The sequence below is a fragment of the Plasmodium malariae genome (genome assembly GCF_900090045.1).
Source record: "Plasmodium malariae genome assembly, chromosome: 11".
Classification (NCBI taxonomy): Eukaryota; Apicomplexa; class Aconoidasida; order Haemosporida; family Plasmodiidae; genus Plasmodium; species Plasmodium malariae.
In genome coordinates, this window is record NC_041785.1 from 2,056,210 (window position 1) to 2,320,542 (window position 264,333).

General features: G+C 27.4%; 50 protein-coding genes across 50 annotated transcripts; 24 read left to right on the forward strand and 26 right to left on the reverse strand.

Moving 5' to 3' along the window:
• Positions 1-474: 474 nt before the first annotated feature.
• PmUG01_11051300 (conserved Plasmodium protein, unknown function) lies at positions 475-12,580 on the forward strand (the record flags this gene model as incomplete). Its single annotated transcript, XM_029006182.1, has 3 exons — positions 475-11,917; positions 12,172-12,244; positions 12,427-12,580. The coding sequence occupies 3 exons, from the start codon at positions 475-477 to the stop codon at positions 12,578-12,580; spliced, it is 11,670 nt and encodes a 3,889-aa protein (XP_028862697.1).
• A 2,136-nt stretch (positions 12,581-14,716) lies between these two features.
• Positions 14,717-15,403, forward strand: PmUG01_11051400 (60S ribosomal protein L39, putative; the record flags this gene model as incomplete). The annotated part of the gene is made up of 3 exons (XM_029006183.1): positions 14,717-14,719; positions 15,013-15,116; positions 15,355-15,403. 3 exons carry the CDS (start codon positions 14,717-14,719, stop codon positions 15,401-15,403), a joined length of 156 nt encoding a protein of 51 aa, XP_028862698.1.
• A 1,483-nt stretch (positions 15,404-16,886) lies between these two features.
• On the forward strand, positions 16,887-19,034 carry PmUG01_11051500 (conserved Plasmodium protein, unknown function; the record flags this gene model as incomplete). Its single annotated transcript, XM_029006184.1, has 1 exon — positions 16,887-19,034. One exon carries the CDS (start codon positions 16,887-16,889, stop codon positions 19,032-19,034), a length of 2,148 nt encoding a protein of 715 aa, XP_028862699.1.
• A 1,793-nt stretch (positions 19,035-20,827) lies between these two features.
• Positions 20,828-21,904, forward strand: PmUG01_11051600 (conserved Plasmodium protein, unknown function; the record flags this gene model as incomplete). The annotated part of the gene is made up of 1 exon (XM_029006185.1): positions 20,828-21,904. One exon carries the CDS (start codon positions 20,828-20,830, stop codon positions 21,902-21,904), a length of 1,077 nt encoding a protein of 358 aa, XP_028862700.1.
• Positions 21,905-32,645: 10,741 nt separating this feature from the next.
• SWIB (SWIB/MDM2 domain-containing protein, putative) lies at positions 32,646-35,255 on the forward strand (the record flags this gene model as incomplete). The annotated part of the gene is made up of 1 exon (XM_029006186.1): positions 32,646-35,255. One exon carries the CDS (start codon positions 32,646-32,648, stop codon positions 35,253-35,255), a length of 2,610 nt encoding a protein of 869 aa, XP_028862701.1.
• A 529-nt stretch (positions 35,256-35,784) lies between these two features.
• Positions 35,785-36,981, reverse strand: PmUG01_11051800 (conserved Plasmodium protein, unknown function; the record flags this gene model as incomplete). Its single annotated transcript, XM_029006187.1, has 3 exons — positions 35,785-36,115; positions 36,353-36,861; positions 36,979-36,981. The coding sequence occupies 3 exons, from the start codon at positions 36,979-36,981 to the stop codon at positions 35,785-35,787; spliced, it is 843 nt and encodes a 280-aa protein (XP_028862702.1).
• Positions 36,982-38,414: 1,433 nt separating this feature from the next.
• PmUG01_11051900 (transcription factor with AP2 domain(s), putative) lies at positions 38,415-39,744 on the reverse strand (the record flags this gene model as incomplete). Its single annotated transcript, XM_029006189.1, has 3 exons — positions 38,415-38,544; positions 38,738-39,257; positions 39,543-39,744. 3 exons carry the CDS (start codon positions 39,742-39,744, stop codon positions 38,415-38,417), a joined length of 852 nt encoding a protein of 283 aa, XP_028862703.1.
• Positions 39,745-40,896: 1,152 nt separating this feature from the next.
• On the forward strand, positions 40,897-41,163 carry SDH3 (succinate dehydrogenase subunit 3, putative; the record flags this gene model as incomplete). Its single annotated transcript, XM_029006190.1, has 1 exon — positions 40,897-41,163. One exon carries the CDS (start codon positions 40,897-40,899, stop codon positions 41,161-41,163), a length of 267 nt encoding a protein of 88 aa, XP_028862704.1.
• Positions 41,164-43,118: 1,955 nt separating this feature from the next.
• Positions 43,119-44,429, forward strand: PmUG01_11052100 (SNARE associated Golgi protein, putative; the record flags this gene model as incomplete). The annotated part of the gene is made up of 3 exons (XM_029006191.1): positions 43,119-43,275; positions 43,451-44,014; positions 44,284-44,429. 3 exons carry the CDS (start codon positions 43,119-43,121, stop codon positions 44,427-44,429), a joined length of 867 nt encoding a protein of 288 aa, XP_028862705.1.
• Positions 44,430-47,616: 3,187 nt separating this feature from the next.
• Positions 47,617-51,852, forward strand: SPT5 (transcription elongation factor SPT5, putative; the record flags this gene model as incomplete). Its single annotated transcript, XM_029006192.1, has 1 exon — positions 47,617-51,852. One exon carries the CDS (start codon positions 47,617-47,619, stop codon positions 51,850-51,852), a length of 4,236 nt encoding a protein of 1,411 aa, XP_028862706.1.
• A 1,606-nt stretch (positions 51,853-53,458) lies between these two features.
• Positions 53,459-55,480, reverse strand: TK (transketolase, putative; the record flags this gene model as incomplete). The annotated part of the gene is made up of 1 exon (XM_029006193.1): positions 53,459-55,480. The coding sequence occupies one exon, from the start codon at positions 55,478-55,480 to the stop codon at positions 53,459-53,461; it is 2,022 nt and encodes a 673-aa protein (XP_028862707.1).
• Positions 55,481-55,920: 440 nt separating this feature from the next.
• On the reverse strand, positions 55,921-57,116 carry PmUG01_11052400 (conserved Plasmodium protein, unknown function; the record flags this gene model as incomplete). The annotated part of the gene is made up of 3 exons (XM_029006194.1): positions 55,921-56,020; positions 56,813-56,941; positions 57,085-57,116. 3 exons carry the CDS (start codon positions 57,114-57,116, stop codon positions 55,921-55,923), a joined length of 261 nt encoding a protein of 86 aa, XP_028862708.1.
• Positions 57,117-58,429: 1,313 nt separating this feature from the next.
• Positions 58,430-59,096, forward strand: PmUG01_11052500 (peptidyl-tRNA hydrolase PTRHD1, putative; the record flags this gene model as incomplete). Its single annotated transcript, XM_029006195.1, has 2 exons — positions 58,430-58,530; positions 58,826-59,096. The coding sequence occupies 2 exons, from the start codon at positions 58,430-58,432 to the stop codon at positions 59,094-59,096; spliced, it is 372 nt and encodes a 123-aa protein (XP_028862709.1).
• Positions 59,097-59,626: 530 nt separating this feature from the next.
• PMUG01_11052600 (histone H3 variant, putative) lies at positions 59,627-60,037 on the reverse strand (the record flags this gene model as incomplete). Its single annotated transcript, XM_029006196.1, has 1 exon — positions 59,627-60,037. One exon carries the CDS (start codon positions 60,035-60,037, stop codon positions 59,627-59,629), a length of 411 nt encoding a protein of 136 aa, XP_028862710.1.
• Positions 60,038-65,646: 5,609 nt separating this feature from the next.
• Positions 65,647-68,145, forward strand: PmUG01_11052700 (conserved Plasmodium protein, unknown function; the record flags this gene model as incomplete). Its single annotated transcript, XM_029006197.1, has 1 exon — positions 65,647-68,145. One exon carries the CDS (start codon positions 65,647-65,649, stop codon positions 68,143-68,145), a length of 2,499 nt encoding a protein of 832 aa, XP_028862711.1.
• A 1,681-nt stretch (positions 68,146-69,826) lies between these two features.
• On the forward strand, positions 69,827-71,965 carry SLU7 (pre-mRNA-splicing factor SLU7, putative; the record flags this gene model as incomplete). Its single annotated transcript, XM_029006198.1, has 3 exons — positions 69,827-69,896; positions 70,073-70,174; positions 70,728-71,965. The coding sequence occupies 3 exons, from the start codon at positions 69,827-69,829 to the stop codon at positions 71,963-71,965; spliced, it is 1,410 nt and encodes a 469-aa protein (XP_028862712.1).
• A 1,078-nt stretch (positions 71,966-73,043) lies between these two features.
• PmUG01_11052900 (mitochondrial ribosomal protein L19 precursor, putative) lies at positions 73,044-74,504 on the reverse strand (the record flags this gene model as incomplete). Its single annotated transcript, XM_029006200.1, has 3 exons — positions 73,044-73,642; positions 73,908-74,259; positions 74,502-74,504. 3 exons carry the CDS (start codon positions 74,502-74,504, stop codon positions 73,044-73,046), a joined length of 954 nt encoding a protein of 317 aa, XP_028862713.1.
• Positions 74,505-75,492: 988 nt separating this feature from the next.
• Positions 75,493-82,083, reverse strand: PmUG01_11053000 (conserved Plasmodium protein, unknown function; the record flags this gene model as incomplete). The annotated part of the gene is made up of 1 exon (XM_029006201.1): positions 75,493-82,083. The coding sequence occupies one exon, from the start codon at positions 82,081-82,083 to the stop codon at positions 75,493-75,495; it is 6,591 nt and encodes a 2,196-aa protein (XP_028862714.1).
• A 4,287-nt stretch (positions 82,084-86,370) lies between these two features.
• On the forward strand, positions 86,371-87,659 carry DHHC2 (palmitoyltransferase DHHC2, putative; the record flags this gene model as incomplete). Its single annotated transcript, XM_029006202.1, has 4 exons — positions 86,371-86,461; positions 86,592-86,719; positions 86,867-87,388; positions 87,546-87,659. The coding sequence occupies 4 exons, from the start codon at positions 86,371-86,373 to the stop codon at positions 87,657-87,659; spliced, it is 855 nt and encodes a 284-aa protein (XP_028862715.1).
• A 1,987-nt stretch (positions 87,660-89,646) lies between these two features.
• PmUG01_11053200 (conserved Plasmodium protein, unknown function) lies at positions 89,647-96,160 on the reverse strand (the record flags this gene model as incomplete). The annotated part of the gene is given in 4 exon segments (XM_029006203.1): positions 89,647-89,712; positions 89,867-93,208; positions 93,223-95,591; positions 95,890-96,160. 4 exon segments carry the CDS (start codon positions 96,158-96,160, stop codon positions 89,647-89,649), a joined length of 6,048 nt encoding a protein of 2,015 aa, XP_028862716.1.
• A 3,651-nt stretch (positions 96,161-99,811) lies between these two features.
• PmUG01_11053300 (conserved Plasmodium protein, unknown function) lies at positions 99,812-105,708 on the reverse strand (the record flags this gene model as incomplete). Its single annotated transcript, XM_029006204.1, has 10 exons — positions 99,812-101,821; positions 102,076-102,354; positions 102,547-102,713; positions 102,919-103,054; positions 103,595-103,742; positions 104,043-104,142; positions 104,596-104,748; positions 105,045-105,149; positions 105,323-105,431; positions 105,604-105,708. The coding sequence occupies 10 exons, from the start codon at positions 105,706-105,708 to the stop codon at positions 99,812-99,814; spliced, it is 3,312 nt and encodes a 1,103-aa protein (XP_028862717.1).
• A 2,230-nt stretch (positions 105,709-107,938) lies between these two features.
• On the forward strand, positions 107,939-109,849 carry CLS (mitochondrial cardiolipin synthase, putative; the record flags this gene model as incomplete). Its single annotated transcript, XM_029006205.1, has 1 exon — positions 107,939-109,849. One exon carries the CDS (start codon positions 107,939-107,941, stop codon positions 109,847-109,849), a length of 1,911 nt encoding a protein of 636 aa, XP_028862718.1.
• A 508-nt stretch (positions 109,850-110,357) lies between these two features.
• On the reverse strand, positions 110,358-114,041 carry PmUG01_11053500 (conserved Plasmodium protein, unknown function; the record flags this gene model as incomplete). The annotated part of the gene is made up of 2 exons (XM_029006206.1): positions 110,358-110,493; positions 110,986-114,041. The coding sequence occupies 2 exons, from the start codon at positions 114,039-114,041 to the stop codon at positions 110,358-110,360; spliced, it is 3,192 nt and encodes a 1,063-aa protein (XP_028862719.1).
• A 2,085-nt stretch (positions 114,042-116,126) lies between these two features.
• Positions 116,127-117,781, reverse strand: PmUG01_11053600 (citrate synthase-like protein, putative; the record flags this gene model as incomplete). Its single annotated transcript, XM_029006207.1, has 2 exons — positions 116,127-117,316; positions 117,598-117,781. 2 exons carry the CDS (start codon positions 117,779-117,781, stop codon positions 116,127-116,129), a joined length of 1,374 nt encoding a protein of 457 aa, XP_028862720.1.
• A 2,311-nt stretch (positions 117,782-120,092) lies between these two features.
• Positions 120,093-123,017, forward strand: PmUG01_11053700 (transporter protein, putative; the record flags this gene model as incomplete). Its single annotated transcript, XM_029006208.1, has 7 exons — positions 120,093-120,502; positions 120,788-120,839; positions 121,047-121,188; positions 121,355-121,473; positions 122,108-122,195; positions 122,431-122,495; positions 122,880-123,017. 7 exons carry the CDS (start codon positions 120,093-120,095, stop codon positions 123,015-123,017), a joined length of 1,014 nt encoding a protein of 337 aa, XP_028862721.1.
• Positions 123,018-123,865: 848 nt separating this feature from the next.
• PmUG01_11053800 (conserved Plasmodium protein, unknown function) lies at positions 123,866-142,478 on the reverse strand (the record flags this gene model as incomplete). The annotated part of the gene is given in 2 exon segments (XM_029006209.1): positions 123,866-125,434; positions 125,448-142,478. 2 exon segments carry the CDS (start codon positions 142,476-142,478, stop codon positions 123,866-123,868), a joined length of 18,600 nt encoding a protein of 6,199 aa, XP_028862722.1.
• A 2,627-nt stretch (positions 142,479-145,105) lies between these two features.
• Positions 145,106-147,823, reverse strand: PmUG01_11053900 (conserved Plasmodium protein, unknown function; the record flags this gene model as incomplete). The annotated part of the gene is made up of 1 exon (XM_029006211.1): positions 145,106-147,823. One exon carries the CDS (start codon positions 147,821-147,823, stop codon positions 145,106-145,108), a length of 2,718 nt encoding a protein of 905 aa, XP_028862723.1.
• Positions 147,824-149,704: 1,881 nt separating this feature from the next.
• Positions 149,705-150,949, reverse strand: OAT (ornithine aminotransferase, putative; the record flags this gene model as incomplete). Its single annotated transcript, XM_029006212.1, has 1 exon — positions 149,705-150,949. The coding sequence occupies one exon, from the start codon at positions 150,947-150,949 to the stop codon at positions 149,705-149,707; it is 1,245 nt and encodes a 414-aa protein (XP_028862724.1).
• A 3,311-nt stretch (positions 150,950-154,260) lies between these two features.
• CCT6 (T-complex protein 1 subunit zeta, putative) lies at positions 154,261-156,304 on the reverse strand (the record flags this gene model as incomplete). Its single annotated transcript, XM_029006213.1, has 2 exons — positions 154,261-154,382; positions 154,753-156,304. The coding sequence occupies 2 exons, from the start codon at positions 156,302-156,304 to the stop codon at positions 154,261-154,263; spliced, it is 1,674 nt and encodes a 557-aa protein (XP_028862725.1).
• Positions 156,305-159,262: 2,958 nt separating this feature from the next.
• On the reverse strand, positions 159,263-161,268 carry PmUG01_11054200 (conserved Plasmodium protein, unknown function; the record flags this gene model as incomplete). Its single annotated transcript, XM_029006214.1, has 2 exons — positions 159,263-160,740; positions 161,223-161,268. The coding sequence occupies 2 exons, from the start codon at positions 161,266-161,268 to the stop codon at positions 159,263-159,265; spliced, it is 1,524 nt and encodes a 507-aa protein (XP_028862726.1).
• A 2,431-nt stretch (positions 161,269-163,699) lies between these two features.
• Positions 163,700-164,696, forward strand: PmUG01_11054300 (proteasome subunit alpha type-2, putative; the record flags this gene model as incomplete). Its single annotated transcript, XM_029006215.1, has 2 exons — positions 163,700-163,808; positions 164,098-164,696. The coding sequence occupies 2 exons, from the start codon at positions 163,700-163,702 to the stop codon at positions 164,694-164,696; spliced, it is 708 nt and encodes a 235-aa protein (XP_028862727.1).
• A 1,898-nt stretch (positions 164,697-166,594) lies between these two features.
• On the forward strand, positions 166,595-166,891 carry PmUG01_11054400 (conserved Plasmodium protein, unknown function; the record flags this gene model as incomplete). Its single annotated transcript, XM_029006216.1, has 1 exon — positions 166,595-166,891. The coding sequence occupies one exon, from the start codon at positions 166,595-166,597 to the stop codon at positions 166,889-166,891; it is 297 nt and encodes a 98-aa protein (XP_028862728.1).
• Positions 166,892-167,983: 1,092 nt separating this feature from the next.
• On the reverse strand, positions 167,984-169,342 carry SAM50 (sorting assembly machinery 50 kDa subunit, putative; the record flags this gene model as incomplete). The annotated part of the gene is made up of 1 exon (XM_029006217.1): positions 167,984-169,342. The coding sequence occupies one exon, from the start codon at positions 169,340-169,342 to the stop codon at positions 167,984-167,986; it is 1,359 nt and encodes a 452-aa protein (XP_028862729.1).
• Positions 169,343-170,563: 1,221 nt separating this feature from the next.
• PmUG01_11054600 (conserved Plasmodium protein, unknown function) lies at positions 170,564-174,301 on the reverse strand (the record flags this gene model as incomplete). Its single annotated transcript, XM_029006218.1, has 1 exon — positions 170,564-174,301. One exon carries the CDS (start codon positions 174,299-174,301, stop codon positions 170,564-170,566), a length of 3,738 nt encoding a protein of 1,245 aa, XP_028862730.1.
• A 961-nt stretch (positions 174,302-175,262) lies between these two features.
• PmUG01_11054700 (conserved Plasmodium protein, unknown function) lies at positions 175,263-176,714 on the forward strand (the record flags this gene model as incomplete). The annotated part of the gene is made up of 4 exons (XM_029006219.1): positions 175,263-175,591; positions 175,724-175,950; positions 176,182-176,274; positions 176,656-176,714. 4 exons carry the CDS (start codon positions 175,263-175,265, stop codon positions 176,712-176,714), a joined length of 708 nt encoding a protein of 235 aa, XP_028862731.1.
• A 106-nt stretch (positions 176,715-176,820) lies between these two features.
• Positions 176,821-181,080, reverse strand: PmUG01_11054800 (conserved Plasmodium protein, unknown function; the record flags this gene model as incomplete). Its single annotated transcript, XM_029006220.1, has 2 exons — positions 176,821-177,838; positions 178,019-181,080. The coding sequence occupies 2 exons, from the start codon at positions 181,078-181,080 to the stop codon at positions 176,821-176,823; spliced, it is 4,080 nt and encodes a 1,359-aa protein (XP_028862732.1).
• A 539-nt stretch (positions 181,081-181,619) lies between these two features.
• Positions 181,620-184,579, forward strand: DPH7 (diphthine methyltransferase, putative; the record flags this gene model as incomplete). The annotated part of the gene is made up of 12 exons (XM_029006222.1): positions 181,620-181,701; positions 181,855-182,014; positions 182,186-182,264; positions 182,382-182,487; positions 182,567-182,600; positions 182,919-182,987; positions 183,236-183,300; positions 183,547-183,613; positions 183,776-183,841; positions 183,949-184,050; positions 184,231-184,304; positions 184,437-184,579. The coding sequence occupies 12 exons, from the start codon at positions 181,620-181,622 to the stop codon at positions 184,577-184,579; spliced, it is 1,047 nt and encodes a 348-aa protein (XP_028862733.1).
• Positions 184,580-184,874: 295 nt separating this feature from the next.
• On the reverse strand, positions 184,875-187,529 carry PmUG01_11055000 (conserved Plasmodium protein, unknown function; the record flags this gene model as incomplete). Its single annotated transcript, XM_029006223.1, has 1 exon — positions 184,875-187,529. One exon carries the CDS (start codon positions 187,527-187,529, stop codon positions 184,875-184,877), a length of 2,655 nt encoding a protein of 884 aa, XP_028862734.1.
• Positions 187,530-188,320: 791 nt separating this feature from the next.
• On the forward strand, positions 188,321-190,464 carry PmUG01_11055100 (GTP-binding protein, putative; the record flags this gene model as incomplete). Its single annotated transcript, XM_029006224.1, has 2 exons — positions 188,321-189,897; positions 190,221-190,464. The coding sequence occupies 2 exons, from the start codon at positions 188,321-188,323 to the stop codon at positions 190,462-190,464; spliced, it is 1,821 nt and encodes a 606-aa protein (XP_028862735.1).
• A 1,253-nt stretch (positions 190,465-191,717) lies between these two features.
• Positions 191,718-201,464, reverse strand: PmUG01_11055200 (conserved Plasmodium protein, unknown function; the record flags this gene model as incomplete). The annotated part of the gene is made up of 1 exon (XM_029006225.1): positions 191,718-201,464. One exon carries the CDS (start codon positions 201,462-201,464, stop codon positions 191,718-191,720), a length of 9,747 nt encoding a protein of 3,248 aa, XP_028862736.1.
• A 5,864-nt stretch (positions 201,465-207,328) lies between these two features.
• On the forward strand, positions 207,329-210,536 carry SAS6 (spindle assembly abnormal protein 6, putative; the record flags this gene model as incomplete). Its single annotated transcript, XM_029006226.1, has 5 exons — positions 207,329-209,531; positions 209,792-209,887; positions 210,060-210,174; positions 210,302-210,348; positions 210,484-210,536. The coding sequence occupies 5 exons, from the start codon at positions 207,329-207,331 to the stop codon at positions 210,534-210,536; spliced, it is 2,514 nt and encodes an 837-aa protein (XP_028862737.1).
• Positions 210,537-211,414: 878 nt separating this feature from the next.
• On the reverse strand, positions 211,415-213,139 carry COQ2 (para-hydroxybenzoate--polyprenyltransferase, putative; the record flags this gene model as incomplete). The annotated part of the gene is made up of 1 exon (XM_029006227.1): positions 211,415-213,139. The coding sequence occupies one exon, from the start codon at positions 213,137-213,139 to the stop codon at positions 211,415-211,417; it is 1,725 nt and encodes a 574-aa protein (XP_028862738.1).
• A 1,187-nt stretch (positions 213,140-214,326) lies between these two features.
• Positions 214,327-219,318, forward strand: PmUG01_11055500 (G-protein associated signal transduction protein, putative; the record flags this gene model as incomplete). Its single annotated transcript, XM_029006228.1, has 13 exons — positions 214,327-214,911; positions 215,202-215,527; positions 215,826-216,092; positions 216,634-216,741; positions 217,115-217,152; positions 217,321-217,393; positions 217,533-217,622; positions 217,777-217,911; positions 218,131-218,191; positions 218,589-218,645; positions 218,820-218,882; positions 219,132-219,197; positions 219,286-219,318. 13 exons carry the CDS (start codon positions 214,327-214,329, stop codon positions 219,316-219,318), a joined length of 1,902 nt encoding a protein of 633 aa, XP_028862739.1.
• A 794-nt stretch (positions 219,319-220,112) lies between these two features.
• UROD (uroporphyrinogen III decarboxylase, putative) lies at positions 220,113-221,621 on the reverse strand (the record flags this gene model as incomplete). Its single annotated transcript, XM_029006229.1, has 2 exons — positions 220,113-221,212; positions 221,543-221,621. The coding sequence occupies 2 exons, from the start codon at positions 221,619-221,621 to the stop codon at positions 220,113-220,115; spliced, it is 1,179 nt and encodes a 392-aa protein (XP_028862740.1).
• A 1,867-nt stretch (positions 221,622-223,488) lies between these two features.
• On the forward strand, positions 223,489-224,861 carry PmUG01_11055700 (RING zinc finger protein, putative; the record flags this gene model as incomplete). Its single annotated transcript, XM_029006230.1, has 2 exons — positions 223,489-223,561; positions 223,696-224,861. The coding sequence occupies 2 exons, from the start codon at positions 223,489-223,491 to the stop codon at positions 224,859-224,861; spliced, it is 1,239 nt and encodes a 412-aa protein (XP_028862741.1).
• An 846-nt stretch (positions 224,862-225,707) lies between these two features.
• On the reverse strand, positions 225,708-229,877 carry PmUG01_11055800 (MYND finger protein, putative; the record flags this gene model as incomplete). Its single annotated transcript, XM_029006231.1, has 16 exons — positions 225,708-225,755; positions 226,032-226,088; positions 226,316-226,428; positions 226,552-226,708; positions 227,004-227,066; positions 227,166-227,237; positions 227,486-227,525; positions 227,615-227,664; positions 227,790-227,835; positions 227,954-228,029; positions 228,189-228,327; positions 228,516-228,567; positions 228,767-228,900; positions 229,187-229,318; positions 229,477-229,585; positions 229,798-229,877. The coding sequence occupies 16 exons, from the start codon at positions 229,875-229,877 to the stop codon at positions 225,708-225,710; spliced, it is 1,368 nt and encodes a 455-aa protein (XP_028862742.1).
• A 3,046-nt stretch (positions 229,878-232,923) lies between these two features.
• PmUG01_11055900 (translation initiation factor IF-2, putative) lies at positions 232,924-235,833 on the reverse strand (the record flags this gene model as incomplete). The annotated part of the gene is made up of 1 exon (XM_029006233.1): positions 232,924-235,833. One exon carries the CDS (start codon positions 235,831-235,833, stop codon positions 232,924-232,926), a length of 2,910 nt encoding a protein of 969 aa, XP_028862743.1.
• Positions 235,834-239,651: 3,818 nt separating this feature from the next.
• Positions 239,652-240,332, forward strand: GLP2 (glutaredoxin-like protein, putative; the record flags this gene model as incomplete). Its single annotated transcript, XM_029006234.1, has 1 exon — positions 239,652-240,332. The coding sequence occupies one exon, from the start codon at positions 239,652-239,654 to the stop codon at positions 240,330-240,332; it is 681 nt and encodes a 226-aa protein (XP_028862744.1).
• Positions 240,333-241,907: 1,575 nt separating this feature from the next.
• PmUG01_11056100 (coatomer alpha subunit, putative) lies at positions 241,908-247,060 on the reverse strand (the record flags this gene model as incomplete). The annotated part of the gene is made up of 4 exons (XM_029006235.1): positions 241,908-241,943; positions 242,341-242,486; positions 242,722-242,863; positions 243,062-247,060. The coding sequence occupies 4 exons, from the start codon at positions 247,058-247,060 to the stop codon at positions 241,908-241,910; spliced, it is 4,323 nt and encodes a 1,440-aa protein (XP_028862745.1).
• A 6,777-nt stretch (positions 247,061-253,837) lies between these two features.
• Positions 253,838-260,599, forward strand: PmUG01_11056200 (conserved Plasmodium protein, unknown function; the record flags this gene model as incomplete). The annotated part of the gene is made up of 1 exon (XM_029006236.1): positions 253,838-260,599. The coding sequence occupies one exon, from the start codon at positions 253,838-253,840 to the stop codon at positions 260,597-260,599; it is 6,762 nt and encodes a 2,253-aa protein (XP_028862746.1).
• Between the last annotated feature and the right edge of the window lie 3,734 nt (positions 260,600-264,333).

Sequence of the window (264,333 nt, forward strand, 5' to 3'; positions counted from 1 at the left end):
CACATATATATATGTATGCACATAAATACTTATACGCATGTGTACATATATATACACATATTTACTGATGTGTTAACTTGTTCATTTAAAAATAAGAAACTCTCTTGTAGCATGTACACCTTTAAAATATATTATTGTGTGCTTCAACTTATACAGATGTACGAAATAAATTGTAAGACGATAACTACATTTCCCTAATACACCTTTTTTTTTTTTTTTCTCATTCTATACTACGAAATATATATGCTAATACAAATAAATTACAAGTGTAAACCTGTTCACAACATGTATACATATTTATATTTAACATACATAGCATGTTCATCTTATAAATTAATTACTCCTCTTTTCATCAATATTTACAAATATTTCTCGCATTCGTTATTGCAACCCTTATTTTGTCTTTAAAAATATATATATATATATATACATATATGTGTATATAGTTACTTGTGAAAAAACAAAAGAAAAAAGATGGAAATAAATTTTCCTAACGATAAAAACACAAGCACATGCGTGAAAAAAGTTGACTATAGTATGAACGATCAAATGAAAATGAATAATTTTTATGTGAACAGTAACAGTAACTGTAGCAATAATAATAACGGAAACAATATTATTAACTTCAAAAATTACAAAATACAAGAGTCCTTAGTTACACAACATCCGGAGCATAACAAAAACTTTTTCATTGATAAAAATGTAAACCCCTATGAATATAATTTAATGACGAAAAATGGTCAAATGTATAACAAAAATAATGTACACCTTCAGAACAACGACAAAGGTTTTGGCATTAATAACAGCAGTGGTAGTACCATCAATAGAAGTAACATCAGTGGTACTAACATCAGTGGTACGAACATCAGTGGTACGAACATCAGTGGTACGAACATCAGTGGTACTAACATCAGTGGTAGTAACAACCGAAATAACGGTAATAACAAAAACCATTTTGTTCATGAAACAATATACAGCCCTTTGAGCTTAAAAAGCTCGTCAGATACTCGAAGGTTGAACACCACGAATGTGTTACCCAGTAGAAGCCTCACACCACAAATATTAAACAAATATGAAAATACTGCATATAATAGTAATAATAATAATGCCAATAATAACAGCAGTAACAGTGATAACTACAATATTAATAATAATAATTATTATTATTATAATAACAATAAATACAGTAATAACGATAACAAGTTTGTTAGTAATTACACAACAGACTGCACCGTTAATGCTAATAATAATAACAGTAATAATATAATGAATCATATTAGCTCAAACAAGAATAACAGTATTGTTCATAATTTATATTCAAATAAAAATTTAATCGCGAATAGTAATTTATATCAGGACAAGGAAAACCAAAATAATACAAACTTATATAATTACAATAGTCATCAGTATAATTCACCAAGTAAAAACCACAGTAGAAATTTGAGCACTAAAGGAACTGCTTACAACAACAGTGGTAAAATTGTAAAGTTCAACAATGGTGGTAACTGTAACGATAGCAGTAGTAACAATAAGATTACAGGGGCTATTAACTCGTGTGATAATTTGGTAATGTCCGATGAACATCAAATGATGAATAGAAACATGAAACACTCAAATAATAGTATGCCAAATAATTTACACCAAATTCAAAGTAGCAAGATTCTAAGCAATAACATAAATACAAATACGTTATATTGTGATTTAAGTAATCCTGTAGCAAATAAAATGTCGCTTATGAAAAATTTCACCATGAACGAAAATATCACAGGTGAAATGGGAGACATCAATATAAGCAATAACATGAGCGGTACCATTGGCAGTAATATATGCAGTAACATAAGCAGCAAAAATAATTATACCCTCTCGGCAAATAATTATGACGATAATAATAATAATATTAACAATGCTGTCATAAATTATAGCAACAATAACGGCAGCACTAATGGCAATATTAATAGTAGTAACATATGTAACAATAGTAATAATAACAATAGGAATAGTAACAATAGTAATAGTAACAATAGTAATAGTAACAATAGTAATAGTAACAATAGTAATAGTAACAAAAGTAATAGTAACAATAGTAATAGTAACAATAGTAATAGTAACAATAGTAATAGTAACAATAACGGTAGTAATTATCAACAGAATAACTTAACCATTAATAATAACAAAATGGGAATGAACATAAAAAATAGTAAATTTGAAAACAATAAAAATATTGAAGAATTTAAAGGTTCTGCAAATAAACATGATACACTAATTGAAGTAACAAAAAATATGATCATCAATAATAATAACAGTAATAATTGTAATAATAGTAATAGTAATGTTAATAATAATATTAATAGTAGTAACTGTAATAGTAATATTAATAATAATACTAATATTAATAGTAGTAATTGTAATAGCATAAATGGAGCAAATAATCAAAACAAATTAAATAATAATAAATTAGGTTTAAACACATCAAGTGCATTATTTTTACCTTCAACCCGTAATAATAATAACAAAAATGAAATGAACAATATTGGCAGTGTTAGCAATATTGGCAGTGTTAGCAATATTGGCAGTGTTAGCAATATTGGCAGTGTTAGCAATATTGGCAGTGTTAATAATTTTGGCATTGTTAATAATATTGGCAGTGTTAATAATATTGGCAATGTCAGCAATATTAATAGTGTTAAAAATATTAATAATATAAGCAGCAAGAATAATATTAGCGGCAAGAATAATATTAACAATAATTATAATGATTATGATAATAAAATTTTGAAGGACATAAATAATTATACGATAAACTCGGTCGGTAAAAATAATTCAGAAATTTACAAAAACAAACATATTTATACTGATAAATCAATTCGTGAAAGTAGTAATAATAGCATTAACAATTGCAGTAATAAAAGTAGTAATCATTACAGTAATAAAAGTAGCAATAATTGCAGTAATAAAAGTAGCAATAATTGCAGTAATAAAAGTAGCAATAATTGCAGTAATAAAAGCAGCAATAATTGTAATAATAAAAGCAGCAATAATTGTAATAATAAAAGCAGCAATAATTGTAATAATAAAAGCAGCAATAATTGTAATAATAAAACCAGCAATAATTGCAATAATAATATTTTTTCAAGTGACTGTAACAATAACACAAGTGACCTTGACAAAATTAATTTTGCCAAAATTAATAATTTAAGTGTAATAAATGATAATAATAGTAGTAATGACAAAAGTGTGAACATTTATGGGTATGAAAAAAAAGTACATAATCAAAATATAAATGCTGAAGCAAATTTAGCGAATAATGTGAGTAATAATAATAGCAATAATATTTTAAAAAACATTTTAAATAACACTATAATAGGAGGTACAAATAGTAGCACGGTAAGTGGCGCAAATAATAATAGTAATAGTAATAATAACAATTATAATAATACTAGTCAGTATGTATTAAATTCTGAAAATCAGGAAACAGCATGTTTGAGTAATATTACAAATAATAATTTTCCAAAAATGCAAAACGTGAACAGTAACAGTAATAACAGTCTCAGCAGTGGTAATGTCAACATTAGTATCAACAATGGCATCAACAATGGCATCAACAATGGCATCAGTAATGGCATCAGTAATGGCATCAGTAATGGCATTAACAATAGCATTAACAATAGCATTAACAATAGCATTAACAATAGCATTAACAATCGTATTAAGAATGGACATAACAATAGTAGTAACAATAACAATAACAGTTGCAGTTACAGCAATAGTACCATGGGTTTTGGAAAAAGTAGTAACAGCTACGGAAGTTACAGTAGCGGAGTCAGTGGCATGAACAATGCTTTAAGTATTTCTTCTCAAACGTATAAAAAAATGGAGAATCATGTTTCTAGAAGTAATATTGATAATAGTTGTATTAGTAGTAGCAGTAATAGTAACATGAATAGTGGCATTCATAGTAGCATTCATAGTGGTATTAATAGTATTATTAATAGTGATGTTAATAGTAGCATTAATAGTAATATTAATACTATTAATGGTACTAATAATAGTTACACGCACATGTTGAACAATTACAACAGTAATAATGCATTATACAATAATGTGAATAATAACAATGTGAGCGCGAATAATGGCTTTATAAAAAATAACGTGGAATTATTAATTAACTCAAAAAGGTGTAGAGAAAATGTTGATAATAATGAATCTTTTACAAATTTGAACGGTCTCTCGAATGGTGTCTTAACAAGTACCCATTCGAATAATCTTCCAGGTAATATTTTTAATAACAGTCAGAGTAGTGTTATAAATGCTATGAAGCAAAATATTGCAAGTAGTAATATCAACAAATTAAATGGAAATTACAACATGGGCAATAATATACTAAATTGTAATGGTAACAATAGCAATAGTGGTAATATTAACATTAACAGTAGCATTAACAGTAGCGTTAACAGTAGCATTAACAGTAACAATAACAGTTACATTAACAGTAACATTAACAGTAACATTAACAGTAACATTAACAGTAACATTAACAGTAACATTAACAGTAACAGTAACATTAACAGTAACAGTATTAGCAACAGAAGTGGTACTAATAACAATCTAGTGCAAAATGATAACATTTGCAAGGTGACTGCAAAAAGAGTAAACAAGCAATTAAATGCAATGAACGTAATTCCTACGAACAATTTTTTAGTTAACACAGATTTGTATGACGTTGATATGAATAAGTTAAGTACATATCCTCATCAGTATCAAAATAAAGAGGAAAATAAGAGCCAAATTAATTATGCAAATAGTTTAATGTATGGGACCAGTGTAGGAAATAGCAACAGTGTACATAACAGCAGTGTTCCTAGCAACAATAATTTTAGTATGTATAACAACACAAATTATAACGTCAATTTAATGGAAAATGCAAGTGCAGAAAGTAGTAGTATGAATGTAAATAAAATTTTTAATAATAATAGTAGTAACTTAAATACAACCATGACTAGTGTAAATGCAAATAATAAAACAATTGAAGTTAATGCTCCTATAAAGAATATATCCTCCTTACCTCAATCCACGAATAACTATAACATGAAAAAATTTTTGTACTCATCGTCAGGTATTGCAAGTGCAAATGCAAATGCATCTAAAGTGACTGATTACCCTTTGAATAATTCGTCAAACTATGTAAATAATAACATAATGAACAATTTAACGGGCAGTAATTTGGTGAATAGTAACAACATGGCAAGCGCAAACATTATGAACAGCAGCATTGTGAACAATAATATCATGAACAACAGTATGATGAACAGTATAACGAACAGCATTACGAACAACATTACGAACAACATGACGAACAGTGTTAACGAGATTGATAACCTAACAAATAGTATAGGAAACAACATAACAAATAATATAACAAATAATATGCAAATTATTAATAACAATAATGTAACTCAAAAAATAAATAATAACATTTCTATCAACGTATCTAATGACATAAATAACAGTATAAACAGCATTAACAGCATTAACAGCATAAATAATATAAATAACATAAAAAGATATAAAAGTAATTTGTTAAATAATTTAAATGATTTTTCAAATTTAGACGAAATGAATGAATTAATGAAAAAATTTGAAAATTCAGATAATTATGATTATGAAAATTCGAAAATTTTGTTGAATTCAATGAGTGTGAGCGATTCGACTAAGTTTACGCAAGAAGATGGCATCATGATGTACAAGGATATAATAAACAGTAATGGAATGAACAGCGGTATGAACGGCGGTATGAACGGCGGTATGAACGGCGTTATGAACGGAGGTATGAACAGTAGTATGAGCAACACTGTGAATGACCAGAATACAAGCAAAGGGAGCGAGTTGCTTTCTAATTATTACTTAGTGAATAATAATGACCGTAGCGTTATTAGGTCTCCCAAGATGAAGAGTGGTAGTAACAAGGGCACCAATAATAGTACTGCTACGAATAATAACAATAATGTTAACATTAATAATAGTGGAAGTAGCAGTAATAACAACTTAAGTGGAACCGGAAACCACATCATCTCTGACAGTCTGAATAGTGCGCAAAACAACTTCATGCTAAACACGAATTATGATATTTTAAAAATGCAAATGCACGGAAAAGTTGGCAAAGTAAACCGAATAATGGATGTTAATAATAATTATAACAATAGTATATCTAGTGATAATATGAAAAACAATAAAAATCAGCTTAAACAGAGAAAAATGCAAGGTATAGAAGCAACCAGTTCTTTCAATAATTTAGAAAACAATTTGAGTAATAATACTGGCAATATGAGTACAACTATAAATATAAACAATTTTAGCTCTAATAATGTAGGAAGCACATCTAACTTGACAAATGTAGGTAATGGGACAAATCCAAGCTACAACAGTTTTTACGAAGCGCATGCGCATAGCTCATTTAGTAACACTATGAAAATGAAAAGCGATATTAATAACTTAAATATGCAGATAAACGGGAGTAGTGTGAACAACCCTTCTCAGAAGTATGCCATAAGTAGTATGAATAATATTGGTAGTAATAACATTAGTAGTAACATGAGAAACAACATTATTAACAACAATGTTAGCAGTAAGAATATTGGAAGTAACAACATTACAAATAACAACATGAGTGACAACAACTTGACGTTGAACGAATTTCAGAGCAACAACCAAATGGGCATGTTGCAGAATAAAGCAAACAGAAATGTGTTAACTGGTGAAGCTAATAAAAATGGTTTGCCCAATGATTTAAATTATTTAAAAAGCGAATATAATGTTGAGGGTGGTGATAGTAAAGCGAAATGCGAGCAAAATTACAGAAACACAGAAATGTTAACATCTGTTAGTAACAGTGGCTCGCCTGTTCATTATGATAAAAACAACTATTCATATTCAGAAAAAAAGAATAATTTTACGGATATGTATAACAACAGTACCATGGCAAATGCTAAGAATCCCATAATGAATATGAACAAAGTTGGCTATACGAAAAATTATGGTAACAGTAATAATGAAAACCAAATTATGAGTAACATGAAAAGGAATAACTTATTAAAAATTCAAAGTGCGAATCGTATGCACAATACCCCAGATGCTAACAGTAATAATCATAACAGTAACATTCATAGCAGTAGTAATCATAACAGTAACATTCATAGCAGTAGTAATCATAACAGTAATAATTATAATATTAATAATTATAACAATAATAATCATAATAGTAATAATTATAACAATAATAATCATAATAGTAATAGTGTTAATTTTATGGGAGCAGTAAATGGAGGCACTGATGCAAACATTGAAGTTAATGGTAGCAGTAATAGCGCCTATAGCAGTTACTGGTACCATAATAATCATAGCAGTCATAACGGTCGTAGCGATCATAACAATCATAGTAGTCATAACAATCGCAGTGGTCATATGAATGTGATGAAGGAAGCGGCGCAATCAAAGGATGAAGGGAATTTGGCTAGTTCAGAAATAAAAAAAATAGGCAATAAAATATCATCAAAAGTTTCTCCAGTTAATTATTTGAATAACGATGTAGTGAAACAATGCAAGAATATAAACAGTAACAATAGTAACAGTAATAACAGCTTTGATGTAAAATTTTCAGGGAATGATAGCAATTTTAATCCAAAAGATATTAACAAAGTAAGTAAAATGAACGGTGTGCTAAATAGTAGAAGCGCATATAACGAAATGAATAAAAATAACTATGCATATATGAATGATAACCAAGCTTTCAATAGTAGTATTAGCGGGAGTAATATGAATTATATGTATGAAAATAATGCATATATGGAAAGAAGTGTTAACAATAATGCTTATGGTAGTAGTAGTATTAATAATAAGGAAGAGTTAAAAAAAGTTAGTAGCATTGGTAGCGTTGGTAATGGTAATGTAAGCGGTAGTTTCAACGGCAATGCCAACAGTAGCAGCTACAGCAGTAGCTATATGAATACCAGTTTTAACAATTCTTATGATGCAGTTCCAGAGAGTAATAGTAATAAAAATAAATATGCGCATGTAGGACTTAACAAGACAACAAACGCAGCTTCAAATAATGATGTAAATAATTCTTTAAATTTAAAAAATCTAATTAATATTAACAATAACTTTAATATATTAATGCACAATTTGAGTTCCCCTTCCTATTTAAACAATTCCTGGAACAGCGACAGTATCATCGATAGTATAACATCAGGTATTAGTAGTACAAGTGGTGTTGGTAGTTCTGCTACTACTTCTACTACTGCTGCTGCTAGTACTACGAACAACACCATTAATAGTAGCATTAGTAGCACGAACATGAATGGTGTCACAAGCAATAGTGTTTGTCAACAGAATGATAAGATGAACCTACAGAAGAATAAAATAAAATTTTTAAACGAAAATATGAAAAATAATTTGAGTGAAGGGAACAGTAATAGTAGCATGGTAAACGATATGAGTTTTAATAACAAAACTTTAAATAACACGTTTTATGAAAATGGTAATGCAAATATGAATAACATACATATAGACAAGTCGGCAATGAAGTACCTTATGCAAAAGAATAAATATTTGAATAATGAAGAGTTACAAAATGTGTACAAGGCATTCTTGAAAGATAGTATGCTTAATAAGAACCCCATATCGAATAATTTTGTAACTGGTGGGAGTATGGAAGGAACAGTCGGAAACTCGTTGATCAATGCAAAATCTTCTAACCTCAATAACAGTGTGAGTGAAAAAAATTTGTTATACTCCTTAAATCACAACTTGTTAATGCAGTATGCAAACAATTCAAGAAAAAAAGCATCCACTATAAGCACAATTGTAAATAAGGATAGTTTATCATCACAATACAATGGAAACAAACTTATGAATGACCGAAAGATAAATGGTAAGAATATCGTAGAATATAAAGGGAAAAGTAGTAGTAGCAGTAGTAGTAGTAGCAATAATAACAATAGTAATAATATTATAGTAGATGCCTTTTTTACAAATAATGCAAAAAATGTACCCAATGATCAGCATTTAGTAAATTTTAATATAATTCAGAATATTAATAATAATGATATGAGAGAAATTTATACACAAAAGAGAAAAAATAATAATAATAGAAAAGTTAATGACATAAATAATAATGCAGATTCTTCAGGTACCTCCAAAAGAGCAAGAAAAAAGAAAAAAGAAATTATTAATTTGTCATCAGGGTCCTCCAACAATAATGATGATATTTTTACATTACTGTCATCAAATAATAGTAAAGTACCAAGAGGTTCAAAAAGCAGTACGGTACAAAAGTTAAAAAATTTTAATGTGTCCAATGGAATAGTAGATATTAACGAAGTGAGTGCCATCAGTAGTGTTACTAGTGATATGAATAATATAAATGATAATTCGAAAAACGGGAAACATTATAATGAAGTTACCGATAAGTGCGTCGGATCTGTTATCAACTTGTCGCCTATAGTGAAGGTAAATAATAGTGCCAGTAATATCGGCATTATTAGCGGAATTAATAGCAGTGATAAGGATGACAGTGGTAAGGACAGCGGCAGCAAGGACAGCGGCAGCAAGGACACCAGCAGAAATGATAACAATCTAATAGCCGATGAATCGAAGCCCATAAGTGAAAATCAGGTATCAAATAACAACATAAGAAAAAGTACCATTTTACAGATTGTGCACCCAAATCTTAATGTAACAAATAATAATTACCTGAATAGTCATGCGAATAGTGTTAATGTAAATAGTAATGCTACTAGTGCAAGTAATACTAATATTGTAAGTATTACAAAATCTTTGAATGAACTAAATAAAAACATTACTGATTGTAGTAGTGATGACAGAATATGTGAATATAGTAAATATAATGATTATACAAATAAAAGCAAAACAGATGGTAATACCACAAGCCCAAGTATAGAGATGAGTAACATAAACAATTCTGGAAATGAAACGATCGGTGAAATTGAGCCTTATCATGAAAAAGTAAAATGTATGAATGGTGCATCTAGTGGTGGTACGGCTTCTGACACCGCTTGTGAATGTATTGGTGGTACATCTAACAGTAGTGCTAATTCATTCAAAACAGAAAATACGCCTGAAGGTAACAAAGTAGAAGGAGAAATAAACAATTTAGCGAAGAATATTTTGGAGGAGAATATTTATAACATAACAGAAAAGGAATCAATGGATAGATGTAAGTATAATAAAAAAGATGAAGGAGAATTAACAGAAGTAGATGTTCACATGTCACTTAAGAATATAGACAAGCATATTGCAATTTATGAGGAAGAATTTAAAAGAAATTCATCAGGTGCCCCTTATAAGGAAAATGAAAACATAGAAAAGAGTAGTAGTCAAATGGGAAATATAGAACCAAACGATAATGATAAGGATAGGTATAATAACGATAATGACGATAAGATTGATAATAATGATAATAACGATAATAACGATAATACCGATAAGAACGATAAGATTGATAATAACGATAATAAGGATAAGATTGATAATAACGATAATAACGATAATAAGGATAAGATTGATAATAACGATAATAACGATAAGATTGATAATATGAACAACACACATTTGAAAGACGACGGTGATAATAATAACAACAATTATGTTTTTTGCAATACTGATACTTCTAATAGTGTTCAAAAGCTGCACATTTGTGACATAATCGTAAATAATTTATCATCAGGGGGTAACAATGAAAACATGGATAACAAGATTAATGAGGTGATAAATACAAAAAAAAAAAATAATGATGCTAGTGAGGATGTGTCTATATTCTCTTCATTTGTTCAAAATGAGTGTGGCAGTAATTTAGATAATATTTCATATGGTAGAATTAATAATGAAGCAAACATGAATGATGAAAAGGTTAAAATGGTTTGTATGGATAGTATGGCAAGTATGACCAACATGGGTAGTAACAATGTGTATTTGGAGGATAAGACCGAGGAAGTAAAACAGGAATGCAAACAAAATGGCATGAACAAGGAAGAAACCAGTACAAATAATAACATAGAAACAGTTGCTGTTGAGAATGATATTAGCAGTAAGTGCAGCTGTATAACGTATGATGCATTTTTAAATGATATGAATGATGTATTTCATGGCATTACGAGCAGTGATATTAATGGGACAAATGAAGGGACATACGAAGCGACATGTGAAGCGTCAAATGGTATAAATGATGTTGAACCTGTTCGAAATAAAAAGCAGCATGAAGTATTATATGCATTGCTGAATGAATATGTTGATAAGGAAAATAAGAGTATTTATGTAGCACTGAAAAATGAAGAAAATGATGTAAAGTGCAAAATAGAAAATAAGGCGTATGCTCTTTATTTAAAGGAAAAGGGGAAACAAATAAAAAGGAATAATATATCACCCTCTGAAGAAATTAAAAATAGTGATATTGAGAATGACAAATCAAAAATGAATGACTTGAATAACGATAATAATGAAGATGATAATAATGACGAGTTGTTAACGAATAGATTAATTATAGATTCTCGACACAATGCAGTATTAGTTAGTTTTGATAAAAAGAATGGATTTTTATCAACTAATTTAAGTAGCAACACAAACGAAAAAGAGGAATTAAAAAACAATCTATTAATTAGTTTGTTAAATATAAATTTCAAAGAAGAAATAAAAAGAACAATACAGAATGCTTGTGCAAAAATTGAAAAAAATGAAAAAAATGAAAAAATAGTTTTCAATGTTTCCAAGCAGATTAACGATATTAAACTTCAGTACATTTTAAAAAAGTTATTAAAAGGAAAAAATAGCAAATCCGAGAAAAATAATTTAAAAATTCTGAAAATTCAAAAAAGGAAAATTCTGCAGAAGAACTTTTATCAGAAAAGTAAAATTTCGGAAAGCGATCACCTGCATGTGTGCGCAAGCGCGTATATATGCGTATATATACATATACAAATGTATTTACATATATCTATGTTTGCGTTCGGGCGCACCGTCCCTTCTAAGAAAACATCATTTGTGCATGTGTGCAAACATGCGATGTGCAGTGCTAAAGGAATAAATGGAATTGTATTTATTTTGTGTTCACTGAATTTAGTAGTATAAGTATGCGTTGTTTTCTTTATTTGCTTTTCATAGGTAACAAATCAAAGGCGATTACTCTTGAATATGTTCTCAACCCAACCCCAGAAGTTTATGGCAACATGAATTGGTAAGTTTTTTTTTCTATCCATGTAACATATGCACGTGTGTCGATATGCATGTATGTATGTGCGCATTCATGTATGTATGTATGTATGTATGCATTAACATTTGCACAGATGTATATATGTAAATGGAAGGGTGTGTCCATAAGGTGTACATGTTAATTATTTATATTTTCTTCTCTGTCAGCATTGTAAGATCAGAAGACTGCTTACTTACAAATGACAAGGAAAAAAGAAACATAGAAAAAATCATAAATGCAAATTTTGAAATAACGGCAACGACTGTTTCCGTGGCAACACCCGCAATTGTTAACGTTTTTAAGAATGATGAATATGAGTAAGATGAAAAGTGCAATATTGAATGTGCATATATGTACGATTATCATTACTCCGTTGTTGCATGTTGTCACGTCTGCACTATTTTGATATTATGATTTTTGTTATTTTACTTACTGTATTTTGTTTATCATGTTTATTTTGTATATTTTATTTTATTTTTTTCAGATTACTAGATTCACACTTCTGCAACTTCTTCTATTTCTATGTTCGCCTTAACGACGAGTTAAATGCAACCATAGAATTTCACAAAGAAAATAAAGTAAATATCAAAACGGATAGTATTTATATGTACACGTATACTTATATGTATGTATATATGTAAATATGTATATATACAATTAAACATATATACACATATACATACGTACGTACACATGAATTACGCCCAATTACTTCATAATGTTTTTCCTCATTCTTATTTATAGAACACAAAAAATGCAGATAAATCCTTTAAGCTAAATATACGCGCACATTGTAAAGATTATGATACATTTTTTAGAAATTTTATAGAATTTCTGATTTAATTTAAGCTTTTTCGTTTTTTTTTTTTTTTTTTTTTTTTTTTTTTTTTTTTTTTTTTTTTTATGATAATTTTTTCCTTTTTTTTTTTTTTTTTTTTGAAATAAATATATATTTTAAATTTTAAATCAATAAAACAAAGTTTTAGTTTTTTATTCTGACAAATATAGAGGAATCGTTCTTTATTTAATGTACTTTAACTCATCATATGTCTAAAATAAGTTGACTTACTGTTTCGAAGGACAAAATATAGCTGATAAATCAAGGATGCTCAGTTCCCTATTTTTTTTTTTTTTTTTTTTTTTCTGTATTGTTTGAATTTAATGCAACTGCTGTAAGAAATGAAACAAATTTCTTTAAAAATCGTCTTTTCAGATAGATATTTTTAATACGAATAATATATATCTATATTTTATGTAAATACAAATGTATGTATTACGTATATATATATGTATATATCCTTTTAAAATGTACGTGTCAGGCTACTCATTTAATTATAAATTACAAAAAATATATACGTGTATAGGGTTATTTGCACATCACACATTATATTTTACACGATACAAAATGTTTCACCATTCAATCCATTCAGTTGCTGTCCCCCTGTTTTGTTAACTTTGTGAAAGGAGAAATAAAGAAAAAACAGAATATTATATGAACATTTTTAAATCTTATAAATTATTATTGCAACCTAATATCTTCTTAAATTATAACTAATTAAAATATGATACCTTGTAATAGAAAAAATCAATCATTTAAAATAATGATCTAACCAAAAAAAAAGGGCATAATAATGCACTAGGTATATATTATACATAATAATATGTTTACGCTATACATATGTGCAATGCAAATTTTTTCGTTTTTTGCGTAATGCCCCTTTAAATTTAAGAACTTCAAAAAAACCTTTTTAAAATTATAATAATTTCAAATATGCCATTTGAAATAAAACTATTTTTAAATTATTTTAAAACAAAATATTACAAAATTTTACTTTTTTAAAATAAATGAAATACATTATACTTTTTAATAGGAGAGGCCTGGCCGCACTTGTATTAAATTATTTTATTCACAATAATACGGCTATTACATTACTTTTATAACTTTTTCATGTATTTACAGGAAAAAAAAAAACATATGTTCTTTTTATCAAAATAGATGAAAATATGTAAATGAAATAAATAAAAAATATAATTATCATTCCTTAAAAAAATTGCTGCCTTTTCCATATAAAAAAAAATATATCTCATGGTGAAAGGTATTCACTGTTAGAGACGTAGGGGCTTATAGGTTAATTTATTGTGTTTCTTCTGTTTTTTTTTTTTTTTTTTTGTTCAAATTTCTCTTTTTGCACTACATACTTTGTATATGCATACATATACATATATAATTATATTATGTTTACATTTTTTTTTAACATTTTTGTACATATAAAAAAAATATTTACATCCATAATTATAAATTTTTTACAGTTTTTTTTTTTTTTATTTCGAATAACAAAATTTACCTTTGATGGTTTGAAATTTATATTCAACTACATTTAAATTGGTTTTTACAAATTAGAATAAAATTTTAAATTGTAAATTTTTTCCTCTTATTTCCTTTCCTCTTATTTAAAAATGGTAAGAATTATAATGTCCCAAAAAAAATACCCAATTTTCATAATGCGGAAAAAATTGTTTTATATGTATACAATACATAATATTATATACATATATATATAAATATACGTACACATAGAATTACATATATATGTTATACTTGTTGGTATGTGAATGAACAAAATTTACGCTGCATAAAAGCGAGCACGTCGAGCACAGTGTATGTTGTAAAGAAACGTTTCATGTATAATAGGTGCACGTATATATACATATGTATATATATATATGTGTATTTACCTTTTACCTTATTGAAGGGATCAATTAAAACCTTCAGATTAAAACAAAGACTCGGAAAATGCAGGAAACAAAATAGGCCAGTTCCTCATTGGTATAGATTAAGGAAAGATACCAAAATAAGGTAAAGTGAAAAAAATACAGTTTTTTTTTTTGAAAAAAGCGTTAAAAAATATAATATATACGTGTGCTATATATATATATATATATAGGTATAGGTATAGGTATTTATAATTATTGCACATGTACTTGTAATAGTTAGAATTGAAATGACCTTATTTGCACTTCTAATGTATCATTTATAATAGTTTATATATAGTGTATAATGTTATTTTCCCCACCCCTTTCTTTTTTCTTTGCAGATATAATACAAAAAGAAGGCACTGGAGAAGAACGAAATTAGGATTGTAAATATATAATAAGCTTCTTTTATTTTTATTTACCATATTTTAAGAAGAAATGAATGATAATGAAAATTTTAATTATGAAGAGTGTGTACATTTAAAACAGGAAACTTTTAAACCATTTTTTACTCTATGTTTTCCTTCTTTTTTTTTTTTTTTCCATATATGAATTACATAAAACAGTAAAAATAAATGTAAATATATGTGTAAATATATATATATATTGTATAAATATTTAACCTTAATAACTAAAACGGTAATATTGCTCTTTTAATGTTTAAAACAAAATTGTGAAGTAGAATTTTTGGAAACAAATATGTTCACCAAGTAATAGTGCCAATTAAATGCTTAAACATATTATGAAATGAAATAAAATAAGGTTAAAAATTCTTACACTAAGAAGTGTACTCCAAATTAATACATATATTTTGAACTAGTGTTGATATTTACATGTACAGTATATTTGTGTAAACATATATATATATATATATATATATATGTAATTGTATGAACACACAAAATAACAAAACAAAACTTTACCAAGCTCACAGATGGTATCATCAGCACCATAGGTATTTATAAATTATTCTTACTTCAAAAAAAAAAAAATGAAGCTGAAGTATTTTTTGTACATATATTTATACTTAGCCCAAAAAAAAAAAAAGAGAAAAAAAAAAAAAAAAAAAAAAAAAAATAAATAAATAAATAAATAAATAAATAAATAAACAATATGTGAATGAGAACACTGGATAAATTAGAAAGCATACAGGGCGGTGAGAATTCGCAAAAATCTTATAATCACTTATTAATCTTGTTTAACAACTTTTGCTTATTAAATAAAAAAATTCATGCAAAATACCGTAGATCAAAAAATAACAAATTGTACAAAGATTTATGTATATTTCAACCTATTAAAATAATATTTAAAGATAGATAAATTGCAAAAAATGTAAAAAATATTTTGAAATTCTTGTAGTACATTATTCTATATTCCTATTTATGGTTTAAAAGATTAATTTAAGCTTTTTTAATACTGATTGAATTTTGTAGCAACTTCCCAATTCCGTGACATATTTTTGTTTTTTTTTTTATGTATACATATGCGCGTATTTATATATGTGTAAATATGTGTGCACATTTTATATATATATATATATATATATGTGTTTATGATTTTTTTTTTTTTTTTTGTGTGCGTGTGCAAAATACGTGAGAAAGAAAAAAAAAAAAATTAATTCTAATTTGTTACATGAAAAATACATGATTATAAAATATTTAGGACAAGCAAATCAAAAAAGTGTATTTGTCATTTTTATTTAAACTAAAAAAAAAAAAAAGAAGACATTTTAAATCGCGTTTTTTTTGTTTTGTTTTTGTCTAAATTTTTTTAAATTATATATATTTTACATAAAATAACCTTTATAATTTCCTTTTATTTTCTTTTTCTCTTTTTTTTATTTTTTTTTTATGGGCATTTAAAAATTATAATGATGAAAAATTTGAGTAAGAATAGTAGCACGGAAACAGATGGCCTTTCGGTTAACATAAATAACAGCAATGATTTTAGCAGAGTTTTACATGAAATAAAATTAAAGCAGAACGAATATGAAAAAAAGAAAAGTAAGAAAAATACGCAACCCAAAATAAAATCCAAAAATGTTAATGACAGTGACAAGGATAACACAATTTTGAAAAAAGAGTCAGAGAGGAATGCAACAAAAAATAAAAGAAATCTTAGCAAAAACAAAAGTAAAGAAAAATATGTGCAAAAACAAAAGAGTGAACAGAACATAAAGAAAACAAATTTGTATGATACACCAATTTTTCCTCGTATTAACTCTTTAATTTTAGATCATGAAAAGGAGGAATGCAACAATGCAGAATATTCAGATAATAACAAAAATGCAGTAGATGAAAAAATAAAAAAAAGTAATTCTAATTATAAAATTGAGAAACATAGCATTTACGATATTTATGCACATACTCTAAAAAAGCTATCAATTGAGGATAAAAGTGATCTTTTAAAAGCAAATAACGCAGAGAACTATTACATTAATAAGAATAAAATTTCAGAAAACAAAGAAAACAATAAAAATTTGCATAAGTCCAAAATTTCTAACAATGCTTCAGATGAATCATCATTTAATTTTACCCAGACATATGACACTATCTACTCAAACACAGAAGCGGAGGAAATAAATCACCAGAAAGATAATGATACAAAACTTCACCACACAAAACAAACAAAAAAGGATTTAGTGCCATCACACCTGAATAACGATAAACGCAATTACAAAGACTTAGAACAATTTCATAATAAGAATAATAGTTCAAATAATGGGAATTTTTATAATAATGATGACTTGTTTGAAAATTCACATGTAATCAAAGAACATGATAATTATGGCAATGGTGATTCCCATGAAGAGGAACATATAAGAGGAATAGGAAAAGAACAAAATGCAAAGGAAAGAGGACGAAAATCAGATAAATATGAATATGGAAAAGAAGAGTATTGTGATATTTACAAAGGTAAAGAAAAGTGTAGACCACAAGATATAATAAAACACTCTAATATGGATGAACAAAAATTGCGTGAAAACTCCCAAAGCTTAGATGAAAAGAGTAAAAATAAAATGAATCATCCAAAATCTTTAGCTAGTGAAGACCTTAAGTTAAGAGGAAATAAAAATTCCAAAAAAGATCAAATGACATATTTAGCTAATAATTCCTCCTATAATGAAGTAGAAAAGGAAAATAATTATTTAAACATTTCAGATTCGTTGTCCATTGATTACTTACATGAAAATGAAAAGGAAGAAAAGAAAAAGAATGAAATGAAAAATAAACATAATGAAACAGTTAACAAAAATAACGCGGATAACACGATGAATAATTATCCTGATAGTGTTTATGATGAACAGAACTCAGTTGAAACATCATTAAAAAATTTTCCCGAAATTAATATGTATCATTCAGTAAATGACCAATTGTACCAAAAAAAAAAAAAAGGGTATTCAAAACAGAATATAAACTACCCCAAATCAGATGCAACTACAACAGATTCAGATTATTCTATTAATGAAAAATTAGATATGTCCTACGATCACTTTAAAAGTAAGAATAAAAAAAAATTGTTTTCTATTGCAGAAGATTGGGAAAATAAAGAGAAGTTATTAAATGTTGTAAATAGTAAAAACATTTTAAATATCAGAAAACTCCTAAGAATAATGAGAGAATTTTATGTCGGATTTATAGGATTACAATTAATTTATTTTATAACATATCTTTTGTTTAGCAACAATAGCGTTTACCTAATTCAAATTATTTCCATATCTTGTACCTTCTTTTCCCTATTAGATGCTAATTATCATGGTTATTTATTAAATGGATTTATTGATATGTGTATAGCTATTTTTTTAAATATAGCTATTTTACAAAATATAGCTGGTTTTAAAAATCTACAGTCTAACGATGTTTTAAAAAACATAACCATATCAAATGTTGTTTTTCTCTATTTCTTTTCCATGTTTTCATTTCTAAATGGTTATTTTATTTATAAATTACATTCCTTAGAAAGAAGAAATATTAAATATGTTATACAAAATATTGAATATAAAACAGAAAAGGATTTTTAAATTAGGATATTTCCCTCACATGAGAAGTTGGGGTATATTTATTAAAGTATATGTTTTTTTTTTGTTTTTTTTTTGTTTTCCTCCATTTATAATTATTAATAAATATGAATTCACAAAACAAAAAAATAAAATGTTGTCTAAATGACCATTATTGTGCAAGACCATTTTGCTGATTAAAAACTGTTAATTTTTTTACACATTATATATATATATATATATATATATATTTATATATTTATCGTATTTAGCGTACCAATGTGGGGGACCAAATATTGTGTTTTCTTTTTTTTTTTTGTGATAATATTTAATTTTGCAACAATTTTTTATTCACTGAAGTAATATAAAAGACTTTGACACATCACATTTGTATTTAAAAAAAAATATAAAAGTTCCTTATAAATTTTTTCAGTTAAAATAGTTTTCATTTTGATTATGAGCATTTCCGTACGTTTTTTTTTTTTTTTAATCTACATATTCACAAATTAACATTAAAAATAAAACGATGTGAATGCCTACCGCTGTATTATTTATTTCTGTTCAAATAGATACTTGTATTTCCAAAAAAAATATTCTTTGCGACTGATGAAATATAATAAAATTTGAATAATAAAAATACGTATAGAATTTTTTTTTCCTTGTGCTTTTTCATAATACAATTAAAAAGTGGACAAAAAAGCATTTCGCTTCATAAAAATTTTTGTTAACTTGAAGGTTAATGTTTTTGTTTTATCTGAACAGTAAAACAAAAAAAAAAAAAATCTGCACATTTATGTATTTTTTCTCATTTTACTAATATTGACATATACATTACCTGACTTGTTAATACATAATTGCATTTTTCACTAATTCCGTAGAGGTGTATTTTTTTCCCTTTTTTTTTTTTTTTTAAAGCAATTTTTGAAATAATATTTTTCTTTTACTAGAAAAATAGCTAGAAAATACTAATTATAACTGAAACTCATATACATATTTATATATACATTACTACATGGACAATTACAAGTGCATTTTTTTTTTTTTTTTTTCCTTTGTCAAATAACATAAAAAATGCAGACTTAAAAAAGGAAAATTAAATCAAATAGAGATAATTTCCAAAAAAAATTATGACTTTTTCTTGTAATTTGTTTTACATTTATAAGAGGACGCAAAATAAATAAGAAAAATTCTACATCCTTCTCTATATGAAAAACTTTAGCACATATACAATTATATAAGAATTATATGTCAATATATATATTTATTCGATTTTTCAAGTCATAACAAGAATCAATTACAAAGTTAATTTTAAACTGCAGTTAAAAAAAAAAAAAAACTTGCAAAAAATATATCTCATTCTTGAAGTTTTTTTTGATTACTCCGAAACAACTCTTTTTTTTTAATTCTTTTTTCTTTTTTTGTTTTCAGCTTGCATGAATTTATTTCTAATTTAAAGCTATTTATGTTTCACGAGTTGTGTAAACTTATAAAACAAAAATATAAAAAGTGTAATTGACTATATTAATATACTGATTAGTGTGTGTATGTGTATATTATGTGCTCATATAAATACACATGTATTTTGTTATTAAAAGGGTCTTGTGTGGAACATTTCCTTTGTAAAAATGTAAAAGAGAAGTAAAATCTCGAAATAGACAATTCACCAAAAAAGAAAAAATAAGCAGCTTATTTTTATTGAATATCTATTCACAAAAAGGTATTAAAATATAATTAAATAATTTATATCCTTCTATTATTATTATTGTTAGAACATATAACACTTATACAATATCGAATATTCTGTTTTATATATAATTATGGGAGAAATAGAAAATAACAGTCATAATAATATGAAACATGATGACAATTTTGGGGTGCTAATAAAAAAAATATGTAATGAATTAAAGAAAAGGGATAAAAATAAAAATGGTTTAATAACATATAATACTTTTGTTGACGTAATGGATATATTTCAAATTGAATATGGGAGCACCATCATAGATTATATGATGAAATATTGTGTTGTAACCGAAGATGGATTTGTAAATTATAAGAAATTATTGCTAATTCATGATCCTTCAAAAACAATTAAAAATAATTCTGAATACGTAGAAGAGTCAATAAACCCTAAATTTATATATATGCAAGATAAATATGATGATACTGATATACGTGTACAAGAAAAAAATGAGATTATAAGAAAATTATATTCACAATGGGATAAATGTCTATTAAAAGATGAAGAATTCAAAGCCAAGTTAATTAATAGAAATATTGACATAACTCCAGAATTCGAAAGGTCTTTATATTTATATGGACCAAGCAGATCACTAAGTTTTGCAAATGTAATGAAAACATTATATATTAACAATAGTAGAAACAGAAAAAGTAGGAACAATTTTGTAAACAAAATAAAGGATGAAAAATGTAGAAAATTAAATATTGACGAAAGTGCTCAACAATGCTTTCAGGAACTCCATAGAAACCCTATAGCGTGGAAAGAACCAAATATTATGGATGTTGATAATGTAATTCAAAATATTGAAGTAATTTCTAATTATTTAATTGGAAAAGGGAATTTTACCATGAATAAAGAAATCATATCAAAAGACTTTTTTAATAATACAGTGAAAAATTTAATAAAAAATTATATTACTAACAAAATCTCGGAAAATGAATTCTACTTATGCTTATGTAAGCTGAATATATCAGTAACTCCAGAATTAAATAACTTAATTAAATATCATGAATTGGACAGTAATGGAAAATTTAAAGATTTTGCCACAACAATAAATAGATCTATACAAAAGAATACTTCACAGAATTTGCAAAGAGGTATGGAATTAGAAACAGATCAAAAAAATGAAGATTCAAACACGAAATTTCCCTTTTAATAACTTTCACGACAATAATGTATTGTTTGACATTATCAATTATAATTTACAATCTAGCAACAACGGTATCAATAAACATTAAGCTGTCAAACTATGAAAACAATTAATTCCTAAAAAGGGAAGCAGACAAGTACACGTAACATTTTTACATGTGTAAAAGCTTGAATTATGTTTTTCTCTAAGCGTACAGAAACCTCTGTCTGAAGAATAAATGTCTGTCATTTATTTCTATCTTGTGAAATATATGAAAAGAGAAGAAAAAATTGAAATTTATTATAGTTTATTTTTGTATTCTAAAATATACAAAAATACATGTTATTAATAAATGTATGATCTTTATTGTAGAATTTTTTTTTTTTTTGTCTTAATGCAAGCTATATATGTATAAATGCTTTCTATATAATATTTTTCATGCGATACCCTGATATTCTTAAAATTCTTTAGAATTTTGTTTTTATTTCTTTTTTATTTTTTGTTTATATCAAAATTTTGAAACATATCAATTTAAATGTTTTCTCACATATATATATATTATTCTTATTCTACAGTTTACGTTCCTCTAAATTGCATATTTATTCTTAATCATAAATATATTCCCAAAAAAAAACTTTAAATGTGCTAAAAGACAATTTCCTTTTTTGTAATTATAAAGAGCAAATTTAAAGTAGAACAAATATCTAATAAGCTTTCCTAAGATGTTATAGGAGTCTGAGGAAATAAATAAACTATTGTAACATCATTAATGTTAAAAGGATTTATATATATAAACTCGACTCTCTTATTCTAATTTATCCTACAAACCACATATAAATATAAGATATATACACTTTATTATTTCTTTATATTAATGCACAACACAATACTTTTATAAAATTTTTTATATCTTGACAAATTTTTTCACATATGGAAAACTATGGAACAAAAATAAAATTTAGTATTTTATGATATTTCTATATACACAGCATTTTTTGATAATTTATGTTAAAAAATCATCCTTAACTTATTTCGCCTTGCACTGAAAAAGAAAGTTTTCTTAACATATAACATGAATCTAAAAAAATAATCAGTAGTAAAAAAATTTGTTAATACTTTTTTTTTTTTTGATACTAGATTATTTTTCATTAGGACAAAATTGTTTCATACGATTTTATACACACATAAGTAATTTTTTTTCAGTCTTTATATTCAAAAAGGTTAAAATAAGTATAGATCTTATATTTCCTAACAAACGATAAACTTATTATTAACTACTGTTGAACATATGGTGCTACAAAAATAATTTTTTTCCTTTTGTATGCCAACGTACATGTCTATAAATTAATATTAATAGTATGAATACTTCGGGTTAAGTAATGGAATGTTTTTGTTTATATGAAAAAATAAAGCATTTTTATTGTATATTTTGTTTTCAACTAGTTTTTATAAACTTAAATGTATGGAGGAATTAATGCATTTTTCAGAAAAAAAAAAATTTTATTGGGCTTTGTGAAAAGTATTAAACTAAAAAAATTGTCCCTACTATACTTATGTACTAATTAGTTTTTTCATTATAATACTAAGATATTTTTCATTATTTTTCAGTTATGTCTTTACTTTTTTACTAAAAGTATCATTTTTATTATTTGACTTGAACTTCATAATGTTTTTCTGCTTCACAGCATTGAATACTATATATAACAATGTAGAAAACAAAGCATTATTTATATTTAAATATTAAGGGCTTACTAAAATATTTTATGCTTTAAACCTGAAGGATTTTTTTAGAATATGAATTTGTAATTTGTTTCGTTTAAAACAAAATTTTCTCTCATGGATTCAATAAATTTTTTATTATTTAACTCTCATTCAAGCTTAACGTCTTTAAATATATTTCTTCCTATGAATTATTTTAATACAAATTTAAGTTTTCTTCATAAATATGAGATAATTCTTGTAGAGAATGTTGCAATTTTCACAACAAAACATTACACAATATTTTTACTAATAGATTATTATTTTGAATAAACGAACATGTTATGTTCCTTTATTTCATGAACAAGAAAAAGTAATTCATGGAATATAAAAACAACTTTAAAAGATACATATTTATGTTGAAAACTAGGCAGTTACAGTTATCAATATCGCAGTGATTGTATAAATAAAATATTAGAACCTTCCTTTTTGTAATATGGAAAAAAATGAAACCTGTTAATGAAAACACGATAAATAAACATAGTAATGTATAAAATATCTTATATTTTAATGTAAGACAAATTATTATATAGTAACACATTGTTTAAATCAACGTATTTTATTAGATTAAAATTTTAGCACAAAAAGAGACATTTTAAATAAAATTCATAATATTGCATTTCTTTTCATATGAAATAACGTTACAACTTTAAATCCTATTTAAAAAAGAAATAATTTTAGTTTTAGTAAGCTTATATACTTAGATTCTCTTTTCTACATTTTCGCGAATGCTCTTACAACTAGTCTATTTTTATAATAATTATTGCTTTGAAAATAGAGTTATATTTTATTGTTTATTTTTTTTAATGATAATTTAGAAATGTGTTAATTAAAGTTATAAGTACATTATTATTTCTATTACTATTGACAATTTTAGGTATAAAATGGAAAGAAGTAATATTTCTTTAAATAAAATATCTAAAATTATATTCCACATAAAAGTTAACACCTTAGATAAGGTTACAACATCATGAATATAAAATTACTTGTAATTTTTCAATAATAAAATAAAAAGCAGTAAATACTTAATGCATTAAAATGAACAATATTCAGTAGCACTAGTTTTTCTTCTACTGGACAAATTCTTAAATATTTATGTGAAAATATTTTTTCCCCTCTATAAATTTTGTTGTAATTTTCAAAATAGACATACAAAAAAAAAAAAAAAAATATTATAACAAATAATCATACCATAAAAATTTAATTAAAATTTCTTTTTGGTATTAAAATCATGATACCATAAAGTTAAAAATGTTCAATTATAAAATAATATATTGTAATTATATGAAACATAAATCATCGATAATAAGAATCAAAAATATACAGCCGATATAGCTAATATTATTTTAAACTATAGATAGAATGCTATATAAATTAACGAATACAAAATATTGAATAAATAAAAATTATATATATATAAAAGAAACTAGTAGTAAATAAAGGTTCTACAAAATAATGTGTAATTTTAATTTATTAATGTGAAAAATGTTATAAATTTGAACTCATCATTTCTTTAATAAAAATTCACTTAAATACTTTAATTAATATAAATTACTAGTAATTAAAGGTAAATAATTAAATAAAATTTTATTTATTCGTAAATGATTTATAAAAATCAGCGAATAATGTCGTACTATAATAAAAATAATATCTTTATTAAATTAATCATACAGGTTATTGAATAAATGAATTAATTCTAATAATTTATTTATTTACAATTATATATATTAATTTAAAATAATTTGAACAATTATTTTTAATTAATTATAATTAAAATTTATTAAGTTTATATAATTCTTTGAATTAATTTTATTACACTGATAATTTTAATTAATTATAATTTATTAATTTATAATATATAACTCTTATATTTTTTAAAAATATATTTATTAAATTAATTATTTTAAAGTCTTAATAATAAAATAAAAAATTAATATAATTATTTTAATAAAATAAAGTATATAGTTTAAATGAATAAAGTATTTATTTTAATATGATAAATAAATAATTAAAATAAACATAAAAAATAAAATATTTATAATAAATTAGCTAATTACTTTAATTATCAACTAATAAAATAGATCAATTAATTTAATATATTGTATTAATATTTTAAATAAATAAATATATAATAATATTTATAAATATATTAATTATTTATTTTTATTAATAAAATAATAAATTGATTTAATATTTAAAAAATATATATAAAATAAAAATATTTATATATAAATTATATTTTTTTTAATAAAATATATTAATATATTAACAATAATAGTTTAATATTTAATTTTAGCAAATTAATTATTTTAAATAACATAATAATTAATTCATAGAATATATTAATAAACAAGATATAATATTTAAATTATAATAAAATAATTATTTAGTTTAATATAACAGATATATTAATAAAATAAATAAATTAATATGTTAATTAATAATAATCATATAATTTAATTAATTAATTGATATATTATGAAAATTGTAATAAATAATAAAAATAGTTTAATAAATATTTATTTAATTAATATAATTTATTTAATTAATAAATAGTTATTTAATTAATATAATTTACTTAATTAGTATAATACATAATTACTTTAAAATAAAATATTATATATTTTTAATTAATCATTATATACAATTAATTTAATTAATATTATATATATATATATTAATTGAAAATATTGAATGTTTAATTTAATTTTATTATATTTATTAATATTTTTTATTATTTTTTAATATATACATGGTTAATTATAAAATAAATATAAATTTTAATATTATTTAGCTAGTTTTTAATTAATAAATAATACATTAATATATTTTATAAACACATTACTATATATGTTATTTATGTTTTTATTTATATCAGTTAATTTATTTATTATAATTAATTTAATTATCCTATTTTTTTATTTAATATATTAATTTTATTAATTTAATATAATAATTTATTCATTGTTTATAACTACATAATAACAATTTATTTTATTAATTTATATATATATTCCTTATATATTAGTATATATATTAACATAATAAATTCTATTATATTTATAATATAATTAATTTATCATTTTTAATATTAATATCATATAATTTAAATATTTTTTTATTAATATTATACATATTTAACTATATTTATTAATTAAAATAATTATTAAATATAATTATTTTTATATTAATATTATTTAATAATTAATTCAATAATATTTTTATTTTATATATTTATCTAAAATAAAACAATTAATTCTTAATTAATTTTATAATAAATTTATTTTCAAATTATTACAAATAAAAATATTAAAAAGATTGATATATTTATATCGATTAATATATTTAATTAATTATTTTATTTAATATTTATTTATTTTTATGTATTAATCTATTTATTTTAATAAAGCATATTTTCAAGTATATTTAATTTAATTATTATATAATTTTATTTAATAACATTTTTTGTTTAACTTATGTAATTAATATAATATATATTTTAATTTTATTTATTAACATTTCCTATTTGATTTAATTAATTAATATATGATTTAATATTATTTATTAATTTACCTTTTTATTTTAATTAATATGTAATATATTTTTATTTATTAATTTATAGTATATTAATTAAATTCATTAATATATTATTTAAATTTGTTTATTAAACTGTTTTATTTAATTAGTCTATTTTATATATAATTTTATCTATTTAATTACTGTTTATTATAATTTAAATATATACAATTGAGGAAGAAATATTATATTTATATTAAAATAATAATTTGATTATTTATTATATTAATATACCTTTGTTTTAAATTATTGTGTTATTTATTTTAATTTATTTATAATATTAATTTATTATTTATTTTTTTTTTTTTTTTGGTACTTTATAAAAATAATTATTTAATTATAAAAAGAATATAATATATAAGACAGCGTCTGCATTTATCAATTTGTGTAAATATATATTTATATAAAAATTAGTACTTTTTGTTTTAGCTATTTTAATATGAATATTTTGTAGCTATTTATGTTTCTTTTAGTAGGTGTTTATTTTCATAAGGGATGTAATAATCCTTATAACTATTTTTAAACACGATTCATGTACAATAAAAGTGTTGAAATTTATTTTTTTACACCTAAAATATAGAATTTTTCTTTATACGAATGTTTTATTTAATGCAATAATTATTTAAATCACCTTAAATACTATGGTATTTGTTTTTTTTGAACTCAGAGATCGTATATATATTTAATGAGTAAACGTACACATATAATAGAAAATATTATAAAAGATTTATTATATACGTAATAAGAAATCCTGAGTGATTAAAATTTTTGTATATATGTATTTCACAAATGACTGACAAAAAATATTTTTTTTTAACAAATATATGCAAACTTTCGGTAATTTTAAATGATAAAAGGATTCTATATTTACATTTTTTTTTTTTTTATGTGTGCTAGATATATACATACTGTAAAAGAATTTAAATTGAAATTTAAGCGCATAAGCATATAATTTATTGTAATTAGGAAGTTTGAAACCTGTATTTTTTTTTAACTTTATATCTTTAACCTTTCAGTGGATCTTGATCTGTTATAAATTGACCTTTTCTGATAACAAGATAAGATTAACTTAAATTTTGTTGGATATTGTTTTATTTCAAATTGGCGCTAATGTAAAAAAGCCTTTTTGTATAGATATAAGAATTCTTTTTAAAAAATAATTTTCCTTAACATTTTTAAACATTATTTAAACATACAGAAAAACAGATTGTGATAAAATGAAAAACCTTTTTCTTTAATGTATTATAATAGAACGTAGAAAAAAAAAAAACAAAATTATTCTAGTAGTAATTTTATAAAACTATGTTCCATTTTATAATGTACTTTTATGATATACTTTAGAGCTAATATTAATTTTATAAAATAAGAAATACATTTGATCCTATATTAATTGAAATTTTTGTTTATTGGTATATTTCCAAAAAGAGTTGACTAAAATATTTTCGCGTTGTTATAATTTTATTGACATTTTTTATAGATAACACACTGTCCTTTTGAAAAAATAAATGTACTATAAGAATCAAGTAACAAATGTACATCGTTTTTCCTATCGTTATATTCGTTAATAAAAAAAATATATAAAATGTAAACGTTCAATAATCGTATAATATGCAATAGTATTGTTCATTATTTATATTTATTTTGTTGCATTTTTTTGAATATATAAGAATAATGATACATCAACAACATATTTTTGATAAAATAAAGTGATCATACATTGCCGTAGCTCTTATACGCATAACTCAAAATATAAATCTAATTCTTTTTTGGATCATACAATAAGCTCCTATTGTTTTTAATTATTATTAAAATGAATATATATAATATTTTCCGGTATATATATAAAATATTTTAATTATATTTATAAGACGAATAATTTTTTCTTGAAGTTGTAATTTAAAAAAAACACACTTCTATAAAGGAAAATTTCCGTAACTTAGGTGGATTCAAATTTCTAAAAAGGTGCGCAAAAATATTAAAGAACAAACTTGTAATTAATACATTGATATTTTTATATATTTTTTTTTCGCCTATACTATGTAATGAACTATTAATGACATAATTATAATATTTGTCTCGCATATTGTCTAAAGCGTTAGAAGAAAATTATAGTTCCATATATTGAGAAAAAAAATTTTTTTATTTAAATAAATAAATATTTTATATTAAATATAAATAGGCAGCACCATAAATCATATTAACTAAAGGTTTAAAATGCGTGTACATAAATAAATATAAGAATATTGACAAATAATATTCATAAATGTTTTACTTTTATTATTACGAACAATTTTTTTTTCCTTTAATTTAAGATTATTAGATATTTTATTCTATAATTTTTTTTTTTTCATGTGAAAATAGTGTGTTGATATTAAAATTCAATCTTTTCCTTGGAAATTTATATCTTCTTATTCATTTCTATTTTTAACGTAATTGTTATAAAAGGACTGTACCATCCCCAAAAAATAGAAAATAAAATTCTTTAGTGTTGTAATATAGAAATTGGGGGCTAATGTGCTAATAATAATATAAATGGGCAAAATATTAACTATTTAAATAATGAAACTCGACGGCATTTTTGTAGAGGAAAAATTAGGCAAACATAAAGTTAAGAAAGAAAACATATTGACATTTGAATTCCATGTTTCATAATTAAAATCTAAATTATTATGAAATTAAACTTATTGAATACATATTGGGGCTGATACATAAATGTTAAACGTTTTAGATACATTTATTTTGTTTTAATAAAATGCTTCTCTACGAGTTACAGAGGTGATTTCATATTTTTCTAAATATAATTTTCTTTAAAAGGGGACTTCATTCTGTCAGTATTATACTTAAAATTATGTATTTCTATAATCCTTAATTTTTTAATTATTTTTGTAGTATTTATAAAAAAATAATACATAGGTTTATATAGATATTTTATTTTTTTACAGGAATATTTTTTTTGATTTTTCATTTTCTACTGTTAAGAGAGAAATTGCTGTTAGGTGCTAATTGAATGGGGAGATTTGTAGATTTCTATTAAAATATATTTTAAATATTGATGTAAAAATTTTTAAGGGAATAAGTTTTTTTTTTATGTATTAAAATTCCAATATCTTTGTATAATGGAATTATAACATTTACAGTTTCACACATTAAAAAAACAACAATGTAATAAAATAGTGGCAAAGAAAAATATTTTATTTTAAAATATTGAAATACTTTCAATCTAAAAAAAATTTTGTTTACATTAATAAAAAAAAATAAATAAACTGCAGTATCCTTATATATTATATTTATTATAAGTGAACTTATGAATATTATATTCTATTTGAAGATACTTTAACCATTAAGCACAAAAATTCGGTATATATAATATATTACGTAGTATTCCATAAGAAAAAGTCATGGCAAATAAAGCTTATTCTAGTAAATAATTTTGTTATCTATAATAGTAGTAAATAAGAAAAAAATAAAAAACATTATATTTTTTATAATTGACAATGGAAAACTGTTCAAAATATGTATATGCAATATACGAGTTTCTAAAATATAAACTACCACATAAGTTTTGAAATAAACAATACCTTTTCCCTATGAAAATATGATATACAAAAATATATAGAGTAATAATAGGAAATAACAATTTAATAAAGTGCATTTTTAAATAAAAGAAAAATGCGAAGAAATAGAAAAATACATTTACGTAGTACAATTGAAGTATTTTTTGAAAAAGAAAAAGGGTAATTTACTTCTTAATTTTAGGAAGAATGTATTGCATTTAAAATGTGTATTCTTCTTAACATAATTTGATTTTGAAAATATAGTGTTATTACTTTTAATTCAATACTAACATAAAATTAATGTAGGGCCCTTCAAAATTTTAAACGTCACATTTTATTTTATGTATAATAATTACTACCTATTTGACGTCTGTTGATAAAAAATACACTTTTTTTTTTTTGCATGATGTTATTTCTACGTTTTAGGACCTTAATTTATCATTTATATTAAATAAATATATATATAAATAATTGCAATAATATCATTTAGTTTATCCTGAGTTTCATTATTATCTGTATGACCCTTTTGTATAATTTTCATTGTGTTTGAGCACATTTTTTTTTCTATAAAAAGAATTGTGGGTTGTGAAGTACAAAGGCACACTTGTTTTTTTTAACACGTAAAAAAATTATCTCAGGGCAAAAAGGATATTTTACAATATACATATTATGAATATGTAATAACTTGTTCTATATATTTTTATATACGGTAAGAATAAGAAGTTATTTCTATTTAAAATAAAACGAAAGTAAAAATTGAAATGGTGAATGCTCAAATAAAAACATATTTTTTCATGGAATTTATTTGTCGTTTATTTTTTGTAATTCTAGTGTAATTTTTTAGTTGAACTCATTGTATATTGGTAGAAAGCTTATTAGCCCATGCATGTAAATTTATTTTTTTTTGAGCTTGTTACACATTATATTATTTTATATTTTTACATATTTCAAGTTCTAGTAATCCTAAGAATTATTTATTAAGGTGCATTTCCAAAACTTCATAATAACCTATTATTACTTGAATAGGTTCCTACAAATTCGTGTTTTTTTTTTTTTTTTTTAAATTTTAAGTATTGATTTTGGGTTCTACATTTTCAAATTACGTTAAAAATGAATCCCTAGCAAATTTTTTTTTTTTTTTTTTTTTTTTTTTACTATTGTATATTTTAAATTTAGAAAATTCATAGTTTTATTTAAAAAAAAAAAAAAATTTCTAGGTTATGGACAAATTATTTTCTCAAATATAAAAGCTACGTTTTTTAAATGCTATTTTTTTTTTTTTTTTTTTATATATATATATTTATGAGCGATTATTTTCTATTTTTTTCAAGTGAATATACTATATTCAATTTTTTTTTTTTCTGTAGCTTAATGGTCCATTTTGATAACTGTGAAATAGTACTCACATTTTAATTAGTATTTCCTGCCATATTTATTTGAAGTACAGTAACATAGTAAAATGTGAGTATGTTTGGGCATAAAAAATAAAATTATATATAAATTTTTTTTTTTAATTTGTTATCAAAAAGTTTGAATTATAAAAGTTTTTTTAAATAATTTTTTTTTAAGTAAAATTTATATTTTAAAAATTAATTACAAAAAATAAAATTTATTATTATTATGAAATTTTTATTTTCTTAATTCGTTATTCCCTTTTTTTTTCCACATTTTTTTTTTATCATTTTTTCGTATTTCAAATTAACAGATAATCTTTTTATAATTTTATGTACAACTATAGTATACTTAAAAATAAAAATAAGAATACCGCAATAACACTGAAGTTTTAATCTTAAGTATAAGTATATATATTTATATATACACATGTACATTAACGTACACATATATATTAATTAAAATTTTTTGTGTTAAATTCGTAATATATGGAACCTGTAGATGATTTAGATTCCATTAGTGTATATGATGATAGCGAATATAAGAAAGATTATGTAATAAGAGATTTATTGCGAGAAGTTATAACAAGTTCAATAAAGGAAATAGATGGAAAAAGTATTAATTTACTAGAAACATTAATGAAATATGGATATGAACTAAATAGATGTATTGATAAGAGCAACTACTATATCAATGAAGCATTCTCGTCAAGAGTAAATACAGAAAAATTAAGGCGTAAATTAAGAGTGCATGTATTTACAGTTTTTAATGATGGAGACAGAGAACTAAGTTATCCTGCAAATATTACAGTTGAAGATTCAGCAAATGTTTATAGAAATGCTTCCCCATCATCCATGACATTTAATATTCAGGGTTATATTTTAGATGCAGATGAGAGTGATTATGATGATGTAGATGAATCAGAAAGGTTACCTACGAGAGTAATGAATGAAAGGAGGAATTCTGGTTATTTCATTGAGGATGATGATGAAGATGAAGAAGGAAGTGAGATGATTAATGAAGAAGTCGTTAGTAAATATTCGGGTACGGACATTGATGAGGATTGTGAAAATAATGAAAACATTGATTATCGTAATACAAGTGTCATGAAATTTACGTCCTTTTTTTCAACTATTATGGTTATGAGAGAAAATGAAACAATTGTATATGATAAAAAATACAAAAATTATTACGATTGTGATAAATTGACTTTTACACGTACACTAAGTGAAAGAAGAAATGAAATAATTAAAGTGTATTTATTTTTAGACCAAAAAACCCCTTTTTTTGAACTATCGAAAAAATTAAGTATTTTTATGAAGTCACCTGAAGAAACCATCCCAGAAATAATGAAACGCATTTATGAATATTGTTTAGAAAAAGACCTAGTTGATTCCATTAGTGCTAAAATAAAAACAGATGAGAAGTTAAAAGATATATTAGGTGTAGATGAATGTGAATTTAGTGATCTACCCAAGCTTTTGCAGAAGAATTTTGTAATTCAGAAACCAATAGTACTAGAACATATTGTTGACTTAGAGAATGAAGATGAATCTGAAAGTATATATGATATTGTCGTTGATATTTTTGAACCGTTTGTAACTTTAGACAGTGGTAAACGTAAAAAATTTGTACTTGATTCGCATCACTTAAATGACGTATTACAATTTTTAAAAAAGCATGAAATAAATGAGGAAGAGAACGAGGACACACTGAATGAAGACTCTATTAAAGAGTGCACTTGTACTACAAATAATTTATGTAGTAGGGATAATAATAGATTAGATGAAAATGTTTACCCAGCAGATGTTAGGAACAATTTATTGAATGTAAATGGTGGTGACATAGTGAATGAAAACGCGGAAGAGGAAAATATGGAACTAGAAGATGTGGAGGAAAATTATGATAAGAAAGATTATATAAACAGTGGGAGAATAATAACTGTACTTACAGAAAAGGGTGATATAGAGGAATATTTAATTAAAGAGTGCTCCGAATTTTGTAAAAAGTATAAAAATTTAAATTTAAATTCTGTGGGAGTTACTATATTTGAAAAGATGAATGGATTACAAAGTGAAATAGAAAGTATAGATGATGATATTATAAATATATTATGTAAGATTAGAAAAAAGAATAATTTAAGATTACGTTATACAAGATTTTATGAAGACCCATGTGGATTTATTGAGCATGTAATGAATAGTAAATTTCCTGTGGATTTCGAAAATTTAGATGATAATATTGATTACATTTATGACCAAGCAGCTAATATTAATGATGACAATTATTATAAACTCCCTTGGGTTCATAGAGGCATTTCAAAGTATTTGTTAATTAAGGATAAAAATTTGGATGATGTTCTTAAATCTTTTTTAAATTCTATGAATTTGGAAAGTAAAAGAAAGATTAGTAGTAGGAGCTCGAATGGAAATAAAAAACAAAGAGTACCTTTAAATGAACAAAATAATTATTGTCCATATAACGATAGTAATAGCAATAACAACTATAGTAATAATAATAATAATAATTATTATGATAATAACAATAATAACAGTAATGCCAATAATGATAATAATATGAATAATATGCTTAATATGAACAGTATGCTTAATATGAACAATATGTATAATATGAACAATTTGTATAATATGAACAATATGCAAAATGTGAGCAATATGCAAAATATTAATAATAATAATAGTAATATTAATAACAATAATTTATGTTATTATTATGATAATAATAATATGAATTATAGCACTCCAGACCCTTTTAACATTTCGATGCAAAATTATGGAAATAATATAAATTATGAAAGCAACAATATGCAAAACTCTGGTGGTTTTCAGATGAATAACAATACAAATGATAATGAAGTAAGGTTAAACATGAATGCTGAAAATAATTTTATGCAAAATAATGAACAAGTTAATTTTAACGCTTATAATATTAATCAGGTTGCTGCTTACCCAACGTACATGAATTTCCCTTTTAATATGACATCTCAAAATGATTTTAATGCAATGTATAATGGTACATTACCTATGGAGTTATACCCAAATGAAAATTTTTACAATTCTGGCAACTTTGCTCCATAAGAAATGGACAAAATATTAAAAGGGAAATCATATTACAAGCGTACACACTGCATATTGTATATATAATGTAATCAAAATTTAAAGAACATTTTAAACCCGCAACTTTTAAAAAATAAATATATGATTTTCCATAATGATTTTTTACTGTAGCTTACCTTTTCTTTTATTTCTTGTATGATTTTATTCATCTTGTTAAATTTAATTCAGCTTTGTTGAATATTACAAAATTTTTTTTTAATTCTATTTTCATTGTTATTTAATATAATTCAATTTTGTGCAGTTCTATTTTTTAAATTTTAAATAAATGCAGTTTAAAAAAAAAAAAAAATTATTTTAGCAGTTTAATAAATTAATTATATCCTTTAACTTGTTAACAATTTTTTTCCTCTTATTAAAAAAAAAAAACTTATTATAAGCACATATGTACATATATATACATACATTATTACGTATATGCATTTACGTAAAATATACACACATATACAAAAAAGCCTAAGTGAATTAACAACAGCATCATCGCCATTTTGTTTTATTTTGTTGCGGGTATGAGTACATCCGTGAACATGTATCTTGATGGTCTTAATAAAGATCCTTTATTATCTCTCCTGTCAATGTAGTCCCCCCAATTACCTGATAAATTATTATATGTAAAATTTAAAGCAAATGACCTAAATGGTTTCTCATATGAAGGAATTGGAAATGTCTGTGTGTCTGGATTATTTTCCCCATAAGGTATCATGTTGTATCTCCAAATATGTTTTGGTTTAAAACGAACTATTGGTTCATCCTCTTTTATAATTAAATATTTGCACAGTTCATTGAAATTGTTTTTTTGTGTTGCATCTTTTAGTGCCTTTTCCCTAATAGTTAATGAAAAGGAAATAAAAAGCTATGTTTTACTGTAATTATGTAATTGTGTAATTATACGTAAAACAAGCTTCTTCAATTTGCATATATAATGGGAACACACTACAATAAGATGTTTGTACATGAAACATATATCACACGACTATTTGCTATGTATATATACACACATATGTATATGCATACTTCTACACAAATATATATACATATTAATACACGCAAAAGGAGCTTACCACAAATCCGTAAGCCTTTCATGGTCTTGACTATAATCGTCTATGTTTTTATTCTGCAATTCACTTTGTGTATCAAAAAAGTTATTGTCTTTCATATCATCTACTACTCCCAACTCTAACATATTTGTTACGTCAATAATATTTTGATAAATATTATTGTGATAACATGTTATAGCTGACGTTGTTCCGAAAAAGGCCAAAAGAGCTACTAATTGATATCGAACATCAGGATTATGTTTTAAAATAAAACTTTTTAACGGATTAAAGAAAAATTTGCCACAACATTTAAGAGTTTTGTAAATGTTTTCTATTATATAATCAATATAATATTTGTATGATCTTATATGTAATACAAAGTTATTATATCTGAAATTTTCCCCATAATATGAATTGTCATATGTATATATATTATATTTCTCTTTGTCCTTTACAACCCATTTGGGATGCTGTTTGCCACCACTAAATCGAATTTTACTTTTCAAGAAAAGTCGCACATTATTTAATCGCAACTAAAAAGGAAAAAAAAAAACAGTACATTAAATGTGTAAAAAGGTTGGGAAAAAACAGAAAAAAAAAGAAAAATTAAGGTGAATTTTGTAGCACTATTTTTTCTTTTCTCATTTTACCATAATTTGTAAAAAGTATCAACATTAAAGTAAGAAAGTTTTCTTTTACGTAAGTATATTTGAATTATCTAAATATCTGAAGGTTACTACTATTATATATTTTTAAAAGAGATGGTGGGGAAAAAAAAAAGCTTTTTACACAATTTTTTTCCTTCACTTGTATATTCACATACATTTATATGAATTTACATACATTTATATGAATTTACATACATTTATATGAATTTACATACATTTATGTGAATTAGTGTACATTTACATACATATACATCCAAAGGTTAAAAAAAAAAAAAAAAAAAAAAATAAATAATACAAATAAAAAAGCTAAGGAAAATATACGTAGTTGAAGATTGTGGAAATTTTATTAAACAAAAAAAAAAAAAAAAATAAAAGAAATGTGTCATATATAAATGTATTAATTTACAAAAATGGAATAATAATCTTAAGAACGGATAAGAATTATTTTTATTTACTTGTACGCCGGGTTTATATATATATATTGTTTTTTTTTTTTTTCTTTAATATTCTTTATGCCCTTTTAAAAATTAATTACACTTTTACAAGGTATGAGTTTGTTAATATTATACAATTGCATAAAATTAATATTACTATTTCTTATAATACCATTAATTTTATAACAAAATTAAGGCACATTTTTGTAAGGAAAGTATTAAAAAAGGATAAAACAATTTAAATGAATTATATTTTATATTGTATTATTGTAAATAATTTAAAAAAAAATGTTAAATTAATTTTATTATAATTTATTGTAGGATTCAGGTATATATTGCAAAGAAAGCAAAAAAAAAAAAAGGAAAAGAAAAAGAAAAAGAAAAAGAAAAAAGAAATGTAGTACATAAAAAAGAATCAATGTTTCAAATCCTTTTCGCAACAATACACTGTTACAGTATTTCGGACGTTTTTTTAGAGGTGTTATGCAAACTTCATTAGTCCCTTTTACACAAAATTAATTTATTTAGATCTGCCATTGTGTAACATGCACTTATGTACTTATATATATATTTACATATGTATATGCAGGAGTTTCAAAGCTTTTCCTATATATGTGTATATATGAAAAAAATAGAGAATTGTTTTGAATTTAAATTAGAGTTTGAAATTATCCTACAAAGCGATGTAAATTATATAGTAGCAATTCTGTTACTATTCAAAAATGAGTTTGTTCGATTTTGCGTAATTTAAAAGAGTAAAATTATGTAATCATATTTTATATATAAATATGTTGCATAAAAAAGATTATAATATTGTTGATGATTAGTAAAATAGAATAATAAAATAATCGAACAAAATACAAGCAAAGAATGTTGCATAAAATGAGAATAATTTAATTTAATAAAAAATATATTTTATTTTTATCTTATAATATCCTTTTCGTAAAATTTTCAGAGTTATAAGATTTAAAACTATGTGTAAATTTAATAATTTATATTGTGCTGTTTTGAATTTTCATTAATGTAATCTTTATCATCATTTTGTTCTGTATCTTCAAAATTTTGCTTATCTTGTTTTGACATTTTTATCATTTTTCTTTTTTTAGCATTTTCCCTGTACAAAAAATAAAATTTTTTAAAAATTATGAACATGGAATGTGTTTACACGTTTTCAAGAATATTAAAAAAAAAGAAAAAAAATGCATAAAATTTATACAAATTAAGGTTAAACAACTATGATTAATTTAGAACACTTTATTTTACTTTATTTTTACTCTATTTTTATTTTATTTTATTTGTTCCCTTACATTTCAATTTCTTTCCACCTTTTCATGAGTAATATATATTCATACTCCAGCCTTTTTCTGTAGAGAACAGCTAGTTCCTTGCTTTTTTCAAAACCGTAAATGCTTACTCTAAAATAACAGTCACACTTAACAAAAAAATTATGTTGATAATTTCTTTTACAAAAATAGACTCGCCATGCTCCACTAGCATGCCATCTTACACCTTTGACATTGCAACAATACTTTTTCCAGTTAACGTTTTTTAAATTTTTCAGGACATGTTCTCTATTCGAATAAATAGTTCTTCTTATGAAGGAAGAAGATAATAAGGATAAGGGAAGAGGAGCATGTTTTTCAACTTCTCTTTTATTATATTTATAATTTAATAAATAATTTTCGTATAATTCAACTTCTTTTTCATTGTCAATATTTATATTATTTACATCGATCTTTTCACATAAAAATTCTTTTTCTAAATATTTCTTGTATTTGTCTACATCAAATTTTTCTTGGTGTGGTTGTATTAGTTTTAACATGTATTCTACCGAAAAAGAACGCGCAAATATATATATGCATATGAACATGCAAATATATGTTTATATGCACATACACACACATATATATATATATTCACGTACGCACACACATATATATAAAAGCATATACGCGCATTTATTATGTGTAATTGCTCATTTTAGCTCATTTTTCCATTTTCTCCTTTCGTCTGAATTGAAACTTTTAAAATATAAAAATTGTACACATTGTAATGAAGAGGTTACATTTATAAAAAAAAAATTTGTTAAAAATATGTTTATATTTGCATTACTTCTTTTTTGAACAACTCTTTTTACTCCGAAGAATTTTTTGTCATTAAAAAATATAAGATCGGTAGATAAAGGCAAATAGATTTTACATGATGCTAAAATGGAAATATATCTAACTGAAATTTGCAAGTTGTTAGGTCGATTTATATTTTTATAGGTGACTTTATTGATATATTTACCATTCCGAAAGTATGAGCTAAGCATTTTATATATAAAACAAAATTAAATTAAATCATTAAATGTATTATATCATTATTTACACTGATCTTGGGAAAAAATATTCTCTTTTCAAAAGAAAAAAGAAAAAAAAAAAGTCTCTAAATAATGATCTAAATTTTACGTTTGTTTATTTTGTCATATATTCCTCAGTATTATTTTGCTATTCTTTTATTTTACCTAAATATTCCTATTTTTTATTTTATTTTTTTACGCAAAATTCATTCTTTTGGTAAAATAATATTAAAACAGGCGAAAGTAAATATTGCTGGAAAAAAAAAAAAAAAAAAAATACAATCACACATGTGAACACAATCACAATCACAAACATGAACACAAACACAAACACAAACACAAACACAAACATAAATACAAACATAAACACTTACACGAATATAAATATAAATACGAATATAAATAACTCTTCTGTAAAATTTTAAATATACTAATCATTTTTTTATTTTTTTATGTTTTTTCATGTTACTATTTTTTTTGATATAGAATTTTATGGTGCAAATTTCGTCAAGTTTTGTAAAAGTTTGAGTAACAAATTATTCCAACGTATAATAGGAAAATAATTTTAAATGTAGAGTACAAGTATGCTTTCCCTTTTTAGAGGAATAAGAGAAAATTTGCTCATTGGGCATGCTTTTGAATCACTTGTTTTTTGTTTTTTTTTTTCAAAATTCATGTTTATCCATTCAAATTGATAATGTGCCTCATCCGCATAGATAGGAACATATACATACATAAATACGTACATACGGTACTACATACAAATATATATATACATACGCATGTATTTTTTTTTTATTATTACAATAAACGGAAAAGCATATACATATAAATATATATATATATATAACTCTCATTTATGAAGTGTTCGTGAATAATGACATTAATGTGAGGCCTTTTAATTTAATTTAATTTAATTTAATTTTTTTTTTTTTTTATTTCAACATAGTATTAATGCCTGATTGAAAGGTAAAAAATCGTTATGTTGTGTTAAAAGCATACATATATATAAAATATAAAAGAACGTAAGTGTGTATACATATATAGCTGATTTAAATATATGTTTTACTTATAAAAAAAAAAAAATCAATCTTATATTTTGATGAAAATAGATAAAATAAAAATATGCCAAAAAGATTTGTACTACGGAATGCATTTTACTTGCCAGCGTTATTTTTGGGTGGAGCATCTTTAAGTCATTATTTTGCATCAAAAGAATTGGATGAAATAGAAAAAGAAGCTACAAAACCTATTTTGGGATTTTCAACTGGTTTGGTTATAGGCTTAGTAATAGGTATTTGCATAGGTACAAATTATTATTACATTTTTAATAAAATATTTTCATTTTTCGATTACTTTATGAAAGATGATTCAGAAGAAAAAAACGATTAAAAAAGAAAACACATTTATATATTTAAAAAAAAAAGGAAAAAAAGAATTTTCTTACGCTTGCAAACATTGATAAATGTGAGATAATAATTTCAAAATAATGAGAGAATAATTTGAAGGGAATATTTTTTTATTTTGCACAATAATACATGAGCGCTTATTCATTCCTGTGAAATAAAAAAGGAAAATTATGTATATAGAAAAAAATTATATCTTATGTATATTTTTTAACGTAGCACATTAAATAGAAGGTAAGAAGGTATAAAGATATATTTTTACGAAGCTTTTACATATCTATATACACCATACAAATTAAAGCAGAGTTGTAAATTTTTTTTTATTCTAGTCTTCAATATATATTACACTTTAAAAGGAAATGGATTAGTTTGAAGATAGGTATGAGTTTGTACGTATATGTATCTATATATATCACTATCAGTATCTATATCAATACACATGTATATTTGTATGTCCAAATTGTTATTTTACAATTTTTAATTAGCAATATTAATTTTCATTATTTCTTTTATTTTTAAATTGTTGTAAATATTTTGCGTATTTTCAATAGCTTCTTATATTTTTTTTTTTCTTTTTTTAAACTTAACTCCGTTTACCAAATTAATATAGTTACAAATTTCAGAGATATTAAGAAAAAAAAAATAATAAAATAATTTTTCATTTTAAAATTTAATAGTTGTACAAATTTGTAAACTCTTTTGGGGAGAAATAATAAAAAAAAAAAAAAAAATGGAAATAACTGGTAAGATTTGTTCGTTTTTTTTTTTTTTTTTTGAAAAGAGACGAAATATAAAAATGTAAAATAAAATGCCTAGATTTATCTTATAATTAGGAAAATATAGTGTTGCAAAATTCATTATGAATGTATAAGCAAAATGAGAATTTATCGTTTTAATTAAAAAAAAAAAAATAATAATAATAATATAATATTATAATAAAATGCAGTGTATTATAACAAAATACAACAAAATAAAATATAATAAAATAAAATAACAGAATATATGAATAGAATATAATAATATATATATATATTTATTTATTTATTTAAAGCAATTATATTAGAGGTACGAAAATTCACCCATGTTATTCAGTATTCTATTGACTTCCCTATACAGAAGTCTTTTGCCCACTGTACAAATACATTTTTATTAAATTTATTTATATAATACCAATTTAAAGAAAAGAAATACTGTAAAATGACCTAAGAGAGTACTTAAAAAAAGTGAGTATATATTTTTTGTTTTGATGACGATGATATATCACATAACATGTTTATTAATGTTATATTTACATAAGCAGTTTTATGTAATGTTTTTTAAAACTATAAAAAAGTATATTTCTTACTGTTTATTCAAAATATTTTTATATTATTATTTTTTTTAAATTGCATATATTTATGTAACAGTGTTTATATTTATGTATATAGCAAATAAACAAATTCATTGTTCTATTCGTGACTTCCTAAAATTTCAAAATACTGTTTAAAAAAATTTGAATTAATTTTATAATTATTGCTCGTCATATATTTCATTTTTAAGATTTATTATTATTACATGGAATAATGTGATATAGGACGTAAATATATAAAAAATTTTAAAAAAAAGTAAAAAGGAACGCAGAAACAAATACAAATATATAGGTAAATGGATTAATGCGCATTACATATATATATATATATATATATATTTGTACTGACTTGTTTGTATTTATGCATATGTATTTATGTGTATGTATTTATGTGTATGTATTTATGTATATATACATATGTATTTATATATATGTATTTATATATATAATTGTATGTACATTTAGATACATGCACATATTTACGAAGGACATAAAATTTTGAATTGAACTATTAACTTGTATAGTTTAGTAGGTCAGGTTATAGCAAACATTTTTTTAGTTGTAATTTTAGTTAAAAATATCAAGTATCAAAGATGATAAAAGAGAAGGAAAAACTTATGGCCAGTGAAACATATACATTAGACGTTGAAAAAATAAAAAGCAAAGAAGTTAAGTTGCATTTTTTGTACTATTCAGTAATATTTGCATTATTTGTCTTAATAGTACTTGTGTATATTTGTTTAATACCGGGTAAGTAAAATAGGCAAAATTACATGATACTATAGGTCAAGGAACATACGTTAAAAAAAAAATTGCATACATATACGTTTACATATGCTTAAACATGTACATATAAATGTACATATGTGCATATATATATATATATACACCGTTCTGAGGAACATTATTAAAATTAACTTTACAGGTTTTAGCATAGAAAGTAAGAACAATTTAAGAACCTTGATACCTAAAAGTTTTAAAGATATAATAAATTTACAAAATAAAGAGAAAGTAAGGATATTATACGATTCTTTAATTTCATACAAAAATGAACATGAACTAGTTTTATTATTATTGTTATCATTATTATATATTTTATATCAATCATTTCCAATATTTTTATGGTGGATGGCTGGCACAGGTTGTGTTATAACAATATTAATAGGAGCATTTTATAATTATATTTTTTCCATACTTTATTGTTCCATATTAGCAACTCTTGCACCATTTATTACTTATGTAATTTTTAAGTATTATGGAAGAACAGTAATAAATTATTTTTTTCAAAAACAGCTTATTAAGTTTAATCGGGAGTTAAATAAAAGAGTAAGAAATAATGTAGATTTGTTTGTTTATGTAACAATATTAAGATTAACCCCTGTTTTTCCAAATGTTGTGATAAACTTAGTTGGGGCATGTGTACAACTTCCTGCTGTCCCTTTTTTTTTAGCTACATATATAGGCATTTTACCGAATACTATAATATTAGGTATTTCATGAATTGAACATTAACAGTTTGTTCCTTTTATTTAAAATTTTTTTTTTTTTTTTTAATATTATGTTATTATTACTATATTTGTACTTTTATACATTATGGCATTCCGTGTTTTTTGATTGCACATATTTGCTCACATTTTCAGTAACAAAAGGCGGAATTAAATACATGCATATATATACGTACATGCGCACATATGTTTATATATATGCATATATGTATGTATACTTATATAAACATAAAATGCACACGCTTTTTTGTAGTTTCTGTAGGTCAAGCAATTAACAGTATATCTTCTGTTAATATGACGAATCAGTTCTATATGTCCATAACGTTTATAGTGTTGCTTTTACTTTTTCAAACAGTTATAAATTATAAGTGTAAGGATATGAGAATTCAGACAAGGTAATAATTAGCAAAATTTGGTTAATGTTAATTAGTAATAATAGTAATGTAGTAGTCATATCAGTAATAACGTAGATGATATGAATTCTTTAATAATTTTATAGAAATAATAAAAAGTATAACTTACGTTATTTCATTAGATTAGTAATATAAAAGATTTTACTTTGTTTTATGTGAATCCCCATATGCAAATACATATGCATACATGCAAATACATATGCATACATGCAAATACATATGCATACATGCAAATACATATGCATACATGCATATACATATGCATACATGCATATACATATACATACATGCATATACACATACATACATACACACATATGTATATGTAAGTGCATATTTATTTGTTTACGCAATTAGCTTATTTAAACATATGTAATTTTATATACCATTTTCGTAATTACGAATTTATACATTTTTATCATTTATTGTTATTGTAAGCAACTCCTAAACAAAAAACATTTTGTTCAATTATGTTATTATAATATATAAAGCTTTGTTATCTTATATTTTGCATCTTCGTCTTCTTTTTTTTTTTGTGCTTTTTTTTTTTTTTTTTTAAATGTATATGTCTGAACATTTTTTTTTTTTTATTTCGTTCTTTTATTTATAATTTAAATAACTTCCATTTTTTAATTGTTTTATAAGCCATGAATGGTACCAATGGTACTTTTTTTTTTTTTTTTTTTTTTTTTTTTTTGTTATTTGAGATACTAAAATATAAACGTGAATATAGGTGTAAATAAAAATATATACATTTTTTTTTTTTTTTTTTCCCTAATTCTGTATAAATACGTTTTACACCTTTTGAAATAAATACAAAAAAGTGTGTACAAACGTGACATAAAAAATGTTAAAACGACTTATAAAATAGTTGCTCAAAAGAGATTTAAAAATAAAGTAATGCGCATGAATTATTTTATTTTGTAGGTTACAAATTTGTTGTACTGGAAAAATAATATCAAATAATAAGAATAGTAATGATCTAAATAGTAATGATCAAAATAGTAATGATCAAAATAGTAATGATTGTAATAATAATGTTGTACACTTCAAACATTTTTTACCATATGTTTTATAGTGTTTGGACACTTCATTTTAGCGAATGTTCACGTGTTAATTGAATTGCATATTTGCCTATATTTGTGGGAATGTTAAATATATCCATATATACAAATATACGCAAATATGCTACCAAATGAACATGAACAAATTAATGCAAATGTCTTAAGCTCTTCTGATTTTGTTTAAGGTATAATCTCTAATTGAGGCAAATCTATTTCAAAATTCGGCCTTAGCTCACATAAAATGCATATATATGTATATATATATATATGTATAATGTACGTTTATATGAATACGTATGTACGTGTATTTCCCCATCAAGAGAGTCTTTGCAAAATAAAGTAACCTGTTTATTCTGTTTTTATAAGAAAAAAAAAAAAAAAAAAAAAATTAATCTTTAGCATTTCCTTGTTCGTCCATAAAAATATTAAATATGCATAGAGGAAAAAAAGCATCATTACTATGTAATATTTTATGCAAAAGGAAAAATGTATAAATATGTAAAAACACTTACATTATGTTTCATCACGTTAAATCGCTTTACATCGCGTTATACCACTTTACAGAAAGTAAAAAGCTTTTTTTACATAAAAACAAATAGCACATCTGAAAATTAATTTGCAAGCAAAGGAATGAGAAATTATAAATTATTTACAATTATTGCTTCATTTTATTTATATTTTTTTTTTTTTTTTTTTTGCGTGATAAGTATTGCTTATAAATGCATTTAAATCCGTATATGCAGAGAATTAATTTTAACTTAAATTAGTAACAATTTATTATGTACATATGCGTATACATATACATCTACATATGCGTATACATATGCATATACATATACATAAATGTATAAATATATATACATGTACGTATAATACTGCGTAACACAATATGCATTACTTCTTTCTTTATTATTTCAGCAAAAGCAATTACCATTTGTTCCTGTTGCGTACATTATTTTGTACGTATATGAATTTAAAAAAAAAGCAAATTAAAATATTTTTTTTATAATTGGTATATAACTCCACTGTTAAGTTGTCCTTTTGTTTATATATGTATTCATTGAAGTCATATTTTACATGTATTTTTATGTATTTTTTTATGTATTTTTTTATGTATTATTTTATGTATTTTTTTATGTATTTTTTTATGTATTTTGTTTATGTATTTTTTATGTATTTATTTATATATTTATTTATGTACTAATTTATGTACTAATTTATGTACTCATTTATGTAATCATTTATGTACTCATTTATGTAATCATTTGTAAATTTTTTTTTTTTTCTCCTTTTAATTTGGTAATATTTGAATATACTGCTTTTTTGGAAGAGTGAGTTTTTGCGCTTCGAAAAATGGCACATACATATATATGATGATATATATGGAGTAGAACTTATACATATATATTATACATACATATTATACATTCATTTTATACATATATATATTATACATACATATTATACATACATATTATACATATATATATTATACATACATATTATACATTCATTTATACATATATATATATACATATTATACATTCATTTTATACATATATATATTATACATACATATTATACATTCATTTTATACATGTACATATTATACATATACATATTATACATACATATTATACATTCATTTTATACATATATATATATTATACATACATATATATATATATATATAAATACATGCATACATACATACATAATTATATATATATAGTAAAACCTGGCTAACACTATTTTATAGTCATTTGAATGGTGTATATGTTGAAGGTAAAAAAAATGTAGTTAATGTATGGGGAAAGATTATGAATGAATATAAAAGGATTATATAATGAAACAAAAGTAGTACCAAATAAAAGTAGTACCAAATAAAAGTAGCACCAAATAAAAGTAGCACCAAACAAAAGTAGCACCAAATAAAAGTAGCACCAAATAAAAGTAGCACCAAATAAAAATAGTGCCAAATAAAAATAGTGCCAAATAAAAATAGTGCCAAATATAAAAAAAATAAATTAGTGACAACTAATAAAGTCAAAGGCAGTAAAAAATAAAAAAAGAAAAAAAAGATAAGTCACGAATAAATGGTAAAAAAGGATGGATGGAAATAAAACAATAGTCAGTGAAAACGCAAATGAAGGAGAGGAAAATGTAAAGGAATATGAAAATGTTCACAAGAAAGAAATAGGGAAGGCACATAATGCAACACAACAAAATGAGAAAGAAATGAATGGGATAATTCTGTTCAGAGAAAATGAAGATGATGAACTGAGTGAAAAGGGTGAGGCGGGTATAAACGAGGAACAGAGTTCAAATGATGAAGAGGGCGTAAGTTATAATGAGAGTGTAAATCATGATGAGAGTGTAAATCATGATGAGAGTGTAAATTATGATGAGAGTATAATTCATGATGGGAGGGTATATAATGAAGGGGGCAAGGGCGAGGAGCACGGTAGAGGTGCAGAACACCACAAATTGAAAAAGAAAAGGAAAAAAGATAATTATATGTCGTCATATTATATGGACAATGAAGCTCAAGAGGATGAGGAGGAAGAAGAGGAAGAGGATGAGGACTATGTAGAAAACGATATAGAATATATGGATAGAAAATCAAATAAAATAGGGCAAAAAAAAAGGAAACTGGCAAAAAATAAATACGTTTCTACCTTTTTAGATACAGAAGCACAAGTTGGAGATGATGAGGAGGAAGAGGAGTATGCTAGTTCCTATATTGAAGAGTTTGAAGAAGCTAAAAAATTAGAAAAAAAGAATATGTATGAAACAAAATTAAAAAGTGGAACAAATCATTTAGCTCAAGCTATAAATAAACTATCCCAACGATATGAAAATGAAAAAGAAATAAAAGATACATTAACAGATGGGGAAACATTAACAGATGAAGAAATGTCAGTAGATGATGAATATTTTGATGAAGGGGAATGTTTAAGTACTTTTGATAGTCCTAAAATGTGGTTAATTAAATTATTTAAAAATGATGTGGAAAGAAATCTAGCTATGGGTATATATTATAAATATATGAAATTAAAAGATAATGATTTTAATATTAAAGGAATATATGTATCAGATAATTTAAAAGGGTACATATACATAGAGGCAGACAGTCTGTATATGTTAAAACGTTTTTTACTAGGTTTTAAATTTATTAATTTAAATGAAATAACAATTGTACCTGTACAAGAATTAACATCCATATTTGCCATGTGCCATTCGAAAGTAATTATACCTAAGGTGAATGAATATGTGAGAATAAAAAGAGGAGTATATATGGATGATATAGGTCAGATTTTTGAAGTGCATGAAAAGGGAATCTATGCTGTTGTTAGGTTAATTCCAAGAATATTTTATGATAAATATAATAATTTTAAAAAAGAAAAAAACTACAATATGAATAATAACAATAGTAGTAGTAATAATAATAATAGTAATAATAATAATAGTAGTAGTAATAATAATAATAGTAATAATAATAATAATAATAGTAATAATAATAATAATAATAATAATAATAATAATAATAATAGTAGTAATAATAATAATAATAGTAATAATAATAATAGTAATAATAATAATAATAATAATAGTAATAATAATAATAATAATAATAATAGTAGTAACAACTTGTCAGTGTCCATTAATAAGGGGATTTCCCTATTTGATGATAACATTCACAAACATGACTCATATTATATGATGAACAATGATAAATATGATATGAACAATAATAATCGGAGTGGAATTTTTCCAAATGAGAAAATAGATTTATTAGATGAAGCGTTACAAGTGAAAAGGAAAAAAAAAAAAGAGAGACCTTTAAAAAAATTTTTTGATAGAGATGAAATTGAGCAAATAGGTGGAGTCATTGAGCATGGTCCATATCCAAGAACTATAAAATATCAAAACAATATTTTTGAGGAGAATGGATATTTATTAAAGAAAATGAATATAAAATATTTAATTAGTGAAAATGCTAATATCACATTAACAGAAATACGTGAATTTAATAAAAATATTACGAATGAAGATGATATTAACTTACATATCAGTAAAGCATTTATAAATAAAAATTCTTTACATTTATTTAAAAAAGGAGAAAGAGTAAAAATTATGAAGGGAGAATTGTTCAATTTGATAGGAACTATAACAAGTGTTAATGAAAATATGTTAACAATAAATCCTGATAATATAGCTAAAGAATTTAAATTTATGCCTACAGATGTTACAAAATATTTTATGGAAGGTGATAATGTAACTGTTATTAATGGTATACATAAAGGAAAGAGTGGTCTTATATCCCTACTAGATTATAAAGAGAATGTAGCACTTATTTTTTCCCCTTCATTAAACACCGAATTTAGATCATCTATACAAGATTTAACAGGTTCTACTACTAATAGTACTAGTGAAGGGTTAGGAGGTATTAATACCCTTAATGGATTCTCCATAGGAGATTTAATAGAATTAAGTGATAGACAAATTGGTGTATTAACCTATATTGATAAAAATAAACACATTCGTGTATTAACAAGTAATAGTAAAATTTTGCATACAACCATTGGTGCCATTACAACAAAAAGGTCAGCAATAGGACAAGTATGTAAAGATGAAAATGGAAACATAATTCAAGCAAAAGATACTATACAAATAGTTAAAGGAATGCATAGAAATAAATTAGCCATAGTTAATTATATATGGAAAAATAAAATTTTTGCAAAAATAAATAAAAAAATTGAAGATAATGGTTTTGTAGTTATAGATTGTGAAAATTCTATATTATCAGGAAATAACAATGAAAAAAAAAAAATCATAACTCATAATAATTTGTTTAGAACAAATAATTTTACGAGGAAAAATCATTTTCAGTCCTTTATTGGAAAAACAGTTAAAATTTTAACAGGTGTTTATAAAGGACTATTAGGTGATGTAATAGATGCAGAAAGAGATGAATTTACTCTACTCTTAAAAATTAAGCCAAAGACAGTTAGGCAAAAAAGAATAGAATGTGCTATTGCTGATGCGTATAGAGACAACAACATTTTTGATGAGAAATTAAAAGGAAGTGAAAATACAGTAGACTCAAAAAGAAGACAAGAAGAAAAGTATGAAAAAAAGAGTCAACGATTCGATGATAAGAAAAAGTATGATTCCCCTTTGTCCAATGAAAATCAAAGAAGTATATTCGATAGGAGGAAAAATGATACTAATGCAAAGTATGACGAAAAACATACTAGTAGTACATATAGCACGTACAATAACCATAAACAAAGGGAAAGAACTGCTAATAATGGGTATTATTACTACAACAATGACAAGAGAAGAAACAGTAACGAAACGGATAGAAACAACTACGTGTATGGAGAACACGAGGAACATGAAAAATTTGTTATCCCAAAATTGACTGATCAGAAGGACAGGCATAATGTATCCCTCACCTCCATACATAATAAAAAAGAACATATATTCAGAAGGGAAGAGGAGGAGAGGGAGAAGGACGAGAAGGAGAATAGCGGTTCCTCCTACCACAAGATTTACACTAAAGACAGAAATTACGATAGTCATTATATGGGGGAGAAGCATCTTAGTAGTCATAATAATAGCAATGACAATCGTCATTATGGTAGCAAGCCCAGTGGTTGGGATATGAATAATACTTACAAAAAGAAGGAAGAAAATTTGTTCAAAAAAGATAAATATGATGAAGTTAATAGAAAATATAGCAAAAAAAAAGATCATACGGATGAAGAGTACACTGATTTAAAATATCAAGACAAGAATAAGGGGGGTTCCTTATTTTCGAATTATGATGAAGAAAATGAAAGAGAAAGGAACAAGGATTATAGTAGAAGAAAGGATAAAAATTACGCACAGGAAGAAGGTAGGGATGGCAGAAAAGAAGAAACAAACAATGGATATGAAGAGGGAAATAATAATAGAGGAGGTAGTAATAGGGGGAGAAGTAATTGGGATAACGATCAAGAATATCTTAGCTGGCTAGTTGCAGGTGTAATGATAAAGGTAATTACCCCGGGGCCATTTTACAATGAAATAGGAAGGATTAAAGAGGTTATAAAAAAAAATACATACACTATTTTAAAAATTGAAACGGACAAAACTTCATTTAGTATCGTTTCTGATGCGGTTGTTCCATTAAAACCGAGTAAAAAAGGTGAGGAGGTTATAATTGTAGATTTAGAAAAAGTTATCGAGGGGTCAGTCATAGATATACAAAATAATGAAGTTCAAGTGAATGTTCCCCATGGGAATGTAACATATGCCCTTCAGAAGGTTTTCATGTATAAAAAGAATTTTGCATAATTCTCAACGGTGCTTATATTACATGTAAGTATATATGTGTATTATATGTGTATACATATGTATATGCGCGAATGTGTAAAAGTAATACTAAAGGGTACTGATGAAAAAAAGAAAACGGAACTATGACATATCTTCATTTGCACCAACAGGAAAGCTATTCCTCGAAATGAATGTTGAAGTGAAAATAGGGGTTTGCAAATTTCAGCAAAAACGGTAAACTGTGCATGCGTATGTGTACATTCATATATATTAACATTTGCATATAGTTGCACGAGCGTAGAGAAATAGTGAAATAATATTTATTACATAATAAATTTATCATTTTTTTTCGCACACACACGCTCATGCCAAGTTTGCATAATTTTTAATGTATGCATTTTATTTTGTTTTATTTTCACATGTATTTATTATTTTCCCTATCAAACTGATGAATGTTATTTTTTTTGGGTATTATATGCATATATACATACATATACTTACATGTACTTACATATACATGCTTATACCTACATATACCTACATATACATGCTTATACCTACATATACATGCTTATACCTACATATACCTACATATACATACATATACCTACATATACATACATATACCTACATATACATACATATACCTACATATACATACAATATTTGTATACCATGTTCTACTGCATAGTGAAATGATAAAACATTTTACGCAAAAATATATATGCATATATGTATATACAAACTTTTTTTAAAATAAAAACTTATAACTGATGAGTTAAATTTACGTTAAAAAGGAAGGCGCAAAAGGGTTAGATGCCCACGTTTACCCCCATATATATATATATATATATATATATATATATATATATATATATATATATATAGATAGATAGATAGATATTTAGATATTTAGATAGATAGGGAGATAATAGATAAAGTATATATATAGATTTATTGATCTATACATATATATTATGTATGCACACAGTTTTTCCACGAATGAAGAAAAATGCAAAGTTCCGCTAAACACAGTAAAATTGTGGCTGTAATAATTCGATTTACTTCATCATTATTTTAAGTCAAGTAAAATTTATGTAATACTTCAATTATTTTCAACGTTTTTAAAGTGGATTTAAATTTTATAATTTTAATTATAACTGTTACACTATATCAATAAAAAAAAAAAAAAAATTTGAGACCGATGGGGTGGGGAAAATTAATGTAATAATTTTCTGTATAAAATGTGGTTACTATTTAAAAAAAAAAAAGTTTAATTGTAATTCTAATATATTTTTCTTGAACAACATTTACATATACGCATATAGTACAAGGTAGAGAATATATACGGACTATTTTACTCGTGTGTAGCAGTATATGATGTGTAAGCGATAAAAGTGTAGTTATGTGTATATACACATGCTGCACAACTCGGTACACGTAAGGACAAACATGCGCATTTTTTTTTTGTTTTTTGTATATTTTTCGCTCCCTTGCTTCTTCCATTTCTTGCTTCTGCTCTTCATCACTCTTCCCATTCTTCATGCCTCCCATTCGTGAAAGCTTTTACCCCTATGTGTTCTATAACCCCACTGGAACGGGTACACAGCGGGAAAGGGCGCATATTTCATTTTAACTTTGTTTTTATAAATGTCAACACCTTTTGAACAATATGATTCGACGTGATACCCAGATGCTCCCATATTTTATCTTTAGGTGCTGAATAGCCAAACTGATTAATACCTATGTAGACGTTAAAATAAGTATCGAACCCATGAGTAGATGCTGGTTCAATATAAAACCTAACTATATTAGGATTATTATGCATCATAACATGGTGTTTATATTCTTCTGTTTGTTTTTGAAACAAGGTCCAAGAGGGAAAACTAACAAGTCGAACATTTAAATTGTGTTCATTTGTTAAAATATTTTTTGCATCAACACATAACTGTAATTCAGATCCACAACCACTTATGATAACTTTTTGTTTATCATTTGAATCATCAAAATCTTCTAATATATATGCACCTTTTAATACATTTTCTGCTGATGTGTTTTTTATATGTGGTACTTTATTTCTACATAATGCTATAACAGTTGGACCCATAGAATTTGTAAAATGACTTAGATATGCACCTGATACTTCGTTTCCATCTGCTGGTCTAATTATATTCAAATTTGGGGTTGATCTAAGTAAGGATAAAACTTCAATAGGCTGATGTGTAGGTCCATCTTCTCCTAACTCAACAGAATCATGTGTAGCAATACATAATATATGATAATTTGACAATGCTGATAATCTTAAAGCACCAAATGCATATGTGTAAAAGTTAAGAAAAGTACCACAAAAAGGTTTGAACCCTCCATATGAATATATTCCATTTGTAATTGCAACCATTCCATGTTCTCTTACACCATATCTAATATATTTATTTGCAAAAGAATTTTTCGTTATATCCTTTTCATCTTTTAATGATGTACAGTTCGATTCTGATAAATCTGCACTTCCTCCTATTAATTCAGGTAATATTTTATTTAAACTATTTAAAACAACACCTGACAAATTTCTTGTAGCACCTGGTGAATCCATAGTTGTATATTTAGGTAATACTTCTTTCCAACCATACGGTAATTCATTTTGAAATCTTCTTAAAATTTCCTGACCTACTTCAGGATATTTTAAAGTAAAATCATCAAACATTTTTTTCCATTTCATATAATTCTCTTTTTTCTTTTCTATTACATTTTTATAAAATTTTTTTACTTCATCTGAGATGTAAAATTTCTTTTCTGGATCTAAACCAAAAAATTTCTTAGCATTTTTTATATCTTCTTCTTTTAATGCTAAACCATGAGATTTACATGTTCCTTCAACTTTTGTTCCAAAACCACAAGTTGTTTGAACTATGATTAAAGATGGTTGTTTTAAATTTTTTTTACATTCTTCTATTTGATGTAAAATTTTTTGAAAATCCGTATTTCCATCACTTACTCTTTTAACTTCCCAATTTAATGCTTCAAATTTCTTTTGAATATCTTCCGTAAAAGATAATTCTGTATTTCCATCTATTGTTATTTTATTGTCATCATATAGTAGTATTAGTCTACCTAATCCTAGATGACCTGCAAGAGAAGCTGCTTCACAAAAAACGCCTTCTTGCATACATCCATCTCCACATATAGCATAAACATAATTATCAAAAAGTTTATGTTCTTTTGTGTTATATTTTTCTGCTAAATTATGAGCACATATTGCCATTCCAACTGCGTTTGCTGCACCTTGCCCTAATGGTCCTGTTGTTACTTCTACTCCTTTGGTAATATGCCTTTCTGGATGACCTGGGGTTAAACTTTCTAATTGTCTAAAATTTTTTAAGTCTTCCATAGTTAATCCTTGTTCTGTCAAATATAACATTGTATATAACAGTGCACTAGCATGTCCATTCGATAAAACAAACCTGTCTCGGTTAATCCATTTCGTATCTTCATTGTAATAATTCATTACATATGCCCATAAAATATGGGCTATAGGTGCACAACCGATAGGAGCTCCCTGATGGCCACTATTAGCTTGTAGAGGCAATTCGGCCGATAACATGCGAATTTCGTTGATGCATTTTTTGTCTAGTTCGACATTCATGATGATCATACAGTTATGGTTTTATTACTACTGTTTGGGTTACGCAATAGGTGTGCAAAAAAAATTTTACTACCTTTTCCTTATAATACTTTTAGTTATTTTATTTTATTATATCTTATTTTATCTTATTTTACCTTATTTTATCTTATTTTACCTTATTATATCTTATTTTACCTTATTTTATCTTATTTTACCTTATTTTATCTTATTTTACCTTATTTTATCTTATTTTACCTTATCTTATTTTACCTTATATTATCTTATTTTATTTTATCGAAGTTTTTTTTTTTTTTTTTTTTTTAACTTTGTACTCTCCTATTTTTGAACAGTGGAAACTGTTATAACTTAAAAAATTAAAACTTAAACAAACACAGTGAAAATTAAAAAAAAAAAACCCAGTAGTTAAAAATATATCGTATATGTAGATATATATATATTAAATTAATTTTTTATACAAACGTTTCTATGGTTTTAAAAAAAAATTGTAAATAATCGTAAATGTTTTTAGCTTTATATCTTATATCTTCACATGTATTACTCTGCAATTCGCTGAAAAGGGGAAAAAAAATTATTATTGTAAAAGTGGGTTAACTACATGTATGTTATTTTCTTTTTTTTCTTTAATTATACATATTTATTTATGCATAAGTATATTTATATATTTATTCATACATATATATATATATACTTGATATATATTTTATTTATTTATTTATTATTCTGTTAACGGTTGTATAATATATCATTTCATGTATTTATATATTCTTGAGTTCTTTTTTTAATATGGTCATTATGATATTTCATAAAAAAAACAAAAAAGCTTGCATGGTCATGTAAAAAAACAAAAAACAATTCTTAAATTATGCAACAGTAACAGCGTGAACATACATACCACAGGAAATAGTACGCATGTATATATAATATAAATATAAAATGTAGGTGTATATTCAAATATACATATTGCAACATTTTCGTAGTAACATAATATATATAAATGTATACAATATTTCGTTCATATATGTCAAAAAGGGAGAGGAAAAAATGTAGTCACTTGAAAAGAAAAATTATGTCGTGTTGACACGTATAAATATATATATATTTATATATATATATTTATATTTATATATATATATATATATATATATATATATATTTATATATATATATATATATGCATATGCATATGGCATGGAAAACATATTCGCAAAAAGTTAAATAACAGCTCATTGTATAATAACATATTAAAAATGACTGTTATGAATACATAATACAACTTGTAAAAATAAATAAAAAAATATAACGATATATAGAGATTTAAAATATTGGTGTATTATTTATTACATTTTTATTAAGCTGCCAGATACGTATACGTGCTTATACATTCCATTGTGTTTTAATGATTCATCGCTTGATAAACATTTATATAAAATAGTACTGTGATTATCAGACAAACAATTGACTTCTATTGTGCTGTACAAGGAAAGAAGTAAAGTATTTAAACATCTCTATAACACGTATATACATATATACCTATGTACTGTATACGTAAAAAGTGTGGAGTTACATACAAACATATATTCTTATGTATTTCAAAATTCAAAATGGTTCATTACTGAGTAATCATGTTATACTCCGGGTCCTTCATAAATATTTCTTGCAAAAAAGTACGCTGAAATAAAAATCTTTATGTATTTCCAGCTAAATATATTTAATATTTAATTTTGTTTATTTTTAGAATTTTAATTATTTTGTATATAGATGATATCGCACATATATTTATATAGAGGTATATAAAAATGAATGTATATATATTTATATATAAGTATAAAATACGTGGTTACGCATTTTTTGTATATTTTAAATCTTAATTGCAAACACTGATATTTAACTTAAAAAAAAAAAAAAAAAAAAAAAAAAAGTAAAAGAAATAGAAAAAGTAAAAGAAATAGAAAAAGTAAAAGAAATAGAAAAAGTAAAAAAAAGAAAATAAAGAAAAAGTAAAAGAAAAAGAAAAAGTAAAAGAAAAAGAAAAATGTGAGAAAAGAAAAGAAAAAAAACCTATGTATAATGTAAATATATCTACGCACATACAAATACATACAAAATAAACATCAAGAAGTGTATTAAGGAAAACTATAAATTTAAAAATTTTAAATAAAAGAAGGAAAAACAGTTTTAAAGCTAAAAACATTTAAGCACCTTCATATTTGTGTTTATAAACGTCTTACGTCATGAAGGAGCACTACATGTATGGATTATGCGATTATACATTTGTATATCTATATATAGATATAGTGCAGCAAAAGCGCTGCGTATAATTATTATTCTATAATGTCAAGAAAAGTAGAAGGTATAGTTCAAAGGATAATATTAAAAAATGATAAAAACGTCGCAGGCATATGTTATATAGATGAATCGTATGCAGCTATATATGTATGTAAATACGTATTCATGTATATTTGTATTTATGTACGTATGAATGCGTAGGTTTAATAAAAGGGTTTAAATGAGAATGAACGAAATTAAACGAAAGGATGTACATTTATACCCACGTTGAACAAATGCCACGTTATTTTAGTTATAATAGATTAGTTTTTTTCTTAAATAAAATCTGCCCATTTTTTATTATTAAATTATTTGACGTTGGTCATTTTTTACGTAATATTAATATATATATATTCTGTAAATTTCATATCAACAAATATATCTACTGATTTTTCTTTTTGTATGAATGATTAAAGGAAAAGAAGCAAATTCATCTTTTTATCACTTTTCATCAACGATTTGGCAAAATAAAAAATAAAAATAAACAAATTATTAATCGTCAACATAAAAATATATATATGTATAATGTGTGCTTTTGTATACGTTTATATACATTAATTAACGAGTATATAAAACTTACAACATTTCGTCAACCGAAAAAGTTTTAGCAAGAAGGGTAATTTAAGGACAACAATGCAAGAAAACACAATAGTTCAATATATTTTAATAAATAAAGAAATTTTAGATAAAAAATGGCCTTTAGGATCTATTATAGCGCAAGCTTGTCATGCATGGTAAGATATGTACAAATGTATAATACATAGCATATATGTTCAAAAAAATAAAAAAATATTCTTATAAGTATCACCTATGTACATTACTGTTTGTAAAAATATTACCAAAGTAACGTAGCATATAGATCATCTGTAGGATATCTCACATGAGTATATGTATATATATATATATATATATATATATATATATATATATATATATACGTATATGTACGTTTATTTGTGTATATTTTTGCACATATAAATACATACGCATATTCATACACAGATACATGCATGGCGCTCTTTTTAATAGCATTGCAGTGATAGCTGAGAACATCGACGATCAAATAGTAAAAGAATATATATCGGCGGAAAAAATAAATAACATGCATAAGATTATTTTAAAAGTTGACGACTCGAATGAGCTAAAAAAGTTATCAAGTGTTTTGGATAAAGAATCTTTGAAATATAAAATTTGGATTGAGTATCCAGAAAATGTGTTGTCAGCTGTTGCAATAAAACCATATTATAAGGATACTGTAAAAGATTATTTCAAAAAATATCAATTATTAAGAAAGTTATAAAAAGACGCTACATCCCTTTTATGTGTGTTATACCATATTCTTATTTTTATTTTAACATATAATTAAACTTACAAAATAATGTGCATAAAACTTCTTCCATTAACGAACAGTTTTTAATTTACATTTATTATTATTATTATTATTATTATTTGTTTTTTTTTTTTAATGTTACATGTTGTATATATGTACATATGAATGTTCATATTTACGTATATGTGTTTTAAAAAATTATTATACAAATATAAGAAAAATTTTCCAAACATATAACTATTTGGTACATGTTCTATATTAATGGCTTCTAGTGAAGCCTTAAAATTTACGTCATATAAAAAAATAAAATAAAATAAACTGTTATATATATGATACGAATGCTATAACATAAAAAAGAAAAACTAAAAGGAATATTATATGTAAATAATAATTATATATATGTATATATATACATATATATATATATATATAAAGAATCTTAAATCAACATATAAACTTTTCCTTGTTTGTTCATGTATTGTTGATATATTTTTTCTGCTTTACGATCTTTCTCCACGAATACGTCTAGCTAATTGGATATCTTTTGGCATTATAGTAACTCTCTTGGCATGAATGGCGCATAAGTTCGTATCTTCAAAAAGTCCTACTAAGTACGCTTCTGCTGCTTCCTGTAGTGCCATAACTGCTGATGACTGAAATCTTAAATCAGTTTTATAATCTTGAGCAATTTCTCTTACTAATCTTTGGAATGGCAATTTTCTAATTAATAAGTCCGTAGATTTTTGGTATCTTCTAATTTCTCTTAATGCCACAGTTCCTGGTCTATATCTGTGCGGTTTTTTAATACCTGCCGAAATTGGAGCTGACTTTCTTGCTGCTTTCGAAGCTAACTGCTTTCTTGGGGCTTTACCAGCCGTTGATTTCCTTGCTGTTTGTTTTGTTCGTGCCATTTTTAACGTATTGTTTTAAGCTATATAATATATGTATATATATATATATATATATATACACAGTGTGTGTGTGTATGTGCTATATTTAACAGAAAAAAAATATATCTTTCTTTTTTCTTGTATATATGACAAATGATGTATAAGTATTTTTTATATAAAAAAAAAAAGTATTTTGCAATAGTGTAAAATATATATATATATATATGTTTAACTAATTTTTCACTTTTAATATATCTGCAGGTTTTTTATTTTAAAATTTTTTCTGAAATATTTAAATGCGTTGTGCTTTTTTCTTTTTTTTATATAATTCAAATTATGGTTAAAATAAATTTTGACAAAAAAAAAAAAACATTTTATTTTTTCTGAACTGTTAATGTGAATAGTCGCGAATGTGCATAAAAAAAAAAAATTATGATCATGCATAAAAAAAAATTACTAAAAATGTGGAAAAAAAATGCAATTTTAATGCAAAAGTTATATGTTTATATATAAAAAAAAATATATATATATAATAATATCTATATAATATCTATGTATTTGCATATATATATATATTTTTTTTTATGTATGTGCATTATATATTGTAGTTATGACAATTTACTAAATGCACTCAGTATCTTTTGCCTTTTTTTCACCATGTATCTTGAGTAACTTCATGTTAAACATATATATATTTATATATTTAATATATATATATATATAACATATATATATTTTGAATAAATGATTTAAGAGCTCTTACGATATATATATTTATATATTTATGTATGCTTATATATAATGCATACACATTATGAATATATATAGTGCATACATATGTATACATATATTTATATATAAACCATAAAAAATAAGAAAATCGAGTTCACAGAATTTCTTAATTTTATATATATATATATATATATATATAAATGTGCTGATAATGTTTTTTTTGGCACTGCGGGTGCAACATGATTGCACATAGATGCGTTTATTACATTTTGTTTAAAATAAGTTTTAATTAATTTTTTTTTTTTTTTTGCATTTAATCATTGTGTTAAATGATGTATGTTTTAACCTTGTAAAAGTATATATTCAAGCGAAATACATGTATATATTCCTATACATATATAAGTAGCGTAAGTCAGCAGAATTTTTTTATAAAATATCTTAACCCAAATTTGGAATAGAAAAAAAAAAAAAAAAAAAAAATTAGAGAAATACGCAAGCGTTATTTTTATATGCAAATATAAACAATATCTCCTTGCATTTTTTTTTATGTTGGTCAAAAATACTAAATGTTATATATGGCATATAAATTAATTATACGTCTTTTACTTTCCCATTAATAAGAAAATATTTAAAGACACCATTACAAAATTACACTAAGAAAAATTACACCGTAATGATTACTATTTTTTATGAGACGGAATTTGTATTCCGCCGTAATAGTTCATTTATTTTTTATATTTTTTTTTTAAAACAGGACCAATGTTTTGGTGATATATTTTAAAAATGTTTTTCTTGCATGTACAAATATGTACATATATATATATATACTTATAATATACGTAGAACATCCGTGCGCAGATAGTATATGTAAATATTCTAGTAATTAAAAGATGAATACTTGATGAACATTATTTCTTACAATATCATATATTTGAACTAAATGAAAAGATCGAAAAAGAGCATTTGAGAAAAAATTCAGTAATATATATATATATATATATATATATATATATATATATATATATATATATATATATGCATATATGTATATATGTATATATGTACATATAGGTTTGTATGCAAATTTTAATATATGTACTTATGCCAAAATGCTTTTCTGATTTTATGTATTTTAGTTTTCCACATAAAAATTTTTACTGAATTCAAAATAAGCCAGTTAATGGAATTATGTTTTTTCACAAATGTCAGAAGGGGTTTAAAAAAAAAAAAAAAAAAAAAAAAAAAAGAATTAAATCTATTTTCGTATTATAAAGAAGCATGTTACACTGTTTATATGCTTCTATTCCCTTTTTTTATTTATGTGAGTACATGAACATTTTTGTGTGCGCGAGGATTGAAGTACATGCATATATATATATATATATAGATATACATAACGTTTTGTAAAATGATTGAATGCTTTTTAATTTCAACTTGTGTGTCAATATATCGTATCATTTTACTTTTTCATCTGAATGAGAAAGGTAAACGCAGGTTCATATGTAAGTAGAAGTGAATTAGTGTATTTAAATGAGAAAGCTGCTACAAAATAATTTGCAAAATGAACAGTATTTGTATATATATGTATATGCATATATGTGTACAATTTAACGTTTTTTTAAAAAATGAATTATTATGTTATTAACACATGTGTCCTTATGACGTACAAATGGGAACATATTTTATGCGTACAGTTCGTTTAATACACAAATAAGTTATCTCTATTATAATGATTTAATTCAAACGAGATTTGTTTGAGGGTTTTTTTTTTTTTTTTTTTTTTTTTGCCATTATTAAAAACCATAAGTATATGTTAAGTAATTGTTACAAATAATATTACACTTTTTTAAGACTACTGAATATTATAAGAAAGCAGGAAAAGTTTTGGAGTATCCTATTCTGGCAATGTATTTTTCACATAAATGTTGTGTTAATATGGAATAAAAAGTATTATAGCGATCTGCAGTGGCTCATTAATATCTTTGGCTTGCTGTAGCATATTATTATGCAAAAAAAAAAAAAAAAAAAAAAAAAAAAATTAAAAATTAAAAATTAAGAAATAAAAACAAATGTAAAAACAGAGAATAAAAAATAAAAATAATTAATCTCTAATATATATAAATCTAACAAAACAATGAAGTATGCATCGATCCCTGTAGTTCGCCTGTTATGTCTATAGTTTTTTTTTTTTGTCCTGAATTAGCAATAAACCTGATATGTAAGAACATATTCGTATGTGTAGTAAAAGAGCAAACATATGTATATATATGTATGTTATCTTTTGGGGAGATAAATACATTTTCGTTTATAAGAAATTTATAAAAAAATCCTATTTGAAATAAGGTCTAAATAAAAATTATAATGATTCAAAAATTTCAAGGTTTCTTTTACTTTTTTTTTTTTTTTTTTGTTTCTTTATTTAAATATAACTAGGTCAACGTGTTATGAAGCATTTTTTGTGCGGCGTTTAAAATGCAGCAGTTTCTCTGTGTAGTATCATAGGGCCATTCATGCAAATGAATATATATATATATATATATATATATACATATGCGTTAACAGGTATATAATATAATATGGCTATTGTACTTGTGTTGCAATTCCTATATAAATGCTGTGAATTAATGGAGTGGAAAATTTTATATATAACGTAAATTTACACAAATGAATAATTTACAATTTCATGAAAAGTAAAAATGCATTATAATAAAAATCAGTAGGATGCTATTTAAAACCTAATGTTATTATATACTTTATATAAAAAAAAGAAAAATTCTCAAAAGTTGTAAATATATATTTTATTTGGTATGAAAAATATATACTAGTTAAAAATTAATTGACGTATATTTTTAGTACATAATACATTTCTCCCTTTTAAGTATACATACTAAAGGATACGAAAAACGAAGAAAACGGTATAAACGATGCAAACGGTGTAAACGATGTAAACGGTGTAAACGATGCAAACGGTGTAAACGATGAAAACGATGTAAACGATAAACGATGTAAACGATGTAAACGATGAAAACGATGTAAACGATGAAAACGATGTAAACGATGAAAACGATGTAAACGATGAAAACGATGAAAACGATGAAAACGATGTAAACGATGAAAACGATGAAAACGATGAAAACGATGTAAACGATGTAAACGATGCAAACGATGTAAACGATGCAAACGATGTAAACGATGCAAACGATGTAAACGATGAAAACAAAAATAAAAAAAAATGGTTGCAAACTATATTTAAGTTCTAAATGTGACAGTGAAAACAAATATTTCCTTATGTAACAGTTTTCAATATTAACTGCAAAGTACTTAGTAAAATCAAAAATGAACACCAAAAATAATGTTATAGAGGTACGCATATATGCACACATACCTATAATACATGTAAAAAAAAATATATATATATATACATATGTGCATGTAGATAAGTATAAATTTTCTCAACAAAAGAGGAGCATCACTCACTCTAATAAATGGTAGCAAACTAATTGAAACTTCTTTAACGTAATATGTCATTGAGGTGATAATAACTTCGTAAATCAAATGAAGATTTTTTTTTTTTTTTTTTTTCCTACGCTCTTTATTCAATATTTTCTTTATTAACTTGTATGTATTTATGTATGTTTTTATGTATCATTCCCTTATAAAAATGATTACTACTTCCTATCATTTGCTGAACACATAAAAACGGATGGGAAAGGCATATAGTATTTGAAAATATATATTTAAAACATATATACTTCAAAAATTAAATTTCATGTAAGTCCTTATTTGACATTACACAGAGAGTCTACAAAATAGTAAAAAATCAGATATCACCATTGTTTACAAAAAATTCAAGTTAATATTTTATCATATGTAGTACCCTCCAATTGTAAGTAAACATTGTTCTGGGTAAAATTAAAAAAAAAAAAAAAAATTATAATATAATATAATATAATATAACATAATATAATGCAGTTTATTACAGTTTAGAAAATATTTAAAATAAGCAAAAGAACCACAAGTAAAAAAAATTTTCACAATAATATTGTGAACATGTACACGTGTACAATACATATGTATATATATTATATTCACTTAATAGTGTTCTACGTTTCAATTAATTTTGCTTAATAAAAAGAAGAAAGAGCTACTGAAAATGTAATGAACTATACATCTTTACTTTTGAAAACTGCCTTTGCAGAATAACTTGCAGGAAGATACTTCTTCTGTTATAATTTTGAAGTGTATAAAAAAATAAACTCAAAACAAGTAAAAATTGGGAATAACTTCATTGAAGAAAGCATTTTCTTAATTTTTTATTTTTTCCTTTTTTTATTTACTTATTTTCTTCTTCTTTTTATTTATTTATTCATTCAGTCATTCTCATATTTTATTTTTCTATATATTTGTTTTCTTATTTTATTCTTCTGTTTATTTATTCATTAATTCTTTCTATTATTTTACTATTCTGTTTATTCATTCAATCGTTCTCTTATTAAATTCTTCTATTATTTTTATTATATTATATTATATTACTTTTTTTTTTTTCTTTTTTTTTTTTTGTCGTTTTGTTTTAAATAACGCCTCTTTGCATATGTTCATATATACTTGCACAAGTCAGAATTATTTGAAATGCTATGTATAACCATTTAAAAGGAAAACAAACATGCATAAATATACATATACATATATATATGTATGTAGGTATGCATATATATATGTGTAGTTCCCCGTACAAAGATAAAGTTTTGCTTATTCACGCCTTCACGTTGATCTAACGTGTACACAATAAGTATATGTTTATAAATACCGTACATATGTATGTAAACATATATACATATATATATGTATATGTAAACCTGTACAATAACCCCTTTTTCTGAGTAGTTAAGTCCAATTATATGACAAATAACAAGGCGTACTATAGCAACTTAAAGCTTGTAGTAAATAAGGGCGAAGAAGAAGAAAAGGAGGAATTGGGGGGAGCGGCAAACAATGTTGTTTATATTGGTAATATAGATAAAAATATAAAAGATGATGATATCTTAAAAATTTTAAAAATTTTTGGAGTTTGTAAATGGAATAGACAAAGGAATCCATCAACAAATGAGTTGATGTCCTTTGGATTTTGTGAATATAATGATCTGTATGAAGTTTATTTATGTATAAATATTTTAAATAATATAAAAGTAGGTAATAAAAATTTAAAAGTTAATTGTAATGATAATTTGAAGAGTAAATTTGAATATATTGTTGACATTTTATATGAAAAAAGAGAAGAATTAAAAGAGGACAAACAGGTGGAGAAGGAAGGACGAGAAGAAAAAGAAAAAGACGAAGAAAGCGAAGAAAGCGAAGAAGACGGAGAAGACGGAGAAGACGAAGAAGACAATAATGCATTACGAAATGAAAAAAAAAAAAAAAAAAAATTGAAAAATAAAATATTAAATGATGTAAAAATTAATATGAACCATAAAAAAGTAAATCTTTTAGCACTTATCGAAAGTGTAAATAATGAATATGAAGAAAAGAAAAGAAAAGGAGAAATTGTAGAAAATAATATGATCGAGGAAGAAAAAAATTGTGGTACAATAAATAATGGGGAAGAAAATGATAAAGAAGGTAGTACCAATCAAGACAATCCCAACATTTTTAATGATATAAATATAAAAAATGATAATACGAATTTTATGAACAACAGGTTGCACATAAATAAAGAGGATGATAAGAACAATATTAAGGGGAAAATAAATTCTCATCCATTTTTATATAACAATGAAAACAATGATCATGATCAGATAAATGAACATGAAGGTCTAAAGGAAAACGGCTCTTCGCCATGTATTAGTGCAAGATGTAACAATGTAAGTAGAGAATGTATAGAAGAGACAAAATATTTAAGCAAAGATTATAAAGTACATTGGAGAGAGAAAGAAAGAAAACAAAAAATAGAAAACAAAGAAAAAGATTTAGAAAAAGATTTTTATAAAAGGGAAAAAGAATGGTTAGAATTAGAAGAACAAATTAAAAAAGATACATACAGAGAATGGAATAAATTCATGCAAGTAAAAAAAAAAGATATTGCTAAACTTATAGAATTAGATTTAAAAGGAGAAAGTGATAATTCTTCTATTTCTAATTCTAAAAAAAGAGAAATTAGAAAGTCGAAAAGGGAAAAGGAAAAAGAGTTAGATGAACTGGATCGGTTAAATGAGTTAAAAGAAATTGATGAAATGAAAAGAAAAGAAGAGTTACATCACTACTGGGAGATACAAAAAGGAGTAGAAGAAGGACAACTGAAAAAAATAAAGGAAAATGAGCAGGTTAAAGAAAGGGAAGAAGAAAGAGAGCAACAGGAAGAGGAAGAAAAAGAGAAAGAGAAGGCGAAGGAGAAGGAGAAAGAGGAACAACAAGCAAACGTGGATCAAGAAATTAAACACAATAAAGACAATCTCGCTACAATTCAGAGTAAATTGAAGAAGGGTAGCATCCTTATGAATGCGCTTTCATATGTTTTGGATCATGGTAGTGGAAAAGTAGAAGAACAAAACGGCACAGTGACCAACGATGATAAAAAAAAAAAAAAAGATAAGCATTCCGATGAGAAGAATGAGGAGTGCATGGATAAAGAGCCCAGTGAGTACAGAGGTGAAACTGTTCAGTGCATGCCAAAAATGATGGGTGAAGACAACACGATAAGGGAAAATAATAATAGCGGAAGGAATAGCAGCGATAGAAGCAGCAACATGAGTAGCAATTTAAGCGGCAATAGTGCACGCGAGGAGGTCCAAAAAAAAAGTAAGGAAAATGAGGGAAGCACAAACAAAAGAAAAATTGTAAGTTTGGAGCATATAAATATAAAAGTAAATGATAAAAAAAAAAAAAAAAAGGTAACTGAGTTAGAACATTCAAGTAAAATTAATAACACGCAATTATTGAATATATTTGATACAAATGTTGAAGATGAACTGTATACAAAAAAACATCAACCGTTATCTAAGTTAGACAAACATTTAGATAAGAAAAATCAAGAAGAAGAAAGAGTTAAGACATTTGAAATTATTGAAAATTCTAAAAAAATATTAGACAAGGTACCTTCAACTGAAGAGGAGATTTTTAATTTCCCTATTCAATGGAATGTATTAAATTTAAAAGATAATATTAGTACTAAATTAAAACCATGGATTTATAAAAAAATTACAGAGTATATAGGAACAGATGAAAAAGAAATCATTGAGGAAATTAGTAATTATTTTGTTGAGCAAATTTTAAAAGAAACCGCACCAAAGGATATGGTAGTTGAGGCAGAAAAATTTCTAGATTCAGATGGAAAAAAATTTATTCTGAACATGTACAGACTTATCATATTTGAGCAACTTAAAATAGCAGATAACCTGTAGGAGAGAAGTGGAAAGTGGGAAGTGAGAAGTAGCCTATGGATGGGATAAAATATAATAATAATAAATTAAAAACAGCTGTTATAAAAAAAAAAAAAGTGCTTCACGCTTATAATTTGTTTCCCGTTAAGGTTATTTATTTATATATTTTACTATTCATTTATTATTTTTTTTTTTTTCAGTTAATTGTGAGGCTGTGTAAGTACCTGCCTATTTATGCATTTTTGCTATTTCATTTAATTTTAATAAATGGCACTATTTTTTATTTACTTATTTATTTCAGTTTTAATTTCAGTTTCAATTTAAGTTTCATTTTCATTTTTTTTTTTTTTTTTGCCTGTTTTACTTTTAGTATTTTTTCTTTATGTTTTTTTGCGTTGCTTACTCGCTTACTTCGTTCTCTTAATATTTTCTCTGCTTTCCTTTTTCTTTTTCTTGTTACTTCATTTTCTTTTTCTTTTTTTTTTTTATGTCATTATTTTACTAAATTATATATATATATATATATTATATATATGTATTTACATAATGGTACAGGTGTAATATATAGCAAAATACTTAAATATGTGCATAATGTTATACAAGTAGGTATGAATAAATATATACGTATACATATAACATACACACGTTTTTATATTATACCTCAATTCAGGTCTTAAATTAAATAAACATAATTATCATAGTATGGAAATTTACTATACAACTTCTAATTAAATATTTTTTTTTATATCCTTTTTTAAAATAAATATTTTAATAATCTTCAGCATTCAGTAGATTTGTTTCATCTTGTAATTCCCATTTTTTGTTATTTTGCTGGAAAAAAATAAAAATAAAATAAAAAAAAATAGATCGCATTTTTTTATTTTTGAATGTTAACTGATAAAAAATTTCAGCTTTCTTATCTGCAGCCATGATTAACTTCTTGAAGTTGGCAAAATAACAAGGTTACTGATCAGGGTTACTGATGACGCATATTTATAATAAATCATGCTAACATAGTGTGCGCCTCTTACAAGTACATATATTATATATATAAATACATATATTAGTAGAAATTTGCGCATTTATACATACTGACGTTTTGATAAATACGTAAATTTGCGAAGATGAACGTAAAGCATTTTAACGAATAAATAAATCAGGCAAAGAAACGAAGCTATCAAAACGAGCAAAAATAAAATAAGGTAAACAATTTCTCGTGGCTAAATAAATAACAGCAGTTACGACAACAACAGAAAAAAAAAAAAAAAAAAAATATAAAAATAATTTTTTAAATTAAGCATGTATGCATATTGTCAGTAAATTTTTTCAGTGAACAAAAAATATTTCCAATGAAATGTTGGAAGGAATAGCAGTATTAAGGAATGCAGCACTGTGTTAGTGCGTACATAATACGTATAATGCTTACGTGAATACGTACATATATATATACATATATGTATAAGTACACGCATATATTCATAAGAGCATAACGTTTACGCTAATTATGAATGCCAGTTCATATTTTTACGTACCAAATCCTTGGAATTTTTCGCATTTTCCTTAAAAAATTGTATACTCGCATGTATATATAAATGTATGCATACATATATATGCGCACATATATGTATACCTTTTGCGTGCTCCTTTTAAGCGGTATTTGTGAATATACTGCTGAAAACATGCCATAAAAAAAGTTAATACAATGAACACTAAAAATGTAACGAGAGAAGAGAAAAAGAAGGAAAAGGAGTTAAATGAGGCAAGGAAAGCTGGTAAGGAATATATTAAATCTAATAGGAAAACAAACGAATATAGCACATGCCAAAGTGAATAGGTTTGCCTATTACAAGCACACGTATATTAATATATAACAGTTAAACTACATAAATGCGAAATTGAAGAATGCTCGCATTATGAGAATAACGACTAAAATTCCTTTTTTTAATAGGCAAAGTAGAAGCCCTGAAAGATGAAGAAGGAAATGATATTAACCCTCATATGCCCCAGTACATTATTAAAGCCCCTTGGTACTTAAATCAGACAAAACCAGGTTAAAAATATGCTACAGGGTAAAAAAAAGGGAAAATAAAAAAAAATAAAAAAAAATAAAAGCACAAGCGCAAAATAGCAGAGAATTTCAACAAAAATAAAATAAAAGCAAAAGAGCAAAATAGCAGAGAATTTCAACAAAAATAAAATAAAAGCAAAAGAGCAAAATAGCAGAGAATTTCAACTAAAATAAAATAAAATCAAAAGAGCAAATTGCCTGGAAAATAAAGTGTAACTTACCATGACCTAACGTAACTTAACACAGTAGCAGACTATGTGTTCATTTTTTTCGCTTTTGACAAAATTTATGTGAATGAGCGCGTGGTCGCTTCTCAGCTGTGTATGTGTACCTGACCTACATCTCTTACATGCACGATGAAGAATAAATTTACTTTGTTAATGTGCTTTTTTTAGTTAATGAGATTTTTTGAGTTAATGTGCTATTTTTAGTTAATGAGATTTTTTGAGTTAATGAGATTTTTTGAGTTAATGTGCTTTTTTGCGTTAATTGTGCGTTGTTTTCAACTCTGAATGCCTTTAATTTACATTAACAGGGCTGAAGCATCAAAGATATAAAGGATCAGATAAGGTTAAAATCGAAGAAGAAAGAAATAAGAAAATTTATATAAAGAACAAAAAAAATGTACAAAATTTTTGCAAAAATTGTGGTAGTGCTGCACACAAAGAAAAATATTGTTTAGAAAGGACACGAAAAAAAAAAATACAATTTATGAACAAAGAAAACGATGATGATTATCTTTGCGTCACTCAAGATTTGGGGTATGATGGAAATAGGGATAGATGGGTAGGGTATAATGCAAATAATTTTGAACATATATATAGGGAATATGGGAAAATAGTTGAGGAAAAAAAAAAAAGAAAAGCAGAGGAGTTAAAAAAAAAATACGAAAAAAAAAAATCAAAAAAGAAAAGAAGTAAATTAGGCGAAGAAAAAGAAGAGGAAGGAGAAGAGAAAGAAGGAAAGGAAGGGGAAAATAACGATAATAAAAATGATGACCAGTCAAGTAGCGAAAGTGATGAAAATGTAGAGGAAGAAGAAGAGGAACACACACAACTACTATCACAGCAGGATGAGGAAGATAGGTTAAAAGAGGATGATTGTACTAAGAAAAATAAGTCATCAATTAATGCTGTGAAAAAAAATGAGAGTAAGAGTCGTAATGTAGCAAGAAATTTAAGAATAAGAGAAGATACAGCTAAATATTTGTATAATTTAAGTTTAAATTCTGCTTTTTATGACCCTAAGAGTAGAAGTATGAGAGAAGATCCATTCGCAAACATACGTAAAAATTTAACTGAAGATGATAATTATTATAAAGGAGAGAATTATTATAATAATACAGATGATGCAATTGAATCGAAAAAATTAGAAATATTTGCATGGGAAACTTATAAAAGAGGTGAAAATGTTCATTTTAATGCTCAGCCAACTCAACTCGAATTAATGTATAAAGAATATTTAGAAAAAAAAAAAAAACTTATAAAAAAAAAACAAGAAGATATATTAAAAACGTACAAGTGCGAAAATTTATCGAAAGAAACAAAAAATGAAGAAGAGCTTGTTCATTCAGAAATTTACACCGAATATAAACCCATAGATCAAATAGACACAAAGAAAAAAAAAATTAAAGTCTTAAGTAAATATGAAGAAGACATATATGCATTTGATCACACTTCCATTTTTGGTAGCTACTATGACAGGGACAAAAAAAAATGGGGATACAAATGTTGTCTAAGTACGAATAAATTTGAAAAGTGCATTCATATGTAATTCTTCAAAATGCCTTAACTGTGCAGGGAAATAAAATGAAATAAAATAAAATAAAATAAAGTGAAATAAAGTGAAATAAAATAAAACAATGTGAAATAAAATAAAATAAAGTGAAATAAAATAAAATAAAATAAAGTGAAATAAAATAAAATATTAAAGAAATAGGGAAAGAATGTGTCCATTGGGCATACGGACAAACAGTGAATGTACCATATTGCAGATTTCTTAAAGTTTAAGTTTGTTAAAGCGTTTTTTTTTGGTTATCGTAAAGTTACCTTTTTTTTGATTATCACTGAACGGATATTTATATTATTTTAATATGCAATATTAAGTCGCTTTTTTTTTTTTTTTTTAATATTAACAGGCAATTTTTTTTTTAATATTAGCAAGCAATCTTTTTTTTTTAATATTAACAGGAAATTTTTTTTTTTTAATATTAATAGGTAATTTTTTTTTTTAATATTAACAGCTACATTTTTATTGTTTTTTTTTTTTATTTTTTCAAATATTAGCTAGCTATTTATTTTAATATGAAGTATTAAGCAGCTATATTTTTATTTTTATTTTCTTTTTCTTTTTCTTTTTTTTCTTTTTCTTTTTTTTCTTTTTTTTGGTATCAATCACTATTTCCGTATGTTTTATTTGCATCCTGTTATTTTATCTTTTAAACGGTTAAAATATAACCACTTTAATTATATAGTATTTTTATATACACATAAGCCTATTTACACACTGCACATTGTGTCCACCTTTGCACGGGGATATACAATTTATTTACCATAGTTTAAAATAAGTACTGAACATTTTTGTCAAATAGTTTGAACATCTTCATTAGCGCATTCCTTTTTTACCTCATTGTTTTGAGTAAAATCCGTGTGCCCTTATTTACATTGCTGCAAATGTGGGACTGTAGCGAAGGAAGTCCTTAAGTTTTATCATCGCACAAAAACAACAAAAAAAAAAAAAATACGTAAATAAATATACACATATATATAAGGCTATTTGTCCATATGTGCGCAATGCTGTGGGCACGGATCTCCCTCCGCCTCCAAATTTTTCGAAAACGTTAAGAACTAGTTCATGTTTGTCGATTGCTAATTAGGGGATGGTTTGACGGCATAGCCATAAAGGCATTCTCTCCTTTGTTTCTACAAATTTTAAAGGTGTTCCAATTTTCTTTTTCTCTTCTTTTAATTAATTTTTGCTTTCTTCTATTTTCTTCATCCATTGCATATATGAGCATTCTTCTATATATTTCTGCTCGGACTAACCTAGTCCTTTTTCTAGTATACTGTGCATATACACCACCAAAAATATAAGAGGATAAATTACTTTCAATTCTCCTTTTCATATATTTTTTTTTTAATTTAGCTAATCGTCTTCTAATTTTAGGTTCGAGGGATCTAATACCTGGTTTATGTTGCCCCCTTGGCCTTTCATACTTCCCTCTGAAGTTGTACTGCCACATATATCGGTAATCTCTTGTGATAGGTTTATTAATTTGATAAAATTTTTTCATATTTTCTTCCTTTAAATTGTATAAACTCTTTACAACTTTGACGTATAAAATTCTAGGTGAGTAAAACGGTATCAGCTGTTCTATTCCTACACCATCAAATATGTTCTTAACAATGAAAGATGAGTCTAACCTTTTTTTTCTTATTTCCACGCAGTATCCTGCACACACAAAAAAAAAAAAAAAAAAGAAGAAAAATAAATAAAATAAAAATGAAAAACTAAAAATGAAGTAAAACGAAATAAAACTAAAAATGAAATATAAACAAAATAAAAATATAAACAAAAAAAAAATATAAACAAAATAAAAATAAAAAAGAAACATTATCGTAATAGAGAGGGTATAATTTCAACACTATTTAATTCTGCACACATCGTAGAATTATACATATATAATCACTTATGTGTGTGCAAAGAATAAAAAAACCTTGAAAAATTGCAAAGGTCTGTTGTGATCTGGATAATTCATACTTCACCTCTATTAGGTCCCCTGCATGTATATGGGGCATTTTAAAATTTCTTAACTTGTTCATTTTTTTCATTTCTACTAAGTGTAAATTGTGCATTAATTGTCTACTATAAAAATCATGCATATAGTTTTTATAATATGGTATAGTTTTTTTTTTTTCATCATCCCTTTTTTTTTTCGTTATATTCTCTTCTTCTTTATCAATACAGTCTATGTTAGGCCAATATTTTGAAGTTTTTTCATTTTTTATATTATAGCACTTATACTTGCTTAGACTCGTTATGACTTTCGTTCTGATGTATCTTTTTATCTACAAAAAAGGGACGAAATGAATGGGTTTACAAAATGAATGGGTTTACAGAATGAATGGGTTTACAAAATGAATGGGGATACAAAATGAATGGGGATACAAAATGAATGGGGATACAAAATGAATGGGGATAAAAAATGAGAAAAAAAAAAAAAGAGTGGGTGAATAAGTATTTAACACTTGTGCAATTATTATTCTGTTCCTCTTTGCAGGATTAAAATAAAAAAGGAATATAATAATACCATTATTTATTCCTTTGTTGATTGGTAACATTCGTTCTTGTAACAGCTTGACATTGTGTTAACCTATCTTGCTTTCAGTCTTTCAATATTTGAAAAAAAAAAAATCCGAAGAATGGATAATAATAATATTAATAATATTACATATAATGGCGGCGTGGCTTTTAAATACGTGTTTTTTTGGCAAGCAGGGTTAGCCGTATGTTATGCTCTGCGTTTTTAGGTATTTAAATGAGAAAAACAAATTTTTTTTTTTTTTTTTAATATTATATTTCCCCCTTTTTTGCACGTGTTTTTCAATTTTTTTTTTTTTTTTTTTAAAGCGCTAATACAAAAAATAAATGAAGAGGCGAGAAGAGAAAAAAGAAATAGAAATATAAGAGTGTTCCAAATATAGTTCTTTTTTACTGTGCAAAAAAAAAGTTCCTGTTTTAAAAGTTGCACTTGAATGAAAATTATTAAAATGGTATAAGCAGCGTTTTTACACATACCCTTAAAAATATATTTATTTGAAAAGAACTAAACTGTAACAGTATCCAAAAAAATGGCAAATCTTAATTAGTTAATGTGGTTCTAAACATATAATATGTGCACCTACACATGTATGCACGTAAACACACACATAAGAATGACGAAAAAATAATAATGAGAAAAAATGGGGATATACTGGGAAATACTGAAAAAACCGTTAAAACAAATAAGGGAAGCAAAATGATAAAAAAATTTATTTTTTTTGACAATTTTACGTTTTACAAACAGAGGAGCGCATAACTCAATTTGAGGCTATATATGCATACATACAAACATACAGCAGGTATAAATACATATGCGTACATACATACAATACATGTACTACTCAAAAACACATGAAAACAAGCAAAACAGGCTACAAACACACACGTATTTTCCCCACATGTGAATGTGTATATATGTAAGCAATTTTGCTTTATATGCACGTACATATGTACATACACTCACCCAAAAGCGTAGGATGCTAATCCCATATGATATTTTTCAACACATACTTAGCCTGTTCATACCTATTTAGTTTTCTGAAAATAACGCTTAAATTGTAGGAAGCTGAGAAGAGCAGGTGCTTTTTATCAAAAAAGAGCAAATAGAAATTCGAATATTTAGTATTTAAGTTATGGTAATAATTAATAAGTTTTTTATAATATATACTTTTTTTATTATAATTTAAAATTGGATAATTTAAACAAGTGTAACACATGCACTTCTTCATATTAATGACATAATTGTAAATAAATTTTTCATTTATATTTAGATGATTTATATTTATAACCATTTGTATTTCTTTATCTGCTTTTTTTATCAAATCTATTACAGCCAAATATAATTTCATACATTCATTATAATAAGACAAGTGATGTAAAGCTCGTCCTAGGTTGTACAAAATTTCTGCTAAGTATATATATTTATAAATTTTAAAAAATAGGGAAAATTTTTTATATTTTTTTTTTTTCCTCCATATTTTCTGTTCATATCTTTTTGAAATGTATTCATTTAATAAACAAAATGATGTCATTATAACACATTCTCGGTTGACTACTCTGTACCCACTTGTGTAGTTGAAATAGGAGGTGGTCAAACTAAATAAAAAGTTCATATTATCCGCTATGTTTTCAAAATTGTTTATAATTTCGTTTTTCCTTCTTTTTTCAGTCCATAGTTTTAGCTTGGTAAAGAGAAAATTTTCTTCATCCGGATCGTTTTCCCCGTTCGCACGTTCGTCTCGTTCATCTCGTTCGTCTCGTTGTTCGACACAGTTGTAGTTGAAATTCTCCAAATGGGAGTGGCCTACCTCTTTGCTATGACTCCCCTCAAAACTATTATGCCATTCATCATCATTATCGTTATTGTTATCATTGTCGTTATTATCACCACCATTATCATAATCATTATCATAATCATTATCACCATCATTATCATAATCATTATCACCATCATTATCATAATCATTATCACCACCATTATCATAATCATTAGCATCCCCCTTCTCTTGCGCAACTTCCAGTTTTTCCCAACTTTCTATCTTCTCAATCTTGTCGAGCATAAATTCATCTTCCCTTGCTCGTAATTTGAGCGCGTTAATTTTCCTATTTTTTAGCAAAAATGTGTAAGCTCTTGTGTACTCATGCACTGCATTAACAATCATACATGACAAGTTGCATATATTTCCAATTAAATAAACTAAAAATGGATTAGTATTCTTATACTGTATAGTTCTAACTAGAAAAAGTCTAAAGATAATTAGTATATTTTTATTTTTGGATTTCGAAATTGAGGTAAGAAAATCTTGACAAAAATTACCAGTTAAGACTATATCACTATAATATTTTAAAATCTTATATTCATCTTTTTCTTTTTTATTAAATATGTACATATCATTCAAACATCTTACTTGTTTTTCAAAATTCCCACTTGATATATACAATTTATTTAACATCAGATTAATTCTAAATATATAATATTTGCAATCAATATATTTGCTTGTCTTAATAAAATTGGTGTATTCCTTTCTCATTTCTTCCTTAATACAGTTCGTAATGGTGTTGTTAAAATAGTAGCACTTCAACCTGCTCAACTTGTCCACATTGCCACTACTCCTACCATCATTTCGATAATCTTTAAACTCCTTTTTAATCGTTCTAAGGTAGTTAATAAACTTTAGCTTGTTCGACCTTCGATTCTTTAAATACAGGCTTAAAATATGTATTGCATCTTCATATAAATTCATCATGCTAACTAGAAAAAAGGATTCTTCAAAGAACAACAGACTATAATATAGACCTAAATAGCTTTCAAAAGAAAAGAAGTTTAGCCGCTTCCTCGTGAGTAGGAAAGAAAACTTTCTAATTCTTTTTTCCCCCTTATTATCACCCCTGTTATCACCGCCGTTATCACCGCTGTTATCACCACTGTTATCACCCCTGTTATCACCCCTGTTATCACCATTTTTATCACCGCTACTGCAAATATCATCTCCATTGTAATACTTCTTACTGACCCGAGAGTCCTCTGCATTCACTGCACGATTTAACCTGTCCAAGTTACGCGAATTTCCTGTATTATTTATATTTTTCGAATTCGTATAATTTAATTTAGAAGGATTATCAGTTCGGTTGTTCTCACCATAAGGGTAAGGATTATAACCTGCATTTACAAACAAGCAGTTATCATCTGTCCCATTTGCAGCATCCCTACTATACCTGCTTCTTCCTTTCCCTCTATCTCTTCCATTAACATTTCCAATTCTGCTTCCATCTGCTCCCCCTATCCCTTTTTTATAATTTAAAATTTCCTTTTCCATATAAGTATGTATTCTGTTAAAATCATTTTCTACTTCATATAAGAAATAAAACAAGTTGTAACTAAATTTGTAAAATTTCATAACTATTTTACTGTTCAGTATCTCTGCTTCTATATCACATTTAAATTTGGAAAGATTCCTATAAAACTCTTTTCTTATTCTTACTTCTTCATTCTTATAATTACCGCTGTTACCCTTTGTTCCACACGCACTCTCCCTTGCATCGTCATCAGGACCACAGCAAAGGTTATAACCATTGCAGTTGTCATGATTGAGGAGATCCTCACAAGGACTGTAACTGTTACTTCCACAGTTGACACTACTAGAACAACCTGCACTGCTAATCCTATTTCCATTGATTCCTCTCTTGCTGCAACCCCTACTTCTACCATCTGTATCTCCCCATTGAAAAAGCGTGTGGCTCAAGTCCTCTATTAGGATCCCCTTGTAAAAGAGCTGCATCTGGACCAGTTGTACATGTCCATAGATAATATTCATATCTTGCTGTTTTTTTCTTTTTTTAAAAATATTAAATGAGCAAGCGAGAAATAGTAAATACTCTCTATATTTAAACAAGGTTCGAATTCTTTGTACATTTTCTTTTTGCACCTCCTTTTTACTATTCATTAAACTTAAAATGTTATACAAATATAAATAATTTAAAATAAACAGGTTATATTTAACACAGAAATAGCAGAAGCAAATATTTTCTTTTATTCTAATTATACTATTTATATTACTCTTGGATATATAATTATCATATTTATAGTATATATATTTTTTTTTTTGAAAAATATAAAAAATATGTACAATATAACTATTATGACATGTATAAAGTAATAGTTTATTTTTCTGGTTTAACAATTTTAGAAGAAGTATTTCTCTCTCCTTATTACTTAATGGTTTTGGCATAGAACAAATGGATCTTAACCTCTTTTCCTTAATACTTAATAACACATTTATTGACTTATTATATTTTTCTAGTTTATATAAAATGTCAATGTATAACATTTTTATATCAATTTCCATGTTAGTCTTACTCAGATTTTCATTATTTAAAATTTTCAATATTATCTTTTCTGCTTTGCTGTAATTTTCCAAAAAGTAGTAACACTTGACTAACTTATAAACAACATTTACAAAATTTACTTCGTTCTCAAATTTTATTATTACATCGTTCGTTGGTACAGGTGCTGGTAGATGTAATGGCATCGACAGTGATATGTTACCTATGTTTGATGAAATGGAGTTGTGGAACGCTTCTTCACTATTCTTTCCGCTCATTACATTTACTAATTCGTGAGCAGTATTCCTTTGGAGTTTATCCCACTCCTTACCGCTACCGCTATGACTATTAGTAGCCTGACGAAATGTACCATCTCCACCTACACCTGCATCTGGGTTCCTATAATAGTTACCCTTTTTCCCATTTAATACACTACTTTTTCCCCTTTTGTAAATACATCGATAAAAATGAATCCCCCCTTCGTACATGCATCTACCGTAATATGATTCAGCTATGTTAAAGATTACGTCTTCATAAAAGGAATAGTCATTACTAAATATAAAGCGCAAAAATGGGGCTTTTAACAAATATGAAAAGTGTACATTATACCCTGTTATTATTACTGCCTTAATATATTGTATGAATATATCTATATGAAGAATGTCATCACTTCTTTTTTCTAATTTTTTAAAAACAAAAATGCATTCATCGTATTTACTATTTAATATCTGCGTTTGCATTAGTAGAGAAATAACTGTTTTTTCCGTATACGTGAAATGGACATTCGGCTGGTTAGATACACTCGGAAAATGCATCCCCTCTTTCCAGCTGCTTTTCCAGTCGTATTTCCAATTTGATCCGTTAGATACGGTAAGCAAATATGGACCATTTTCCCCATCCTCATTACTCTTCATGTTCTTCCCCTTTTCTCTCATTATTTGTAGATACATACTTTTCAAAAAATGATAACACTCGGTAGGACTTCTCAAAATTATTAAACATAAACATATATACATATCTACAATAATATTAGTAGTATTACTTTTATTTTTTAGAACTAATAAATTTTTTAGCGCATTCTTATAATCCTCCAACAAGATATACGTAAATGCTAGATTGAAATATAGGTGTTTCATAAAGTTGTCAAGCTCGTTTGTGCTGCTACTCCATCTAGTGTTGATCCTCTCCCTGTTATTATTTGTGCTATATCTTTTTTTGTTGTTCTCCTTTATATCCTCTTCATACATATACCTTTTCACATATTCCTTCTGCCCTTCGATGCCATCACAGCAAGCATCCTCTTCGGTGCCTTCCATTCCATCACTAACTCTTTCTCCCTCATTTGGGAAGAATCTCATATCGTTTCCATCGCTACTATTGCTATTACAACAGTTATCACCATTGATCCTTTTCCATTTTTCCCTTTTCCTCTTGTACAATTTTAACACTCTGTACAAACAGTAAAGTACAGTGTTATACTGCTTTTCAATTTTACACAAATCTATAATATTGTACCAAGATAAGAAATCATTACGTGATAAATGAGCTGCTATGGTATAATAATTTATTGCTTTTTTCAAATTTTTAAATTCCAGCTCATATATTAACCCTAATAAATGAAAAGGATCATGGTAACATGGGGAAAGTTTTATAACCGTTTCTAATATAACTATGCACTCCTCAAAATTTTTGCTAATATATAAATTGTTGGCCTTGTTCATTAGAGATTCTACTTCTTTATTCATTTTTGTCGGTTCGACTGATGCTAACCTTTTCTCGTTATTCTTGTACCTTTTGACCCTTTTTTTTCTCTCCATATCTTGTTCCCACGGTTGACCCTCATCTATGCCCATATTTTCTCCCATATTTTCTCTCATATTTCCTCCCTCATTTCTTTGTCCATTTCTTTGTCCACTTCTTTGTCCACTTCTTTGTCCACTTCTTTGTCCACTTCTTTGTCCACTTCTTCGTCCATTTCTTCTTCCATTTCCCCTTATATTTCCTTTGTTATTTCCATTTTTTTTTTTTTTTTTTTTTTTGCCTTTTCTTCTGCTGAAGTATATTTCGTCCTCATTCGCATAATCGCCCCCCTCCTCGGCGTCTTCCTCCTCATCAGCATTGTTATGTTTCAGTAACAACAATTCTTCATCGCTTATACTACTACTCGAGTTCGTTTCACTGTCCAAATTAGCATTACTTGAGTAGTCGTTTAAGTGATCATCAGTATCAAATATGTAAGAGTCGTAGGAGTATACATGATTATTTTTTTTCTCCATATTTAATACATTTTCTTGATTAGAACAAAAATAAAAATATAGAATGTTATTTAAGTTTACATTATTGATATCTAATAGCCTTTTTTCACTAAAAAGAACATTCCTGCTATTAATCGAATGCACAATATTCTGTTTATATATAATGGTATTATTTAAATCAAAATTATTAACATGATTATTGTTTTCTTCGATTTTCTTATTTTCAAATTTTTTACATGTATAATCCCCATATTCACTTATCGGTACTTTTTTCAATTTATTTAAATCTTCCAAAAAAAGAGAAAAATATAAATCTTCCTCTTTCATCTCATCATATAATAAGGTACTATCAATTTCTTCATTATATAATGATCCTAATGATAAGTTTTTTTCTCTTTCTTCATACGTTTCGCTCTTTTTATTAAAATTTAGCAAACTGTCAATTTGATTCTGCAGATTTTCGTCATTCATTTTGTCGTTTTTAACAACTGCGTAATATTTCAAAACGTCCTCGTTGTCATCCTTATCGTTCTCCTGCTCATCAATTCCATCATCATCATTACCATCACCACCATATTTTCCATCTTCCTGCTTATCATCATTTTTGTTTTGATCTGCTTCTACATCTTTCTCCCCCTTCCCGTAATTGTAGCCACATGGGGTATTAAAATTATACCTTTCCCATTTTTCGAAATTGCCATTAAGTTTATTCTGTTCATAATTTACTGAGTTTCCCACATAACTGTTTGCATATTCATTATTTTTAAATTTATATTCTTTGTATGTCTGTTCTTTTGTTGCTACATTTGCGATATACTTCTTATTTACGTTAAATAAATTTTCTTCAAATGAATCGCTATGGTCACTGTGAATATTACAATCGTTATGATCGCCATAATAGCCATAATCGCTATTTTCATTTACGTTTTTGTTATTAAGTATAAAATTGCCTGTGTTTTCCCTGTTTTCATTTTCCGTTTCAGGGTCATTCATTCTTCAAGTGATGAACAAAAATTATATATATATACATACATGTATACATACATACATATATATACATATATTCTTGAAAATCTACATATTTACTACTACTACGCTTCATTTATGCCTTTTCCATAGTTTACTGCAGAAATATGCCCACTGAGCTATTTTGTTTTACCAACGTTTATTTCTTCCACGAATTTGTAATTTCTAAAAAATTTTATCAGCATTCTATACGATTACGGTTTTATTATACTGTACGGACATACATATAAACATACATACATACATATATACATACATATATACATACATACATATATACATACATATATACATACATATATACATATATATCATATATGTAACACTTAGAGCATTCACCAATTTTTAAAAATTAAAACTTTAATATTAAAGCTTAAAAATTAAAAATTTAAATTATTATATAATACATACATATGTACTATATATATATATATATATATATAATTAAAAATTACAAAGTAAAAGTTAATTCGAAAGAAATGGAGAAAAACAGAATAAAACTTGGAATTTTTCCAAGTTCGGCATTTAATTCTATATACATACGTATATATAAATATATATATATATATATATATACAAATGACAAAATGTAGAAACTGCATGTAAATGCATTTTCATTTTAGTATTAAAACGGGGAAATTAAAGCATAATAAAAAATTACTAAAAAAAAAATATCTACATACAATATATATATTTATACAATCATTATGAGATTTAAATATGAAGAAAAAATTACGACCTTATCAATAATAAAAGCAAGAAAATGATTAAGTATTTTAATTTAGCGGAAAAAAAAAAATAAAAAGGGGAAAATTCTGTTTTGCTATTTATTTAATATAAGCATATATATCTACATGACACATTTCTACGCAAAACGTACCTCGAACGAGTAACTATTTGCATTACCACATGAGCATGGTATTCACATATACATAATACATACACACGTATATATATTACATTTAGGTATACGTAAATGTTCTATATATATGTATGCAAAAATGCAAGTATTTCTCGTACAACTGTGTATTTAATTTTTCTAGATATTCCAAATCTTAGGAATCATCTATTTTTCTTTTTTTATTTTTTGCCAACAAGGCAAATTTTTTTATATAATAAGAATGTAAGTAATATCTCCATAATGCTTCGAGAAACAACAGTTCTATTTAAATAAGGGTCCCATCTTTTGAAATGGCAGACATAAAAACTACGTTAAAGTCGCTTATTCATTATTAAACTAAAACAAATAACATATTATAATTTTACAATATAAAAAAAGAAAAGAAAAAATTACTGGGTGTTTTTACATTTAAAATGGTTTTATTATTTCCCTCTTACAAATGTATGCGACGTATGCATCCAACGTACGTTTACTTTTTCTTTTTTTTGGTAATAATCTATAAATTTCTTGTTCATATTTTTTTTTTTTTTTTTTTTTTTTTTGTATTAATAATCTCCAAACTTCTTGCTAGTTCATATATTTTTTTTTTTTTTTTGGTAATAATTAATCTCTAAATTTCTTACCAGTTAATATTTTTTTTTTTTTTTCTTTTTTTTTATTTTCATTTTACGTTATTTTTTCGTACTTTTTTCCTTTTATCATTTGATCGTTTTTTTTTTTTTTTTTTTTTTTTTATGTTGTGTTAAAATGGAATATTTACATTTTCCGTTTAGCAGTGGTTTATTTTAAATAAATAAGATAAATATTTCGTAATTATATTCTTTTAGTATGTATTTTTATTTTTTTTAGCAGTTTATTTGTGTGTGTACGTGTGCACATAAAAAACAGTGAAATTTTGTTCATATACATTACATATATATATATATATACATATATATGTATATATATACATATATATGTATGTATACATTTTTGTTTCTTAAGATTGGCTATATTAATACACAAATTAGACTTCACTGCTTTTTGCTAAGTACTGTGTGTTTATTTTCAATGAATATTATTAATAAGTGAATAATGACAGTGACATGAAAAAAATGCATGAAAAGAAATATACGTAAGTACATACATAAATACATACATAAATACATGCATATTTACATGCATACGTACATTCATACGTACATTCATACGTACATTCATACATACATATATATGTATTTGTACGTATATGCATATATATATATATATATATATGTATAAGATATTCGTCGCGCACTTAAGATGATTTCAGTATTTCTGTTCCTGAATCAAGCAAAATATTGTGATAAGACAAAGAAAAAATTTCGCATGAAATGTACATAATTTTTTTAAAATATTTTTACTGGGGGTATTAATACTCACTTATTTTGTACATAGTAATATGCTAAGGGGAAACAACAAAAAAAAAAGATAAAAAAGATAAAAAAAGAAGGGAAATAAACATACATTTATGCATATATACACGTATATATGCATTTATGTATATATTCAAATAAAAACATGCATATATAAACACGTAGTATAATATATGTAAATATATATATATGTGTGTACATATAATATATATAACATTTGGACGTAGAAAATTTTCAGCAGTTGGATGTAGTGAAAAATATTTTATCTAATTTGTGAGAATTAGTTAAAAAGTGGATAACTGTTTTTTAAATTAATTTTCATAGTTGTCACGATTACAACAAAAATTAATTCTCTTTTAATTTTTCTGTGTTTATTAGTGATTATTTGTATTTATTTGTACTTATTTATGTTTATTTGTGTTTGTTTATGCTTCTTTGTGTTACTTTTACGCTTCTTTTTGTTTCATTTTGTTTCGTTTATTTTTGTTTCTTTTTGTTTCGTTTATTTTTGTTTCTTTTTGTTTCGTTTATTTTTGTTTCTTTTTGTTTCGTTTATTTTTGTTTCTTTTGTTTCGTTTATTTTTGTTTCTTTTGTTTCGTTTATTTTTGTTTCTTTTCGCTTCTTTTCGCTTATTTGTGTTTTTTTATTCTTTTTTGTGAAAATTTAGGAAAATGAGGTGGCTATGTGAAGTACATAAAAAAAGACTTTGATGCAGTTACATATTCATGTATACTTGGGGAATAACATAATTTTAATCTTTTTAAATGATACTCTTAAGTTATTAAAAGATAAAATTTGCCTGTTTTACTGAATCCTTTAGGTATTTGTAACATTTCGTCCTATTATAGACATTACTATATTTATATATACCATTTGCATACTATATGTAGTGCGTGTAGAATTATTAAGCAGGAACGTTGAAGATTTTGTAATTTATATAAATGATGACAGCATATTATAACAAGTGATGAAAATTTAATTACGCCGTTGTAATATTATTTAAATGATTACATAATAGATTTTATTTTCCATTTTATTTTATTTTATTTTATTCTATATTTTGTGTTCTATTTTATTCTCCATTTTATTCCCTATTTAATTTTCTGTTTTATTCTCTATTTTATTCTTTATTTTATTCTCTATTTTATTCTCTATTTTATTCTCTATTTTATTCTCTATTTTATTCTCTATTTTATTCTCTATTTTATTCTCTATTTTATTCTCTATTTTATTCTCTATTTTATTCTCTATTTGATTTTCTATTTGATTTTCTATTTCATTATCTATTTGATTTTCTATTTTATTTTTTGTTTTATTTTCCATTTTATTTTTTGTTTTATTTTCCATTTTATTTTTTATTTTATTTTCCATTTTATACTCTATTTTATTTTCCATTTTATACTCTATTTTATTTTCCATTTTATACTCTATTTTATTTTCCATTTTATACTCTATTTTATTTTCCATTTTATTCTCTATTTTATTTTCTATTTTGTTCCTTATTTTATTTTCTATTTTGTTCTTTATTTTATTTTATATTTTATTTCTTTTTTCTTTTTTTTGTGGATTCGTAAATATGATCATGTAAATATTACTCTCATTGCTTAACATTTAGAACGTAATATTGTATATTCAATATTCAACATTTAAGTTATATGTACATATGTGTGTATATGTTCATATACCCATATATGTGTACATCCTAGATAGCTTAACAAATGAAAGATAAAATAAATTAAAACAAATAGAAAAAAAAAAAAAAAAAAAAAAAAAATCAAGATAAAGTTACAGATATATAGACAAAGACAAAGATCAAGATCAGTGAGGAGAATAATAAAAGAATAATTATTAATTTTTATAAAAAAAAGGAACATTATTTTACAACTTAATGTTTGTGTGTTTGTGTGCGTGCATTTCATTAACATAAACAACTACAATAAAAAAAAAAAAAAAAAAAAATGAGACCTAAATATATGCAGGCTCCACAAGGGAAACACGAAAAAAAGAGAGGTGGTAATTTATTCATATTTATTGTTTTTTTTATACTAAGTAAGAATATAAATAATTAAAAAAAAATTTGTAACAATTAGAATATATGTACAATATTTAAAATGGTTTATAAATGATCTTTTTTTTTGTTCCCTTATTTATATTATATTCTTCTTTTCATTTTTTGTAGCCTTTATATATATAGGGTACACAGGAATTGTTTTGAGGTCATGGTTCATTCCATATAGAAGTGGCACGTTTACAATAGCCGCCGTGTTTCATGTCTTTTTTTTTTTGTTTTTACTGAGTTTCATAAAAGTAAAAATTAAAAATAGCACACATACGTACGGATATATATGCATGTACGTATACGTACATATGCATATATATGTAAATGTATATATACTTGTACATACATGCTTGTGCAAATTTTTTTTTTTTTTTTTTTTTTTTTTTTTTTCATAGTGTGCATCAACGGACCCAGGGAAAGTCCCACGCAACTGGGGTTTTTATGTGGGAGATGATGTAAAAAGAAGAAGATACTGCAAAATATGTAATGTATGGAAACCAGACAGGACTCATCATTGTTCAGCATGTAATAGATGTGTATTAAATATGGATCATCACTGTCCATGGATAAATAATTGTGTTGGGTTTTTTAATAGAAGATTTTTTATTCAATTATTATTTTATGGCTTAATTTGTCTATTCATTGTTGCTGTTCAAACTTTTCATTATATTTTCATTGATAATGCTAATGCATATTTAGATGATGGGTTTCATGAAAAGTCATCTTTTGTAGCTCTTGAATATACCTATGCATCTATTGTTTTGTTTTTGACGTTCGTTTTAATTTTTGCTTTAGTACCATTTACTAAATTTCATTTAAAATTAATTTCGAAAAATTCAACTACTATTGAAAATATGGATATATATAACCAGGAATATAACATATACAATGTAGGATGTGAAGACAATGCAAAACAGGTTATAATAAAAGAGCACGCAAGGATGTACATGTGTATATATATACGTGCATACACACACATGTATAAATTACAAGTACATTTTATGTTTACCCATTTTCATGCGCATCATGAACCTGAATCTACATGCACATGTACATGTATTTTCATTTTGATAGGTTTTTGGTAACAACATATTATGTTGGATGTGCCCCTTTCAGTGCATATCAAATAGACCCGCGGGTGATGGGGTCCGTTGGAGAGTTAGTGTTATGCACGAAAATAATATTTGAAAGGAAATAAAAAAATAGAGATGGATGTATAGGTAGAAAGGTCGATATGTAGAACGGTAGACAGGTTGAGAGGTAGATGAACAGATAAATAAAAGGATGGATAGATTAACAGGTTGGCAAATTATTAGATAAACTGAGACATAGATAAATAAAAAGATGATGGATGTACTAATTTTTTTTTAATTTATAAAATTTAATATATTTGCAAAAGAAAAGAGGATGTTTAGTATATATATATATATATATATATATATATATATATATATATATATATATATAGATATATAGATATAGATATAGATAGATAGATAGATACATATAGATATAGATATAGGTATAGATATAGGTATAGATATAGATGTAGATGTAGATATGGATAAAGACATATATGTATAATTGTTCGTTTGATAAGAGCATTAGGCAAATACCCCTTTTGTTTTTGAAGCATTCTTTCTTTATCTGTCTGCATACACATTTTCCCTTTTACGCATCTGTCCAAGTTGTATACGAGTATATATATACCCCTGCCCCCCCATATGCATATATGAACACACGCACATATTTTTTAATCGCACGTTCTTCTCTTCTGTTATCATCTCATAAGATAACTTTTCTTTTTTTTTTTTTTTTGTTCTTTTTTCCCCTTTTTTGTTCAACCCAATATTTGTACATGTTGATTGGAAAAATATATATCGAGAAAAAAAGCGTAACACATTTTTTCTTCAGAAGTTTTTTGTCGTCAAAAGGTGTATATATATGAATAGATACATATGTATATATATATATATATATGTATAATTTTTTTATTTTATTATAGCGCTTCATATTTAAAATATTAGAAGCACTTTTTCATGTGTTGAGGTTTTTCAATGTTTCTTTTTTTTTTTTTTTTTGTAAAATTAAATTTTCAGCTAAATGAGTTTTCTCCTCTTTATGTATATAATACATAAATGAATACATGTTGATACGTGATGACACATGATACATAATGATATATTATGATAATGTTTAGGGTATAGATTTTAAATTAAATTTTTTTTTCTTTTTTTTCTTTTTTTTCCTTTTTTTCCTTTTTTTCCTTTTTTTTCTTTTTTTGTTAATTTGTTAAGAAAACATTAAAACATTGATAAAAAAATTCGTTGATTAAAAAAAAAAAAAATACGTTGAAGATCAAAATTTATATGTATGCTTAATTTTAAAAAAGATCACAAGAAAAAAAAAAAAGGGTATTAAAGAACCAAAAAATGAAAACAAGATAAAGCAAAGCAAAGCAAAACTAAACAAAATAACATATGATATGATAATACGATATATTACAATATAATAAAATAAAATTAAAAGCAATAAAATGGTCCATCCATCGGCAGATCTCACGCACAGATAACGCACGTCTTTTGAAGTATTAATGTATATATAGATAAAAATATACATGTACACTTATACATATGTATAAAAAAATTAAATATTGCGTAAAATTAACAAAAAAAAAAAAAAAAAAATTTATTTACAATACAGAGATATATATGCACACATACATACACACATACATACATACATACATACATACATACATACATACATACATACATACATACATACATACATACATACATACATACATACATACATACATACATACATACATACATACATACATACATACATACATACATACATACATACATACATACATACATACATACATACATACATACATACATACATACATACATACATACATACATACATATATATATAAGTTCTGTCCTGTTCTAGTACAGTCAACTAGGGGGGGCACCTTTTCACATATCAAATAAGATAAGTTGTAATGGGGAAAAAATAAATGTAAACTAATAAAATGGTAAAAAAAAAAAAGAAAAGAAAAAACTGTTATAGGTTATAACTTCGACTTATTGAGGGATTCAAATATTTACTCGTCCACACGCATCATGCTTACATGTATCTATCCGCTTCTTTGAATAATTAACTATTTCCTTATGAAAAATAAACCGCAATAAAAACAGGTAAAGCCTCTTTTGAAATGATCCAGACACTAAAAAAGGGGAAAAAAAAAAAAAAAAAATATATATATATATATATGAATTAATGTATATATACACATATCCACAACATATAACACATGTTTATGCACACCCAAAGGTGTGTAGGTACAAACGTGTCTCCGTTTTGGACTTGTCTGCCTATACCTTATCGGAGTACGTTGCATCGCACAGCTCACAGTGGTACTTGTATGTGCAGTAAATAAAGAAGTAGTAGCAAATGTGCACATGCCTTTGACAAACGTTACATGTTCGGGTAAAATATTTAAAGGAATTATTACAGTATGGACAATTTCCTAGTAATTGTGTATTCTTATAAGGATACATGGAAGTATTTAAGTATGCATCACAATTTACATTTTTCATAAGATGATCTAACATACTGTCTTGTTCATTTGTTGTATCATTCTGATTATTAAATTGGATATAAGTTTCTAAGTTATAATTTGTTTCTTTTCTACTAAACTGAATACGCTTCATGTTATCATCAACAATGTAATAGTACCTTTTTTTTTTCTCATAATTTAGTAAGTAGTTATATAGAGAAATTTTCTTTACACCTTTTTTCTCATCGGTTTCTTCTTTTTCGTTATGCACATCATGTACAGGTAAATTTACATTATCACACCTATTTCCTTCGTGCAGTACGATCATCTTGCTCTTATCCATGTTGTTAGCACTACAAATGTGCACATCCCCATTATGGGAAGCTTTCAGCCCGGTATCTTCTCCCTTGTTATTACCTCTTCTTTCCTGATCTGTACTTTGATCCCTTGTATGAGCATTGCCATACTGTGTTGCATCATTTCCAACCACGTTACATATAACAGCAGAGTTGTTTTCATTGAATAAGGATTTACACTGTTCATCTGAAATTATGGAAAAGTCTACATTCTTTTTTAAAAATCCGTTAAATTTAATGTTTGAGGAAAATATATTAAAATTGCTTGTAGTATATATATAGTACCCCCACTCAGGGGAGAAATTCTTTATACAGTTTTCAAAATTGTAGTGGTAATTATTGATAAGAGCATATTTATTACTTTTATAACAAGTCGAATATCTCAGAAAAGAATTTTTAGAAAGATTGTATATGCGTGATATAATGAAATGTTTATTCTCATATGGAAATAACAAAAAAAAGAAATTACACATTTTTTCCACATAATATAAACATCCTCTTAAAAATAAGTGTACTATAAACTTTTTTAAAATAACATTTAATAATTTTGAATTAACAATAATTCTACACAATATTGAATAAAGAATTAAAATGAGAGAAGAATTTTCTATATATTTATAATGTTTATATTCATTAATCAATATTAAAATTTTACAAATAATAATATTTCGGACATTCGCTTTCAGTATATTTTTTAACTCATCCATTGTTATATATGTACGATCTAGATTCAAATATATCTCAAAATACCTATGATTCTTTTTTAATACATTCGTTTTAAATATACAATAGCTTCTTATGAAGTTTCGTATGTATTCCCCATTTCTTACACACACTTTTAATGCTTTCGTGTACTTTTTCTCTTTTATATATTTTAAGTTAACTTTTAATAATGATTTCATCATATGAATTTTATATTTAATATATGTCATGTTAAATGAACTTCTTGATGTTACTGTTGGAATCATGTATTTAGAACAACGCACGTAATCTTTATTCCTAAATTCTTTTAATTCCTCTTTAATACCTTTTTGGTAAAATTTATTTATCATATACAATTCGTATGGGGTTAACGGTACAATAAACTTGTAAAACTTTTTCCCTCGGTTTATTTCGCCATCTGCTGTTATGGTGTTATTCTGTTCTGCAACGATGCTACAAGGTTCCTCCACATCGACATTACTTAGCTCCTCCTCTTCCATACAATAACTCCCCTCCATATCAACACTACTTCTGTCCTCACGCTTTTCACTCATACCTACTGCTCTTTGTTCTAAACTATCCTTGTCATGCCCTCCTTTTAACTGGGAGCTTCTATCATTACCTTCAGGATTAGATCTATGCTTCTTCTTTCCATCCAGCTTTTCATTTACTCTGTTAAGAAAAACATACTTTTCATTAGGATTTCCATAAGGTCGTAAAGGAGGCTCGTCATTCTTATTTGCGATTTTCCCTACATTCATACCTTTTCCTTTTATTCCTTCCCCCTTATTATAATTTACACCATGAACTACATGATGTTTTACCTGATTTCTCATTTTTTGTTCATGTTTTTTATTTTGTTCCTTATAACTTTTGCACTTGTTAAATGTGAAATCACTTATATCCGATCGTTTCTCTTCAGTGTCGTTCCTTTGGTGGGATTCTCCCCCATGGTTTGATTCATTCTTATGGTAAGCTTCACTCGTACGATGAGTTTCATCCACAAGGGGTGCTTCCCCCCATTCATGCATTTTTACCCCCCAGTCCAGGGTATTTCTTCCTCCATAATTTAAGTTAACAATGGATCTACTTGCGTCAGAAAGGGGGGAGATGCTCCTATGAGCATGAAAGTTCATCAAATTATGCTCTTCTTGCCCACCTTCTTGCAGTTTTACATTTTTATTTAACCAATCGAAGTTTATGAAATTTTCTCCATTAAAATTTTTCCTTATGCCTTCATCCATACTTCTGTTCATGCTTCTGTCCATGCATCTGTTCCTGCTTCCGTCCACGTCTCCGTTCATGCCTTCATATATACCTCCACCCACGCCTTCACTTTTATCTTCACTTGATCTGCCTGATTTTTCACTACTGCATTTGTACTTGTTCACATAATACTCATTAATGAGTTGATTTTCCTTTATATAGTTACTTATGTCCAACTCGAGTGGTGATAATTCCTTTGTCTTTTTTAACTCTTCTTTTATTTCTTGGTAAAACTTATTTTCTTCTTGCTGCTCCTTTTTCTTAACTAATTCATAGTACTTTTCCCTGATAAAATCTTTGCTTAATTTTCGCTCTTCATTCCTATTTTTTTTAGCTTCTTTTATTATCTCCTTTTTAATTATTTCCATAATTTTCCCCTTATCTCTTTTACTTAAATGCAAAGTCCTTCCAAGCAGCTTATTTAAAAAGGCATCGAAGAGTTCCCCTTTGAACTTGTCTTTTACTTCATTAAGGAAGTAACTCACCTCCTCATCACTGCATCCATCTCCATTAGCACTAACGTTACCACTGATATTGTCACTTCCATTATCGCTAACACTGCCACTTCTATTACCCTTTGCTCTGACTGGTGCGATCCTTTTGATACTTTTTCCAATCTGGTTTCCACTTCCCGACATTTCAATAAAAGCCTTTTTTTTCGAATTTCCCTCACTCCTTTTATCTTTACCATCCATATACTTATTAGCATTATCCGAAAAACTGCTGCGCTTACTCATCAGGTTTGAATCGTTACCTCGTTCTTTTCCCATACAGGAACTATTATTATTATTATTATTATTATTATTATTATTATTATTATTATTATTATTATTATTATTATTATTACTATTACTATTATTATTATTATTATATTATTATTATTACTATTATTATTATTACTACTATTATTATTATTATTACTATTATTATTACTATTACTGTTACTATTACTATTACTGTTACTATTCCAATTACTGTTACTATTCCAATTACTGTTACTACTATCATTATTATTACCATTATGGTCAGAAAAATTAAAAAATAAAGATTCATCTTTGTTGTTTGTTTTATTCCTATTTGGTAAATTCGAATAGTAAGCCAATTTCTCTTCATTTAATTCGTTCCTTTTGTTCTTGTATGTGTATTCATCATTATCTACAGAGGAGAAGTTATTTGCACTTTTCAATCTTCTGTTCTTTTTATCACTACTATTAACCTTTTCACTTTCCTTAATTGAAAAAAGGTCATCATCAGATAACTGCGAGTGGGCAGATAAAACCTTTGCAAAGGAACGCAAATTATCCCTTGCAGATCTGTTGGATCCTTCATCCGAATCAAACTTGAAGAAATCTTGCTTCGATAGAGATGTACCGTTTATGCGCTTTTCATCATTTCTATCATCATCCACACCTTGTTCACAGTACGACTTCAACTTATCATCATCTGTTACGTTCTTCCCGTCCTTTACTTCCTTCCCGTCCTTTACTTCCTTCCCTTCTTTTACTTCCTTCCCGTCCTTTACTTCCTTCCCGTCCTTTACTTCCTTCCTTTCCTTTATTTCGTTGTCAAGCTGGATAAATTTTTTTTTTATCCGTTCAATCTCGTTGTTAAACGCGTCGCACCTTTCCGTGATGGGCTTATTTTTACCATGGTCATCACCCCCATACTGCCAATTGTTCTTCAACTCTTGCCTATCCTCATGATTCCATTTTCCTCTAAAAGATGAGTTACCCTGTCCGTTTGTATTATCATCATTGTCATTATGCGCTTTTCGCATTCCCCTATTTGGATTATCGTCTTCATATTTTTTATCTCTTTTATCCCCTACCATGTGACTTGTTGTCTTTTTGCTTATTCTCCTGTCAGAAGATACACTATCCCATCTCCTTTCCTCATCATCTGTCTTACCTTTATAATGTATCTTACTTTTATCACGTACCTTACCTTTTTCATAATTCTTACTTTTTTTATTTTTTTTATTTTTTTCCATTCCTTCATCAGAATGCCCCCGTTCAGAAGTGTGCTTACCTAAGGAGTTACTTCTGGATGGGGTGGAGGTACACCGTGAGTCTGCTCCTGCTGTACGTTCCCCCAGAGTACCATTACTGCCACTGCTGCCTTTTCTACAGTCGTAATCACCCTCATTGGCGAACTCCATCTTTTCTTTCATTTTTCTTACTGTTGCACTACCCTCAGCATCATCTTCTGTGCGCATAGTTGACAGAAGGTCCGAATGTAACATATACTTATGCTCCTTCATTACAAGATCGGCTGATCTACTTGCAGCAAATAGTCGTATCTCGGTTACTAAAAAAGAGATGAAATCTGTGTTCTCATTACTCTTCTTGCTTTTACTAGGTTTATAATAACTCTTCATATTATAATCATTCGAAATAGTATTATCATCACTTCTATCAATATTATAATTCTCATTATTTGATTTCATACCGATGCATAGGGGTAATTTAAAATTACAATCAATAAAAAAGTTCGTAGCATATAAATATGTATTATAAAAAATAGCATAACCATTTTTACAAGTTTTTAAAAAATAATTATCATCACCTGTTAATACTATATATATAAGATCAATGGTTAAGTTAAAAATGATTGAAACATTGCTCCAGTAGTAATTATTTAACTTTATACTTTTTATATACTCACAAGGGAAAGAATCAAAACGAAATTTCTTATTTTTAAAATTTATTACAAAATAACATTCGTCTTTATCAAAAATTAAGTGTATACTCCATTCACATTGTTCTTCAGTTCCTTTCTGAATTAAGCAGATGCATTTTTTTTTTTTTTTTTCTTTTTTTTTTTCCCCCTTCTCATCTGCATATGTATCCTTATGCTTATCCTTGTGCTTATCCTTGTGCTTATCCTTGTGTTTATCCTTATCCTTATCTTTATACTTTTCTTTTTTTTTTTCCTTTTCATCATAAAAAAGATTTTCCTTCAACCCAATCCACATTTCAAAAGTAAACCCTTCATTATTTTCGTTAGACAAACTTTTTTGTATTTCATTTTTTATATGTATGCTCTTTTCATTCGTGCTGTAATTCCCTCCTAACAGCTCCAAGCAGCTATCTGACTCAATCTCAATGTAACATTTACCTTTTCCGCTTAGTTTTAAGCAGTAATTTTCCTTTATCTTCTCTTCCTCATTTCCCTGAAAATAGAGTAGCTGCGTGTTCATTAGTTTGAACATCCACGGTGAGTCTACAAAATGGGGGGTGCGCGAGGAAGAAGTGAGGGGAAATAGGGAAAAAGTAGGTGAAAATAAGAATGGACAAAGAATGGGAAATAAAATGAAAAAAAATGAAATAAAAGGAGACTAAAGAGAACAAAATGAAATAAATAGAAAAAAATGCAAAAAAAAAAAAAAAAATGCAATAAATGCGCAAATGTGGGAAGCACACAAATACGGAGCGACAAAAAAACAAAAGGGCGTTTCCTCTTTTTGTTCAGAAAACTTTTACGGAGTTAATTTTTTTTTTTTAAAATGCTGTACCATTACCATGCTGCTTGTAGTTTTTTATACATGCTGTTCTATTACACCCTGAATGGTCATTTAAGGTTACATCTCTACCTTCTGTACAACGATAATAAGCTACTAATCCTAGCGGGTTTTTACAAAATTCTTTTCTGATTTCGTTCCTTCCACCTAAGTCATATTCATTCTGCTCAGCCATGATATTATTATCATTCTCTTCAGTGACTGTACTATTCTTTGACTGCTTAAAGTAACCTTGAAAAGAAAAATGCTTTTTCTTTTTTTTCTTTTCCATCTTATCAGAGTAGTTCGATTTAGCAAATAATCTACTCAAAATGGAGAAAAAAAAAAGCTCTACGTAAAATTTAGTCTTTCCACTAAGTAGTCTTCCTTATTGCATTTGTTACTGTTTGACTGTTCTTCCTCCTGTAACTACGCTGCTTGGTTATTCGTATGTTCGGTTACACAACTACTCTCAACTATGCCGCTTTTGCCTTTACTATGTACCACTACTACCAAAGCATACGTTCGGAAGCTTCTCCTGGGATAATAATATTTCGTACTGTACTTTTCTTCTAATATGTGCTTCTAAAAATATGTTTTTGCCAAAATTTCAAATAGCTTTATACTATTTAATTGTACTCATGAATGTTAAAAATATTTTTTTAAAATAAGCTTTATTTGAATGAAAGCTATTTCTCTGTGTCTGTCATTAGTAGTATTTCTTTTTTTTTAATTTTAACTCTTTCTTGTGGGAAAGAAAAATATTCCTTTACTATGTTTGCCTTTTTTCAAAATGTTTTGTATTTCTCTCTTTGTAACATTTCAAGCTTTTTATAACCTCCCACAATTTATTTTTATTTTTTTTTTTTTCCCTCCCCTACCCCTCAATACATTTTATAAGTACATGTATTTTTCCCCTCTTTCAGTATTTTTCCTTTGTGTGATATTTCATTCAATTTGTTCTATATGAAGAAAAAAGAAAAAAAAAAGGGAAAAAAAATGGAAAAAAAAATGGAAAAAAAATGGAAAAAAATATATGAGAAAGAACAATTTTCATGATAAAGCGACAAAAAAGAGGGGAGAAAATTTAGATCTTCCAAAAAACTGGAGAGGGAAGAAACAAAAAAAAAAAAATAAAATAATAAATAAATAAATAAACGGATAAACGGATAAACTGATAAACAGAAATAGATAAACAGAAACAGATAAACAGTAACAGATGAACAGATAAACATATAAACAAATAGATAAATAAATAAAACAAAATAGTGCTAATTGAGTACAATTAATGAGTACAAACCGACAATATAAAGTCTAAAATAATTTTGTTCATATCCTGCAGAATATGAATTCTGCTCTTTATCTGGCTTCAAAAATATAAGCTCAAGAAATTCTCCTCAAAGGGCATACTAAAATGTTTATTTTATTACAATACAATATTTTTTCAACATAGTTATATATATGTTGTATATATGCATGTACGTATGTATGTACGTATGTATGTACGTATGTATGTACGTATGTATGTATGCATGTATGTATATACGTACACCTGCTTACATGCGCATTATGTTTCTATAATGAACGTGACAAGGTGCAGTAATACATATTTTAAAATGTAGATCATAAAATAAGTGGTACAATAAAAGTGTTATCATTTATCCTCTTCCTTTTCAGCAATGCTTTTTTTTCAACCTTGTTCCATATATGGGGGAAGGGTTACCTCTTTTGCTGATGGTGTGTATTTATATGTATACATATACTACTACATACTAGTACTCCATAGATAATATATGTTAGTCTTATGTACTATAACAGTACTAAGTACGTCAATGAATTAGGTGAGATTTTAAAAATAGGAAAATATTTATTTTTATTTTGTCGTTGAGATGTATTATTTACTATTTTTTTTTTTTTTTTTTTACCATTTTAAAATATTTTTTTTTTTATTGAAAACATTTTTAATTTAAAAAAAAATATACATAAGTCGAGATGGTAAACAATGATTCCTTCACTTTTATTATAATAGCAAACTTTATACAATCTGTTTTGGAAACCTCTTCTAAAGTTAATTGCGACGGTGCAACGTTGACAAGTTGTGGAGACGTACATTTAAAAAAAAATTATGCACATGTTTAAAAAGTAGTTACCTGAATATATGAATGCGTTTGTATATGTATACTTAAGCGTCCAGGTGAAAACGTCTATACATTTTTTTTATTATAAAAATATGAGCGAAGAATGTACAAAAAGAGGAGCATTCTTCAAAACTAGTAAACTTATTTTCCATATGCGTAGATGAAGCAAATAATTGTAAATAAAAAAAAAAAAAAAAAAAAAAAAAATGCACTTTTATGCACATACAAGTACATATACGTATACTTACATGTATACATGTACATATATGTAGACATATGAGACAGGAAAGGAGCATTTTTCCTTGCCCCATATATATATATATATGTATATATATGTATAAATATACATATAAGGCAAAAATATACTAAAAATGCGAATTAGAAAATCAAGTACCCAAAATAGTGTGTACAACAATGTATATCATGTGAAAATGAATAAAGCTGTAAATCAGTAAAGATAAAAAGGTTAGGCATTAAAAAAAGAAAAAAAAGTACGGACATTTACAATTTTATTGAAAATTATCTTATCATTTTTGAAATAGTATATAAAAGAAATAACAAGACTACACAGAAAATTAAAAACCATGAGGAAAAGATGTACATACTTATGTATATATATATATATATATATATCTTTTTTTTTTTTTTTTGCCTCATTCTCCGTCAAAGTTATATCTATTAACTTTTTACTAACATTTGACGTAATTCATGTTTGTCTTTTTTAAGTAGTTTTGCTTGTATTTTAAAATAAATACATTATCGCAGTAATGTGAAGGAGATACGTTAAATTTGCGAAGATACAAAAACGTATGTACGTGTGCATTCATGTATATCCTGTTCTTATTGGGAAATCAGAGATCTATGGTAAAACAGGGGGAATGATAATTCATGTTCAATGGTGAACCGTGAAACGGTTAGAAATAATTAATTCAAATAAATGTTCACATTGAAAAGGTAAAATAAAGTAAATTAAGATAAATTAAAATAGAATAAGAAAAGAGGGAGTTATCTGGGGGAATGTTTGTCAAACTGCAAGAAGCATATACAAATAAGTGCTCAAATATGTACAGAGGGAAAAATTGCACACGGGGTTTTCCAAATAGTGATAAATCAATAAAAAAATAAAATAAATAATAATAAAAATAAAAATAAAATAAAAATAAAAATAAAATAAAAATAAAATAAAAAAAATAAAATAAAATAAAACTATACATAATATAATATAATTTTTATGGCTAGAAAATAAAAAAAATTGAGCTAGCTATTTTTTTTTTTCCTTTTCTTTTTTTCGAACGAACATATGTGTATATTATAATAGGTATAAACACATGTACAGGTCATATCTTTTTTTTTTTTTTTTTTGCCCAAATTTTTCCTAATTAGTAAATATGTGCTCCATAGAAGTAGTCATATTCCGTGTGTTATTAAAAATAACAACAGGAAAGTAATCAACAAAAATGGGAGCGTTATGTTTTACGTATAATTCGTAATTATGTTCTGTTTGCATTTTAAGCGAATTATTCGAGTTTACCCCATATTGTTCAGTTTCGTTCTACTTTGCCTTTTTACTCCGCTTCGTTCTACTTTGCCTTTTTACTCCGCTTCGTTCTACTTTGTCTATTTACTGCTCTTCGTTCTACTTTGTCTATTTACTGCTCTTCGTTCTACTTTGTCTATTTACTGCTCTTCGTTCTACTTTGCCATATTTTAATTTATTTTAAACCAGCACATGTTCCTACATTTGCCGTTTATGTGGAGCACTTGTTGGGACTTTAAAAAAAAAGAAAAAGAAAAGTGGAGGGTGTTTACTTGTACCCCAGGAGCTGTAGCTGAGTGAAGATGTTGCACATATCTTGAAAAGAAGACAAGGAGGAATTGTCAAAGACTTTTTTTGTTTCATCCTTAGATATTGTATAAGTAACAGTTTTAATATTTTTATCGACATAATATAAATGCAATTTTCTTTTTGTTATACTGTCTCTCATAATGTTATATCTACATATACCAATTAAATACCAGGAGGTTTTATAAACCTGTGTGTGCAAAAGGATGTAGTCTTCTAATATAGATTTGGCATAGTGAATCGTCAGCTGTTCATCAGTAATATACTTATGAAATGAAAAAAAAAGAATATTGTCTTTGTTCTCGTCTCCCACCGTTCCGTCTATCACGTTGCCTATCTGTCCTTCCCTTGTTCTCTTGTTGTATATATACATATCATCCACATTTTGAATGGACTCACTAAATTTATCCTTGTTAGTAGTGTAATAATCCCCTTGTTCTAAGGATACAACGTATATTCTTGAAAAACTTTTATTTATATCATCGTCTTTTTTTATATATTTATTTGTAGCTGCTTTAACATTTTGCACTCCTTTTGTATCTGTAAATAATAAAATGCTATATTCACTGTTCATATAAGAATGTTTTTCTTTTTCTTTTATATCTTCTGCAAAGGAAATTGTTTTATCCAAAGCAGCAAGTAAATTATTTATTTCTGATGATTTTTGTACTATGTCAATTTTGACATTTCCAGCATCGATATATTTATATAAATTTATTAGAACATTATTATTTGAATAATGGACTACATAATATTTATTATAAGGGAAGAAAATATTTTTTTTTAAATATTCAAAAACAATTTTTTTTTTTGATGACATGAAGGAATTAAAAAAAAATGCATCATCAATTAAAACTATTGTAATAATACTAATAATATTTTTGTCAAAAAGTTTTTGTGATATTGATTCATAATTAATTGGAAATACTTGTTTATACGTTTTTTGAAAAGTAAATTTTTCAAAAGACTCTGAGGGGGCTGTTTTTGCAAAAAAATTTGCATTATTTTGAAAATTAGTTAAAAAGGGTTGGTATATATTATGACAATTAACAGCTTTAAATAAAAGAAATAAATGAGATTCATATTTTTCATATTTTTTTAATACTGAAACTAAGTCATTTATGCAAGGAGTTTTTGCATTATGCGTTAGTACCTTTTCTACATCAATATGCATAATTTTTTTAACGTTCCTTGGATTATTTTTTATGTCTACTTCGAATAGCAAATTGAATTCCTTTACTTCTTTTGGAATTATTAGCGGAAATTGTATTGTAGAATGTTTGTTAGATGATTTGTATGAATTCATTTGGTATATAATATGTTTTTCTTCCGCTTTATTTGAGCATTCATGAAAAACCAAATTGTAACAGGAGGTATACATAAAAGCATCACATGTATCAGTGAGTTGTACCTTTGTCGAAGTTTTTCCGCTAATAGGAATACTGTTAGTAGCAGAAGAAGGAGGAAGGAATGTCAACTTGATGTCGATCTCTTTCTCATCATAAATGAATAAATCCAAATAAAAGATATATTTATTATCTTCCACTTTTTCTTTATAATATAAATTACTTATATATATTTTTTTATTCTCTATAGGATAAACAAATAAAGTCTGTGCCTCCTTTACATATTTACCTTCTTTATTTAAACAACTAAGAGTACATTTCCAGTATTCATTATTTTGATACTTCTTTACATCTATTGCAAATTGTATGACATCATTGTTTTTTATTAAATTTGCTTCAATCTGTAATTTGTGTTCATCCTCTTCTACCGGTTTGTATAGAGAGTTTGGTAATATTAAACTGTGGTTGTAAATGTTTAGTCTGTTTTCACTCTTTGTAATGGCGGACGTAAACCTGTGAATAGATTGAAGCTCAACTAGGCATTTGTTAAAAATATGCCCTATTGAGAAATTCAGTTTGAGGCTTAGGACCAGCGGGTTTTCCAGCAAACCGTGGGCGTTCATCGGCTGCCGTAGGAAAAAAAAAAAAAAAAAAAAAAAAAAAGTAAAAGAAGCCTCAAAAAAGAAGAAAGGCACGTGAATGCATAGGATCGTAAATTTTTTTTCTTTCTGCCAACAGGACTGAGAATTTGCTCATCTGGTATTTCATCATTTTGGCATCGTATCATTTTTTCGGTATCTCTCTGGCCTTTTTTTTGATCCATCTTAGGTCTATTTTTGGCCTTTTTTTTTTTTTTTTTTTTTCTTAAACGCGTTATTACCTCCACCTTGAGGGGAATCAAACGAGGGGTAGGAGACACAGCTATGTGGGATTTTACCCAAGTGATGTTGTCCGAAAATTTGTCTACGAATCTGTTTATAAAATTTTTGGAGCATACGTCATGTGATACCCTTTCTAGTATTTCTTTGTGTTCCTTGCTCATAGAAAAGTTGACAGTATCAACTGTGTAAACATTAATTATCCAGTTTTTTTCACTTTCCAGATCGATCAAGGGGTTGTTAATATTTTCAATGAGCACTTCCAATTTACCACTTATCTCCTTCAGTGGGTCAAACAAGGAAAAGATACATGAATAGGGAATTATACGCGCTCATTTTATTGTATGTATGAACATGTGTATGTATGTGTTTGCGCGCGTATACATGTCCATATGTATATGTACGCACAGACTTGTATATCAATGTGGGAAACCCTTTGTTGTAGGGCAATGCATATTTTCAAAGAAAAGCACCTCATTCCTTTTCGATCTCAAGAGAAATTTATGACTTCTAAACGTGTAAGAGCACTGTTCAAAAGGATTTGCTTTTATATTTAAGCACGGATTTTCAAAATTTGCATTGAAGCAGGAATTAGAGTAGCATAAATCTATTGGAAGCTTTATGCTGATCATTACTTTGTCTTAAAAAAGGGAAACAGGAGGGGAAACATACTTGCACAAATGTGTACATATGCACGGATGTATGTAAGTATATATATATATATATATATATGTATGCGCATGTTCATTTGCATGCACAAACCCATTCATATTCACTTTCACCTTCACATGCCGAATTACATGAGCATATTTATATGAACAAGTTCATATTCTTTAACTTTTAACCAGTTTTCAAGTCCGCCGCAATTTGATCCAAGTTCATCTGAATAGTATAAGTCGAGTCATGTGCTCCGAAAAATGTCTTACTTGCACTTAGTTGAACATGGAAACTTTTCCTCATATCTTGAACTAAATTTAGGAGCTTCAAAGAGTAAACAAATATTTCGAAGAAAATTTCCATTCGTTGGGGCATACACCCGTGCAGCATAGGCCCAAATGAGGACGCATGTAAGTACGTATGCTAGTATTTACATGTGTTAGTAGTTACGTATATATGCATGTACGTATGTTCGTATTTACGTATGTTAGTATTTACATATATTAGTATTTACATATATTAGTAGTTACGTATATATGTATGTACGTATGTTTGTATTTACATATATTAGTAGTTACGTATATATGTATGTACGTATGTTTGTATTTACGTATGTTAGTATTTACATATATTAGTAGTTACGTATATATGTATGTACGTATGTTTGTATTTACGTATGTTAGTATTTACATATGTTAGTATTTACATATGTTAGTATTTACATATGTTAGTAGTTACGTGTATATGTATGTACGTATGTTCGTATTTACGTATGTTAGCATTTACGTATGTTTGCATTTACGGACGTTTGCATTTACGGACGTTTGCATTTACGGACGTTTGCATGTGAGTACATTTACTTACCTCCGCATTAGTGGCACTGCTACAGTAGAGCAAGAAGAGATTGCTGTGTGCACTTTGCTGTAAAAATATTTCTGCTATCTTGTCAGAGTAAATTGTACATACTTGATTTCCTTCATTAGAAGCATTTCTTTCGGCGATCGACAGAATCCTGTGAAAAATTTTATTACAAAATATGTACATAAGACAGGTCTAACAGGTGGTAGTTGTTGCTGCACTTTATTTAACCACCCGTTGTGCTCTATTTTTTAGATAAAATTTTATACTTTATATTTCGTATTTTATATTATGTGCTCTTTATATTTCATTTTTATTTTTTATTATTCATTTTTCATTTCTATTTTTATTTTTCATTTCTATTTTTATTTTTCATATTTATTTTTTTTCTTTATTTTGTTCCTTCTATTTCGTATGTTTAATATTTTGTCTTATTGCTTTCTTGCAAGCTGACCAAACCCCATCGGGACTTAGCCCCTCCTTTGAAATTTCGACAGATATCTTTAGCAAATAATTTGAGGGGTATATTGTTCCCTCAATGGGAAAAAAGTTTTCTATTAAAAGTGATAAGGAAGTGGGAAAAATATGACTACCGGGGTTTTAAAAAAAATAAAAAATAAAAACATGAGCTTGGACAGGAGCATGAACACACATAAACATGAATATACGTAAACATGAACATACATAAACATGAACATACATAAACATGAACATACGTAAACATGAACATACGGAAACATGAACATACGAATACTGAACATGAACATAACATGAAAACATGAACATACGTAAACATGAACATACGGAAACATGAATATACGTAAACATGAACATACGGAAACATGAACATACGTAAACATGAACATATGGAAACATGAACATACGGAAACATGAACATATGGAAACATGAATATACGTAAACATGAATATACGTAAACATGAACATATGCATAAACAAATGGAGGGAAAAAACATGCGAACGGGGAAAGGCTCATATGTTTAATAACTTAAAGATTTTTCCGAAAAGTCATATTCTGGTGGCACAGTTTTAGTGATCTCTTTATTTTTAAAAGGGTGTCTATGAATTTTAAATTTTTTAAGTTCGTCAGTGGTCAGCTTTAATAGATACATTTTTGATGTTATAAGATAATCACAGGAGTCTAAGGGTGGAAGAAATGTCGTTTTTGCATCATTTAAAAAATGGAGAAAATAAGCATTCGTTGCACGTCCATGTTCGGGGTCATATAGACTGGAATACGCATGTACACATATACATGCACATATGCATATACATACATACGTACATATATACATATACATACATATACACATATATATATACATACATATACACATATATATATATACATACATATACACATATATATATACATACATATACATATACACATATATATATATATATGTATTTTTTTTTTTTTTCCTGCATTGTTGCATTCCTTGCCTTTTTCTTTCATTCCTGTCCTGTTCAGATGAATTTCCACATTTTCATTCACCGCATTTGTTTCTTCTCTTTTAAATAGAAGTATTTGTAAGTTTTCTTAAGCATTTTCCCAAAATTGGTAAAATGGGAAATATATGAGTTGCTTTCTTTTTACATGAGTGCGCAAACACATACATACATACATACACATGTACACGTGCAGGTGCAGGTGCGTACTTTAATACTTGCGTACGACTGCCTATGCAACAGACGGAAAGGGAAAGTATTACTCGCAGGTATCAGTGATGTTAAGAAAAATTCCTTTGCAGTTTTTTTGGTGTTGAACTTTAAAATTATATCTATTTCAAACTTTTTGACGGTGCTTTTTCTTGTGTGCACCTTTGAAGAAAGAGAAATATATTTTTACGTTTTTAAAGTTCCAGTATACTACTAATTTAAAGATATGTACTCTTTATTTGGTGTAGTTTGGTGTGACGAAATGTATATATATATATATATATATATTTATTTATTTATTATTTTTTTTTCTTATTGTTCATTAATATTTTACCCTTTTCACGTCTTTGAAGGTGAAAACAAAATTGTCATCATAGATGGAAATAACATTTTTAATAAAATGTATGTACAGGTAGGCGCATAAAAATAGGAGTTTCATTTTAGGAAGTAATATATTTTTTTTTTTTTTTCTATTTCTATTTCTATTTCGAGAGTATTCTACTGTATGAAAAAAACAAGGCCGTACGTTTTGTGCATATATATATATATTACTACTACCTTGTGTACACGTGTATTTTCATTTAAACAAGTTTAAACTTGTTTAAGCTGTTCGGTTGAGCTAAAGTGAAAAATGAAGATGCCTCACGCGTTACTACTACAGGCATAATAGAGCAACACGTGCTTTTATTCCTATATACGTCTTTTAGTTCGTATTTACCCTTTTTATATTTATTTCTATTTATTCGTTTTTACGCCTTTTCCTTTTTCTTTTTTTTTTTTTTCTTATTTAAATAGTCAGATAGACGATAACTTTTAATATTATACAAATGAGGCTCCATTTGAAGTTACGTAAAAAAATATAATGAATACATGTTTCTACAAGGCATTTGGAGAATATGGCATGTAATAAGGACAGTGCATATTATGAATATTTTACCTAATTTTCATATTGTATAATTTTTATTTTGTATAATTTTCATTTTGTATAATTTTTATTTTGCATTTTTCATTTTGCATTTTTCATTTTTCACTTTTCATTTTTCATTTTCACTTTTCATTTTTCATTTTCACTTTTCATTTTTCATTTTCACTTTTCACTTTTTATTTTTCATTTTCACTTTTCATTTTTCACTTTCCATTTTGCACTTCTTTCAGTGTGCAGTATGAGGTGTTAATAACTGTTTCCTTCTCGCACATTCAAGAAAAAAAAAAAAAAAATTTTAAGTTCAAAGAATAGATTATCCTTGTATTTTTACATTTTTATTCGAATCATAGACAATAGTATGCAAAAGATATGCAATAAGGCATGCGAATAAAGAGAAATTAAAATGAAATTAAATTGAAATTAAAATGAAATTAAATTGAAATTAAAATGAAATTAAATTGAAATTAAAATGAAATTAAATTGAAATTAAAATGAAATTAAATTGAAATTAAAATGAAATTAAATTGAAATTAAAATGAAATTAAATGAAATTAAAATGAAATTAAATTGAAATTAAATTGAAATTAAATTGAAATTAAAATGAAATTAAGATGAAATTAAAATGAAATTAAGATGAAATTAGATGGAAATTAAAATGAAATTAAATTGAAATTAAAATGAAATTAAAATGAAAGCAAAATGAAATTAAATTGAAATTAAAATGAAAGCAAAATGAAAGTACAATAAAAATAATTTTACCCATTAATGCATGCGCCTTACTATGAAGGTAGCTCACATATGAGCACACATATGTATATAAACACAGACTGCATATATTCCCATTCCAGCTAAAAAAGGAAGGGGATTATATAACAGCCCCCAAGTATAAAGAATAAAAGTCGCTTTATTATTTTTAGCATTTAAATGTGTTGTTGTAGGATTTTCTTTTTCAACCAAGTTAAAGAAACTATGATTAAGGACTTCTGTAAATATTTTCAATGAGGGACTACTAGTGCCAAAACTATGCGTACAAAAGAATATACATATATTATATATATATATATATATATATATATATATATATACATATGTAGATATGTATGTATGCATTTATAAGGGCGTAAAAAGCACCAAACCTTTGTCATTCCCTTTTCAAGGAATTTTTTTTTTTTTTTTTTTCGAGCTCATCGAACATTTGCATACACAATAGGAGCAAAATTCGGAATAAAAATTTTTCAAATTTTTTTGTACTTTTTTAAAGAAGGTGTGAGTGAAGAAGCGCATACACCTTTGCCTTTAAGTGCTTTTGAATTGTTTCGTCGCTTCAGTTCTTTTTGTTCGTTTTGTTCGTTTTGTTCCTTTTAGTTATTTTGTTATTCATTCATTTTATTATTGTGTTATTCATATATTTTATTATTTTGTTATTTTGCATTTTTAATATTGCGCGCTTGAGCGGCACTTTGGAGTGAGGATTGTTTTATTTTTTTGTTCCCTTAAATTTGCGGAAAAAGGGAATACCTACTCGGGAATGAGGATAGGTGTGTTCGGTCATATATACATATACACATACGTATACATATAAACACGTACGTACATACACAAACACGTACGTACATACATAAACACGTACATACACACATACTTATACCCGTTCTTAACGCGCGCAGTGGTCTTCTGTTTAACATCATATGCGCATATATTTGTATGGCTCTGTGCGTAGGCTTAAAGGATCCTATAGGTATATATGAAAAGCCATCCTAGTGTACGGGAAAAAATATACGCGAAATTATTTTTAAGAAGGAAAGGGGAGGGAATAGAAGAGGAGGAATGTGTAGACATTAACAGGGTGGTAGATAAAAATATTGAGCAACTAAACTGTAGTTTGAATGAAAAAGAAGTAATTCAAAAAAAGTGGATAAATATATTAAAAAGAAATGCAAATAAATATGGCAAGGTTTCTGAAGGAAATAAAATAAAAATATATAATGATGGATTTTCTGCATTTAATAATATTTTAAAATGTATTGATAAAAGTAAAAAGAGGGTATGGTTTGAAACATATATATTTGATGACTCCAAGTTAGCTGAAAAAGTTGTTAATAGTTTATGTAATGCATCAAGAAGAGGATGTGATGTGATTTTATTGGTTGATTATATAGGAAGTATAAAAATGAAAAACAAATGGATAAAGAAATTGAGGGAGAATAATGTTCATGTTATATTCTTTAATACCTTTTTAAATTCCTTTTTAAATATGCTACCTATATTTTTTCGTGATCATCGGAAAATTCTTATAGTTGATAATGCTGCTTATTGTGGTTCAATGAACGTTTCAGAGAATGTTATTCCGGATGATATCTTTTCTGTTTGCGACAACGAGGAACAGCAGAATGGAGAGGAAGATGTTGCACAACGGATGCAACTGCATGAGAAGGGAAGAGACAAGGATAACAATAGCGAAGGTAATGGTAGAAGTAATGGTAGAAATATAAGGAGATGCCTCGAATACTACGACTTGCATATAAAGTTGAAGGGTCCTGCAGTGAAGGACTTAGCAGATGTGTTTATAGACTCTCTAAGGATGTCCAATACATCAATTACTCGGAGTCCTATTGAAAAACAGAAAAAATATGTAAATGATGAAGATGAACCATGTTATGTACAAATACTAGAGTCGAATGTCCTTAGAAAAGTAAAGTCTATACAAGGTACATTTGATTATGTTTTGAGAAATGGAGCATCCAATAATATTTATATTACAACTAGTTACTTTCTACCCCCAGGGTTTTTGAGAAGAGCTTTATATTCCTGTTTGCACAATGGGGTACATATATCGTTTCTTTTTTCGGGTAATTCGGATATACTAGGTGATGTACCAGCAACGTATTACATAATAAAGAAACTGCTCAAAAAATTTCATAAACTGGAAAATGCAGAGGGAGATATGGCACACACGGGGGATAACAAATGTGGTAAGGGAAACTGCAACTACAACTGCAACTACAACTACAACTGCAACTGCAACTGCAACTGCAACTACAACTGCAACTACAACTGCAACTGCAAATATAACTGTAACAGGAAAGACTGCGAGAATTTCAACCACGATAGGAATAAAAAACTGACAAATTATGTTCTACATATACATAAAAATATGCACTTTGAGAATTTTATAAAATATGTAAAAAAAAAAAAAAAATTGGGTGAACATATATTCTTAAGGAACAAAAAAAAAGGGACTAGCCAATTTTTTTTTTTTCAAAATAAACATTGCCACGCAAAGAACTTAGTAGTTGACAATTTGTGGTGTGCTACTGGATCCTTTAACTGGGACCGATTTTCCTCAAGACGAAATTTAGAAGTTATGGTTTCCATTTTTGATAAAAAAATTTGTGATAAATTTATTAATGAACATAAAACAAAAGTTAGAGAAAACAGTATTGAAATTACTCTATCACATATACTCAATCGGAATATTTTTCAAATTCTGTTTAGCTTTTGTGCTTATCATTTAGGCAAATTGTCAGGGAAAAATATTTTTGATGGACTTTCTAACAACAGCAAAAAAACTGTCCTACGAAAAGCCATCATCAACAAGTACTTAACTGACAACTGCATTGAGAACGTTTCACTAAGTATGATGTGGGGATTTTAGAACACTTGTCATTAGGAAGAAAGGGAACGGGAAAGGGAAAGAGAACTGGAAGCATTCTATTGTACTGTATTACAATGTACTGTATGATATGGAGGTGTGCAGTACACGTAGCACTACTTCCCGACCGGAAAAGGGTGCTGCATATAGCACATGGATTTCTTTTGGACCTGTAACAAAATATGGCTTACTTACTTTTCCCAAGAATGCCACTTTTAAAAATTGCTTAAATTGTCAATAAAGATAGGGTATAATTGAATGGAAATTTTTAATTGACGAATAACAAAAAAGGTAAAGTTAAAAACTGGAAGCAGTCAAATGGATGAAACAGTTAATGAGAGGGGTATATAATTCAGTGCGACAAAAACAAAACAAAATAGTGTTAAGCAAAACAGAGTACACGTTAAAAAACTGTAAAAACAGGAGCACACGCGCATGCGTATGGTGCGTGCAAAAAAAGGTTCAAGCAAATGTACAGACATATAAACCACCATTATAAAGTTAATAAATCTTACGAGTTTACACTTTTTGCAAGGGTCATTAAATCAGTCCGCAATCGAATATTTTCAATTAATGTTTCCTCCATTATTTTTTTCATCTCATCGTACGTTAGTTTATTGTTAAAGATGCTGAACCGGTTGTCTAACCTGAGGAGGGAGAAAAAAGGTAAAAAAATTATAAAAAATAAAATGATAGAATGAAAAAAGAAAAAATAAACTAGTAGAATGAAAAAAGAAAAAATAAAATAGTAGAATAAAAAAAGAAAAAATAAAATAGTAGAATGAAAAAAGAAAAAATAAAATAGTAGAATGAAAAAAGAAAAAATAAAATAGTAGAATGAAAAAAGAAAAAATAAAATAGTAGAATGAAAAAAGAAAAAATAAAATAGTAGAATAAAAAAAGAAAAAAAGTAGACATAATGAACACATGCATAAGCATAGACAAGAGTAAACAACTGAGCACTTCGAGATGAGTGCACGATGGACCGATACGAGTTAATTATGAAACGTAAACCTAATTATAATGTGCAGCGGACAACGGCATGTTGTGTGCATATGTATATATATATATATATATGTTTGTATGCATGTATGTATGTTCCCTTTGCGTGTATGCAATGGCTAGCACAGGACGCCTACCGAAAGTGTTCTTCCGACAGCGCGTGTTTCTTTATCAAATGGGAAATGATTTTGCTCTTCCTATTTACATCTTCTTGTAGTAAGAGTTGATCTTCTTTAAGTTTTTCAATTTCTTGTGAAAGAAAAATTATTTCGTTCAAAAGATCATGTATTTTTAATGATGATGCATCATCACGTGGAGGTTTCTTATCATAACTGATAAAATTATCATCAGGATTGTTCATATTTCTAAATTTTTCTAAAATAATACGATATTTCTTATGGATTATTTCATTTTGTGTAATTTCACGTAATAGTAATTTTTGGGTTTCCCGCAGTCGCTCATTGGTGTTACTCTGCTTCTTCAATGAAAGAGATTTACATTCTTGTAAAAGTAGTTTATAATAATTAATTTTGTTAACAAGTTCTTCCTTATGAAGGTTGTCATAGTCTGATAGATTAGAGTTCATGTGATTAGCTTTTTTCGATATATTATTATTAGCATTTTTGGTGGGAAGGGGGGCCTTCTTTGTTATGCATTCATCATCACTGTTGACAATTACCATTTCGTTTGTTTTGCATATGGTTGGACTCCTTTCCTTTACATCGTCTTTTAGTGAACACTCCTGTGTAGTTCGAAGATTAGTTCTTCGATTGTTGTTCCTAAAGCTGCTGCTGCTTAACTTGGTGTACTGCTCACACGTACATCCCTTGCTCAAAGGTTGGGCGTAATTTGGGGTAGCATCCCTTAGTTTATATAACTCTATTAGTATATTAGGGGTTTTCCCCTTCGTCGTATTCAACTTGGTCGACTTCCACATGGACGACCTCCACTTGGTTACCCCCCACTTTAACATTCCTTTCTGCATCCGATTGCTTCTATAACTGCGCAGAAACACCTTAAAATGGTTTGTAAGTTTTTTCTCCTTTTTTCTTACGTCATGCAATACAGTTTTGTGCATATAAACATCTTGCTTTGTAAGCTGCAAACGTTCGAAGTATATATTTACTTTATCTTCAAGTACTTTTATTTCGTTTTTTAATTCTGTACACGTGCATGTTTGTTTCCTTAAGGTATCCTCTAAGCATCTTATATAACATTTTAATTCAAAATTTTTTTTCATATGTATTATTTTGTCTTCCAACATATTGTGCATGTTTTGTTTTTCTACTTGTAATCTTCTTATATCCTTATCCATAGAATTAATTTTTTCATTTAAGTAATTTGCCTGGTCACATATATCCATATCATTCTTTATACATGAGAACTGTTTTGATAGTTGTAGCAGTTGGTTTGTCTGTCTCTCATTTATATCACTTAGCATTTTTTCCTTTTTCTTCAACTCGGCTATTTCACCAACATACTCTTCTTTCAACATGTTTAAGTAGTTCAAGTTATTTGCATCTCTGTTGCAGTATATTAGTATACGAAAGAGTTCTTTCATATCGTTCATCAGTAGCTCGAAGAGCATGCTGGCACATGTGATGCGGTCATCATTCACACGGTTTGCATCATTTGCATCATTTACGTCGGTTACACGATCTACTTCTTTTACATCATTCACTTTTTTCACACGATTTACTTCCTTCACACCGCTCGCATCGCTTGCATCGTTCCTGGCGGATCCACGTCCACGCTGCTTCCTCAACGCTACTATCGTTTCTGCTATATGGTTATATTTATCATTAACTAAGTTATAACTTACATTATTTATTATTTTTTCTTGAAATTCTGCTAAAAACATTTCACCAAGGAAGAATTCTGTTACAACTGCTGCATCTTTTTTCTCTTTTGTTTTGATTTCTTCCTTTCCTTCTAATTCCTTCATATTATTTCCTTCACACGCTTCGTATTCATCCCAATTCGAAATTGATATGACATTGTTCATGTGGACGTTCTTTTGAGTTATTTTCCTCTCCGATGTATTTGTTTTTTCAGGTAAGTTTTCTACAATTGCGTTGCACCGGTTGAAGCGATTGCTCCTACCACTGCTGCCAATTTTATCACTGTCTCTACTTCCTTGTTTACTATACTTGTTACACTCATTATTCTCATTATTCTCATTATTCTCATTATTCTCATTATTCTCATTATTCTCATTATTCTCATTATTCTCATTATTCTCATTATTCTCATTATTCTCATTATTCTCATTATTCTCATTATTCTCATTATTCTCATTATTCTCATTATTCTCATTATTCTCATTATTCTCATTATTCTCATTATTCTCATTATACTCATTATTCTCATTATACTCATTATTCTCATTATTCTCATTATACTCATTATTCTCATTATTCTCATTATTCTCATTATTCTCATTATACTCATTATTCTCATTATTCTCATTAGTCCCACTGGATGGAATTACTGCACTTCTTTTCTCTTCTTCCCTTTTGTGCATTCCCACCCCACTGCTTATTTCTCTTGTGCTACCTACCCCTTCTCGTTCAGTACGACTGTATTTACAAGCCTTTCTTGTGTCGTTACAAGTATTGCTTACTTGTTTTCCTGGTTCATTATTTTCTTCTTTTTCCTGTACACATTCATGATTCTGTACTTGATCTGTTCTTTCCTTCTTTGTTTCTCTTTCAAAGCACGTTTCATTGTTGTATTCGCTTAGGGTACATTTGACATTACTGTTGTGCATCTTATATTTGGATCTGCTATTACCTTTGGACGTGTGCTTAGTCTTTGCTTTCTTATTATTACGGTCATACTCACACCATGCATTGCTATCATCTGTGTTGACATTGCATTCATTATCACAGCATACACTGCCATTGCTTCCACGACAATGCTGATTCTTACTCCACTTTTCTTCATTTTTTAGCTCCTCGTATAAAATTTTTTCTTGAATGAACTCCCTTTTTTCCACATGCACTTCATCCCACTTTGTTAGTTTATTTTTTGAGTATGACAAATCTATATCTGACCCTGAGTTATAACTCATATTTTTCTTTTCTTCTAATATGAACGAATCATTTTTTTGGTTCCTTAGTAGTAGTTTACTGTTTAGTTGATCCAAAATTTTCTTCTTTGCTTGGTCTATGTCAAGTAAAAATTTAAGCATAACGTGCGCGTATGTCTACGTGGGAAATGGGAGGAGGTGGAAGAGGGGAATGGTTACCTGAACTTGTGCTACACGTACATACGCGCACATACACGTACACATGCATAGAAACACACACACATATATATACATATATATATATATATATATATATATTCATATGCACATATATATTTAAACTCCCGCATGTACAAGGTACTTGCAAAGGTACACACACACACGTACAGGTGCATACATTTATATATACAAGTACGTATACATATGTAAGTACATGTGCATGCTTATCCTTTTTTAGAGGAAAAAGGCAAAGAGAATAATATTTCATACGGTATATCATTTGAAAGAAAGATAAAACATCATCATTGTGTCAAAAAAAAAAAAAAAAAATGCGACGCAAGAAATTTTTAATTTTTTAAAATTAACAAAATAGCGTTTAATGAAAGGTTCAAAAAGGGTTAATGTAATATAACTTCTCCAGAAAGTGGGGGGGGGAGGAAAAAAAAAAAAAAAAAAAAAATAAAATAAAATAAAAATAAAATAAAATAAAAATAAAATAAAATAAAAATAAAATAATATAAAATAAAAATAATATAAAATAAAAATAAAAATAAAATAAAATAATACTCTTCCTAATTTTACTTATTAATAATACCTACAGATTTTTTTAATTACTCAAAAAAAAAAAAAAAATTATTCTTCTAAGAATAAAAGAGAAGTAGATAGAGAAAGTGTAAATGAGAAGGCGAATGAGTATGAGAATGAATACGAATATGAAGAGTTAAAACGAACAGGGAGAGAAGAATATTCCCTCAACGTTGATAATACACATCAACATTATCGACATAGTGGAAATTAAATTTATAACACAACTTAGCAGATTGTTCGGATTAAGCTAAATTTAAAAGTATAATACCACAAAAAAGAATTTTTTTTTTTTTTCTTTTTTTTACATAGTATGCGCTCTTAAATGATTTAGAGTGTTTTAATGCAATGGTGAAGTAGTCATGTCAAGTGAACAAATTACCATAGTGTCAATGAACCAATGTGGCACTGTACCATTTTGACGTTTTGCTAATTTAGGAGAGCAATTGGAAAGAATAAAGATTGAGCAAACACGAGAAAAACTAAATTCTTGGAAGATTTCGTCTTCCTCCCCCCATCCCCGGCTTTCGTTCGTATTAATATTAGTTTTTGGAGAAATTTTTTTTTTTTTTTAAATTGTTTTTTCTGTTCTTCTATCGTGATATATTTTTTTTTATACCGTTTCGTGAAAAACATCTCGTATTGTTTATGAGTGTAAAATGTCTAAAAGTAGAATAAAGAAAATTTTAATATGTACCTTTTTTCCATTTATATGAAAACCAAAGAATGCGTTATTGGCTCGTTTATATAGTATGTATATATTTCATTTAAAGCATGTAAGAGGGTATGTGTAACGGTTAGACAAAATGTGGATGTTGCACTAAAATGAGATATTCAAAAAGGTCTAAAAAGGTAAGAAGATGACAAGTTAAAATATCAAAAAATTAAAAATTAAAAATTAAATATTAAAAATTAAATATTAAAAATTAAATATTAAAAATTAAAAATTAAGTATTAAAAATTAAAAATTAAAAATTAAGTATTAAAAATTAAAAATTAAAAATTAAATATTAAAAATTAAAAATTAAATATTAAAAAGCTAAATAATTTAATAATTAATTAATTAATCAGTTAATTATATAATTAAATTATCAAATAATCCAGAAAACTTGAAGAAAGAAGGGCGCACCCCCTCCCCATTTTGTATTTTCTTAAAACTTGCACTTGATCAAAATGTAGATTATGCTTGAACAGAAGAAGGATAATATGGTTATAGGACACTCGTAAAAATGAGAAAAAGAGATTCATTCAAATTTTCTAATAAATGCAAAGTGTAACTTGAATCTGTTTCTTATATCATTTTATTCTTTTTTTTTTTTGCTTTTATTTGCTCTATTTTTCATTTGGTTAAATACTGTTTGCACACACAGCGTCCAAAGGAGTACTGGGAAAAAAGGGGGAACTGTCGAAAATTAGTAAAATGCTCATATAACAAGGAATGGACTATGATGCAGTAGGATCTCCTAGTTCCTTTGCATTACTTGCATCCACGTATTTTATAGGAGTGTTTCCTATATACACGCCAGAGTATTTCACTATTTTATTATTTTCCGTTTGTTCGTTTATATGTGCTGTGAAGCTTAATAGTCTTGCAAGAAAATAGAGCGGTGGTAAGTATTCTAGTGAGATGTCTAGTAGGTGGAATGTTAGAAGAGTATAATAATAGCTAGATGCATATTTTTTTTTATTTTTTAAAAAAAAGTTTTCAATATCTATAAAATGAGTTAATATATCTACATTAGCCTGAGAAGTCATCCTACAATAATTTTCTAAATATTTTTTTAAAATTGCATTTTTTTTAAAAAAAAATTTATTATTATAAAAAAATAAATTCATGTTACTAATCTGCGATAAAATCTTATCCTTTTCGTACTCTGCTTTATCCTTAGAGGGTAACTTTACACTCAACAAGGAACGAAATGCTGTGTGTAAATCTATTTTTTTAAAAGTGTCTATGTAAAATGTAACAGCGTATAGAAATATATTAAAGTGGTTATCTTTGCTCACATTATATAGCATTCTTAATAAAAAAGTTTTTTCATTAATGCCATTTTCACATATCAGCATTAACAAAATGGTAAGAACTTTTGTTTTTTCCTTTTTCATTGAGTCGTATAACTCTAATGAAGTTTTTTTCACGTGCTTAATCTCTCTCTGTCCACTTTTCATCTTCCCCTTTTCTTTATCGTATGCATCTTTTTCTGTGCCATTTTTTGAAATCCCTTTCTCATTATTTGCGAAATTTTCAATAATAAAAGAACACAAGCTCTCAACTTTTATATTAGAAATATTTGAAGAAGTCCATTTTTTAGAATTAAACAAGTATATTAATTTTAAAGAGTATGCTAAAATTTCATAATAGCCCAAATTTATATCATTGTTATATTCATTTTGTAAAGATAATATAAGTAGACATACTCTTATTAATTCAAGAGGGTTAGAGCATTGTAAATTTTCCATTATTTTACATACTTTTTTCTCTTCATAAGAGTGAAAAGCATTTTCAAAATAACATTTCCTTTCATATAATTCCTTTGATGTTGGCAATCTTTTATATAGAAAAAGAAAAATTATTTCGTCGAACGTAGCATATTCACACAACTCATGTATGTTCAATCCTCTGTAAAAAATACCTAATATTTATTGAAGCAATTTCATACATATGTTTATGTATTTATTGTTGTAGAGAAACTGTATTTACGCTGCAGAAAAATGTCTGCTTTTAATGCGCTCAAGTGTACACATAAGGATTTATTGATCGTACGGAAAAATACATATTTGCATAAACGGGCATGCATTATGGTGTACAGGATGCAGGACTCTCTACATACATTTTTTAGCAGTGAACCTAAGTCGCTCTGTCGAACTGAATCTACATCCATATCTCTTAATCCTTCTTTCATTTTTTAATAACCTTTGAGCTCAAAGAAAATTTCCGTTTCTAGCAAAATATGAGGAAGCGTTTGCTCGCACCATCCTTTTATTTTCTCTCTTTTATTATTATTACAAAAATACCTTTTTTCAAAAAAAAAAATATTTTTTAAAAAAGCAAAATTTTTCACATGTAAAAAAGTAAATTTTCTTTTTATGTTATTCATCGTACAAGGGGGAAGGTGAAAAAAAAAAAAAAAAAAAAAGGAAAAAATAAATTTAATGCTTGACAAAAATAAAAACATGTAAAATAAAAAGACTACTATATATAATATTTCATAAACGCACATGAGTCATTTCAAAAATTTTGAGATTAAGAAATACTGCTTGCACTTTAGTTCCATTTTCAAACTATATATAACCTATAAAAAACGCAGTAAATAAATTACAAATGGGACGGTGGGAAATTGGCAAAACATATGCACCCAATAAACAATAAATGCGATAGCGCAGTTGAGTATGCATTATGTATACATGTTGTTCGTACGTGTGTATCCACGTATGCACGCACGTATATATATACGCACATATACATACATACATACATACATACATACGTATATACATACATTTATACATACGTATATACATACATTTATACATACGTATTACATACATTTATACATACATTTATACATAAACATATGCATAATTAAAATTTTTTAATCGCTTAATTTTTAATTCTCATTTCTGAACTTTCAACTGCGAGTAAAAGCTGCATCTCTCAACTTTTAAATGCCTTCGAAGAAAAAAAAAATTAATAATTTGTGATAGATTTGATTAATTTTTTTTTTTTTTTTTACCTTTTAAAACTGCCTTGTATAACATCCTTTTTCTTTTTCTTTTTCTTTTTCTTTTTTCTTTTTTCTTTTTTTTGCGTAGTATATAACATTCATCATTTGCTTCTTACCTCATTAATTCTAAAAATTAAAATGCAAAGAATTCGACAAAATTGCGTTATGAGAATAATGTATGTATACACGTATATATATATATATATATATGTATATGTATATGTGTGAATATATTTATATGAATGTTTATATGTGTGCTCTCATATGTAATTACAAAAGGGCGACAGTTCTGAACAGTTCAGGTGCATTTTTTTAAAGCACTGTGAGAAATTAAACGCGTTTTAAATCTTTTTGCAAAGATAAAAGTTTATACTTCTATGTAGTATGGAAATTAGCCAAAACGTATATAACTGTGTGAAAACCTTTTAAACGCGTATAAATTTGTTTTGAATTAATTGTTGTACATAATATATTTGTCATATGCAAGTGTAAGTTGCTTTCTACTTACAACTTGTTTAGTTCATCAACAATTTCACATTTTAAAGAAAACAATTACTTGTTTTGCACATAAATAAATAAATATATATATATATATATATATATATATATATATATATATATATATATATATATACACATATATGTACGTATACGTATATATATATACGTTTGCATCTTTAGGTAATTTTTATTATTCCTTTTAAAATAATAGCCTTTTTACTATTTTTGTTGTAAAATATGAGAGAAGTTCTTATGTAATTATTCCGTACAAAAAAAAAAAAAAAAAAAAAAAAAAACTGATTACATAAGTTATTATATACATACAATTGTGCGTTTGAATACCCAAAAGAGAAATAAATCCTTTTTTTAGTTTCTTCTTGTATGTTTTTTAAAATTATACATAAGATTGTAACAACTATTTGACAAAATTTTATTTGTTTTGCTTTCTATTTTTAAAAGAACAAAACAAAAAGAAACATAGTTTATTTTTTTTTTTTATGTAATTTAGGTTTTTATTTATATACATATATTTATTTTATGAACACGTCATACTTTTTTATTTAACTTTTAAGATTTGATAGGTGTTGTTAATATATTAATTATTAATAAATATATAAAGAAGAAAACTTTTTTTTTCCTTTTTTTTTTCCTTTTTTTTTTTTTTTTTTTTTTTGGCTTTATTTAAAAATTGAGTAGATCGCAGCTTTACATATATATAATATATATATACATACACACACGCACGTATATATATATGTTTGTGCTTATATATTTATATTCATAATTTTAAGATTTAATTTAAAATACTTTTTCACTTCTCCATTTGCGCATTAGCAATTTTAATTTGATTGGTTTTTGTAATTACAAAAAATTACGACTCGTTCCTACTTTTTTAGGAAGATCGAAGGTGTATGAAAAGTTATTTGGGGAGTTTATGTTAAAAAAGAGCTAGATTAAGAAACAATTTGTACACTTATATACGTGTTTATTTAGGCATATAAATAATAAATTCGTTTATATATATATATCCATATAAATTTTTATATGCACAGACACACACACACACACACACACACACACACACATACATACATATATACATACATACACGTTTATAAATAGATACAGCATTTCCAACATTTTCATCCGCGTAACATAATACTAATAATTTTTTGTCAGAAAAATGGATTTACTTTTAGCTAAAGCAATTTGCATATTTGCGTTTGTTTCAGTTGCAACATTCGGATGTTCTATACCATATTTGATAGGATTGTTTGGACAGAAACAAAATATTGAACATGAAAAAAAAGTAAAAAATATCCTTTCTAATTTGAATTGTTTTGGTTCTGGTTTTATTTTTTCAATTGTTATGTTCCATTTGTTACCAGAAACAATCATGATTGTAAGTTCACATAAGGACATCGTTATTTTTAACACATCTGATGCTGATATGAAAACACTCTATATCTTTTTTTTCGTATTTATTGGTTTCTGTGTGCAATTAGCATTAGAATATGTTCTACCAGTTGATAGTAATTATTGCTGTGTTGCTAATGATGACGTGAAGTCCATGTTGAATGATAATTTTTCCAAGTAAAATTTGAACAAGTAGAATATTCCTTGAGGAGATATACATGCGCAAAGATGAATATAATGCATTTATTTTTTTCTTAGCTATTTATAGTTTTTCCAAATTCACGTGAATTGTTTATAGTTTTTCTTAATTTATGTGAACTGCTCATAATTTTTCACATTTTTACCTCAACTGTTCATAATTTTGTATTAATTTTTTTTTTTTTTTTTTTTTTTTTTTGTGATTATGTGCCTTTTTCAATTTGCCTTTTTAATTCCATTGCGTATTTAATTATTTTATTGTAGAACGTTAGTAAAGGGTAAAAAGGATTCCATTAATATCGATATGCATAGTGTGGTAAGAAAACACCTACATATTTTCGTTATTTTTTTATATTATCAGGTGCACTATGCTACTAGAGATATTTGTATATTTCATCTTTTTTCAATGAAATAAATGTTTGTTGCTAATTGTACGTTCATTTATGTTTTGCAATTGAATATGAATAATACCATATTAACTCATTTTCTTCTTTTTTTTTTTTTTTTTTTTTTTTTTTTGAAGAGTGTCAATGAAGATAAATATCATCATGCATGTGATAGTGAGCATTTCAAGAAAAAACAGAATTTCTCACAATTTTTACACGTCCTAACATTGCAGTCATTTTTCTTAACAGTATCCTTGGCTGTACATTCGTGCAATGAAGGTAAGGATAAAGGAAAGAAAGAGATTAAGTGTAACTACATTGTTACAAGATCACATGGCAGATTGCTCATTTTTATGTAGTGCGTGATATTTTGTGTGTAAGTATGCATGTGTGTATCTATATATACGTAACATGTAATTATTTTTACCCACTTTTCCGCCTTTAGGAATGATCGTAGGAATGTCAGATGACGTGCATTTTGTTTTTATAAATTCGTTTTGTATTTTATCACACAAGTGGATAGCAGGAGTTACTGTGGCTCTTTCACTAAATCAGAACAACATAGTAATTTTTTTTTTTTTCTGAATAGTTATGTATTATGTATGTTGAAGGGTTTTTATTTATTCGTATATACAATTGTATATTTATCTGTATATATAATTGTATATTTATCTGTATATATAATTGTATATTTATCTGTGTATTTATATTGTATATATTGTATATTTATCTTATATTTAATTGTATATTTATCTGTATATATAATTGTATATTTATCTGTATATTTAATTGTATATTTATCTGTATATTTAATTGTATATTTATCTGTATATATAATTGTATATTTATCTGTATATTAATTGTATATTTATCTTATATATAATTGTATATTTATCTGTTTAATTGTATATTTATCTGTATATTTATTTGTATATATAATTGTATATTTATCTGTATATTTAATTGTATATTTATCTGTATATTTATCTGTATATTTAATTATATATTTATCTGTATATTTAATTGTATATTTATCTGTTTATTTTTTTATTTGTATTTATTTGTTTATTTGTTTAATTTATTTATTTATTTTATTTATTTATTTTTTTATTTTTTTCATCTTGCACAACTCTTATATGTTTTAATGTTTTCTCGTCATTTGGTTTTCATATTTGACATCATTTTCCCATTCTTGTAGAGCAAAAATCTCAAGACAATATTGTTAGTAATTTTTATATTCTCTTCGCCCCTAGGAATAATATTAGGTCACTTGATACAGTCATCAGGTGGGGACGATAAGCAAATTTGATTTAATTTGATTTGATTTGACTCATTTCAATATGTTTTAATTTAATTTGATTTAGTTTTATTTGATGTAGTTCAAATTAATTTAATTTGACTTCAATTTGTTTAAATTTCGTTTAATTTTAATTTTAATTTTAATTTTAATTTTAATTTTTTTTTTTTTTTTTTACAACCTGAGAATTTGCATGTTCATTTATTTCCTGCATTTATTTATAGGTGAAAAATTAACATGTATAATCAATGCAATTTCCATTGGATCGTTGCTTTTCATTGGATGTGAGGTAAATTAGCTAAAACGACAACAAAATAGGGGCAGTTTTGTGTGTATAATGAGCACGCTGAAGTACATGTGTGCATATATACATGTGTACAATATACATATGTGCAATATACATATGTGCAATATACATGTGTGCAATATACATGTGTGCAATATACATGTGTGCAATATACATATGTGCATACATACTTATGTGCATACATACTTATGTACATACATACATACATATATATATATATATATATATTGGCTCATTTTTGAGAATTAGTTCGGCTAGTAAATTGATCCCTTATCGTTCAGCACACACACACATATGTGCATGTGCATGATTTTTCTTGTGATTGTTATTATATGTGTTTCCTCCAATTTTCATTTCCATTCTCAGATTTTGCTAAATGAAATAAAGCAGAAGTATAGCAGAAAAGTTAGGCTTACAAAATGGCTCAGCTTTTGTTGTTCGTGCGTAATTGCATTTTTTTTAATTATAGCCACTGTGCGCATTGCTCCACATCATCATCATTAGCTTCATCCATTTTTACCCAAAAAAAGGAATACACACAGGCGAATTTATGTTTATGTTTTGGTATGCATACCTATTTGCACCTGTTAAGGGTTATATATGTGTGCATATATATACGCATGTATACATACATACGAACAAATACATGCACAATGTTTCGTTAATTTCTGTAATATTTATTTTAAATAAATGCAAAGAAAAAAAAACCTTTCCTTTACGGAAATGAGTTACATATTGTTTGCTTATGGAGAATATGTTCTTCATATATATACAATATATATATATATATATATATATGTATTATGCACGTGTAAATTTTTTTAATAAGAATTTTTAAAACGTTTTTAATATTATATATTTGTTTTGGTTTGTTCTTTGTTTTTTAGCTTTATTTTTTAACAACACTTTTTTACTTCATTTTTTTTACAGTTATGTTTTACTGTTATGTTTTACTGTTATGTTTTACTGTTATGTTTTACTGTTATGTTTTACTGTTTTATTTTACTTTTTTTTTTTTTTTGGAAATTTCTTCAAAATGTTAATAAAAAAAAAAAAACATTCATTTCTCTTTTAATAATAAATGTATATTTGTAAGAAAAGTAGGAGGAAATGGATTTAACAAAATAATTCTCCATTCGAGGGGTGTTTAAAAGGAAGGCTAATGTTTGCCCACCCAACATATATATATATATATACCCTATATATATAGGTATACACAAATGTACATATGCGCACAAACATACAAACGTACACACATATATACATGCATATACGCACATATGTAATACATATTTATCCTTCTGCGCGATGTGCTTTCGCGTGATGTACTTTCCCGAAATGGCGGAGTCCAACTATTTATACGTCTTTGTGGCGTAACTGTATAGCAGGTAATAGATTTGTGTAGATCGCTGCAAAATAAAGGTAAAAACCTTCAATATATTGTTGTTCTCTAGGTACGTATTAGCAATTTTCTTTATGTTTATTTTGTTAATATGATTTAAGTTAATATTTTCAATATTAATTTTATTCACTTTCTGATTGCTAAGCATTGCGTAGGTAAAGTAAATAACACATGTTAAAATTTTCTTTAACACATGTATATCTATTTCAATATTTTCTAAAAACTTCTTTATATTATCTGATGAACATTTTTTATCATTGAAAATGCTATATTCCGAGTTAAACAACTCCGTGGTGATTTCATGGGCATTTTTCTTAAACCCACTTTTATCGTAAATGAATTTATTCAATAAGAAAGAATTCTGTTCATTTGTCCTTTGTTCGCTCGTTATATTTGCATCAGTTTTACTTTCACTCGTTTCACCTTCATTCGTGTTATTCGCGCCAGTCTTATCTGAATCTGTTATGCCTCCCCCTGTTTTATGCTCGTCGGGTTTTTCTTTTATAGTTAAATTGTTCAACAAGAAGTAAATAATGTTGGTTAACTTTTTCATGGCCATAGATACACTTTTCAACATGTGGAAATTCTCAAACTTTATGATATTAATAAAATAAAAACAAGTGTTCATAAAAACTTTTAGTACTATTTTAATATATTCATAATATTTCGTTTTTGATTGTTGTACATATTCGTCATATAAACCTATATCATATTCAATTATATCTAGGCACAAATTAATGCAATGAAATTTTATGGAATATTTTGGAATAATATTTTGTAATATTCGGTGAGTTCGTATATTTTTTTTCCTTTTTTCAAGCATTGAATTATTTAAATTTTTATTGAGTAAATCATTTTCATCTTTTAAACTTATATCATATATTACAAATATAGACAATATGTTTAGTAAATCTTTAATATACTGAAGGATGTATATATGCTCTTTTATTATGTTACAAATATTTAACGATATTTCATCAAAATCAAAACTTAACGAATTGTCTAAAAAGAACCCTTCCTCCTCCTTCATAAATCTATTATAATATTCACATGAACTATCATGATAATTGCCCAAATGATAATTTCCTAATTTATCCATGTTATTACTATCGTTATATAATAATGCATTGTTAATTTTGGATGTGTACTCACCATATTTAGTCATTTTACCTACATGTATCTCTTCCCCTTCCTCCAACTGGTCATCGTTGTAATTTCTCTCTTCCACCTGCTCATTGATTCGTTCCCTCCTTCCGTTAATTCTTCCTCGTCTTGCTTCTTCCTCCTCGCTATGGTTGTAATATAAGCGTTGCTCAAGGTGGTGATAATTATGAGGGTAGCTGTTCTGTTCATCGTTGTGTTTGCATTCGTGTTCGTCGTTGTCTTCCTCTTCGTCTTCGTCGTTGCCATCTTCATATTCATCATCATCTTCGTCGTCGTCCTCCTCGTTGTCCAATTCCAATACACTTTCGAGGGATTGTTCCTGCTGCTTAAGCTTTGCTCTTCTTGACTGCTTTTTTTTTTTTTTTTTTTTTCGTGGTCCTTTTGCGTGTTTCTATAATTTTCAACTTCTTTAAAGTCAAATAGTTCTGATGAATGTACAGTAAATAGTTTTTATATAATCTCAATAAGTAGTAGGTGCATGTGTAAATTATATCAAGGTTGACCAGGTTAATGTTTGCATGGTTTATATGTTCTTCCGTTGTTCTTTTGTCTTCATGATGTACATCTTTGTTTATATTAACGAAAAGATTATTCTTCTTCTCGTTCTTTTGATTCCTACTACTGTACCGCTCAAGGTATATATTCGCGTTTTTCTCCTCAATGCCACTGCTGTTACTGTTATCTCCTCTGTTATTATTAGAATTGCCACTCTCATTTGTTTTCATATTAACACATCCACTATTATTTCTGTTACTATTAACACTACCACCCCTATCACCGCAACCACTGCTGCCGCTTCTACATCCACCGCTTTTCTTTTCCCTTGTAAAGTTACATGTAGAGGAGTAGCACAAGCACTTGTACACTAGCGTGTGGTTATATGTGGTGAAATTATTAACTTCGTGTATTATTTCGTTTGACTTCATAAGGTAGTTATTTACGATCAAGTTATTAACAAAGATGTTAACATTTTTATTAATCCATTTGCCTATTATTTTAAATAAATATAATCCCTTCTTGTCAACTACTTTTAATATGACTGTTATGTAAGAAATAATAAGCATTGGAAGAGGTATATATATATTTTTATTTTCTAAAAAGTTCGTAGGAAATGTTAAAAAAGATATACTAGTCGATAAATAATTGAATTTAAATTCATATAAATTATCAAATATATTACTTTTTAAAAATAAACTAAACAAATCTTCCTTTGAAACAAATTCGTTAATATATGTTGTATCACATAAAGAACTAAGTAAAAAACAAGTATGTAACATCTTATTTTCATTTTGCTTCTCTATATTTCTATTAAATATAAACAAATTACCCTTAATTAAATTCTTTATATTATTTTCATCAATCTTTATGTTTATTTCATATATCCCTATTTTGTTAAGTAAAAAGATCAACAAATTGATGCTTAACAAGTTCAGGTCATTTCTGTTGTACAGGAAATTAAAGCAATACACTTCTTCATATATATTTAAGCTTTTGTTATTCAGATGAATTTTGTTATTAAGGTTATTCTTAAAATTGACATTTACAATTTTGTTCATGCTTCCGTTATAGTTGTAATCAAACTCATTATCGTAGAACTCATCTTCCCCTTCTGTATCCTTCTGTTCCTCTTCTTCTCCAACATTCCTTTTAATACCGTTGATATTGCTACTGCAGTATTGAGCTTCTTTTTTCCTTCTACCTTCGTTCAATTCCCTTCCAATTGATTTTTTTTCTAACAATGTAGAGTATCCATGGCCCTTATTATGTGCGAATATTTTATTTTCCTCTACTGCTAAACTTTTTCTTCGTACACAATTCTTTCCCTCTGGATGTATGTTACTATTCCTTGTTGTTCGTAATAAGAAGCCCTCTTTCATATTAGTAGTATCTTCCTCACCCGAATGATTGTACATAAACACTTCTGTATTATAATCTATGAATTTGTATATGCTATTGTAAAAGTAAATAGGGATAATAGAATTTTTGTTGGTAAAGAAATTTTTATAAGAATCTATAAATAATGTACTAATAAAGTCATTAAGTATATCTTGATCTATTTTTTTTATGAGTGATAAAAACATATTTTTTTTCTGTACATTGTTATAATCTTCATTGTACATGTAATTGTAATGATAAATGTTTAGTAAAGTATAGAGGCACTCATATATATATATTACAGTATACTTATTTAAAATGGGATGTTTTTTAGTTATAAGTATTATTAGCAATTCCAGCATATCATCAAAGAATTCGTTGCTCCGTAAAATTAATTTTGAGTATTCATTATGTACATCATAATACACCTTTTTCTCGTTACTACTTAGCCAGTTATTACTCATTGCTCCTATTCCGACTGGGTATAAATTATTCATATGAACAATATCGTGGTGGTGCCTACCAGGGAAGATTCCACTAGTATAAGCATTTCCTTCCGTTTTCCTAGAAAAGTTATTGTTGCCAAAATTGTGGATTTCGTACATATTTCTCATATGCCCCGTATTCCCTATAACATTGCTCGATTCATTCGAGTATAAGCCCCTGGAAACGAATGGATAGCCGTACATACTACTACTCCTACTACCAGGATGTACTGCTTCAGTCGGACCTCGATACGGCAAATCCCTGTGAAGAAAGACGTAATCGTTTTCAAGTAGGATGGCGGTATTACTACTACTACCCCAGTTACCACTACTACCATCCCCATTGTTGTTCATATTTTTCGGGATGTTTAACAAATTACTTTGAAACTCCTTATTTAATATTTTCTTTGAAAAAAGGGAGTTGTTCATCTTCAACTTTTTGTGGTACTTTAAATTTTCAATTTTCAGCTCATCTCCTATCTCCCAGTTAGTGGAACTACTACCACCAATGTTGTTATTACTTCTACTACTTTCTTTGTTGTTCTCATGTTGCACCTGTTTCTTCCCCCCCTTTATCGTGCTCTTCTGCTTAGTTCCCCCCTCATCCTTACTATCATCATAATCATAATCATCATCATTATCATCATCTTCATCATCACCACCACCATTCTCATCATTATCATGATGCCCCTCTTCTTTTTCTTTCCCCGTAACTTGGCTCCCATCAATTTGTAGATTTTTCAAAGGAAAATCCTTTTTGTGCTTAAAAAACAAATTTTTAAATCCTTTCTTAATATAAGAAAAGTAATTGAATGCAAAATTATTATTATGAGAAAAGAAAAATATGGTAATAAATAGATAGACTATAAACAGTATGGGAGTAATCTGTATATTGAAATTAATATAATAAGAAGATTTTATTATAGTTGTAATGTTTTTTAAATGCTTTTGAATATTGTTTATAATATAAAAATAATTTTTCAAATAATAAAATTTTTTATTCATATTATTATTTTTTATCTTCAATACTATATCTACTAAACATGTAATTTTCTCAATATAAATCTTGTATACTAGAAGCCAATTTTTATAATTAATATTTAAGTAATTTAAGCTATTGAATATGTACACATTTTTTTCTATGTAGTGCAACTCCCTCGACTTGGCCTTCCTCGATTTCCGGCCATCGCCTTCATTTTCAAGCATACTAAACCGACTTCTGCATCGGCTTCTGCCCCGGTTTCTACTCCTGCTTCTACGTCCGCTTAAGTAATATTTGCTAAGAAATCTACGCAGACAATTTCGATTACCTATAATTTCGTTCATTTGCTTAAAATTAAATTTGCCATCTTCCTCATTTGCATCATCGCTTAAAATCCTTGTGTAGTTGACTTGTGCATTCAGTTCGTTTAGATCTTCTTGTTTGTTTTGCACATTGAGGATATCATTGGACATGTAAAGACCTTTCAAGTAACTAGGACTAAACACAGAATTATACGTGTAGCTATTATAACTGTTAGTGAATCCCTTTAAAAGTGTGCAAAAATTAACATATGCATTAATAATATTTGTATACAAAACATGAACAGTATTATTACTGTTAGTTGATAGGCTGTCAAGGGGATGGTGGTCATTCTTTATATAATGTATATGCTCCATATTAGAATAATTATACACATTTTGAAAAGAAAAATCATAATTAAATAAATAGTAATGATATATATAATGCTTCAGATAATTATCGTTGTAATATTTTATTATATTAATATAATGATTAATAAAATTTTTTATATTATCAAAATTAAAAATGGGGTTTAAAAATTCAAATATACTTTTTTTTTCATTAAAATTATCTTTATTAATAAATTCATAAATGTTGGAGCATTTGTACTCGATGTTTTTCTTCTCCACCTTATCTGTTGCTTTATTACTCATATTATTATCTAATTCATCTGGAATAAAATTTAAATGCATAAAGTAGTCCACATGTTTATCTATATTGTTCAGAATGTTATCTATGATAGGTATAAATATATTTAATATATGAAAAGAGATTTTAAAAAAGAGAATTTTTTCTGTATCTTTTAATCTCTCAACATTTACATTCTGAGTGATATAATAAAATACATTAAATTTGTTTGTCCACATTGAATTTATTAATGTAATTATATAGTCTTTTGTTTTTTTATTTTTAGAAATCATATATACTATATTAAGACTTTTGGCAAAATAGCAATTTTTCTCAAATACGTTATATTGCTTATAGTTGTTAACATTGCTTAGTAAGATGTTTTTCTTGTAGTAGTCTGTGCTTTTTTTCTTTAGATAGTACTCTGAATTATCCTTGCAAATACGGGGGGATATTGCTCCTATAGGTCTGAGTCTTTGCTCGTCATCAATCCCCTCATCATTTTCATCTTTGTCATCTTCATCATCTTTGTTATCTTCATCATCTTCATCATCTTCATCATCCTCCTCATTACCTCCTTCACCCCTAAAATACCTCTTATCTCTTCTCTTCGTTCTGTCCCTCCCTTCACCCCCTCCTTCTGCTTCACTTCCACCAAGGCTATCACAGTAGTCAACATGTATGAGCTCGGATATATGATCAAAATTTGAAAAATTTACAATGACGTTATTTATCATAATTTTCAAAAAACATTCTTCTTCTAACTCTAAACCCTCATCGATGCTTGTAATTACATTTTTTTTATCCAATTGCTTCGAGGGTATAAAGGACAACCCCAGTAATGATAAAACGCAATTTTCAAGTAAAGAATCTGAACTGTTTAGAAATAAATATTTCCTCGTAATGACTTCAAAAAAGTATAATATTAATTTTGTAATTGGAATTCTACTGTAATTATTCAAAATTTTATTATTGTTAGCACCTCTTATATTGTTATATTCTATATCTACATTTAATAAATGACTTAGTTCGACCCATTCACATAATTCGTTATTCAAAAAAATATGTTTTTTCCTTAACTCTGTACTTAGCTTTTTTTTCGTTTCTACCTTCTTAGCCTCTAATAAATCGTTAATGGGTAGAAGTAGACCTTCCTTATACGAATTATCCCCTCCTCCATTCGTCCCTCTGCTATCATTGTAGATACTACTATTGATATTACTACTATTATTAATGCCACTAGAACCGATTTTCTTATTCCTACTGCTACTACTGGTTAAGCCCAACTTTTCCTTCTCTACTTCCTTCTTAATATAGTCAATGTATCTCATCTTGTCGTCTCTATAATCGTAGAATGTATTTTGGAACAACATATTTTCGTTCATTTTATTTAATCTGTTAAAGAAGTCATAGTATTTTATTTCATTATCAACAATTCTTTCTATATCTTTAGCTTCCTCTGTTTTGTTGTATGTCTTTCGATTAATATATGAAATATCATCATTTACCGTGTGCATACTTTTCTTACCACTGCTACTCATACTTGCCTTTTTCATATTCATTTCATGCATTTTTTGTTGTCGGCTTATCATGTTTTCCCTAGAACATTTGTCTTTCTCGTGCTCATCCACCAACTCTTGACCGTATATTATAGATCCATTATGCGGATACACGGAATTGAACCCGTTGTTACTGCTACGAAGCATGCTATTCCTGCCGAAACCACCGCTTCTACCGATTCTACCGCTTCTTCCACTTTTTCCACTTCTGCTACTATTTCCTCGAATGCCACTATCACTGCTGTAGTGCAAACCAGTGTGAGTACCACCACCTCCACTTTCATTATAATGGATTATTCCATTCCCCTGGATGGGGTGGTTATAAGATAAGCTACTACTACTCTCGTAGATGTACTTATTGTCATCACTCTTGCTACCTCCTCTCTTTTCTGTAACATTTTCAATATTCAATAATTTCTTATAATAGGCATGCCTTTTGTACGATTTGACATAAAAGTACAACTTTAAATCACTAACGTAAACTAACTCACTTTCGATAAAATCATATTTTTCTGTGTAAAAATTGTTAATAGGTAGTAAATTGTAAGAACTACAATAACCTATAACATTGTTATCAACGGATTTTAATTCTTTATAATAGTCTATCTTTGAATAATTATCATTGTAATTTTCAGAAATGAGATTGTAAAATGTTAGGTTATCATTTTCTTCTTCCTTTTCCTTGTCATCATAAAAGACGCAAATTTTTTTACTCTTTATTGTGTCTATTAAATCATTATCAGATAAGTAATCATATATATATTTTGTTTGTTTTTTTTTTTTCTTCATTTTGAATTCTCTATAATTAGAAATAAATGCATCATCCATTTTGTAGTTATTACTGGTATAGTAATAATTTCCTCCCATTCCTTGTTCATATTTTTTTAAATATTTTATTTTTTCATATAAATCGTTATTTAGATGCAATAAATTTTTTTTTAAAAATTTCTTCTTCTTTCGAACGTTCATTTTTTTGTTATTTGCGCAGCTCTCCAGTGGATGCTCCTCTTCATCATCATCATCGTTACTGCTAACATCGTTACTGCTAACATCGATACTGCTATCATCGATACTGCTAACATCGATACTGCTAACATCGATACTGCTAACATCGATACTGCTAACATCGATACTGCTAACATCGATACTGCTAACATCGATGCTGCTAACCTCAAGATGGTCATGCTGATCATGAGCAATGGTTCCCTCCTGTTTGTTAAGCCTACTTTTACAAACAGTTCGTAGCTTCCTGTCATTGTGTAGATATGTACTACGGCCATGAGGAGAACGCACTTTGGAGGCGTTTCCCTCAATTGGTTTTTCTACTTCCAATTTGTTGGACTCGTTCGAATGGTTCGATTGGTCGGACTTCCCCTGTTTATCCTTTCCGTCCTTTTCTTCCTCTTCTCCCCTTAACTGCCGATTTCCCCCTCTTCTCTGCTCCCTGAGCATGTAGTTTGCCCAGTTGCAAGTATTCAAAACACGCTTACTATTGGATGCGTTTTTACAGTACTGATTTTTATTTTTCGTTTTATGTAAGCAATACCTTTTATGATAATTTCTGGAATTATTCAAAAAATAGAGAAGAGGTAAATCGACAAAATTGTTCAGGACATTTTGCATCTTGATTGTTCTATTAGAGATAATATAGCAGTTGTTAAATTTCTGTCTGTTCAGATTAAAAATAAAAATATTCCTTAAAGCAAATTTCAAAAAGTTAAAAGAATCAGTATCTCTTTTTAAAATATTTATAGTAGTTTTTGAGTCTCGAATAAAAATTTGTAAAATAAAATAAATAATAATTTTATTTATTTCATTTGTTCTAAAAAAATTTTTTAATAATAATATTAAATACGTAGTTCTTGAATTAATATTAATATTTTTAAATAAGAAGTTATGAATACATACAGGTTTATTAATTAACGATTCGGACATATTTATTTCTCTATCAACATCAGGATCTTTACCAGTAGTTGTTGTAGCAGTTGGTATAATACTCCTTTCAGCATTATTTATATCAACAATATTGATATCAAAATGGAACTTATCAATTTTTTTATGCAATAATTTTTCATTTTTCCATAAATTGTACATGTGAATAAACAACACATCTCTTTCGAATAATATTTTTAAAAGATTCAAACCAAGTTCTTTTATCTTGTAAAGAAATAAAGAATTATAATGCTCTTTCGAGTACGAACAAGTCAGATATTCCAATTTCTTTTCGTAATATATCTCCCATGTTACATCGTTGATGCGCCTCCCTTCCATCACCCCGCTTCCCTCTGCAGGAGGAGCAGGGCCCCCACCGCCATTATCGCCCACACTGAAGGATGCGCCATCAGTAGTAGTGGCTGTAGCAGTAGTAGCTGCGGCAGTAGCAGTAGACGTAGCAGTAGTAGCTGCGGCAGTAGCAGTAGACGTAGCAGTAGTAGCCGCGGCAGTAGCAGTAGACGTAGTGGTTTCCCTGTCGTTCAAGTCCTTCTTCAAAAGCAAGCTCTTCCTCTGATTGTAGATGCTTACGTAATCTGCATAGTTTTTGCACCTGAGCACTGTTTCGTTCAAATCTTTATTCTCTTCATGTAAAATATTGTCCAAAAATATAATATTAAAAAATGTGTTCATAAACTTACTCGATTCCCCTAAAATTTCAATAAATAAATACATGGTTGGCCTAAAATCGCATAAATTTTCATATCGTTCATTCATAATTTCATTTATTTTCTTATTATTATCATTAGATGGTAATGGTCCCTTTAGAATTAACTTGAAATATATGAACACTAAAATAATTAGTATATACATTTCGTTATCCTTAAAATTGATATCTGACTTCCTTTTGTCTTCTCTTAATTTATTTTCTTTAATTATATAAATTTTTTTTTCTTTTTGTATACTACGTTCTATTTTTTTAAGCTCAATTTTGCACTTATAAACTTCGGCATTTAACATATTAGTTTTTACCTTTAACTCTTCGTAATATACTTTCAGTTGATCTAGGTTATGTATCATAGGATATGCCATTAAATTGTTAGCTGAGCCCAGAGACCCAGATGGAAGGAAGTTCCTGCCTGTATTGGAAAACATGCCGCTGGTTTGGTTTAGATTTGAAAATACAGACGAACTGTTAGAGGAAAGAGGGTTCGTGGAAAATTGGTTTGCAGTAAAGGGGCTATTTGTAGTGGGATTTACTTTCGACAAATCTTGATTATTAAAAGATATGAGGCTCTGGTTTGTGTTATTACCCCCTATTATAGTGGTGTTTCCGCTGATACCTGTGCTTAGACCGGAAAAAAGGCCAGGCGTGGCCTTGTCATTAGTACTGCTCAACGGAGAAATGTTTTGGGTTCCCCTCATACCCCCGAACAGACTGTTACTACTGGTACTTGTAAAAGTAGACGATGAGGGATTAAACAAAGATGTAGCATTATTGCTTCCAAAGGGGGTTCCACTCTTTGATAACATTCCTCCTGTTAATCCAAAGGATGACTGGGGCAATGGAGTCTTGTTTGCAAAAGTAAATAAAGAAGTAGATGGCAGTGATGAGGCATTTTGCTGATTCTGCATAGCTGAGTTAGTGTCTAATAAATTCTTGCTAAATAAGCCCGTTGATTGATTTATCATGGGGTTTGAGAAGCCTTGGTTTGTCAAAGCTCCTCCTGATGGGAAATTACTAAAATTGGTGGAAGAAGAGTTCCCTATGTTCTGATTTAACCTATTAATATTACTAATATTACTACTATTATTATCACTGACACTTGTGAGAAAACTACTTGTAGATACATTGGCTCCCGTGCGAATAGTATTAAAGTGGGACGACTGCAAAGAGTTACTAGTCGGTATTACAGAAAATGTATTTGTAAAAATGCTATTCTGATTTACGGGGGAAAATAAGCTAGGTTTGTTGTTCATAGTATTTGTTATATTACCAAATGCGGATGAACTACTCTGCATGGTGTTTGTTTGATTAGGATTTGCATATTTTCCTCCAAAAAGACCCCCTCCTCCTCCTGCTCCTCCTTGAATATTATTATTTGATATACTTCCAAATAGGTTAGTAGTATTATTACCACCACTGTTTGCACTACTCATCATATTTGTGCCTACATTTGACGTATTCAATTGGGAAAACCCTGTACCAAATGGAGTGGAATTATTCTGAGATGCATTTGTCAACATTGAGTTAGTATTTCCAAACAATCCACGACCAACAGATGTAGTTCCACCAAAAAGTTTATTTGTATCATTAAGAGCTAGGTTGCTGGTAGATGACTGATTCTGACTGAACCCAAACAAACCACCACCAATACCACCACTACTACTATTAATGTTATTAATAATGTTATTATCCCTGACGTTCGGATCTGTTACAGATGCAAACAAACCAGTGGATCCCCCGAAATTTGTTGATGTCTGGTTAGATGCAAACAAATTAGAACCTGTTGCTGATTTCATATTGCTACTACCTGGTAGTGAGGTGTTAAAGAAGATGCTCGTTCCCCCCTTGTTCAATGTAGAACCTGTACTAGCACCAGTACTCATACTTCCGGCTTGTAAACTACCTGGTTGTAATAGAGACGAAAAGATTGTCGTTGCCTGTGAATTCGAAGGTAATCTTGAAGATGATTCATATTCTGTTCTAGAATTACTCAAGGAAGGAGATGCAGTAGTTGCTGGAGTGGTAAATAACCCAGTGCCCGTTGCCCCTGGGCTGTTTAGAGTTAGGTTATTTGACGATGTTCCAAAAATACTAGACTGACCTGTATTACCAGTCAATAAATTAGATGCACGACTTAATGTTCCACCTAATTTATCCCCTTGTTTGAACAACGAAAAGGGAGACGATGCCTCTCCCACATTCGTTAAATTACTAGAGAAGAATCCTTTTCCACTACTTAGAACGTCCTTATCACCAAACAATGTCGCAGTGTTTGTAGGTAATACATTTGTTGAGGTTGTACCAGGTACCATACCTCCCCCCGCTACTAACGATGCTGCATTGAGAAAGCCTGAGTGGTTCGTTCCAGCCCCGGTTAGATACGTCTTCGTACCTATATCAATACCTGATTCCCCGTATGGACGAGTAGATATAATGGACGTATCAAAACTTGCTAAATCAGAAAAGGATTTATCAAAAACCTTTTGTGATAAAATGTACGGCTCAAAAGGAATATTTCTTTGCTTGAATACTTGCTCTATTTGTTGAATGTGTGCATTGTTAAGATTAATTTCATTTTGAATGGTAAAAATATGATCTTGTATATTTTTAGTTTTATGAATATAATAATTATATCTTCTTTTAAAAATGGCATTTTCTTGCCTGTTCATAAAAATTTCGAGCTTGACATCTTCTTCCAATATATCTTCTTTTTCATATTTTTTATCCCTAATTTTTTTTAAAATAAAATTGTTTATTAGATTATAAAAAATATTTTGAACGATATAGTTTGTTAATAAAATTAAATGTTTGCATATATTTTTTTCCTTATCTGTTATCATTAGTTTTTTTCTAAGAAAATTTTCAAACACATCATTTGGATCGTCCTTTAAACCGGTAGGAAGTTTCGTCCTCTCTCCCTTATATCTTCCTGATCCTTCCGCTTCACCGCCTCCCCCTTCCTCATCCTGCTGCTCTCGCTCTTGTTCATGCTCCTGATCGTTTTCCCCCTCGAGCTCATCAAAGAACAAGTCGAAGTTAAAAAAAATGTCGAAGAAGATGTAGTTGCTGCTGCTGCTATCCGGTTTGCTGCTACTCTGTGCGCCACAGTTCACACTGTTCATACTTCTCTCATATTCATAATTGTCCCTCCGCATACCTCTTCTAATCCCTTTCCGCCTAATTTCTGCATCTATTTCTTCAATTTTGTCGATATTGTTAAAAAAATACCATATTTTGCTGAGTGATAAATTGAATTTTCTCTTAATACCTATCATGTACAGTAAAAAGTTTACACACTTCATATACGTAATGATGATTTTCAAATTAAAATAAGGAAGATCGAAATTGTTAGCGAGTTGTTGTAGTTTGTTGTTTTTAATATGTCCAAGTGATATTTGCCTATCAATATAATCCAATTTATTTTTTACATTTTGCTTTTGTTCTTTATATTTCTTCATAATTTCAATGAATATATCTGGAAATAACTCTGTCAATGTACACAAAACTGATAAAGCAGATGAGGAATTTTTAACAAAGCTAGAACATAGAATTTCTATACATATACATTTTAAGTTAAGCATATCAATAGATGGGTTATATTTCGTTTTTATTATTTCATATATTATATCCAATAAATGCATAGTTTTGTACTGCTTAACATGCTTATCCTTAGCTTCTTTCATTTTATTTTGCATATTTAGATTATGAATAAATACATTCTTAAATCTAGTGGTATTAGTCATATTCTGTGTATCTATCAAAGAAATTAAATTATTATATTTCCTATTTTTTATTTTAAATAATCTGTTCTCATCTTCTAATTTATATTCATTATTTTCCTTCAGCTCTGCCTTCAATTTTTCGACATTTACTGAGGAGGGGGTAGTAGAGACAGTATTGGCATTAGTAGTACCACCTATGCCAGTAGCAGCCACACCTGTTGTAGTACCACCGTCGTAGTGCTCTAGTAAAATATAGTCGATGAGCAAATTTTTATTTATTGGTAAGTAGTAACATAATTTATTATTGTTAACTGAGGAAAGGAATAATAAGCACTTTTCTAGCATTTTTATGCAATTATATGGATAGAAACTTCTTTCAAATATGTTTGTCAAAAGGTATCGTGCATCTATGTTTCTTTTCCTCTCTCTTTGTAATTCTGTTTTTAAAATGATTTTTGCTCTGTTCATTATATTTTCGTTTATTGTACTCGAATCATCATCTTTCAATATGGGGATTTCATATTTTTTTTCTTTAAAAAAATCAACAGCATTTTTATTTTCGTCAAAAAACATTTTAATAGCTTCCTTGTTGTTATATGACCCATCATTATTTTTCCTCAATGATCGGAATTTTTCCTCATACGATAAAACTTGATTCACATTATATTCACTTAGCATGATACTTTTCAAATTGTCCAAAAGAGCTGATCCAAATTTATTTTTAAAAAACAAATCCACTATGTTATATTTTGTAAATTCGCTTTTAAGAAAATTATTTTCTCTTAACAAATTTTCTGTCAATTTGTTTTCAATCAAAAGGTAGTTGATGCAATCTTTCTCCTTCAGCATCTGTTCCAGGATGTTCTCTTCAGTACCATTTCCATTAGGTAGGTTCTTTTTTTCCACAAGGGGGGTTGTTCCTTCCGCGTTCGCTCCACTCGCTCTACCAACTGCACTCACTCCATCCGTCCCATGGTTTGGATTTGTTAGTGTATTACTAATACTAGTACTACCCAGAGCAATAGGTTGCATAGCGTCAGACTTACAACTCACAAAAAGCTTCAACTTCGAATTGCTTTGTTCTATATCATCCAAAATCTTGTTCACCTCTTTGATGCAATTATTGTAGTCATTCTCGATGGATAGATTTTTCCAATACGCATTATTATTACTATTATAATGTGCTGTGTACGACTTAAAAATATTTTTTTCATGCAAATGTTTTTCAACTAACTCATTTTCTTTTATTAAGTTGGATAAATATATATTATTGGTCTGAAGATAATGCAACAGATTATTATTTTTTAAAATTTCCTTTAAGTAACTGTTCTGTTGAAATAATTTTTCTAATAAACTAATTTTAAAATTATAGAGATATGTAAAATAAAACGTCGAGGAAGCATCATCATGTTCATCTTTTCCTTTACTATACATATCCTTCTTACCATCTACGGAGGAGTTTGCACTAACTTTGCTCAACATATTTTTATACAATTCCCTGTCGAGCTGGAAATTTCCACTGTTGTCACTACCAATACCAATACCAATTCCATCATTACTATTACTATTCCTATTACTATTCATATTACTATTCATATTACTATTACCACTATGAAAAAACTTTTCATCCAAAAAATTAATCTGCACCTTCTCATTATTTTTTGTCCTTTCATATATATGCTGCTTATTAGTAACCTTCGAAAATTCATTATATTTACCGCTTAAAGCACAAGTGAACTGGTTAAACAATTTTTTCGTTAAGTTGAATATATTCAAATTTGCAGTTAGAGGTGTTTTGAAACAAAGGACAATATTTTCAATGATTTTTAAATCATATATATTATTACAAAGAACTGCAGCAAAGTCTAAGATGTGCACAAATACATCTGAGTAAAAATCTAAACAAATTTTCATCTTTTCATCAGCAACTACTTTTAAATTTCTATATTTCATTAGGATAATTTTTCTCTCTTCATTAATATTATAATATTTACTTTCTTTTAAACAAAAAAATTTTTCACTCTCATTTTTTCCACCTCCACCTAACTCGTTCATTCGATCTAAATTATGATGATAAATAGTTTCGTCAAATTCCGAAAATTCTATAATTCTAGAGTGGTATCTATTTATTACATTTTTCAATATGCACACATAATTTGTGTTCAACCGTGGGTAGTTATTACATATAATTTTTAAAAAATTCAATACATCAATAAGATATTCGCCTTTTTTTTTATAAATATAAATAATGTTATTAGACAGGGTAACCAACGAACTGTTCCCTTGGTCTACTTTCCCTATCTCGTGTGTTTCGTCTACTTGGCCACCTTCTACTTCATCTACTTCTCCTATACCTGCTCCTTCCCCTATGTCAAGTTTGTCCACTACATCTACTACTTCGTTCACCCCTGCCATTCGACACCTAGCACATAAAACCCTTTCACTCGGGTACAACATTATATTTCTTCCTGCAGTTCCACTTTTTTTCCAATTTCTTATATGAAAGTCCTTCTTAATATGGTAGTCGATAAAGGTGTTCCACAGGTCAGTTGTTCTTGAATTCTTAATAAATGAAAAGGAAAAGGTTAAGTGAAACAAATGGAATATTAAACTTCCTATCAATGTTGAGCTAGATATTCTTTTCAAAATAGTATCATATGTTACTTTAAAAAAGCAATCTTCAAATATAGTATTAAAGATTTCCTCCCTGTTGCTTGTAAATAAACTTATAACAAACTTCAGCAGGACGATATTTGAATCAACAGAGCTACACCTGTTGCAGTTCGTACAGACCTGACGTGCGCCAACACTCCCCCCACTATTTCCCCCGCTAGTACCGCCCACAGTGCCGCTTCCACATGAGCTCCAAAAATCGTCGGTGTGGTCTACCACTTTCATATTGTTTTTTTTCTTTCTGTTCTCATTTATTTTTGTAAATAGCAAATAATAGTAGGATATATTTTCACTTATGAAGGACGTGCTAATAGAGTATGTATTCTTTATACTCATTAAATGCTTGTACTCCTTCTGTGAACTCATGCAGTTGTATTTCCACACATCTGGTATATAAAAATGATGAAAATCCATTTTTTTTTTTTTTTTTTTTTTTTTTTCTTTTAATTCTTGTAAATAATTTTCATCTTCTTTAACTGGTGAAGAGTTATTACTTTCCAAATTACTATTCTTCCTTTTTTCATAAACATATTTTTCAATATTTGGATGTAAGCACAATATTAATAACAAACTAATTTGCGTAGTTAAGGTCAAACTGGATTTATCAAAATCGTTAAGACTACAGTTACAGTTGTACCAGTACCCACTACAATCTAAACACCGATTCAAATAATAACTATTCTTTATATTATTATTGCACTGTTCATATAATTTGTATCGTTTATCTTTAGATTCTTCTTCCAATATATCAATGGGAGGTATACTGTTGTATACATTGTCATTTGATTTTTTTTCTTCGTCATTTATTAAAATTTTAGGTATAGAATTCACATTCGTATTGTTGCTTTGCATTAGATTATTACTACTACTTCTACCGCTGCTCCCTTGAATATTATTATCATGGGCATTATTCTTCCCAGTCTTCTCGCTGTTTGTTTCTACATTACTGCTAAAAAGGCTACTCTGTAATGGGTTATTCAAGACAATGTTCGTACTTGCATTTGTGCATCCACCACCCCCTGTCGACCCCACAATGCTCGGTAGGAAACCTTTCTCACTCGTCAAAGGGGAAACGGAAGTAGTGGAAGAGGATAAAGATGATGCACCCACTGCCCCTGCTGCTCGTACTACCCCTACGTTCTCTTGATGCACTGTGCCACCACTATGCGCACTAACAAAATCGGTGAGTCTGTTTTTATTCAAGTGCGTTAAGATGGTAGACGTCGGCTGGTTGGCATTCAAGGATATATCGTTTAATTCATCCATTTTGATGAAAGTAGGATCAGACATGTTTATATCTAACTTATAGTAATCATCCATTTGTGCTATAAGTTTATTATTTCTTATAGTCTTTAAATATTGAAAAAAAAATTTTTTTTTTTTTTTTTTTGCTTCTAAGAATAGCATATTGTCTAACTCCTTCACATAATAGTCTGTTGAAATGAAGTCAAAGTATTTGGATGATACCAAATGATTTAATAACTTGAAAATTTTTGATATAATATTTGTATTCGCTTGGAATTTGGAATAATATAAAAACAATATATCAATTAAATTAAAAAGAATATTAATTTTATGTGTTTTGTAATTAAACACATATTCAATTTTATCACATATGTCATCATATTTTATTATGAATTTTATAATTTTGTCAATTTCTAAAAAAATGTTTTCAATAAAATCATTTTCTGTTAAGAGGATAAGAATATATAAAGAAAACCTATCTGCATTTATTCTTTTCTTTAAACTGCTATCCGACCTCTTTTTTGAAATGTTTATACTATCTAATGAGTTATCTGAAGAACTTAGAACATTCGATGTTTTACCCTCTTCATATTTTGGTTTTTTCAATTCATTATCCGTAATATTGGTCTTCCTTTCACTGTATCTACCGAATTTTGCATACTCATCATGGGTACCACTACGAGTGCTATTACGAGTAGCAGTACGGTTATTCCTATGTCTGTGTTTCTTACTTGCGCCGACTTTTTCATTTCTGTTCAAGTACTTGAGTATTTCTAAAAAGATCATTATAATTAAATTTTCCTTTTCTATACATTCTTTAAAAATTTCACAAATATACTCCGATTTCATAACTTGGTTAACTATATTATCCTTTTCAATTTTTAAATAAACATTATTAAACAGTTCACACACATAATATACATTTCTATTTAAAATTATTGCACATTTTATAATATCATCCATAAAACTTAATAAATTTGTATATTTGCTAGCTAAATAATTCTTCAATTCATTTTTATTTACATCCTCTTCTTCATAGGTTAAGAAATAAAATGGGTTTGAAATGAAGTCAATATTTGATTCAACAAATTCCACTAACTCATCTTGAATGTTCCTTAATTCGTTAATTGTTTTCTTCCGTTTAAAAAATTTTTTATTTTTCCTTTCTTTTTCATTAACTGCGCAATCATAGTAGATGCACAATTTTTCGTATATTTCATAGTAAAATATGGTAGGGCGTTCTCCTTTTTTATTCTCTTCTTCATCCTTCATCTTGTTCAGAGTTACTTGGTAGAACAATGAATGGAAGTAACGGTAACAATTCTTAAAATGCCTTAATAAGTGCAGGAAATTTTGGCAATAATTTTTTTAAAATAAAAAAGGAACCTCACCGTAAGAATATTCTGAACAACACATTTTTCTTATTTTTTTTTAGCAGACTTTTTTTTTTTTTTTTCCCTTCTTTCTTCCTTTATTCCTTTCTCGTAACTTTGCCTTTTGCAAAAATGTGCAATGGGTGTATACGCGTGAATGCTCTTTGATATATAGACTGATTGCTCAGTTTTCGTATACCTGACTGTATGTACCTTTTTGTATACAAACGTTTACATATAATGCATTTGATTAAATAAGAACACCACAAAACATTAGTATATACGACGAGATACGTTTATAACATAAATACAAACAAACCGATAAAAGTAAGAGTACATAAATACAACACAGACAAATACGCACGTACATGTATGTACGTATGTAAGTATGTATGTACGTATGTAAGTATGTATGTACGTATGTAAGTATGTATGTATGTAAGTATGTATGTACGTATGTAAGTATGTATGTATGTATGTATGTAAGTATGTATGTATGTAAGTATGTAAGTATGTATGTATGTATGTATATATATATATATATATATAACATGCGCGCATACGCAAAAATGTATAATGACAAGCCACTAAAAGGTGTATGTATATGCATATAGTTACATATATATACATATACGTACATATATAAACTTACAAATACAATATTTGTATTTTCTCTTTATAAAAAATATATTTTTTAATAATTGACATTAAGAAAAGATGCCCGAGGTTAACAAGTAATTTTATAAGCTTAAAGCACAGCATGCGCATAAGTAATGCATTTGCTTATGTATATAGCAAACGTAAAGCTATACATATGGATTAAACATATGTACGTATGTATGTATATATATACATATATATAATTACCAACATAAATGCATATTTTTTCTGTAAAATGCTGCTTTAAAATTTTGTTTACAGAGAAATGTAAATTAAAATATAAGGTTAAATTCTATTAAATTATATCAAATTGAATTATGCGAAAATACAAATGTGTTTATTTCTTTTTTCTGATTTGTTTTTTATCATTTATTGTTTCTTATTTATCATTTCTTTATTTTTTTATTTTTTCAATTTTGTTCCTATATGCGTGAAGTGTATATGAACAAAATAGATATATGGTATAAGCAACTTGAAGTGCTCTTTGACACTTGGATAGCTTTTTTTTTTTTTTTTTTCTTTTAACTTGTGCGCAAATGTTACAATACAGCAACAAACGATTTCCTTTTCGCCATATGAAAAACACTAAAGCATTGTTTTATCCATACATGCATTCATATACATATATATATATATATATATATATATATATATATACATATATATATATATACATATGACAAGTTATAAAGAACTGTAAGCGCTGCTACATGACGATGTACATTACTTATGCCTTACTATACTTAAAGAACTTATACATGAATACACGTCAGTTAGTAAGTTTACTTTAGTATGCTTCAATAAATATGTTTGCTTACATATGCGTGCTTAAATATGTTTGCATATAGTCATGGTATCAACCTTCGGTGAAAGGAAACCCCTCTTCATTAAGCAGGAGTTTGAAAAAATAATGATAAAAATTTTTATTATTTTTTCTAAAGAAATTTATTATTATGACAAGTACATGTTTACATTATTATGTTATGAATAAACAGAAATGTCAATTCGTTGCTAAAAAAAAAAAAAAAAAAAAAGCTTTGTTTTTTATTCTCGTTTTATACATAGGAGAAAAAATATGCTTTTTATAAAACCATGTATGGACCAAACATAAATAGTCGTAAAAATATTTATATCTCGTCCTTCATTTTTCCTTCTTAAGGAATTACATAAAAATGGGAAGTCCAAAAATTTGCATAAACATATGTTCTTACTTTGTCATGTTTTAACATATCCACATATTATGCACAATGTGAACACATTTTTGTGTGTGTTCTTTTGTGCGTTCTTTTGTGCGTTCTTTTGTGCGTTCGTTTGTGCGTTCTTTTGTGCGTTCGTTTGTGCGATCTTGTGTGCGTTCTTTTATACGTTCTATGTTCTATATTTATTGCTTAAGAATGGAAAAAATAAGCAATGATGTGTGCGTACTGTATATATTTGAATATATGTAGGTTTTGCACGAACATGTAACAACTATGCTTACATGCAGTTCAACTAAAAAAAAGGTAGAAAGTTATTACTTATAAAATATCCCGAATTTATTTATGTGGTCCTTGAAAATTTGAATAAAAATACGTTTTAAAAAAGTAACAGTAAAAAAAAGTGAATGAGAAAAAGTAGGAAATTTTGTTATTTTGTTATACACTAATCCCAAAGTTTTGTAGTATGTTAAAAATTTTTTCCTGAAAAGAGTGAGAAGAAAATGATCATTTATATGTTAGATATTTTATGTTATTTGTACGTGTGTGCACTGGTTGAATAGATGAAGTGTTAACATTTTTTCTTTTTTTTCTTATTTTTTTTTTTCATATTTTTTTTTTTTCTTATTTTTTTTTTCGTATTTTTTTTTTCTTTTTCCTTTTTCCTTTTTTAGTCGAATTTTAGTTTTCCCCCCTCTCCTCTTTCTAAACATACCGTTGAACTGGTCACATCAATGTGAAAAATGCAAGAAAGAAAAAAAAAGGTAAAAGGAAAAATAGTTTTAAAAAGTACTTGCATTATAAAAAGAAAAGTCTGGTATTTAAAAAAAATATTATGATTTTTGATAAAGATTATAATTAAATGTTCAATGACACTTTTAAATGAATTTTCAAAGAAAGAAATTATTACAAAGAACAAGGATTTATCTACATAATATTTAATATTTTTTAAAATAAATGTAATATTAAAAAAATAAGAAATTAAAAAGGCATATTTCAATTTCTCATTTATTTTTTCATGATAATATTTCTGGTTAAATTCGTCTGAAGAATTTGTTTTTTTTTTCATTTCGTCTTTGTCTTCTCTTTTGGATTGAAAAAAAAAATCATTCCTATTTTTAAGGAAATATTCTCTTTGACGCTTAATCTCTTCTGCTATTACACATGTAGTATTGTGTACACCCTGACTACTTATTTCATTTTTTTCATTTTCATCAAAAAATAAAATATTTTGATAAAAATAATAGTTACTCCTTTGAAGAAAATCGTAAATATATATTATAAATATCTTATTTAAAATGTTATCAAATATGGTAGAGGCGTCCATTCTAGTGTTGTTGTTCTCATGTCTTTCTGCTACTAAAATGAGGGGTGGTTTATCTTTTCTGTATTTATACAATTCACATGCAGACTCTTTAATTTTCTGACTTTGGACTAAAGCTTGTATCGATTTGTAATTGTTAAAGCATATAAATTTTTGCTTACTTTTTTGATGGTTTTTTTGCTCATCTATTTGCTCGCCTATTTGATCACCCAATTGCTCACCTTTCTGTTTACTCATTTTTCTTTTTTTTTGTTCGCATTTTTTATCTTCTTCTTCATATAAATTATCAACGAAGTTAAAATGATTTTTCAACAGTATGTTTTTGCGATATACTGAACTTATTGACTCTTTTAAATTAATTTTTTCTTCATTCGGAAAGTTTTCCCCCTTCCTTCCTCTATTTTTTTTTTCCTTTTTGTTTTCATCATCAGAATTATGGAAGGCTAAAATTGCCTTGTCATCTTTGAAAAAAACAAAGTAATACATGTAACTGAATATGGAGCTATTTAAATTTACAAAATGATATTTTGAAGGTAAGCTGTCCTTAAAAAAAATTTTCTCCAAATCGTTCTTGTTACTTTTATATTCTTTGTATTTATCTATAGCAGTTTCATTTTCTAATTTTTTTTCTGAACAATTCATAAAAAGATTGCTAGCTGTCATAGAGGATACTGACTGAGGAGTTTCCAAATAACTGTCACATGTTCTTTTATTATGTCCGTCCTTCTGTATTTCCATCCTCTCATTGTAGGAAATATTATTATTATTTTTTTCTTTTTCTGTTAAAAGTTTCTCTACATTTCTATTGTCATCATTATGGGGATCATTACAGTAGTCGTTCTTTATTTTTGTAAGAATTTCCTTGTTCAGTTTATTTAGTAAACTAACATCGCTTTTATTCCCATCGTTATTACATTCACTTACAAATAATAAAGTATTATTTTGTTTAACTTTAATATGTATTAACGAAAGAGCAAAATAGTACATAAATATTATGTGTTTATATAAATTCGTGTCTACTGCAATATTAAATATATGCTCGTAGATACTTTTTAAATGTGTAATTTGATTGAAAAACGCAGTTATTATTTCATAAATAGTTAAGTAACTGTTTATTTTATTATTTTTTTTTTTTTTTTCCAACTCTTCTCTTACGAACGCTATGATACTAAAATGCTTCAAAATTAAAAATTCATTTTTAATATATTCGATATTCGTTTTGCGTTTTATACTGCAATCTGTAAAATTGCCTGAATTGGTCATATTATTATGATTACTACTCGGTAAATTGTTATCATTCGTATTACAAGCGCCTGACCTGTTCATACATTTTTTGCCATTTTTATTTTCATTCGAACTGGCAAAGCACTCTTTATCCGCTTCCATATTGCTAAGTGGTAAATTAAAGTAATTATATATATCAGACAAGTGCTGCAAGTAAATTTTTAAAGTGTCTACATTTTCACATTTCATAATTAACTCACATATATGTTCTCTTGTTTTTTTTATTTCTTTATTTACATTTTTTTGATAACATTTTAGGTATCTTATTAAACATTCGTTGCTCGAATTATAATTATAATATTCACACAGGTATAATTTTATAGTGCAACATATTTTTATATATTTCATACACTCCTGCAAATTTTCCTTTTCGTTTCCTTTGTAAAGTAGTAAGGGAATTTTAAAAATTTCTCTTAAGTAATTATCATTTGGCATATGTGAATTGAAATCATATTTTAAATTATTTATATTTTTTTTATAATCATCACTTTCAAATAATTCTGAAATTTTTTCAAAATTAATGTTTATGTCATCAAATAACATTTCGTTGTCTTGTATGTTTTTTTTTATTTCTCTAGATATAATTGAAGTTTTTATAAATGTATCAGGATATTTCAAAATTAACTTTTTCATACTTTTGATGTTTTCATTTTTTTTTTTAGTTAATTCCATTTTTTTACAAGTCATAAAATTGCTTATATCGTCCGCCTCATTTTCAATTATATTTTTCACTTCCTTTTTGTGCATTAGGTAGTCAAGTAAATCCACGTCCTCATTCATTGCTACAATCGTGTCAACGAAGCAGCTAAATCGGGGGATTGCAAACAAAACAAGGGAAAAACGAGGGGAAAACAAGGGGAAAACAAGGGGATGGGTTTGTTTGCATATATATTTACGTAAGAGTTTTATGCAAGTAAGAGTTTTATGCAAGTAAGAGTTTTATGCAAGTAAGAGTTTTATGTACGTAAGTATTATATGTACGTATGAGTTTTATGCACGTAAGTATTATATTTACGTAAGTTTTATATTTACGTAAGAGTTTTATGCAAGTAAGAGTTTTATGTACGTAAGTATTATATGTACTTAAGTATTATACGCACGTGAGTATTATATATATGCGTAAACGTTTATTTAATTGTACACATAAGTAATACTTGAGTATACTTAATATTGTATGCATAATCGATAACACATGAAATATAAGTAAAATCAAATTTAAAAGCGCAGGGAGTGTGTCAGCAAGTTAATTCTCATGGACATACAACAAAATTCATAGGAAACGAAAATATTACGAACATTTTAAAATTATAATTTTACAAACTATATAATTTAAAAAAAAAAAAATGATAAATTTTTATTCTATTATTGCAAAAAAAAGTCTCACTTTACAATTTTTTGCTAAAATTATAATTCTATTCAACAATTTACTAACCTTTTGAAAAGTACGGCTCATAAATTTGCGCATATGGCATTAATACATGAATTGTTCATGTTTTTTTTTTTTATTTTTATACTTTCGTTTGATTCGTAGCAAAAAAAATATTTATTTAAAAATAACTGTATTTACGTTCTATTAACAATTAAAAAAGGTAAAACTAATTAAACAACTTAAAAAATTTTTAAATTGTAAAATTTATGCACTTTTTTTTTTTTTTCGTACGAATAGTATGTAATATTAAATTTATGTATTAATGAAAAATGCTAAACGTATAATTATAAACAATAACTCACCATTTCTGGTATGGTATCAAACAGTCTACTTACATTTATATATATAGTAGCAAAACACGATGAACGAAATAAGAGTTTATAAAATATATATAAAAGAATTGAATAAATGTACACCAAAAAACTTACAAAAAAAAAAAAAAAAAATAGAGTAGTTAATTTCGAGTTACAGAAGTATTCCTAGAACTTTGGTAAGAGAACGGTAATTGTTTGAAGAGTTTTAACTCTCAAAATTTGAAAGGCTTGAACAAACGGAAAAAAAAAAGGAAAAAAAAGAAAAGAAAGGAAACAAAGAAAAGAAAGGAAAGGAAACAAAGAAAGGAAAGGAAACAAAGAAAGGAAAGGAAACAAAGAAAGGAACGGAAAATAAGAAAAAGATTAGATGGGAAAAAAAAAGGAAAAAAAAACAAGCAAAGATTAAAAATGGATGGCTAAAAATGGAAAACTGAAAAAGGCACAAAACGATATTATTCCAAAAGGAAAAAAAAAAAAAAAGAAGAAATGAGCATGGTAGAGGAATGAGCTCAAAAAAAAAGAAAATATCAGATGAAAAAGATCAGAGAATACATATATGCGTTAAGTTAAAAGGTACGCAGTAATAATGATACAACATAATACATAAGAAACGCACACAAACACATATATAATATATATATATATCCCTTTTAAAGAAAAATCAAATTTGGTAAAACGGTCTACTCACTTTATACTATAAGAAAAAAAAAAAAAAAAAAGTTGAAAGTTAAAATGAAAAATTTGCTATTCCGTGGAAATACTATACTACGTTTTATGTATATTTGTACATATGTTTATATATATAAATGTGTATTCTCAATTATTTACTCATTTTTCGCGTACATCGCTGGAGTATAACACAAAGGTACTATTTTTTGTTACTAATAGGCTAGAGAGTACAAAAACATAGCACAACGTTTACAAATTATCGTCAAAATATTTAATCGTTTTTGAAATAATTTGTATACATTCATCTAACTGCTCCTTGGTAATACAAAGGGGAGGAGTTAAACGAACTGTTTTGTCATGCACAGACCTTGTAATAAGTCCATTTTCCTTTAATTTTAAGCAAATATCCCATACATTAATTATTTCATTTTTAAATTCAATGGCACACAACAAACCTCTTCCTCTAATTTCTCGAATAATTTTACTATCTTTTAATTCTCTTTTAAGTTCTTCTAAGAATGGTCCACCTAATTTTTCAGCATTTTCTGATAATTTTTCATTTATTAACACCTTCATTGATTCTACACATATTGCAGCTGCAAGTGGATTACCTCCATAAGTTGATCCATGTTCACCAGGTTTTAAAACAAGCATTATATCATTATTTGCCAAAATAGCCGATATGGGATAATGTCCACCTGATAATGCTTTACCAAGTAAAATAACGTCGGGTTTAACACCATAATGTTGGGTGCATAATAATTTACCTGTCCTACCTAACCCTGTCTGAACTTCATCTGCTACAAATAATACATTATATTTTTTACATAATTTCTCAACACCTTTAAAATAATTATCAGATGGTAGAATAACACCTGCTTCCCCTTGTATTGGTTCAACAACAAATGCACAAACATGTGGATCTTGTAAAGCTTGTTCTAAAGCTTCTAAATCATCATAAGGTATTTTAAGAAAATTTGGTACAAATGGACCAAAATTATTTTTACATTTTTTATCTGTGGATGCAGATACACAACCTAATGTTCTTCCTGAAAAATTATTATTGCACACAATAATTTTTGCAGAATTTTCTGGAATTTTTTTTATTTCATATCCCCATTTCCTACATAACTTGTAAGCTGATTCATTTGCTTCTGCCCCTGTATTCATCATTAACACTTTATCATAACCAAATATACTTGTAAGAAATCGTTCACAAACACCTAGTGAATCACTAAAGAATGCCCTACTACATATTGTTAATTTTTTGGCCTGATTTATCATTGCATTCAAAATATCAGGATGACAATGTCCTTGATTTACTGATGAGTACGCTGACAAAAAGTCGTAGTACCTCCTATCTTCAATATCATATACAAACACACCTTTTCCTCTCTTTAAAACAACTGGAATTGGGTCATAATTGTGTGCTCCATAGGTTAATTCGTTGTTCATATAGTCCTGGCTACTCTTCAGATCCTTAACGAAGTCCATTTTGTTCTGCACTGTTCATAAAAAAAAAACAAATAATTTAAATTAATATAAAAACAGGAAAAAAATAATAATAAAACACATGCACGCTGCTCCCACATAAATTATTTATGCATCCTTCGTACGTGTACATACTATTTTGTATATAAATTGTATGTTATAAGGTATTTAAAGAATAACCCCCATATTTTGTTTGCATAAATCAAATAGGTACTGGAAGGTGCATTCAATTTATTCATTTAACAAAAATGATCGACACATAATATATTATGAACGTATAGCTATTTTTAAAAAAAAACATTGCATGTTCATAAATTTTCAAAAAAAAATAAAATAAAATAATAAAATACAATAAAAAATAAAATAAGCTCTTCCAGTTTATTTGGATCGAATGAATTTTTTTACAATACTATTTTTAAAATCATAAATACATGAATAAAATAATAAAAAAAAAAAAAAAAAACCTAAAAATGTAGATGCATAAATATGTTAAAATACAATTTACATAACGACATAGTGCACAATAATAAAATATTCTACATATATGTATTATATGTATATATATATATATATATATATATATATATATATATATATATATATGTGTATGTACCCTGTACTTATATTTTGTATGGGCATAATAGTTTATATTATTCACGTCGGAATACTTACTTTTTAACGAATAAAAACGTTTTAATAATAATGGTATTAAAATATTTAAGAGAAATATATCCTAACTACGGAATATGTTGAACTCGGGGTTCGTGTATTCAAAAAATAATTAAAGTTTGTGTAACTATACAAAACTGTATCCTTTAAATATTTTTTTTCATGTGCACAGATTGAAAAAACCTTAAAAAAAAAAAAATAAAAACAAAAAAATAAAAACAAAAAAATAAAAACAAAAAAATTAAAATAAAAAAAATAAAAACAAAAAAATTAAAATAAAAAAATGAATTAATAAAAAAATAAAACAGATAAGCAAAAAGGAGCAGAACGGTAAAATGTATAAAATAGCAACAATAAATTAAATTTATAATTAAGCAGTAAAAAGAGTATTTGCTCTATTATCTTATCATATAAATGTATACTGGTTTTACGACAAATGATATAGATACCTGATTTCTGTTTTGCTTTTATTATTTCTATTAAGAAGAAGTATAAGTTAAATGTATTATTATATTTTAAAATAATGTATGTGTATTTAATGATAAAATAATTGCTTTCTCATATTCCTATAATAAGAAGCAGTAGTGGTGATTTGACAAGTATGTTTTTTAAGTATAAAAAGTTTGATTCAATCAGTTTAAATTGTTTTCAATAATTTTTATTATCTTTGTTAAATTGGAAAAAAAAAAAAAAAAAAAAAAAAAAAAGCATATTAAAAATGTGAAATTCATAAAAAATAAGTTTTAAAAAAGTTTAACAAAGATCATTTTTAAATTTAGGAATAAAAATATATATTATAATATATATGTATATATATATTTATTTATATGTATTATATATATTTATAATTCAAATATTGAATAAATCAGGCAAAAAAAAAAAGTGTGTCATTTTTGTTCATTTTACCTTGTACATGTTATTTTCATATTCTGCAAAGGTATATAATAACAGCTCAGATTATAGGGATTTTTATTATAATATTTTTTTATTTTTTGCATGTACCGTAGTATGCTTAATTAGATATTTTAATAAAATTGCTATGTATGATATTACTAAACAAAAATAATATCAAATGTTTACTAGGTATTTTCATAATTACTCTAATGTGATCTAGGAATTACATGCACCAGTCAGGTAGATAATAATAACATGAAATAAAGCAATAGCATATCTCCCCCATTAACCTCAAAATATATATTTTCGTATGAAAGCAAGAATTTTTTTCTTAATTTGTTTATATTATACATAATATATAAACGCTTAAATTTATGAATTTACGAATGTACAAGTACATATTTGAATAAATAAAATTACAGAATTATGTACGAGTAAAACAAGCACGAGTTTTTCATAAGATAATAGTATACGATTATTATGTCGCATATATATTTGATCAACTCTTAGTCGAATAAAAAATGAATTTGTATAATATATTATATTTATTAATATATTAAAAAAAAAGAAAAAAAAAGTTTGTTTTTTCTCTTTTATTTTTCAAGCATAAGTATAAAACTGATATCCTTGTTTCGCCCGTACGTGAATATATCAGGTATATATATATATATATATATGTATATATAATATATATATGTATTTACGTCGTTTTAGTTATGTAATGGGAGCAAAGAAATTATTACTCCTTCCAGCAGTTCTTATATTTACGGCATGATATATATGTATATATATATGTATATACTTGTAAATTTTTATTTGAACGTACATATAATTGTAAGCATGTACAAATGGAGCACTTTAGTTATTCTTTTATTAAAAGTAGCTTTGATTATCCTTTTTTTTTTTTTTAATATCTTTGAAAAGATATGTAATAAAATAATAGTATGTAAATGTACAATTTATAGTTTAAGGTAAAATAAAATAATCCTTAAAAATATTCTAAGAAAAATAATTTACAGCTATTGTCATTTTATTCTAATTTACTTAATAGTAAATAGGTATTTAGGAGCAGCATAAAGAGAACATTTTGAAGTGAAAAAAGCTTTATAATAATATTTACAACATTTTTTTTTTTTTTTTTTTTTTTTTTTTTTTTCTTTTAAAAAGACCGATACAATAAAATATATAGCTGGTATCACCATTTATGATTCTGGAATATAAGAAATGAATTTTTTCTGTTTCGCTAGTTTAAGCTTTTAAAATTTTTTTGCATTTTTTTATAATTTTCCTTTTAATGAGGTATTTGTTTTTTATACGTACATAATTAAATATATGTATATTTATGTTTGCGTTCGCCAATATACGATTACATTTTTATATACACGCTCATGCATGTTCACATGTATGTATATATATAGATATATACACAATGCGCAAAAAAAAAAAATAAGATGGCAGAGTTATGTGTATATATATATATATATATCGTATAAGGCCCATAGCAATGGTGAAACGTTGGGGTGTTTTTTGTTCATGTTAGGGAAAAAACAATGATTGAATAAAAAAAGCAATAAAATAATAATATTTTTGAAAAAATAAGATAAAGAAATATGAAAATATGCAAATGAATATGTAACAAAAAGAATATAATAACTACATAAATAGGTAAATATATACGTATATATGTAAAAACATAAATACATACATAAATAACCAAATAAATATGTAAATAGGGAGAAGCACAAAAGTGCCTACTTTTCTTCACCCATAGATTTTCCAGCTCTTATAATTTCGTCTACTAAAAGAATTTGTTGTGATATAGCCGTTGCAATTGACAGAATTTGTTTCTTTACACAATAGTTGTCGTATATTCCTAAAAAGGGGGTGTAAAAGGAAGAAATAAAATGTTATTTAGTAAAGACCCCTATACAGTGAATGCCATTTAGTATAGGACATCTAATAAATGGCTTTTCCTTTTTAGTGAACCATCCAGAAGAATGTAACGAACGCTAGCGTAAGAAGGCAGAACGTGTACGGGCAGGGTAACGTTTGCGTTGTTTCTTCTTGTTTTGCATTATTCTATTTTATTAATTATTTTGCTTTGTTTTATTTATTTATTTTATTTTATTTTATTTTTTTTTTTTTTTTTTTTTTTTTTTTTTTTTTTTTTTTTTACTTTATTTATTTTTTTACTTTATTTATTTTTTCCCCTGCCCGCCACCATTCACGCTTCCAGTGTTCACTTTGCCCGTCCAACTTTTGAATTGGACAGTATCGTTTATTACCCTTCAAGTGGGCCAGGATTGGCTCACCGGTATCCAAGTCGACCCCTAGGGGTTGGGAGGGGTCCTCGTTGTACTTATCAATCACATTGAACAGCGTTTGATGAATATCTAGTCCGCTATTTTCTAAGAGTATCTTGGGTATATTTAATAGACTATTAGCATATATATCAAAGGCAAATTTTTGTTTTCCTTTAATTTTTTTTTCTTCTTCTTTTAATTTGCAATACGCCATAATTTCAAATGCACCTGCCCCAGATATAACACAGTTATCTTCAATGGCATTTTTAATACTTCTAAGTCCATCTCTAATAGCATCTTTTATTTGTTTAATAGTATAATCATTTGGTGCTTGAATAAATAAAGAGCAGCTTTTTGGGTTTTTCACTTCTTCAATGAAGGTATATTTTTCATCATTTATACATATTTCATATACTAATCCAGCATAACCAACATCTTCCTCCGTCAAATCGTACACATTATTACATGCATTACCACCACAACATAAAATTATTCTTTCTAAATTTCTTCTTTTTATTCTTCTTAATGCCATGATATTTTCCTTAGCTAATAAATCTAAACTAATTGGATCAATACCTTTTTGATTGAATACAGCAAAATTATATAATTCATTATTTTCTTTAAATTTCTTTTCGATCAACATTTTTTTTAATTCTATAATTTTTTTTACTTTATCATCGGTAAATTTTCTTTCAGATTCCACTAATTTACTTCTGTCCTCAGCATTAGAATAGACAAAAGAAGAAAACACTTCACTTTTTTCATATTCTAGACTAACATTTAAAACTAATATAAAACATTTCGTTAATTTACTTGGCATGTTAGGATGCCTACAACCATGATCTAGTACCATTCCTCTAATTAGTTTCGTGTTTATACTCATATTTCTTTTTATATCTATTATTTCGATCATATGTAAATCTATTTGTTTCTCTGGATTATATATTATCTTAATACTCTCTACTAGATCATCCGCCAACTTGTCGGCTAATGCTATCGGTAATTTCGTTCGCACACAAGTTTTAGCAACGTTATATAGTAATTCTTTATCGAACTTCTTTTCTATATGTAATGGTATTTTCATACTCTCTAACACATCTAATAGAATTGCTTTAACAGAATCAAAACCTTGTGTTATAATACGTGGATGAATACTTTCATAGATGATATACTTTTCCGACAAATATATTAACGATGTGGCTACAATAAGATTACTACTAGACCCATCTCCTAAATTTTCATCAATACTTGAGCATATCCTACTTAACATACTAGCTGTAGGATGTTGAATCATCATTTCGTTCAAAAGAACGTTTCCATCCTTTGTTATTTTTATTGCTCCAGAACTGCTCACTAACATTTTGTAGCTTCCTTTTGGTCCTAAGTTGCTCTTTATTATTTCGTACATTCCCTTACTTGCATTGATGTTTGTAAGAAGTACATTCGTCGATCGTAGGCTGTCCGCCTTTCTATTCAGCAAGTGGATGGACATCTGAGATATAAGGAGAAGAAAAAAAGGAGGGGTGGTGGTGGTGTATTCACAGTCCTTTATTCTATTTGTACACAATGTGCATGCCCCGAAGGTATATAAGTATACATACACGTGCGTATGTACTCTTGCATTTGCGTATTCACGCACTTACGTACTCATATATTTATTACGTCTTCGTATGTGCATTACAACTTCGTCAACTCAACAAAGCAGAAATGACAAAACGCAGTTACACAAAATGATCATAAAGAGAGACTGGCAAGCAAGCACAAAGAACAGCAAAAAAAAAAAAAAAAAGCAACGTGCATTGATATTCTGTAATTTATATATGTAAATGTATCATAAATAGTGTCGAAGATGTGGTTCATATTTGTTCTTTCTCAAAATGTGCATACAACGGTAGAGATAGTTTACGCTCCAGTTGGTTATGTACTACATACAAAACGTGAACACAAAAAATGTATAAAATGAGGGCACACAGAGAATGCACTTAAATAAACCTCTTGTTAATTGTGTTCTTAGGACTTACCTTCACAATTTATTACAAGAAAAAATGGGAAATGGAAAAAAAAAAATAGAGTTGAAATGAAAAAAAATAGAGAACAAATGAAAGAAAAATAGAGAAGAAATGGAAAAAATATAGAGAAGAAATGGAAAAAATATAGAGAAGAAATGGAAAAAATATAGAGAAGAAATGGAAAAAATATAGAGAAGAAATGGAAAAAATATAGAGAAGAAATGGAAAAAATATAGAGAAGAAATGGAAAAAATATAGAGAAGAAATGGAAAAAATATAGAGAAGAAATGGAAAAAATATAGAGATGAAATGGAAAAAATATAGAGTTGAAATGGAAAAAATATAGAGAAGAAATAGAAAAAATATAGAGAAGAAATGGAAAAAAAAAAATACTGTTAATCAGTATGAAGTAGTTTCAAAAAGGGGGAAATAAAAAAAACCTGTGGAACTGTGGTTTAATTTTTCTCTTATATTAATTACATAAATTTTAAAAGGGAAATTTATTAAACCGAAATTAAACCAAGATATTGCTTTATTGTATTTTTCTAATTTATTTTATTTTTTTAGTTTATTTTATTTTTCTACTTTATTTTATTTTTTTACTTTATTTTATTTTTTTACTTTATTTTTTTACTTTATTTTATTTTTTTGCTTTAATTTATTTTTTTACTTTATTTTTATTTTATTTTATTTCGTTTTTTTATTTTTTATTATTTTTTTTTTTTTTTTTTTTTTTTATTTTTTTTTTTTTTTATTTTTGTATTTTTGCAAAACTGTCAATGTATGAGTTTCTAATTTGTTGCATTGAAGTTTCTGTACTCTAATTTTATCCGAAATATAGAACAAGCGAAAAAGAGTGGACATGAGAAGAAACTTCCAGAGAACACAATACAGACGTATGCGCTGTTATGAGCTCTAATTAAATATATAAATGTACATACGTATATTTATGTATACATATTGTATACATGTTGTTTACACGTAGGTTGTTCATGCTCCCATTTGCAAAAACACTCCGTTCAATATTATATTTTATTTTCAATCATTTTGCTTGAAGAATGAGAAAAAAAGAAAAAAAGAAAAAGAAAAAAAGAAAAAGAAAAAAAAAAAGAAAAAAAAAAAAAGAAAAATGTCGTTCTATTTGTAGAAAATTAATTTTCATTTATTCTTAAAAGCATTTTTTTCCATATAATTTATATACGCATGACAATATATCATATAAGAAAAAAAAAAAAATTTGCCCACTTGGGATACCAATACTAGTAATACAATTAATATGAATAAGTAGCAGGACAGCAATGGCAATAAAATGAAATATCTCATATTTATGTGAAAAAATTTGCTTTTTTTTGTACGACTCCCCAACCTTTGGTACCACTTGAAGTATAAACATAGATGAGTGTATTTTGTTGATTTAACACAAGGTATGTTTTAATTTTTTAATTTTTTTTTTTTTCCTGTATCCCTATTTATCCTATACAAATATATGTGTACATGTGTACACATTTTTGATTTCCTCTCACAATACATGAAAATAAAAGGCTGAATATAGTACCCATTCACCCGTTTTTTCATCCTCTATACGTACATATACAAGGGTGCACAAATACATAGAGATAAATATGCTTGCATTGGTAGTTTTTCCTATTACTTTTATGCTTCTTTTAATTTTTTATATTTACCACGACATAGAGTAAATTCTCACATAATTATAAATAACTTCATTCACATGTTATGCATTGATATTAGGTCCAAATCAGTTTTTTTTTTTTTTTTTTTTTTTTTTTTCCGTTCCTTTTAAATATTTAGAATTATAATGCTATGTATAAACCATATAAATTGATAAATTGGCAAGTCAAGAAGATGACGAGTGGCCATATAATATATACATATATATATACATATACATATATATATATATATATATACATATACATACACTAACTTCCAACTACTTTGTATAACGGAAGACGGCATTTTATTTTAACGGTTAAGTTCAGAAAGTATTATATTTTTAATTTTAATGAAATATTAAAGGCATTATATAAACGTTGTTAACATAATAAATCCAAAAGAAAATAAAGCTGGAAAAGGGGGGGGGAGGAAAGGGAAAAGAACCATTTTTGATTAAAATAAATGATGAGTAATTAAAGCAGCTTCAACATATAAATGAACGTTTAAAAAGAAAAAAAAAAAAAAAAAATTTATACACAAAAGAATTGTTACTATGAGATGAGCAAATAAAAAAAAAAAAAAAAAAAAAAAAAAAAAGAGTAATACACATTACTGTTATTAAAAGGGAAAATTGTGCTACCATAGTGTATAGTTGATGAAGATGCAAAAAAGGTAAATGTGTGTATGTTAGTATTATGTACATACTACTTATGTACTAAGAATGTAAGTATATACGTGTATTTGAGTGATGGCATTACATTTTCTCCCTAGCAACATCTGAGCTTTTTCTTTTTAACTTTCGGGGGAATGGAATTATTTGACACATGGGGATAAATTAATAAATAACCATCAGACGGTTTTAAGCCATTGTTAAATTTATAACTAAAATTTTCTGGATTGATATGATACACAGAAATATTCTCCTTTTCTTTGTCTGATATATGTACATCTGTCGGGTGTATGGAAGGGAATGTAAACTTTTTATTATTACCTTGAATTATGTTAATAATTTTCTGATCAGCCGGATGTATTACTAAATTTTCCTTTTTACAATTTTCGAATTTTAAATTTTCGTTTTTACCATTTTCAAATTTTAAATTTTCATTATTTACACTTTTATTGAGCTGTTCATTTTTCCCTTTACCTTCTTTATGGAGTGGACTACATATGTCCATTCTTTCTTCGCCCATATATCCATAATTATATTCAACATTTTCGAAGCTCATAACATTTAATTTCTGGTTGCTCCATAAATTTTCGTAACTAATACTATGATGTACATTTTCGTCATCCTTATCTGCATTGGTTACTCTACTGTGTAAATCTCTGAATGCTTCTTCTGCGTATTGTTCTTCCACCTCTACGTATTTATCGTCATTCTCGTCTTCTTTTTCTTCCACCTCTACGTATTTATCGTCATTCTCGTCTTCTTTTTCTTCCACCTCTACGTATTTATCGTTAATCTCGTCTTCCTTCTCTTCCACCTCTACGTATTTATCGTTAATCTCGTCTTCCTTCTCTTCGATCTCTACGTATTTATCGTCATTCTCGTCTTCCTTCTCTTCCACCTCTACGTATTTATCGTCATTCTCGTATTCTTTTTCTTCCACCTCTACGTATTTATCGTCATTCTCGTCTTCTTTTTCTTCTTCCTCTGCGTACTTCTCTTCTTCTATTTCCATCTCCTCTGCTTCTACTTTCTGTTCTTGTTCTTGCTCAGCTGCTTCTATTATCTGTTCTTCTTTTTGCTCAGCTACTTCTATTGTATCTTCTTGCTCAGCTGTATCTTCTTCTTCCTTCTCGTTCACGTCCTTTTCTCTTTCATCCTCTTCTTTCTCTTTTTCTTTTTCCTCTACTTCTACTTCTTCTTCTAATTCATCTTTTACTTCCTCTTCTACTCCTCCCTCTTCTGATCCGTTCTCTTCTACTCCATCTTCTTCTACTCCTCCCTCTTCTGCTCCGTCCGCTTCTACTCCGTCCTCTTCTACTCCATCCTCTTTTACTTCTTCCCGTTCACTTGCATCACTAAACCCATCATTTGGCTCCTCGTAATGTCCACTCTCTTCCTTTTCCTTCTCATAGTACTCGTTTTCGTCACTTGAAACCTCTGCACTTTCATTCACCTCATTGTGATCTCCTTTGCTTTGATATTCATATTCGTTTTCAATATGATCTTCCACTTTTTGATGTACATTTGCGTTTACATTAAAATTACTTTCGCTCTTATATTCTTCATTCTCGTCCACTTGAAAAAAGAAAATGTGAAATGGAAAAATGAACGGATAAATTGCGCAAAAATAAGGCAGAAAAATGAGGTAGAAACATATGGCACAAAAAAAAAAAAAAAAAAAGAAAGAAAAAAGAAAAAATCGCTAGCTTGTATGCATATACGACCTGAACGAGGTAGCTTTTTTTTTTTTTTTTCTCTTTTTTTGTATGAACAGATCATGCAAATACACAGAATAAAGTTAAAATAAAAATGTCAAACGAGCTGACATCATTCATACACTAATAAGTATAGTTAGTCATATAAATGTCACTTTTCGACATTAACACGTGCACATTTTATATATACGCATTTGAATATCCATTAGACAGTAAATAAATATGTATATATATATATATATATATATATATATATATATATATATATATATATATATATATATATATATGTATACATGTAAATATACGTATATAGATATAAAAATACATATTTATTAATACATAACATCTTTATGCTTGATTTATTTAGCTCACTCAAATCTTCCATGTTCGAAAAGCAGTTGAGAAATAACTAAAACTTCAATTTATTTTATTCAAAAATAAAATTAGCAGAGTGAAAATAAGTTGAATATTAGGTTGTAGAAAAAAATGTGTTTATTAAAATACTGTATTGTGTGCATGTGACATTCACGAGGGGAGGAAATGAAGATAATCGAAGCTAATGAATTTGCATTACAAAGTGAAATTATACTACTAAATGAAATTAGAAAAAAAAAAAGAAAGAAATTAAAACAGAAATAATAATAACAGCAACAGATATGTAGCAGCAATATAGCGGCAATGTATAGTCAATGTACTGCCAATGTAGCAGCAATATAGCGGCAATGTATAGTCAATGTATAGTCAATGTACTGCCAATGTAGCATCAATATAACGCTTTAGCGAAATGCGAGCGTGAAGAGTTTCGTTTCCTTTTCCTTTTTTATTACGCTATACCAAAAATGGACAGAAAAAACTGTATTACCTTCTTAAAAACATTATTTAAATATTTCAAAGAAAGAGGAACTCATAATATACCTTCTACATATTTTTTATTTAAATGAGGAAATTATTCTTTTATTCGCTCCATACATATTATTTTAAAAAGGTTTACATGGCAATTGAAGCATGTATGAGAAAAAAAAAAAAAAAAAAAAAAAAATGAGAAACCGCTGTATCCTTTTTAAAGATGGGAAAAAACAAGTGGAAATGCATTAACAGTGAGGTTTATATTCACACTAAAAACGAAAAAAAAAAATGATAAAAAAAATAAAAGAAAAATAACAAATGATAAATAAAGAAAGATGCCGGAAAACATTACCAATCACATGTTAAGAATAACTGAACCATTTGCAAAAAACAAAACATTTGAAAAAAATCCGCTAAATATGCAAAATGTCCTAATATGAAATCCTTAAAGTGAGAAATAAGAACACTATTATCGATTAAGAAAAAAGAATAAAACAAGAATTTTTTTTCGTCCATTAATATGTCATATGTATATCTACAAGTGTACAAATATATATATACATATATATATTTGCTTAACTTTCCTTCTGATATTCAAAAGGAGGATATAAATAAACGTCTTTTTAATGTATGCTTGGGTAAATCATCATCTGATACCCCTTTTTTAACGGATTTATAATTATTTGCTGTTAATTTTTTGATCTTCTCCGTGGTGTGAATAAGAAAATACACAAAATTCTGAAAACATTACCATGGGCAGCTATTATAATAAGAACTTATTTTATCCTTTTCCTTTTTACAAAAAAAAAAAAAAAAAAAAAAGGTTCGTACGACTTTTAACATTTCAACATATTACGTATGTACGTGTGCATACAAACCTATACCCATATACATACGCGTATACATAATAATGTGCGCGTAGAGATATAGCTTCAAAGGCATATCTCTTCTTCAATAACGCATATATCTTTTTGCGTTTCTCAAAATTCATTTTTTTTTCTTAAACAAAAATGTGTACATTTTTCTATAAAGATTAATTCCATACAAGTATAAGAAAATTATTTTCAAAATTATGAACAAAGTCATTTCACTCTATATATACATACGCCGTCCCATTTTGTTCTATTCATTTTTTTTTACTTTAATCTATGTTGAACAGTTTTATAAGCAATAAGCTTTAATTTAAGCTAAAATAGGAAAAACATTCATTTTCTTATATGCGTAAAAATATCTCATTTTTTTAGCATAAAATTATGTACACTAAATGGTTAAGAACTTTTTCAGATATGCAAAAAAAAAAAAAAAAAAATATGACTAAGCAAGGAAAAAAAAAAAAAAAAAAGGAAAAACTCGCAGCTGAATTAATTATAAAATAATATATAGCACACTACTACCGTAAGATTATACACCCAAAAATTAAAAAAAGGAAAATAAAAAAAAAGGGACGAAAAGAAAAGCAAAAGGAATAGGTACCATCTTTCTCCCTTAATAAAATAATGACGATGATAATGATATCATCGAGGACGTTTATTTTGCCTATGATGCCCTTGCTTGTTTGTGTTATAATTTAAAGCGGTAGTAGAATTGTATGCACATAAAAAATATGTACGACTGTTTACCGTGGCGTAGTTCTTTAAACCTTGGCCTATGTATCACTGTTTGAAAAAAAAAAAAAAAAAAAAAAAAAAAAAAAAAATATACATTTTATATGTATACATTTCATTCCCCTTATTTGAAGAAAATTTTTACTGGAATAAAAAAGTGAAATGTATAAGTCAAGCAAACAGTGTCATTTGAGCCATTTTTGTTAGTATATATACACTTATATATATATGTACGTTTTTAAGTACATATGTATGTACTTATATTTACGTATGCGTATTTACTTGTAAATTTTCCCACACCCCTCCCCTTTGAAGTAAGAAAAGCCTCTTTTTATTTGATTTAAAAAAAGGGAAAAAAAAAAAAATATGGCTGACGGTGAATATAGCTTTTCTTTAACAACTTTTAGTCCGACTGGTAAATTAGTGCAAATTGAATATGCCCTAAATAGGGTATCTAGCAGTTCTCCTGCCTTAGGTAATTATTTTTTTTTTTTTTTTTATATATAAATACCAATTTGTATATTCTGTTTTTGTACGATTTTATGTTAACTTTTAGAGTACCTTTGTGTGTACTCCAATTTATGGCCATTTTGATTATTCACAAAGATATACGAAGAGGTTATGTTACTGTTTTGATCCATTCTCGTTTGTTAGCTGTTTTTTATTTATTTTTTTTTTTTTTGTGAGTGTTACTCCTTCATCGTACATATACAGACCTCTTACCACAACAAAATAATCATTTGTTTTTCTTTTGTTTTGTAAAGGTATTAGAGCAAAAAACGGAGTGATAATTGCAACAGAGAAAAAGAGCCCGAATGAACTGATTGAAGAAAATAGTATTTACAAAATTCAACAAATAAGTGAACATATCGGAATAGTATATGCTGGTATGCCAGGCGATTTTCGTGTATTATTAAAGAGAGCAAGAAAAGAAGCAGTAAAATATTCTTTGCAGTATGGAAATGAAATATTAGTAAAAGAATTAGTTAAAGAAATAGCATCAATTGTTCAAGAATTTACACAAACTGGAGGTGTAAGACCATTTGGTTTATCCTTATTAATATGTGGAGTTGATGCATATGGTTATCATCTATATCAAATTGATCCATCTGGTTGTTATTTCAATTGGAAAGCTACATGTATAGGTAAAGATTATCAAAATAATATTTCCTTTTTGGAAAAAAGATATAACAACGATATTGAAATAGAAGATGCTATACATACTGCCATTTTAACTTTAAAAGAAAGTTATGAAGGAATTATGAATGAAAAGAATATAGAAATTGGTGTTGCCTGTAATAATAAACCCTTTAAAATTTTAACTCCAAATGAAATTAAGGATTATCTCATAGAGATTGAGTAAAACCAAGGAGGTGATGCAAAGGGGAAACTCCCCCAGAGGTGCTTCATATATATATGTAATAGTGCGCTGAGTCACATAAGTAAGCAAAGAGAGTGAAGTGCATTTCTTTGCGAATTCACATATTCGAAGTTTTAAGAAGTTGGGAGAAGTGTTAAATGTGTTTGTGCGCCCGGATGTTCGCACGTATGTATGCTTGTTCGTACACGTACAAGCATGTGTAAGTATATGCATACATATGCATATATATATATATATATATATATATGTATGTATGTAGTTACATGTGCATATGTGGCCATATGTGGGTACACATACAATTATATGCTCACACAAGCAAACGAACGACGGAAAACACTCATCATATTGCGAAAAAAAATAATTATAATTATATGAGCACTGTGTACGCCATGCATGTGACGTTAAGGGGTTAAACCATTTGCGAATAGGATAAACTGATATCATTTGAATGAACAGAATAATTATGTGTAAAATAACAAAAAAGCTGTGTGAGAGGAATAAAAAAGAAGAAAAGTGCACAATATGCGTTAAAACGAAACACGAACAATGAGTTTTTAACATGTGCATATATTGAAACCGCTTTATTTTTACATGTAATGTTTGCATCTTTTCTCGTGTATGTGGACATGTAAATATTACGAAAAAGAAAAGGAAAGAAGCAAAAAGAAAGAAGCAAAAAGAAAGAAGTAAAAAGAAGAAGTAAAAAGAAAGAAGTAAAAAGAAGAAGCAAAAAGAAAGAAGTAAAAAGAAGTAAAAAGAAAGAAGTAAAAAGAAGAAGTAAAAAGAAAGAAGTAAAAAGAAGAAGCAAAAAGAAAGAAGTAAAAAGAAGAAGTAAAAAGAAAGAAGTAAAAAGAAGAAGCAAAAGGTAACAAGTAAAAAAATTGTAAAATAAGACCGTTTAAAAAATAATATAAAATTTGTGTGTACATTTTCTAAACCTCTCTTTTTAAAGCCACAAAAGGGAAAAAAAAAAGAACAACAAATTATATATATATATATATATATATATATACGTTTATATACGCATTTATATTTTCTCGTAAAGCATGGTATATAACAATTTTTTCCAAATTTTTTTTTTTTTTAAAAAACATCCAATGAAAAATGGGTGAAAAGAGCAATAATTTATATGAGAAAAAAGAAAAAGTGCAATAATTGTAGTGTACGCGCCAAATTATTTGTAGACTTATGCATAAAACATCCTATGTATTTGTACACTTAATAGTTACTACAGGCAAAATAAGAAAAAGTAAGATATAATAATGTAAGTAAAAACCATTTAAAACTTAAGCAAACTTGTTAATAATAATAAAAAAATAAAAAATAAACAAATAAAAAAATATTGCCCTTTTCAATGTAAAACAATGCTATTTAATTCCTTTTTTTTTTTTTTTTTTTTTTTTTCTGGATTTCTTTACATATTATTAAAAATTAAATTTTAACAAGTTTACGAATATACATATTGTCATTTAGTGTCCCTGTGAGTGGAACATATTTACTAATTTTCGTATTTTTTCATTTTCCTATTTGTGCATTATCGTTTTTGTGTGAGCTCGGTGGAATACTAATCAATTTTCTAAAAAGGTGAAAACACTAACAGCCAAAAAAAAAAAGAAATTTACTACATACGTACGCATATATATATGTATGTATATACATAAATACATATGTGTATGTATAAAACGTTTATTTTGTAACACAACATATAAATACACAAATATATATATATATATATGTATTAATATATGTATTTATATATGTATTTATATACGTACGTATATATGGATATAATTTTTTAAGATCGCATAAACAACCCTCTTGCAAACCTTCATTTTTTGATCTTAAATAACACTGTAAAGTATTTTTCACAAAGAGGAAAAATGAATTACTTAAAGGCCATATTTTTTAAAAGTGTTCAAACTGTAGAATGTAAAAAATTGATTTTTTCATTAATTACGAATGTAAATCACGTAGGCATAAGAAATCTAAGTACTGATATGAAAAATATAAAAACAGATAAAACTAATGCAGAAACAAATTTCGCTGCAAACCTGCCCAAAGCAACTAGGATACCAATAATGAAAATTTTTTACGGCATTATATTTTTAATGGCATCTGTTCCTATTTGCCAGTCCATTTACGAAACCAACAAATATTATAAGGAGGTGATTTATTAATAGCAAAAAAGTTAAAAGCAAAGGGTGCACATGCGTGTGTCCCTGTAAATATGTGCACACACTTATGCGTACATTAACAAAATTTAATGTGGGAACTCATGTATTTTAGCCATATTTATTCATTCTTTTTTTTTATTTTTATCATTCCCACATATGTACATCAGACTTCCTTTTTGCCTTGCTTGTTTGTAATATGTCCTTTTTGCCTTGCTTGTTTGTAATATGTCCTTTTTGCCTTGCTTGTATGTAATATGTCCTTTTCGCCTTGCTTGTTTGTAATATGTCCTTTTTACCTTGCGCGTTCATAAAATATCCTTTTTTTTCTTGCACGTTCATAATTCTTTCATGCTTTTTTTTTTTTTTTTTTTTTTTTTTTATAGAATGAAAATTTATACAAAAACGGGAAAAAGTAAGCAAAAGGAGCACCAATTTCACTATTACAATAGAATTATATCATTATAGCATATTTGAGAAGGACTTACCTTTATATTCAAATTTTCGAATGAATAAAAATCTGCTTCATCTGTAACATATTTTAAGGAATTTTTTAACTTTTCCATTATTATGCTTTTTTATGACAGGAAGTTCATATATTATTTTTCTTTTTTCTTTTTTCATTTTAGTGTATCTTTTGTTTTTATTTATCCATTGTATGTATACATACGTATATATATGTGGGTATATAAGCTTATAACTCCCTTTTTTTTTGTTATTCCATTTATTATATATGAAGCATTGTATAAACCGTAATGAACTGTTTATAACTTAAAAAACGATCAAACAAAAAGATCAAGTACATATTTTTTATTTTTTTCCGCATACTACTGAATAGCAGCTGTGTATGAGATGAAATGAAGGCGTAGATGAAAATCCAAACAGAAAAAAATAAAATGAAATAAAATGTACATGTATATTATGTGCATGTGTATATATTAAACTGAAGCAACGACGCATTATTCAACACATGTAGGGGTTAAGCAAAACCTTATGCTTCAAAAAGGGAAAGCACAAGTTACTGAAGTTGGCAAAAAATATATAAATGCATATCTTAGATGCATATATTGGGTATACATTTGTGCATATTTGAGCAGTTCACAAGGCGCCCTTAAAATTTAAGCCTACTTGAAATAACTTGGTCTTATCTGTTGGCGTATGCAGTAAGGGGTAGCTTAAAAATAATTCTAGCGAAATATTTTTTTGAATGTAAGTCATAAGACCAATACCTGCAGATACTCTGGTGTCTTTTTTTAATTGTGTAATGGAAGAAAAAAATGTATCACTAAGTTTTCCCAACTGTACATAAAAAAATAATATTGGTTTGGAATTATAAAAATTAAAAATATATTTAAAGATAAATTGAATATTAGTAAAGAAGTTAGCACCTAAATATTTATAATTTATATCATAATTTTTTTTTTTTTTATTAAATTTAAAACACTTCTCTGCATTTCCAATACTATTATGTTCAAATCCTCGAAATATTAAAGAACTACCTATACTACCAGTAAAATTAAATTTATTTATATAACAACATTTATCTTTATTATAATCATACTTCATTCCATTGCTAAAATTAATGTATGAATAAAAATTTTGGAGTATTTTTTGTACGTACAAAAAATTTAAATGATTTTTAAAAAATTTGCTTTCACAAAATGGCAAAGAAATTTCATTTTCAATTTCGTAGTAATAACCTGACGTGGGATAAAGAGTGTAATAAAATTTTTTATCCTCTTTTCCATTATTTATCATATAATTAAGTCTGTCTTTTTTATAATTATGTTTAATAGTATGTTTAATATGATTATCTTGCAATTGAAGAATTTTATTGGAAGGTATAAAATTTTTATTTATTTTATGATATATTTTATTAAAGTTAACCTCCCATGTAAAAGAGTGGTTATCCCTTAATAGAAATGTTTTCAATGAATTTGTCTTAACAATGTATGATGCACATTTTGTATTGTTAAGACTACTTATATTACTTTCAAAAATGAGTTTTCCATTTTTTATAAAATATATATATGGTATTAAAAAACGAACAGCAAAATTGTTGGTATATAAACTATTTATGTTAGCTTTCAGTTCAATACTATTAATAGTTTTTAATATATAAGGTATATTCATATCGAAATCTACTGTTATTTCTCCTCTATTATTAACATTTGTACCTATCATATAATTATTTTTTTTTTCCTTTAATATATAATCTATCGTAATATTTCTGTTTACAATACTTCGTAATTTTACATCAGGATCCCCATCAAATATACTCAAAGTATTTATCTTCCCATTACATTTCGATATGTTCAGGAATAAATCCTCAATATTACTGCTCTTTTTTATTTCATCAAATAAAAAATTCAAATTCTTTTTTTTTATTTTTCTTATGCCATCCACATTTATTTTAACGCTGCCTATATTTTGCTTCAAATCAATTTCGGTATTCATCTTTCTGCTGTCCGCTGCGAGATACGTACCTACGTACGTGGGTACGCGCAAACATGTACTCTTCCAGGCATTCGTATGTATGTACGCATGTACGTATATGTATAATGACTGCTTCGCTTTTTTTCTTCAACCCCTTGAAAACACAAAACACTCCGAACAGTGTAACTAAGTAATTCCCCTTACTTTCGTGTACCGAAAAACTGCTATTCACATGAGGTTCCTATCTCTTATAATTTGCTCCAAAAACGTGCATACATATATATATACATATATATATACATACATATATGTTAGCAGTAAAAAACGGAGTCCGAAGTACACCACATATATTGGGGCATGATTTATCACAAGGCAAGAATAAATTCCACTAATATTATCTTGTTCTTTGATTTCATTTTATTTTTGTTTCGTTTTGCCTCATTTTGTTTTCTTTTACTTCATGTTATTTTTGCTTAATTATTGCTTAATTATTGCTAAATTATTGCTAAATTTTTGCTAAATTTTTGCTTAATTATAGCTTATTTATTGCTTTATTATAGCTTAATTATTGCTTTATTTTCATTTTTCATTTTATTTTATTTTTTTTTTTTCGCGTTTTCCTAAAATAAATATATCACTCTCACGTGGATATTTTTTTTATACTTGCAGATCTCTTCGTTGCTTCTTTAATTTATGCCATAATTTATACCATAATTTGTCATCATTTATATTATCACTACTTCCTCATTTTTGCGCTTTTCTTCCATTTTTTAATTTCGCTAAAACGCAAAGTTTTTTCAAATGCTACGAGGCAATTTAACGTGAAAAGTTCAAAACAACAAAAAAAAAAATATATAAAAAAAAAGTATAAAAAGGAATAATATAAAAAAAAAAAATAATAAATAAATAAATTTCGTGTTAATGTATAAAAGAGCAGAAGGGTATAAAAAAAAAATCGATAAATGCAATTTTGAGAAGACTGAAAAATAGAAATTATAAAAATGGTTATTAAAAAAGAGTAATCGGAAAAAGAAGCTAGCAGAGGGGTTTATTTTGAAATGACTACTTAGAGCATACGTGTTTGTAAGTATGAGTGTATACATGCATGTATATATGCGTGTATATATGCACGTACGTAATCACCTATGTGTATATTTATACAAACTCATGCTTCTGCCAATGCGCTTGACAGCTTGAAGGCAGCTGCTATCACCCCGCTTCCCCCCCCCCCAACTCTCGGTACTACCACCCCTTGCGCATAATTAATATATCGATGGTGTACATATAAACTTTAACTGTAGAAGACAAACTATTACTGTTATATTGATTTTTCTTTTTCAATATATTTACAATTGCGTAAAAGACAACAGTCTCTATATTTGAAATATGAGGCATCTTTCCATTGGTTAGACGTACATTTTTGTTATGAACAAAAGGAGTATATTCTTCTTCCTTATAAATGGTGAGCCTTTTATTATTATTCATTGAGTTATATATAGATGTATATTTTTCGAAGTGAGTAAATGGATTATACTTGAGAAAGAAAAAAAAAAATTTTAACAAATTGATAGAATAGATAGAAATATTCGATTCTTTTAATTTTTTTTTTTTTGAATAAGGGAAGCTTAAAGAATTCAAATGGAACAATATTAAAATAGTCATGTAAATTTGACGTATACTTGCTGAATCATTTTTTTTTTTAATTTCATTTTTTATTTTATTTATTTGTTGTACTTGTGTTATATTGTATAGTAAGTCATTTATTGGGTCTTGTAATTCTAACCGTTCAAATATATATTTAAATGAATAGAATAATAAAAACGAAATCAGTTTAAAGTATTTGTCATGGTTAAAATGGAGGTGAGTGTTTAGAAAAGCTATACTATTAATTAGTACACAGCAGCTTTGAACGTTTAGTTTTCTATCCCTTACCATATTGTTTTCTTCTAAGTCGGATTCATCTATTTTTACTATATTACTTGGAGGGGAAGTAAAGGGTTTCTCTTTGTTTGTACTGAGGCTGTCCATTCTAATTATGGAGTAAATAATTTTCATATAATGATAAATTATATATATATTATTTCTATAATTCAAATCGCTCTTTATTAGACATCTAACTATGTACACTGGGTTTACAATATCATTCGTCTGAAGCTGTATATATAAATTTTTCAATTTGTCATATATATTGTTTTTTTCATTTTTCTGTTGCATCACATGCAGAACCTTAAAACATCTTGAAATAACCGCTGTGATATAACTATCAGGGGTTAAGTTGAACTTACTTACATATAATAGATATATAGCCAAACACTTAGCATTCATTTTGAAAATTTTTTTTTTTATATTTTTTATGCACTGTTCATAAATTATTTTATCATGCATATGTAATTTTCCAAGGGTTGACATGATACTGCACACATGATTTAAACTCAAATTATCTAAAATGTTTTTATATTTTATAGTAGAATAATTATAACTATTACAATTTTTATACAAAGCGTGTTTGAAATAATCATTCCTTAAGCTGCTCTTGCTAAGGTTACCCTTTTGTTCATCAAATGTATGATAGTTGGTACTAAGAAATGGAGAACCACTTTTGGAGCTGATAAATAAGTCTACCCTGCCATCATGTTCTGTACATATATCCATGCGCTGTTCGGTACATACATGAGGATATGACTTAGCACTAGCGCCTACCCCTTCGCTCGCCTTTGCATCCATTGTGGTGGTTATTCCTGGAGAATGTATACCCTCTTTAAGTCTATTAATCATCAAGTGGATGATATCTTTAAATCCTGTATTTTCTAACTTGTTCAGGCACTTATTTTGGCTCTTCTCAATTATATAAAACGTACCAACACTTGTAAATAAGTTTATAAATTCAACGTATTTTAAATCCTTACTTGTGATATACTTTATGGAGTTAACTTTTATCAGTTCATACATGTCTTTATTTATGTAGAGAAACCTAGCGTATGAACTTATAATGTTAAGGAAATCTAGTTTGTTCATATTTTTCTGATTTTTTAAAATTAGGTCAGAAAATATTTCAAATAAATTCGAATCCGCATAATTTAGCTTGCTCAGATTGTTCAGGATATTTGTCAAATGTTTAATTAAGAATCCCGCAAGGAAATTAGTTCTTCCATTTTGCAGACATTTTGAGTTGTACTTATTCGGTGTGCGCTCGAAAAGTCGCTTCTTGTTCTGTCCACCCGATACTCTTTCTCCCTTCTCCTTGTAATTTTGTTCGTTATAATATGAATGTGAATACTTTTCGTCCTTATAACATGCGCGTGTATATTTTTCATCATAATATTCACTTGCATAATTTTCATCGCCGGTTTGCTGTTCTTTCCCCTTTATAGAGAAAGATGGAGGAATACGTATTTTATCATTTCCCCTGTCTTTATTCCCATATATATTAATTTGTTTATATTTTTGCTGATATATCACGGAGTAATTACTGTACTCTTTTTTAATCCTTTTAATTATGGTCTTAATGATAAAATGTATCTTTGCTTTGTCTAAGTATTTGTATGACTTGGTAAGAATAGTAATAATATTGCTTGTACATTGATTAGATAAACTATTAATTGTTTCTATCTTTGCGAATTTATTTAAACTTGCATTAAATAGGGGTATGTTCACAATACCTATATTAACAAAGCTATTCATGATTATAACAAGCGCTTTTATGCTTATACTGTCTATATTATTATATGTATATTCAGCCAATATATTGAATAGTAGTTTATCTTTATAATAAAAAGAAGAATAAGAATGGGAAACACTACTAATAAAGATATCAGAGCATTTATAATTTTCCTTTTTTATTTTTAATATTATGATTACTTTAAGTATATCTAATAGTGCTTTGTTTTTTATTAAGGATCTGCTATATGCATTTAAAATTAAAGCAATACTTTGTTCACTTATGTAGTTCATTTTTTTTAAGCTACTGATTACTTTTTTTTTCAAATTTTTCATATCCTCACAAATGATATCATTGTTCTTTCTTTTTCCCATTCCTGTGGTACAAATTTTATTATATTCATCTGTTGAATAATTATGTGTTGACACTACATGTTCACCTCGAGTTAGCGGACATGTAGTACCTTCTTTTTTCTTATCCATCATGTTCTCTTGAGAGAGCATTATTTCGATGAGTACGCTAACATCCTTCTCGGTTAAATTTTTATTTACATGTTCATATTTTCTTGAAATAGTTTGCAATAAATTATGCATATTTTTCTTTTCATTTGTAGGTTCACCTTCGTTAGCAGCTTTTTTTTTATCACCATTACTTGTAAAGTAGTCAATCGATTTGATTGCGTTTATAATATGTTTATTCAAGTCTATTTCGCTGATTATTTTATTCGATGCAAGATTTAAAATTTCTTCATTTTTTACGTTAACTTTTGCTAACGCGTTGAGAACTAAGCACAATTCCTCCATGGTAAAATAATCCACCATTTTATCAGTGCTCTTCTTTACTTCTTCTTTAGCTGTCCATTCTTTGTTGAACTCCATTCTGCTTATTCCTCTGTCCTTCACCCTCTCAGCATGGTTTTCATAGTACTGCTCTTCCTCATAATGGTGTTCTTTCCTGCCCCCCCCTGTTTGGTCTTCATGCTGTATATCACTACTGGAGAACTGATCGATATGCTCAACCTGGGCACTATCTTCTGCACTAACTTCTGCACTCACTTCTCCACCGACTTGTTGATCAACCCTTTGACCAACTTCTCTCCTTTTAAAGTTTTGCAAGAGTGTGCTATTCTTAGTAGTTAATATGTGACATACATTATTCCAAAATATCTTATCTTCAAATTGTATCTTCGAAAATTTATTTAAGCACAATGCTATTTCGTGCGTATTGAAGAGAAAAATGTTCTTCAGAAACTGCTTGCTCAGGTGGGTCACGTCAACTCTGCTTTTGCACTTGTTGAAGCTTTTCAAAAAGTAGTTGAACATTATTCCGTTTTTCCACTTTGCGGCGTTTGCGGCGTTTGAGGCGTTTGCGTAGTTTGCGGTGTTTGCGGTGTTTGCGGTGTTTGCGGCATTTTCCGCATTCTCGTCGTTTTTACGTTCCTTTTTGCAACCTTTAAGGTGTTTACTGGGTATTTACTTTGTATTTACCTGATATATTTTCGCTATTTATTCAGCATTTCCTTGCTACCTGTTTTCCCTTTTTTCATCATTCCAATGTCGTTAGTATAGACTGTGCGAGCTCCTTTTTTTCTTCCCTTTTTATTCGTAATAGTACTGGTTCGTCAGTTTGTTCGTGTACTACGCATTACATATTACTACTGCTTATTATTTACAACTTGCTATTTTTTTTTTTTTTTTCTAGCCAAACAGTAACCATTTAGTACAAAGTTCTTGTGCGCACATTTCTCTCACACATAAATATATGTATATATGTATATATATCTATATATTTATTTATTTATATATGTGTATTTATATTTATATTTATATATGTGTATTTATATTTATATATGTGTATTTATATTTATATTTATATATGTATAGCCTAGTCATAATTTCGCGAAAGAAATAAATTTGACTTCTCACATTTTTGATAAAAATTTATTTTCACAAGGTTAGTATATATTTGAAGAGGTAATTTTGTTTTATTTATTTTTTTTTTTTTCCTTTTTTTTTTTTCCTCTTTTTTAATGTTTTGTCGAAGCATAATCGTTCAAAATGTATTATAGCGAATGTTTCTCTTTTCACTTAATAAAAAATTATGGAAAAGAGGAATAAGAGTATGTCCCTTTTTTTTCGAATGATCCACTTTAAGACTGCCAAGGAATGGAAGCAGTTCATGAACCCCAAAATGTGAGAAGGAAAAAATAAGAAAAACGTAGTGGGAATACATATAATAAAAGGTGAAAGTGAAGGTGAAGAAACTAAATGGAGAGAGCAACAAATGGAGAGAGCAGCAAATGGAGAGAGCAACAAATGGAGAGAGCAACAAATGGAGAGAGCAACAAATGGAGAGAGCAGCAAATGGAAAGAGCAGCAAATGGAAAGAGCAACAAATGGAGAGAGCAACAAATGGAGAGAACAGCAAATGGAAAGAGCAGCAAATGGAAAGAGCAACAAATGGAGAGAGCAACAAATGGAGAGAGCAACAAATGGAGAGAACAGCAAATGGAAAGAGCAGCAAATGGAAAGAGCAGCAAATGGAAAGAGTAGCAAATGGAAAGAGCAGCAAATGGAGAGAGCAGCAAATGGAAAGAGCAACAAATGGAGGGAGTAGCAAAAGGAGGGAAAAATGGAAAAGCGTACGAACAGCATTCCACCTGTTCTTCCGAATAATAGCTCATATGTCCATGGAAAACATATATCCATTCATATAATTTTCCTCTCTTATTCACTTATACGTAGAGACGGAACAAGAATAAAGAAGATACGAAATGTCAGTGAAAACGATATGATTCATAAACACAAGAATTTGAAATATCCTTATTTTAAAATGAAAAAAATGGGCTCCTATAGTGAAATACGGAAAAATAATAATTTTCTTTTTAATCGTGATATTGAAATTGTATATGACCCCAGGTATACCTCTGTTTTTGTAAAGTTAAAGGACATCATTTCGCTTAATCTTAAAGGTATACAACCTCCGGGAGAGACTCACCAAATATTGCAGAAAAGTCTTTCAACATATATAGCTATAATGGCAATTAAAATGGAAGTATAGTCGTCCTCCTTCATCTATTTTATTTGTTTCATTTTATTTGTTTTGTCTCATATGCTACATTTGTTTCATTTTATTTGTTTGTCTCATATGCTACATTTGTTTCATTTTATTTTGTTTATTTTTATTTTTTTTTTTTTTTTAGGACTAACTATAAGGGAAAAATGCTCGGAGGGGTTGTCGTTTGAAATATATGACTGCTTACAAAATAAGATATTAATCATGAGGAAAAACGAAGGTTAAAGAAAAGGAAAAAATGATAAGAAATCATGTTTTAAAAAAAAAAAAAAAAAAAAAAAAAAAAAAGATGATTCAAGTAAAATAGGAAAGTGAGATAGGAAAACGATATAGAGGCATTAAATGAAAAGAAAAAAGGGGAAAATATTTAATGCTTGAGAAGTATTTGCAAATTTGCCACTTTAGCAATAATCCGCCTTCCCGAAAAAAGTAGCGTCAAATGTGTAATTTAAGGGGAAATTTTGAAAGATTAAGGCGTTTTACATGCATAAGGACATATGTATGTATGTACATATAGATGTATATACAGTATGTATATGTCTACAAGTACACATGTACGCACATATGCACGCTTCATCCCTGTTTGCGTTTTTCTTTCCAGACATAGAAGCTGAGGAGATATTCAAGGAGATGCTCGACAAGTTGCTACAAAGCGGCTGAGGAAGGAGACCCTCAATTTTTTCAAGCCATATTTATAGATACATGTATACGCACATATATATACACCCACACAAATACATGTATATATGTACCCATGTGCGCTGGCTTACTTTGTGTGCTTCTTCGACTTTAACATTGCAACGACTCTTTTAACTTTCTTTTCCCTCTTCTCCATCTTCCTCTTTTTTATTAGTTCTGCTTTTTTTTTCATTTCATCAATTTTTTTCAACGTCCTTCTTCTAAAGGATAACCAATTTTCTTCGCTCTTGGACATTTTTTTTTTTTTTTTTTTTTTATGGTAAGGCACAAATAGATGATGATTGTTCATCTTATCATCGTTTTTACTATTCATTGCATCTTTTTTCATGTTACTGATTTTATTTTTGTCATCTTTATTTTTACTTTTTAAATAAAACAAATAATTATCTTCATTTTTAGTTAAGGCATAAAATAATTTTTTATGAACTAGCGATCTTTGAACATTTTCCGCAAAATGGTAAAACGTTATTATATTATTCTTGTCCATATCTTCTGATAAACTACCAAATATACTTCTTAATTCTAAAGTATTTTTTATTTCATTCATAAATATAAAGCAGGAATGTTCATACCTCCTTTCCTTTTCTATATAATGTTTTATATTTTTTAATATATTTAACATATTATCATACTCTACCTTTTCAATTTTACATTTCATCTTAATCAAATTTCTCTCCTCCTCCTCAGCACAAACAATCACTTTGCTCTTATTCTCATTCTTTAATATTAGTAGCAGTAATTTTATCTTTTCCATAAAATTCTTGTAATACACGTTTTCAAATATGTACCTATATTTTGCCTTCTCCTTGCATAGAAAAAACTGCTTCAGCCTTTCCTCTTCGCTGCTGCCTTTGTTGATCTTTTTTTTGTGAGCGGCCTCTTCATCTATCCAATCGTCTGTTTCGTAGTCTATCGTATCGTCTGCTTCATCATCTGCCTCATCATCTATATCATCGTTCAACTCTTCATCAAAATCTTCCTCCCCTTCCTCATCCGCTACTCTCCCTTCCTCATCTGCTACTCTCCCTTCCTCATCTGCTACTCTCCCTTCCTCATCTACTACTATCCCTTCCTCATCTGCTACTCTTCCTTCATCATCTGTACCCTTCCTCATCTGCTACTATCCCTTCCTCATCTGCTACTCTTCTCCTCATTTGCTACTCTTCCTTCCTCATCTGCTACTATCCTTCCTCATCTGCTACCTTCTCATCATCTGCTACTCTCCTTCCTTCCTCATCTGCTACTCTTCCTTCATCATCTGCTACTCTCCTTCCTCATCTACTACTATCCCTTCCTCATCTGCTACTATCCCTTCCTCATCTGCTACTATCCCTTCCTCATCTGCTACTATCCCTTCCTCATCTGCTACTATCCCTTCCTCATCTGCTATTCCTGCTTCTTCTCTCATCCCTTGGTATACCGTTCTGTCTATTTTTTCCAACTCTTCGTCTAAATTATCGCATATCTCCTGGCTTATCCCTTGGCCTAAATTTGCATCGGTCCATAAGCCTTTGGCTTGATCAGTAAGCTGAGGAGTGTATCTTACCTGCTGTACCCCATTAGAGGTATCCATAAAAGATCGCCTAAACTTTTCATCATTGGCTAACTTAAATTCATTCTCTAAAACAGATGCATTAATTTCGAATGTAATTGAATCTTGTTTTTGTGTTATATCGAAATATTTCAAAACGTCGTCTTCTTCCTCTTTATCTGCTACTACTGCTTCGTCTGCTACTACTGCTTCATCTGCTACCACCCCTTTGTCTGCTACCACTCCTTCGTCTGCTACTACTGCTGCCCTTTCATTTGAGCTGGAACTACTATGTACCTTTGCTAACTCTTTACTCCTTTTATACGATATATATTTTTTTAACCCAGACAGAGATAACTCACTGAAGTCTACAACCTTACATTCATGTTCTTCCTCCTTGTTTAGGGGATTCGCACTTAAAATTTGCCCTTCATCAGAATTGCTCATTTTAATATGACTACTGCTACAATTACGCTCATTGTCTATTTCATACTGTTCGGAAGGTTCATTTGTTTTATATCGACGTCCTTCATTTACATCATCTAAGTAGACCTCCTGTGCGCCGCTGCTCTCTTCCTGTGTGTTCATTAATTTTATGTTTATATTAACATTATATATATCAAGTACTTCATTAATTTTTTTTATTAAACCATTGACAGTGTTTCTATCTATTGTTGTTTTGTTATATCTCTTCTTTAATACCTCATGTATGCGTTGTTCTTCTATTTCATAAATGTCAATAGGTAGTAAGGCATTTGTTATAGTTTTATTTTTTTTATTTTTATTTTTTTTATTAACATTAATATTATTCCTATTATCAAACACATTTTTTTTTAAAAGTTCTGTTATTATACTTTTCACATCGCTCTCATCGTATTTTACCATTTTTCTAATTTTTCGTTCTGCTGAATGTTTCTTTAGCAATACTTTATAATCGTCTTCTAATTTCCTTAAATTATCGAAGTTTACTTGTCTGCTTACACTTCTTGTTATAATATTGCTACTTTCTACAGTCTTATCCACCTCATCTGCATTATTATTAAAAAAAATATGACTTGTTAATGTTTTTTTTTTCTTCTCTTTGATATTAAATTCAGACTCTAAATTTTTCAAGTAATCTAAATCTAAAAGATTATCATGTAAACAGTTGAGAAAAATCTCTTTAATATCCTCTTCTTTATATTCTTTTAATTTTTTTAATGAACAAATAAAATTAGCGTCTTTATGTTTTGTTAGCCTAATTATATATATCATAAAAGCGGTGGTAAATTTTATATCATTTAAAGTATAATTTTTTATTTTTTCTCTTACTTTAAAATTTTTCAAATAGTTGTAAACTTCTTCTCTTTTTTTTCTTTTTCCAATACAGCAAAACAAGCCACTAATCGAATCAACAAGTCGGAAAAAGTACATACAAAATGATTTGTATTTGTCGTCTTTGTTTATTACTCTGCGTATTTTTGCGTTATCCCTTTTTTCATTCAACGTTTTGAGGAGGTTCTCTCCACTATCATCTGGGTCGCTCTCACTTCTGGGGCTCTCAATTTTTCCCCTTACCTTTTTGCCGCTTACATTTTGATCGATCGCGCTTTCTCTTCTATTGCTTCTTTGGTCCGAAATGTGTGCTTCTATATCTTCTGCATACAGATGGTTAGTGAACTTTTCTTTTATTTCTTTTATTTTTTCCTCATCATATAAATTGCGTGGGTAATTATCGGAAAAATCAATTTCACCTTTTTCACCTGAACAGTTCAGGAATTCTGGAAAATTATTTGAGTTATCCATTTCGTCAAATTTTTCACCTTCTTGCAGTTCTTCGTCAGTTAGGTTTTCTTCATGGGGATAATTATAACTGTCTGTTTGATCAAAATAAGTGGAAGAACTTTCGTTCATATGACTATTATTATTGTTATCAAAATTTGAGTTATCCTTTGAATTATCACTTGAACTGTCATCATCTTTATCCGAAATACTAGTATCCATTACATTCTGTACATACTCATAATTGGCATAGTTCGTAGCAGCATCGAAATTCGATTTTGATAAATTTTCTTCATACTGCAAATTACATGAACTGGTAAAGGTAAAGAAGCTGAGAATGTTTACAATTTCATTGACATATACTGAAACGTCTAAAATACTCTTGGAGTAATACTCAGAAATTTTAAAAATATAAGAAGAGGTGTTAATATCTAGGCATTCTTTTAACTCTCTTTTTATATACGACCTGACTGATTCATATTTTGTTGGATTGTATATATATTTTTCTTTCTTGATCATATTAACTTTTTTAAATATATGATAAAAATATAAATAATTGTAGTCTTCTTCTTTTACTGCATTTAAAAACTTGCATCGCTTCTTATTTTCTTCTCTGTAATTATTATTCCCTGCATCCGGTTCTTTTATGTGGTCATTTAAGTATGTACTTTTTGTTTCATTTTTATTAACATGTCGGCTGTTACTATTTCTGTCAATACTGCTGCTACTATTGCTGCTAATACTGCTGCTAATATTGCTGCTACTATTGCTGCTAATACTGCTGCTAATATTGCTGCTAATACTGCTGCTACTATTGCTGTCAATACTGCTGCTAATACTGCTGTCAATACTGCTGCTAATATTGCTGCTAATATTGCTGCTAATATTGCTGCTAATAGTATGGCGATTTTTCCTCTTTAAATTTTTTTCAAGGACGTTGTAATATGTGTATCCTAAGGTACTGTTTTTCTTAATAAGGTAACTTATACATGATCTTACAAGAGCGATGATAACAACGAGGAAACTTGGTTTCATTAAAAGTAAAAGATTTTTCTATTCATATTTTTTCTTCTTCGATTAGGGCTACAAAAAGAAGCTTACCTGTTTTAAACGTGTAAAACATTTTTAGCTGCTCTTCGATACTGTGATATGTAAAAATGGGGGAAGCGAAAAATGGGGAAAGGAAAAGAATAGGGCTTAAAATAATGGAGCACTATAAATGGGGAACAGAAAAGGGCGGAAAAAGGGATATACGGAAAAGATATAAACATATGGCCAACATAAAATTAAGAAGAAGAATACTCAGCACAGGAACCGCTACTCAATGAGTGTGTCATAATATGCATAATACAAATGAAAAAAAAATAAAAAGTATATCAGTGTAATAACTTTATCTCGTTTTAAAAAATTACCAAAGAAAAAAAAAAAAAAAAGAAAAAATGAAAAAAATGATAAAAATGAATAAAATGATAAAAATGAATAAAATGATAAAAATGAATAAAATGATAAAAATGAATAAAATGATAAAAATGAATAAAATGATAAAAATGATAAAAATGATTAAAATGATAAAAATGATAAAAAGGAAATATAATGTGAAATACTGTTGTGATGATATTTGTGTTTTTCCTAGTAGCACTATGTTAAAATATAATGGTTGGCAAGAAAATCATGGGAAAATAAATGGAAAAAGATGACAAAGGATTTTTTTTTTTTTTTTCTTCCATATATGTTTACAAACGTACGACATAGTCTATTGCGTGTAAACATTCGATTATTCTTTTTTTAATTTTTCTTTTTCCTTTGAAGATAGTAAATTCTGCGAAAGTTTTGGCTTAACTGCTGTGTCAACGTACCAACTGAAAACTCGTGATAAAGAGGATGAGAAAAATGAGCAAAAAAAAAAAGGAAAAGTTTTCCTGTTTAGACTCAAACAAATTACAAATGAGGATAACGATACCTCCGAAATGTGCGCACTGAAAAATGGCAAAATTCGTAGCTGCATTATTTGCTCATATTTATATAAGATTCATCGCGCCTTCGTTCCTTCATATTTGTGTATCTACATATTCGCACATTCATATAATAACGTATGAAATATATTTTTGTGTACATATTTTTATTTTTTTATTTACCTCAGTGATCACCTCCTAATTTATGAGAAAGACATAAATTTCAGCAGTGGTGTTCTTCAGTCGAATTATCTATTTACAAACGAAGTACGAAAAAAAATGAATTCCATATGTGTGCTTTATCCCTAGTATTATAAACACCTTTATTCTTCGTATTTGTTTTCATTTTTCTTTTTCTTCTCATCCTTTAAAATATATCTATAGAGTCTGTTGTTGGGCAGTGTATGCGTTAATGGGTTTCACTTGTCACACGTAAAGGATGGAACTCATCATCAAATATTTGCAACTCCGGATGAAAAAAATAATTCTGGTTAGCCAGCTAATTTTACGATAAATTAACAGTAATAACATATTTTATGAAGTTATCATTTTTTTACTAATTTTTTTAGGTCTCTCTTTTGATGCTTTTAATAGCAAGCCTGAGTAAAAAAAAAAAAAAAAAAATTAAAGAGAAAAAGAGAAAATGTGAAAAAGTTAAAAAATGAAAAAGTAAAAAAATGAAAAAGTTAAAAAATGAAAACGTTAAAAAATGAAAACGTTAAAAAATGAAAACGTTAAAAAATGAAAAAGTTAAAAAATGAAAACGTTAAAAAATGAAAACGTTAAAAAATGAAAAAGAGAAAAAGCGGATAGAGAAAAATATTGGGGCAAAAAATATGGTTCAAAAAACATTTCATCATAAATAGAACGTACAAATATGTAAATTGAAATTTGCTTATTACTGTTAACATGTATTTTTAGAAAAATCTGTGTATCTTTTAGTAATGGTGATATGTGTTTTCTTGTTGATGGGAATGAAGTACAATTGTGGTAAGAACATTGACAACTTAGAGATATTTGTGTTGTGTGTACGTGTGCACATAAACATTTGTTATTATGAATAATAGTAGCTAGAAAAAAAAAAAAAAAAAAAAAAAATGTCTTTATTTTTTGAGAAGAAAATTTTCTTTCATTTATTACTTTTGTATATTCATATTTATATACCAATTCATCGCCATTAACTTCTATTGAACTTATTTACTTTTTATATGTGAAAAATTAAAACTTTGTCAACGCAGGAAAGCTCATGAGTATCATGTGTGGGCATGCACATTTAATGGAAGTGAAAATGTTGTAACAACAGGTTTTAAAGTGATTTCATTTTTTCATATATTATTTTCTGTTTTTATAATACGTCTTTTAAAATGTAAAACATCTTGTCATATTGTATTGTATTGCGTTGTATAGCACTGAGTTGTATTTTATTATTTTTTATTTTTTTCATTTTTTTCATTTTTTTTTATTTTTTTCATTTTTTTCTTTTTTTTTTTTTTTTTTTTTTTTTTCATTTTTTTTTTTTTTTCTTTTTTTTGTCTTTTCGAAACCTTAGGTTCTGATGATTGCTCCTTTATAATATGGGATTTGAGAACAGCTAACATTTCTCAGATAAACAAGAGGTAATTTTAAGGGATCCTTATTGAATAATATAAAATGTGTAATTGGGAAAAAATACGACCATATTATGTACTATGAGGTTACTTATAATAAAAATATGTTAATGTACACACAGCAAATAGTAGTAGCTTTTATTTATTTGTCTTCTCGTATTATATTTGCAGATCCCATTCACAGGGTGTTACAGCGGTTAAATTTGAAGATCGTAGTCACTTGCTGTACACGGCATCGTACGAAAACGCAAAATATAGAAGTTTTTTATGTATGTACATACATATGTATGCACTATTTTTTTTTATCTATTTACATGTATGCATTTTGTCTTGTCGCCTCATAGGTACGACAACAAAATACGCACTTTTGATTTGAGAAACATTCAAGATCCTCTACAAATAGTTGATGTGAAGTCGAGCATATGGAGGATTAAATTTTTGTACAAGTATAAAAAATACTAATTATATGCTGAAAATAAACCATTTTAATGTTTTTTTTATTATAATTATTTTTTCACTTTATAATTATTTTATTATTATTATTTTTTATCATTTTTATTTATTTATCTATTTACTTATACATTTACTCATTTATTATTATTTTTTTTTGTTGTTGTTCTCTTAAGAAATGAAGAAGCAAACAAACTGTTAGTTGCAGCCTGTGATGGGGGAGCTCAGATATTTAAAAAACTAAACAATGGTATAAATACACACATATACATATAAATATACAGATACGGATACATATAAACATATCTATTTATTTTCATGTTTAAGGAACAAAAAATTAAGGAACGACTAATTTTTTCCCCCGTTTACGTCCATTTTGCAGAGTTCGTTTTTAAAAAGGGTGTGAGCAACGACAATGAGTTAACTTATGGGATAGACGCTATTGATATTTGGAATAAAAAAAAAAAAAAAAAAATTTATTTTTCTTGTTCTTTTTATAATAAAGAAATTCAAATGTGGGTTTAGACGAAACAGAGAAATGGAAAAGGGAAAAAATAAAGAAGCAGCGCAAAAATGTACGTTATTGGCATGTTTTTATCCTATTAAAAATTTTTATCTCATTGAGCATACATATACGGTACATTACAGTATAGCACAATACATATATACGTGCTTGTATGCATGCAGGTTACACGCATTCTTATTACGGTATGAAGCTACTTAGCTATCTATCTAGCTAGCTATTTTTTTCTTTTTTATCATTTTTATAAAAGTACATTAACATCGTTCATAAAATTTTTAAATACTCTTTTTTTTAATTTTATATGTTTTTCCCATCCTGTTCATCGTCTTTATAATTACTTCCATCTGTTTCATTATTAGATATACCTTCCCCATATTTTCCTTCGCACGTTCTTTCATCCTTATCATTAGCATAATCATCATATTCATCTTCATCCTCATCAGTGTACATATTCTGAATGAACTCATCCTCATCTTCTTTACCTCTTTCTTCTGCATCTCCTTCCTGGTCAGGTATATCTACGTCCTGCATATGTTTATCATCTTTTGAGGTATTATGTTCATTTTCCCCAGCATGAAATATGTCTATCCACGAAGTAAGGTACAACAAAATTTCGTTAAATTGTTTTAACGTTTTTATGGAGTATTTATTATCAATATTGTATATAAATGGATAATCAAATTTCTTGTAATAAAAAAAATGTTGTGCTGATGAGGAAATTACATGATTTTGTTTATCATTATGTTCATATAAAAACATGAACAAGCAAGATCTTTTAAAAAATGAAATATCATAAAAGTTTTCTTCCTTGTTCATAATAAAAGCATAATTTTTAAAAATGTTTTTTGTAGAATATAAAGGTATAAAGTTATTATTAATTATATGAGAAAATTTTATATCATTTAAGGTAATAAAAAAATATTCTTCCTGTTTTTGTTTGTTCACAAAATTTTTAAACAAATTATCATCATGATTGTTCAAAAAGGTATAAAAAAATTTTGTACTTGTATTATCTAAACATATAACATAAATATTTTTTATATTAAAATAAAACACCATTAACATGAGTAATCTTTTAATAATTTTTATATTTTCCAAAATATTCTCCTTATAATCCAGTTGTGGGTATATAGATAAACTTTGAGTTAAATAAGAAATTTTATCACATATATTTCTTACATTAATATTTATACTTTTTTCATTTGCACTTAATATAAGTATACCTTTATCTGTATCAACATTTAACTCATCGATTGGCTGCAAATTGTTATTTTCCTTATCATTCATACTTGTCAAGTTGATAATAATTGATTTGTTTTGTTTCATCAAAAAATTACTGTCATTTACTTTAGGAATGCAAATATAGGAGAAATTATTCTCTGCATTTGTCAGTATGTTCTCTTTTTGTTCTTTTGAATTTTCCTTTTCACATACGTCATTCCTTTTCTTCTTTACGCTTTTATTCTCATCACTGTGGTTATTCACGTTTTCTTGGTATTTCCCTTCGTCTTTGTTATTGTGTATGTCATTGTGAATGCCTTTTTTGATATCTGATGAACTCATTTCGACTTCATTATTCGCTTGGGTTCCTTCAGATGGTACATGAGCACTTTGTTGAATTTTCTTCAAGAACTTTTTCATGGATTTGCTTAACAAGTAGGAACTATAATGATGGAATTTAAAATTGTATATTTTTAAGCTTTTTAAAAAATTGTTCTTATTTAAAACTTGAGAAATGTTAAAATTTTTTAAATCATTATAATTTTTTTGCAATTTTGAAAGTCTTTGGTTAACGTCGATAATTTCTTTTATACTATCCAAGGACAACTGTTCGTCAATTTGTTCTAAATTTTGTTTATTTACATCATTTTGTTCTTGGTTACTAACACTGACATTGTCTTTATCCAAATTATTCGCATGAACAGAGTTACTAAAGTTGTTCATTTTGTTAATCCTGTCATTATTTATAGCATTTTTCTTTTCAATTTCTTCATTTTCGTTGTAGTAATTACTACTACTGTTATCATTTTCATTGTCATTCATGTATTCATTATTGTTGTTATCCTCTTCGTACACTACTGAAACGTGCTTGTTTATTTGCTCTGTTTTGCATTGTTTTACTTGTTTTAAGTTATGAATAATGTTCTTGTAGCTTTTCAAAAGGTTATATTTTAAATATATAATATTTTTATATATATCATTTTGTAAAACATGAAATTCTCGTTCTGAAATTGATTCAATAAAATTTTTATCAATATTTAAAAAGTACCTACCAACACTGTCATCAATGTACATGTTGTCTTTTTCTTTTATTTTGCTATGGGCTTGGGTTTCTAAGAATAAGCTAACCTTATTATAATTTCCATCCTCTTCATATTTTTCATATTTACTATGCATTTCTTTCAACTCCTTTTTTAATAATAAATTTAATATATCATAGTTTAAATTGCATAAATTTAATAAACCGTTTTCTTTATAATTTTCAATTCTCTTAATTTCATCATGTTTAGAGCTTCCATTTGTTGTGCTATTACTTGCAATATTCCCTTCTTCACTGTTCCAGTTTGTTTTTCCTCCTTTTTCATTTTCCCCTATTTCGTAGCTACTTCCTCCATCTCTTTGGTCAAACCTTTGTTTATGTCCTAGCACATCTCTTTGTTCATCTCTTTGTTCATCTCTTTTCCTGTCCCTTTCTTCTTCTCCCTCACCTGCTATATGTCCTTTCTTTTTTTTTTCCTCCTGTTCATATTCATAAATTATTTCATTTAAAATGTTCTCATATTCGTTATTTCGACTTTTATCGAAATAGCTGTAATTATCATCCGTGCTGTTAAGTGTATTCTTTTCTACATTGTTAATTTTTTTTATTTTTAAATTGTAAAAAGTTTTTCTTTTATCATCTTTTCTTACAAATAAGTTACAAAAGTATAAGAAGCAGTAAGCATTTTTCATTAAATGGGAATATATATTACTTATATTTTGAAAAAGCTCGAAAAAAAAAAAAAAAAAAAATAACGAAAGAACAAACAAACAGAAGAAGCAGAAGAAACGGAAGAAACAGAAGAAGCAGAAGAAACAGAAGAAGCAGAAGAAACGGAAGAAACAGAAGAAACAAAAGAAATAGAAGAAATAGAAGAAATAGAAGAAACAGAAGAAATAGAAGAAATAGATGAAAAAAAAAAGCAAGCAAAATGTAAAATTTCAGTCAAGTGGGGATGCACCTGTGAGATCAAATACTATATACGAACATAAGTGCACATATATACGTATATGTGTAGAAGTAAAAATGCTTATGCATGATAAATAATAGTACTATCTTAAGATGTTTTACCGTAAAAAATGAAGAGTTAATGTCCTTATTTTGAGAACATTCTGCAGTTCAAAACAAAAAAAAAAAAAAAAAAATACTTACGCGTAAGTATATACATATACATAAATGAATAAATACATACATACCCACATACCCACATACCCACATACATGCATACATGCATACATGCATATATGCATAATTATACATATATATGTTTGTATGTATCCCCCCACGCTGCCCCAAGTTCCATGAATTAATATGGGAATTAATGTCCATCCGATTTACCGCCAACAGATTAACGCAATTTGATTTATTAAAATTATTATTTAGTCCTTATGACGACATGTTTTTCTGACGTAACTATTTTGCTAAGACGTATGGATATACATATTTCTTATTTTTTTATGTGAAAAAATGTGCCTGCTATCAAATGGTAAACTATTTCAAATACTTTAATGAAATATTAACAAAGAGATATAAGTGTTTAAACAAATGGTTAATTGAAAAAGGGAAAAATTCGTATAGCATAAAAATTATTCACAAGTCAGGTAAAAAAAATGAAGTGAAGGTATATGGAAATTCACCAAATAAAATAAAAAAAAGGGAGAAGGAAAAGGAGACATATGATGACATGGATGATGCTAATACATTATTGAAGAAGAAAAAAGAAGATAGTTTAATAGGTATAAAAAATGATTTATATAAAATAAAAAGTTGTAAGTCTATTTTTTATGAAAGTGAAAAAATTATAAAATGTGAAAGTGGTGCAGGTGGAGATGGCACGGTGAGTTTTAAAAAATTTAAAAGAAAAATTTTGGGGTCATTAGGTATACCTAATGGTGGAAAAGGAGGAAATGGTGGAAATATATATTTGTGTTACTCTGATTTTAAGGGGCATAAATATAAAAATAAAAGACGAAAAAATAATAAAGAAAATAAATATATATATGTGAACAACTTAAGCGAACTGCCGTGTGTTTTATCAGCAACGAATGGGAGAAAGGGGAAAGTCAATCAGCTAAGGGGAAATAGCGGAACAAACATTTATGTATATCTAAATAAAATGTGTCACGTGTACAAGCTCGTTTCTTCCTTTAAAGGTGGGAGTGCTGAGGATAGCCATGAAACGGATGGGAATGCCCGCGATAGGGATAACCATAATGGTACGGATAACTGTAACGTCAGCGATAGTGATAACTATGACTATAGCTATAGCGATAGGGATAACCATAATGATAAAGACAAGAGCGCTAATAACGCAAAGGGCGAGTTGGAAAACCGTGCTTACATATTGAAAAGCAGAACAAAAAGAAGTAAATTATTGGATCTGTCAGTTGGCGGTAATAGGGAGAATATCCATTCAGTGAAGAACAATAAGAATAACATAGGAACTGATAATGTGAGAGATTACAATGTAAATTATGTTAAGTATAATTATGAAGAGAATGTGTATAATGCTTTAAAAAGAGAAGACCCCATTTATATTAAAAGAAATAAGCACATAATAAAAGAAATAATGTGCTTGGATGAAAAAATAAGAAAAGAAATTTATATAGGTTTTTTAAGTGAAAATAATAATTGTATGTTAATTTGTAAAGGGGGAGAAGGAGGTAAAGGAAATAATATGCAGAATACTTTTTCCTATGAAAAAGGAAAAAAAGGAGTAATTAATTATATAAGAATCGTTTATAAATGTATTAGTGATATCTGTTTTATAGGATATAAGCAATCAGGTAAATCAACTTTGCTTTCACTAATTACTCATAAAATTCACACTGTTAATAATTTATATATATTGAAAAAAATAATTTTTAAGGACAATTTACAAATATCTGTTGCTGATTTTTTTAATCATAATGAGGATGAATTAAATCAAAATAAAAATAAGGAAAAAATTAATTCCTTTTACATTACCCCAAATGTGTTTAAATATTTAGAACTTACACACCTACTTGTCATTATCCTCGATATTAATAACAGCCCAATTACACAATTCCGCAATATCAGGTATAGTTTCTCTTTGTTAACATTGGCCGTTTTTAGCAAATATTTTTACAGTGTCGCATTGCTTGTTCATGTGTTCGCGCTTGCATTTTCTTTTACACATTTGCGTTTTTAAATGTGTGTTAGAGTTTGTGAAAAACGCAGAAAGGTCAAGCATATTGTAATAGCTCTTGCGGAGGCAGGAATGAACCACGAAAAGTATGGCTTACATGGACATACTTTATTTCATTGATATGCTTCTTTATATCCATGTTTTTTTTTTTTTTTTTTTTTTTTTTTTTTTTGCGTATGAACACTTCATTGCTGTATTTCACTTCATATGATAGGGAGGAGCTTAAGCTGAAGGACGAGCGGATATATCGGAAACCGTACATTGTCGTTATAAACAAGTGCGACATAAAATTTGATGAAAACATAAAAAAGGCAGAAGCAGCTTATAAGGAAATAAAGATGTACGCAGGAGATGGAGTTCCTGTATTTTTTATAAGTGCAAAGTATGCAGTCGGAGTAGCTGACTTCGTTCTTTGCCTAAGGAATTGTGTGCAAAAATTGAAGCATGGCGAAAGTTAACGTAGTTTCTTTTATTGCTTATTCAGAATAAACATAAAAAATGGCAAATAACGAATGACTCATGGCAAGTAACAAATAACAAATAAAAATAGCAAAGAATACATAAAATATAAAAAAAAAAAAATTGGAAAAATGGCTAGCAGCTTAGTGCTATTCTGCACACTTCCATTTTTGTGCGCATGTGCACAAATAAATGCACATACTTATATGAATGAAAATTATCATGAACCAATATATGTACGTTAAAATTATCGACTATCCTGCATCAATATTTTACAGAAAAATATGAACAGGTCAGGAAAAAAAAATTAAAAATTGTTGAGTACATGTGGTAAATATATATGACAAAAACGACAAATATGTGGCAATTATGCTAAATATATTTACAGCAACTGACAAATCAGACAGTAAACACAAACAAAAAAAAAAAAAAAAAAAAAAAAAAAATTTATTTTTACTAATTAATAAGAGGGTCGTAACAACTATGCAAATGGAATTATCACAAAAACATGGAGAAAAACAATCATATTAGTTACATTTACATATTTATTTTATTAAATCTTAAAAATAAAAAAAAATTAAATAAAAATTTGTTGAAAATATTTACCCTTTTGTTTTGTCATCGTACTCTTCAAATATATTAAATTAAATAAAAAGGTCATTTTTGTTCTTAATATGATGACATAAATTATGACATAAATTATGGTATGACCGTTACGTATAACAAATAATAAAAGTGTGAACTTGTTTTTGCATATCCATCTATACATACATATATATACATATATATACATATACATACATATATATACATATATATACATATACATACATATATATACATATATATACATATACATACATATATATACATATATATACATATACATACATATATATACACATATATACATATATATACATATAATTTTTTTTTTTTTTTTTTGTAAAGTTCTTAATTATGTTTAAATTTCTTCACGTATTCATATTTGTTTTAATTGCATCCGCCGTGAAAGTTGCATCATTGCGCAAAATGGTTCTTGTCTTACTGTGAACAAATAAATATACAAACATCATACATGCAAAACCCAGCTATATATACGCCCAACATACACATCCTGAAAATATGTTAAAATGTTTCTGAAATGTCGTTGAAATGGTTTTGGTCTTATAAAAGAGTCTCGTCCCTCAAATGACTTTCCTTCAACTGATAGTATTTTTTTGCCTTACTGAACGTTTGATGATCTTCAATTTTAAAAATCGTCTTTTCCAAAAAAATTGTTATCTCTACTAATTGCTTGTTTTTTGGGGCTTGTGAATGAGGAAAAATTTATAGGGTCCTTTGAACTAAGCATATCATCATTGCAGCTTTTGTGTTGATATAATAAATTCCCATTCACATTGCATCCATTTTTTATATCATTTTTGCTATATTTATTATCAATATTTTCTGAGTAAATATTTTTAATTCTACAAATTTTGTTAAATTTCCCTGTTTCATTTTTTATGTATTTCCCTGTCTCATAATTATTAAAATATTTTTTGTTATAATACTTTTTTTCATCTTTGAAATTTGAATTGTTTATATGTAAACTATTATAATTTACGAAATGATTTTTTCTCATTTTATTTTGCTGACAGGATAAATATGTGTTATTAATTAGTGTACTTTTTCTATTTTTACTATACTTGTTAAGTAATGTGTTTGATCCCCCATAAAAATCATCCTTATTATTATGTTTATCTTGCAAATAATTATTTTCGATAACTCCTCTTGGCTTATTAACTCTGCTGTATTCTTCCTCTACGCAGTTATTAAGTACACTGTTGTTGTGTATCCTTACAAATGAACAGTTTGACAATGTATTATTGTCAATGTATTTACTTTTTCTTAGCACGCTTTTGTTTTTGTATCCTTCGTTTTTAGCATTTCTATATAAGGCGAAATTACTGCTGTTTTGAAAAATTTCCTTTCCTGTTATGCTATTATCGTATGCATATTTTATCCCCTCATTTTTATAAGATGCATTTACTAAAAAATCTTTTGTATTATTTGTCACAGCTAATTTTCCAAACAATATGTTATTATCACTTGGGTTGTCACTTTTCATTCTATAATCTTTCTGAGCATAATCTTCCTTAATATATGTATCCTCACTTGCACAATTGGTCCAGTGGGACAAAAAGGTTGTTGGTATTGTTTTCTCATCAGAACTGCCCTTCGTTTTAAAGGTTTCATTTTCATCGTATTTATAAATAGCATCCCTATTGCTTCCACAGCTGTTCATGTTACTGCTATCATCGTTCATGCCGTTTCCATCATTGTTATTGTCATTGCTTTCACTGTTGCTGTTCAACCCTGTTAGCACTTCTTTTTCAATAAAATTTTTCATATTCCTATCATCATCATTATAATATACGTCATTACGACCAGTGTTACGGCTGAACGATTTAATCATTTCACAACTTTTAAAGCTTACCTTTTCACTAGCATCAGGAGCCCTGTATGTATTGCTGTACCTTTCCTCATTCGTACTGATACCTGCATTTGTTCCTGTACTGTCAGTGTAACTCGCCCTTATACCAACTAAAAAATTGTTGTCCTTCTTTACGTAATCGTTATCATTTTGGTTAAAGTGAAATGCGTTGCTCCTCTTGTTTCCGCGATCATTATTATTACCGAAGTAGTTTTCATTCTCATTAACATTGGCACTGTCGTTGGCATTAATCCTGGAATCAACATAAGCATCTACGTTGGCATCTACGTTAGTATCTACGTTAGCATCTACGTTAGCATCAACATTGACATTAGCAGTCGTAGTTGTTGTGGTGGTTGAGTTGCTATTGTTGTCTCTGTTACTGCATATATCACTTGTAGTATTGTTTATATAAATGACTTTTTTAAAATATTGAGATGTGTGGACGTTTTTTATCTTAGTATCATTACATGTATCATCATCATAAGCATGAACTCTGTTGTTCTTAATGTGTTTATTATTATACGTATTATTATAAAGCTCATAATTCTCGTTCATGTAATTATCTTCACTGTTGTTAATGTTGATGAATTGATTATTACTTACGTGGTTGTTAATACCGTTATGATGGTTATACAGCATTTCACGGTTATATATATAATCATTATGATTTGGATATATATTGTATCCTGTGTTCATAAAATTACTATCTTTATTTCCATAATACAGTTTGTCATTGTATTTATTAATAGAAAAGGCTTCTTCTTTCCAATAATACTTGTTCACTTTGCCAATTTTTTTACTGTCTTTTACATTAATGTTGTTATTCATGGGGAAGAAGTTATCCATCCGCTTGTTATTACTGCCACTGTAATTGCCGCTTGCATTGTAATTGCCGCTAGCATTGTACCCCTTTCTATCATCGTAGCTTTTATTATTACTATTCCCCTGGTACTTACTTTTCAATCCCTTCGTATTTGGCTTAAAAGAAATGTCATCGATTATCCTGTTATTGTATACATTTGAACTCTCTTTAGTACAATGATTCGTCTGAACACCTGAATAGGTCATAACATTTGTTTTAGTTTCCTCATTTTTCGTTTCCTCATTTTTCGCTTCCTCATTTTTCGCTTCCTCATTTTTCGCTTCCTCATTTTTCGTTTCCTCATTTTTCGTTTCCTCATTTTTTATTGCACTTTTTTTATTGTTCACATTTAAGTTATCGTTACACAAGAACCCCTTGTTGTGGTTGCATTTGTCCTCTGTTACGTTCGTTCTATGAAACAATCCAGTAAAGCCTCTATTTGTTGAATACATCGGTATACCATTATGATAACTACCACAATTAAAGTGCTTCTCATTCGTAAGTTTACCATTATCAGTTGTGTTGTTCCCTTCATTTGCAGTTTTATCTGAGCACTCTACTTTCTCATATACATCTCTGTCTATCAGCAGAAGGTTCGTATTGTTATAATTGCAGTAGTTGACATTGTCGTTTCCATTATCATTACCTCCACCACTACCATTAACACTTCCTTTCCCGTAATTCTGCTTTACCACTTCATTCGTTAACAAATTTAAAGCTTCTCTCTTAAAAGATGGACTGCTAATTATATAGGTCTGATCCCTATCAACAGCTCCATCAGCATATTTAATATCAGCATTGTTGTTGCCATTACTGTTGTTAATGCCGCTAATGCTGCTTCCACTGTTATTGAAACATGTTTCCTCACTCGTAAAGAAGCAGTTAGATACACTTGTGCCTATATCATTCCCCACATTACACTTGTCATAATATATATCACTGTTGCTACGATTAGCACTGCTATTATTCTGCTCATTCATATTTGTCATATTTTTTACCTCGTCCTTTGCGTCCTTGTGTCTACCTCCAGTCATTATATACTCACTATCTAACGAATTTGTAGTACATCTGTTGTAATCCCGTTCATACAAGAGGTTCCCGCTGTGTAGAGGGTTCTCGAATGGATGTAAATTATTACTATTATCGTTACTGCCATTACTACCACTACCGATACCCCTAGAACTACTACTACTACTACTACTACTACTAATATTATTATTATAATTATCATAACGTGGTGCTTCTTCATTTCCTACTTCACTCAAATGATGATCTTGATCTTCCTTCTTGTTAAAATCAAAACCATTGCTTTGATTTCCAAAATGATCCAACCGTGAACAGTTCGGCATCATCTTATCAACATCCAAGTCTTCCACTAACTTACTAACGCAACTGTCATTCGTAAGTGAGTTATGCAATTCATCTTTTACAGAATTAACAACATATATACTTCGTTCCTGTTGTGATAAGATCTCCTCCATATTGATGGACTTATCGTACATACTTCCACGAACATTATAATCATCAACATTTCTGTTATATGTAATACCACTATTGCTTACTTCTATAGATGAACAATCGTTCCCATTGTTATTATACTTACTTTCAGCCTTTTGTAAATCTACATTTTGAATAATAGTATGACCATTAGTTAAGGGCGCAAAATTATTTTTATTGCTTCTTAAATACTCATAGCAAGTTTTCCTACCGTTATTCATGTAAAAATTTTGTTGATCTAAATAATTTCTTTTTGAAGAACTAGTTATATCGATATTGCTCATTTTACTTTTTTTATTGTTAACTTTTGTATTTTTCGCGTCTATTAAATCTAGTGTACAGTTATGTAATTTATGGATTTTTTTCGAGCAATCATAATTACTTATGGACGACTTCATAACGCTTACTTCATTTGTATATGCATTACAACACGATATATTGTTATGATAAGAAGAGCTATCTGGACAGGTACTTTTATTCTCACAATTATTAATTGGATTTGTATCAGACTTGCTGATGCTTTTGTGGAAATAAGTACTATATGTACTCTTCTTCATCTTATATTTCTTAATCAATGAATATATGTTTAGTAATGGTGAGACGGCTGCGTGGTTTAATGAGGTATAGGTACTCTTCTCATCTTTACGGTAACTAGGTAATGCGTACTTTTTAAAATGAAAATTCCAAATATTATAATGTGTATCATCACTTACCGCTTCGTTCTTCGCTTCGTTCTTCGCTTCGTCCTTCGCTTCATCATGATTTTTGAAAAATTTTTTTATTTCGTGGAATTGTTCTGTATTTGTATTCCTCGTATCAAAATCGATGTGATACAGGGAATTAATAAGGCTAATCCTGCTTTTCTTCAAGCATTTTTTTAAGTTATCACTTTTCGATGGGGACGATTCCATGTCTATTTCGCTATCTACCTGGTAACATTCTTGTGCTATATCTACATCTAGCGGTTCTTTCTCTAGCTCTGTCTCTACTCGTTTCGACAGTACTGTTAAGTACACATCGTTATTGCAATTAAGTTGTTTATTCTTTTCAACATCTGATACATTTACAAAATCTTGCGCCTCGTTAAAATCAAAAACATACTCCTTATTACTTTCAAATATCGTTTTGACAGTTTCTTGAATAAAAAGCGGTAATCTATTTATGTTTTTATAGCTTATTTCTATTTTCCTACTTATCTTTTTTCCTGCATCTAATTTTTTACATGCCTCCATTTTGGACATATTTCTAGATGACTTGTCCTCACCACAGTTATAATTACTTTCTCTTGAAATTTGGGAAGATCCTTCTTGACCACCCAGAGCATTGACATTGCTATAACTAGTTCGTATGCTGTTCGTCAGATTCGCTTCTGCACAAGCACCGTCGTTCGGTCTAGATTGACTGGATGCATCTGCTACATCTACTACAATTGGCGCACCGTTATGTAAAATGCCATCCATCTGCATACACTCCCTGAAGACATGTTCAAACTTACTTTTCTTTCGAATGATGGAATCCTGTCCATAGGGATCTTCCTTTGCTATTACCTCAGTTTGTGTGCTAGCCTGTTCATGTTCTTCTCCTTTCATGTGATCTGCTTTACTTAACCCGGAAGTGCCAAAAATGGAGGTATCACTTTGTTCATTTTTTGCAGAATTAAAGATGTTCTCATAATTATAATCGCAGCTTTTCCTCAAACAAGTTAAGCGACCATCTAGTGCTACATCTATGTTAGGAAACATATTATTATTGTTTTCTTCCACTGGATTACTCTTATGTATGTTGTAGTAGCTACTTCGGACACTATTTACTGGAAATGGTAATACATGCTGCTGCACTTGTTCCTCGTTCTTTTTTCCTTTGTTCGCATTTTCCGCCGTCTCGCATTGAAGTACATCCGCTTTATTATCCGCCTCTCCGTCCACTTCTCCTCCGTCGGATGAGTCAGACAAAGAGCATCCGAAAAGTTCATGATTATCTACAAGCTCCAGGTGGTGCATCAGATTAACATTTTCTTTCTGAAAAATTTTACAGTTTTCCGGAGTTTTATATTTTTTATGTTGAATATGAGTCCTATGTAGATTACAGTTCGGGATATACAATTTATATTGTTCGCTGAATGGTTCAGAGAGCAACAAGTTTTGTAATTTCTTAAAACCAAAATGTAAGCTATTTAGTTCTTTTTTAAATTGAAGAATAAACTGCTGTTTTAGTTGAGCTAGTACTAATCCATTCGGTTTATGATCTACTAATAATGAAATAATTTGCATTACTTCTCCCAACGTTTCACATATTTCATAATTAAAATTTTTAACTTTTGGATATAAATCATCAGCACTCTTTTCACATGCTGATACGGGTAATAATATTCTCTGTGAGTACACAAAAATACCTTTATGTATAGCTAGCTGTACTAAATGTATTAAGTCACCTAGTCTTTTCGATTTAAAATGTTTAATCTCTTCCTTTAGTTTTGCGGCAAACGCATATCTCCCTCCATTAAACATATACGACTTGAGTTTCTTATTCGAAGGAGAGCAAAATATACACTCACTATAGTTTCCCCCGTTATTACTCCCAGCAGAAGCAATGTTATGATTAGGAGTAACAATGGCTGCATTTGACGTTGACATAGAGCAACTTACAGAAGATTCGTGGAGGTTACTGCTTGAGAGGTTCATATTAAATTCTACTATTTTTGAGGATACGTTCTCCAGATGATCAGAATCCTTTGGAATAACTTTACTTTTAACTTGCTGCATTTCGTTCACTTGATTGGGGAAGGAACAACAGGATTGATAGGTCAACATGCACATTTCATAATTATCATTTGAGAGATAATTTCCCTGTACCGATTTTCCCAAATGGTGTTTCTGTCCTTTTTTAGGTAGCTCCGATATGCTTTCCTCCTGAGCAGTGCAGGTAAAACTGACTTGTTCATAATTTTTCGAATGTTGAGAATTATCCGCTGCTGTTTGGGAAGTTTGACCTGTTTTGACTGCTTCATCGGTTTTATTTCCTTGAAGCTCAATGACCGCTTCATCAGTTATAGTTTCTTCCACTGCTTCCACTTCATTATCCTTATATTGCATCATTCTGATTGCAAACTTATGCAGAAGGATCCAGTCTTTTTTGCTGAAGGTATCATTTAAATTATGACTATCAACGAAACCTTGAAAATCCTTTGGTTGTTCATTCAAATAAATAACACAACCAATTTCTCCCTTAACCCTTAACTCAATTTGCATATTACACAAATTTGTAAGTTGACATAAAATATAAGCAATTTCAGATGCTGACCAGAAATTATAATTAATATAGATTTTCATTTGATTAGCTACATCACCTAAATAAGACTTTATACCTTCTTTGTATAAAAAGACAACAGATTTGTAAAAATAGTATTTCAGTTTAAATAAGAATTCTTCTATATTTAATGACTCTTTTTTTATGATTAATAATACCTTCTTCAACCATGTGTTTTCAATACATGGTTCAATAATATATTTATCATTGAAAAAAATATTTTGTCTTATTAAATCTACATAACTAAATTCGTTTTCATTATTAATATTATTATTATATGTATACAGTTTTTCTTTATCTAACTTGTCATAATTTATATTCAACTGTTTAGCTGTTTTTATTATACCTGCACTGTTCATATCTTTATAATTATAATAAACCATCCATGTCAATCCACCTTTACGAAAACTATCAACATTTTTTATGTTAGAAAATAAATATGAATTATGTAATATACACTCTTTCAACTTAGGTATTATATGACTATCCTCCTTTGATATAATTATTTCTCTGTTAATAATTTCTTTTATTTGTTTTATATAAATTTCATCATCAATATTTAAACAAGCACTACATAAATTAAGGCTAAAATTTTTGTTGTTTTTTTTTTTCCTGTTTGTTCCTTTAACATTATTCGATGAAAATACCTCATTCAATGGGTAAAACTTTGGATTAGCATTACTACTACTACAAGTCATGCTGTCACTTCTAACCTTTTTATGTTCTTTCTTTTTTATATTAATATACGTGTTCAAGTTGGATGGAGAGGTGCTCATTTGACGAGAAAAATTAGTAATATCCTTTGCATATTGTCTGAGATAGTTTCTCGTGCTAACTTCATACATTCTTGCATTGGTTACAAACGTCCTTCTGTTATAATTTTTTTCTTGAATTTCCACATTACTGACTGTTTGATTCGGTTTATCTATTTGAGTATTCACACCTTCGAGTGGGTTACAAATATTGAAGCTAATATTAGGGGTAAGGTTAGCGTCCTCCTTATCATGGTCACTAATAACTCCCATAGCTCTACTGCTATGCACGTTATAACTCCTCGACATTATTGTAGTCGTACTACCATTCTCTCCCCTGTTGTTATTCCTACCAATGCTATATTTACTGTCTTTTCCCCTCTGTATCATTATGCTTACACCACGCTTATGATTATTATGATGATTCTGATGCTGGTGATTTACATTCCTAGTGCCATAGGAAAGTTTACCATGGGTACTGTAATCATTATTATAATCGATACTACAATCAGCATTATAATTATTAGGACTATTGTTAGTAACGTTTGTTTTGAGAGATGATGAAACGTTCTCATTCTGATTGCATAAGTGATTATGAATAACCTTCTTATAATTCTTCCTTTTGTTTGTATTTTCAAAATTTGTCTTATCTATTGAGCCTATATTAGTCAAATAGTTCATGTGAGTACCTCTGTAAATATTATCTTTTATCATAAAATTATGATCAGCATCATTATTTCTATGATATTCATTATAGGAGGAGTTCCCTTCCGAATTGTTGAGTAAATGACTTTTTACCTTTGATTTTAACGGTGGAATATATTTCAATACGCATGTGTTAATTTCTTTATTTTGTTTATTATTCCTCATTATATTAGAGTTATATTTTACCAATTCAACAGAGGAACTTAACAGAGCGTTCTGTTCACTTCCAACATCATCCGCTTTGCACACACTATCCGAATACACATTTACTCGTTGCTTCATATCGAAGTTTTGTGTTTCCATTTTCAGGTGGGTGCCTTCTGATACACTGTCGTTTACATTAATATCAACATTAATACTATCATTAACATTGCGATTAACATTGTCATTTACAATAACATTAACTTGTGAGTCATTAGAATGGCGGAGGGTGTTATACGAATCTTTATTCAACACACATCTTCTCAACACATTCCTATTTTTATAACCCATTAATGGATATACCTTTTTATTTCCAGTGTTGATATATTCTTCATTACTCCTATGGCTCGTGTTAATATGAAGCGCTTTGAGCGGTTGCATCTTCTTATAACATGCATGTGAATTGTCATCCCGATGAACGGATGAACCCATATTGTATGGCATCATACAAGTTATCTTATTTGTATTATTACAATTATAATTTTCTATATTTGTTTCATTATTTATATTATTTCTTTCATTAACTTGATGATAACGACTTCCTCTAGTCATATCACTTTTCACATGATTCTTAGTAGTTGACATGCCCTGTACCATGGCCATATCATAATTATAGTTCACTCTGTTCTCGTATGTACAATTATACAAGCTTCTACTACCTGCATTTGTGTTATTCCTAGTCCCAATCTTATTCTTAACCATATGTGGCACGTATGTTTCTCCTCCTTCATTAAATGCTTTCCAATCATTATTGACGTGCTGATCTTTTTGTATGGTATAGTAATCGCCCCCACTGTTCTCACAGTAGCAGATACCCTTATTTCCATTATTATCATAGCTTCTTGTGTTACCATTACTTCTATTACTTCCATTTATCCCTGTATTTCCATTACTTCCATTACCATCATTAATTCCACTATTACCAGTATGTGTACCGTCTTCATGAACTTTTTTAAACCTCGTTTTCTTATTAAGATGTTCATAAAGGACATTACTCAGTTTGTAATTTTTGTAACTTACATTGGTCTCAACATCTATATCATGTTTCATTCTGTTTTTCCTGTCTTCATAGACATTCTCTTTATTTTCTTTTTCATTTTCATTACTGCTAATGTAACCTGCATCAAAACACACATCATGTAATATTTCCTCATGGACATCTGTAACACTTTCACTAACTCCTTGATCTATAAACATACTCCCCTTATGTTCTATTCTCTTTTCAAATATTCGTTTATTTATTTCCTTTTATTCTTATATTTGTGCTGTCCTCTCAATATTTAATATGTTTCACGCAATAACAAGAAAAGAATAGATAAAAATTGGCAAACCGTCTGAGTTATGGTAGATGAGTAGTGTATATATATATATACCTATGTACCTACGTACATATGCACGTATGTAAGTCTAAATACACGTATGCATAAGTGCAGCGTGAAAGTATACTTGTACGATAGAATTATTTTCGATCGGATAAAAGCTGAGCACACCAAGAGGGTGTGGTAATATGGGAAAAAACAAACAATTGAAAAAAGGAAATAAAAAAAAAAAAAAAAAAAGAAAAAAAAAAATTAAAGTTCACGTATATGCATGCCTATTTAGGTATGTAAACCACAGATAGGAAAGACCAAAATGAAAATCATGTAACGACAAAAAGAAGACAATACGAAGAAAATACTCGTTTGAATAAGTGAAAATCTTAATAACACAAGTACAAATGGTTTAACAAATAATCTCTTGTGCGTAAACAAACAAAAGAAAAGAGCAAAACAAAATAAAACAAAACAATAATATAACAAAACAATAATATAACAAAACAATAATATAACAAAACAATAATATAACAAAACAATAATATAACAAAACATAATATAACAAAACAATAATATACAAAACAAAACAATAATAACAAAACAATAATAATAAAAAAAAAAAAAAAAAAAAAAAAAAAAAGGGATTTAACATATAATGCTAGACAACAATTCTTTTATATTTTTAAAAACAAAATTGTCTGAGATAAAAGAGAAAATTTTCCAAAGTTCCTATGTGCTGTATTTTTACCTACGTATAGTTATATTATGAATAAAGGCGTACAAATAGAAAAGCAATAGGCGTAAAATATAGGCACGAAAAGAAGCAGTCATGCAATGATGCAATGATCAATGGCATAATAACACAGTCACTCAAGTGTGTGTGTGTGTGTGTACGTTTGTGCATATTCGTATAAGGCGCGCAAAATAATTAACAGCATGTTTCTTATTTTTGCATTTACAGCGAACAAGAAACAAGGTAATCCTTACTAATATATGCATAAACACATGTATCAAGCTACAGGTTTGTGTTAATTATGTGAAACCAAATGAGAATAGCTACGCAATTCTGTATGATAATGTTACAAATATATCAGTTCAAATGTGAACACATGTACTTAAACTTTTTACGTACAATTCAAAATTTTACGCACAACAACAACTACAAAAAAAAAAAAAAAGATAAATAGGTGGGTAGATAGATGGATAAAATAGAACAGATTAAAAAATAAATATATGTAAAACGTGGAAACGGACGCGAAAGAAACAATAATTCAAGTAATCCCATGTGATACTGGGAGTGAGAAAAAAAAGAAAAAAAAAGTGAAAGATAACGATAAAAAATAAAAATTGATGAACGTAATGTTAAAGGTGCATGGAGAAAGCTCAATGGTGAAAAAGATTTATTCTGTAAAGGAAGAATTAAATTATGCTTACCAGTTGTCCACATTCACAAATGGTTAATAAATATCTATATTTGCATGCATTTACATGTACACGTACATGTGTTCACATAGTTATATATCTGTACACACACACATGTATATATATTTATATATACATACAATATTCGAAGCGATTTTTATATGCACATTTTTGTACATATATTCCTCTCTTTATATTATACGAACACGTAACGTTTTTAGCTAAAAAATAGATTTAAACTTTTTAATTAAAACGGGCAGTATGACAAAGTATATATATGTACAATATTTTACATATTTGTATACACGTATACATTTACATGCATTCTATTTAAAAAAAAAAAAAAATTTCTACATGTATTTTTCCACGCACATTTCCCATGAACACCTTAAAACAATATTAGTATTTTCTAATATTTCGAGCTTTATTCATTTAAAAAAAAGCGCAATAAAGTTTTTAAGATGACAACAAAAAGTTCATGTATTTTTATTAGTCCTATTCATTTAGAACGGCCATAAGCAATAGCTATAACCGGAATCAAATGTTGTGCTGCATACATAAACAAAACTTTGTATACACAAAAGGGGGGGTTTAATAAACGCAAAAATGGAAAGATGCCAAATTGATTAAACTGAAAAATGGAAAGATGCCAAATTGATTAAACTGAAAAATGGAAAGATGCCAAATTGATTAAAATGCAAAATGGAAAGATTGCAAATTTATTAAACGACAAAAGGACAAAAATACAAATTGACAAAATGGAAAGATGACAAAAAGACAAATGTGTAAAGTAAGATGAAAATACAAATGGACAATTTATCAACTCAAAAAAATGTGTAATATAAACACACAAAAGGAAATGTATGACAAAAACCGACACTAAATTAAAAACAAAAAATACAAATAAAAAAAAAAAAATTTACAAAATCAAAGTTTTCAAATCAAAATAAAAAGCGAGCATTCACATTTCGCCTTTTTCTCGGAATAACATTATACCCTCATGAGTTTCTTTACTTTGTTTTTACGTAAAAAAAAAAAAAAAAAAAAAAAGGAATAAAAAGGAAATGTTAACACTTAACACACGGAAGGGAGTAGCAAAAGTTGCAAAATTAGCAAAAAAAGCGAAAACAGAAAAAATATTAAACTTATCAAACTTAGCAAAAATAGGAAAAACAACTAAAACATAGAGAAATGTAACTGAACGAAATATAACGAACAATAACAAAAAATAGCAGAATATAATTAAACATAGCAAAACATAATGAAATATAATAAAACAAATGTAATTATTACAAGCTTATTTAATGAAAAGAATATACACTTAATTCATACAAAATGGTAAAGATAAAAATAAAAAATTAAAATGAACGGGAAGGGTAGAACAAAAAAAAAAAAAAAAAAAAAAAAAAAAAAAAAAAATATACATGTATACATATATATTCATAATCATGATAATATGTAATAAAAAGAATAAAAGTACATACATATAATTTTGTTATTTCCATAATGTACGCACACATCTGCATGTACATAAGATCTAAGAAGATTATTTTTTTCTGTTATTATTCGTCTTCATTAAAAAACAAATAATTTTTCCTTATTTCTACCATATTCTTTTTGTTTTTTGTTTTTTACAAATTTATGCATTTTTTATTTGTCTAAATTCAATTATCATAATAGAGAATAAAATAAAGAAAAAAAAAAAAAATAAAATACACATACGAACGCACATAAGCGATACATATGTATACGTATGTACATATAAATACATACATGTGAATGCATATATATATGTATAATAGGTGTACATAAACAAAATACGGTTAACACGGGTAATATGCAAAGATTACGAAAATATTACTTCCAATATATACAAAAATAATGAAAAAATAAATCAGAATAAAGCAAAAGAAAACGAAATAAAACTAAAACGAACAAAAGAGAAAACAAAATTAACAAACAAAATAACGAAACAGAACAAAGTACAACAAAAAAAAAAAAAGAAACATAACATAACAAAATATAACAAAAAAAAATCAAAGAAATCTAAACTAAAAAAAAAAAAAATTAAATAAAACTAAACAGAATAAAATAAATAATCATTTTGACATTTTGTGCAAAATAATTTTACTATTTTTTTTTTTTTTTTTTTTTTTATATTCTTGAAGTATGCAATTATAAAAAGAGAAAAACAGTTCTCTTGTTATTCCGTAGTCGCATGGTAGCAGTGCTGCATTATCGCATGCCATACGCACATGAAATTTTAGAAAATTCATGCTCACGTGCAACCTAATTGTAAAATGAGCATACTTAAAAGTTCTTTTTCTTTTTCTTTTTATTTTGTTTTGTTTCTATTTTGTTACTATTTTGTTTCTATTTTGTTACTATTTTGTTACTATTTTGTTTTTATTTTATTTTATTTTATTTTATTTTGTTTTTATTTTATTTTATTTTCTTTTGTTTTTATTTTATTTTTATTTATTTTAATGTTATTTTTAGAACTCTTTTTCTTTTTCTTTTTCTTTTTGCAAAAAAAAATAAACAAATTCCATATTAAAAATAAAAATAGTTAACATAAAGCCGATTTCCCATATTCCCCAATTCCTTAAAAAAATATAATAAAAAAGAAAGAGAGCGTTTTAATACATAGACAAGAAATATTTTTTTAACACAAAATGTGTATTATTTATTTTTTTTTTTTTTTTAATTTACACTATATCGTTAAGTGCATTAAAAAACTACAAATGTATATTCGAGAATTATAATGCGCGCACGTAATTATGTGTACACATATATATATATATATATATATTATACTTATGCATATATTATACATACACATATACGTATACATATATTATGCATACCTTTTACATATACTTACATTTGTACATTATGCGCAAATATTACTCTGTATTCATTACTATGGACACAAGAAGTTTTAATTTTTATGATTATCAAAAGATTTATTTTCCATTACTAAATAAATAGTACTTTTAAAAATTTTACAAAAAATAAGAAAAAAAAGCAAACAGACAAACGAATAAGCAAACGAATAAGCAAACGAATAAGCAAACGAATAAGCAAACGAATAAACAAACAAACGAATAAACGAACAAACGAATAAACAAACAAACGAATAAACAAACAAACGAATAAACAAACAAACGAATAAACAAACAAACGAATAAACAAACAAACGAATAAACAAACAAACGAATAAACAAACAAATAAATAAACAAATAAATAAATACACAATTATATAAATATATATAAAAACTTCCATTTTTAATTCAATATTTAAGCACATTTCCCATGTGTTAATACGGTATTCGTACATTTTTATTTAAGATAATTTTATAAAGTGCGAATGCACATATAATATACATATTTATGAAGCATTATGTTTAAAATAACGTCGATTTGAAAGCACAAGGTCAATTTTGTGGTAATTTATAGAAATTTCTTTAACGGCTGACATATATAGCTTCCAAGTACTGGGTACACGTGTATGTGTTATATGAACATTCATATGTATATCTAATACCCACATGCATACATATGCCCATACACACATACAAAAGTAACACGTACATACATGGCTCTCGTACGAGTACCTTTAACTTCTTACGCATGCTTGATGCAAACAAACATAGAATAGTGTTTCCACAAAGAAATAGTTTGTTCCTTCTGGGCTCTGTTTACATACTTAAGGAAAGCCTTCTTCGTTTGTTTTACCTCGCCCATTTGTATAGTCGATTAATGCTGATGCACATTTTAAATTCGCATTTTTTGCTGTATTTATCTGTACTGTAACTGCTATTTTACCTGCACATTAACTACTATTTTACCTGCGCATTAACTACCATTTTACCTGCGCATTAACTACTATTTTACCTGCGCATTAACTACTATTTTACCTGCACATTAACTACTATTTTACCTGCGCATTAACTACTATTTTACCTGCACATTAACTACTATTTTACCTGCACATTAACTGCTAATATACCTGCGCACACTCATATAAATGTATGTGCTTGCCACTGCGAAACTGTGAGCGTAGGGTGTTGAAACGTTAAGCAGTCCAATGGAATGCATAGTGAAGCATGCAAAAAAGTAATGAACAACTTGGATTAAATAATTTAGACGGTAAGTGAAAATAAGAGCGATATAATAAAAGCAGCAGAAAAGCGGGAAGTAATAGGAATAGGGATAATAGTGATACTAGTAGTGTACATGCGATAAATGTGAAGGCCTTGTTAAAATTGTGTTATAATGAAAAGTATGTTAATAGCATAGAAAAAAGAAGTAATTAGAAAAGCATGAATACTGTGTATAATTACAGTGAATGCTCGTTTTCAAATGTAGAGGACACAAAAACAAATGCAAATGCAAGCACAATTACAAATACATACACAAAAACAAATACAAACATAAGCTCTAATACAAGCACTAACACAAATATAGGCAATAATACAAATACTACTATAAACACAAATCCAAATAACTACAGCGCTGTTAGTTCCTCTTCAGGTTATGATAACTATTTTGAAGGCATCGAAAAACGAACTGATTCTATAAACATCACCAATGAGAGTTATATGTACTGGTCAAGTCTGAACAGCGCGGAAAATAATCCTGTACAGAACAGTACTGCACAGAGTAGTACTGCACAGAGTAGTACTGCACAGAGTAGTACTGCACAGAGCAATACTGTACAGAGCAATACTGTACAGAGTAAGGCAAAAGGAAATTATGAAGATATCAATAATCATAAAGTGAACATAATGTTGAACTATAACAATAATAATATTAGAAACAATAAAGAGTTAGCAATAAATGTAAAAGACAGTATCGCACCGAATGACTCGCATCATATTAGTAGCGGTAACAGTAATGGTAATGCTAATGGCTGTGGCAATGATTGTGATAGTTCCGATGCGCCGAACTGCCTACAGCTGTACAACAACATAGATATGAGCTTTATTTATAACAAGTACGATAAGAATGGTCTGATATACTGCAAAAGGATTAAGTTCCACTTGAAGGATGAACGAAATAATGACTATGTGGTTGATTATTTAATTGTAAAACTAAACACACTAAAAACTGGGTCAGGAAAACAATACATGCGTTTAGAATTATCTGATGATAAGAATGAATCATTTTTTTATTATTTAGATTTATTTGAAGAAAATTATGAAAAGATAAAAAAAGAGCAAAAGTTAGTTATCAATTTTAATTTATTCCCCTTTAAGTTTATTGACTTGTTGGAGGAATGTGTACTTGAGAGTGAGCAATATGAAGATGTAGATGATCAGAGATTAAATGCGGTGTTGGTATTGGAAAGTAAGTCTACTCCAGAAACTAATAACTACGGTACAAATAACGATTCAGATAAGTTTTATCCCAGCTACGGGAATAGTGGTAGTAACTATAGAACAGATAGGCAAGCCAAACAAGATTGGCAAACGAGACAGGACGAGAAGCGGAATGGGCATCCCGAAAATGCAACCCTTAACCTAGTAGAAATAAATCAGTTTAAGGAACTTACTCATCTTTCTTTAATATTAAAAAGAGCGGACGACGAGAATGTGATAAAGTATTTGTGCAATAACATGAAATATATAAAAGAATACAATGACGAAGTAATAAAAAAGCTAAATGATGAAATAATTAATAACAGTAATAATAATAAACAAATAAAAGCACTTGAAAATACTATAGGAAATATGAAAGACAAAATGAAGGCTCTAAAATGCGATTTTAGTAATACGTTAAATAATGATATAAACAATTTAAAAGAAGAACATCAGAAAGTTATAGAACGAAAGGAAGAGAAATTTAATTTAGAATATGAAGAATTAAAGAAAGATTTAGAAAATTTTAAAAATAAATATAATGAATTAAATACGCTAAAAGAAGAGCATGAAAAACATATATCCACCTTAAATAGTAAAATGAAATTGGTAAAAAATGAATTAGATGAAAAAAACATAAATTTTTTTAAACTAATAAAGGAAAAAGAAAATTTAGAAAATGAAAAAAAGGAGTTAGAAAATTTTAAAACTACATTTACTATAGAATACAATAATTTAAAAAGTAAATATGAAAAAGAATGTGAAAGTAATATTTCTCAAAATTCTAGTTATGAAAGCATAAAAATGAGTAATACTACACTTGAAACGGAATTAAAAAAATATAAAGATAGAAATAGTAAATTGGAAAAAGAAATTAATATTGCTATTGATGAAATAAACAAAGGTAATGATATTATTACCAAGTTACAAACTCAACTCAAAAAAATGAAAGACAAACTAAAAACAAAAACTATCGAACATGTCAACATTGAAAAGGTCAGTTCACAAAATGTAAATGAAATAACCAAACTGCAAAAAGAACTCAATAGTTTGCAAACAAAACTCAGTGAAAAGAATTCAGCCGAGCAAGTTCTCAGAAGAGAAATTGACAATTTGCAGCGAAGGAATGAGGAAATCGTCAAGGAGCTCAACATATCCCGAGAGGGTTAGTGCCTACAGGGGAAGAAAAAAAATAAGAAGCAAAAAAAATTAGAAACAAAAAATTGCCTCCCTTCTACTGCTTAAATCGGTTGTTCTAGGGGCACTCTTAGCATGCACTTCACGTGTATCTACATGTGTGCATTTGTATGTATATACGTACTCCTCATCGTGTACATGTATATGTATATGCACATATACACATACTAATATCTATACCCATTCCTGTACACAAAAACATATGCGTGTGCAAATTTCCCGCTGCAGTCAACCTGAGGCTTAACAAAGAAATTACAAACAACAACTTGGATGTATATACTGCTAAAATGAATAACATGGGAGGACCCCCCAATGTTTTACCAGGTAAAATAAGCTCAACTGAAGCATCTTCGCAATTAAATATTGTGAGATAATGCAAAGGTCTTTGGCTCATTTATGCGCACATTTGTATTCCGTTTTGCTTTATATATGTACCCATTTCCATTTCCTTTTGCTCCATTTTGTTTTTACCCTTTCTGCTGTGCTTCCACTTAAGGAACGAATTTTCGCGTTGACACGAACTTACTCGATACAGATCTCTTTACCAAATTAAAAGCAAATTTGAAAAACTCTTCTCCTCCGAATTGTATGCCTGCATATGCAATGGACAAGTAAGGAAACAAAAACATGTTTTTGTAAATTATGCACGAAAAAAAAAAAAAAAAAAGAACATCCTCCAATTCATCTCATATATTTTTTCAAATTGCATATTCTTCCCCTCTTCGTTTTACTCCTTAGCAATATGAACAATTTAAATCTAATAAATGGAAAAATAGACACACTTGGTAAATAAGAAGCGAAACAATGATAATTATAAAAATAGAATTTTTCCTGGATTATATGAGCATTAATTGCGTAATGTTCATGCAGTCTTATCCCAATATTTAAAATATTTTTTTTCGTTTTTTCCATTTTGACAGATATCAGTGATCGGTACAACAAGCCCGTGAAATTTATCCCCCCTGGGATTTAGTATTTGACCACAGTTTTTTTTTTTTTTTTTTTTTTTTTTTTTTTTCCTCTTCTTTTTTAATATTTCGCGTTTTATATTGACCTTTTAATTTAATTAAATTATTCATTCATTTGTGCCAGTTGATATTTCGTAATGGTCAAGCTGTCCCATTTTTCGTAATTTCATTATGTTTATCTTTGCCTCTCATTGCTTCGCCTTTGCGATGCTTTTGTGTTTCCCATGCTTCTTCTTTGTTTCCTATTTAAGCTTATTTGCATATGCCCTTAATTTATATTTGCGCAGTTAGCATGTACACCAATAGGGGAAAACTTTAAAACTATATATTTATTTATCCATTTATCAACCTACCTATTTATCCGTGTATATATTTATCCATATGTCCATTTCTTCTTTTATTTTATATTATATATATTTTTTTTTTTTTTCTGCTGTTTCTTTTTAAGTATGTATAAGAGCAACTTCCGTTCATTGTTACCTCGTAAGTAAATGTTTGGTAAAAAGGCCTGCAAGCATGCACACGTGTAGGTACGCTTGTACGTAATACTTTTTTGATTGCTTTGCATGCAAAATATGAAACCATAGTGATTTAACGTTTCTGGAAGAGGGGAAAAAAAAGGGAATAATAGAAGCGCTGTTAGAAATATACACTTTACGAAAGCGTAGTTTGATAGACAAAACGAACAGTGCTGTAAAGGTTTGAGATGGGAGTTGCTTGTTTATATATTAAGCGTAGTACTATGCGCGGTATGCTCAGTAGAAAAAAAGAATTACCACAGATGCTAATTTTTTTTCGTCTATCTACTAGGGGAGCATAATAATGTAGGTGTGGATTGTGCAATTTATTCTGGGTAATCATTAATACTAGGTCGTGGTTTCTACTATGCCTCTACTCCTACTTGGATGCCATCCCCTTCCCTATGGAGTTCCTTCTTGTGCAGTTCGCACATTTTTGCAAATAAAGCTGAGAGTGCGATTAGAAGTAAGAAGTATTTGCTCTTTTTAAAAAAATTCATACATTCCTGTTTGTCATCTATGGAAATATTACTAATACTGTAATATAAATAGAGGACGTTACATGTAGATAGAATATAGTAAGAGTAGTGTATATTGAAGAGGTAAGCAGAGAGATAAAATAAGTAAGTCATATGTAAAGCCAACAATTTTGAATTTTTTAAAGTATTCTTATTCCATTTTATAGCTAACGATCTTAAATTTAATTTTATGTCATCTTGTTTATCTTGATATGCATATATTGTATCATATATAATAGTTAAGTAACATAAGGGTAAAAAACTTAAAGTAAGTGGAAGTATATTTTCAACTAAATTTATATTAATACTTGAGGATATGAAGAAGCCAAGATTAAATGTAAAAGATAGATATACCTGAGCATAATATGTAATTCTCTTTAATAATGGATATGTGATAATAAAAATGGTTGATATTAAACCTGTACATACTGTTTGGTAATCAAATTGAAATAATGTTAAAAGAGATATACATCCATGTATACACATATATGTTATAGCTGTCCGAATACTCATAGTTTCATTTGCTAACGGTCTATTTTTTGTTCTTTCGACGTGCTTATCAAATTTCCTATCAAACAAATCATTTATAATACAACCTACTATTCTACTATTAATACTCCCAATTAGAAAAAGAGCAATGTTATTCCCTATTTCTTTTATTGCTTCCCATCTCAGTTCATAATTATTATTAATATGTATAATTAAATTGTTCATGTCGTATGTTAAAATGTATCCGTATAGTGCTGAATAAAACAGTAAATAAAACCCTGTGGGGATATTCATTCTTGACAGTATTATATAATTTTTTAAATTTGTTTTAATCATATCGGTAAAATTGTAGTTAGACCATATGTGTTTGTTCTTCCTTCTATTACTGTTCTCTCCATGCACAGAGGAATAACAACTCCTTATGATCTTATTTGTATTATGCTTTTCTAAAACGAGAGGAAGATGTTTTAATTCTAAATTCCTCCCTATGAGGACAAACATATTATGATACATACTAGGCTTCATCGTCCTCATCGATTTACCCAATTTTAACATGTCCACATTTTTTCCTTTACTAAAGAGATAAAACGTTTGGTAGCTAAGATAATTTTCTCTTCCCCCCTTTGATGCTACCTCCGTCGGGAAGAGGCCATTCTTTTCCTTCTCTGGATAGCGACCATACTTTTTATTCTCTGCATATCGGCCATACTCTTTATTCTCTGAATAGCGGCCATATTTTTTATTCTCTGGATAGCGACCATATTCTTTATTCTCTGCATATTGGCCATACTCTTTATTCTCTGAATAGCGGCCATATTCTTTATTCTCTGGATAGCGACCATATTCTTTATTCTCTGCATATTGGCCATACTCTTTATTCTCTGCATATCGGCCATATTCTTTATTCTCTGCATATCGGCCATACTCTTTATTCTCTGCATATCGGCCATACTCCTTATTCTCTACATAACGACCATATTTTTTATTCTCTACATAATGACCATACCCTTTCTCCTCTACATAGAGAACATTCCCTTTCTTAACTAAACTTTTAAAATTCCTAATACACTGCCGCTTATTCATTAATACGTTTGTCTTTGTTGATAATAAAGTAAGATAAAACGTAAATGGTGGTAATGCGCGCTTGTGCTTGTCAGGGGTGTGTATGGAGGGTGCAAAAATGAGGGCACGTTTTCGTTACTGTGAAGGGGTATACGTATTTAAGTATGTATGTATGTATGTATGTATGTATATGTACTCACATACCTCCCGACAAACAATTACCCGTTTGTACTAAATAAACACATATCAGAAAATCGCAAAAAACAAAAAATAAATAAATAAAATAAAAGTCAGAAATATTACAAAGGAGACGATATGAAACAATAATCTTTTCCAACTTTTAAAAAAAAAAAAAAAAAAAAGATACAGGACAGGCTTTTCTTACATCATTTTGAATTTGCGCTTCTTTAATTTGTTAATCTTCCTTTTGCTTTTGCTTTTGCTTATGTTTTTGCTTTTATTTTTTTTTATTTTTTTTTTTTTAATTTTTCTCAAAAGCATCAACCATTAGCTCGTCTGCTTGTTCATTTGCATCCTTTTGCTTTTATATTGCATTACTATTTTTAATACTTTTTATTTGTTTCATTTTTTTCATTTTTTTCATTTTTTTCATTTTTTTCGTTTTTTCATTTTTTTAATTTTTTCATTTTTGAATTCTCTTTGACTACCTGTGTACCGCTTTTATATTCCCCTTATGACAATTTTGCAAACATATTTTTTTTTCTCCTTTTTAACTCTGTAATTAATGTACTTTTATTTTACATAATTTTCAGCTAAGGGAATAATTTTATGTTTACCTTTGCTCACTCCCTTTGCTTTGCTTTGTTCTTACAGCTTATAGCCTTTTCCTTATGCGCTTCTTACATACATTTACCTTTTTTTCTAAGGCTTTTTTTTTTTTTTTTTTTTTTTTCCCTTTTTTCCCCACCCTGTGTGAATATTAAAAAAGAGCTTAATTTCATTTTGCACACGGTGCAGTGCTGGCAGCTCCTTTTTCAGTAGTACCATTGAAATAGCAGAATTGGTCATTTCGTATTGTATATAAACACATGCGTAAACGGACATACGTACATGCATATGCATATATACGTATGTATGAGTATATGTATATACGTGTGTGTATGTGGGTGTGGGCGCTCTTGGGCCAGTTCTCACTTATGTAGTACTCTCTCCTTAAGAACAAACTTGATCAATTTATCGTGCCTCTTATGAAGTTTGCCGAAAAGTTAAAACACCTAAAAGTAAAATCGTGGGAGGACAAGTATATAGATTATAAATTTTTAAAAAAAATAATAAAAAGAAAATGTAATACGGAAATAAGTAGTTTATATGAAAAGATTGATAAAAATAATGAACAGATTCTTGAAGTCTGTAATTTGGTGAGTCCAGATGATATATATGAAAACCCAAAAGAGAAAAAGAAAAAAAATGATACAGAATGTGTGGATATAGATTACACTTATTTATTCTTTTATGTTTTAGAAAATTATATAGCTATGGTTAAAGAACATTATGAACAACAATTCAATTATTTAAATGATAAAATAAATGAAATAAGGTATTTTTTAGAAAGTGATAAAGTAAATCTTAAAGACATGGAAATGTTAAAAACGAAATGTTTGAACATTTATAATCTTTTCGATATATTAAATAATTATCTGAATATTAATGTTTTATCTGTGTATAAAATTTTGAAGAAAAAAAATAAGAAGGAAAAATTGTCCACCTCCTTGGACCTCTACCAGAAGTATTGTAACACCTTGCACCAAATTAGCCGCGAGGAGCACTTCAACGTACGCCTTTACATGTGCATGCACACGGGCATATGTATATGTGTGTGGATATATGTATGAATTTATATGCGCGTCTATATGTACATGTATGTGGGTATGCGCTAACAGTTTATTTCCGATCAATGCATCGGGAATACTTGTTTCGTTATTTAGGAGATCATCTCACCAGCTTGCTCCTATTTATGTGTTTTGTTTTTTTGTCCTTTTTTTCAATATATGCTTTTTCCCCTTTTACTATTTTTCCCTTTTTTATTGCACCAACATCCCTTCATACACACAAATCTTTACAGGAAAAGATCAAGTCGACATATCTGTCTATACAGAAGAAGAGGGGGAATAACTGTGAAAAACTGGATTTTATAAACTTCAAAATATATATAAAAAATAAGATAGAAAATATTGGACAGTATAGAGGAATCCTTTATATATTGTGTGGAATATTAATAACGCTTATTATAAACACAATTATTTTACTTTATATTAATATAAACAACATTAACATTAATGTTATCCTATCAATACTGCCCATATATAGATTACTCTACATCTTGAACTTTTTCTTTTTGTTCATATTCGCGTCCTTCCTTTTCATGCAGTTATATGGAGTCAATTTTACGTAAGCCGAAAAGACAGCATTTAAAGAGAGAGGGGGGGGCCACGCATATATATATATATATATATATATATATATATATGGATAGATACACAGACAGATATAAAGGGAAATGAGAAACAGCCCACAAGTGGGCATCCTATGCATATGCATACACATTTTCATATGCCATATACATGTAGTTATGCATACGTGTGTACCCGTGTGTACCCGTGTGTAACCCTCTCCCTAGCTCAATATATATATATATATATATATATATATATATATATGTGAATACCTCGTTCCCCCTCCTGCTCAGGTATATATTGGACCTAAACAAAATAATTGTTGACGAATACTATTACTTGATAAACTACGTTATATTCGTCCTTTTCCTGACGACCTTGTCCTTTTTAGTATTTTTATTAGATGTACTATTTAAGCTCAACATATTTTCAAACATCATTTTCCACGTAATTATTCTTCTAATTCTCTTGTTATGTACTACGATCTTTCCTTTTAATTTCTACAAATATAAAGAGAATAATTTTGTGTTTTCATCCCTTGTGCGAGTCCTTATGAGCGGGTATGAAGAGAATGAAAAATCGAAAGGAGGTGTTGAGGTAGTTCATCGGATGGTGCTTTCATTGGGGAAGCAGCGACACGACTGGGCAAAACGTTTTACACTATATCATAACATTGTAGCTTGACGTTATATCTTAACATTATGTGCTTTATTTTATTTTACTCTATTTTATTTTGCTCTATTTTATTTTACTCTATTTTATTTTGCTCTATTTTATTTTACTCTATTTTATTTTGCTCTATTTATTTTATTTTGTCTGCTCTATTTTATTTTGCTCTATTTTATTTTGCTCTATTTTATTTTGCTCTTTATTTTGCTCTATTTTATTTTGCTCTATTTTATTTTGCTCTATTTTATTTTGCTCTATTTTATTTTGCTCTATTTTATTTTGCTCTATTTTATTTTGCTCTATTTTATTTTGCTCCACTTTATTTTGCTCTATTTTATTTTGCTCCACTTTATTTTGCTCTATTTTATTTTGCTCCATTTTCTTTCATTTTTATTTTTATTTATTATTCTTATTTTTCTTTCTCCACTAAAGCGTCTTTTTAGTCAATAACGTAAATTTGTTGGATAATATTATTGGTGATATACTAACGAGTTTGTCAAAAACCTTTTCCGATGTTCAGTATTTTATTTGTTTTTTCCTGTAGGTGCAAAATGAAGAAATAAAAAAAAAAAAAATTGTTTCAAGTTTTATTAGCACTACCAATGGCATGTCACTACACAATTATGAATTCATGTATGGGTCCATTTATATGTTTGTTCATATATTTGTTTGTTCATATATTTGTTTGTTCATATATTTGTTTGTTCATATATTTGTTTGTTCATATATTTGTTTGTTCATATATTTGTTTATTTATTTATATGTTTGTTCATATATTTGTTTATTTATATATGCGTATGATGTATTTACGCCTTTGTGAGCACTTAATTTTGGGCGTTATGCTTTATTTATTGTTTCCTAATATCACTATGCATTATTATATGTGTGCATAACTGGCTAACCTTTTTTTTAGGAATGGGATGAATACAAGTGCCCAAGCTAAGTGTCCAAGTAAAATCAAAATGGGGAATTCGAAATTCGGAATTTGGAATTTGGAATTTGGAAGATTAGTTTGAAAATATTAATACCGTTGTAATGATTCTTACTCGTTTGTATATTCGGTTGTATCACTCATACCATTCATATTATTCGTTTCTTCCTGCTTCTTCTCTTTCGCAGTACTGGAAAGGTATATTACCCCTGTTTTCTTAGGGCTTCCCTTTTACTTGAGGTTATGCCAGTGCTTAATAAGGTATGCAGTAAAAAAAAAAAAAAAAAAAAGATTAGGAGAAATAGAAGGAGAAGTAGAAGCAAGAACAGGTTCTTTCTTTTCGCATCTCATGCTTATCATTGCAAATTATGTTTTTATTTATTTTTTTTTTTTTTGCTAGATATAATAACGAAGGAGAACGGATTCACATATACAATATGATGAAATATATGTCTGGAATAGCTATCGTGATATGTACATCCTTCAACTGGTGAACAAACAAACTGGGGCATACCGTTTTATGCCAAATGAATAGTGCACAGGACGCATATATATGTATGTGCGTGTGTATGCGTATATGTATTTATATTTACATACTCAATGCGTATTTTTTTTTTTTTTTTTTTTTTGCTGCTGCACTTTAGGGAATACTTCGGTTTGGATGTGTACACGAGCAAGATAATATTGATTTGCGCGTATGTTGTCGGGTCAACCTACATGTACATTTGGGATTTGTACTGTGACTGGGGTTTATTAAAGGAGTATAATTACCTGTTGAGGTGAGAAGAGGAAGAAATGACGTGGCATTAGCATTTGGGGAAAAAAAAAAAAAAAAAATATTGCAAACCGTGAAGGGCAAAGTTATGCAGCGACGAATCTCAGTTGATTTAAGAATATGCATTCAAATTTAAATTTTTTTTTTTTTTTTTTTTTATTTATTCGTACTTTGTATACTTATTAATTTTATATTCATTTATATGGTTTTTGTCTTTTTGCAGGAAAAGCAATAACCTGATGTACCCGCCGCATTATTACTACCTTGCGGGATTCTTAAATTTAGTAATACTCAAAAGAGAGGAGGAAAAAAAGATAAAAAAAGTCGAAAAAAAGATGAAAAAAGTCGAAAAAAAGATGAAAAAAAAAATTGATTATTCGCAAATGCGTGATACATTTCGAGTTAGTCTGTTTCATCTCAACATTCTCCTCGACTTACGTGTACCCGCCGTCTTATTATTCCTGTTTGAATAATTTACTTCATTCATTTGGTATATTTAGTATACTATATATATATATATATATATATATATATATATATATATATATATATATATATATATATATTTATTTATTTATTTATATATATACTTATTTATATATATATTTATTTATATATATATTTATTTATATATATATTTATTTATTTTATTTTTTTTCTTTCCCTTTTTGCCCTTTACAGATTTTCAGGCTTACGTGGGCGATTACCATCATGCCAGTTACCATCTTCGAAAATAAGGTATTCACAATACAGTGGAAAAGGAAAATTATAAAATTTTACAAAACGCTTATTTCGCCCCTTTTGACATGACTTACTTGTTTCGTATTTGTTTTTATATAATTGCATTTATTAATATAACTTTGCAATTTATTTTATTCATTTGATTTTTATTTTACCTTTTTACTTTAACAGGAAATAAATACCTTCTTGATAACCTTTTTCTTAATGTTCATTGAAGTCTTAAGAAGATCAATAGTACTATTTTCTATTTTTTTATTTTTTTTTATTTTACCATTTCATATTATATTTGTGGGCAATACACATAATGTTAACAGCTTTGTGAAACGTTTCCCTGGCTTTTAGAGTGTGTATGTTCAGTGATACACTCATGTGTGTGTGTGTGTGTATGTCTTTGTGTGTGTGCGTATGTATGCATATGTATATATATGCACGTACGTGCGTACCAAGCGTTGTGCGATAAATACCTCTTCTTTCCCTTTACAGTGGATGTGCTTTCGACTCGAGAATGAACATGTTACAAACGCGTCTAGATATAGAGCCATATTATGGGTACAGAAGACACGCAAAATAAATTCGAAAAAGTTAAGCAGTTATATTCTTCACGTTGTCTCCTTTTTCACGTTTCCTCCTATCGCAGGTACCAAAGGTATCGAAGACGAAGAAGTTTTGAGCCACTTGTCCCCCCCCCCCATCATATGCCTCCACATTTTCTTATTTTGTTTTGCGCTATTTTATTTTGCCTTATTTTATGTTACCTTTTTTTTTTTTTTTTTTTTTTTTTTTATCTCACATTGTTGTATTTTACGTAATTTCTATATTTCTTTCTATATTTTTTTTTTTTTTTTTTTTTTTTTACGTTCCTTACCGCTTCCCACTGCCGCATTTGTCGTCCTCATTTTTTAAATCATTTTAAACAAACTGTTATTAACATACCGCAAAATATTTCGATTTTTTATTTTTTTTTTATTATTATTCAAAAAAAGTGTACTGTTTGACACAATTATGGACATTCACTTAGATGGAGCAAATATATGAACAAGAAGAAATGACGAAACTTTTAAAAGCATGCACGTGAAAATGTGAAGTCGTATTAAAAAGGGAAAAGCGTTAGAGCTATGATTGGCATCGTTGGTATCGTTCGAAGCCATACACACATATGCATGTAAGTGCGACCTCGAAATTGCGTTAGCATGGCGTAGTTGTTGAACAAACCACTGAAGGGGGGGGGTTATAAAGTCAATCTTTTTCAATTAGTTTGAATACTCAATGGAGAAAAGCTATTATAGGATAGGTAGATCATATTTATTAGAAGTTCGTGTACTGACAACTAAACTCAAGAAAAAGGTAGGCTACCCTTGTGGTATCGCACTGCCATATTGTTTTGGTTCATCTCAATTTTACTGCTTTATGGGTCTTTCGTACATATTTCCAACTTTTAGTTAGTTGTTCCAATGTAATAGTGCTTTACACCCTGTTCTTATCCGTGTGCATCTCTTTTCCAGCCCTCTTCACTGTATCAATAAACGCATGTACATTTTCAATTCTAGAGTTAGGTAACACACCATGGCCTAGGTTAGCAATATATTTATTAGTGTAACTAATCTTGTCAATCATAGCTTCTGTGTATTTTTGAACAAGTTTTTCATCATCAAGAAGGAGAATGTTTGGGTCTAAGGCCCCTTGTATTATAATTTTATTTTTAAATAAATTATAGTAAAACTGTGAATGGTTGTTTGCCAACTGTTTATGTGTAATGGATAATACGTCGATATTAATTTCATTAATATCTTCATGAAAATTATCTTTAACAAATAGAATTATATAAGTGTTAGGTCTATGTTTCTTAACTAGCTGAATGACTTTATTTATATAATATAAACTAAATTCTTTGAAACGATCTTTATCAACAATATCTGCGTTACTGTCAAAAATTTGAATTATATCTGCTCCACTATCTATTTGATTAATTAAATGATTAGCACATATATTAGTCAATATATGTAACATCTTATGTGCATCATTAGGTTTTCCATAGATTAATTTTAAACTCTCTTCATATGTCTTTTTATTATTTTTTGTTAAATATGTAAATAAAGTGAAAGGAGAACCAACGAATCCTAGGATAGGTACCGAGTTATTAATTTTCTTTTTAGTTAAATTTATAGAGTCATAAACATAATGTAGATTTTCTATTACTTCCGGTATATTTAAATTCAATTTTGTAAACTCATCATATGTAAAAATTTCTTTGTTAAGTACTGGACCAATATTTTCAATAAATTCTATCTGGATACCCATTGCTACAAATATTATTAAAATATCTGAGAATATCACCAACATATCACATGCAAATCTTTTCAAAGGAAATATACTAACCTCTGATGATAACTCAGGATCATAACACATTTCGAGAAATCCATATTTTTTTCTAAATAACAAATACTCAGGTAAATACCTTCCTGCTTGACGCATCAACCAGAAGGGGATCATTTCCATTTCTTTTCCTTTTTCCTTATTTTCTATTACTCTTAGGATTAGGTCGTTCTTTGGTCTTCCGTACTCTGCTCAATTATGAAAAAAAAAAAAAAAAAAAAAAAAAAGAAAAGAAGGAAACACGTAAATGTACAAGGAAAACTATGTAATAGTCAATGATACAGCGTGCATAATATTGAAGGGAGGAGAAAAAAGGTAAAATAAAGGGGTAAGAGTAGCAAAAGAGCAAAGTAAAAGGATTACTCCGCTGAAACAATATAGTTTAATGGGGGGATTATTTTATTTTATTTTTTTTTTTTTTGCACAGATCACGCACTGCTATACGTACACATTAGTACGTATACATGAATTTATATATCTTGTTACACACATCGTTTGTGCTTTCTTATTTTTGGACCTACTTGGATACGTTAAATTTGCAGGTCTGGTGTATACTTCTTCAGTGCCATGCATGTGGTTATTCGTAGTGGATGAGATCATTGTTGAGTTCAATTTTTTTTTATTCAAGGGATGAGCAATTATATGAAGCAAAAAAAGGAACCATCCAAACAAGAAATGTTTAGGCATTGTTTTGTTTTGAAAAGTAAAACAAAACAATGAAAAATTACTTTGCGACGAAACAGAATAACGAAAAAAAAAAAAAAAAAAAAAAAATGTTACTTAAAATGGCATAAAATCAATGTAAACCCAAATAAATTGTGCCAATACACATGGAAGTTATAAGGGCCGTTTTTTCCCCACACCCTCTATAAAGTTGTACCTTGTATGGACAATCTTCTACTTGTGCTTGTACTTGCAACTCACGGCTAATTCATTTAAAATTTAATATAAAAAGTGAAAGGATTGAAAAAAAAATTTCTTATTTTATTTTTTTTTTTTTTTTGGTTACTCTGCAAAAAAGTAGGAAATAATATCTTTAAAATAATTAAGGAAAAAATATTGTAGAATTTTATTTGTATAAGGAGTATAAATAGATATGCGTTCTTGTGAGGGCGTAATTGCGAAAGCACTTGCATATGTAAGTACGGCAACATGCAAGTAAACAAGGACATGTATATATATATATATATATATATATATACATATGTAGTGTACTACTCCCTACAAAGGGAACAAAAAAAAAAAAAAAATTATACCTGTGTTTCTCCGTTTTGCACGCGCATTTTTTTTTTGCTTGGATTAATCATATTGTGAGAAAAAAAAAAAAAAAAAAAAAAAAAATGCAGCATGCCTTGGGCTTATTTTATAAACATGTTTTTGCTTTCGTGCGTACATGTGCATATTGACGTAAACATTTACATATACGTATGCGGTGACATATAAATTTGCATATGAATATACATATACTTATATATAAACATATATATAAACATATATATACACATATATATAAACATATATATACACATATATATAAACATATATATACACATATATATACACATATATATACACATATATATACACATATATATACACATATATATACACATATACATATACATATATATACACATATACATATACATACACATATACATACACATATACATATACATATACATATACATAAATGTTTACATTCACAATTACAATTTTGTCCTTATAAAATTGCGAAATTTTTGAGAACATACAGAAGTACATACATACTTACGTACGCACGTACATATATACACATATATATATTTGTATGTAACATTAATTTATATGTGTATTTATATTTATGTATAAAAGTATGCTTATGTATTATAATTGCGCAGCCTTACGTTTTATCCCTTCGCTTATTTGTTCTCCAACCCCCAAGATTCTTAACCTTGGTAGTTAAACAATTTTAGTACGTTCATGAGTGTTATTGTCCGGAGGAATCATGGTCATGTTAAATATATAGAAATGATATTAAGCAAAAATAACGGAAATAAAAGCAGGAAAAAGAACAAAAATAGAGGAGAAATAGCGGCAGAGTAGAAGCGAAATATAGAAAAAAAAAGTCAGCAGTTTTTTATTTCACTGCTTGAAAGATAAGTTGCTCTTTAAGGCATATTTTCATTTTGACCAAATGAGCTCATTTTACGTGCTCAAATCGATTTAAAAAAAAAAAAAAAGAAAAGAAAAGAAAAGTGAGTGCTAAGAAAAACAAGGAAGCCCAAACAAATTAAAATAAGAATCGGAAGAATCGGAAGAAGAGGAAGAAGAGGAAGAAGAGGAAGAAGCGGAAGAAGAGGAAGAAGCGGAAGAAGAGGAAGAAGCGGAAGAAGCGGAAGAAGAGGAAGAAGCGGAAGAAAAGGAAGAAGAGGAAGAAAAGGAAGAAGGAGAAAAATGAATACCGATTTGGACGATGAGAGCATTAATGGTGCAGCAAAACGTTTTTATCGCCTTCGTATCGAAGGAGTTATGTATGTGTGCATATGCATGTGGTGTGTGTATATTCCCTTGTGTGTAAATATATGTATTGTGTATATGTACATCTAGTGTGTTTGCTCATTCACCTGTACCAGTTCATGCGCTCGTCTTTTTTTTTCTTTTTTCCCCCCTCCCTTCCTATCTCCCCATGCAGGCAATTACTTCCAATTGAACAACACGGAAACAGTAATATTTCGGTACTTTACGATGATGTTATACTTGCTGCTAATTCTATGTATCCTATCGCTAATCGTAATGAGCGTATATTACTTTCATGTAACATGTGAAGAGTGTGATTATTATAACAGGGTATTGGTTATAGGAATATTAATAAAAAATATTGGACATATAAATTTAACTATAATAAGAGTAAAAAGAAGAAGTGAAATAGAAGAGAATGAAAGATTAAGAAGTATAATGGTAGCATTAGTCCAAATATTTAACTCATTAACTTTTGTTTTAGCTTTATTGTCTTTATACTTATTGCATTTTTATAAAAATGTATGTTCGTCAAATACCTTATCATTAAAATTGATAAGAATATATTATTATTTTACCATAACTTTATACTTTATTCCTTTATTATTTTATATATCTCTTGGTTTGTTTCTGTCTATTATTATTTGTATTATGATAAATTTTTCAGTAGATGAAAATGACCGTATACCAACCCCAGAAAATATTATAAATAAATTACAAGTAGTTAAATATAAAGATATAGAATACATTTATAAAAAGACAAAAAAGAACAAAAGAAGTAAAAAGTACATTAAGAAACCTTCTTTTGAAATGATATTTGACAAAGTAAAAAGTGTAATTAGACATAAAGGCAATAAGCAAAAAGAGAAAGAAAAAGAAAAAGAAAAAGAAAAAAATATATATATACATGTTAACAGTAAAGACTCAAACAACATTGGTGATGATGACAACTTACAAGAAATGCTAAAACCGCTTAACGTAGATATGCAAAATGAAAGAGGTGCCTACAGTGCTAGTGATTACAATAGAAGACGAACGCAAGAATATTTAAATGGCGGCAGCAGCAGCAACGGTAACAACAGCGGAAATAACGCCAGTACCAGCAGCTTCAACAGCAGAGGTAACACTATTAATGCCGAAATTCCAAGTGAAAATGAAGATGTTTGTTCAATTTGTATGATGAATTATATAAGTAACGATAATATTATGATCATGCCCTGTGATAAAAGGCATTTTTTCCATGTTAACTGCTTAACGAAGTGGCTGTATAAAAGTCAAGTTTGCCCTATCTGTAGAACAAATATAGTTAACTGTGTTAATTCTAAGAATGACCTCGTTTGATGATGTAAGCAACGGTCCACCTTACCAAGTGCTTAATCATATATATATATATATATATATATATAATAATGCATATATAAATATATATATAAATGCATATGTAAATATACACATAAATGCATATATGAATGTACATGTACATGAACTGCATTTATGTGAACCTTAGCGTTAACCGCATTAAAACTCGATGTATCCACTCTCCTACTTCCAGTACTGTGAATGTTATTTTTGAAGTTTTTTTTTTTTATATTTTCTTTTCTTTTTATTATTATTTATGAATAAAATTGTGCACAGTGTAAGATGATTATATATCACATTCTTAATGAACACATTTTTATGATTTTTCTATTTTTGCATTGTTTCTTTATGTGATATGTGTCCTTTTTTTTATTTGCTTTTTTAATTAAAGAGAGAGAAGGGGCAATAAGCGTAATTACATTTTTAAGTATAAATTGTTCATGTTTTTTCAAGTAGAACTGTCACTGGTTAAAATTTACTTCATCATTTACATTATATCATTTCTTTTGTGCATTCCACATATATTTATGTATTTTAGTTCAGTGGTGAAATGAATGTTCCCATACAAACGTATACATAAATATAAATATATGTAAATATATATATATATATATATATACAAATACATAAACAAATATACATAGATACATATATATATATATGCACATTTTTCCTTCTCGTCAAATTTTGAAAAGCATTTTCCCATATTTTCCTGTTGCACTAATTTTTTCAGTTTTTTTTTAAATAAATAAAAAATACATCTTTTTCATTTAAAAAAGTACATGTAGAACGTACTTCATCTTGTTTTTGTTGAAACACTTTTTGAAATCATTCGGCACTTGAGCAAACCTCTCTGTGGTTAAACCAGTCCTTCATCTGAGTAAGGATGCAGACATATATACCATTTGTAACGTATAATATATAATTTGTAATATATAATTTGTAATATATAATTTGTAATATATAATTTGTAATATATAATTTGTAATATATAATTTGTAATATATAATTTGTAATATATAATTTGTAATATATAATTTGTAATTTATAATATATAATATATAATATGTAGTTTATAATTTATAATTTTTTTTTTTTTCATTTTTTCCTGTTTTACGCAAAACTGCATATTCTTATGTTTTAAATAAATACCTGGCATTCTTTCGAGCAATAGTAAATTCGTTTGCACTGGGAACATTGCAATTCAGCCTATATAAAGAAAAAAAAAAAAGGAAGAAAAGTGACAACTGATACAGTATATTGCCGTATTGTGTTACTCCTAGTTATGATACTAGTTTTATTTGTGTAAAGATTAGCGTTATGTTATTGTAACATTTAACTCAGTAGTACAACCAAAAAAAAAAAAAAAAAAAGAAAAAGAAAAAGAAAAAGAAAAATCAATGTACACTATTTTTTTTTTTTTTTTTTTGAATTACGTTTTCCTTGCAAATGTTGCAAAGGTAAAGATCGTCAAAAATTGCCTCTTCTCCTTCGTTACACTCAGTTTTTTTTTCTTGTTCATCGTTTTCTTTAGAATTTCTATTGTTTTCTTAAATAATAAAAAGAAAAAAGATTATTTTGTAATTTTTTTGGCGTTTTGCATAAATTAGACAACAGTGCGTGCAGGCTTGTTTTTTTTTTTTTTTTTTTTTTTTTTAGTTCTTAAGTATACTTGTGTTAATCTGTTGGTCAACCTCGTAAATGGATAAGTACATATCTGATATATTCCTTAAAACATCCTTCTCAATTGTTATATTATTTAATAAGGATATTATTTTTTTTTTGTTTTTCAACATGTCACTTTTTATTTCGTCAAAAATTTCGGGCACCTAGCCAAAATGATCATAATTTGGTATGCTGGGAATATGGCTCTTTAATTTTATTCGGTTTTGTTTTGTTCTGCTTCATGTTATACTGTTTTATTTTATTCTATTTTATTTTATTCTATTTTATTATATTTTATTTATTTATCTATTTATTTATCTATTTATTTATTTATTTATTTATCTATTTATCTATTTATTTATTTATTTATCTATTTATTTATTTATCTATTTATCTATTTATTTATTTATTTATTTATTCATTTTATTTTTTTATTTTTTTATTTGTTAAGGTTCTTACCACATCGATAATTAGATAAGAATTTTTGTTTTCAGGGAACACACTTTTTGATATGTACAAATGCTGAAATGTTTAGGAAATTTGTGTTAAAATTTTACTTTCTTTAAGATTAATTTTCGTACTATTTTGTTTCATTTTTTATTCTGTTTTGTTTTGTTTTACTTCTATAAATGTGTGCAGCGTTTTCATAGGAGGTAGCTGTTCATGCAAACTTTCGTTCATGTATTTCCTGAGCTGTTCAGGTAAAATGAAAAAAAAAAAATAATAAATAAAATAATAAAATAACAAAATAAACTAGCAAAATAAAATAACAAAATAAACTAGCAAAATAAAATAATATAATAAACTAGCAAAATAAAATGACAAAATAACATAACAAAATAAAATAACGAAGTTGCAAATGATGAAAAATAAATACAACCATCAATCATCAATATATAACGTTTTAAATGATAGCTAAGGATAAAATTCTATGTGAGTACCTTCAAGATGTTATTCCTTCTGTAATTAGTCATTTCATATCTGGTAAGAATCAGAGAATAATTAGCAATTAATTTCATCATTTATTTTCCGATTTGTTTTATTCCTATTGCTGTTTATTCAAATATTACTTTTCCTGGCAAGTTCTATTTAGGATAAGGGTATACAAAATTAACCACAGCTGTAAAGGAGGAAAATGCAATGATCAAAGAAGTATATTGAAATGTACTTACAAATTTAAAATAAAAAGAGGTCATATTTGTATGGTACTGCATGTGTAGGCACCGTTTATTTTATTACACTTACTTGTTTTTCAGTAGCTGCTAAAGTATTATCTTCAGTTTTTACCCACCTACGTAGAGATATCAAGTTGTGTGTAATAATGAAATAGGGAATTTAATTTTTCAAAATATAATAAAAAAAAAAATGAATAGAACAAAACTGAATAAGATAGAATAATAAATAATTACTCATTCTTTTCAAATACGTAGTTTTCATGTCTCCATGGTCTTTTCTCAAGGAGTGGAACTAATATTAGTAAAATGTCTGAAGAGGAGAAAAAAAAAAAAAAAAAAAAAAAAGAAATATATATATATATACATATATATCTTCTTTTTTTTTTTTTTTTTTCCAGTTAAGCAGTATGATACTACTTGTAAAATAATGTATATAAAGAATAATCCGAAAAGCATTTGTCTTTCTAACCATAATCTACTATTTTATTAACAACAGTGTTATTTAAGAGATGAATCCTATCCGTTATATTCCTCAGATTATTTATAACGTTCATATAAATTTTTAATTTGTCAATATTACACGTTTTGTCGTTTTCTTCTTTTAGTATCTGTCATAAAAATAGGGAACATACCCTTATGTTCATGCATACGTACAAGTAAGAATACACGTACAAATGTGAGTTGTGAAAAAAAAAAAAAAAAATAATAATTCTTCATTCCAGTTCTATTCATATATGCTTCTTAAATTTGGTTGAAAATTAATTCTGTAACGATTATAATTTTTTTATGTTATAACTTCGCTTATGGATAGTTCGTTTATGGGTTTTACAAAATATTCCTCAGAATTGCTGTAAAGAAAAAAACATGCATACACATACACGTCGTACACTAACATACATCAAAAAAAAAAAGTAAAATCAAATGAAATCAAACTGAATAAAATAAAATGGAAAGAAATAGAACAGAACATGGAATAACAGGTTTCCCCTCCTCAAATTTACAAATGATCAACGTACTACTCCAATCTGCGTGTTTTTAAAATTTTACGTTTTGAGAAAAGACACTAAATTAGAATAGATATAGGCAAAGAAATTTATCATACAGGAGTCTATTTTTTCATAAATATAGTCAGAAAATAATATAAACTCAAAAATATTTAAGATAGTCAATTCGTGGTAAAGCTGGTCAGGCGAAAAGGTAAAAAAAAAAAAAAAAAAAAATTATATACAAACATGTATGTATATTTATATATATGTGAGAAGATGTATAATATTCTTTTACTACATGATTGTAGCTTTCTTTATATTAAATTGAAAGTTTCATATATATTACATACTGTTTACGCCATATATATATATGCATATATGTATATATGCGCGTATGTGTATTTATATGTCTACGTGCACATACCGATATGTAACTGGAAATATGGCTATGCGTACTAACGTCATCATGTGTATATTTTACATTACTCTTCTCATTTTGTAATTCTTCCTTTTCCTCGAATGATAAGCTCTCCTTATTGCTTTTACTTTTTTCGTTTGAATTCAGAAATCGTATAAAGTAGGTGGTAATTAATTCCCTTAGTAATGTTTCAAACTTGACGTGATACAGTAAAGAAAAGTAAAAAGCGATCATTTTGTGTAAATAGTGGGTGTGTGTTATATATAGACATGTATTTAAGTATGTATGTGTGTGTGCGCGTGTTCACGTATTCATGTATGTATATATACACACTTAAGAACATGTTTTATTACCCTCATCACAAGCGCGTTCATTCTTTTATCTTCTATGCTATCAATTATGTCACTATTACTGTGTAAGTAGACGTTGATAAGAACTATATTCTTATGCAACTCAAACCATCTATGTAAAATTATATTTCAAAAAAGTATTTTTAAGAAGTTTTGAAGTGCATGTTTCTATTACCCATATTTTGTTATATATATATATATATATTTATTTATTTATTTATTTTACTTTTTTATGCTCTCACTATTTTGCGCTACGATCATTTTGTACTGTTAATTTATAGAGTCACTATTTTATGCTATTATTATTTTTTCTATTCTTTTTACTCAGTGGAAAATAGGCCTGACAGTTCTACACCCCTTAGATTGTTAACATAATTGAAAAATTCCATATCTTTTATGTCCATCTTAAAATATTTTAAACCATAAAATTTACTTGTTAAATTTATATACTTGTGTATATTCTTACACGTTAAATTTATCTTAAGGTATAAAAATATTATGCTAAAATTAAAATGAGTAAATAAATAATTATATATATATATATATATATGTATATACATGTAGGGAAAAAAATATATTAAATCTTTGCAGAAATTATTTGTAGAATTACATTAACACTTCCACGTGTGACATATACACATGTACTTGTTATTTTTGGAAGAAATTAAAAAATAAAAAACCAAAAAAAAAAACAAAACAGAAATGAAGATTAATCAAGGGGAATCATAAAAAGAGAAAGACGTAAAAAAGGCAAGACGGAAGCGAGAGCGACATGTGGAAAAATGGGTACTGGTGTTTCTTAAGCAAATAAAAATTTCATTTTTAATATCCGATTAAAGACTTATGCACTGATCATACTCGCTTACATAACTATTTATTTTCTTACCTATTTTTTTTTATTATTATACAAACTATGAATATTTCTGCTGAGCTACGTTAATTTTATGGTCGATTTCTCTGAAATTATAATGAATTAGAGATATGGTCACTTGAGCGTACGTTCAACAAAATATCTCATCATGGAAACGCATTTTAAGAATATATATTCGGCATTTATTTTGTAAATTATTATTTACTATTTTTGTATTTTTTGTTTTCTATTTTTTCGTTTTTTATGTTCTATTTTTCTATATTTCCATTTTTTCTTTTTTATATTTCCATTTTTTCTTTTCTATATTTCCATTTTTTCTTTTCTATATTTCCATTTTTTATTTTTTATATTTCCATTTTTTATTTTTTATATTTCCATTTTTTATTTTTTATATTTCCATTTTTTATTTTCTATTTTTCTATTTTTTATTTTTTTAATATTTTAAAAATGTGTTATGGTGTGTAATCATGCTGGGAGCGACAAATTACGTAACTTATTTTTTACTAGAATATTTTTCCCTTTTTTGCATGTTATAATTGCTTTACAAAAAGAGGCGGGGCTCTATATTCACTTAAAAGTAGGAATGTAGTTTTGAAACACTGTTATATATTTTAAAAATTTTCATAGTTTTTTCATTTGTTTCATTTGTTTCGCTTGTTAGTTTATAAGATTCCTTATTTTTGGTACATATTTTTTTATATGTCTTTTTTAGGTAACCAAATGTATGAACGAGTCAGGTAAAAAAATTTACAAGAAAAATGTGGAACAAAAATTTACATCAAGTGTGTGAATCAAAAATGTGTATGAAAAGGAAATAAATGAAAAAAACGGAACAACCATTAATGTATATAAATAATTATCTATAGTAAAAAATGTGAAAGCCAAATTTTGTGTAGTTAAAATATATTTGGGAAATCATAAATACTCCATTTCACGAAAAATTTGTTGAAAAAGTATTACTAGTACATATAATATAAAAAAAAAAAAAAAAAAAAAAAGGGGTGTCTAATTAAGGTGAAAATAAAGCGAGCACAAATTGTTTCTTACGTATTCTTATTTGAATGAAAATGCGTAAATTTTCGTGTATACATAAATGCGTATATATAAATTAAGTAATATATACATTCACCTACGTAGGCAAAAACGCAACATGTATATATTTAATTTGGTTATTTGCGCTTGTTACTTTTGACCATATTTTTTAGTGCCCTTTATTCTGGGTTAACATTTTCTGGGAAGCGTCTTTTTTAAAAAATAAAAAAAAAGTAGTAACAGATAAAAATTGAGATAGACACAGAACGGACAACATTATAGAAGTATGCAAATGACAAAGCATTACTAGAGTTTTTCTTTAATAGTGTATGTTTTAAAAAAGGCTGATATCAAAAAAGGTAATGAAAAATATGAATTATATGCTTTATTATAGAACACATATACATGTATGTTTGTTTGTATACCGCATATTCATTCGTAAATTAATTTGTAAATTAACACGTAAATTAACTCGTAATTTAATTCGTTTATTTATTCATTTTATATGATTTTTTTTTTTTTTCGTTTTTGGCGATTAATTTTAAATATTCAAACACTCAAATTTTAACAATGATATACTATAAATACAACAGAGCACAAAAATTTTAAATACATCTTTTTTTTTTAAATTCAAATGGGTTATCCTTAAATAAGTACACGTAAACAGACGCATATATGTGTATGTAAACATTTGTATACACACGTATGTATACGCACACATTTGTATACATATGTATAAATGTATATAATATATATATATATATGTATATATATGTATATATGTATTAAATTGTGCAAAGGTTAAAACAAAATGAATGCTGTTTTTATATGCAACGCGTATATGTATAGCATTTTGAATAGATACACATTCCCACTTAAAGAATAACCTAATATATGTACATACGTATGCACATTCATGTACTATGGAACGACTACCTACGCCCCTAGCGTCATATGAGTCTCACCATAAAGGCTAATAAATTATGATCTTGCAAAATGCACATTTACAAAATTGGGAAAACATATAAAGCTGCACTTCTTTGAATGAATTATGAACATTGTTAATACTACAATTTTACTTTTTTCGTTGGGCTTAAATTTATGGTGCATTGTGCAAAGTTCCCACGTGGGGGGATGAAACCATGTACATGAGAATACATGTTCGTACATGAGAATATATATTTGTGCATGATAATATATATTAGTACATGCGAATACGTATTCGTGCATAAGAATACATATTCGTACATGAAAATAAATATTAGTACATGCGAATACATATTCGAGCATGAGAATATACATTAGTACATGCGAATACATATTCGAGCATGAGAATATACATTAGTACATGCGAATACAGATTCGTGCATGAGAATACATGTTCGAACATGCAATCATATGCTTGTACAAATGCATAAATAAGCGAAAATTTATGTGCAGAAGTAAACCCACACTCATGTATGCAAATTCAGGTACCTCCGAATGGATGCTCCGCGAACTGAAGTATATCCACTCATGTAGCTACCTCATTCCCCTGTAATGAGGTGTTACAAAATATTAAAAATTTTTTTCAGCTGCACCACAAGCTTCCAGTCCTCCATGGTTAGTTCACTTCTAAAGTACTCTTTTAAAACATCAATGCTTTCTCTAGTAATTTTGCTAAAAATTTTTTGGCTAGCATCAAAATGTCTACCATATGTGACATGTGGTTCACCGTATATTTTGATACAAACTTCTTCTCCTTTTTTTGCTTTATCACAACTCTTCTTATTTGATTCTATACTAACAACATTACCAATTTTTAGATTTTTTTCTGGAATAAAAAGAGGAGTACCAATTTTTAAAATGCCACACTCAATTTTGACACCCATAATTATAGGATCCTTTTTATTAAAAACACAATCACTAACAACAGATAGTTCACATGGGAAAATAGCATCAGTAAGTTTACTTTGTTTTTTTTCTTCTTCAATTTTTTTCAAATAGTTTGTAAATGCATCAAATAGATGATAAATAATATCCTTTTGCATAATTTCAACACCTAATAATTGTGCTTCTTTTTCTGCTTCTGGATCAATTTTAACATCAAATGCTAATATAACTGAGTATTCGGGTCTACCTTTTTCTCTCATGATACTAGCTTTTTTTACATCTTTTTTTTGTACTGTTCCTAGATTTACTGAGAACACAGGTATTTTTGAATCATTTAGAAAAATAAGTAACGCTTCTAAAGAACCTAATGTACTAGCCATAACATATAGACCTACACCAGTTTTATCTACATGATTAAATACATCCGACATATCATTCATTGCTTTTTTTTTATATTCTTCTATTTCTTCTGTATTATTTGCAGTAAATAAAGTAGTACCACATAATACTTCTTCTAACCCATTTGCTGATATCTTTACACCTATACAAGCTTTTATAGATTTATGATGAATGTATTCATTTTTTATTCTTAATTCTTTTAATGGTTGTGGGGTTAGAAGTGCTCTTATAACAGTAACTATAGGTCCATTAATACCACATAATACTATTGTATCTGATTCACGTAATATACCATTTGTTAATATTACATCTATGGTAGTCCCTAAACCTTCTATATTTTTTACTTCTAAAACAGTACATTCTAATTTATCATGATATTCTATATTTTTTAACATAAATGTTTGTGTTAATTTAACTAGGATCATAATTAAATCTGCAATTCCTTCTCCTGTAATAGCACTAGTAGGAACAATAGAAACATATTTACGTGGATTTGCATTTTGCCAATATAGTTCACAATTCAAACCTTGCTCAGATAATTCGTTTAGTATATTTCTTAGTCTTTCATGAAATTCATCTTGAGTATCTTGCTTTTGTTTTTTAAATGTTGTATTAAAAGGAGACCAATCATTCTTATTCCACATATATAATCTATCAATTTTATTTAATGCAATAACAAAAGGACAATTTCGTTGTTTTAAAATTTGAATTGATTCCTTTGTTTGTTGTTCTAAACCATGCATTAGGTCTATAACCAATATAGCTATATCACATAATGATGATCCTCTCTTTCTTAAATTGTAAAATGATTCATGTCCAGGTGTATCAATAATCATAATTCCTTTAGACAAACATTTAATATTTGAATCTATTTTTTTTATTTCTTTATCTAAAACCTCTTTTGGAAAAAAGGTTGCTCCTATTTGTTGTGTTATACCTCCTGCTTCATTGTCCTGCACATTTGTGTGTCTCAACTTATCTAATAATTTTGTTTTACCTGTATCTACATGTCCTAATATACACACTATTGCTGACCTATACATGTTATCTTCGTTATTACTATCATCCTCGTTCTCAACCTTCTTTCTCCTCTTTTTGTTCAGGAGGTCCTTCTTTTCGTTCGCCCCTTTTTTGACAGTCTTGTCCTTCGCACCGTCCCTTACATCATCCTTTACACCATTCTTTGCACTTTCTTTAGTTTCATGTTTTCCTCTCTCCTTTTTATTCTCTTCGTCCATATTCAGGAAGTCCTCCCAGTCATCCAGAACGACTTCCTCTTCTTTTTCTTCTTTTTTTGTATCGTCTTTTTCATCTTCTTTGTTGTTACTGTTCGAAAGGAGCTGTTTATTTTTCTCCTCTACATTATTGCTACTGTTTGTCAGTTGTTTGCTTTTTTTTTTCTTCAAAAGCAATTTTGCTTTATTAAGATCTAGATTAACAATTTCTGCCTTCGCTTTAGCTTTGGACTCTTCTTTTTCCTTTGGTTCTACTAACAAACCTGATTCTTTTAACGTTTTTAAATATAATTCTTTTTTTTTTTTTTCTTCTTTCGCTTTTGCACTCAATAATTTCCCTTCTTTTTTTAACTGCATTTTTTTTTCTAATTTGGCTTGTCGTTTCCTCTCTTTCTCTTCCTCTTCTTTTTTAATTCGTTCTTCTTCTTCTTCTTGTTTTTTCCTTTCTTCTTCTTTTTTTTTTTCTTCATACTCTTTTACTAATCTCAGCCTTTCTGCAGCAGCTTTTGCCATTTCAGATATACCTGTTGACTTTTTTTCTTTTTCTTTATCTTTTTTTTTTTTTTTTTTATTTTTCTTTTCACTATCCTCATTTTGGTTAGTCATAATTTCGTTCTTATTTTTTACTCCCTCAGCTTCTAAATTGTCTTCATCATCTTCCCCTTTTACCTCTTCATCTTTTGGGCCTTTTCCCTCTTCCCCTTCCAATCCTTTTTCATCCTTTTCCTTATTTTTCATTTGTTCCTTTTTTTGCTTTAATTTTTCTTTCTTTTTTTTCGATTTGGACATTTTTGTCTGTTCGTTTTCCTCTTTTTCATTTTCTTTTTCTTTTTCCTTCCCTTCATCATCCTTCTTATCGTTTACTTCATCTTCTCGTTTTTCATCTATTCCTAGTTCAGCCAGTATTGCATCCAAATCGTCCTTTTTTTTCCCTTTTTTATTTTTACTCATTTCTCGGATATATGTTTCAAGCAAATTTTAGTTTATCTCTTTTTGGTCAATGCTAACTTGGTATTTCCCTTCCTCGCCTACGGAAGCAGGTACAAACGAATATGAAAATGCACACCCATACCACAGGTATGTATATGTGTATATATACATGCAAGCATACATGTGCACAGACATATACACCTCCCGAATGCACCACGTACAGAGCGTAATGTGCACCCTGCATGGAATGAATATAGAAACACTCAATATATGTAATATTTACCTACTTGTATTTTTGATTTTTTTTTTTTTTTTTTAACTCTCTTTACAGGTCTTTCGAGCTGTCTCAAAGTTCTAATTAGTTGTGTATATTCTTTTATGCTCTGTTTTACTTTTTGTTTTTATTTTTTGTCCGTCATTCGCATTTATTATTTTAATCTATTTTGTTCAAAATGGTTCGGTTAAAAGGCGAGAGCAAAAAAAAAAAAAAAAAAAAAAAAAAAAAAAAAAGTTACCTGAACAGTACATTCATATTTAAATATAAACTTTGAATTTTTTGAATTTCTCTTTAATCGTGTATTAATCATCACGTTAGATGTCCTTGATATGTGGTGCAAGTATATAAATGCTTAGGCTATCTTATGCGCTTGTATAATCTTACATAACGCTCGCATATACTTGCATAAACTTCTTTATATTTAAGTATACTTTCAAATAAATTAATGGAACGTTTTACATTCATATAAGATATGTTCTCTATTAAAACAATTTCGCCTTTTTGAGGGGATTTCAGTGATATAGTATTGCATTATTAACATCTATATATTGTATTGTGCTTTTTGTTGTGTTGTACTTGGGTACCGAAGAATTTACAGTAGTTACATAAATATATATATATTCATTTATATATTAATATGTATATACTTTTATACTTAAATACATACATACATACATACATATATATAATGCGTGTATTTCAAAAATTGTATGTTTTTCTAAGTCCTTAAACTAAATTTTTTACCTATTTTTCTTTTCATGTTATAAATGTTTTTCTTCTTTTTTTTCACTATAAATTTATCTTTTTTTTTTTTTTCATATTTAAGCATTTATACAATTACAGATGTATGCATATATATGAACACACGTACATATATATATATATATATATGTACGTATATACGTATGTATATACGAACAGTCACTACTACGTATTTGCTCGTTCGCTCATTTGTTTGCTTGTTTATTCAATCATCTGTTTATTTATCTATAATTTTGATTTTTTTTCTTGAGTATGGTGGTAGCAATCATAATTAAATGTGCAAATAATGTATTTAATTTTTTTTTTTTTATTTTAGGTTATCCAGCTTTTAAGGAAAATTGTATATCAAAAATAGTAAAAGAGTTTGTTAAAAATCGTTATAAAAAAATAAAAAGAAAAACAATTTCGCTTTTTTTTTTTTTTTTTTTTTTTTTTTTACAGCAAAAGATGCACTGTTAAGGAGTAAAGTGTTCTTCAAAGTTTACGTATGTATATGCATGTACGACAATGGGTACATATATATATATATATATATATATATATATATATGCATAGTTATGTATGCATAAGTACGTATGCGTAGTTATGTATATTTATATACGTACATTTAAATATGTATACATTAACAAGTATAAATTCCAAAGATATATATATAGCATACATTGTTAATGCTGTTGAAAAATCAGAAAAATGGCCTAACAACTGTTCGTTTAATTTTTTGAAAAATGAGCAAATAATTAATGTGTATACAGCAAAAAGGAGTGAAATAATTTTCTTTAATGATACAATTTATGTGCCTGTCATTCATTTATAGATGTGCTGCATGTGCATACATAATATATATATAATATATGTATATATACTTAAATCAAATTAAAAATTCAGATTATTTTACATTTTTTCTTTTTTACAAGTATTTCCCAACAAAAGAATACCTTTCGCAAGCTTCTTATTTTTTCAATTATTTCAAATGTTAATAATTTTTTAAGTCTTTCTAATATTTCTGATATCTCTAATATTTCTAACATTTCTAATATTTCTAATATTTTTGATATCTCTAATATTTCTAACATTTCTAATATTTCTAATATTTTTGATATCTCTAATATTTCTAACATTTCTAACATTTCTAATATTTCTAATATCTCTAATATTTCTAATATTTCTACTTTTTCATATTTTTAATTTTTAGTTCATAGCCAAAACGTGTTCCGTTTCTTGCATATGCATACTTTCTTTTTTTTTTTTTAAATATAACTATAAAACATTCTAATGGGAAAAAAGAAATAGCGTCAATTAGGACAGGATTTTGGCTTAAATGAACATCAATTCGGAGCTCTTATCCTATGTGTTTAAATATGTGTATAAATTTAAACACGTACATAGAAACATACATAGATACATACACAGATACATACACAGATACATACACAGAAACATACACAGATACATACACAGATACATACACAGATACATACACAGATACATACACAGATACATACACAGTTACATACACAGTTAAATACACAGATACATACATAGATACATACACAGATACATACATAGATATATACATAGATATATACACAAATACATACACAGATACATACACAGATACATACACAGATACATACATAGATATATACACAAATACATGCACAAACACATGCACAGATACATACATAGATACATACACAAATACATGCACACATACATGCACATATGTATCTCTAAGCAAGTGTAATTATTTGGTAAATGCAAAGCACACCCACTGCATAAGTATGAAATAGGTTTCTCCTTGCTTTTAGGGAACAAATGAGAGTAGAAAAAAAAAAAAAAAAAAATCAGGTTTATGCTACTGAAGTCACTACACTATCTTAAAATAAAAGATTTTTTAATAAAAATAGGCTACCTCATGTTTTGTAAACCTTCCTTCTCAATACATACATACATACATATATAAGTGTGCAGAATAATCAGTGTACTTTTATGCATATCCATAAGCATGTTGTCACTTTTTATTATCAGTTTAAATTCATAGTTTTTAGTTTTTCCAAGTTTTTCTCTTTTCTTTTCGTCCTCTTCGTACAAATTATAAACTGGCATAAGGTATTCATTCTAAAATTTGCTAATATATATGTATATGTACATGAAAAACATTATACCGTAAACCGATTCTCGCGCGCATAATTTTTTTAAAATTTTAGGAACTCATTTTATCCGTTAGTAAGGCAGCCTAAGTGGGGGTGCCTTCGTATGGTGAAATGGATGTACTATTTTTCTTCTTCGACACTATTCATTTTATATTTTTAATATGTAAGTGCATTTTTGCTTCTCAAAAATATTCTTAGTCCTTCGAAAAGGCATCTACAAGTCGTACCATAAGTATATGTATGTATGTTCTTATGCAAATACAAACTGTAATGTTATTTATTTAATTTAAAAAGTCCTTTTTTTTTTTCTTTTTTATTTTTTATAATCTCTCCTTTTTTGCAATATTTTTTACTAAAATATTGTCAGCAAGGAAAAAAAACAATTTTTTTATTGCCCGTACAGGTGAAAGTTAATTTTAACATTATATGAATATTTTCAAAATGACTCTTTTTATTTTGTATGTATAAATTAGAGAAAATTTTAGAACATACATATATAAATATATATATATTTTACATTTTTCGCTTTAAATTCGCTAAAGTGTGTTTAAATTTATTGAAATCGCGTGCTCCATCTTCGCATAATTCAGTTGTACCACTTCATACAAATAAGCTGACCCAGTCAGGCTACTTATGACTGTAGAAAAATGAACTTTATAAAGAAAGAAGAACAAGGGAAATTTGTCGATGAGGAGGGGACAAAACTCTTTTATATAAATTCAAATAAGGCAAAAGAGTACGAGTCACATATGGACGTTTTGCATGCAATAGTTGAGGATTATGATAGACTTAAAGTGTATGTTATAAACAAGGAGGATTGTAGTGGTAATGTTAGCGGAAGTGATAATAAGTTCCAGTTCGAGTTGTATGAACATAAGGAGTTGTTAAAAAGCTTTGTAAATTGTAATATAGGTACAGTTACTTCCTTTTTAAGAAAGTATATTGGTTCACGCAATGCTAATGGTCAGATAAAAAATAATAATGATGCTGAAGAAGAAAGTATTGAAGCCAATACTGTTAAAAAAATTGAGTATTTATTAAAAAGTAATAAAATTATACTTTTTATGAAAGGAAGTAAAAGTTTTCCACAATGCAAATTTAGTAACGCTGTTGTTTTTATTTTAAATAGTTTAAAAATAAAATACAATACATATGACATTTTACAAGATGAACATATTAGGAATCAGCTAAAAATTTATTCTAATTGGCCTACTTATCCGCAGCTATACATTAATAGTGAACTAATAGGCGGTCATGATATTATAAAGAGCATGTATGACAGCAACGAATTAAAGGGGATAATACCGCAGGATTGTTTGGAGGAGTGAGGGGCAAATTGGCTGCAAGTTATGTCGCTGCTATTGCTATTGATGTTACTCTTTCTTATTCTCATTTTTCATTCTCTTATTCTTTTGCTTTTTTTAGAGCTAAAATTACTTATTATGCTCGTAGTGGCGAGAACAAAATAACAGGATGAAAAAAAAAGAAATACTTCTTTTTTCGAAATACTGTATTTTATATTTTTTATGTATTTCTTTTCTTAATTAAAAAAATATTTCTTTTACGCAACAAAAGTGGAACAAACAACATATGAAGGGGGGCAGAGTGACATTTCATTCCTTCTGTTTATGATATGCATGCACAGGTACACACACGTATATACACGTACATGCACAAACAAATTTGAGACAACAGGAGAAGAAAATTTTACCCTTAGCTTTGTTAATGCATTATATTTTCATTTTAAATTGTAATAGTTTGATTTAAGGAAAAACATTTTTTTTTCTTCCTTATATAAAAATGAAATGAAGTCTACACATTTATTGGTCCTCTTCACATTTATGTGAATACAAGAAGGTATTTTTCTAATGAAATTTTTTTTTTTTTTTTTTCCATATAACTACCTCCTACTTTTTAACATTTTAACATTTACTTTTGCAAACCCATATATGGTCGCTAACTTTCTTAAATTTGTTATGCTATATGTTTAATAAACAATCGATACAAGAGCAAACGGTGTGCGCAGCAGAAGAAAAGATATAAAGAAAAAGAAGAGTATATATATATATATATGCTTTTAAAAGGTGCGAAATTGGCTATATCTCTAAATTAAAAAAAAAAAAAAAAAAATGTACATTGTACGTACATGCATGCATAAATATAAATAAAAATATATAAATATAAAAATATAAATATAAATATATAAATATATAAATATATATATGCATTTTAACAATATGAGCAATGGGACATAATTTGAAACTGTTTTTCACGAAAATGTTATGATTCAAAAATACACAAAATGCACAACTACATTTTAACAATAGATAAATCTTTGAACAATAGGACGAGGGTAGGCACTATGTAAGAGGTCACAAAAGTATGTACGTATGTATGTATGTATTTAAGTATATATGTATTTAAGTATATATGCGTATATGTATTTATGTATGTATTTAAGTATATATGCGTATATGTATTTATGTATGTATTTAAGTATGTATTTAAGTATATATGTGTATATGTATTTATGTATGTATTTAAGTATGTATGTATGTTAATGTGTATGCTCTTGCCATAAACGCCATATGAGGGGAAAAAAAAAAATAAATAATTAATTAAAATAAAAATAAAGGCACTTTTCTCGACCTTAATATATCACCTGAAATAAGTACATACTACTGGAGAATCGACATTAAAACATCACTCACTATGGAACATGCATGTATACTTATGTATCCTCTTAATTCTTATAAATACATGCATCTGCTTTTATCTGTTATATTACGCAAATTTATGCAAATAACGAACCGTGGGGTATTGAATAAACGACATAATTACCATTATTGTTGAATGTTCCACAAGGTACCATGTGAACAAATAAAGAATTGATGTAACCTTTCTTAATAGTTTTTGTTTAAAAAGTCGAAACCAAGGGCCTTCAAAGGGGAAAAAAAGAACGCAAGCATGTGTAAATATATGCATACATATAAATATGAGTATGTGTTTATACACGTGCATACGTAATATATCGATGGAAAAGTTGTACAATGCACATAGTTTTATTTTATATTTATTATTATTTTTTACTTACTATATTTTATTTATTATTTTTTATTTATTATTATTTTTTACTTACTATATTTTATTTATTATTTTTTATTTATTTTATTTTTTACTTACTACATTTTATTTATTATTTTTTATTTATTTTATTTTTTACTTACTACATTTTACTTATTATTTTTTATTTATTTTATTTTTTACTTACTACATTTTATTTATTATTTTTTATTTATTTTATTTTTTATTTATTTTATTTTTTCTCTAATTTACCTTTACTCCCAACTGTGCTACAACACAATTTGGACATAATTTCGAAGTAAATTCCTTTTTTGCAATGGATTGGCAAAAGGGACAAATAACCACGTCTTCATTTGCCTTTATTCTGGTCAAACTCATACAGCATACTTTTATGCTGTCTGTAAAAAGGGAAAATGGGGGAATGATAAAAAAAAAAGAAAAAAAAAAAAAAAAAAAGGGTATTTCATTATGTTAGCTGTACACACTATATACACACATACGTATAATGTTATATGCATGTGTTCATGTAATCATAAAGAGGTACATACATACCTACATACACACATATATAAATACATATATGCACATATATATATGTATGGGAAAATGCACTCGTAATCGCCTCGCTATTACTGTAGTCATTGGGATCATAATCTATGTTGTACTGTTCTGTACTTTTCTGTTCACACATGAGTAAAATTTTTTTTGCCTTGATGATTTCTTCGTCTGACCCTTTTATGTTTTTGTAATTTCCATTTATCAGTCTTTTCGCAAACTACAAGTGGGGGAAAATGAGAAAAAAAAAAAAAAAAAAAGGGTTCTTCATTTAAGGTAAAAATTTTCTCTAAAACGAGAACGTGTGCATAAAGGCGACTAATAAACACTTAAAAACGCGCAAAGATGTGCATATATATGCATATGCACAAATGTGTTGACACACGGCTGTTATGTCTTGTAGCGCTCCTAATCTTACCGATCCCGCTGTAACATAGTTCTGCGCTTTCCAAGCTAAACCCATTCCCCTCCTAAGGACCAAGTATAGATGTGAATTTTGCAAAGACGTGCATGTAAAGTAAGCCATTAATTCTAGGCTTCTCCTTGGATCTTGATTTGCAGTTACATTTCTTTCTTCTTCTAATCGCATAGCTAAAATGTAGCTAGTACACATATCTAAGTATTCATTTAATTCTTTTTCATCATTATCATCATTATGGTCATTTGGATTGATAAATAACATATGGTATAGTATATTTCTAAACATATCTAAAGCTAGTGAGAATTTCCCCAAGGTAACTAACTTATGAGCTTTCTTAATATGATTAAAAAGAAATGATTTAGTAATATAAACGTTATTATTTAACGTATGTTCATTCATATTGATTGGTATTTTCAACGGAAGCATATTTTGCATAGGGGTCATATATGCATATGTTGAAACATATATACTTTTAATAATAAATTTTAATGGTTTCATATCTACAATACCAAATTTTTTGGATATTAATTTTAAGGCAGTTCCAATATTTCCTGTTCTTATATAGTCAATAATTTTTCCATTTTTTCTTAACGATTTATGGATTACACTTTCGCCTTTTTCAATTTTGGTAAATTTCTTATTGATAAAATTTTGATGATCATCTACATCTACATTTAAATCCAAGGAAATATTAATTATATCTTCATCGTTCACATCATCTTTCCAAACATCATTTTCATCACCAAAGCTACTTTTTCCATCTGATCTGACATCATTAAAATGGTCTTCTCCCTCAAATGAGGTTGTTGTTTTTTTACCTGGATAACCACCTGTCCTCTTCTTACCATTTTCACCTTGCCTGTTCAGGTTGTTTGTGTCCCTTTCCTGTTTTTGTAACTTAGTGTGTGTCTTTTTTGCCTTTTCCCCCTTGTCATCATGTCGACGGTAGGTTTGCTCCAGATTGACGACGGGCCAGTTGTACGAGTTGTTCCAGCACATCGGCACCTTCGGCGGGTATGGGGAAGCATGTCGTTCATGTTGTTCACGTTGATCTTCCTGCTCTTCCCCTTGTTGCTCTTTCCCTTTCCCATGTAGATGAGCAGTGACCGAAGGAACGACTTCCTCCTTTTGCCTTTGCAACAGGCCCTCCTCTATTTTAACAATAGGAATGGGGGGGGACAAGTAGTAGGACTTCTGGGGGAAGTAGGTGCATTCGTTTATGTCAAAGTCGAATTGTTTTTCAGACAAGTTGATGGGTATATTATATAAATGTGAACAAATCAAAGCAAGATTTAGTTGATTTTGTTGAATAAAGATATTTATTCTTTGTTCAATATTTCCTAAATATAACGAGTTTAGAAATATAGAAATAAAGTCTTTTCTTATAATTGATATGGATAGCATTTTTTTCAATTTTTCAATATTCCCACTGAAAAAGTAAAGAAATGATAATTTGTCATATGCTTTATTTCGTTGTAAAGAATATTCCGCTATATCATAATTTCCTAGTAACAAAGCATGTACACTTAAGATATTCCATATATGTTTTTTATCGATTTTTTTTGCAGCTTTTAATGCATTATTTAAATGGCCAAGCTGAATTGACAAATTGAATAACGTATGATTATTATTAACCATATGTACAGCTAAATTTGCAAAACCTTTTTTTTTAATATATCCAATAAGGTTATAACTGAAGTATAAATCTTTTTTTTTTTTATCCAATTCATTCATACTGTATGAATTACAATGCATGTTTAAGTAACGATATGCAGATTCTTCATCATTGTTAATAAGAGATAATTTAAATAAATACTCGGTATCATTCAAAAGTTCATTCTTAACAATTTGTTGTCTATTAATATAATATAAATGATTATTATATATTTTAAATAAATACACAGGTTCGTCCATATACTTAATTAGTCCTGTTTCACCATTTATAAGTATATATTTCAGATGACTAATAGTATTATATATAAATACACTGTTATTATTTTCATCCCAGATACCGCTCTTCACTCTTGTATACTCGTGTACTGTGCATAGGTGAGCAAGGTCCGTTGTAGTAATAACAATGTTATATTTAAAAACAAAAGCTACATAGTCCTTAAGAACTTCCACTGATATAATACTGTCTGTGTGATGCATTTCGTTTAATATTTTTTTAAGATTGATATCATATAAATATATTCTATGATCTGAACAAATAATAATTTTATTATTATTCAATGTATATACACTTTCAACTTTAAAGGGGATTTCCACTTTCTTGTACAGGTTGTCGTCCGGTAAATTATGTATATTTAACACGTAATTATGGTTACTACTACTACTGCTGCAATGCTGTCCATAGTTTCTAGCACTTACACTACTCACTGCACTACTTTTTCTTTCCACAAGGATGTACTTATTTCTAGAAAGAAAGGTAACGTTATAGCAGTGCTTGTTCTTTATCAAATACTTGACACTGTCAAGGTTAATTTCATTATTTACATTTGCATTCGTCTTATTTATGGTGTTATCCTTCTTTGTCCAAGATTTGAAAAAATTTAAAGAAGAGGAAGAAGCATTTTCTGTGCCATGTTTTGTTGAACTGTTGACTTTATCACATATAATAAGATCAAAGTTGTAGTTATCCTCTTCTTTGTATATAAAAAGGATCATAATATGTGTTGTGCAAAAATGATTGTATATAAGTTTGTGATATCCAGATATCATAGCATTTACACTCTTTCGAATTGTGCAAATTGTCATATGTGTGTCCCTATGTATATCATACATAAAGATACGTTTCTCTTTACAATAGAAAAGAATATTTTCATATGTATCAAATGGGCATTTCTCTTTTTCAAATTTAAAAATAACCATACCAGAATCATGTCCTGATGCTATTAGATTAGAATTTGGTTTAAAAGCTAAAATCCAAAATCGATCATTATCTCTTCTAAAGGTATGTATGCACGTCCTTTTAGTTATATCCCATATTCTTATTGTCCTATCTTCACTGTTACTTAGTAACAAATCATCATTTGTTCTGTGAAATAATAAACTTGAAACATTATTAAAATGACCTCTAAGAGTATCTAGTTCCCAACACTTGTTATCATTATATCTCCATAATTTTACTAATTTATCATCGGATCCTGATGCAATAATTGGCAAATTCGGATGGAATGTACAACAGTTCACTCCTTTTTCATGTCCTTCTAAAACGAATTTACAAACAGCATCCGATGCTCCAAACATGTTATTACTGTTACTCTGTTGTTGTTGTTGTTGCTGTTGCTGGTATTGATTCGGGTACTGCTGTTGATACTGCTGCTGATTCGAGATGAACGAATACATGTTCATACTTTCACTACTCATATTTAAAAATTCTGCATTGTACATGTTTTTTGATATACCGTATGGTTTATCACTTAAAGATATATCATTTTTAGATGATATGTCATTCTTAGAAATATCATTTTTCGATATAACATTTTTTTCTCTTAATAATTTGATGTCCCATACCCTTAAGGTTTTATCTAAACTACTAGATATGACCAAATCAAATGTATGATGAAACTGAGCACACATTACATAATGATTATGACCTGTTAATATAGCAATACATACTCTACTTTGCCAATTCCATATCCTAATAGTTTGATCATCAGATGCTGAAAGAACCCAAGGATACTCTAAATGAAATTGAACTATTCTTATATAATCTAAATGACCAACTAAATTAAAAACACATTTTTTTAAATGTATATTCCATACTTTAATTAAATAGTCATCAGCTCCGCTAACAAAAAGTGGTTGAACCGAATGGAAATCTACACCTCTTACTGGTCCTTCATGTTCTTCAAACTTGTCTATTAGTATACCTATTCTATAATCCCATAACTGTATTACCCCATTATGTAGTCCTGCTAGTATCATGTTTATCTTTGGGTGGAATGAAATACTTTTCACTCGATGACTTTTTGTTTCACATTTTACCAACATCTTCGCTTTGTTTTTCGTATTGGTTTTTACCTTTGCTTGGTCTTCGTATATGTATTCGTTTTCGTCTTTCTCTTCTCTTTCTACAAAATCAATTTGGCTTCACTTCAATAGGGGGCACGCTCTGCTTTTTCCCACTACTACAGTGCGTTCTTTGGTTTGTCCTCTCACACAGGCATAAACGTATACACGCACATATGCATATATATATGTACAAAAATACGCACATGCACATATATATATATATATATATATATATATATACATACACGTACCACATTTACTGCGCGCTCTCTGGGCCTTCCTCAAGATGAAAGGTTTCTACTAATTATTTGAAAATATTTCGTTCTTAATATACGTATTTTGGTAATATTTTTTGTGTTTTATTTTTTTTCTTCCTAAACGAATAGTTTATCCGCTGGTCAATGGCGGCGTTCCTTTGGCAGTTCGTTCGTATGCACGCACGTACGTATGTATGTACGTATAAGTGTATACATGTACAAGCGTACGTATGTACGTATAAGTGTATACATGTACAAGCGTACGTATGTACGTATAAGAGTATATATGTACACGCGCATATACATAGATACATACATATATATGCGTTACTCAGCAAAGACATACAACCCTTGGCACGAAAGCTCCTTCATGTAGTAATGAATAAACGGTCTTACGGCATGGCGCGCATTGCCAGTAATTCACATAATACACGTACATATATGGATGTACACAGATATGTATGTACGTATATGTATATGTATGTATGTATATGTATATGTATGTATGTATATGTATATGTATGTATATGTATGTATATGTATGTATGTATGTATATATATGTAAGCTCATATATGTATGCACTTACAGCACAGGGCGGCAAATAGTTTTATACATCAATAATAAAAGGAAAAAAAAAAAAGTCGAAAATAACCGTACTTGACGTGTTATACGGAAAAGCAGTACAAATAGTACATGCAAACTCATACTCATACATAAAGATATATATATATATATGCACATGTAAATGTATATATTAATATGTACGTACAAATGTACGCGTGTACTTATGCGTATTTTTCATAATTTTACTAATGCATAAAATAAAATGCAAAAATATTGTACATACAAAATCTAATTATTGCATGATATACGCAACGTAACAGATAAATTAACATGAAAAGCATAATATATAAACAAGCATTATTTAATGGCGCACTTAAAAAAAATCAAAAACTAAAAAAAAAAAAGAAAAAAAAAAAAAAATTATTACATATATGCATGTGTATGTTTTATACGTGTAAGAGTTAAAGCTAAGTTGTTCTTGAGAATATTTTTTTTTTTTTCCTTTTTGTAATTATGCGTAAAAATATATACATGCATAGTATATATATGTATATATATATATATAGTATACATAATATAAATGTATATTTATACATAATATGTACGTATAAGTATGATATGCACTAATACGTATTAGTGAAATACGCTCACAAAGGGACCATACAGATAACAGTTTAAAAAGGAACAACAAGAGGTAAACAATAGTTGTGTTTGAAAGAATTTTCTTTTTTTTTTTTGGGGAAAAAAAATATGCATATAACTGTATACGCGTATGGTATATGTATGTATACATATATATTCACTTACGTATGCGCAACGAGCGAACTTCAACAGAATGAATGAGCGCTTGCGGACGACGCAACAAAAAAAGGCCTAATATGATGAGGAAAATTCGTAATAAATATATTTAGGTGCATATGTAAAGTTGACATGATGCTGATTAGTACATGTGCACACTAAATGTTTGGAAAAATGAAGTGGAAAATGACGAGAAACATGAGAAACATGACGAGAAAAATGAAGAAAAAAATGAAGAAAAAAATAAAGAAAAAAATAAAACAATAAATGAGGCGAAAAATAAACAGTTCTCAAAAACAAAAAGATCTAGCAACTTATTCGACTGCATTTTTCCAAGGGGCAAGAAGTTCTTAACATGGCAAAAGAGCATTTTCATAAAAAAAAAAAGGGTCAACTTTAAATAGCAGAGCACACATATATTTGCGTATGTACGTATATGTTTGCATATTTATGTACATAAATATGAATGTATATATGTGTGTATTTATGTATACATGTATATATGTATTGGTATTTAACATATCCATTAGGACGAACTCTCGAGTATTCTACGACTCTGCGCAAATAATACCAAGAATGGCTAGCAAAAAAAAAAAAAAACAAAAAAAAAAAAAAGAATACATAAGCGTACATACGAACGAACGAAGTAAGGCAATAGAATGCACAAATAAAAGATAAAATTAAAAAAAGAATGTTTAAGGTGCTAAACAGCCATGTTCCCAAGACGAAAAAATTGAACTTAAAGGTAGATGTGTAAAAACAAATAATTTATACAAAACATTTTGAAAATTCATGAAATTACAACACCAAGTTGTTCACTTATATTTCCGTCCTCTTTAATGCGTAATTAAATGTGGTATGCTTTTGATAAATTCATGGGAATAGGAAACGGACACAATTTAAAATTTTCATTTTTTTTTAAATTAAATTAATTTTTTTTTTTTTTTATCACTTCAGCTGTGACGTTACTTTCTCATTTTGACAAGAGCTCATTGGACAGTTGTATGCTCCGCGTATTTCTGCTTTTTTTTTATTATATATCATATTTGACATCATCGTTTTAACTTTTTTTTTTTTATGTAGTAGCCATATGAGAAAAATTCAACTTCATTAAATGAGCACAAAGTTATATTCAAAATATTTTGTAAAGCTGTTATATAAGTTACCTGTTCATGCACATCCATACGCACATGCACATGTAATATTCCATCTTGTGAAATATGTTTAACATTGCTTTAGTTTGCTTATATCATTTGCTTGTTTCAATTTTTGTAAATCTTCTTCATTTTGTTGAACTTCATTTAGTCAAACTTCTTCATCTAGTCAAACTTCTTCATTTAGTCGAACTTCTTCATTTAGTCGAACTTCTTCATTTAGTCGAACTTCTTCATTTAGTCGAACTTCTTCATTTAGTCGAACTTCTTCATTTAGTCGAACTTCTTCATTTAGTCGAACTTCTTCATTTAGTCGAACTTCTTCATTTAGTCGAACTTCTTTATTTAGTCGAACTTCTTCATTTAGTCGAACTTCATTTTGTCGAACTTCTTCATTTTTCCGAACATCTTCAGTTTATTTCTTTTAATCGAATGGTGCACATGAATTATACAAGAAGATAGACAATGCGATGATGCTATTAAGCTGCTATTCTTTTTCCATTTGCTATATTGTTTCTTTTTGTTCTCACATTTCATGAAAACATATAAGTAAAGATTAATTAATTTTGGTTACCCAAGTCTGATTAACCTCAAAGTTTTTTTTATTACGATGTTTTTTATTTCTTATTCATTTAATCTTTAAGAAATTTTATCTTTTTATAGTCTACAAACATTAAACCTTTGCACAGTGTGTTTATATACAAAGGTATAGGTTCATTTAAAAAAAAAAAAAAAAAAAAAAAAATGTCATAACGTACATACATATCTGTATAGGCACATATGTATGTGTCTAAGAAAATGTGGATCAGTTATTGGTAGAGTAGCAACTGTAACGCTTTAAACGTCCTTATAAATTTCATGAGGTGAAAAAAAGGCAAAATAATAGACGAGATGAATTTGAAGGCTTTATAACTTTAAAGATATTCTTATTTTTTAAAATAATACTATATGTAGGGAAAATGTTAGAGCGGCAGTTATATATACATATATATATATACATGCGCACACTTATGTATATTTTTTCGGCCACTAGACATTATGCAGACAAGTTAAAATTTCATTTTAAAATTGAAAAAAAAAGGGATACTACTCAAGAAAGAGTATTGACTGCTAAAGTTTTTTAAAAAAAAATTTTCTTGAATGGAGCAAATAACCCGCTTAAATATACATGCATGTAAGCGCACACGTATATATATATATATATATATATATATATATATATATATATAATATAAAAGTATTCCGTCCAACTATATTTCATTTTGTACCATTGATTACAGTGTGCTATTATTTTACACATGTTAACCTTGTAAGCTCAACAAAAGAAGTACCTCACTTTTTTTTTAACTCTGTGCATATATAGGAAAGTTTATATATTGTTTATACAACATATAGAAAAAGGAAAAAGGGTGGAAAATTAAAAAAAAATTAAAAAGAGGAAAAATGGAAGAGAAATTAAATTATATTAAATTAAAAAGTGGAAAAAAAATTTGGAAAATGGAACCTTATTAAGTGCAACAAAACAGCGAAAAAGGAGCAAAAGAAAATAAAAGTTGTCAGTAAATAAAGTACATACAATTTTTACAATAGCAAAAAATAAAAATATGCTTGCAAAGTTGGCACAAAAATTTAATATATTGTAATTGGTAAAAAAAGAACTTATCGCAAAAACGCATACAAAAAATGGTGTATATTTTGTATATATACATACATACATACACACATATGTATGTATATATATATATATTCGCATATATGTACTTTCTGTTAAACATGGAATATACCTGAGAAATGAGATAACGAAGCAAGAAATACCAAGAACCTTGTTTCTCAATGCATTTGAAGCGAACAAGTTGGAAGAAAAAGTGGGTACACTGCAAAAAATAAAACGAAACAAAACGAAATGAAGAGAAATGAAGCGAATAGGTAAAACTGCCTCTTTTTAAAAATATTTTAAGGCAGAATAAAAATAGTAAATGTCCTAGCAACTGCTTTAAATTTAGTATTGTAGGTGTGCTAAGTAGGACTTTAAAATGGAAAAACCATATACATATGTATATATATATATATATATATATATATATATATATATATATGTAACGGTGGAAATATGCCTGTATAAATGTGCATGTACACATGTGCAAATAAGAATGTATAAATATACATATATACATATATCACATAAAAGGAATGGTTTTTGCTCTCTGGTGTGTTATACATAAATACATACATATGCATACATATATACATACACAATTCCAACTAATTTGCGTCTATTTAAAACTAGTTTATTTTTTTTATTTTTTTTTTTACATTTGAAAAAACATTTTGAAATGCAATAAATTGTTTCCAGGAAAGGAAAAGAATTTCATATTATAAAAGTTAAAACAAAAAAAAAAAAAAAAAAAAAAGATTGCTTAATGAGAAGTGCTATTTCGTACATGTTCCTTTTTGTGTATACGCTGTGCGTAAATGAATATATGTTTGCACGCTATTCGTAATTTCATATATGTTTATACCTTCTGTGCATAAACGAGTATGTATACATTACTATTCCATGTGACTTAGTATACTATGTTATACTCAATGAAATTTGAAGAAAACCTCATTGAAGTAAATGAACTACAATTGAACTATGCAAACATTTTTACTATTTATGATAAAGCACATGATCGTGATACCCCTCACGAAATCGGATTTTAAAAAGTAAAAACGTGTTTAATTTTCTGAAATAAAATGAATATGTAAAACTGCAAAACATGTACAAAGTTGCAAGTATGAATATATGATTTATTTTATTTTATCATTTATTTTTTTTTTTTTTATTTTACTATTTTATTATCTCTCTCTATTTATTTTATTATATTATTGTTTCTTTTATTGTTTAATCTATTTCTTGTTTTACTTTATTTATATATCTTGGTTTATTTTATTTATTTCTTCTTTTCTTTTATTTATTTCTTCTTTTCTTTTATTTATTTCTTCTTTTCTTTTCTTTTATTTTCATTTTCTTTTTTTTTTTTTATGTTCAAAATATTTGATAAAACATATTTTACGTACAAGTGAGTTCCACTGAGCAAAGAAAAGAAAACATCATTGAAGAAACGTATGTTGTTGGATCAGTTTAAATTGCATGCTTGTTGTTGTGTAGCATATACATTTATAAATATATATACATATATACTTGTTTATGTTCACATATGTATATATCCGTATCTTTATGTACGTATATTTTTTTATAAATATATTCGTCCATATGCACTTTATAATTCGTTTTTTTACCTTTTTATAATACTGTCCTAAGAACAAAACTACGTTCTCGAGTTTTTTTATAATGTACATGTGCATATACCTGTATCTTTGTGAACAGGTCTGTGCCTTTTTGCCCGCTTTTTCCTCAGTTTAGCTAATATAGATATAAATGCACATAATGCAAATAAAGTATATGACCTTACATATTATGTGTGAACATAATTTTTAAGTGGAAAAAAAAGAAAAAAAAAGAAAAGAAAAGAAAAAATGTGCTTATAATGTAGTGACTGACACACACTTCTCAGTTTTAGTGAAGAATGCATTTTTTTATTAGTACAAATTAATTAAACAATTCCGTATTTTCTATGTGATTAAACATACCCGAAGGATATAATCCTTCTTGTGTTGTGCACACATGATTTAATAATATTTTGAATTAAAAAAAAATTAGCCCCTTTTTATATCTCAGTTTTGCATTAATGCAGTGTATATATATATGTATGTACTTATTTAGAGGGTGCCCATTAACAAATGTGTAGTGTGTATGCTTGAACATACCGTAATAGGAATATAATATTATTTTTTAAATTTATTTTTTGCGCATAAGGGGAAGTTGCACGTAGGTGTTCGTACAGATAAACATATGTGCATATCTCTATGTACATAAACATATTCACATAAAAGTATATACGTATGTACGTGCTAGTGTGTTACCATTTCCTCCTTTCATATGTACGCCCATGCACGTGCAGCTAGTATTGACATCTCGAAAGAAGACCTAGTAACTCCTGTAACATATTTTTTTCCTCCCTACTTTCACAAAATGGATGTTCAAGAAATAGATGAAAAGATCATTTCGGAAGGAAATTATGTACGAAATGCATTGCATACAAATAATGTAAAAATAAAGACATCGAATATTGTAAATAATATGGAGGCTATTGAAGGTAGTAATAAGAATTTTTTAACACTAAATGAAAATTTGATATCAAAAATAAGAAGTGATGGTTTTGAAATAATAAAAAAAGAAGGAGAGATATTAGACGTAAATTCACGGAATGTTTGTTATGCTTTAAAAAATGGGAAATTTCGTTTAATTAATCAAAATGGAATAAATACAACAAGGATAAAATTGTTATATGACAATGAAGTTTTATATGTTTGTTTTAATAAAGAAAATGGTAATTATTTATTATTATTAGATAATAAAGGTCATTTATATATTTACAAAATTAATGAATATAAAGTTGATTTGATACTTTGTTTAAATTTTCCACCATATCAAAAAAAATTCACCATGCCAACTTCTTCTGCTAATTCAAAATTTTCTGTCATCTCATCCACCTGTACTGTTAATGCAAAAGATATTAAAAATGTGATAAAAAGTGATATTCCCAAAAAAGCTAGCTGGCTACCAAAAAGTGATAAACTTTTTATTACTGGTCATAATAATTGTTTATATATTTGGAACGTAACCTTACTAACTAATGCAATGATAACAAATAAACTTAAAGATGAAATTGATGTAAATGATAAGTTAGTGTCCATGTGTGCTATATCGTTATCTTTCGAACATGTATTTCATAAGTATAATTATTTATGTAAAGAGCAAAATTTGAGTACAGAGAACGAAGATAACAGGTATGATAAAATTTTTTTAAACACCTACTGTTTAAGTCTAAATGGGAAATATATATTTGCATTAATAAATAATTACTATTCTATTATATGGGATGTAGAGCGGAACAATCAGTATCTTAAAATTACGTTAGTTGGTTTCTCATCATTAAAAAAGGAAATAAAAAATGTGAAGAAGCAGTTGCACATTGATTCGGCTAGCACACACAGGAGTGAGCAAGGGTTTCTTTCCATTAATAAGGATCCACAGAAGTCTGACAGTTGCAGCTCGATCAATGGCGAAATATCGTCAGTCCACATGCTGAACACCTTTTTCCACTATAATAGGAACAGCACTAGCAGCGGTGATCACGACAATAGTAATGACAATAACAGCGGCAGTGGCGGCTGTATTAATGATGGCAGTCAGAGCACTTACTACCTACTCGTTTTCCATAGCGGATCATGTATATCAGTGTTTCCCTTCAAAAACAATATTATCGTAGACGAAAATTTTTCGGAGCGCATAGATATTCTAAACGAAAGTAGCATACAAAATATATATGTGGAGAAGGATATAACGAATATTGAAAACATAGAGATGTTTATAGATCCATCTGAGTTTTTCGTCTTCCTTAGTTTGTCTTACACAATTTTTAACAAACATAAAAAAGTAGATGTTAGTAGAAGTTTATTATTCATTCTTGAAATTTTAAATAAAAAAAGATTAAATTTTAAAATTCAGCCCAAATTTGTTCTACTACCAAATAAAACTATTCTACCCTTATGTTCTATTAGATTAATAAAAATAAATGATTGTTTAAAATTCTCAAAAGTTTTAAATGTATCAGTTTCATCAACTACTCTAAATATTATTAATCTTTTTGTGTTTTCTATTATTTTTAATTCATTGAAAAAGAGTGTAAGTGTTCAGTCCTTTTCAGCTCCAATACCGTTACTTATGGGGGACGTATGCAATACCAAGGAGGGGCAGCAACCATCCATTGCATGTGATCAGAGTAACTCATTGGAGGTAGATACACATGTAAAGCAAGGAGATACACATAATGATTTGGTTAAATCTGCTAATAGTAACATTTTGAAAGGTACATGTGAAGAGAGTAATAATACATATGCTAGTAGTAAGGCCCCTATGGGGGATGAGTTATATTTGGCTGACAACGAATATGACGCATATAATAATCTGGATGAGCAAAAGAGAAACATAATGGTGCATTATGAAGATTTCTTTAGGGCGATAAAGGATAAAGGAGGAGTTGTTGGGAATAGAATGGAGAGGCATTTGGTAGGTGAAAAAACAGATTCAGTTCATATGAGAATGCATAATGATATGGCTCAAGGTCGTGAGAGTGTTATTCATAAGAATGTCTTGCATCATGATGCGGTAGATGGAATGAATATGCTTCAGAAAATAAAAAATTTGACTAAAATGGGAGATGATTACCTAAATGACCATAATAATAGTACCCAGCACATAGGTAATAATATTGAGGAGGTGAAGAAGCAGGAGATGATTGAGGATACTGCCAACAGTAGAAGAGGCATGAGTAGAAGCAGCAACAAGAACAGCGACGAGGTTACCACGGGAAGTGCAAGTAATAGTAACGAAGCGAATATAAAGAAAACAAGAAAGTTAAAAAAGGAGCTAAAAGGAGGAGCAGTGGGGGAGAAAGAGGACAAGCAGGGATTACGCAAAGGAAGCGAATTAATAGGGCATAATGAACATAAAGACTTAACGGCTCCCTTAAATGAAATGGGAATATTGAGGAGAACGGATAAGGATAAAATGTATGAAAAGGATATGAATAATATAGACAATCGCACAAGTGTAAAGAGCCACGTGTTAGAAAATAGTCCATTGTTGGATAGTAGTCATGTACTGGAAAATTGCCTGAACAATCTAATGAATGAGTCCAATGAACGCTCTGATGGACAACATATTAATAAAAAGGGTTCTCATGAAGATGAAGATTTAGATCAATTTTTAAATTATTCCATTAAAGAGATAAAGAAAAATAAAAAAAAATCTTCCTTCGATGAGACATTCACACTAAACGATGATATGGGTAATATCAAACTGAAAGAGTTTTGTGCTAAAAGAAAAAACAGCTCACATTTGGAGTCCAAAAAGATGAGCGTTTCTTCCTTGTGCAGTAGCAGTAGATATAAGGAAGTGAATACTTTAGGAGCACAAAAGGGAGGAAAAAATGAAGAGAAAGGAGAAAAGCAAGGAGTACTGCAAGAAGTTGGAGGAGTTCCATTGGGAAAAGTCGAAGGAGAAGAGGCAGAGGAAGCAGAAGAACACGCAGGTAACAAGAAAAATCCTTTCAACGAAACCAAACAAATTGTGGATTTAATTTTTTCTGATCACTCGGAAATGAAGTTAGGATATGGAAATGATGAAAAGAACACGCTGGACTATAACAGTAATATTGATATAATAATGTCAACACATGAAGATGCCTTAAAGAGGTTCATGGAATGTGAAGAGGAAGAGAATGAGGAGGACAAGAGGAGTCTTCATCATGGTAGTAATAATAATAAGATAGTGATAAGTAAGGGTTATGCAGATGGACTGATAGAGAAAAGAGGGCATAAGGAGAGTGAAAACAGCGAAATAGGCAAAATAAGTAGAAACAACGAAATTAACAGAAACAGTGAAATACGCGATAATGTTGGCGAAGGATCTTTTCTGCAAAGCCAGGTGCATGAGGAGGAGGAGAAAGGGGCGCATGCAAAAGACGAAAACGAGCAGAAGCAGTACGATGATTTTAGAGGACCTGAGAAGGAAAAAGAAAAAGCAAAGGAAAAAGTAAAGGAAAAAGAAGAAAAAAATGAAAAGGAAAAAGAAGAAGAAAATGAAAAGGAAAATGAAAAGGAAAAGGAAAAGGAAAAAGTAAAGGAAAAGGAAAAGGAAAAAGTAAAGGAAAAGGAAAAAGTAAAGGAAAATGAAGGTAAGAAGAATCATGAAATTTATGCAAAGAAGGAAAAAAATCTGAATTCCTTTTTGCATAAACTGGGGTTTTTTAAAAGCAGCCAAGCAGCTTCACCCGGACCAGAAGTACATCCTTCAGAAGGTGCAGTTATTACTACTTCAAACGTGGCACATATCTCTTCAAAGGAGTGTAACAACAACAGAGGGGTAAGAAGCAAATCGCAGTTAGGTAGTGATAACTGTTTGGTACCCATCCAAATTCAGATGAGTGAAGAAAAGAGGGATCAGTTGGGAAGCAGTAACCATTTATGTAGTACTAATCAGGTAAGTGGTAGCAACGAGCCAAGTGGTTGTACCCAGGATCATACCCTCAGTGAACATTTTAAAAGAGAGGAATGCATTAGGAAAGATGGAAAAATAGAGGAAACTCCCTCTGTTCCGACGAAAGCAATTAACATTGATATTGTAGAAAAAAGCAGTACAAAGGGAATCTTAACAATGTATGATGGAATGACAAAAGGTAAGGAGGAGATAGACGATAGGGCAGGTGGTAGTAATGCTGCCATACATATTAACAAGGGTAATGATAATGGAGGGGAGAGGGGAAACCATTATCTTACCATTTCAGATGATATAATGAAAGTTATGTGTGATGAAGTATGTCAGCGTGTGAGTTCAAAAATGGCAAAGATGATTTACGAAGAGTTAAGAGGTAAAAATATGGTTAACGAGGGTAACTTAAGTGCGTTTAATAGAGTAGGCAGAAACCCGGATGAGGAAAGTAGTAAACTAACCAATAATAATAACAACGATGGTAGCAGGCACAATAATGGTGCTAGTAGTCATGATAATAACAAAGCAAGTAACAGTAGCAATACTAATAACAATTATTACAAAGAAATAGGGTGCATGTTGAACAGTTGTAACAAGAAAATAAGTGAAATGAAAGAGGAGATAATGAATATAAAAAATTCAAATAAAAATATGAATTTAAAAGTTGCATCAATAAATAATAATGTATGTAAAATATATGAGTGTGTGATTAAGAATAATTCATATCAAAAGGTTCAGAATAGTAGTTCTAACGGAAATGATATAAAATTAGAAAAAATGATGAATGAAATAAATAATTTTAAGAAATATATAAATAACACGATAAATAAATTATCAGAAAATTTAGGTGTTATGTCAGATGAATTGAAAAATAATTTTAACAAAACTCTTAGGGGAAATAATGAAAATTTGAAAAAGATTTTGCAAGATGTACAACATAGTAAAAAGGTAGAACCCACTCAGGTGGACCTAAAAAATGGCAAAAGGGTTGGCGGTGGTGGTACTACTGCCAATGGGAATAGCGGTAATAGTAGTGGCAGCGGAGGAGGTCCATATAGCAAAGAATTGACGGAGTTTTTTAATAATGCACATCAAAATGCTTTGAAGAAAATCATGCCTTCTGTTATATCATCCGAAATTCATTTTCAATTTTCCAAGAGTGTTATTCCAGGTATGAAAGAAGCGTATAACACGGGTTTTCAGTCCATAAAAGATTCCTTTATTTCTTTATTGTTAGAAAATAAGCATTTGTTAAGTGAAGAAATAAGTGCAATAGAAAAGAATATATATGATAAATTGGAACGAAATAATGAAGACTTTGTGTTATCTGTAAATAACAAACTCGACCAGTTGCAAAAGGAAGTAAAGTTATTCACCTACAACATCAATCAGCAGATAGCCTATTTGCACGATGATATAAACGAGTTGAGTAAGAAGCCCCTGCAGTTGAACGACCAAACTGTGGAAAATGTGATAGTAGCTGGTGAAGGAGCGGACGAAGAAGCAGATGCAATGGAAGAAGCGGATGTAGTGGAAGAAGCAGATGTAGTGGAAGAAGCAGATGTAGTGGAAGAAGCGGATGTAGTGGAAGAAGCGGATGTAATGGAAGAAGCGGTTGTAATGGACGAGGAGGAATATGAAGAGGATGATAAGGAGATGCTTTATCTTAGTAACAATAAACAGAGTGATATCCATCACTATAATAATACACCAAATATGAGTAACAAGAACAATTGTACCAAAAATAATAGTGATAAGAGCTCGATTGTTGAAATAAAAAGAAATTATGACTACAGTATGCAACAGAGAAATGATCCAACAGATATTATAATTAAGGGAAGGATTAATCATTTGTTAAGTGAACATGAATATAACCAAGCATTTATATTAGCTCTTTCAATAGATATTGAAAAAAATACGAATGCTTACTGGGTACTACAATTATGTTATCGATTTCATTCAATTCTTTCATTAGATAATTCTCTACCTATAAGTCAACCAGCCTTATTAGGTATAAGTAATATATTATGTGAATCTTTAATAAAATCTTCGAACTTAAATCTGGACGATGCTGATTTTCGTATTAAATGGGTTATTGAATGTCTTCAACAATTAGATGTGAATCATTCAGCTTTAATTAAAACTAATGCTTTTATGTTTATTAAAAATATGCTTAACAATATATGTACATTTTCTTATCATATTGAGAGTAATATGTCTAATTTAAATGAAAATTCTTCAAATTTTTTGAAGAGCCATTTTAACAATAAGCTGCTTTTAAATTGTAATCCCTGCACCAGTGAAGCTAGTAAAATTGGTGATAACAGAAATAGAGATAGCAAAAAGAATGATAGCAGTAATAACATGTATAATAAGTATAACAACAATAACAACTATAACAGTAATAATAATATGCGATACATGAACCAAGTCAGCTCCTCAAATAGTAAAAGTCTGCAGTTGGATTCAAATGAAAATTACTTTATTTACAATAGGCATATGCTCTCCCTTATACAGGACAAGCTACTACAAGTTAGGAAGCTTCTAAAGAGGTATATTATTATTACACATTTGAAAACTATTTAACCATGTGTAACCAAACGAGCTCGTTTGTTACATCGTATGCGTTTCATTTCTTTTGTTCTATCCCCCTTACGTATGTATATATATAAATGTATGTATGTATGCATATATATGTATATGTTTGCATTAATGCGGTTTCCTCTGAGCATGGGCCTTATAAATACATGTATGTACACGAATATGCTAATGAGCGCGCTGCCATTCTGTACTTACAACTGTGTGTCTATATCCGTTAACACCTTTTTACGTTTTTGCTTTTTTGTTTTTTAGTATTTTTTGCAGTTTTTGTAATTTTTGCTTTTTTTTTTGTATTTTTTTTATTTTTTTTTTGTATATTTTATATTTTTTTTTTTTCCGTAGTATTATTAACAGCTTTAGCAAGAAAGACAGCACAATGATGTAAGGGCACAACATGGTATTCTTGTTTAACAATAAAAATTGAAAAAGGTAAAGGCGGGAAAAAATAAAGAATTGAAAGGAGTTAAGGTTGTCATATGTTATTAACAATTTGAGCTTTTTTACCCATATTATAATTATTTTCAAATGTTTTGTAGTATTGGATGGAGAAAATAATTTTTTTGAGTATTTGTACCAATGCGTATATGTGTGTGCATATTTACGTGTACCCGTGCGCATTTTAATTAAGTCTCTATTTATTTTATGTTGCTTATAATTAAATATTTTTTAGTTTTTTAACAGTTCATTATTTTTTCGCCTTACATATACAGAAGTGTGCACATATATATATGTGCTTATGGCACGTATTGGTAGGTAGTTTATTTTTTATTCATTTGTTATTTATTCATTTGTTATTTATTTATTTGTTATTTATTCATTTGTTATTTATTTATTTGTTATTTATTCATTTGTTATTTATTTATTTGTTTTTTATTTATATATTTTTTATTTATTTGTTATTTATTCATTTGTTATTTATTTATTTGTTTTTTATTTATATATTTTTTATTTATTTGTTTTTTATTTATTTGTTTTTTATTTATTTGTTTTTTATTTATATATTTTTTATTTATTTTTTTTTATTTATATATTTTTTATTTATTATTATTATTTTTTTTTTTTTTTTTTTTTGTTTATTTTTTTATTAATTTATTTATTTTTTTCTCTTTTTAATTCACACCCCTTCACACTTTAAGAAGTTAATGTACATAATTAACACGGTCAGGTAAATAATAATATGAGTATTTTACTTTAGTGTTATATATGAACTGTTTTTAGCTGTGCCCCCTTTTTTGCAAAGTTGCATTCATTTTTGAAAGTAATATTTGGCGGCATTGCTGTATATATGTATATATATATATATATATATATATATATATATATATATATATATATATATATATATATATATATACTTAAGTACGTACGCACACATAAGCATATGATTAAGCACGTATATATAGAAATGCGCACCTAATGAAAGGGAACAAAATTAAAATAAAAAGCACCACCTATATGGAGGAGTAACAACATAGAATAGTCAAGTAAAATGTTTCACAGAATGCGTAAGTGCCATCAGTGCTTCAAGCGTACAGGGCACAGGCATTCAAATTATTTGGATATAATAAATGGTGCAAAACAGCCCTAATATTAAGCTGTACTATAATATATATATATGTATGTATTAATACAATACCATTTCTACACATAAAATTTTGTTATTTTACCTTTTGGACCTTTTTAAAAATATTTGTTAGCGCATCTTTTTTAATGTTTATATATTCATACATACGTGCGCATTTTTTAATTTTGTAAATTGATTTTATTTTTTTCCTCGCCAAAGGGCAATATTTAACAGTAATGCGTAGACGTGATATATATGTATATATATATACACACATACATACATACATTCATACGTACGTACAGACGTGCACCGTATCCTTGTTAGGCTCATAATACCTAATTATTATTATTTTTTTTTCAAATTAATGCATTATGACTAAACCTTTTTGCTAATCGTTTGTGTTTGTGAAAGACTAAAAAATGATAGGTCTCTTCTCATAATCATAACGTAAGTTAATAATTTAATGCAATTCAATGATGAAATAGTGAAAAAATGGTATATAATGTACTTTTACTAAAGTAATGCTATAATAACATTCATGCATAAGGGAAGAGAGTCTTTTCCAATCGTCGCGTATATATATATAATATATATATATATATGTATATAATACAAATCTATGTAAGGTGGTATTATGCTTTTCTTAATCAAATGGATTCACATATATAACGTGAATAGGTTAAGGGCGAACATATATACGTACATGTACTGGGTGTATGTATATGTATGTCTAAATATGTGCTTAAGTATGTATATGAAGGTATGTATATATATAATTCTATAACTGTGAGCTCCACATGTCTTTGCTTATTCGATATGGAAATAATATGGGTAGGATAATTCGTCAAATATGTTTTGCCAACATACTGTGAGCTTAAAAACTTGTTGGTACGTTAATGTTAACAGCATGAATAATTGCAATGTTTACGTATTTTCCTCCATGCATTTATTATATTTTAAAATGAAAACATAATTTTTATTAGCCCTAAAATGGAAAAAGAAGGGGAAAAAGAAAGAGAAAGAGAAAAACAAATATTGTGATAAAGTGTCAAAGTAATAGGAAACAAAAAGAACAGAATGGAAGTAAAGGTACAACAAGAAACAGTGCGAATAGAAGATTGAAAGATAATGTAATAGTAATATAAATATATGTACATATGCATGTATTATATGTGTATTATTATTCTATAAATAATGTACTTGCTTGTACATTTGTCCTTTTTTTTTTTTTCCCCTTAATACCATTTTTACGAGCATTAAAAAAAAAAAAAAAAGAAAAAGGAAAGAAAAAATTATCCTTTCCTCGTACAGCAATATAGCAGTTCATTTTTCTTCTTTTTTGATTTATGACAAAAGGTGCATTTTTCTTTTTTTTTTTTTTTTTTTATAATAATATCTTCTTCATTCAATTTATTTTTATGTTTATAATGCTTACATTAATGTAGCAGCAGGCATATTTTAGTATATTGTTATATGTGCTTTTTTATTTTAACTTTTTTCTAAATTCTTTTGTTCTTCTGTTCCTTTGTTCCATTGCTACTTCGTTATTAGTTAATTTGGTAATTCGTTAATTCGTTAATTTGTAGTTCGTTAATTTGGTAATTCGTTAGTTCGTTAATTTGGTAATTCGTTAGTTCGTTAATTTGGTAATTCGTTAGTTCGTTAATTCGATACTTCGTTAATTCGTTAGTTCGTTAATTTGTTATTCGTTAATTCGTTGCTTTGTTATCTTATTCCCTTCTTTTTTTGAGCCTTTGTTAAGTCCTTTCTTGCTTAAATTCCTACGTTCTTCATTGCCTTTCTTCTTGGCGTCCTTATTTACCTCCATTCGTCATCATTAGTTTTCCCTCTTGAACTAGCAGTTTATTTTGTGTTGGATTAAATCATATTTATAAATGCCCTTGTACACATAAACATGTACGAACGAGTACGAGCGAACATTATATATACACTAACTTGTTTGTATTAATATGTGCTTATGAACCGTACGTACGTAATAAGTTTGTATTATGTATATATGAAAATGTATTAATGTATGAATGTATAAATATACATATATGTATATTTTTTTATGTATGTATATTACATTCCCTCTGAGCTCAGTAAAATTCAAAATCTTTTTGCTTATTCATTTTTAAGTATTTTTCAAGTA